General features: G+C 40.3%; 2 protein-coding genes and 1 long non-coding RNA gene across 5 annotated transcripts; 2 read left to right on the top strand and 1 right to left on the bottom strand.

Moving 5' to 3' along the window:
• Positions 1-114764: 114764 nt before the first annotated feature.
• LOC141750310 (uncharacterized) lies at positions 114765-150257 on the bottom strand. Its single transcript, XR_012589635.1, has 3 exons — positions 150023-150257; positions 117640-117969; positions 114765-115210 (listed from the first exon to the last, which is right to left on the bottom strand). It is a non-coding gene; the product is annotated as an uncharacterized LOC141750310 (long non-coding RNA).
• On the top strand, positions 149303-229436 carry RPS6KA3 (ribosomal protein S6 kinase A3). Of its 2 annotated transcripts, none has more exons than XM_074605181.1 (22): positions 149303-149618; positions 162752-162808; positions 185982-186098; positions 188365-188446; positions 192262-192342; positions 193355-193434; positions 195894-196000; positions 198269-198306; positions 198701-198843; positions 201720-201790; positions 205665-205753; positions 206033-206097; positions 206199-206301; positions 207088-207212; positions 209110-209235; positions 211002-211091; positions 215479-215637; positions 222548-222709; positions 222903-222979; positions 224053-224170; positions 226309-226449; positions 227603-229436. In XM_074605181.1, the coding sequence occupies exons 1-22, from the start codon at positions 149547-149549 to the stop codon at positions 227723-227725; spliced, it is 2226 nt and encodes a 741-aa protein (XP_074461282.1). In that variant the 5' UTR covers positions 149303-149546; the 3' UTR covers positions 227726-229436. The 2 variants fall into 2 exon arrangements, with proteins under 2 accessions (XP_074461282.1, XP_074461289.1); XM_074605188.1 differs by having other exon boundaries at positions 209113-209235; positions 227603-229435.
• Positions 229437-233215: 3779 nt separating this feature from the next.
• EIF1AX (eukaryotic translation initiation factor 1A X-linked) lies at positions 233216-242960 on the top strand. 2 transcript variants are annotated; one of them, XM_074605158.1, is made up of 7 exons: positions 233216-233502; positions 234548-234631; positions 236418-236521; positions 238161-238211; positions 239195-239276; positions 239384-239475; positions 241585-242960. In XM_074605158.1, exons 1-7 carry the CDS (start codon positions 233487-233489, stop codon positions 241588-241590), a joined length of 435 nt encoding a protein of 144 aa, XP_074461259.1. In that variant the 5' UTR covers positions 233216-233486; the 3' UTR covers positions 241591-242960. The 2 variants fall into 2 exon arrangements, with proteins under 2 accessions (XP_074461259.1, XP_074461268.1); XM_074605167.1 differs by lacking the exon at positions 234548-234631 and having other exon boundaries at positions 233265-233502.
• Positions 242961-263350: the final 20390 nt, after the last annotated feature.

Here is a 263350-nt window from a genome sequence, read left to right on the forward strand (position 1 = left end):
TCCCCAGAGTCTTCTCTTCTCCAGGCTGAACAACCCCAACTGTCTTGGACTGTCTTCATAGGAGAGGTGCACCAGCCCTCTGATCATCAGTTTAGTTAGTTAGTTTTTGGAAAATACAATTTATATACAATTTCAGTGAGGACTGCATCTGTTTCCCTTTTTTCCTTCTGTTAGAAAACTAAGGAGTGAATCATTCTTCCTAATTCTCATGTATGATAGGATCTTTCCTGGGATCTAGGCTTTCTGTATCACTTTAAGACTCCTGAAATTGTCAAAGGATAGAGCACTTGCGCAAGCCCTACAGAAGGACTCTCTGGGCCTCAGATCATCCTACCTAACTTTGGTACCCATGATGAGAGTTCGGTTGTCCAAACTCTTTTCATATTAAGTGAGAGAGACAGGCACCTCCAAAAGAGTAGTTCAGACGAGCTCATCAAATCTGCCTATTTCTCAACATTAATTACAAAAGAAACCAAAGGAGTCCATAGCTATGTTCTATATGACTAACCTAGTCTATATTACTAGACAAAAATCTGCTTCCCAGTTTTCAGGGGCCACTCATATGCTTTGGTTGTCTCATGGTGGGACTAGGGCTGACCACACATTGACCCAATTCTGTTCTTCATCTCATACTTTATTTTCCATGCAAAGGAAGCCCATGCAAAAAGTGGGTAGGAGTGAGGCACCATGCTACATTCTAAGAGGTCCCGAGCACAATCCTTGGGGAGCATTTGCATCATTAGAAGAAAAGCCTCTGGTGCCATCCACACAACAGACTCACTTTCACCCAGCTCCTTTCTTTTCATTTTCTTTCTGTCGTGGCGTGACACGTTCCTGTTACAAACAGTTTGCTCCTGTACTGGAAAAGAGAGATTGAGCTGGTTATATTCGGCTGCTTGAAGATACAAGCCCTGCAGGCTTCAGCAAGGGTGGAAGACAGCTTTGGAACTACATCCTGAAGCTTCATGTAAACCCTCAACACGAAGCATGAATGGCATCTCAAGTGGCCATGACAGCACCTCCTGGGGACAATATGAGTCCTCCCTCAGAGAGCTCAGTGAGGTGTGGTCACTATAACATGGAGGTCAGCACAATATTAAGTCACAGCCTATCCGTCTTGGGCATTTGCAGCCAAAACTCAATGGTATGCTGGCAGCATCAAGGCTGCTTAGGTTAATGTTAGCCCAGGTATGGCTTCACAAATTGTGCACACAGTGAAGACTACAGTGTACACGCTTCCTAAGCAGCACAACCTTTATTCTCTCTATTCAAAGAGGAAGCAAAACCAGCTAGTTCCTTGAAGCAGACAGCGCTTTAACTATGTTCCAGTCTGAAGCAAACAAACCAGAGTATTACTCAACTTGATCATTTTGAGATGCTCTTAACAAAAGAAGCTCCTTAAAAACTGTATACAAAGTAGGGGGGAAATGCCCTGGAAGATGATTAAAGATCATGTTATCTTCCCATAGGCAGAGCTTTAGGAACACTGAACCGATTTTTTTCAAGCATGGAATCCTTTCCAAGACACTCTGAGGACAGTTCCGGAAAACAATTTTCAAGACAACATATTTAAGTTTAAATGGAGCTCAATTAAACTAAATGGGACTTACACAGATAATGATCTGCACACACTATTCCACGGGCTCCAAAGCTAATTTCTAGGCTGTTCCCATAAGGAAAAAAAATAGCTATTGAGAAGCATGCTTGCAAATAACACAGAGGAGGGAAAAACTGGCATGTCGCAGAAATTTTTTATCTGAAATTCCAAAACGTTTCTCAGCTACCAGAACTTGGCCAGGGGAAGAAACAGAGGGTATATAGACCATGCAGTTACAATCAGGGGCAAAGTTAAGCAACAACCCTACATCCTGTCTGGCATTTTCAGTAAACATCAGGTTTTTGGGGTCTTTGCACCTTTTTATCCTCCATCTTAGTTTTAAATCTTTGTTCTCTAGCAATACTGGATTTTTAATGGCTTTGGAAAGTTGTATAATTTATAAATTCCATGGTGGCCAAAAGCACAAACATAAGTCTTTGTTTTTAAATACAGCCACATAAAACACTTCTTAAAGGATAAAGCCCAAACTATACATCAAGTCAGTCAATCAATATTCTGCAGCAGAGCCTACATAATTACTTTTTTCTGTGCTGTAATAGGGCCACATTGTGCTTTATGGCCATCATTAATTATTAAAATAGTTTCCTGCACTAGCGTGCATCTATACATAGCACCTGCTATCTGTATTCTCAAGTCAGAGTCTGTCCCACTGACTTGTGTCTGTCTCGTGGCTATCCATCTAGGCCCTCCAGCATTCCCCTGGGATTGCAGGCAAATGCTGTGCAATGTTTCCCTGGCTCACTGTTCAATCTGTCTCCAAAGTCTTTGAGTCTTTTGCAATTAAAAACAACCTGTCTACACTTTATTATAAAGAAATACCAGGGAGTTTCGTCCATGTTTATGAATTAATACAGCTTTGCCTCCCCCGGTTATATACAAGGATAGCTGCTGGCACAAAAGTTCTAAAAAAACTAAACAACAAGATACTTGTCACCAGTGGGACTCCACTCAAACCAGTCTGTAGTAGTGGGTGCTCCACAAACAGGTATTTGTAAGCACATTTTAGCTGGTTACTAGCAATATTGTTCAGTGGCCTGAGGCTTCTAGTTTCTCAAGTTCTTAACACCCAAGACATATAAAAATCAAAGTGGAAAACTCTCACAAGATGAGCAATCTTTCCTTTCCAGCACTTAGAAAATATCAATCCACTTTCCAAATGACAGTAGAAGTATTTTGCTGTGTGGTTTTTCTTAATTTTTGAAATATAAACTCACATCTTTTGCTCTTGATTCTTGTCATTGTTACATAAATTATCTTTCTGTTTAATTTTCTCCTTTTAAGTGTTTTTTCTTTTCAGCTGCAGCCTGGCCTCCTCTTATCTACAATGAGAGGAACAGCCTCCGTTTTCAAAATCTGGTTTTTTTTCTCATATCTATCTGGCTGCTTCTTATTCATATTCACTTGGTCATGACTCTTCAAAACAGTAAATGCAAGACACGACTTACAGCTTTTTTGGTATGGTTAATTAACAGCATCTAGATACTGACTTGCAGACAGAAGTTGTAGGCACGCATTTGAAGCATTTCAATTTGTACTTATGATTTTCTCAGTGCTTAATGTTACCTATCTTTAAGTATCAAACTCACATGACAGAGAATTTCTGAAGATTTTGCAATAATTAAAAATAAAGACACTTTTAGCAAGCATTATTTCCATTATTTCACATGATCATTGTCAGGGGCATCTGTCCATATTAGATCTTAATTCTCCTTCTCTGCAGCTGTGCACCTCATTCCAATTAAAGAAAAAAGACAGGCAGGATATCCTGGTAAGCCATGAATTAAGAACGGAATGACTTCTTTGGTAGATGACATTCCTTGAACATACTCATTTAGTATCTAAACCTGCATCATTTGTCCCTATCCCTTTCTGACTCAACAGTTTTTTATCCCAAAGGAAGAATTTCTGAAAAAGTAATAAGCTAGCGAAAGCATGGCTCATTTTAGAATTACAGTTTTATTAGCCACCATCGCTGTTCTGCAGTTATCACTTCCACAATTCCTCACTTGGGGAACAAGCACTTAAGAGTACCTAGCAACAGTACACAACAGGTTAGGACAGAGAGTGAAGAACAACAGCTGCAAGAGGAATTAAAGTAGGTGGTAAATAATTATTGATATTTGGTCACGATACAGGGGTTAGCACTTCCACTCCCATGCAAAGCTCCGCAAAGTCTTTCAGCACCCTAATAAGCCTGTCATTAGGTTTTACACCCTCTCACTGCCATATTGCTCAGGATATTTACACCTCTGACTGCCATATTGCTCAGGATGAACCCACTAATCTACTCACAGTTACCAGGTTTACTGGAGGTCTCCCATCAAAGCAGTTAGGTGACATTCTGCTTTGCAAAATCCTGGTTAGATGCCACTGGGAAGATCGTGAAGGAGACATCACTTTCCAACGTAACGCTGTTGAAAAAATTGCATTTATTCCTTCACTAGGCCCAGCTAAAAAGAAAAATCAGAGCTCCTTTTTCAGCCTAAAGCCCACATGGGTTTAAAGTTCAGTTGCCCTGTGACACAGCAGGACACAGCCTGATTCTTCACAGCATCGCCCCTCACGCACAGTGGTTCACAGATGTGCAAAAGTGAGTGCAGAACATCCGTGCATATTTGTCTGTGTGCTTTGAGCATGTTTTGTACTTAGTAATGGACATTCTGAACTTTGTGAGAGCTGAAGCCACCGCAAACGAGGAGCAAGATGACATAACAACATATTCTCTCTTCTTTTTTTTTTTTTAATGTTAGTTTTAATTTAATTAGACTTTGTGATTGCTAGGTTTCCACTTATGTTACAACAGCTTCAGCAATTCTAAACTCCCCAAAGCCCCAGTAATGGGCTGGCTGCCTGAAATAGTTATGGGAAAGACCTCCTAAATATTACCCCTTTTCTCTGGGTATGCTAAAGGCTTGGAGATATCTGCATGGAGAAAATTCCTATATATAGCCAGGTAAATTAAAGAGTGAATACTGAAAAAGATGAACCACTTGTGTAACAATTTAAATAAGAGTGTAATGTGGACCACAACGTGAAGTCAAGCACAGTATATCAACTGCTTTCATGCGCTGTTTTGTAAGACAACTTACCTTGATTTTCTTATTGCCTAATGGGCACTAAGAAAAATAAAATCTAGTTTACCATAAGTGTCAGAGATTTTTTTAACCTACTTACTATTCTAATTATCCTGTTGAAACTAATCAGTTTAGGCTTTCCAACAATATTATCAAGCTTCTAATAAAATTACATAAAGATACATAAAAAGCTCTGTGGAATATATTTTTTAAATAATTTATAGTCCCTGTGCAGGAAAAGTGATCACCTGAAAATTCAGCCTAGGTCTGAAATTTTCAGTGCTCAGGAGTGTCATATTTCAAAAGCTCAGTATGTCCACATTTCAAAAGCTCAGAACAATCAGAGTCTATGAAATTAAGGGCTATAATGTAAAACTGATCAGCTCAAATCCCATGATGCTGCAATCAAAGATAGGAAGTACTCATAGGGTCAAATCTTTATAAAAGCTGTAAAGCAGCCTTCAGGTTACCACCCCTAAATTACAGTGACAAAACTCCTCAAGTAAATGAGTTTAGGATATGGCAAAGATACTGTCTGGTTGGATTATCACATTTCAGTCACCGTTAATTTTCTTGGAATAATGAATTCAACACATCAGTTTACAGCTACAGAGTTTACAGCTACAGAGTTTACAGCTACAGTTTACAGCTATTTTATACAGAGATTTGAACTAGAAAAGTTTCTTCCTTCCTAAAACACACTACAGTTTGTAAAACACTCCCCATACTGAAAACAGGCCATATAAACTTCTCGAACACAGCCACTTATTTTTGTATATAAGCATATCATGACAGTGGTTTCTGTTTCCAACCAGCAGCTGCTACTGTCTCAGCATGTGAAAGGACAAGAAAATGGCTGGCTTTTTCATCTGCAAACTTGCTGGTTATATCATCCGAGAGCAATGAAACCGTTTCTCTGGGTCCCAGGTTCTGCTTCCTTGCTGAGTGCCGCAGTTTCTCTGTGCAGAGCATTACAACAGCATGTGTGAAACCAAAGGACACCAAAGTCGAATTCAGACTGAAGTACTGACCACAATTCAGAAAGGGAAATGAGATTCCGGGAAATGCTATTTGTACTCCATCATTACTGAGTGAATGGGGTAGTGATGGCAAAAAGTTAGAGCTTTTGACTTCTCTATTTACAGAAACTCTGCAGTATTGTAGGTGCCCAAAGATCATCTGTGCACAGATTGTGCAATCTGGTGACTATTGTGCATTGGGAAACATTACACTGCAAAATAATAATAACAACAACAATAATTTCTTCGTTTGCAAAAAGAAGGTTTCTGACAAAACCTGCAAACTTCCTCCAATCATTCCTGGACAATTAGAGGGTATGACACTGGTACAGAGTATCACAAAGCTCAAAACATTAATTTCAGGTATATTAATCCTACCTATAGGCCACATTCCCATCGTATCCCCAGGTCCCTCACAATCTCCAGTGTACTGATCATGACAGTGCCTCCAGGAAAAGGGGAAAAATGAGCAACCCTCGTGCACACATACAGGCAACTTCAACCCAACAAGGCAAGGTCACACTTTTCTTAAACCTATTATCAATTTTGAACCCCTTGAGCTTTCTGTTTAACCACTTGAGAGATCCAAAAATACTGCGGTTTTGACAGAGTGGTAAGCACCATTCCCTTGAAAGCTGGTACAGCCCTAATCAGCTCATGACTTCAGAAAAAATCTGGCATAAGTGAAATTGTCCAAAACAACACAAGCCAGTGGGAAAGCAAGTCTCCTGTAGCTCAGACAAGACATCTAGCTACCAGATTCTCATTGCCTTCCACCTTGCTCTATGATTTCTTTGGAGTGGCTACACTGCCTGGAACTGAAGAATACACCTCAATTTATAGGTAAGTGAAAGTGTGGAGCCTGGAGATGTTTACAATGTATGTAGCAGTCAATAATATTTGGACATAGTTTCCATAGTCCTCCTTCTCTCTCTTCCTCTCAATCATTTTTACTACCAATTTATGAGTATAAGCCAAGTTAAGGTCACACTGAAATTACAGCTTGTTGCCTAACATTTTCTCTGTGTATAATCCTTATAAATTCCAAATATGCCAACACACAATAGCATGACAGGAAATTTTTAATAAATAAAATTAGTCAGAGAAAGGGCATCACCTGTTTTCTTTATTATAAAGTCATCAGCTGTATGTGCTATGTCCCCTGTATAAGGGAATTTCTTCAGACATTTAAAGGCCATGTTTTACTTACTTTACAGTTACTACATTGCCCTCATGTATTTGGATTTTTTTCAGTAAGAGGTTAAGAAACAATCTTTCTTCAGTCATCATCATTCTTTTTTTTTTTTTTTTTAAGATGATGAAGCTAGCTATGTTTTTTTCTGCTCTTCTTATCAAATTAATAGTTACAAGGAGGTGGCGGGAAATGACAAAAGCTAGGTGGCTTATCTAAAGTGCAGCTCTTTGGAGATGAACTATCACCTGTGGCTCAAGGAAACTTGAAACTTATGGAAGAGGATATTTAGAAGTTGTTCAGTATTCCCCCTGATCACTGTGTCATCCATGAAATCACTTGAATGTAATCTCCAGAGACTAACAATGTTAAACATCATTCTGACCTAAAAGCAGTGCCGCATAACTACAGGGAAATGCGAATTTGTTATAATTCAAGTTAAAGTGGAAAAAGATGACAAATATAATTTTCCTGACTTTTCATGTCACTGATGAATGCTGATGCTTTGAATGAAGTCAATAACTTTCTTCATGTTTTTCAGAGTCTTCTTTTGGGTGAAAAATCACAATGGCAGTACTCTGTGAAGCTCTAATCGTTGCCATCTAAAATCTGCTTGCATGGTTCAAAGTATGTTTTGAAAGAGTTTGGCTAAAAACTACAGTTATTTTATAAATAAAGATATTTTGCTTTGGCTTAGCTAACAACGCTTTCACTATATGTTTCCTTCTACGGGTGTTAGTAGGGCAGCAACATAGCAATCTGTGCTAACAATCTCCACTCTCTGCAACCAACTTCAAATAGATTTCTCAAAGGTCACAGATTACTAGTGTGAAATTCTTATCTCCCTTCTCGCTGGCTTCCACAAACTGTGCTGTATGATCTCAGTTGTAAATTAATCAAGTTCCATCTTAAGACAGGGCAAGCCACTGCTACCCTTAGCATCAGTGGCACCTGTTCCTCTGCTTTTTAGAAGGACCTTTCAAAGCACATAAGGATTCATATGTGTACAGCTGTATGGTCCACCATACTGGAATAAGATACCCGTTGCATTACTTTGGGAGATGGTATCTGGATTGTGAAGGAAACAGACGAAAAGGTGTGGAGCTGGTTTGGGAGACAATGTTCAAAGATGTCTGGTTTCCTGTTGAGGTTTTTCTCTTTTTTTTTTTTTTTTTCAGTGCCAGAGTAGAAGGAATCTACCTCATTCTCCTTGTTCTGCACCACCCTGGATATTAGGTCCTATCCAAATTTAGTAGGAGACCTTCAAGGCAAGGGACTAATTGCATCAGCCCTACTCCTCGAAGAAGGCATCTTGGAGTAAAGATTATTGAACAGGTGTTTGATGTGTCGGCTGTCAGAGGTAGGGACTTAAATCTGGAGAGAAAGTACAACATTCTTCCCGCTTCCTCTGCAGTTTTCCCCATCTCCAGCTAGACAACTGCACTCATATTAACAATTTAATCGAATAAATGTAGTTCACTGTCTGTGAGTAACGTTCCCAGGAGATCAATCTGTTGATGAAAAAAAATTAAGGCATTTGAAAAGATGTTGTGCTTTTAGAGAAGAATAGGATTGCTTTCTAAGACATAGTAGGAGGTTTCTGGAAAAGACAGCTCATAAAATAAATTCTTGTGGTTGTCTATAAAAGGTATGTTTGCAACTCATAGACAAGGCCAGCTATTTTGCAAGTGGATTGTGGTGTCTGATGTCCATTATGAAAAAATATTTATTTTTAACACAAATTACCTCATCACAGACAAAATAAACATTTAAAAATAGGATAAAGCACATTGTTTTCAATAATGCCAAAGAGTGGAGCACACAGCACTCCTTACTTTAAAATTTGTGACTATGTAAGGTTTATTCAGGTCTTCTGAAAAAAGGCTGTGACCTGATCAGATAAAAAAATCTTCTTTGTAAAACTACAAGATATTTGAAAAACAGTCCTCTCATTTTTGCAACATAAAGAACCTCACTCACTTCCCTATCCGGTATTGTTAAAATGAAATATACACTTGACTAAATCACTTAAGATGTCATAAAAAGGTGAAACTAACTATGTCAAAGTGCTTCTATAAAAGTCAGACCATTTTTATTTAAATATATCTCCACTTATATTAAAAATACAACTGTGCTTCTCTAAATCATGACATTTAAACTCTGACACCGAAAACTAATCGGAGAAAACATTTGCTTTTCAAAGATGCACTTTGAAGCTGAAATACTCTTTGAAATTCATCAAATGTAAATGTAAAACAACGGTAAAAATTACTTATCATAGATTCCTAACATTTTAATCTGAAAATACACAGAGTTACATCACTTATGTAAATATTTTTCACACGTATAAATCTAAAAGTTAATACTGGAATTGAATTATGTTTGAAAAGGAAGATGAAATTAATTAACTTGATCATAATTTCACTCTGTAACATGGATAAGACAACTGATCCAGTACTAATTAATATAGAAAGCTGAAACAATATTAACTCTTGCCATTAGACTCCACCACTTCACCTATCCCACTAGAAGTCCACTGTCATCATCCCATCCAACATAACACTTCCTGCGTTTCTTAGTTCAGAAAAGAAAAACAATTTCACTTTGCAAACTTAATTTAAAAGGCTATAGACTATTGAGACACTAGTGGAGGGCAGTTCAGAACCCAGGATATTAAACAAACTGTAATTTCAGCAGAGGCATTTTTTTTGAGAATCTTTTTTGCCATTAAGTCAGTCACTCGCGCTTCTCTAGCCTTCTATTACATATGCAAGTGGGTTTTTAGGACTTCACCTGCCCATGGCAAACAAAATTTTACTACCTGAAGTTACTGTAGGACATTGCTCTGCAGACCCAAATGCTGAACTGCAGGGATCTGAGGAAGAACTAGGCATGTTTGTCATTCAAGCAACTGAATACATTCTCTGTAGTTCACAGACTACATATTTTGTTTACGTTCCCTGTACAGACTACCGAAAATCAGAGTAATTACCTAGCTAATGCTTAAAAGCAATGATTCTGGTAGAACATGAGAATATGAATATATCCCAGAGCTTGTGTTAGATGAGAGACTGATTAAACCCAGGGTCACCACTAAGCAAGACTTACATTGAGCTATGCTGCTACTAAGTACCACTGCCAGTTCAGCAATACAAAAAACACTGGGTGCCACAAATGGAAGAATACGGAACAGTGCAAGTGGACCTTTGAGTATGAGACTCTCTACATTTTAAAGATGAAAAACACATAGCAAGTCAGTCCTACGGTCATGGCACCTTCTTGTCTCTGTGCCATGAGAAAAATGTTGTACACCCAGTTTGCAAAGAATATGAAAAGCATGATGCAGCAGTTCTCACAGATCCTAACTTAAGTCTACAACTCTTCCTTTCCCCTTAATTGCTACATAGTGTGGAAGGACATCTGTAAGACCGTTTCTGATGCAAACAGGCTGCGGTTACATTAGCATTTCAATTCAGAGAAGTGCTGAGATATTAAAGCAAAAGTCGTCATTCCCACTTTTTGTGCACTGATGCAAATTTCAAAGGGGCTTGGCATCTGCAGGCTAAGGTACCTGTGGAGGAAATTAAACCCAATTATTTGCTCCCTGTGCATCTCATGAACAATGCCCCCTTAGTTAGGACACACAAATCTTCAACCTACTACTCTTTGGATCACCACCACAAAATCCTCAACTGCGACCACACGCTTTAACAGAAAGTTCTCAAAACACCAAGAGTTGTATTCTGAAATACAGATATGCCTGTCATGCCATATAAACAGGCACTGACATCTGTACCCTTCTACTAACTTTCAGCCACCATCCCTCAGGTCTTGCATACTTCTGTACTCATCTACCCTACCCTTCTGGTTTGATAGCCTTTGCATTTCTTACGCGCTGTACTTTTTTTCCTATTCCTAATTTGAAGCCCTCGTTTCTTTCAACCACCTCTTTTACTCCCCTCCCTTTTCCACTGCTGTCTTTCCCGATGGCAGAACCAACCTCTCCAGTGCCTGAGAACCACTGTAGCTCTGCATGGGATGCAGATGAAATGTCACTGCCCATCAGCCTAAACCACAAGAGGCCCAAAAGCTCCTATAGCAGCAGCTAAAACCTATGAAATAACAGGACGTTGCCGCCTCATGGTTGCCACCAGAGATGAGAGGTCTATTATCAGTGCCACGTTGGATTCCAAAAGAAGAGAGTCATCTTCCTAAAAACCTCTGACAACAGTTGGACCCTAGGGCAGCCCATGTCATGCTAGTACAGAGGTCTTGAAGAGATATCTGTCCACGACTGCTTGGAATTCCGGACACTGTACTGGAAGCCTTGCAGAAGACATAGTATTTGAGGAATTAGTAATCTTGAACAGGCCATTTCTGCTCTATTGGGTCTTGTTCTTAGGTCTTGAGAAGCCCTTATGTTAGTAACGCTTATTGTAACTTACAATATCTTTGGGAAAGGTAAACTGTATGTGGGTCAAGGGGTGGAATGTAGTGATCTTGACTGGGAGACCACTGTACACCAAGCAATCAGTGGTCCACATAACAGCTAACCTGAGTGGGCGCAAGCCTGTACTGTGCTGAGCTGTGCTGCACATCCAGCCTGGCCTTCAGGCTGTGCTGTTGTGACCTGTACCCCTCTACCTTAGACCATTCTTCAAACAGAACAGGCAGAGCACAGCCTGGAGCAGACTCACCACAAACACCTTTAGCCTTTAAACGGGGGACAGGCAGGGAGAAAGTTTGACTGCTGAAAGCTTTGAGAGCAGGAAAGGGAAGGCAAGCTCTGGGACTCAATTCAGAGCAGGGGCCATGGGCCATGAGGCTGAAAGGGGATGGTCACTCAGCAATGTTTAGACTTCTGGCTGAAATACAAGATGGACGGATAATTTCTCTTAAGAGTTGGAGTAGCAGATGAGGTGGGAAGCTTTTGACGGTCAGAGGAGAGTGGAAGGACAGGATGAGAGGCTACTGTTCTTTCCTGTAAAGCTTCATCAGCCAGCTCCACCTCCCTAAAATGTTATGGTCAATCACTACTCATCTTTTACTAGCTGTGTGCTGAACCCTTCCTGAGGGACTGAATCTATAAACACTAATTCTGAAGAAAGCATAATACACCAGATTAGCAGAAAGCATGTGGGATAGTTGCTTTTCCTATAATGACTAGACTTTTTGGTAATGTAATGGCAGTGTGAAAAACAAAGAGGAAATACAATTGTAATAGAAGAGAGTGAACTTTCTACCCACACATCAGATTTGGGAGGACTTAAACCAATGCTTCCTGCAGGTTCTGCCCTTCCTCTGGAGGGATCCACTTACTTCTCCACTGCTCTCGAGGAAGACAAGTGTGTAAATACCATGAATATTACAATGCTTCTGGCTCCCTTTGTTCTGTTCTTTTACCCGACATGAACCCCGAAGTTGTACCTCTGAGTTGTACTCAAGACTTACCCACTGTTCCTCTGCTGCTTTTGGGTCTGAGGACCCTCACTCCCATTCTCTGCCTCAAACTCCCCTGACAAATCTGGCAGTCATACAATGTGATATTTAAATTATTGTGCGGGGATTGCTGTGTTTTGCTTCTGAACTTTTAGGATTCAGCCTACGTCAGGCTTACAGTCTTTCTACAATATTTCTAAAAGCTAAGCCATGCACTTTCAAAAATATTAAATCTGAGGTTCTTATCTAATCATATGAATCTGGGAGGTGCGGAGCCCTAGAAAATATACCAAGATGTTCACAGCAAGAGCTGATAACACCAGACAGGTCCTACTGTAAAAGGCAACACAGATCCAGGAAAGGTGATGTGGATAAGTATTACTTGAAAAGCATTGCTTTCCCTAGCAGGAAACTCCTCATGCAGTGAACTTTTCTAGGGAAACTCCATCTGCATATACAAAGTGAACAGATGAAACTATTAAGTTCAGTGTCCCGATCTTCCACAATGTTCTCAGAGAGAACAGCCAAGTGCCGTGTGCAATCCACCCATCAGAGGCTGCTACCTGTTAACTTCAGATGAGTCATTAAGTGGCATCAGGTGACAGACAACCTACACTTTCTGAAGAGCCTAGAACTGAAGACTTAGCTCCCCTCAAATTTTAGTAGGATCAGCGCACATTCCAGCAGTGCACGCAGCCTCTTTGTAGAACCCCGCTGCAGAAATTGTCTCTTTAATATAGGTGTAAAATATATAGGTGTATGTGAGTCTTTTTCTGAAAATCTGAGATGCTGAAAAAGGTCTTTAAACATAAGTAAATCTATGAAAATTCACAGACATCTGTTTGCAAGCAGCATTTAGTCTTCTGCATTTTTACCAAAGAGGTAATATTATTCCTTCTCCAGCCTGACACCTAGAAAATTCCATGTTGCACGCAACACACCTGTTAAGGCTAAATTTGAACGGGTCACTTAGAAATGATACATTTCTAGGCAACTTCAACATACTTGCTGGAGTCTACTATATGAATGAACGGAACAAAACTGATATAACCATCAGCATATCAGTGAATCCAAACCACTAGGAGACTTAAGCAACTTTAGAAAGTGATTGGATTGGCTGTAGATAACAGAGAAGAAGGCAAAGAATGAACTCATCAAACTGAGGTTTCTGAGCCAAGAGCCAAGGTACTTTCTCCTCCACCTTGCAATTTTATCAGTAACCATAAAACATAATTTTAAATTGGTATTTCAGCATTCCAGAGCTCAGTCGTAAATTAGTTTTAATTACTTTGTTTCCAAGCTTTAAAGCTTTTCCTTCCATGAGCTGTTAGTGTCTTGCGCTAAATAAATAAAAAGGAAATATACTCTGAAAAATATCTTAAGAAATTTACAATTCATTAAAAAAAAAAAACCTATTCCTCTTCAAGATACAACTTCCAATAAATTAACACTTCTATAAATTCTGTGCAACTGATTTTCAAAGAAAGGGCAAAAACTGATGACCTATACTAATTTAAAAGACCATATTGAACGTTTCCTTATTAATATGAATGGATTTGATCAGGCTCATAAATACACACCAATCTGTAGCAATGCTTACTCTAAGATGAGTAGATCAGAGCTATGCCTGAAGAAATATCGAGAAGAAGTTGGTACACTGCATTAGCTGTAGTCTTTAATTTATTATTGTGCCCTTTTTTAATTACTTCCTTACCAAATATGAACTCTTTTCCATATCATTTGACAATCTGGATGGGAAATAATATGCCTGACTAGTCTTGCTTTATATTTATCACAGAAAAATCTAGTATCTCAATAATTCTCAGCTTGAGGAGCTATTGTAGTTTTTAAAGCTTTACATACATATAGTCACGTTCAAATATGGACCACCCAACCTTTAATTAAAAATGTGCCTGAAGGAGGGTGTATGGATGTACTTAGGTGCAGGCTGCACATTATTAAGGAATAAGCAAGGTGATGATGAAAAGGCCCATTAGGTTCTCTCCCACTTGGAGACAGGAGAAAACCAGAAAATGTTTCTTTCTATTCCTTTTCTGCTGACTTCTTTAGTTTACTATTCAGATAGGATTAACTAATGCAGTAGTTTTTGTTCTAGTTACAGCACACAGAAAAGCTCTGATTTTATGTAAAATTAGCTTTCTTAGTAATAGTAAATTTAAGTTAAAAGCAGCCTATATGGGAAGAATTAGTGACAGCCACTATGCAGCCAGTAGCTACTACTTTGAAGCTGTCTGGTGGGAATTTCTTATAAATATGCCAGACTTTAAACAATTCCTTATCCATTCAAAGTCTCATTTTAAGTTTCATTCCTTATTAAAAGCCAGATGGTGCACAATCTGAATGTAGATATACAAATAGGAGAAAAAAGCTTGGTGCAAATCTGAGAAAAGAACCTGATACGTGACATATGAAGCAGAGGGAGAAGTCAGCACTGATTTGAATTGCTTTGATAACCCTCAAAGCTTTCTGTACATGCAACACCAAAATAAATACTTCAGCTCATACCTCTCCCAGTCTCTGTCAACTCATTCTCCTCCACCAACACCATTCTCAGATGGTATTAGCTTCAAGAAAGACAAGTAGAATTGCCAGTCTACCATTGGAGGCTCCGTGGTGTCTCCTGAAACTTTGCCTCCTTTGAGAAATATAAAATAAGGCAAAGAGAGTCCTGAGAACAGGCCGTGGCTTTGCTTGCCTATCCCTGCAGACAAAACAGTCTGTATGCCCCTGGGGTCAAGAAAGAACATGACTCCCAGCGTTACCTGCTGATCCCTTCCATGCAAAGCAGCTCCTCACCCTTTTTGTGTGCTCCTATCACACAATCAGTTCTGACCATCCACAGGAAATTACCTTTTTGGCACCCACCCTCCAGATACTTTGACTTATTAGGCCATCGGCTACACCATCTTAACAGCATCTTTTCTCAATATTGAAAATTGTCTTTTGATCATCACCAAGGAATTCACCAACAGCTATGAAGGTGCTGTTAATGAATTCTTCCTGAGCAGAGACATCTATTATTTATTACCAAAACTGATGTGGACTCTACAGCAGGAACTCACCTCAGCAGTCAGTTTGTATTCACCTCTGATTCCTGGAAATGCAAAAGAAAATGCCTTTTGCTCTTCGTCTTAACTGTTGGGGTTTTTTGCATTGGGTACTTTTTTTCTATTTGTTTACTTGTTTTTTGGCTGGTTTTATTGTGTTCGTGATTGAAAAACTGTCATTGGTTTCATTACAGCATGAACACTAATAGATTTCTTTTTGCAGTACACTGCTTTTTACACACAAACTAAGCACAGCAGTTGTATAATGGCATGTTACACATACACAACAGTTAAAAGTATGTTGCTTTTGTTATATCTTGCTATCTGGCAGGAATTCTTATTGCTATTTTCCTATAGCCTATGGACTGTATCAATATGGATGGAATAAAAGCTAAGGTATATTGGGTTTATGTGGCAAGATTTTGGTAGCTGGGGGGTTGAAGGGGTGGCTTCTGTGAGAAGACACCAGAGGCTGCCCCCATTTCAAACAGAGCCAGTTTCAGCTGGCTCCAAGACCAACCTGCCACAGGCCAAAGATGAGCCCATCAGTGACACTGGTGGTGCCTCTACAATAACATATTTAAGAAAGGGTAAAAAGGCTGTGCAATAGCAGCTGGGAGAGAGGAGTAAGAATACGTGAGAGAAACAGCCCTGCAGACATCAAGGTCAGCAAAGAAGGAGGGGGAGAATGTTCTCCAAGTGCCAGAGCAGAGATTCCCCTGCAGCCCCTGGAAAAGACCATTGTGAAGCAGATTGTCGCCCCACAGCCCACGCAGGACCAAGGTGGAGCAGATAACCACCCTGCAGCCTGTGGAAGACTCCATGCCAGAGCAGGTGGGTGCGCCGTGAAGGAATTTGTGACCCATGGAGAGCCTGCACTGGGGCAGGCTCCTAGCAGGAACTGTGACCCTGCAGGCAAACCACGTTGGAACAGTCAGTTCCTGAAGGGCTGCACCCCATGGAAAGAACCCATGCTGCAGCAGTTCTTAAAGAACTGCAGACAGTGAGAAGGACCCACACTGGAGAAGTTCATGAAGGACTGTATCCCATGGATGAGACCACATGCAAAGACCATGGGGAAGAAGCAGTGACAGAGAGAAAGCGTTATGAACTGACCACAACCCACATTCCCCATCCCCTTGAGCCGCTCAGGCAGTAGGAGGTAGAGAAGTTGGGGGTAAAGTTGAGCCTAGGAAGAAGGGGGGGTGGGGAGCAGGTGTTTTTAGATTTGTTCTTATTTTTTATTATTCTACTCTTGTTATGAATTGGCAATAAATTAAATTACTTTCCCGAAGTTGACTCTATTTTGCCCATGATGGTAATTGTTGAGTGGTTTCCTTCTCCTTATCTAGACTCATGAGCTTTTTGTTGTATTTTCTGCCCCTGTCCTATTGAGGAGTGGGAGTAATAAAGCAGCTTGGTGGGCACCTGGCAGCCGGTCAAGGTCAACCCACCACATAAGATTAACCACAAGAATAAAAAATTCCATTTTCTAGAACATTCCTAGGTCCTGGATTGTTCAGGTAGATGTCTGCCACAGACATAAGATTGAATGCCAGATATACAGGATAGCAGCCAGAGCTGGTCAATGGCTCTGAAGGTGAACTTCTCAACCAGTTGCTCTCTTCTTCGGGTCGGATGAAGAGAACTGTAGGTATGATACGTGTATCCTACTGTTAAGCAGAATGAAGAAAAGGGAAATCTTTGTGTTCAGCTCTACCTGCAGCAGTTCAAGAAAATTTCAACCAATTGCCAAAAAAATAAAGGAAATGCAGCATGAAGCTTTTCTTTTTCAAAAAAATAAATATACTGGGCACAAAATTTCCAATAATCTCCCACTCCCATTCACATGCACTCCAAGTTAAGAGGGTTTTTTTTTTTCTCTGGATGACATGTTAAGGACAGGCTGCCAAGCCCATCTGTCCCTTCATTTGCAGTTAATTCTTGTTTGCATGAGCTTTCCACATGCTGTTCAATTTTCTGGTAGAGAACAGTTCGTTTTCTTTCTGCAATGGGTTTTCTTTCTGAGAATATGCTGCCCTCCCACCACCTGAGGAGCTGCAACCTTCACGGAAAATTATGGGTGATCAGTATTTCTGAAAAATAACCAAAATGAGTACTCAATACACTCAAGCACTCAACAACTTGAAAAGTCATGTGTAGCATGCCCATTCAACTGGGCATTTTGAAATAGAAGCATCCAAAGTCAGAGAGCAGTTTTGGCCTATGATCTTTCATGACATTATTACTGCAGTATTGTCAACTGCCTAATGAATTCCACCACCACATTTGCAAACATCTCCACTACATGTGACCTGAAAACCATGCATGAATCTCTAAATACCTATGTAACAGATATGCCCACTTAAATGGTTCTGGTGACACTACCAACCACAAGAGGTGGAGACCTCAGCCCTCCAAATACTGTCTTGAGTCATGGTGCTGCATAATTGCAGCTTTAATAACTTTGTTTTTAAAATCTTTTACTATAACAAAATAAAGATTTTTTTTAACTGCACAAAAATATTTTAAAAAGCAGATTAATTTTGCCTTTCCACTATCAGAAGAGCTGAGCCACAGCTTTTTAAGGAACGCAAAGGAGAAAAAAATCAAACATTACCATATTAGAAAGCCACTCTAACTCCCATGGAGGAAAATGAATCACTCTCTCTTTGAAATAGCAACAGCTGAAAAACGTCCTTTAGGATAACAAATAGAATTAATCTTTGTCATCAGATTTTGTAGTATTCCTCATTGTGTTCAGTGCAATGGAACATGCTGCTGTCTTCTTAGGACATATCATCTAATCATTATAGATTACTAGATTCTCACAATGGATTTCCTTTGATCACATCTCTTAATAATCTATTCTGTATGTAGGACAACTCACTGACAGAATTTCAAGAAATAATTTAGATTTATTATTTTCTGTCTTTTTCTCCTTTTATGATTTTTCTTTTCACTCTTTTTTCCCCCCTCATTTATCTATTGGTATTATACAATAAAAGACAAAGTAGAGTTTTATTATACAAAGATTGTGTTTGTCAAGCTTCAATCCAGAAGGAATACCTGTAAACAAACTATCTGCATATTCAAACTTTTAATTTCCAGCATGCTTACAGTAGGGTTTTTGGAGGGAGAGAACGATGTCTGAATAGCAAGAATATTTATTAAAATAAAAGGGAATTAGGTTTGGAAATTGCATGACATAGATCTCACTATAGTAGAATCTGCAGATACTTCACGTTCATGAACGTTGACTAATGCACTTGTAGATTAGAGTGTAATTTTCTTCTTTATCGGATACATTCCTACTTTACTAATTACTCAAGAATGTCAAATACTCTACATTACACACTTAATGGCATTCTTTGTATAGCACACTAGATATATGTCTTTACAACCTATGCATTTGGGATTTATAGAGTGCCCAGAGCACTTTGTCCATCTTCAATTTGATAGTTTCTTGGCAGAACCTTCCACACTTCTCTTTCTCTGTCTCTCTCTCATCCAGCATTTCACAGTTAATGAGGCTGTTTCCTTGCTGGTATACACAAAAGAAGAAATTGCATTGGCTGTTGCTTAAGGTTTACTTGATATTCTGAAAAATTAGGTTATCGGTCAGAATAAGATGAGACATTTGCCATTTGGGAAACAGATAGTTTCAAGTTTGCAACCTTCAACCTTTTACACTTAGCACCACAAAACCTGAAACAAATTTCAATTTCTTAACTAGAAACTATTTTCCTCTGTCTTCTTAAAAGATGCAAATGACTGCTGCTTTCCCATATCCTAACCACTGAACACACAGAGAGGACTAAGAGGCTTAAATTACATCAAATGAGATTTAGGTTAGACCTCTAGAAGAAAGCTTTTCTGATTCTACAAATAGTGAAACACTGGAAGACACCACTGAAAGAAAATGAAGTTGTTGCCATTAGGTGGTAACAAGTTAGCACCTTTAATGGAAGATGTTCAGGGAGTGGTTATGTTTCTTTATTAGACTAAGTGATATAACTGCAAAAAGATGGACATCTCTTGGGGCACATTAGCCCTTCTTTAGATATGACAACAGTAGAACAAACATCAAACTAAGTGCAGGCTGAGACTAAACTAATTGACTAGATAAACTGAGGGAGCAGACTGCATCAGCAAAAGAGTGAAGGTATGGCAAAGACAGTATAGGAGGGAAATTATACATAGTCATTAAAACAATATCTCAATTGAGCTTTCAATTTTATTAATCCATATTACAAATTTTAGTCTTCATTTTTTAAGATTATTTTCTGCAAGTCTTTATGAAGGATCAGGATGGAGCAGTCAGATATGGAGAGGCTGTTCGTTGAAACCATATTCATGCTTATAGCTACTCATTTCTGGTTTTTATCAATTGCCCGTGTGAACGTATTCTGCTGCAGAGAGGTTGTCCATTTTCACTCACACTTTCCAAGAATGCGGTGAGGGAAATACACCACAAGAAACACTCTTGTGAGAGACTCATGCAAGTGCCCTTACAGCAGAAATTTCACTGCAATGGAAATATGTTTGTCACTCTTACAAGGTCTGGTTTCATTTAGCGTTTGTTGATCTACAGAAGGTCATTCCTGGTAACGTGTTTGGCCAGGTTGGAAGGCTGGAAAGTGGGAGACAGAATCCAGGAAAATGTTTTTTAAGTCTCATTTTCTTCTACATAAATTGCCGACAGCTTCTAATAGAGATTTCAGCATCAGATACTGTGCAACACTTTCTCATATGTTTTGCGAGACTTTTCTTTTTTCACCCTAGTGACAGGAAGTGAGTTTATTCAAAAATATGATTTATTTGCCTGGAGGAATGGCTTTGATGTAAGCTCTCTTTGAGTTTCTGAGGCAGGTGATAAGATCGTTTTTTCATAGGCAGGTGTGATAAACATCCAGACTATCAGATACAATCAGGGTCTTTGGGGTGTTTTAGAGGGTTTCTGATTTTGTGAAGACAGGTGTTTGGGTCAAGAGTTTTTCTGCATATAGTAGATTCTGAGTTGCAATTTTCATGATAATCATGTAACTGAAAAAGTTGATGTTATGCACTGGTACTCCTGTGACAGTTTCGTATCAGTTGTTATTAATGAGACACTATGAAAACAATGAAAGTTCCCTATCCAGGTAAGCAAGGTGATGGAGGTGATCTATGTTAGGTACAGTTGTGGTTTAGCGATTCAAGTGTCTAGAAAGTCTTCCTAGCATTATTCCCAAAACATGCCAATTAGTTCAAGAACTATCTTGATGTCCCTAACTATGCCTAGAACCTAAAAGAAAATGGTGGCTGTTTAAACTGGACTTAACAGACAAGAGCCTGCACCAGATGATCTGCCAAGGCCCCCTCCCTGAATCATGCTTTATAGTTCAGTGCTTCATACATACAGTAAGAATGTAAAGGAAAATTCTCCACAGCGCTGAGAAATAACTTTGGATTCACAAGTGGGATAGATGGTCTAGCATTTCATGTGGCAAGCATTCAAAAAGAGAGATAGTACTCTACACTATGTGTTTACCCAAATACATCTTTCAAAGTGCAATAAGATGACCAGTAATATTAGGATACGGGGATAAATAAGAGGGTCAAAACCAGAACTTGATTGCATTGCCATTTACATTTTGTTTTGGAAGAGGTATGAATTAAGGACAATTAATAAATTCAGCTTGATATTCTTTCTAAATAAAAATGGGATAATTTATATATAACCTAATTAGAAGAAGAGCTGAGCATCTTTAGGTGCTTCAGACTTCAATTAAAGATTATTTAATTGAAATTTGATTATTTATGGTAGCACTTAGGATGATAAATAATCACAATTCAGTAGAAAACGTGCGCATGGGTCACACTGGCACCTCCTGTGGTAACATGATGTAACTATAATTGTACACAAGACTGATGTCAGAAGAGGAGACCTGTTCAAATATTGTTTGAAAAGATGCCATTCAACAAAATTTTTAAAAGCTTTGTATGGAACCTTCTGACACACATCTTAGGGTAAATCTGAAGACCTGCAACCCAGAAGATCCTATTCTCAGAAATGTTGCAAACTATTGTAAAGAGCGTGAAAGTCTGTATCACCTTTCATCTCTGTGACCGCCAGTGATGTCAACAGACACCTCAGTGCAGATTAAGGGCAATACACGGGGCTCTGGCAAATAGAGCTACCATTTCAACTTTACTGTTAGCAATACTACGATACTGTTTCTTTTTTTCTTCATGCTTGGGAGCAAAGAAGAGAAAAGACCTCTGACACGTGCCAGGGATCTTCGGCCAACCTCCCTCCTTGGCATGAACTCAAATGCACAAGCCTTTCAGGGTGCAGCTAACTGGTACCTGCTGATACATTCTGACAGACACTATCAATTCACTGCACATTTTCCAGGAAAGTGATGGAGGAGTAGCTCTAGGCAAATGGGAGTCATAAAAAGTCCTATGCTCAATGGAGCCAGGATGAGTTCCTCTCTCTTAAGTGATCCATTCTTCAATACTCCCCTCTCATAGTTCCCTATCCTAGCCTATACATGTATGTGTACATCCACCTCACCAGACCATCTTGGCAGGTCTTACTCTGCTCTTCATGTGACCCAAGAACCCCATCTCAGCATGTGCTGTAGAAAGTCAATCACGCTCTTTGTTTATAAGTCAAGTATTAAGTAAACATAACAATATCACTTCTGTCTAAAGGCTGAAGCAGAGGGAATGTCCCTCCAGAGACAGAAAAGACTTTCTAAGGAAAGCCTGGGGGAACCTGACGCTTTAGGAACAAAACTGGATGTAGCTATTAGATTTTAGAAGAAATCTGTAACTTTCTTGAACATTAAGAATAGACTTTCTCTTAAGACCAGCACAGAAAGAGAATACAACTCCTCTATCAATGACTGTGGAATAATATAGGTAGCAACAATTCAATTGCTGTATTCCATACCTTGTGGATTAAGCATGTCAAAATGAGCATAAATATATAGCTCTGGTTAGTGGTGTGTAGTGAGTTCTAGCCACCACATCTCGTTTCTTTCTCATTTCCTCATGGCACTCATTTCCTCCTCCTCTTTCCCTGACTGCGGAAGAGAAATGTCTGTATCCATACTCAGGACTGATTCGGAGGTCCTGCTCAACCACCTGCTTCACAAACAATAATATTGCAAAAAAACCTCCCCACAGTTTCTCAGGTACCTGGAAAATACACTGAATTACCAAGAGCTGGGCACAGTGTGGATAACACTGGTGTGCTCAAAGGATTACAACATATGGAGGAAGGATAACCTAAATCACCCAGGGTACTTTGTCAAAGCTTGGTCCAAAATGTCAGTTCATGAACTGTAGGAACAGACCATAGCCCCTGCTGTGAGAGACAAGAAATGTAGACAAGCCTGGGTAGCTACGTCTTGTACTTAGCTCTACAACAGCTCTACAGCAGCACTCCAGCTGTGGCAACACGAGGCACAACCCAGCTCACCTAGAAGCTATCATCTGGCACATATCCTGGTCTAAGCTATAGTTAGCTACCAGTGCCTGAGCCACTGTGTTCAAAACTAGCACAAGTGTGTTTATACTAGATTTCCACTCACAGCTCTGCCGGCAGTACATCTGTAGGATTAAAGCTTTGTCACACCAAAGGAGTGCGGGAATCCTATGACAGTTAAATGTTGAGCAACACCATGAAGAATATATAGTAAGTAATAATCCTACACCAGCTGGGGAGATGCTCTCAGGTACATTTTATAATGTGACATCACTTTTTACACTCCAGCGATTTTTATGGATGATTCAACAAAAAATAATTCTGTGATACTCTTTACACACCTGAATTACCATTACATGGTATTGTGTGAAATACGGAAATATACTTTAATACTTATAAGACTACTGAAATAGTGTAGTTTCCAGTACAAATATATTATTCTGTAATACAGCCCCGCACCTGCGTAGCAGAACATCAGAGTATTTTCACTGCTAATCTGACAGGTAATATATTTTAACTAAATGATCTACCTATACATATTACAAATTATTAATTGTCAATTAGATATACTGGTAATACAGATAATTATATGTTTCAAGTAACAGACCTGTACTTTGACACGCATTTAAAGACTAATTAGCACTCCTGGCAAGCTTCTAGAAAATGAATACTCCCCTTAATGGGGAGTATTTAGCCTCTCAGAAATACATATATTGTTCCTTACAGAGATTGCTGCAAATAGTTTCTTTTGCATCTTAAGAATAAACCAAAACAATCCAAGACTGTAAAGAGCAAAACTATTTGGTGGCCTTGTTGAAAATGAAATGTTTCATAGACATATGGAAGTGTCATCAGGAAAGGGTTTTGAAGCCAGTGCTGACCGAGAGAGAGGAACTAGTGGAATCTAGGAAACTTTCCTCCATTAAATGGTTCTGGCTGCAAACCAAAACGTAAAATCATAATTTTGTTTCCAAACAGCCCTTGGAAGGTTTTTGGTCATGCACTAATAACAACCTGCATTGGAATGAAAAAACAAGGCAAAACCTTGAAAATCACTAAGAATGAATTCTTGCCCTCTAGACAGCTCTACGGCAAAGATCAGCTTTTCTCTATGAGGCCAATGACAAAAGAGAGAATTTTTACACATGATTGAGCATATACAAGAATGATTTTTTTATCTGTTTTCATAAACTCTAGAGAAAGGCTTTTAGAGGTGTTCATGGAGAGATCAGTAGAAGGAACACTGTTCTCTGAAATCCTAAATGAAAGAGTCTTTTATGACTTTTGCTGGTGAAGAAAACCCTAACACTCAATGGTCTCTTAAGACCTAGAACAGAGAGGAGACAGGAACAGGGGGTCTATAATGCCTGGGAACTTGTGGATGTCTGTGGTGTCTAATTTTTTCTACCGTGTAAGGGGGTGGGAATGACTGGAATTTTAAAAAATGAGAAAACCATTACTGAGAAAACACTTCTTACCAATTGCAGCCTTCATCCCAACAGTGCAGTCTTCACCAACAGCTTCTTGTTTTGAGGTTTATGAATGAAGTTATCTATCTAAATCTTACTATAATAATTTATAGTTTCCATATTTAATTTGACATGATCTATCTACTTAAGGGACTATTAAATCAGTGTTGGAATGAAACACAAACCTTTCCAAGACAACAAAGCTTATTAGCAGATCTTCCTTCAACAACGAAACACATTGTAACTGTTTAATATTCTATGCTTTCAATTAAGACCATACAGAATTTTTATAGTGAGATGCAAGATACATAAAGACTCATAAAATACACCCAAGTCTTGTAAGAGAGGGTGGGTTTTTTCCCTCAGAGGACTTTTCTAGCTGGGATGTACAGAACTTAAACAAGGCTAGCTGTTATTGTCCTCCTTTCTACAATGGATGCCCTTCTGCACTGAAATGCCTTTCAGTAGGATAGTGCAAATTATGCAATTTGAATTAAATAAGATGTTTGTCACATAGGCATGCCTAGCATACAGTAAGGGCACCCCCAGCATGAGTTAGCCCAGAGAAACAATCTGATTTCTTATCGTTCACCCTTATCTTACTATGTCCTATGTTCCATGAAGGCAAGCCAATAATTTTGCCAATCAGAAGTTGCAAAGGAAATCACAGCACTGTGCAAGTTAAATTTTCTGTAAAAATACCTGTGTTTGCTAAGTGTTTGAGCAGTTTTTGCAATGCCTTTTAGAGGGCTGATAAGGGAGAAAACTGGAAAAAAAGATATGTTGGAATCCACTATGCTTCATACAAAACTCCTTTAGGAATTCAGCTGACTATTCAAGAACACACTGTGACAGAGGAATGAGCAGAAATTCCAACTTAATTTCACTCTTGGGCTTCTGCTGTCATTATCAGCAGCATCACTGTTACTGCAATGGTGCCTATGAGCAAGACGTTTGCTGTGCTGTGCACCACATCAATACAGGGCAATAAAGAGAGACCCACAAAGCTTCTAATTCTAACTTAAAAATGTCCTTTTATTGTCAGTTCCCAGGAGACATTTTCTCTTCTGTTTTCAGAATGGGATTGTGGAACGCTTCTCACTTACAGCATGCCATGCATACTTCAGATGAAGCCGCGGTCTCACAAGATTACAGGCAAGAGCTATCCAATGGCACTCAAAAATCAAGAGGTGCCAGAGCACCCAGGTGAATACCCTCTATCCTTTCCTTCATCACTCACTGAAAGCCAGCACTCTGGACTCTGATGAGGAGAAAGAATTACATGTCTTCAGGCCAAATAAGAGCAAGCTTCATGTCTAAAATACAGTCAACACAACCAGCTCTCTATGTCAAAAGCTACTATGCATTTGATACTATGTTAGATTCCCTTACATGATATTAAATGGGGATTTTGTGATCCCTTATCTAATATAGCAACACTTCCATTTAAGACCATTCCAAAACAAACTACGACTCCCCATTATATTTACCACCCTTCCCAACACAATTCAGTTCTCGATTACTCTTCCTTTAGTTTCTAATCCCCTAACTAGAAAACTCCCAGAAGGAAACCTGCAGAATGGGTAAGTGAATTTTACAAAATTATTCACTTTTCACACACTTTAATTAACAAACTTGTTAGTCCAGCAAATAATTTGTTACGAATTTGCACAGAAGTGCCTACGTCACTAACTGAAAAACAGGAAAACTCCACTCCTTTGCAAGTTCATCACTTCATATTACTTTTGTACTATATCATTATCTCCTGTATGTTAATTTGAGAACTCAGGTCTGCCATTTGTGACCACAGCACATACAATGCAAGACTTAACTTTTTTTTTTTTTTGCAAGGCATTGTAAATATATATGTTCCAGGAAGCTTAAAGTTGTTACACTGCAAAAAAATGTGATTTTATACAACTAAATAACAAGTGCTGTCCCATGAGTCTGCCTTTTCTCAGTGCACTGTTTGATGCATCATAAATATGGCATTTCCTAACTGTCTGCTGCTAGAGTTTGCAAACTTGATATTCCTTTAGCAGTGTGTGTGTTTTTGTGTATATTTGTTGGTTTATTATCTTTGTGGTGTTTGTAGTATACCATTTACACTGCAATATTCAATTATTTTCTCTAGCTACAAATCCTTTCTGAGAGAAGCAAGAAACAATGTGTTTTAAAACAGAAAATCCCTCTGCTGATCATCAAAGATGCGCCATAAACAGACATCTTTGAGACCTCTCAAATAAAATATTGGCTTTATAGTGGAAAGCACGAGCTGACCGAAATACAAGGGAGGCCATAAAATTTCCCTCTAATTCATATGAGTAAAACAGAGGCATTAACACTCACTCATAAGGGAGTTCTGAAAATCTTCCATAAATGATCCCCAGAATAGAAGTCCATATGTTTTCAACCATAGTCCCTCCCTTTCACCCTCTGCTAGGATACACAACTCTGCATGCTAGCTGAGAATATTGGTCAGACTCTGGGTTACAAAATTTAAGAATCACTGAAATTTCTCAAAAGACAGTAAAAGAATTGCTCGTAAGTCCCTTCCAAGTTTTGGTCCACTCTTAATCACAGGCTGTACATTAGTGACATAGCCAACACTAAGATACTAATTTTAACAAATATTACAAATGGAATGGTTAGGAAAATAAAAGTATGGTAATGCTAAATTTAAGGTTCCTCCAACCAGTAGCACAGGAGCAGTATGCTTCTAATCCAACCCTGTTAATTTCAGGAAAGGTTCAGTCAAATCACAAAAGAGCAAAACTTTGCAAAATCAGGCATGTTTTACAATTTTGAATGGAATCATGACATTGTGAAAATTTGCGTTTGTTGAGAGGTGCTGGCAGCAAGGTTTATTGGGAAATGGAAAAGCTAGGACCCCAGTGCCTAAGGGAAAAAAAAGGTTTATTACTTATAGAAAGGACAGGTTGAGGATACACAGAACAAGAATTGACAGGCATAATTTTAACTTCAGTAAAGGGTCTTGACTAACTCTGCCTGACTACTTCCATTCATTTACTCAAAACTTCCCCTGGCATTTGTCCCAGTCTCTAACCATCTCACATCATGAAATTCACATTTAAAATCTTCAATAATTTAGCTGTTCAATTAGTCAGCCAATCAATTATTCAGCTATTGATCTGCCCCACAAGGAAAATAAAACTTTAATGGATGGACAGTTTACCTTTCACAAACAGAAGAACCCGAGTTGCTGATTACAGCTTAGATTTGGTCTCTGCCCAGGCACGATTCTCTGGAAAAAAAAAAAGAGTCTAATTTTTCTTCCCTTTGCAGTTATCAGATTAGCCCTGTTAGAGCTCTAGAAAATGAGAAACATTTGAAAGTTTCTGACTCTTTGCCACCAGGAGTAATATTACAGGTGATGCTTATCTACCTCATTTGCTTCTTGCTCAGGAAATAATTAGGACTGAAATGATGCTTTGTGCTGGAGATAATTAAACACTCTCCTTTTTTTAAACTCAGTTGCATTATTTTGCTTCTTTCTTTCTTTTCCTGTGCTAGATTTCTTCATAAGGGAGCCTTCCAAAAGGCTTTTCTTTCCTCTTACAAGCTCCTCACTTCTGATCTACATCTTTCTTCTTAAACCTGCAACCCACCAGCTCCTCCTCCTGCCTTTCTCAGTGACCATTAGGCTGAAAGACCATCTCTTTCAATCTCCTCTCACAAGACCAATGCTGATCCCTGTAGATTTCTACAAGGACCGTGCTTGCTTTGCTCCTACAGTTAGACACTGGTGTTCAAAAGCACTGAGACCCTGTTCAACAGCGTGGCCAACCAAGTTCATCGCAGGGCACAGAACTTATTCCTGCAGGTACTCCAACGTCTGCGCTGCTTAAACGCTGCCACTGCCAGTTTCATATCCTCCTGACAGCAGAAAAAGGGAAAGCACAGCCATCCACTTACTGACACACCAGCATAGCCTTATACATTATTTTTAAACTCAAACCTTTTTTCTACTGTCATGGTCTCTAGGTTTTTATTCTATGCCATTTCAGGAAGGAAGGAAGGAAGAAGGAAGGAAGGAAGGAAGGAAGGGAGGGAGGGAGGGAAGGGAAACCAGAAGTAAAAACAAAAGAGAATACCTTATACATTTTCCAGAAATGAAGATGGCTATTTTCAAAACATTTTCTGATGAACCACAAGTATCCCAGAGTTAGTATTTTTATGAGAGTAAGACTAGTGAAGAAAAGTGGGAGGAAAGTCACAGATCAGCCTCAACAAGCTGTCCCACTCCACAGGTACGGTCACCCCAGTACAGGTGCTAAACTAACCCAAAAGGGGCAAGGTACCTGGATCTCCTCCTAGAGCTCTCACCAGAGTTACGTGGTTCTTACCATACTTACCAATGCCCATCAGTTGAGCCCGCACTTTGACCATTACTAGTTTTGTCACAGACTGGTGAAAGGTCTGAGAAAGCCCTGCTTTAGGGAAGGAGGAGTGGGGCAGAGCTCATGCAACACATGTGATGTAAAATACACAGACACACCTATCAGGGATTTTAGCTTCATCATAAGGAATTTTCCCAACTGCAGTTATAGGAAACATAGCAACCATTGCTTTGCATGATTGTAGCAAAGTACTACTTACACAACAATACAGACATGCTATTAAATGTATCCATCTTGAAAATGAGCTTTCAATGCAGTGAAACATTTCTAATCGATAATTTGCAGTTTGTGATCATTTTAAATTGCAACAGTGCCTAGCCCCTACTGCAAGAATCCAAACAATAACTATTAAAACAAAAGAAAAATGTACAACTCGTCTAATTTTCAGTTTAATGTCTACCAATTTATGTAAGCTTCTGCAGACAAATATGTTTTTCTAGTCAAGCACAATATACAAATAATAAATCAACTTCATAATGAAAAAAATTTATTTATTTCATCAAATTATTGGGAAATATTCACTGAAGAGGAAAAAAATCAGTAGCTTTACATTAATGCCAATAGAACTTGAATCACAAAACTGTCAAAGATAGCTTATTAGTTACTTTAAATAGGCATTCAATAATTGAAGTACCCTGAGGAATAATTACAGGTTATATTAAGACGACAGGAGTTTAAATTCATAAAGCTAAGAGTACATGCCATAAAGTGCCAAAGACACATTGAATGAGTCCCAGTTTCCTTTGCATCTATTCCTACCCCCACATTTCTCCTCCCTCTTATCTATGTACTAAGAACAATCAAGTACTTTAAATCTAAATCAATTTTTTTTAGATCTTTGGAAAAACGCAAACGCACACACCTGACCTGAGAAAGAAGCATCAGTGAAACCTCCCTGAGAAACACACTACGCTTGTACCAATGATCAACTGGGAAGTGCCTTCACCAGACTGAAACTGTCCAGAAACGCACCTGTGTGGCAAACAGGAAGCAGATGAATGGAAGAAGATGCTCCTTACACAGTCTCTCCTAACATATCAGTAATATCATGCTATTCATGCTACATTTCTGGAACATTAGTGTTTCCCACAGCCCATGAGCACCATCCCTGAGAAGTAAGCATCCCATCAGGAGACTATCTCACTTGAAGACAGGCAGTTTTTCTCTCCATTCCCACCAGCTTAGACAAGGCAAAGGCATCAAAAAACATAAAAGTCTGCAGAATAACGGAGAAGAGCCAGACAAAACACAGGGTGCTTGGACTGATTTTGGCTGTCTCTGCTTTCACTAGTCTCGGATTTTCCTTAACCCAGATGTCTCTCTTTTACCACAGATTGTAAAGTCACCAGTTCCACCACCTTCATCTCTCCCAAGCACTTCTCACCAATGAGACTGCTTACAGCATTGTCCAGGCAGAGTTTGCCTGGTTGTTCATAGAATCATATAATCATAAAATCATAGAATTTTTTTGGTTGGAAGAGACCTTTAAGGTCATCAAGTCCAACTGCTAACCTAGCACTTCCAAGTCACCATTAAACCATGTCCCTCAGCACTACATCTACCCATCTTTTAAATACCTCCAGGGATGGTGACTCAACCACTTCCCTGGGCAGCCTGTTCCAGTGCTTGATAACCCTTTCTGTGAAGAAATTTTTCCTAATATCTAATTTGAACCTCCCCTGGCACAATTTGAGGCTGTTTCCTCTTGTCCTATTGCCTGTTACTTGGGAGAAGAGATGGATTTCCACCTTACTACAACCTCATGCTACTTTTAGCATGTTACCATGCTTCTTCTCAGCCATGTCTTTGCAGAGAGGTACAGGCAAACACTCCATCAACTGGAAACTGAACAACCTCACATGAGATTTATCGCCATGCAAAAAATGTTTCTGAGGAATATATGAAAATCATAAGCAGAAAAAGAAAATGTAATATATTACCACGGCTATTTAGTGGCAAACCACTAACTCCACAGTTCATTGCTGTGAGAGACCAAAGATCTTTTCTCCCTGCAGCGAAACAGACCAAATTTTACGGCAGTTACAAATGAAGTATATGATGGCAAATGGGAGAATATAACGGAAAAATCCACGTGGAAACACAAAAATTGTTTTAATTTACATAAAAACTAGCTATCATTTTACATGGCTAAACATTATCACTAACATATACAAAATAAAATTATGCAGCAGAGGCTACTTTTCCAGTAATGAGTGTCCTAACAAGTAGCTTGAATTCCACAAGCAAGGAACTTCTTCAAGTCCACATAACCTTTATGTAATTTCAGATGACTCTGAAAATCAGATTACTTTTAGGGTCTCACATGCATGTTTTTAGGCAGAAATGCAAGCCACACAGACTGAACGTTTTGGCCTATGGATAAATTTGACAGTAAAATGCACCTATAAAGGATAGGGCAATAGCAGTGTTTTCCAGATCAATATGACTGTAGTTGCTTTGATTCATTTGGCTTGAAAGAGGGCAGCATGTCTTTTCAGAGTTATGTATTATTTTTTTTTTCTCTGGCATTCTTTATTGTATTGCCTCCGAAGATCAATGTCCAGCTTATGCTGGAAGTTGTGTTCTCAGTCTAATAATTTGTTGTATTAGTCAGTTTAACAATTAGTTTCCACTGAAGTGAAACATGCTATTTTCTCTTTGAGACAGGAAAGGCAAAGCATAGATACAGCACTATTTAAGTAACTACTGGAAAAATATATTTTATCTGATGTGAAATTTGCTTCTTTTTTTAGCTCTTTGCTTTTCTTAGCTTTTTCTTCTTTCCTTGTCCTTTTGAGGAAGACAAGGGTTTGCATTTAAAATTAAACACTCCAAGCAAAATCATCATCAGTTCTAAGTACTGTAGTACATTACTGTACTCAGAGTACACTGTAGTAACTACTACAGTGTAGTAGTTACTGTAGTAGCTCAGTAACAACCCAAAACACTAGACATTTTCATCTCTATAATTTCCAAGAGGGGCTGACACATACTTTATTCGGCCTTACACTTTAGAGCCATACTTAGCCTTGAAATGTATTGATCTGCAAATAAAGCAAGATTTTTTCCTCAGAAGTTCAATAGACGTTGACTATATTGTTATCATATTGTGATTATACTGCTAACAATCATAATTTCTCATGCTGTGACATACAACTGAGGTTTGCAAACGCTGTTACTAGTTGCAGGGTAGGAAATAAGTCAGCTGAAAACGAGTGTGATCGGATTATTTTTCCCACCACCGAAAAAATGAAATCTTTGTATACAGATTTCTGTATAAAGAGTTCTCGACAAATAGTGATTTGTTTATTTTCATATCACTGTTAAATAGGGGGATCCCTGAGCTGCTTTGATTAACATGCAGCAGAAAACAGGCTGCATGGAGAGTGCTTTGGGTCAGAAAAGCCCTCCTTAAGTCATGACTGCTTCTGAGAAGTTTAAAACAAGAAAGTTATTTCCTCAAGCCTCCGAGTGAACCAGGCATCAGAGAGAGTATTTCCTCCTGGGAAGCTGCTACTAAACCCAGGCGTTAGGAGTACATCTGTAACTACTGAAGTCAAAAAGCAACGTTCTACATGTTATCTTTGAAGTTTATCTCAAGGCCCAATGGGTATAAACATAAGCCAGTCTTACAACTTCTCCCCCCAAAATTCCACCATACCTTCCCCAGGCAACCAACACTTTTGCACACAGGGACTCTCAAAATATCTTATTCATGTCTAAGTATAAATGCAAACCGTAAGAAGTATACACTGACAAGCAAAGGAACAGATTAACCCTGCAGACCTTGAGGCGATAAAAAAGTCTGTTTTCTTTGGATGGAGACTTAAGCCACCACTTCCTCAGTGAGTTTAACATTTTCCTCCCACACTAGGTTTATTTTTTGTTATTTTAATTCCTTCCTGTGGCACAATCTGAAGTGCCTTCTACTATGTGCCTGGCAGCCGCTCTTTCACTGTCCAGCTGCTTTCTCTTGCCATTGATGCTGGGATGCCTTTTCTATCAATGGATAAAATTTACAAGCAAAATTACAGGCAGTCTTCCTGCTCAACAGGAACATATTGAATATGATTTCCAGAGGAGTATCTTCCACAAACAATGTATGCAGTTTCTCATTTCCTTTTGGCGAGAATGGTATATTCAATCTCTGCTAATTGCTTCCTGTAGACACACTTCTAAATAACAATTTGCACTAAAAAAAAATAAAACTAAGATGTTGATTATTTTGGCCAAATCATTCTCAGTTTAAACTCTCCATGGGGAAACAACCTGAGACACAACATAGTAATAGAACCTTAATGTTAACTCCTTCTATTTAATGCAGCAGGATTTTGCAGATGTTTAAATCATCTCTATATGACACCAGGCACAGGTAGAAGTGCTCAGAAAAATTTCCTGTTAGATCAACTTTGAAAATTACATCTAAGTTATCTTTCAAAAACAGTTCACTTCTTAACCTAAAAGTGAGTAAGTTAAATGCCCTGACAAGACTTAGAGCCACCCAATGTCAGCAATACTAATATGAGAGACTTTTCTCAAGTACGTATTTCAGCAATATCCAACTTTGTCTGAAGCTGCAAAATTCAGACTCAGAGTAAACGTGAGTAAATGTGCCAGACACTAAAGGACCACAGAAGAAGCTGATGAATCAGATAAATCATATTCATACTAAATGTGTCAATGTTACCTAAACAGGTGGCATCTTGTGGGTGGGGCACCTGATTAAAGTGAGAATATTTAAGATTATCACTGGCTCTGGCTGTAACCTGTTAGATGATACCTGGAGAGTATAGCCTTCTCACGCCTCCTATCCCTCCATCTATATTCCCCAGACTTTCTAGAGTGCTTCCAGTGTGAGGTTATGTTTAAAACACATTTTCATATGCATATCACACAAGCTACCTGTGAAAAACTAAAAAATTACCACCACAGACTGTATGTATAATTGATATAAAAGTTACTCAAGAGATGACCCCTCCTCTTATCTTCCCACTCCTGAGTCCCCATAGCCACCCTCTCTTCCCAATACAGCCTTTGTCTCTGTCTCTCATTACCGAAGGGATGCATTTCCAGGCATTTCTTCATAAGGATGCAAACTGAACACATTAATATATGTGTGATGAACCAAACACCTGCTGCAGCTGTATTTCTGTTTTTCATGAAGACATGAAGAATGGAACATGTCTAGCCAACAGGGATCTCTTCTAAGTGGAGTAACATATGAAATATGGTGCACGTGACTAATGCTCTCAACACAGGGGGGACAAAGAGGTTATCCCAGTGGTGGGTTCCTCCGCAGGGACTGTACACTGCAACACGCCTTCCAGGGCTGCTCCAGCTTAAAATGATGGTGACACTACATTGATCTTCAGCTGTTTTATAACAAAGATCTATACCTTCGCTACTTGCCACCCAATTCCCATAACACAAAGTAAAACAGGACTAAAATCAGTTCAGCTTCTTTTTTAATGACTGATCTGAATACCAAATGCCAAGACTCAGGCAATGTGTGAGCTTGGGTAGCTCTGCCTGTACAAATACACACAGAGTATTAAACTTCGGTTTAATACTACACTAAGATTATATTGGTTGGATAACTAGAAGCTGATGGCATGAGTCAGAAAAATTACTTTTCAGTGGGAGAGGTTCTCTTACAAAAAAAACCTTTGCAGAAACCTATGCGGTGACAAACAGCAGAAAACAAGATTAAAAAATCAGAGAAAGTGAAGACAAAGGCCAGATACGAAAAGAAGGCTTTTTTTTTACACCTGAAAGGCACATAAACTGAAATATTGTCAATTTAGCAAAAAACTTTGGGAGGTTAACTTCTTTAATTCAATTCTGCTTTAGGATAACGAGCGCCAGATAAATGCATGGCTGACTATGTTGACTGCATAGTGAATTTCACCTCTTGCTTTCTGAGTGCCATTCAGTTAGCTCTGGTTTCGATTCCTTAGTTTGCTGCTTCTGTGGTGGCAGGAAGTTTTTAGCTTTTTGTTTGTTTGTTTGAATTCAGTACTCCTTTATCACTTGACAACAGCTATATGTTCCATTCTTTTCCATTGGAAACACCAGAGAGGCTTAAGACCTCATTTTTGACAGGCTTCTTTTTGAAAACTATTAAAAAGGGGGGTGGGCTGTTACACACCAATTTACTTTATGAAAATAAACTGCGCTTGGCTTTTGTAGGAGGAAAAAAAATCACAATTCATTTAGTACTTGCAAATCCAATAAATCTGTGTACTTTGACTATTTTCTAGACTCAGTGTATTTTCACAACACTTTGACCTCCAAACTCTTGTACATGTTTGCTGCATCATGAGATACTGGGCTTACATAACAACATACATCAAGAGTTAAAAAAATGCCATAAATAATAGTAATCCAAAATTTCACAGAATTAAAAATGGCAAAAGCCCAAATCTCCTAATTAGTTAGAAGTACTTTTCTATATTGTTTAACAATGACTGAGGACAGTAAGGGGCTGATCTTACTCCCATCAGACACTGCAAGAATCTTGGCACTTATTTTAGTGAAATTACAAGCAAGTCTTTAATTATTTCTATATTGAGATGCAAGCCACTGGACATAATGAAATGCCATATTCGGTGACTTCAGCTCCATTTGACCTTCATATACTTTAAAAGCATCTGTGTCTTTTTTTTCCTTTATGGCCTCATTCAAATGCAGCAATCACTAAGTATCTGAAGGGACAGACCACACACTACACATTAATCAAGGTGCTGTAAACAGAAACAACCCTGATTCTAAAAGATCTATGGTTAATACCATCTAATGCGCTCCAAACGCTCAGCTTTTACAAATTCATTTAATAAGAGTGTCACTGCAATACTGAGAGTGGGCTACCTCTGAGTCATTCTAATCATATGAAAGTCAAGCACTTTGCTCTCACATATGGTTAGCAGCCTACAGTAATTGTTCCAGCCCTCAGTGATGAGCTTATTTTATACTTTATTTTGCATACGAACACATAAATCCATTAGACCAATTGCAGACCACCAAATTTTGGAATCTTATCAAACCACACAGCTGATGATCTGAGGCAAGATGTGATCAAGCCAACACAGCAAACATTCAAAACCAGACAATTAGGGAAACTGTCACCTGGAAGAGTGATATCACTTTGTCCTGCCTTTTTCTGCTTTTACATTCTGAGTCCTTTTAGTGTTCCACTATCTTCAAACGCCAACATAACAACACGAACTCTCATCTTGCACAGCCTTTCAGAGTTGGCACACATCAACAAGTTTTACAGATAGGGAAATATAGTACAGCAGTTTGCACCTCCGGTTTTGGGAAAGGACAGACTCAGATGATTATCTGCGTAAGTCTCTAGCTGACTGGCCTTCATAAAAAAACCCAGAATTATTTAATTCAAAAATAAATGTTTTCTTCTCGGAAAGAAGCACAGTGGTGTTTTCTGGTATTACATTGATACCAGCATCTCCTGACTGTCCCAAGTTACTCAAGATATTAGCAACTAAAATAAGTACCATTTTTGAAGTCTGTGAGATTAGATATATGATGGTTAAAAATTCTGAGGAAAAATGGCTGGGGCACTGTCTCAGAGAATATTCTCCAATAGAACAAACCACAAATGAAGAGGGAGCCACTACAGAGAACATCTTTGGATTTCAGAGTTAATAGAATCACAGACTGGCTGAGGCTGGAGGGCACCTCTGGAGATCGTCCAGTCCAACACCCTGCTCAAAGCAGGGTCAGCCACAGCAGGTTGTTCAGGGCCGCATCCAGTCAGGTTGCGAATACCTTCAAGAATGGAGACCCTACAACCTCTCTGGACAACCTGTGCCAGGGTTTGACCACCGTCACAGTAAAAATATTTTTTTTCTTATGTTTACGTGCAATTCCATATATTTCAATTTGTGCCTATTGCCTTTCATCCTGCTGCTGGGAAGAGTCTGGCTCAACCTTCTTTACTCACCCCTATCAGGTATTTAGACACATTGATTACATTTGCCCTGACCCTTCTGTTCACTAGGCTGAACAGTCCCAGCTCTCTCAGCCTCTCCTCGTATGACAGATGCTTCAATTCCCTAATCATCTTTCTGGCCTTTTGCTCCAACATATGCATGCCTCTGGTACTGAGGAGCTAATACAGCCGAGGACTAACACAGCCCTGTACCAACATGGCCCAGGATGCTATTGCTTTCTTTTGCTGCAAGGGCACACTGCTGTCTCATGTTCAACTTTTTGACTACCTGAACTATGACACAGTTGTCCTCCAGCTTTTATTGCCATATGGGGCTATTCCTTCCAAGATACAATAAATGAATGATTCCTTCCACATGATAAAGTAATAATAGCACAATGCATAACTGTAATAAACAGAGTGAGGAGTGGCTGACAGACAGCTCTCAACAATAACTATAAATGTCAGACGCTATGCTGAGAGAATCTTTTTGCCAAGACTGGAAGGGACTGACCATGAGTCCTCATGCGAACCCATGTCTTTATGAATAACCCAGAAGAAAAGGTCTAACATTTTCAGATGACAAAAAAGGCAGCAGAGTGCAAATGAATTGTGGCCACAGATCAGATTGATCTGAATGGATTTGATTGAATAGGTTCATTTAAATAACATCAATTTTAATGCAGCGAAATACATATCGAGTTAAAAAGAACATATGACAAAGCACATAATAGATGGAGGACTCTCAGTCTCAAATTTAGAAGGATGCTGGTGATCATGGTAGATAACTGACTGAACTGAAGCTCCAAATGCAATGCTGTGACAAATGTAGGTGTCCACACCGCAAGTGAAGAATTGGAAGTGACTTAGGAAAAACTGCAAGAAAAGATCCAAGCTCAGAAAATATGCAACTATGACTAAGCGACTTAATCTATCCAAGAGAATGTTTAATTAGTCCCCTTGATCAGAGTAGAGAAGGACCACCATCAAGAAGACACTTGTGACAGAAATCTCAGCATAATGAATATCAGAGATAAATCTGGACTAGAAACAAGGCATATTATTGCAACTGTAAGGGCAAATAACTTCTGAGGAGAGCTTACTAGAAATGCATGCTACTATCCACTCTTTGTAAATCAAGACAAGATATTTTTCTATACAATATGTCATGGCAAAAAAAATAAAAAATACAGGCTTGATGCAGGATTTGAGTGGGATTTTGCATCCTGGATCATAGAGGAGGACAAGGTACATGATCCCTTCTGCCCTTAAATTCTGTGAATCTAAATCACACTTGAGGTCTGTGGCAGAATGAACATTTTACCACAGTCCAAGAATTCATCCCCAGACCAATCTTTCTTCTGAGTCAAGAAGCTAGGTAATGTCTTTTTTTCACAGGAGTTGAACTGTTTTGACAGAGGTCATATTTTCATGTTTGTTTTCTTCTGTTTAAAATTTAGCAAACACTGAAACATCTGAGAACACGTTCAGCACAGTCATTAACCTCACATGCACCCTAATTCTGCCTGGCTCATGTAAGCAGTTCAGATCAGTCACACTCAGGTGTGATTCTGGCATTAGGATAATTGCCTTTAGACTCAGAACTTGATACTATACTTATCTCAGCTCTTGGTCTATTTTACTTTTTTCTAAAGTGACACCTAACTGTGAAACATAAACAGCCTATAGAGTTTTAATCAGTCAATGACATCTCTAGTTCTAGCTCTCTTTAGCCTTATTACTGAAAACAGATTCTAATGCAGTATGTTCCAGGGCAATACTCCAGCCAACTTCTTGCTTGTAATTGGTAATGCCAAGTATCTGTAACAATTCTGCTGGTACTGATACACATCACTTGTTGCCTTATATATTTTTTCAGCAGTCAAATTTGTGCAATTATTTTCCTTTTGCATTCATAAGTATCATGAGTACCACAATATGCCAGGCAGTCATTTCTCATATGCTCTATGGAAATTGTGAAATTTTGCAGTTCCAGAATGCACAGCCATTATTCTGCTATAAAAGTAACAGCTCCTTGGGATTCCTGGTTAATATTTTCTGTATGAGAGCAGAGTGGTTGCACTGCCATCAATTTGAAAGAACCTTCATTATGACAAGTAGCCGCCATCTCCTTGCTTTATTGTCCAGTGTCTTCTGACTGGTAGATTAGGACAGCTGAGATTGACTAGCAACCAACATCAGTAAAATGGCATGGCTTGTGGAACTGGCAAAGACTGACCATCCCGCAGAGCTGAACGCTGAAACTGTTTGTTTATTGAGAATTTTTTCCACTATGTGTGGGCAATTTTTGTTCAAACCAATTTTAAAATTTTACATAGAAAACTGCAAGTTATGATGTGCAACTGGATCTTTCTACTTTATCCTGCTGTTTTATTCCTGTCTCAATTCACTTGAATTGTATTACCTGTCTTACCCTAATACCCTAACATCATGTCTTAATATTTGTTGTTCTCCTTGCGTTCTGTGCCAAGCGTTGGAGCTGGAACCAAGTTTGGAAGCTGCATGTAGCACCATTAAGTTCTTTGAGCACAGACAAGTCAGGGAATTATTATCCAACAGCACTTTGCACCAAGAAAGTGATCTGGAGTCTTGTTTATTACCATGACAGATAGATTTGCAACCGCAAGGCTGAGTGCTGTCTCTTACTGTTTGTTTCAGTCGCTTAATAGGGAATAGAGTATTTTATAGCTGATCGTTCAACTAGAAACCAAGACAGCATAGTCTTCATGTAGCATATGACCCATCATTTAAGATCCTAATATATGCCCAGTTCTGTACCAATGGAGGACAAATCCTTGTCTCTGATATAACTGTAAGAAATTGTGAGCGGTTTGGGAACAAGGTAATTCCAGGCACTAGAATTAAATAGTTCTTAAACTGTATGAATCTGGGTAATTCTAGGCGAATAACTGGAGAGCAGTATGATGAATACATCATCTCATGTTAAGCTTCTATGTACTGCCAATGTAAAAATAATCATTCTAGACTTACTTCTCACACCAGGCCTATTTTAGGCAGCTCTGTGAAAAGTCAGCTACCACCAAAATCCCTCCCGATAAGCCCAGTTTCAATGCAACCAGGGCAAATTTTGAGCAACCAGGTTTGCTTCCTTAGCAGAAATTTTATATATCCATAGCATGAGTAAGTGCAAACCCCTATCAAAATGCACTCCCATCATCCACAATTATGTCCTTGAGTCAGAGAACTGCAAGTACAGTACATTCTGCTGTCTCTTTTGCTGCATCCATGCTGTTGATTCTCCCACCAGAAAAGTTTTCAAGAGCACCAAGCTGTTGTTATGACTCATAGTAAACACCAACGCAAAGTAAGCAGCCCAATGTTCTTCTTCCCTCATTTCACTCACACACATTCAGTTAGAAGGGAGAAGAAAAAAAAGAGAAAGGAGAAAATAACAAAGATTCAGTTCTTATAAGCTTGTAAGTCCATGGTGAGAAAAGAGAAGGCTGGAGAGGACTAGACATGAGACGAACAAAAATACCATAGCAATTCAACACATGGTGAGGAGGTGGAGTGGGATAACACTACAGAAATGAATGCTTATGACTCTCGCATCATCGCCCCCAAAATAATCAGCCAAGAGAGATAATTACCAGGTTTAGCTTAAGTATATATACACATATATGTAGAAAGGAACAGAATGAAAGGAGCTGATCAGAACCTCCATCTCAAATTTGAGATGGGTTCAACCTATTACTTAGTAGCCAAACATAAGCTCTAGATGAGCACAAACTCTAAATTTGAGTCGCAAGATTTCTGACAGCAGTGTCTGTCTTAACAACATCAATTGAGTGGGTTATGGCACAGTGATAAGATCAAAGCCCACAACTCTGAAATGGTTGATAAAAATCCTCAAATAGCACTTCTGAATGTAAAGGTTTAAGAAGTCCATCAAAACCCAAGCTTCACTTATGAGCCTTACATAGTGGTAAGAGAGAGCCACAACCCTGGAACCAAGGGTTTTAGTTGGAGAATGCTGATGGGTACTACCTGAAGTGAGAACAAATACCCAGGGCTCTCCACAAAGGACAATCCATACCTTCTACTGCAGTTGCGCCTTCATCGGTCTTAAACCATATGGATGACAAGATCTGTGCCAACAGCAGGTGCTCATCACCTTTGACAGTGAGACTACCTTTTGTCTGAATCTGTAGTTAGGAATGTAATTTGAGATTCTTGTACTTGACTTGAACTTTAAATCATTTGGTGAAACCGAACACTTCTGCAGTTTCAACATGCAAGCAAGTGAAAAATGAAATTAAAATAAATTTAAAAGCCTTGCTACATATAAAAACTATTCCGTTTGCTTTCTGATTTAATATTATAAGTTGTTTTGGGAAAAAAAAAGCAAACCCCAAAACAAGAGATGTAGCTAAAGGAAGGCTGGCAAATGTACTCTGTAAACAAAACAAAAATATAAATTCCTGCAAAAGGTTTATCTGTTTCAGAGTGATCATTGCTAATTTTAAATAAAGCAATGAGAGGATACAGCTATCTAAACATTATGTTTTGTTATATTTGATACAATTTCTAAACCACTATTAAATCTATTGTTCAGTTAAAGATCAACATTCAGGTAATGCTGAAATATTCATCATCACATTTGTCCTTAAGCAAATTCAACTTGGTGATTATTTTTAGCATGAAAGTTCCCTTAAGAAATGTGAAAGAAAATGTGGGTCACGCTTGTTTGTTGAATTAAATACAAAAGCCCATATCATGGTCTGCTTTCATAATAAGTTTTCATTTGGACATTTTTTTAAAAATGACTGTTATTCAAATTAAAACTTGTTCTTAAATCTCCAAGTTGACATGATGATTCACTCCATGAGTGGGTAACCACCCTTTACAAAGCCAACAAGATCCCCAAGTGTATATCTATTCCAGGATGGCTTTTAAACAGGTCAACCATCTCTTCTCTATAAGGAATGGGAAAATAACAAGCAATCTTGCCTATTCTGCCACAAAAATGCTGAGGTGCTCAATAAAGAATTCACCTGCAAGTCCAGTCAGGCAATTACTGATCAGCTGGTAAATTTCCCTTCTAGTTTTATATTGCTCAAATTCAACCTCAATATTCTCTTTCTAGAATAGAAATTTTAATTTGGGAGAATCCAGAAACCATATTTGACAATGCAAATTATTGCTCCAAAGGACAAGATATAAGATCGAATTCACTGCCCCAGAAATGCATTTGAAAATTGCTCAAAATATCAAGATTAAAGAATAAATTATATTTAATAGTGTTTACAATTACATATTTGAAACACATACTTTCTGTAAAGAATGTTTGTTACCATTTTCTTCTCTGGAACAAGCCATTAAAAAAAAGCCCCATTGCAAATGCTCCCGTCAGCAATAAGTTCCTTCTCAGTATAGCTGCAATCAATAACAAGGCTTTTCTGCACACTCAGCAACAGATTTAGGGACTCAAAACAGCAGTAGGTGGGCCACACGCAACTACTAAAAATGTCACTCTGTTAGTTAATGTTTGATAGCAAGCATTGAACTACACAGCAGGAATAACTTCAACCACAGAGGACAACACAAAAATGATGGACAACTTCCTCTAGCTTAAGGAAAGCATCAGAAGTTTCAAACGGAGAGGAAATGGGAATAGAGGAATCATAAAAATTACTCTTAAAACAGTCCTACTCAGAAAGACTAAGGTTAAAAAAGAATTTTGCCATGAGGGTTACGGGAACAATCTACCACAGAGTCTGGGATCATGGCCTGTAAGAATGCTGAGAGTTTCTGTGTAGAACGGAGAACATTTAATGCAGCCAAAGGAGCCATCACCGGTCAAGAATAACCTCATTTCATTTCAGACTGGGTGTAATTGTAAAATTTAGACAATTTTGACCCACGATTAATCAATTTTAATATTTCTCCACTTATTACCTTGTCTGTGCTATTACCTTGTCACCAAACTGCAAGTGAAAGTTCCAGATTCTACAAGGTGCTACAACAAGAGAAGGGGATCAGCAAAGAAATGAGTACCTGAAGCCCCAGCAAAGAGATTGCTCGGAGAAGTAGGGAGCTGATGCTCCAGCCTGTGAAGTAACAGAAAAGAAACTTTCCATGGATCAGAGAGGACTTTGCAGAATTTGCCGCAACCCAGGAAGCTACTGAGCTGTCTTAAACCAGAAGGAAACAAGAATCTGACTGCAATGACCCAGTGACAGAAGGAGATTTAATTATGGACCTGTATTCCATCTCTAGTCACCTTCAGCCTTCATTATTTAAGGAAAAAAACCGCTAACTATTCTAATTTATACTCTCATAAAACCTGAAGTCTCTTCAATTTAAAATCTTGTGGTCTTCTTTAACAGTTCACTGTAAGGAAAAGTTTTAAGCAAATCCACCTCAAAGTTCTGGAGAACTGGTCAACTTCTCCAACTACACCAAACATGGCATTACCAGAAGGCTAGGAGAATTTTAGTTCCTTCACTAGCACTGGCTGTTGTGCTGGACAACCACATGGGTGTATTACCTGCTATACCAAGACATTTAGATCAGGGTGAAGCTCGGTTAAACACCAGTCAGGAAATACAAGTGGGAGGACACAACTTATAGTAACTGTACAGGATTTCAATCAGGGCAAAATGTCCTAGGCAGATACGCTTTCCTGTCGTATCACTCCAGCTAAGAAAAAACAGCCCTGTTTCTGTCACTTTCACAGTCATCAATGCTATGAGTAGCTGTAGCAGCATCTTCTGGAAGGAAGGAAATTAGATAAAAGGGAGCCAACAAGAAGAAAAGTTTAGAATCATACAGTGGTTAACTTGATTTAGTCGTTTGCCTTACCAGGCTAAGAAAGAGACCTGGCACGTGGCCTGCACTGCAGAGACTGCAGTGGCATGCATCCAATTATATATATCTGGCATCTAAGTTTTTCTCCTCTCTTCTCCTCATCCTGCAGCTAGATTTGTGGTAGAGGATGATCCCTCTCTTTCTCATTTCATATACAAGCACAAGTGAGGGATGGGGTCTACCACACAGTTGAATGAGCTGGTACTGCTTTGAGAGTGCAGGAGGGCATGCCTTTTGAAAATATCTGACTGTTAGCCAAAGGTTAACATCTCTCTGCAGCTGATGTCATTGCAAGCCAGTGGTATTTCAGAGAAGAAAACATGAAGAGAAGAAAACACCTCCAAATACTCTTCTAACAAATAAATTATGACCCATAAGAAAGAAAAAAAAAAAAAAGAAAAAGTGGGGAATCTGCAGAGAAATCAGATGTAACTGGTGCCAACTATGAAGATGAACTCCTGTGCCTGTAAAACAGGTAGAAACCAAATCGGCTGAGGGTCTCCCACTACACTCAGTTTTTCCTAATGCCTTCTTCTGTTACTATTTCAGCAGCTTTTGATATACACACATATTAGCTGCTTAGCTAAAAGAAGGCATAGAAGGGAGTTATCCTCTAGCTGCTGACTCCCTAGATGGCTATGTCATTTGCTCTTCACGCAAGAAACAGTTTGACAAAGCCCCACATGCAATCAAGTCCCACACACTTGTCTCTACTCGGTGTCACAAATGTGCAGGCCTAGCATCAGCTCTGGCTGGCTTCTGGCAGTGCCTACACAAAGAAGCACACGAATGCTATTAAAAGACACATGTATTATTCAGTGGGACACTGCCCAAACGTCACCCACTAAATTGAGCAAAAGGAGTGCAGAAAATGCACAGGTCAGGCAAAAGCATTCTTATGGGTGTTCATATACAGAGAGAACCAAGCACTGCAGTTTATTATTTAAAGAACCTTGTACATAAGAGAAAGAGAGCAAGTGAGAAAGAGTCCATGTAATATACCATGCAGTTATGATACTTCTGTAATACAGTCCTATGAACTGTCTAATCTTTCACTTTCATCTTTTTCCTCACAAACAGTTATCTTTTGCTTTCTTTCTCTCAGCCTTAGAGTCACAGCCACCACTATGAGAAAGAGAAGAAAAAGGTCAAACAAATCAGCCATTTGAGATCTGACGGGAAGCCAAAGGGTCTGGATACTAATTTTCAGTAAATGGCTCTGCAAATACCAGCTGGGGGCTTTCAGTGTCCTCCTAAAGCACAGTACATAGAGGAACACAGAGTACATAGAGTACACTCTGCCAAGAGGAAAAAAGACACCCTTCTCTGCCCATAGGCTTCCACCCTGTAGTTGTCCAAGGGGGCCCTCTGAGCAGGCTCTCATCACGCTTTGCAGCATAGAACTGAGTAGAGTTCAGCATCTTTGCACAGACCATCCTCTACACTGGCAGCTTCCCCTGAGCCTCAGTTTTAGTATTTCAATTTGCTGTGGGTTTGAGCTGTTTCACAAGTTTTGAAGCTAAGACATCCTTCACAAGTCAAATGTTGGGGACTGCTACTCTGTAGGGCCCGACAAGGGAATTGGAAAGGCAAAAGGCATAGGAACTAGCCAGTTGGAGTCTGAAGTAGGAATCACAAACCTCATCTTGGCACTCCACTCAGCAAATAATTAACTCATACCGCTTTCCAAGAAAATCAGTGCTTGTGCACAGTCACTTCCAAAAATTTGTTGCATATGTAGCATATATTTTTAAACTACCAAAATATTTGCAAAGTTATCTGTTTCATCTTTTTACTGAAAGCCAGACTACTCAAAAATACATTTGGTTAAAAGTACTTTGCAAGACGATTTTCAAAGCATAGGCCTGTGCAGGCCTCCATAGTCCTTTGATCCATGCTTTCTTCAGTCTCAATCTGTTGAACTCAGCATCAGCATTCATAAACATTGTTCTCAATCTATGTATTTTCCTCACCTGTTTGCCTTCTTTGACACTGCTGAGTGTTGGCTATCGGCCATTTATTATAATCCTACTGTGCTCAGAACAAAACCGGTGAAATGGTTTCATTATTGCGTTCCCTAAAGCAGTTGCTTTTGCTTCTGGTCTTCTACACATTTAGTTATATTAACACTGTGTTATGAAAGGCACCAGATGGACAGTGCTGGAAAAACCACATCCTTGTTTTCAACAATACATGCCTTAGGTCATCACCTCTCTTCTTCCCTGTATCAGGAAACATTATTACATTTCTTAGAAAAAGTCTAAGGGGTGTAGCATGTGAATTGTTCCCCATGTTCTATAAACAGACAATTACATCAGACCACAAAATGGTTTCTAAAATAAAGGTGTTTCATACTGCAAGCTAATACCAGTGGGATGAAGAAGCCTGCTGTAAACATGTCAAAGTTTTTGTTTCTTCAGACTTGCACTCAGCAGCTCTCATTCCACAATGGTTTAGACAGCCATCTCTTGTGTTTATTATTTTTCATAAGTTGAATGTTTTGGGTTTTTCCATAGGAAAGGCATAAGTTTCAAGATGAAACTGTGAAAGCCTCTTGATAATTTTCTCTGGATCTTGAAATGAAGGACAAGAAGAGGGACTGAAGCAAGAGATTAGTAACATTCAGAAATAAAATGAGAGCGCCATCTCCACATTCGTGGAGAAAATTCCCTTTGCCCCGTCTTCTGTCCACCCTATTCCTTCTGGCATCGCTGTCTTTTTTCAGGCTGATGTGCTATACTTTAAATGCGTGAAATAGGTCTCATATTTGGCTGACATGATTCCACTGGGCTTTCCCAGTGCAAGAGAGTAAGGGCAGTAAAGTGACAGCAAAGGTTAAAAAAAAAACAAGTTAAAATCAGTTGCTGAAAGCTAAATTCCTCTCAGGATTTCTTGCAACTGAGAACAGGGGATGTCTTTTTTCTCATCTGCGAGCTAAAATACAGTATTTTCTGTTTAATAGTGCCCTCTAGCGAAAGAAAAAGAATAGTCAAACAGAGTAAGTGAACATTTTTCAACAGGTTAAAAATGAGGTGGAAGAATGTCTTAAAACGATTTGAGTTGATTTGTTAATGATCTTATTACCACAAAGGGACTTTAGTGTTAATGTATGCCTTTGCTACATTGCAGGTAAAAAGCAGCTTCATTGTGACAGCTGCTCCTGAAATCCTAGCTGAAAATTGCAATTTGAGTCTAGGGGGCGTAACATTGTAAGGCAGGTTCACCTGAATGGGATGAAAGGAGCATCCAGCAACTGCACGCACTTGTTGAAATCTAAGACTGCTATCTTGTCGCAGTTTCAGCTGGGATAGAGTTGATTTTCTTACCGGCAGCTGGTATAGTGCTGTGTTTTGTATTTAGGATGAAAACACTGATGTGTTTGGTTGTTGCTAAGCAGTCAAGGCCTTTTCAGCTCTTCACACTGCCCCCCCAGTGAGTAGGCTGGAGGGGCACAAGAAGCTGGGAGGGGACACAGCTGGGACAGCCGACCCCAACTGACCAAAGGGATATTCCATGCTCTATGGTGTCGTGCTCGGTATATAAAGCCTGGGAAAGAAGGAAGGGGAGGACGTTCGGAGCTGTGGCTTTTGTCTTCCCAAGTAACTGTTACACACAATGAAGCCCTGCTTTCCTGTGGATGGCTGAACACCTGCCTGCCGGTGGGAAGTACTGAATGAATATCTTCTTTTGCTTTGCTTGTGTGTGCAGCTTTTGCTTTACCTATTAAACTGTCTTTATCTCAACCCATGAGTTTTCTCACTTTTACTCTTTTGATTCTCTTCCCCATCCCAACTGGGGGAGTGAGTGAGCGGCTGCATGGTCCTAGTTGCTGGCTGAGGTTAAACTATGACACATCTCTACCATGGTAATAAAGCGCTTCTGATGCTGTCAGAGAAGGTAAGGACTGATACTTCATTGTACCTTAAATTCTTGCATCTTTCCTCAGGCAATCTTTAGGCCTACAGAAAGGTGGGCATCCTCTACACTCCACGGTCAATACTATAACTTACAATAAACACCGTCAGTTGAGAAGTCTAAAGTAATCTTATGAAATCTATGTTTATGCAATCATATTAATACTTTTATAATGTAGCCATAACAACTTTTTTGTTGTTGTTAATATTGTGGGTTTTACCTGTCATGAGATGAATAAGCTAAAACACCAAAAGGTAAAGCAGATAATCATGTGGAGTTTTTCATATACAGCTACAGAAAACGTAATTCATTAGTCTTGCTTTACTTAAGTCTATATTGGTAAGTGTGGCCATCATTTTTTGTCTCATGTTGTGTCTTTTTACATATATAATTCAAACATGTGGAATACTGCGTAGAAGTAAAACACAAGGCTTATTTTAAAGCTGCTATTTTCTAGACAGTTGTATACAAAACAGAGAAGACTGTAGAAATTAGAGCTAATTAAAATGTGACCCTTATTTAAATTCTCACCACCTTGATACTTAGGGCTGCTCTGAAAGACATGTTTCTTACTGCTAATTCACTTTCAGCTGTGGCATAGAAAAAAACCCTTTATTCTGAAGTTTATTCCTTAAAGTGAAAAGTCTCATCCTCCTTACCAAGCTGGCTAATGTTTTACAGATTTTTAATACTAAACCAGTAAAGGATAATTCCCAATTCTCCCTCTTCTAACCAACCCAATTACCCAGTTTCAGGTCTGCTGAAAAACTATGGGAAACCAGTAGAAATGTCACCAACGCTATAATAAAAACTCAGTGTTCTTTGACAAGGACAACCTGGCCGCATGCCACCCCGCAGAAGACAGACGGACAGAAAGACAGACATCAGCAGGGTGCCTGCTGCAAAGCCTCAAGGTGCTGACATCAACTCCTTGCCAGTTTCTTCAGTCAGGGACAGTGGCATCCCGACTGCAGTACCATCGATGGCAGAGCGCGCCTACGTTGGACCAGCTTCTACCTGAGGTCTCAAAATAACAGTGCAAATACATATCGAGTCCCATTTGGCACCCAGCTAGTGCCAGCTGGAAAAATCAACATCAGGCACTTGCAAGCCCAGTTGCAGCAAAACATACATTAAGCATCTCCAACTGAACTGAGTCCCTATGGAGGCAGACAGCTCTGACAGGGATCCCTCCACAGGCTCATCCCCATATTGAATCCACTGCATTTTTTTGTGAGTACCCAGCAGGCCAATGTGCAAGCACTGGTTTCCGCTTCCTTGCCATTGTCAATGCATATTCCCAACTGAAACCAGTTTTGACAAGCGGAAATACCCAAATATGACAAGAAGTCGGCTGGGCTGGCTCTTAACGCTGTCATCATTTCCACCCTCCATGCTTTCAACTTTTTCATTTCCTCAAGCTTGTGCAGAGGCTTTTTGTTTTCCCCTTCTGACTCACCTTTGCATGTTGTGAGAAAAGAAAACGGGTGGTTCACTTTTGGCTTATAGAAAAGAGAAAGGGTCAGTGCTCAGGAACCGTATGAAAAAACAGCCGACTTCTAACTGGGCACTGACCATCACCCCCCGCTACAGCCACGGTGTGGGTTTCTTGCAAAGTTCCCCGCTCCAAACCCAGAAGAGGAATTTTTTTGGTTTAGTCTGGTTTGCTATCAGCAATCTGAAACCTTTCCCGGCCGAAATTACAGCCGCGGCTGCACCCCGCACCACGACGCGGGCCCGGCCCCGAGCAAATGGCGGCGGCGGCAGCCACCCTTACGCCACCCGGCGCCAGGGCCCGGCGGCGCGAGCCGCGGCAGCGCCACCTGCCGACGGCCCCCGGCTGAAGGCGGCGCTGAGGCGGCGCTGAGGGCGGGCAGCCCCGGGAGGGGGCCAGGCGGGCTGCCCCGTGAGGAGAAGGAGCCCCGTAGGAAAGGCGCCTCCGCCGGGGGTAGCCTCAGGGGCGGGTGGCACGGGAAAACGCCCAGAAGGGGAGATCTGCGGTGGGATCAGCGGCGCGGAGCTGCTGAGGAGGGCCCGGGCTGTGTACCCTGGCGGCAGGCAGTGCCCAAGGCCGGGCAGCGGGCCGCGGTGGAGGTGACCGACCGTAGTGCAGACTGAGCGGGCACAGCCTGGCCCAGTCCCCTCGCCGTGGATCAGACCCTGCCCGGCTTGGGCCGTACCAAGCCGAGGCAGGTGCGTGTGTCCTGAAGCCAGACCTCGTCGCTGTCGGCAGCTCTGCGGGCCTCCTGAGCGGCCTGTAGGCCCAGAGCGGGCCCGGGCGCAGCCGGCGGAGACAGGCCGCCCGCCCTGCGGAGCGCCCTGCTTCGCTCGCGGGACCTTCCCAGACGCGCCCCCCCCGCCGCATCACCAGCAGGCAGCACCCGTGCCTTTCCTCTGCAGTGCAGCCGCCGCAGCAGGAGGCAGCCCTTATCTCCAGGGCCGGTTTCTGACACTTGCTGCCCCGTGCCTTTCCCTACTCATTTTTTTTTTCCCTCCTCAGACGGTATTCAGGACGCGCAGGAAGATGAGCAGGGAGCGGAGAGTGGCGGGGATAAAAGCAGCTGCAGGGACAGCTGGGATGGGAAGGGCACAAGAGATGGTGTGTGCAAGGGGAGCGTGGGAGCAAGAGGCAGAGATTGCCAACCCCACAGGGAAGATTGCGAGGGGAGAGAGGAAAGGGAAAACCGCGCAGTCAGTCTCCTTCTCTGCCCTGTTTCCTTCCATAGGTGAAATCCAAAACTTCATCAGCCTGAATCCTTATAAACACCCATAGTTCATCTCTACCATCCTAACCCCCAAATCTAATTTTTGGGGGAATCTCCTCCACCTAGAGATTGTTCTCCTTCCACCACAACACAACTGAATTTATAGGACCTCTATTCAGTCTCCCACAGTTCCCCCATAGAGTGTGCGCCAAAGATCAGGCTGCCTGGGGCAACTTTTCACTCCTGGACTGACTCCCTCACAGACAGCATTGCACAGAGACTTGGAACACAATCTTGGCAAAGTATTTTCTAAACCAAAATTACTTTCAATTTTTCAGTGGTATCTTTAAGGATTCACAGACTGATAGTCATGAGGTGGGACCTCGTGTACCTTTTGGCCTGATATCTCAAATTTCTGCAAGTCAAAGTTATAGTGACTTCTCTGCCTCTTACTTCATATATATCATCTTGCACATGTCTACGGGTAGCTTCCCCTGCACAAAGCAGTCATTTCGTGAAACTTGGCCTTTGGTCCAGGTCTGCTATGCACTTGTCATACTTGAGATGGACTGATCCTATGGGATGATTCTAAGTCTCTTGAGTCTCTGTACCTTCATGACTTCAACCTTGTTTTAAAGTGATACAGGGTCTCATAATGAACTGGCCTTGTCCACGTCATGTCGAGTTGCTTTTTTTCAGCAGCCCTGTTTGCAACAATAGACAGGAGACAATGGAAGAATAGTTTTAAAAAATGAAATTGAAGTTATAAAAGAAAATTAAGTTCACCATTTGGTACTGACATACCATGTTTTGTTATCCATGGATTTGCTAAATTCCTGAGCAGCCTGTTGATGCTATTTACGTCACAGTACCTGTTTATCCCATATCCCTCCTTGTCGCACACGTTTCATACAGCCAGGCTGAATTTTACCATAACTCATCCAACTTCTATGTATGCACTAACCATAGCCTCCCATGCAAATGGGGCTCATCTGAATAACAGAATAGATAGAGGATCTGGAAGAAGTCAAAGAGGAGTCCCATTCATCTCCACAAAGGAAATACAGCAACTGCCACACACAGGAGATTGTTAACAACGTGATGTCTCACTGCTCTGCTCAGTAGACATGCGCTTAGCAGCATGTACAGAATGAGGTGCCTTTCCCTGTTCCCCCCATCTGCATCTGCTTAATGCAAGTGAGCGCTAAACACTCATTCTTGCTTCGTTTTTGCTTTGCATTAATAACACTGGCTACATACGGTGCAAAGATGAGATTCAGAACGTCTAGGATTTGCTGCTATTTCCATTTGAAATGTAGTTACACAATAAAGGATTCAAGATTAATGTGCTTCAAATGCTAGAGATGTTAAGTGACAAGAAGCTGGGAACAAAGATTTTGAAACGGCAGCTCAATTATGCAGCTCAGAGAAAAACAAACAGAGACTGAAACTGAAACTGAAATGCTTGTAATTCATCCTATTTTGAACCAAAATTTGGATAACATTCACTTACTGGTGAACAGGCAGACTCAGCTGCAAACAGTGCTGCCTGAAGGCAGTTAGCAAAGGAGAAGTGTACAGACTCACTGTGCTTCAGAGCCTTTGAGACAGTAGCAATGGGGAAACAGGAAAGGAAGAACACTCTCCTTGAGAGGTTCTCTACGTAGCTGTGGCCAAATGAGCAAATCCAAAGGCTCCCAGGAAGCAGGGGTTAACTGAGACTTACTTTCTTTCTGTTTGTACAGGAAAGAGGCCAAAGTAACAGCCACAAACCATGAATACTCGTGATGAACAACCACGTCAGATTAGCTCTCTGTACAAACTTGAGAGGACCAGGCTGAGATCATCAGGTATTTTCTGAGTTTGTTTGCTTAACCTTCAAAGATAAGCCTGAACAGCATTGACTTTTTGAGCTTTGCCGAGGCTGCCCTCAAGACCAGACTTATAGTCCACACAGGCAGTAAGCAGCCGAGTGCAGGCCACCTATGTAGGCTGCCCATACTGTTGTCCCAATCTAAGGTACCTCAATACTTTGACAGGACAGGTTGGTACACTTTCCCGTCAGGAGCGATGCACGTGCCGATGGGATTGTGCCACCTCCCACCCCATGTCTTACCACCACCACCACCCCTTAAGCTGTGAGTGAAGGCTGCCCCAAGCTCCTAAACATGTTCTAAAATGTTCTTCGTAAAGAAGAAAACATAATATGACAGACTTGTTTGCTTTATAGTTGTAATTATTGACAGCAAGTATTCAAAAATCTTGGGGGCAGTTGAGATTTTTTTCTTGCTGTCTTGGTTTTAACTGTATGCTTTTCAGCCTATGTGTCTGGCTTGGAGGGAGAGTTGCTTACTGGGAAAAAGGAGGTTGAGATTTTTAAATCCACAGCAGAGGTTTCTCTTCAGTTACCAGGGGCTACAACCTGTTTTAAATTTTCAGTAATGGAATCTCTTATACATTGATGTGATCATAAAAGACACACTTCATTCATCTATAATTTTTATTATTTTGGGATAAGGCTATGGCCAACACCCGTTAAGCCTGAAGTATAGAATGTCCAAGAGATTTCCCCTCCAACCAGCAATTTCTTGCAACAACAGGAGTGGAAAAGAGATCTCCTGCCCTTACAGGGCAGAAATATGTGAAGCCACAGCTGTGCTCCTGTCTTTGAAGGCTAATGGTACACTATCCTGGGTTGCATTAGGAGGAGTGTTGCCAGTAGGTTGAGGGAGGTGATCCATCCCCTCTGCTCAGCACTGGTGAGGCCACACCTGGAGTGCTGGGTCCAGCTCTGGGCTCCCTAGTGCAAAGGAAGCACAGGCATACTGGAGAGAGTCCAGCAAAGCACCGCTGAGATGATTAAGAGACTGAAACATCCTCTCCTTCTGAGGAAAGCTCTAGGTGAACCTGCTTTGGCAGGTGGGTTGGACTAGATGATCTCCAGAGGTCCCTTGCAACCCTACCATTCTGTGATTCTGTGAAAGGCTGAGAGAGCTGGGACTCAGCCTGGAGAAGAGAAATCTCAGGGTGGACCTCATCAATATATATAAATACCTGAAGGGAGGATGCAAAGAGGACAGACCCAGGCTCTTTTCTAGCAGTGCCAGTGACAGGACCAGAGGCAGTGGGCACAAACTGAAACACAGCAGGTCCCCTCCGAACATCAGGAAACGCTTTTTCACTGTGAGGGTGATGGAGCCCTGGCACTGGTTGCCCAGAGAGGTTGTGGTGTCTCCATCCTTGGAGATATTCAAAAGCTGCCTGGGCATGGTTCTGGGCAACCAGCTCCAGGTAGCCCTGCTTGAGCAGTGGGGTTGGACCAGATGACCCTTCCAACATCAACCAGTCTGTGATTCTGTGAAAGACTGTCTTAATCTATACCTCATGAGCTAATCCAATGGCCTGTTTCTCCATTGCCTTTGTAATTCTCATAAGTTGCTGAAGGTTATCAAGAGCATGTATGCATGCACACACACAAAAAGAAAAACCACAACAACAACCAAATTTGAGTATTGTAACATTTTACATCTGCTCTTTCTGATGTAAATCACTAGCCCAAGGTATTCTAAATTTTGCGTATTTTATTCCATTTACAAACAAGTCAGCCACCTTCTTCCCAGGAAAAGTTTACCTCTCTAAATGTTAGATCGGAAGGTATTTTCCCCTTCTTTCAAGATAGCCTAGAATAGCAGCGGTATTTGAACACGCCAAATTACAGTGCCTCAGAGCATGGAGAAGTAGTACCTCAGTGGTTTGATTTAAGAAGCTGCCTACAAAGGGGAACATAGCAATGACTAGCTGAGGTATTTCTAATACATCTATTACCTTGACACAACAGCAAATATAGATGTTCATCATTTCACAGATGGAGAAACTGAAGCGCAGAAAAACCCATTAGTGATATGTGATCAATGAGTCAGAGTAAAGAAAAGGAAAGGAAGGGTATCAGGAAAATCTTGATGGCTGAAAAGAGTGAGAGAACAAAGAGCTGTGAAAAGTTTGGCTGAAAGGCTTATAGTGATCTTAATGTGTACTTACCCATTTAAATGCACAGAAATGGTACACTTATAACTGAAAAGTTTGGTACCTGCATTTTTAACTAACTAGAGACAAGTGATTCTGTTTTCCCTGAGTCACTCATAAAGTACTCTGTTTGGATACAGGGAACAAAAAGAAGGAATAGCTCAAAACCACACAGGATATAATTGTCTTGATATAGCATAGCATCTACAAAAACAGCTGTGCACGGTTCTCAGCTAAATTCACTGAGAATGGCCCTGGGTTTTGTTCCAGTCTTTTCTGTTCCTTCCTACATAGTTTAACTTGCTATAACGGCAATCACATTTTAACCCTTGGAGGGTTACATGTGCTCTAGCTGTAACACAGATCTAAGACTTCTGTATATACTGTTCTTGCGCGCTTCAGATAAAGTGTGCAAAATCAGTATCGGGTCAGAATTCCCCATCCTCAGGTATCTAGCAATATCTAGCTATCATTTTACACAGAATGAAATGAGCCATAGAAAGTCACAGTGACATATACCTGTCCTAGTTTGAGCGACACAGGACTAATTTATCTTCTAATGCCTGGGAAAACTGAACTTTTAGAAGACTAGTGTGTGAATTCGTGAAAATATCTACTTTATAGCCAGCTAGGCTATGTGGGTTTCAAGGTCTCAGTGTTTTTAAGCCTTGCCAGGTGCAGGGATGAGGAAGAGCGAGACCAAGGTACTTGACCCAGGCCGGCCAACAGGGTTATTTCATACCAAGAACGTCACATTCAATATAAATTAGAAAGTTTGCTGTGTAGTTTTCTCTCTCCTTTGATGGCAGCAGTCCAAAGGACTTCTTGCCCCAGTGCCGGACCCCTGAGCCCTTCCCCCAAAATCCGTAATGCTCACAGTGTCTGACATTTGCTGTCCACAGCTGGGAGCGCACAGCTTCCTACTGATAGAATGGGCTGAGTATAATCCTTGTGTATTTTTTATCAGTATCAATATTGGCTCTTTAGTATTATTAATGTTAATTATTTATTCTTATTCTATTAAATCTGTTTGTATTTCAACCCTCGTGTTTCCTTGTTTTTCTCGATTCCCCTTCCCGGGTGGGGAGGGGTGATCAGGTGATAGAATAATTGTCTAAACAACAATAAATTGCGGCTTCCTCAAACCATAACAATACCACACTCTGCAAGAAACAAATGAAAAGCATGAACCAGAAAGGCAAGAGTAGGGAGGAAACCAGACTGGAGTTTAGTTGGAGCCTCTTGGAGTCCTTTTTGAAATGAGGAAGGCATAGGACTTACGACACAGGAGCACAGGAATATAATGAAAATATTTTTGCACTGTGGAGTTAAAAAAAAAAAAGGTCAGGAGAGTAACATGATCAGTAAACTGCATGAAAAATAGTGTTCCCCTTCTGTGAAAATTTGTGAGATTTTGCACTTTCCCTGGCTAAATCACAATAGTCAAAACCTCCAAAGTATTCACAAATGAAGCATATGCAAAAAGCATGACTAGACAGAGAGGTCACACTGCACCTTTTTCAATCATTTTGAATGTCATGTTTTTAGAAGTGGCTTAATTTTCTAATGGAAATGTTAGTTGGCAAGAAGAAATGGATTTGTTTATTTTTCAGAAGGCTAAAGATGTCAAAATTCACATTAAAAAAAATGAGACTAAGCCTTTCCCACAAACAAGCTTCTTCTGAAAAAACAGATTTTTGAATGAGAAAAACAGGCACTGAAAATTCTGAAGCAGCCATCGTAGTCTAATAACTTCTTCCACACCTCAGACTCTATAGTAAGGAGCTGTTTTGAAACAGTAGAGATATCTTTTTTTTCCATGAGTGTTCTCTCTTTTCCCTTTTAACCACAACACATTTATTGTGTAGTAGTTGGCATAAAGGCATTCATGGACATTCACGCGCACGAAGGAGAGGAAAGAAGAGGTGGAATTTACTCTTTTTTTCCTTCCAAATCTGGCATCAATGAAACGATGTCTAATAAAAAGCCATTGTAACTCCAATAACTATAACTTGGATTGCTATAGACTAGTGATTATGGTGACAAGAAAAGCTGTAACCAAAGTGTAATGTCAAAAGATCTACTGGCACCATCTAGTATTTGAGAAACACAGACCCTCTAACTGCCAGCTATCACTATCCTTGCTATTTTCAATGTGTGAGCCGTGATTCCCTGGCATTACCCTACAGCTTGAATATATTCCATGTGTGGATAATAGTCATGTAAACCAGTTCCATCAGCATCACGATGCCTTTGTTCTGGCATACCCAGAGCAAATAGTATTTAGAAGAAAACACTGGACTACTCATTAAACATCTCGCAATGTATCTCGTGCTGTAATAATGCAATTCCTACAAGAAAAACATATTTATCTTCATTGAAATTGTGCATCAGTGAGGAGCAGAAAGTAGCTGAAGTGCAATTTACAATAAAAGAATTAAAGTGGTTAATCAGAGTATACATCAACCCTTTAGTGGAATTAATAAAAAACATAGAGAGCAATCAAATAACAGATTTGTAGGTTGATGCCTACAATTGTTAACTCCTTGTTAAATTTCAAATCTATACAAGAAAGATGGGGAACCGTAATCAAAATTGTATTAGCAATTCAAACTCCAGTTACAAACTATATCCCAGCTGTCTATAAGAGACAGGAAAGATTTCAATTTGCGTTGTCTGGTTTTATGCAGAGGATAAAATAGCATGAAGGGATCATCAGGAATGGTCAACAATTTAACGGATTGGTTATTCTGATCCTTATGAACAGCAGGCAATCTGAGAATGTAGTCGCAAGATGGCAATTCAAAGCCAGCAGGGTAGGGAATAAATTACTCAGAATTACAGAAATGGAATAAAACTTGTCATCTAGACCTTGCCTGTTTATGGTCTAAAGCTAAATTGGTGATTCGTTTAACTTGTAACTTCCTTTAGCATTTCTAACCCAAGCATTTTGGGACAAGGACTAATAAATTTTACTCTATAGGATCATATGACTGTTGTTCTAGCCCAGAGCCCTTCGATTGTAGTGCACGATGTAACGAGCATTTACTGAAGGCAGCCCACAGATCTACCTGTTCTGCACAACATGCACCAGTTGAAGGCAGTAGCAGAAGATCAAAAGTCAGCTGCAGCACAACACAAGAAGAAAAGAGGCAAGCACTTTCAGAGGAAATTCCCAGGTTGCCTTAGGATGTAAGTAACACCCTCCTGTTACCCAGGAAGGCATAAACCATAGCCAACAATCCCTGACCTTCTGACCTGAGGAAAACTTCCTCCTGCCTTCAGATCTAGTGATTAATTTAATCCTGACTCTGTAAATGCAGTACGTCAAACAGACACTTCCCAGTATCCTGCCTCGTAACCACATCAGAAAGAAGAGTTACGTTTCCAGGGAAAAGGAGGGGAACTGTCTCTGTGCCCTGTCAGCAGTGCCCTGACGTACCGGATTGGTGAGGTACAAGTGGAATGCAGACAAGCAGCAACACCGCATCCTCCCAGAACATCTGAAAAATGCACTTCACCTGCTGCATCCTATAATTACATTAAGCCTTTTTTGCAGCTACCTCATAACTGGTGACTCAGTGCTATTGTGTGCTCAGGCAAGACATTCAGGTGTCTTTTTGCCACCTCTTACAATTACAGTCTTCAGTTTACTGCAGAAGTTCCCATTGTAAGTGCCTTAGAGCACGGCTTTGAACATTGCGTTATCCCATTTCCACACGTCTTCATAACATTACGCTGTCTCTATTTTTATTGTTCCAGGGGAGAAGGGCATCTGTTTCCTTCTCACTGCTGATGGAGCCATCCTTTGACTGGCAAGAGCAATCAGCTTTAGTCTCTGCAACATTCACAAGTAGAGACCTGTCCCTCACCGCGGAGATGCTAGTGGATATTGCATCCCCTAGAACTTTCGCTCATTCAAACCAATAGCTCCCTGCACACAGCAAACAGCAGTAACTGGAGAGAAACCACAGGAAAGTGAAAAGAAATGAGAAACAGTATGTTTATAAGCAGCAGTGGGATTAGTTATTTTTTCTTAAAATTATTATTTTCTGTCTATTCCTCATTATAATAGTTCCCGAAGCTAAAAAGGCAGCGCATTTCAGCCATGCATGGAGGGGTTAAAATCAGACAACACGTAGCAATTTTCTTTCGCAGGATGGTGTATTGCCATCTTGTGGCTGTTTTACCTATACTGTGCTGAAAATGTGAATAAAATAAGTGCACTGTTCTTGTTTTCATCTGTTATAAGCGTAACCATTTAAGAAATGTGGGAAAAGTCCATCACGGGTGGATGTTGTTTATCTGAGCTTTTCTGAAACTTCACTCTGACTTAATACCATTCCATCAAACTATTTCTCCTTCATGCGTGCAGTCTGTTTTTCTGAACTGTAACCTGTATGTTGATTGCCTCACTGATGTCCCTCTTCCTTATGTTTTTCTTTTATGTTTAGTGAAATGCAACTCAGTGACATTTTTTCTTACAGCATCTTATTTTTACTTTTTAATATATTTCACGTTTGATTCTGAAAAGGAAAAAGTCCTCTAACCAGAATCTGTGAAATTGCTGAAGCAAATTTAGCAGGAACTGTGAAGTGAGCAAGGAATAAAATAATTAGCTAAAAAAGCACCAAGAAAATGTGAAAATAAAAGCAGAAGTGTCTTAGTTATACATTTATATTTCCTGCTCAATAGAACAATTTTTCCCTCAGGTACACCTCCAGAGTACACACACAGAGTAAATGCCTGCACAGAAAATTAGTTACAGTGATGTGTTCTTTGGGTTATCATTGATGCCACTTAGTGTCCTACAGCATCATCCATACAGAATTATATTTTTTTCAGATCACCTTAATTAAGGAAGGGATGTCTACTCAGCAATATACATGAGCTTAAGACGTGTTTTTCTGAACAGGAGTAGACTTGGGCTGGCACTTTAATGCTTTCCTGGACTAATGTCTATAAAGAGATCTGTGTTGATTATGAAACTGTTCTACTTTGGTGACAGTGCGAAGAATAAATCACGAAGTGACTCTTAGTGATTTCATCATTGCTTTGATCTTGTTCTCTTTCATAAAGATGTAAATCAGATATAACAAAATCAAGAGAAAAATCAGTGGAAGCAAATGAAGTTACATTGCTAGGAGATAAACATAAAGAGAAGAAAATCACTCTCGGTTACCACCTAACAATCTCCCTTGGAAAATCTTCTGGAATTTGAAGCCTTTCACACTCATTCTTATGTTACCTGGATTCGAATGTTCAATATTTAAGAAACCTTAAGTTGCTTCAGTCTGAAGAAGGTTGTTGCTGTTGCCCAGGGCAGATGTTGACAATGGGATATAGTCTGTTACATTGTGCTTGGATTATAAGGCAACAGAAAAAAGCCTTTTGGCTACTGGGCATTCCTTAGTCCATAAAAACGAATGGAGGACTTTACCTGTTCAAACATTGTTCCATTCACCCTTGCCAGTGAGAGAATGAGGACTAGGACTGAAAAAAAGCAGTCTTGTCTGACTATGCACACTGCCAAATGAAGGCTGTTTTCAGCTGGTTTGTGACACTCACCTGACCTGCTGCTTCTGAAGATGGCTGAAGCAGCTTCCCTGCAAGACGGTTGTGTACAATTGCATACCCTCAGTGTTTGTGTGGGGATTTCTGAAAAAAACCTTGGCTGCTCTCCCTTTCCTTTAGTCAGCTCCATGGTTGTGGTCAACCGTGTTACTCCTTCCCTAGCAGGGACAAGAAGGCCCAATGTTCACAGACTTCCAGATGAGAAAGATAAACAGTCCCTATTTTGCTTTTCTGTGAGATTGGAGTAGAGAAATAATCACAACTTTCATTTGCTGGGTAGTAGAGAAAAACCATTCCAGCTATGGTTTCTCATTCAGCTGTGTTACTTATAGCAGTTTAAACAATCCCAGGCCTCCTTCCTCAATCCCTCTCCTCCATCTCTGTTGTGCAAATGCAAGTGTTTGTGCCCTGAACTCTTAACAGACAACCAATCTGTCTGAAAAATAACCTGGCAAAATGAATTGGCTATTTTCAGTCATACTAGATGAGCAGTAGAAGAGATAAAAGAGGTAATGCTGGAGCAAGCAGCCATGGGAAAAGGGAGTAGGTAGCAAACAGAACCTGTTTTCTTTCATGCAGGAGTACCCGAAATGTAAGTTGAAATTCACCTGTAAAGTCCTTCTTCCATTTTCAGAAAGCGTTAAGCCTTCAGAAAGCTGTTTCTTGGGTAGTTCAGGCCAATTAGGATCATGTTTGTAGTGCAATTTGGGCAATACAGAGGCAGATTTACACAAATGGGAATTTCCAAAGTGCCTTGGTACTTGTCCCCAGCGGATTTGAACATCTGTTCTCAAGTGTAACTGTACTTGTGTAACAATTCCCAGGATACTAACTCTACTGCCTGAAGAGCGCGAAGCCAGGTCCCTCTATGTTGAAGGCACAAGTCCCACAGGATTGCTAGCTTTCCCTAGATAAGCAATTAATTCAGCAGGTAGCAGTAGCAGACACTTACGTGCCCACACAGGGGGCTGTGTTATACATAGCCAGCCACTAAATTCAGTCTCAGCACTTTAGATGACGAGAAGGGGAGGTGAAGCAGTTTGCCAAACTGAATGAAGTACCCTGTATTCCAACTGCTTCTGTGATTGCTGGTGTCAATAAACACACGGCAGAAGGTGGCCCTGAAATCCTAACTTCACTTAGTTTTTGATAGTCTGCAAAATAGAAAGGCCCCGATCTAGGCATGAAGAAGACACAGCAGTCTCAAAAATGAGCGGGTGAACTATGCTTCTTATTTTTTTCAACTATGCTGTGACATCCAAACCAATTGGCAAGCTGGATCAGCCATTGAAGTTGAACAGAGTGTGGCTGAGAGCCTGCAGTTACGTACAGTTTAGCTAAGAGTTGTGTTGGGAGGCATTGTGCATTTAAGGTTCTAGTACAAGCTGGTGACACTTGGCATTTCCTAGAAGCTGATAGCCACAGGTAGTGGCAGAGGAACTGGCTATGATACAGCGGTGGTGTCAGCGCTGCCATTCTTAATACAGGTTGACTGCAATTGCCCAGAGGTTTGTTCTTGTTCTAGTTTCTGCCTTTCTGCTTTATATTTAGAGCAAACACTCTTCCCTAGAAAACTGCAGGTGGGATGTCCCCTGGCTTTCTCCAGGAGCTGCAGGAAGCCCAAGTAAAAGTGTCTTGGGACATGTAGGAATTGTCGTCAATGACAGAAGGTAGTATTGAAAGGACAATGTGAATTTGAAGTACATTTCCTTTAAAGATGACTCATTGGATCGAGTGTGTCTTCATCTGGAATTACTGATTTTTGTCCAGCGAGTCAAACATTACATGTTATGTCTGGAAAATACAAATGCATTTTTTGATAAATTAAACCCTTGAGCGTTGTTGTTGTTGTTGGTTTTTTTACTTTAAGCCATATGAAAGAAAAAGAGGGTATTGATTGGATCTGGCAGGTGGTAAAGCAATTTATCCAAGCTGCAATCCCTTCAAGTCCAGCCAGTTTCAGCTTTCCTATTTTAAAAGCATTAACCATTTCCTTTGTGCCTGGCAGTCAGGGAGAGGCAACTATGGAATGCAATGAAATTACTTTGCTTCTTGGGAAGCAGGTGGAAGGAGACGAGGATTTTAGTAATGACTTCAAAGTCGTTACTAAGTCCTCTCTGATGCCTATATGAAGTTAAGCACCCTGGAAAATGCTGTACATATCCTCTGTAGAAGACAGTGTTGAAAGTGTCTCTAGAAAATTATCCACACTGAAATCACACCTGAACAGCATGCAAACTACATGGACTGGGAGATGAAATATGTAAGGAATATAGTAGAAAAAAAAGCATCTGAATATATGACAGCCTTAAGTCAAAATCATTCTTGAATGGTAAAGCTACTGGAAAACACGGAGAGGGATCATAGATTGCAATCTCTAGGTGTCGTGGGTTTGGCCAGATTGGCCAATCAGAACAACAGATGGCCCTCCCCTCCTCTCTCCAAAGAGAGGTGAGGAAGAGATAAGGAGATTTACAAGTTTAGAAAAATAACTAAACTACGTTAATGAAAATAATAATAAATAAGGAAATAGTAAATAATAATAGAATAATAAAATTTAAAAAGAAAAAGTATACAATATATACAAAACTGTATCCAGCTCTCAGGATGATGATCGCGTCACCAGCAGGCACAGGGAAGGTCCCAGACTGGAGTCAGTGACGGACAGGAGCTGGATTCTGGAACTAGAGTCAGGAGTGCTCGGATCAAAGGCAGACGAACAGACAGGGCCCTCCTCAGACTTTGGCCGTTGAAGAAAAGAAAGCGAGCCAGAGCAGCCTTGCCCCTTTGATCCCTCAGCTTTTATACTGAGCGTGATGCAGATGGGATGGAATCCCCTGTTGGTCCGTTTTGGGTCACCTGTCCCATCCGCTCCTCCCTGCAGGTGGGACCCCTCTACGCTTCTCTGCTTCCGACCCTCTAACGGGGCAAACAGCGAAGTTACCTGACCTTGGTTGTTACAGCAATAAGTCTAAGCAAGAGCCTCTGCGCATAGCGTTTCTTGGTATAATCAGGTCTTATCACTCTGAGAGTGAACAGTTTCTGAACAATACGCTGTTAATTTCAGAGTTTAGTCAGTTAGAAGAGGCCCAGCTAAAAAGTAAAATTACAAATCAGAAAATTGTTCTGTTTTACCTCAAACCAGGACACTAGGTTTTCATTAAAACCAAACTAGAGATCATGGAAAAGAGTCTTTTGGAATCAGTATTAACAGAGAGTATCTGTGTTAGCAGTGCTGTTAAAACCTTAAAGGTGAAAATAATTTAGAATTATGGACATTTGTAATGTTGTGCTTATGAATACCACTTTGTAGAAACACAGAAACTGATTTTAGGTGCATTAAACCAAGTATCTGAAATGCCCTTGCAGTGACAGCACTGAATTCAGTGGGGGGTTTATGAGCTCACTGAAACGTTAGTCCAGCCGTGACAAGAAGAAAATCCTAAAAGCAGCAGGAGATTTTATATACAAAGGTTGTTGATTCATGAAGAGCAGAAGACAGACATCAAAGTGTTTGGGGGTTTACTCTGGAGTTCTGGGCTTAGATCAGAACGTAGGTGAGACAACAAAAAACTCACTTTCTCAAGATCAAGTCTGGCAAAGCAACTGTAAAACTCTGTGTTACTTCTAACGAAGTTCTCTGGTATCCCCAAGGAAAAGTTCTTATTTTCTCAACATTTTCTTGACGTGTACTCTGTGCTAAGGCTATACTGATAAAATGGTTGCATAACAGATGCAGATTTGCTTATGGTACACTGGAAGGCAAGAACTGACAACATGCTAATCCCCACAGAGATTTTGCACCCAAATGTTGACGTGTGTCACTTCCATTCACTTTATATTCCGTGTTCTCCAGCCCACCAGTCCTGCCTGGATGATGGATGGGACTCGGTTGCTGCTCCGCTGGTGTGTGTGATGGTTCTAGCTGCAGTGTAGAAGTAAGACTCCATAAGCACCTCTCACTTTTCCTAGGTTAGGGTTGCAAAAGAAAAGGTGCAACCTTACCACTGAACCAGACAAAACTACCATGTTACGTGGCCTTGGCTGTCATTCATTGTGAGTAGAACTCTATTAATCTACCAAAAACGAAACTGCGAAATGAAAGGGTAACTTTAAAGTATTTGTCTGTTGCTTGAAATAACACTTACTGCTGCTGGAATTCCATGTTTATCACATCCCACAGGCTGCCAAGCCAAATCTGCCCTACTTTGAAATAAATTATAAATTCAAATTGTTTTAATCAAGTCCTGAAAACCTCACCAGGAATCTAAAAGTCGGGATGGCTGGCTGCATCATCAGGAAGAGAAGTTTTGGAAGGTCTGGAATAGGAATTGAGTGAACAGGGCCATAGGCACTAGGTAATGCAGAAGGACACCCATCCTTCCTCTGCCAAATGTCAATGGAGGGAGGGAGGGATGGGAAGGACAGCAAGTTGTTGTGGAAGGCTGGTAATCACTGGAGACTGCAGATAACGATTCTGAACAGACACATGGATTTTGATTAAGTATCAGGATTCCTTTTTCTCTTTTCTTTTTTCATCTTTTCAACAGAGGACGACCCTTTGGGTCCAATACCAAACCCTACTGAAGACTGCCATCAATTCCGGAGACTCAGTATGACACTTTTTAAATTACTTTATTCCCTTCAGAATAACACAGACAGTAAGAACTCTTTTTGACATCTTGGTAATGTCATGACTATTACTAGTCACACTCAAATGCAGCTGCCTGAAACCGTGTGTCCATTTTGGTTTAGCAAAACAAATTGATTTCCTGAATGCAGTAAGAGGAAGCTAAGGCTTAGTTCCAACTCTGCATGCTAATACCAGACAAAAAAAAGTCCATGGCTGGGTAGACAAAAATGTAAACAAAAGAAGAATTAAGATATTTTAATTAATCGCATCATTAAGCTATCCTAATTATATCATTAAGATGTAAACAACTCAGGACACAGTCAGATCTGTTGCATTTACACTGTCTGTCTCCACAATTAGGGACAAAAGTTACTGTTACGACTTAACTCTCCTTAAGCTACCGTGGATCCACATCCAGGTTATCCTATTAAAAACCTGCATTGCTGTCCCCAGATTTCTAGTGTTTCTTACGTTAGTTTTTAACAGACCAAACCTCTAGGAAAGGGCTAAGTCTGAGCCTGCTATATTTACTTCAGCCTTTAAATGTCCAGAGCTACACATAGTGACTGTGGGAGGGGAGAGAGAGGAAAGTCCATCTTGCACTTCTTGGGAAGCAGTGCTCCCTTTGCTTTGCATTACGCCACCAGCAGTCTGTTTTGCTCAGAGCTCTTGTGCAGCCCATTTCAACCAAGTCCAAGTTTTTTTTTATATGAAACTTAATCAGGGACACCTCACCCAGAACATACCTCAACTAAACCAAAGATCTCTTCCTTCACAATAATGCTAAACTAAAAAGAACAATAAATTACACCCATTGCCTCAAATCTAACAGGTTTTCCCAGGGCAGAAGTTTACGCTATTATATCTTGGTGGCCTCTAGGGGAGGCATATGCTATCCATTATGCCACGCTTCTATCCAAGGGTGTCAATGATGGTGCCCTACTTCTTCTTCCCTGGTGTAGACCTCCTCTCAGGTGTTTCTCTCTGGCTATTTCTCAGACTCTGTTCACTTCTATGAACACACGAACCGCCACACTGCATCAGGTTAAACGTCAGTTTAGCCCAGAACACGGACTCAACAGCACTCATTAGCCAGTATTTCAGGAACGTAAGTAAGAAACAGAAGTATACTGCAATATAACAAAAGTGTGCAGTGATAAAGTAAATGCTGTTTTCCTGCAGTTAGCTGTTCAGGAGCTGATTATTTAGGAATTTGTGCTGAAACACAATGTTTAATACACATAAATGGATAAATATGATTTCATCTAATATCCATTTTTTATCCATTTGGCCTTCTTTTGCAAGGAGTGCTATGATTTGATTTTGAATACTGTGAAAAAGTGCTTCCTTTTGTGGTTTGTTTTTTTTCAAACTCACAGTTGATGATTTCCTTGGATGTACCCTCGATCTCAAGAACAAAAAATTGTATGTGATCACCTTCTCTAAACCATTTATAGCTTTATATGCTTTTATCATATTACCTTCTCATCCATCTCTTTTCCAGACTGGAGAGCTGAGGTCTGTCTTGCTGCTGTGTATCTTTGATCACCTTGCAGCCCTTCTCTATCTCATTTCTAGCATTCTTATACTTACCTTGAGGCTACTGGGGAAGAACTGTACACTCATTCAAGCTGTGGGAGCACCATGAATTTATGCAGTGACATAAGAACATTTTCTGGCTTTACTCCATCCCTTTCTTAATAATTCCTAATGTTTCATATATTCTTTTGACTTCCCCCGACCACTGAGCTGATGTTTCCAAAAATCTATCCACAGTCACTCCAAAATGTATTTCCCAAATGGCAATAGCTAATTTAGAGCCCGTTAGTATGTATGAATAGCCTGAGTTATTTTTATTGCATTTGCCTTACTTTGCATTTAGGAGCATTAATTTTCATTTGTCATTTTATTATCCAGTTACTCAGTATTATGAGATTCTGCTACAGCTCTTTGCAGTCAGCTTCAGATTAGACTGTTCTGAATAATTTGTTATCAGATGCAATCATCTCAATGCAGTATTTATCCCCTTTTCCAGCTCTTTCTGGCTTCCTATTTTCCATTCTCGGTCCCTTGCATAGATTTCTCTAGAACATGGCCATCACCCCCTTCCCAGTCCTTTTCTAGGCTTCCTCCTCAGAACTTCATGAAAAAAAAGATACGCCCGAATCTCCCATTCAGTGAGCATCTCTACAACAGACTGGCTGTGTGGGATTCGTTTTACCTAACTTTAGATGGTGACATCTATTTCTGAGCCAAGTTCTCTCTATAATCAAACAGAGAGGAAATAGGCAATGCTACAGTGGAAGTTATCCAACTCTAATGTAAATGTCTAAAATGCATCAGATGATTCATGTCCTAAAAGTGTTTATTCCTCCTCATTGACTCAAAGGGAGTCTACAGTGAGTGGAGCAGATGCAGATTACTTACGTCAGAGGCAGAGACATCGTAAATTAGGTGAGAAGAATCCTGCTTTTCCCCCGCAGATCTCACTGGGCTGCAACCACATAAATTTCCTGGTGAACTACAAATCCAAGAACTCCATTCTTTAAAGACCTGAAACGTGGAGTGGGGAAGGACTGTGCTTAGCAGATGTCTAGAGGATAACATCTTTGGTATTTCCCACACAGGGAAAATGCAGCTTCCTTTGTGCTGTATTCCATACAGCAAGTGGCCCAAGTGTAGCCAGGGTCTGGTCCAGCTGCATGCAGGCTTCCTAGAACAGAGTGGGCATAACTGTGCCCAGGCAGTATTTCACATGCCCTGTCCCTCATTCCTGCATTACTGTAGCTCCAGAAAACTGTAATGCCACCACAGTTACTATCAGAAAATTTTGACAGTACTGGTCCTCCCCTTGAAAGATTTATTTGCACTTGAAATACCTTCCCATTTCCTTTCGTTTCTATAGCATCGTGTCTTCTGCAGGAAGAACAAGCTTATAATGGATATACGTACTTCAGCTTCTCTTTCCTATCTTACTCACCATCCTTTCCATCCCAAATCACCCTTCGCAGCAATCAGGAGTCGTGCCTGGCAGGGGATCATTCACTTAGAGCTTTTAGACTGTTCCCTCCACAAGTTAATGATAAAAGCTACATTTCTAGAAAAGCAATGTTCTCACAACAGTCCACTGAGGGAGCTAATATAATCTTGAGACACTTGGCAGTAAAGTTACCTCTGAGATCTGTTTTACAGCCAATAATATATAGTGAAACTGCTGCACTCAGGACGTACAAAAAAATCTTCTCAAAAATCTAATTCATTTTCCTTTATGTAATATTCACCGGGGCACAAATATCCAGGGAGCAGTGTGTTCCAAAGTTTCAAAATGTTACTGCAAATTAATGTGCACTGGTTAGTACCCTTAAGCAACTGAACTACTCTGAAAACATAGCTTACAAAAATACTTTTTCCTCTCTCAGAAATATTCAGAAAACACAGCCTATGTTTAAAAAAAAAAAAAAAAGATTTCTTTTATCTCCAATAAGTCTTCAAAGCAATCTTCTGACCCTACCTTGGATCAAATACCATCTGAGATAAGAGTAATGAAGCAATAAGATATATAAAGTATACTATATAGAGAGTATTACTGCTTACCTTAGAGAAATGTCAGTATATTGGAGATGGTAACAGCGCAAGCTTTTATTCTGGACCTTTCTAAGGTCCAGTCTAACCCTTTTCACTACAGCTTCACGTGGAAGACCCATGTCCTCTCCAAAGAGAAACCATCTGGACGTGGCGCTTGACTTGGAACTCCTGGCCAGGGACTGGTGAGTAAAGCCAGCCCAGAAATGGCAAAGGAGCGCAGCTGTTCTCCCAAAAGAGAGCTTGAACCAAGAGAAAACACATCAAAGGATTTTTTAGGAATACTCAGTGATGAAAAGCACAGAACATCATTAATCTAATTATCTAATTGTTGATTGTTAATCTAGCTCTTTACACATACATCCTGTACGTTTTCGCACCTAATAATGGGTGAGACTTCATCATGTCCCTTATATATTTTCAGGAGTTATCGGTGCTGGGAGATAAAAAGCACTAGAATTCAGTGTTAAAGCCCTGCCAAGTGCCTGATAACTAAAACCATAAGAAACTCTGATACAGAGATGGAAGGTAACCCAATGTAATGAGATGTATAAAGAAAAATCAGGTGACTGCAATAATAAACCGTTACAGCCTGAAGGTGAGATTCATCTGTGCCCAGTGGTGCAACGTGGATGCCGCAGCTGAGTGCTCACCTCCAGCCCTTTTTACAGTCAGTGGGGAAAAACCAGGTATTTATGGGGTATAATTCATCTCTTCTTAAATTAGACCCTTAAATTAGGACACAGCTATAGAAAATCCACCTCCAGAACACTGTCTTCTGAGCAGGTTCCCATCCCTGGATTCCTACTGCCCATTTTTATTAAGGAATTTTCTAGTTATTATTGAATGCAAATGATGTGTCTCAAGAGCCCTATTATTCATCTACTCATTCAGAAAATCTCATTGAGCTATATTCTTCTGTAACTGCTTAGGACCTGCACAAATGTTAATGGAGTACTCTTATGCTTGTCTGAAATTGATTCCTCCGTGATGTAGAGAAGTTATTCGTAGGGCTTCTTCTTCCCCCGCAATTATTTTTTATCTTGGGAGCTTAACTTACTTGTAGTTATAAACTTGAATTTTGGCATTGTGTTTCTTTTATATATCATGTATAGCATTGTCCTGATTTGAGGACCACGACAAGTATATAATACATATGATAAATAATTTTTGTCATTACATGGCGGTTTCAACAGTATTGGGTTTAGCCCTTTCGGTAGATCACGCATGCCATAAGCTATAGGGGCCAGCCAGTGTGCTACAGATGGCTTCATGCCAACAGCAAGGCACGGCAGTAGGTGGTGATGCTCAACTTTCAGAGTGCTGCAGCCCAGCTCCCTGCATCAGGGAAGCTGCTGTGGCAGCGTTGCTCTCCCTTCCCATCAGTCAGCACGTGTATCGAGCTGGGAAACAGAAGTGTGAGACGTCGCCCAGATTTACAGGTGGCAGTGGGACACAGGAGGAAACCCTGGGCTGGATGCAGCTGCAGTCTACGGGGAGAGGCTGTCCTGTTTTGGCTGCTGCTGTATGTCTCACAATCCTGAACGTGCCCTGAATCACGCTCGGATCAAGAGGTGCTAATTGGAGTGAGGCAGGTTTCTGCCTTCAGAATCTACTTTGTAAATCGTGCCCAGAGTGCTGAGTACTTCTCTTGAAAAACATCACTTCTGTGTCGATATGATATATAGAAGGGAAGTAGGTAACAGTTAATCCACATAAATTCATGACAAAAATCATATTCAAAATTTTTGTGGTGTGAACATGACCCAAGCCAATGCATATTTACAGAGGACACAAGCACGGAGCTTGCAGATCTGCCCTTGGTTCCTAATTCAGTGTCTTCCCCTTTCATGTATGTAAATACCAAAAAAAGAAAAAAAAAATTTACAACTTCTAACTTCTTTGTTTCAAGCGAGGTAACTGAAATCTAAATGAAAGTAAAGGCATATAAAACAAATTTTAGGAAACCTTAGTTAGAGCTTTCGGAGGTTTCATACTACTGCAAAAGGAAATATTTTTTTTCCTAATCACCCAGATGCTGCTTTTCACAGACTGTACTACATTTTACAGAAGTGGCTAAATGTTTTCTCCATTTTGCTCCCCAGGAAATGCATTCGTCTCATTTTTAGCACTTAATTCCTGAGCGCTCGGAATTCACTACATCAGATGAAATCTTGGAAAAGTTCCCTTTAACTACAGCAGGTCCAAGATTTCACCACAGGCTGTATTTTCAGAACTCCTGCTGGCTCCTAGCTCTGAGAGAGATCAAGGGAAACCTCAAGCACTCAGAGAGGCAGAAAATCTGTGTCTAGATATAGGATTCTCAGGTTGAGGAAAAGCAGAGGCATCTCACTTCAGACTCCGCTTTTGAAAATTTGCCTACATGTACAGGAATTTATCGCTTTCCATGTGTGTGTCCATGATCTACCCACTGGGCTACAGAGCCTAACCCGTGGGATTTTTATCATAACTGTAGCCAGGGTAAAAAAAAAAAAAAAGAAGTGGTTTTTTTGTCGATACAGCTCTTGTAATTTGAGTGCCTTGGATTGCTTAATGCAACTTCACCTCACGGAGACTAGACGTAGAGGAAGGGAGAGGATTTTGACAGAGATCGATAACGTAGTTTAGACAAGGCATTACGGGGAGCGTCTGTCTGCTTTGGTATCTCCCTCTAGTTTACCAGTGGGGATAATGGGCTTTGACTTCTTGCCAGCTTTGCCATCCTAGAGAAGAGGTCATTGCTAGTTCAACTCTGAGTGCCTCTTGCGATTCCACCATTAACCACGGCACCCTTGGGCAATTATTTCTGTCTGGCATTTCCATCATGAAAAGGATATTCAAGTCACCTTACAATGCACAAACTAGTTTTCTCACCTGCACAGCTTTTTCTGATCTCCCAGGACATAATTCTTGCTTTTTTCCCCTAGGCATGGGACAAACAAATAGGAAGCTTTCTACTTGGCAGGGAATTCGTACCAAAAACCCAAGGAGGGCAAAGATCTCAAGCTCAGAAAACAGAGCAGGAGTGGAATATTGTAACAAAGTAGTGCCTTTCAAGGAGAGATGACTGATGTAAAGTTTAAAAAGCAGCTAAAATTGCTTTATGAAGAGAAATGGTATTTATTTTCAGTATGATGAATATTTTTATTTGACTTACTCCAAATACATGTTTTTGTTTCCTTTTTACATGTCTTAACTGTTACGTATTAAGGAGCAGTCTTCTGAGACAGCTGCTTCCTGGCAAACAGAAAGCAGAATCCATTGAATAAGTACTAGATGAAACAAAATGCATTGTCTCTTGAAAACAGTTTTCAGTGATCTTGACAGCAAAATGTTGTTGATAAAATTAACAGCAGATGAAGGAGAAATTAAGTGGTAGCATAAAGAACTGAGAAAGAATTTTACAGGTGAGGTTTGCAGACAGCAAATTAGGCAGGAAAAAGGAACATGGGGAAGACTCCCTTACCTCACAGCATGTGCAGAGTGAAAATGCTCTTGGAGCGGTACTTTTAAGGCGATGGGCAGGAAGAGAATGAAGGCAAATCCCATGAGAACAGAAAAAGTAAATGAAGAAAAACAGAGTCAGGCTTGGACATCTAGGTCCAGATGCCCAAATGGAGTGGGAGAGAGCACGTTATCAGTGACATGCTGATATAGCCTTTTGTTCTCTCCCGTCTGCAGTACCCTTCACCCCCATGTCTCGTGACTTCCTCCACTCTCTCTCTGTAGTAATCTCTGGGTCTTCACGGGGGACAACTTTCTTGTCCTTCTGTGCCACCTCCTCTCTTTCTGACTGCCCCAGAAGCCCCGTGAGCTGGCAATGCCCACCCCAGCCAGGCCTGCGGCCACACCACGGACACCCACGCACCGACCTGCTGCTGCAGCTCCCCTGCCAGCCCATTTCTCCCACTTTTCTTTAAAGCCCTCAAGAAAATTGCCACCAAAAAAAAAAAGAAGAATCACACTTTTACAGTTTTGCTAAAAACCTTTTTCCTCTCTCTGTCTCCTGCTGTGCAAGGCCTTTGCTAAGTAACGAGGTGTTCTTCTGAGATGGCTTTATTCTTCCTCGGTACATGTGTAACTTTGTCAAAATTAGTGTGTGCTTCCTCCCAAAATCTCCTTGTTCTATTCTGGTTTGTTACCCGTCCTCCTTCATGGCATTGCAATTGAAGTGAGTTATTTGGGGCAGGGACGCTCTGTTTTCATTTCTATTATGGAAAGCTTACAAAGCTCTCCGTGACTATAAAATAATAATTATCTCAGCTTTTATTGTTGGTGCAATGTTAGTGGACTCCATAGAGGCTGGTCACTTTAACTCCTGGAAAGCCCACTTCTGAATGTTGTCATTCCACAAAACATTTCTTCAAAGGAGAGTTTTTGTGGCTGGATGCCAGAGAATTATGCAATGTCTTTAAAATGTGAGGCACAGAATGAATTAGTACTTTGTCTGTGAGCTGAAAATTCGGGCTATTTTCATGTACTGGGATAAAGGTGGTTCAAAGAAATTGTGAAGCTGCCACAAACATTCTGTTACCATTTGCCTGTTATGAGCTAATGCTGAAATAGCTGCGGCAATGCTGCTGCTACCCCATCACTGTGTAGGCAAAGGATCATTGCAGGAGACACAAAAGTGGGACACACGATGCTCTAACACTCCGAGCCTACTGCAGCCCACTTAAACCGAAGAAGTTGTGCAATTAGTTTAATTCAAAGTGATAATTGACCCAGCTCATGACTGTTCCTAGGATAAAAAGAGAAGGAAAGATGGTTTGGTGCTAGCTCTGTCTCAGCCACTTCAGGCTTTCTGGGTATCTTCTTTATATATATAATTAAGTACATTTGAAGGACAAATCTAGAGGGTAATGAGCTTTTACAACTCCCACTGAAATTAAAAGCAGCTGCACATGATCAGTTCCTGAGGTTTTGAAAGAAATATATTCGTCCCATAAAAAATAGATTAGATGACCATTAAAGTTCTGAAACATGACAATAAAAGCAAATATATTTATAATTAGGGCTGCCCCTCATTCATTAGGCACTGGCTGGCATCTCCTTCACTACTCAATCAGTGCATTGCTCTTATTTTGTACTTTCTTAATTTTTGCCTGTATGATCATGTTCAGAGTTCTTCTGGATGAAATGTACTATAAATAAGCAAGCTGCTATTAGTGCTGACCACAGCCCATTGCCTACTCCTGAAAGCTTCTGTTTTCCTGAGTGTCACACTGATTTGAAAGGAACTGCTTACATGAGTGAGGAGCACTTGTCCTCATCCTAGGAAGTTTCTCTAGAGTAAATAGAGGGATTTGAGCCAGAGATTTCATCCTGTCTATTTAGGAACTTGCAACTGCAAAACTATTTCATGTCAAAGGCACAGAGTTATGATGGTACCAGATGATGGGACAAAGCCCAGTGGTACATGCCTGATTGCTTTGGGAGACAAAGCTTTTATTTATATTGAGGGGTAGATTATAGAAAAATGTTGGCAGTTCACACTAGAATATACACTCCATTTCATGTGACGTGAATTCCAGTAAAATGTGTCATATTAAGGGAATTAAAAGATGATGATTAGATTGATAGGGGCACACAAATTAGATAAATAGATTATTTCAGTGGGTGCAAAGATTCATCATCTTGCCGACGTAGAAAAAGTACATAAAATCACGGTTGGCAATATGAGTATTTCTGCATAAATAGTGATAAATAATGCTGGAACATAGCAGTTGCACAAACTAATGTCTCGCTGCAGACCTTGAATAGATTGATAGGATAAACTTGTTTGAACAAGCATATGCTTTAGCACAGTCATAAACATTGAGCACAGAATCTGAGACACACTCATAGGACAGAGAATGAGATCTTGGAAAGCATGAACACTATAAATATTGTAGAGGTCCTGACATATAATGAGCTAAATACATATTTCCTTGTATCAGCAAATAGGAACTTCTATTACTATAGCTAAGAGAGTGAATATAATAATTGTTTAAAATCAAGAAAATTTCACTCTGGTATCTGCACATCAAAGAGTCATTGACAGATGGGATAGAGCTCAAACGAAAGATTTGAGATGCAGAAAATGTATTTTCTTGTCTCTCCCAGTGTAAGTTATATATTCCAGTTTCACTTGTGAATAGATTAAGAAGAGTCAGCAAGGAACTGGAGGCTGAAGGAAATCATCGCTCTATAGGATTCCCTGATTTCCCATCGCAGGCATTAAAGTACCGTGCTTCCTGTTGAAAACAGTGATGCAGGAGCATAGCAAAAAGGGCACATCATTCCAAAGTGCTTTCAGACTGCATGACTTTTTTGCCAGTAGTTACTTATTATTTTAGTCAGCTACCACAGAGCTGGCACTGAGCTGCACCTGAGTTCTCGCCTCCGTGAATAAGGAATAAGAAGGCATCAAAACTACCACATTGGGCAGCTCTCAGTAAAAATTATCATTGCACACAGTGGAGAAAAAAGAGGACGTGAAGGTGCTTTCACTACAGCATCCTTCCATCCTTCCCTCCCTGCATTGAAAATCTTCCATCAGAGACAAAAGAGTGGAAGATTCAAACAGTGGGGAGACTGTGGAATCATACATCAATGACAAAGGTGTTAGGGAAAGGAGGAGGGAGGAAGAACAGATAAGTGAAATCATGGATACAAAAGGAAAGGAATAAGAAGGAAGAAAATAAAAAGAGAGGCTTAATCAAAAGAATATCAGGGAAGGTACCTTGTATTGTGGAAGACTTGCACTATTATAGTGCTATTAGCATAGGAAGAAGAAAAAATTTGCTTAAGCAGTTGGAATTGTGTGACTTCGATGGAGTCCATCATGCTTTCCTGTCTTCCACCCTTGTCAGTTGTAATAAGGGTCAGGAAGCAATGAGGGGCTGAAGATCTTAGCAACAGAGCGGATGTTCTTGGCTCCCCATCTCGTTTCCTCTCCTCTCTTGGTCTCAGTTTATTCTTGTATTTCCTCTGCAAGTCTGGGACCTCGACTTGGTGTCTCGTATAGCATTACACAAGTCACCCATCTGGAAGCAGCCTGTTGTGCAGGCAAGGAAGAGATGCTGCTGCTTTGCAATTTAGATACATGGGAAAAAAAGAGCAACTCAGACACTGTGGCGGTGAAATATAGGCTGGTTTGATTATTTTTACACATGCTTCCCCCACCGTTTCCTTGAGGAGAGCTATGGAATATTTATTCTCTTATCTACTGTTACACCTTTACAGTTACTCTGTAAGAGTGGTTTTAGCTCTGTCTTTCATGGAGTTTGATCTTTTTGACTGATTTTTTTCCCACTTTCTCCTTTCACAGTAATGAGGTTCTATTTGCAATACATATCAACATGTTTACTGCATTACATAGCAGTACAAGTAAGACAGGGCTGGGAACACATTTTCTGCTTTTGTTTACTATGTCTTTTCTGTTTGTTTCTTCTGGCCCTCCGATTTGGCGCTACATAATCATTTCCTAAGTGAGATGTGCTAAATTAAGCCCTCTTACATCGCACTCATGAGCAGGACACCTCATATTCCTTGATCTTCTGGCTTCCCAGCTTTCCTTCTGTCACAAACGAAGCCCTGCGTGGACATGGACACAACCATTTATCCCCCCTAATGACTCCCAGCCCGGGATTGTTAAGGGAAGCAGGCAATTACACAACAAGAAATACAGTATCTCTTTTGTTGTCACCCTTTTTGCTTATTTCATATACAAAGCACTTGAGGAAAGACAAGATGTCTGTAGTGGCTGCAAAGGAGATTTTCTTCTGGAAGAAAGTGCTAGTGCTTTCCCACCTTCGGCAGTCAGCAGCCCCAAAGGAAAGTTAATAAGCAAAGGCAGAGGCGATGGTTGGGAGAGAGAAGCCAATGCTGGGGGAGGGATCTGAATTGATTCTCACTACCTACATGGAGAGGTTACCTACGCTCCTCATCCAAGTACTTCAGGTTCAGCTTCTCAAATTATGAGTTATATATTCTAGGAGATAGCATTAGTGTCTCAGATTGCCGAGGGCTGTGCCATTACTTTGATCTGAATGTCTACACACTGAGATTGGCATTTCTGGCTTTGAAATTAAATCACAGGCTCATCTTTGGCACAGAGCTTGGAGAAACTTTTCCAAATGATGGCTACGCAATGCAGCGGCCTGTCAGTGAGAACGTACAATCCCAGGAGAATTTCAAATCCCAACAAGCTGAGGATTCATCTGGCATTCCTTTGGCTTTTTAGTGTGTTTCAAAAGTTAACTACTGTTAAAAAAGGACGTGTCTCCTTGGCATACCACTTTTGTGGTCACAAGTCAAGGTAAGACATAGACACTATCTAGATTATAAAATACAAAAACATCACAGGCAAGTTCAGTTTGGGTAACAATAATGAATAACAGAAATATCTCTTGAGGGATCACTTATCAACTCAATGAAAAAACAAAATATTTGGAATTTAGAATACTTCTTTCACACTTTTCATTAGTATAAGTCCCATCAAGGCTGCTGAATTTATCCTGTGCTCTGCTGGTAACTGATCAGATGATCAGGGTAACTCATAATTCTTTTTAGTTGTATTGGTAGGCTATTAAAACCTGAAATTTAAGATTCTGACAGCTGATTTCAAGACAATTCCCCTGGAGACTTCCCGTCACTTCAGGAATTCAGTTCTCTGTTGGATGTAACTAAGGCAAAACGTGGTGACCCTTCAGAGTCTGTGCAAGCTCTGCCCCCTTTTCAAAAACCTGTTCGGTTGGACAAAATAATTCCAGTGTATTCTGGGAGAAACATCTCTTTTTTTTTTTTGCTTCTTTACTAAAGAAGCAAAACTTTGCAATATTCTACATTCAATCATGTGCAAGAGCTGAGACCGGATCATTGAAAATATTAATATGTTATGTCAGACACTTTGATCAATGACTTTTCTCCATTGGCTGGAGGAAAATTTTCATTTAAAACTTTCAAATGTGTTACCAGGGCTAATGTGATTTCGGAGCCAGGGATAATTTCTTTCCATCTCTAGTTCTCCAACATTCCAATACCAAAACCAGAGAGTAAACTGAGTGTGGGCAGTGGTGTTCTTACCTGAAAATAAGTGCTTACAAAGAGCTTTTCTGGAGTGGGTGATGGTTCCTTGCTTCACTTTTATATGGGCTCACTTAATTAGATAGCGGGTCTTCCCTCAGTATGTGCTTCCTACCTAAATTGTAGACTGCAGTTTGAGGAAGGTGTGTGCCTCTACTCACATCCATTCAATACAACCCGTTTTCTTTTTCAGTTCAGTAGTCTTCCTTCTTATGACCGTTTGGTTAATACTTCTCTTCCTCCACTGACAATACACATTTTACCATGAGAGTTCTGTGTTTGGCACCAAATATTGGTTGACAGATATAACTCTACTGCTGAATTATTCAATATTCTTCGGTATTGATTTCTTCTTTGTTTCTACTCCAGCAGACGCAAAGCCAATTATTTTTGTACCAAACTTACATCATGATCAAGATTAGGAAGCAATCATTAGTTTTCTGTATTGGCTGACAGTTGCTTTTCATGGACCTTAACAGTCTAATGGAGACAGAGAAGACCATATTCTTATTAGTCGGTGTAGGTACTAACAGTAAGGTCAATTCAGTTGCACTGAAAAGTGAGATGTGCTATTTTGCAGATTCAAAAATATTCATATATAAAATATTAATATTAAAATTCTGACTTCAGTTTTTACTTCAGATAGCAGATGCAGCACAATCGCACTGTGTTTTTTCCAAATAGATTCAGTATCTGATCTTTATTAATACTAAAGCTCCTTGCAAGCTTCTGTCTGAAATAAAGAAGCACAAGTGAAAAGGAAAATGTACAGTATGTCAAAGAAATGCTGGATGCTCCAGCATGCCAGCAACCAGCCTGTTTGTCATTTTGAATCTCACTTGTTGACCCAACTTCCTTCAGCCATCGCTCCTTTCAAGCCTTTCAAAATATGAAAGCAAAGAAAGCAGGTCTCCTGAGACTGAATGTCTGCCATGAAAGACAAAGCGTAGTAAAGGAAACAGTACATGCATTTATGATGTGATGGCTGCTGTCTTTGGTGAGATGGGCAGAGGTGAAGTGATACAGGAGGAAGAAGAATTGAAAAGGCATCAGAAGCAGTGTACCTGCAATACAAATGCCTCACTGGAATATATGAGCTGTACAATAAGGAATCCATAACCCAAAGGGCAGTTCAGATTTATAAGCATACACTTTGTAAAGCATACATCTCTCACATGTTCTCTCGAATGAGGAAATTATAACTGTAATCAGAGATGCGCTATGACAGGTCTCTGATTTCTTGCGTGTGTATATTATCTTGACAGTATACTACACTGAGCGATTTAAGAGCTTACAAGAGCATGCTTACGCATAAATGAATTCCTAGGCTAATGAACTCTCCTTTCACTTGATTAATGGTTCTGTTGGAAGTGGTAAGAATGGAAGAAAAAAAAGTAAAATTAGGAGAAGCAAGCCACTGTGTCTTTGAGACAGAGATGTCTAGTGACAAACATGCTCTGAGCTTGAGAAACCCACATAACAGGATGGTCAGAGAGCATCTTTCAAAACCTATTGCCAAATGTAGGCAATGATAGTGTGAGGTGGCTGTTTCCAGAAGATGAAATATACTTTTCAAGTGGTTCATTTAAGCAGGAAAGCTGTAATGTGCCTTATGCATTGTTAGTAGTTTCTAAAGCAATGCATATTTAACTGCATGCCCTCAGTGAATACTGAGCAAAGGGGGCTGGAAGCCACGTGAGCTTCTAATATAATGGCATTTTCAATCAAAATGTCATTCTGCTCTTTCAGAGCAGCTGTGTTTTTCTTTAATGATCGATAGTGTCTATCTGCAAAGACTTGAGCTATGTCCAGGAATTTTCCCTAGTAATCCCCAGCTTGCTTACAAGTATTTTTATGGGTATTTCCACAGAAATATTTTTTTCTGTTCCAATATACAATTTCTGCCTGTGTCAGCTTTTTTTATATCTTTATAAACTGACAAAGATTTAAGTTAAGTTTTGTCTTAAATTAAGATAAAAGTTTTCTGGTCATTTTCAGAGCTGTTATCTGCTGACTGAGATCATTTCTCACATGGTCCTTCTATAATTGCTATCCTCCCAAATACTGATGTCACAATTTAACAACATGTTTATAGCAAACAACATTATTTCTGCCCTTTGAAAGCAGTTAATTTGTCAGTGACCTTCTCCATATAAAGGTTTGTCTTCAAGCCGGAAAGAATAAGGACATTGGAGCTACAGTAAGAGGACACTGGGGCTTAAATTTATAGCCCATGCAGTCACTCAAACTCGGTCATCACCACTGAGCAAAAAGCAGTGATTAAGTCCCTCTGGGAACCAGCTACCAGACTCCTGTGCAAAGTCACTGGCACCACTTAAGTGTCTACTGCACTCTACTTAATCTTATCAAACATTAAAGAAAATATCAAAAGAGGGAGAAATAACCGATACCCTGCTTAATGTCGGGAGCCAGCCCACTTCCCACCGCCAGCACTTCAGCGGAGCTTCTGCCTGGAGACAGGTTTCACTCCATGCACAGCACAGAGCATTAGTTTACACTAATTATTTGAAGCTCCCTGTACCCCAGAGTCTCAAAGAAGATTGCAGCGGTATAAACCCTATACTAAATGTTATAAAAAGACCCCTCAGGAAGGCTGTTAGGCCCCTGCACCTGACTTCTGAAAGGGATGAGTAAGCAAAGAGCCCTGGTGGGTTGGAAAGTTTTACCCCGGGCAGCAGAGACGTAAGTGCCCCATGGGATGGCGGAGCACCGACAACTCCCAGCAGCTGCCTCGGGGCTGCGGGAGGGAGCGCGAGGGTCTGGGCAGTGCAGGGAGAGGCCGTGGGCTGGCCCCATGGAGGGTGGCCAAGGGCCACCGTCACCGTGGCTGTCATGGGTGGAGGAGCGGACGCTGACATCTGGGGAAGCCCGGGCTCGGGGTCCCTGGGGCTTGCCAGGAAAAAGGCGTGAGGGGATGCACAGACGTCAACAGCATCACCCTCCGATTTCTTTTGCTCTGTGCACTCAAATATCAACGTTAATACATAGCAAAATAACACAATTAGGAGAATCTCTTTAACCTAGCTGTCACAGTTGGGATTTTTTGTTGGTATGGGATTTTTTTCCAGGAAGATTGTTTCACAACAAGAAAATTGAAACTCCAGAGTGAGAAATGCAAGAAATGTTGTGGAAGCCAGATGAAGTATTTGAGTTCAGTTCAATTACCCAGATATCTATAACCTCTGCTCTTTTTACTGAATGGATTAGGAGGTCCACAGAGAGTGTACAAGTTTCAATGAGTCAGAAGATAATTGGAATATTCAAATGCTCAGTACATCTTCAGTTACCATCATAAGCATCTTGCATCTCATACTATTCTCCTAGAAAATGTAATATCCTGCATAAAAAAAACCCAAACAGCAGGTTTTAAAGTTTGATCTCCAGGTTGTTCAGATAATCCTGAAAATTACTCGGAAGTGCGGTAGAGTGCCCACTATACAGAAGTACTGATTGCATCTATCTTCACTGATGCCTCTTCTGAAGAAGCAGGCTGCTGTCATTTACTAGTGCGTGGCCAGCTTAAAAAACAGCAGTCTTAAAACAAAAATTTCTGTCTGTACAGATTGTGCAGCTGTTGTAAAAGAAAGTAGGTTTGCCAAATGGCAAATTGGAAGGGGCATGCCACTAGGAAAAAATGGAGAGAGAAAAACGTCTGCTCATCTTTTGCTTAGTATTAATTTTGAGCAAGACAAAATACGCTACCGCAGTGGATGGTAATTACTGTTAATAACAACAACAGTGGTTTACAAAAATAAACAAAAACAAACAAAAAAACCCTGAACCTACCCAAAAAGAAAAACAAACCAACCTTCCAGAAAATAAATATTTCACAATAAAACAAATGAGGATGGAAATAACCGAGCCAAAATCATATCTTGCTGTAATATTTGCATGGCAATGTCACTTTTTCAACATTACAGTGAAGGAATGAGGTTTCACCCTGGCCCAATCAAGTTCTTTTTGGGCTTTGTTCCCCTGCCTCCACCACTATAGCCAAGAGTGACACCCTATCATCCACCCACTTGGAGCTGGAAAACCAGAGCATCACACCCATTTACCAGATGTGTCACCTCCAACGTGTCCAAATGGACTTAACCCTCCTACGAGCAAGGCTTCTGGAGTCTGTGCTCACTATGATGCTGCAGTGACTACAGGGAAGCCTCTTCAGAACAGATGATGGATTTGTCCCTGGCAACACAGTGCAGAGCAAGCAGATTGAAATAATAAAACCAACTCCAGATTTTCCTCTAATTACAACTAACTGGGTATTTAAAATTACATTTTAAGATTTACATCCCTCTCCATCACAAGTTTGTGAGAGACAGACTGTGCCATTTTCAAGACAGGCTGAACATCAGATCTGTTATTCATGTCAGGATTTCTTTGTTCCCACCTGGATATCATCTGTGGTAAGAACCTGAGTTGCTGCATGTGATGAAGGTAATTTGTGTGTATCAACATTGTAGAATACACAGCATATCTTACCAATATTTTTCATTAAACAACAAGCAACTGAATTGGAGTTGTTGCCAGATTTCTGGATACCCAGTAAGAGCTCCAGGAAGAGTTAACTCTGGAGTTCCACAATAGTAACCAAGTCCATGACCCTCTACAAGGTATCTAAAAGATCACATTTCTCAATTAATATCTATCTATAAAAGTAATATTAGTAGAGTATTATTATCAGTAGAAATCTCCAGGTTTTTCATATTTAAAAGTGATAATGTCCCAGTAAAAGTAAAATTGTCACCCTAACGTTGTCATGCTTAAAGTAATATATAATGTCACGATTATTTTGTGTCTCTCTTCTCTTTCCTGGCCCCCTCTGATCACAGATGTCAATATAGAAAAGCATACTCCTTCCTCTATCACTTACTGTTTGTTTTGTGCATTTTGGAGATATCTCATGAGTTTTGCACAGTTTACTCAAACTTTACCCTGTAATTTTACGTTTTACATAGCACAAACTATGATAAGTCTATGAGCAGAATCTACCCAGTAGATTTCACACATACAGTAGGCTTTTCACCACAAAGGCCCAGTATTTCAAGCAGTTGCAACACCTACAGGTCAGCTGCTGACCTCGATTTAACAGTAGCATGTATTATCACTAAAATGTGTGCCTCAAGGTGCACCAGATCTACTGCCTAAGCAAACCAAATAGTTCCAGACCTATATGTCTTTTTTTGCTCTGATGTTTTCCACACACGATTTACAGAAAGATTTTCTGATGGCAAAGGCCAAAAACGCACATGTGACTTCTGAGTCCTAAATTATTCAGCATTCCTTGATGAGCTTTTGTTCACTAAGAACGGGGACTCCTGCGCTTTCAGCAAAATATATAAAGAATTAGTTATTTGGTTTCCTGTGATGATTAATTGTTTATCAGAACTCCTAAACTGCACGCTTCTTCCTCTTTTTCTAGCAAATTTTTAAAAAAACTGACTGAAGATGTAACCCTGGTGTGTCGAGGGGGTTTCATTCTGACATAAGAACAAAAGAGGAGTCATCCCCATTACTGTGGAAGAAGGCTCACCAGGTGATTGAGTAAAAGGAAAGAGGCAGGAAATGAAGGTGCTATCAAGTCAATACACATGTACCAAAGAATGAGTGGGCATTACTCACACAGGTATGAATAACACATTTTGATGTCTGTGCCATTTCGCATTAGCCCAGGATGTTTCACATGCACTCATGATTATGGAAATAGAAACAGATAGTGAGTCAGAGAAAACGTTGAGTCAGAATGAGTGTGTGAAGTGAGTAGAAAGGAATGATCACGGCCATTAACTTTGCCTGTGAAAGGTAGTAAGGCAAGACTAGTCAAAGAACCAAAGCGAAAGGGGCACCCAAAGGGCAACTGGGTAAAATTGACCAGATCCGTTGACAGCTAAAATGACAGGTATTTCTATTATCTGTAGCAGTTACATCTGCATGTTACAGAAGCTCAAAAGACAATTTATGTAAATCTTTTGGGCACTTGTGGTTGACATTATTTCCCTCTGCACTTGTGTTCATTATCTAAGACATGTTTGTCTCTTAACCAAACAAGGTAAAATATAAATGCTTAGCCATGACAATGTAGGAAGTCAACAGAAGTGCTCTCACAGACTGTGTATGTGAAGAAGAAATAGATATTTGACTTCTTGATATTTAATTTATTTCACAGAGCTTGAAAGAGCTAGAATGCTGCAGTTATAGATGCTATGTGCCAGAGAAACTTTCTATAGGAAAATGGGACCAAAGAAAATCGTATTTCCTTGTAAGATATTCATAGCTTTCTCCTTTGGCTACTTCACAGATAGCATGAGACTAGAGTATACAGAGTATTTTAGTGTTGCAGCTCTGATTTACTGAAGGTTGTGTTAAGGGACAGAGAAATGTTAACAAGATGTCAGTTTTATCAAATCATACTTCATTTAGTGCCTTGGGTTTGGGTCAGTGATTCCGTTAACTAAGAAGTTTGCTTCCCAACATGAATTTAACATCCTGAAACAGAACTCTAATTGGCCAAAATAATTTACAAGTCTTAAATTCAGAGAAGATGTATTGTGCACACATATTTCTGAGCTTCAGTATGGTAGGAAAAAGTCACCCTATAATGACCTTATAAAATTCACCCTCCTTTTTTTTGTGTTACGTATATGTAAGTTTAGAATACATTATAAAATTCAGAGCAGTTCAGATGAGTTGGTTAAAGACACTGTCGTGCTGGAAAGACACAATTTGCAAAGACAGGCAATCTCTTTATTAGGTCAATTTACATAATTGAGAAAGAAAACAAGCTTTCAGGCACACAATTACCTGTTCCGGTCCGAAATAGCAGATGCATTTTGCAAAGCTAAACACAAATAGAGAACAAGACTCTGAGTTTAACTTGACTATTGAACAGTGAGACCTGAGAGAAAAAGTTGCAGACAGCAAAGGAGCGATAGCAGGACACAATCATGGAGAGAGTTGTGATTATCTGCTGTGGGTCAGAAATTAAAACAGGTAACCCTAATCATCATGTATATTCCTTCTTTACAACAGAAGGCATTGGCTTTTTTTCTGACATTTCCATCATTAGCAAGAAGAAAATGCCATCAATCTAGAACTGAAAGCCTAGGGTCAACCTAGGAAAGATGATGAACTGAATTTCTTTATTACTTTTTGAACCTTACCCCTCAAAAGGGTATGTTTTTCAGCTTAGTAGTGGTCAGTTCCACGGCCCATCTCTGTGTTATTCCATAGCTACAACATTCCGTAGTTACGGAATAAGGTCTTGACCTTGCAGATGGATATATCTCTAAGCATAAGTGTAGACCTACTGATCATAGAATCATAGAATCCTAGAATGGTTTGGGTTGGAAGGGACCTTTAAAGATCATCTAGTTCCAACCCCTCTGCCATGGGCAGGGACACCTCCCACTAGACCATGTTATGCCAATATCACTGGATGAGTGATACGTTTAGCATTTGCATACAATATTGCAAATTTTGAAGACTGTACGAATTTAGAGCATTTTTTTTAATTTTAGCAAGCTTGGGAAAGTTTAAGAGTTAATTTTAAATAAAAGACCATTAGAAGATAAAAGGCCAGTTTTCTGCATGGTTGCGATCAAAAGTTATGTTTCCACAGCCATCCCTACCTCAATTGACGCTAATTGAAAAGCTTGTTGACAACACCAACAGAAAAGCCATGGACCGCATCGACAAGCTCACTGTCTGATCTTAAAATGCGTCCTTCGGTTGATTTACTGAAGGTGAGAATGGCTGTGTGTGGACAAATCCAAACACTCGCCAGTCAAGATACAGCAGTTTCAGCTTGGTAATCCTGTGATTTCTCCCACAGGAAATCCAGCAGCCACTCCAAGCCAGGGAGCCTGGCAGAGGTCTGCTCCACAAGTGTTTTGGGTCTAGCTGCTCTGCACTAGTGAACGTATACTGCTCCGCACAGTAATCAGTCCCAGCTGGCTCCCGGAAGAGGGCCTCAAACAGCTCCCCAGCCAAAAACAACAACAATAATCAAACTGTATCAAAATTTTTCCAAATGCCAGCCCGTGCCTCAGTTTATGGTGTTTGCTATAGCATATGAAGCTCCATATGTTGTTTTTTGTAACGTCAACTTTGAATTCATCACTTCTTCCTGCACCAAGTCTCTTTTCTTATGTGTTTTGGATTTAGTAGTATCAACCACATCTGAGATTTTCTCCGTCTGTTGCCTCACTTCTGAGCAGTGCTGTGCGACATGAGCCTTTGCCCAACACAATCCAGGGCTTTAACCATCTTATTTGATCCTTGTAAATGTACAATGACTATCACTGGTAAGTCTTACTCTGGACCAGTAAGGTACTTTATAACATTTTTGAATGGTTATTTATAACATTTATACCTGTCAGTAGTTTCCTGTCATATCTTTTGCTCTCAATGCTGACCAAATTTCCCATTAGAGACCTTTTTTATCATCTGTTATAAATGCAATTTGGAGTCCCCAATCCAATTGCAAGATTGGCTTATCAGCTGCAAATCAGTCACTCCTGGAATCGATAAAAACACCAAATGCACCAGGACCACCTGTCACCAGAAGAAATGCTACTTTTTTATCTTCTGATACCCCTTCTGGTCTGTTTCTCCAATCAGATTGCTTTCTTTTCTTTTCTTTTTTTCTGATCCCAAGTATTCTTCAGAGAGTCTAAGCAACCAGAATTTAACTTCACACATTTGTTTTTCTTTTTCTAATAGCACAGCTACCTGTGGTATGAGAACCATAGCAAACACCATATGACTTTTCTTGCTTGCTCTAAAAAAGGTATCTTCAGCCTCTTCATAAGGGTTTTGTGGGGTTTTTTTCTCTCTTGGTCTTACAAAATCTAGTCATGAAATTATCTTTTCAAACTTACGTGAGTTTTTGTCATATTCTAAAATCCAGGAGGGAAGACACCATTAAACAGGAAATAAAGCTTTTGTTTTTCATCATATAAAGCAAAAATCCGAAAGGTTTTTGTGATTATCAAGCAAAATGCAAAGTCTAAAACAAAATTTAACTAAAGAACCTCCCAACATTATTTAGAAGTGGGATGCTCCTTTGTCATCAGCATCCCTAGACTCTTTGTGAGACTATCAGCTAATTCAGCATGTGGTAGGTTGTAAATAAAGTATCACACAAATGCTTTTCTTCCTGTAGCAGAACCAAGTGATTAATGCAACTCCGCTGTGCTCTTCGCCCTTCACTTTAATGAGTCACGCAGGCTGGATAATGGTGGCCTCGCATCCTTTTCAGTTAGGGTTGATTTGAATACTTGTTAATTTTTCACGGCCACTATAATCAGGATGTTACGTATTAAAGGAGGCGTGCAAGATTACAGCTTTTGACACTCTCCCATCTTAAAAATAAATTTAGCAATTATGATAAGGTGAAATCATCTCCTGTTTTTCTGAGAAACAGGGAAAAGCTTTATTTTTTTAAAAAATAAAGAATAACTGGTCTCCAACTTAACTCCACTAGGAGTTTCGGGACTGAGTAACCAACAGAAGGATTCCTCATTCAAATGCAAATCTTCTCAGCCCATGAGCCAAAGCCTCTGGATCTCTCTCTGAGGCAAGAAGAAGGGGCATGCACTGGCAAGCAGGCAACCACTATTGTACCCGGAGTGCCAAGGCAGCTCCTCCAGTCTTTCCACACCTATAAGGGGGAGGTGATACATACAACAGCATGTGTCACCCTTACCCGGCACCCTGCCTGTAGTCATGCATTTGCCAGGGCAACCTGCCCTCAGACGTAAGTGATCAGACTCACACTGATGCTTGACTGGACTCAGTACTAAGGGTGAGAGGGCTGATAAAGACATTTGACACTTCACAGTCCTAGAAAAAAAAAAAAAGGAAACAGAAAACAAACACTAACCAACCGCACCAGTCCTTATGCACTTCTGCAAATCCTATCGGCTGCTAAACTGTGCGGTAGCCTGGGGCATAGCAGGGAGCAGATAGCATCTGTAGCCCTCATCCTAAACCTTTGTTGAAATTCAGACCCTGGGAGCATCAAGCATCGTTCATTGTTTTCTTTTGTAATCTGTGTACTTCATTAATATCCCACACCCTTCAAGCGCAGATCTAACCACTTATGACAAGCAGAATGTACTTTCTCCTGTATAGGCCTTCCTCACCCTTCCTGTGGGTAGGGAAAACGGGACCAAACAAAGTCTTTCTGTGACTTTGGTTTCCATGGTTGCCAAGGTTGGTACTCATCTCATCAAATGCAGATGTCTACATCTGCACAGCCCTGGGTGCTTCTAGAGCACAATCTCCTTCTCCCTGTGCAGTGTGAATTACACAGTGTCTATTGCTTCAAAAGGGCCATGATAAGATTTACTTGTCTGAACTGCAGATATCTAATGCTTGAATCTCACCCAAACTGTCCTCTCCTTACCTTACTCGGTTTTCCACATGGCCCTCTGTCCAAAAATTAGGCTGCTCAGTTGGCCAGATCAATGACAGTCAGTCATAGCATAGCCATCAACAGGCAAACTTAACCAGTTATCCAAATATACTTCAAGCAGAGCACTGGTAGAAATTTGAAACAGTTTTTTTGATACAAATATTTGCGATGATCAGATGCCATAGGTCTTGCTTGTAAGGAAACTCTTTTTATATAATGAGATGGGATTTTATTTCTTACAATATTTCTCCATTGAAAAAGAAATGTTTGCTTGCTGCTGAAATATTAGTTTATGCCACTGCAGAATATGTTTCTGAAATCTACTGCTATTAATTGTTCATTGAGAGAAATGTAGAATCAATGTTTGTAAAAAGGCTGCACAGACTTGTAAAAAGACAATTATATTGTTTGCTCTGTCTCATCTGTCCAATTTAGAAAGAGGCTTGGGCCATGGACTGACCATGGTTTTGACTGTATATTCAACTGCTTTGAACAGTTGTCAGCAGAGATATTTTTCAGTACACAGATGAGGAGATTTTATCAAACATTTGATCTAGCTGCAAAGATGGTCAACACAGATACACACTGAGTAGCTGGAACATCAGTGGGCTGGTCCAATTTAGTGCAGGGATTTTGAGAAGCAAGGAACCAACACCCTAAAGGTAAGCACAGAAAAACTGCAAAGAGTCTGTAGAGTCTGCAAAGAGTAGAAGAAGACTGCATGGGCTGCTTAATAGAAAGTCACTACCCTGCCTATTTATGGCTTCCTTTTATCCTGAATTCTGACTTTCAGCTAAAATGTGAAACTGCTAAAATTCACCAGGAGACAGATATGGGTGGTTTTGATGAATGCTATCAGAGATACATACACAAAAAAAATGAGAGGGTGTGTCTACATGCTGCAATAAAGCATAACAGACAGATTTAGCCCAAATTAACATAAGTAGAGCTAGCTCTGGTAGTTTAGGTTGCCCCTGTGTGTTAGCCTAAAGCTGTGCTTGAGCTGATCAGCTTTGTGGAGGGTAGAGGTCTTTCCATATAGACAAAGTATGTTTTGGCATAGGCTGGCATCTCCACGTGACACTGTGCTGCGTGCTTTGGATGTAGCTGTTGACTTCAGCGTGACCCAGGTTTCTCGACTCGACCCTCAGCCACGCAGTGGGGACCCGCCTGCTCCTCCATTTCCAGAAGCGGAGAGATGTGCACTGAGCAGAGCCCTCTCAGACCACTCTGGTGTCACGAGGATCCAGGTGCTGCAGCATGTTTTTGCTTTAACCTTTAGGTGTATAAATAGGATGCTGTATTTGGGGCCAGAATCTCCAGAAAGGACTGGCCCATCTGAAAAATACCAATTGCAAGGACAAGATGCAATTCACCTCTCCCCATACACGCACATAAATTAGCCAAAGTGCCTCTGAAGATGTTGTATAGAGCTTTGCATTTTCTAATAAATTTTTACGGCTTTTATACTTTGGAAACAGAAATCCCATTTCATAAAACAAATGTCTCACAAAGCACATTCTTTAGAAGTACTTCACACAACTACCAAAATCCTCTTCTCCACATTTGGATCATGGTTTTGCCTTCCTAACCAAGTGTAGCTGCTCAGGCCTGCTGGAAATAGTGGACAAATGGCTACATCTGACACTTTGAGAAGGAATTCAACCCTGCAATTAACCGCCACCCAAGCTAACGGAGAATAGACGATATCAATTTTCAGATCACATTTAGTAGACTCATCGTAGTCCACATTGTGCTTACATGACACCCTGTGTCTACTGCCATTCCAGAGGAGTGTTTCTCTGGTCTTCCTGTTCTCTAATTCTTGCAGTCTGCCTGCATGAGAAGAAGGGAGGAGATCAAGCACAGAACATATGTTTCTTTCTTTCGGTCTACATGGAAGTAAGTGTCCAGAGATTTCACACAGAGTTGGAGAAAATATCAAGTTCTTTTTCCTAGTCAACAGCATGGGAGGAGCAGCATGAGGTGGTTCTGATGTTCACGAGTGAACCGTGCCAGGAAGACAGAGGTAGAACAAGGGGTGCCCTGCCAAGCAAAGGACACCGCAGACAGGCAGACCGAACACACGTACAGCTTCCCACTTCCTAGAAAACAGAGACATGATCAAGGTAAATTAAGATAAGAAAGGACACAGATTCTCAGGACAGGGGAAGCTGGAAACTCATATCTTCAGTCACCAGGAGAAAGGCTTCATTCCCACATCCACTTGCAACAGAAAGGGAACAAGTGCTGCTGGTGGGAGGCTTGGTGCTGGACATCTCTCCGCATTAGGACTAATGCTATCAGAAGAATTTTTCAAGTGTTAGTGTCCAGTGACCCCCGCCTGTAGGAAGGAGAAGCACCCCTTTGCAAGCCAGACCTATTATCCCAGCAGATTTGGTGCTGGAGCACCTTTGCCTGGAGCCCAGACCCATGATACTGTGGAGAGATTGCCAAAGTCCAGGGAGATGCCTGACTGCTCCTCTTTGTTGCTCATCGACATGGATACCAGTGATACAGCCACAGAAAACCCTGAGCAGAATGAAGGTGACCATAAAGCCTCAGGAGGAAGGGTGAGGGGATTGGGGCCCCAAGTGGTGGTCGTGTTAATCCTTACAGTCACAGGGGGAGGCCTGGAAAGGAGCAGACACAGCTGGCAGACCGGTGTCTGACTGCACAGCTGGGATCACCAGCAAGGATTCAGCTTCCTTCACTATGTTGTCTTGTCTGACTAGGACCAAGGACTGCTGAGAAGGGATGGGACCTATTGGACCAAGAGTGAGAGAAGAACTTTGTGGCCATGTTTGTTGAACTGCTGAGACCTTTAAACTAGATTCACCAAGAAACAGGGGCTAAAGTCCAGAGATGAAAGAGAAGCTGCAAAGATACGCAAGGCAGAAGGCCCCCATAGGGACTTTTGCATTCCTGCTCAGAATGGAAGTTCATTCAGAGGCTTTCTTCTACTGTTTGTACAGAGCTCATGTGCAAAGCCTGGACAACATAAGGACCCACAAATCCAGGCGCAGTGGCAGGGCTACAACAGTACTAGGATGGTTGTGGCATGGTAAGATGCTGCACCCACAATTGGACCATGGTTCTGGATGAGTACAGGCTGTTCAGGAAAGACAGGCAGGGAAGAAGAGGGGAAGCAGTCACACTCTGTGCTAAGGAGCTCTTTAACTGTGTAGATCTCCAGTATGAAACTGGAAGTGAGCCTCCAGCTCAGTACCACAAAGGGGGAAATGCACAGGGAAGGAACATTTGGGATGCTGAAGTGGGATCTGTTGCCATTTCCTTTAGAAACCAGATGGCTGTCCTGGGCACTGCTCTCCTTCACAGAAATTCCACAGGGGATCATGCCTGGTGACCCCTGAATAGCCCCCAAAACCTGGAGTCTCAACTCTGCTGCTCACCTTCCACCCTTCTTCCGGACCCTCCGGACCCTGCAGCATCTCATGGTCGTTGCAGGGGGACTGCCCTGGGTGACCAGAACTGCCACCAGCTCTTCCCTGCTTGTGAGCAGCAACTCAGGCAAGAAAAGAGAAGGCCAAGGGACACTGTGATGGCAGCCTACTTGGATGTCAATTACAGAGATGATGACCAAATCCCTCTTAGTATTGTGAGACAGATAATATGACCAAGGGCAACAGGGACAATTTGCTGGTCAGAATGATCAAGCCAGGCATTGGGAAAAACTTAGTAGAAAGAGAGAACAGTACTGGTCAGTCTGTCTGAAGAGGTGGTCATATCTCTGGCCATCTGGACTGAGCTGGACAAAACTATAAAAGAGCACTAGCAACACTCCCTCTCTGAGTAGGAGACTGGGCTAGGTGGCTGCAAGGGCTTCTTTGCATCCAGCATTTCTGTGGCTCTGCAATTCCTCTCCCCTTATTTGTTTTCTTGTATGGGAAGCTAGGCTGCTAGGTCAAGATCAACAAGGCCAACTACACTGGCCTGCACCTGGATCAGGGCAATCCCCCATATCAATATGTCGTGGTTTAGCCTCAGACGGCAACAAAGAACCACGTGCCGCTCGCTCGCGCCTTCCTAATACAGGAAGAATCGTAAGAAAAGGCAAGACTCTTGGGTTGAGACAAAGGCAGTTTAACAGGACAGCAAAGGGAACAGGCAAACAACAACACGGACAGGGGAATATACAAACACGATTACGGAACCGCCGCTCCCCGTCGTTCGCCGGCCGGACCCGGGACGCCCCAGCCCGCTTTTAAGCAGCAACTTCCTGCCCCCTCCCCCGGCAGCTCGGGGTGGGCGTGGCTCACATGGCATGGAATACCAGGGAAAATTAACCCTATCCCCACCGGAACCAGGACACAATACAGGCTGGGGGATGAATGGATTGAGATCGCCCCTATGGAGAAGGACTTGCAGATACTGGTGGATGAAAAATCAAACATGAGTCGGCAATGTGGGCTGGCATCCCAGAAAGCCAATTGTATCCTGGACTGCATAAAAAGAAGTGTGGCCAGCAGGTCAAGGGAGGTGATTCTCCCCCTCTACTCTGTTCTTATGGGACATCGCCTGGGGTACTGCCCCCAGCTCCAGTACAAGAAGGACATGGACCTGTTGCAGCAGACCCGGAGGAGGGACACAAAAATGATCAGAGGGCTGGAGCACCTCTCCTATGAAGACAGGCTGAGAGAGTTGGGGTTGTTCAGCCTGGAGAAGAGAAGATTACGAGAAGACCTTGTAGCAGCCTTCCAGTACCTGAAGGAGGCCTATAAGAAAGCTCGGGAGGGACTTTTTACAAGGGCGTGTAGTGATAGGGTAATGGCTTCAAACCGGAAGAGGGTAGATTTAGATTGGATATCAGGAAGAAATTCTTTCATGTGAGGGTGGTGAGACACTGGAACAGGTTGCCCAGGGAAGTTGTGGATGCCCCATCCCTGGAAGTGTTCAAGGCCAGGCTGGATGGGGCTTTGAGCAGCCTGGTCTAGTGGGAGGTGTCCCTGCCCGTGTCAGGGGCGTTGGAACTAGATGATCTTTAAAGGTCACTTCCAACCCAAACCATTCTGTGATTCTATGACTCTATGATTTCACAAATGAGATCACAGGCTCTTAATAAGGGAGCTATGTTTTTCAATTGAATGTGTTTACAGCACAGGAATAAATAAAAGGTAAATAGACAAAGCAATTACCTTTTTGCTTTGATGAGAAAAAAAAAATCCATCTACCATGACAGAAATAAGAACCTTGAGCCTGTAAAATGGGATTTCTGTCATGGAAAAGATAATATTTTTTTCTTTCAAACTGAATTGAGCTCTAAAGCCAGCAGTTATCACAAAAGATTCCCTCCTTCAAAAAATTACTTTGTATGACTCCAAATTTTCATCTCAGTAAACACCATTTTGAACCTCTTTTTTGTAGAAAAACAAAGTGCATTTCGAAGTGATGATTTTTTTACTCTGAAAACCTTTTTTCTCAAAAAATAATTCCAAACAGCGATCCAATGAAATCTGTATCAATTTAAGAAATACATTTCACCAGCGCACTCTTCTTTCTAGAGACAGCTGTTCAACAAATGTTTTTGAACAGCTCTCATGGAATCTAGATGGAGAGTTATGAGGAAATATATCTCGTCTTTATGTTCCGATCAGGGCCGTTTAATTGTTTGAAAGCTTTAGCTACAATATGTATGTCATCTCCATCAGGAGACAGAAGTTGAGGTATCCTACCCTCCCTGTTTTATGTGGTCACTACAACAACATAGAAGTGGCCAAACTCGATTAGTGGAGACAGATCTTGTGCAATATGATGAAGCTTATGCACAGAGCTCTTCTTTCTTTCCCGAAAGTTCTCAGAAGCAACACCCTAATCTTTTAAAATATATAAATGTATGGCTATTAAATGGAGTGGTAACCACTTGCAAGAGTAAATCTACCCCTTTAATGGTCATCTTCCCCTTTTGTGTCAATATGGGGGAGTAAGAGTGGAATGCACATCTCGTCAAGGAGAGGAATCTTTTCAAATAAAGTTCACCAAGACTTTTACAGAGCTATTATTAGAAAATTTTTTAAAAGAATATTTATTTTCTACCTTCTGTTCATGATCTGTTGGTTCTGTACTGCACTCTGAGATCAAAATGCAATATAAGCAGAAAGTTTTACCACAGTCCTTTCCACCTCGGCAAAAGATGTCTGTCTCTTTCTTTTATTTCCCAGCCATTATGATTTCAGCAGAGTGCCTTTATGGGATAATCAAAAGAAAACATCCCGGAAATTTCTGACATAGCTTCACTTTTTTTTCCCCCTCCATCTCAAACAAGGGCCAGATGCACACTCTGAGATTGAGTCATAGTGATGGGCTTTTTAGTTATTTAATTACAGTTTTTAATTAATGTGAGAAAGCTTAACTGATCCTAAATAGTGGTAGCAGTTGACAAATTACAAGAGTACTCCATGCCCACAGAAAAGCTAATGCGGCAAGGAAAGCACAGGCAATCAACACTAGTTTGTAATCAGTTACATTTCAAAGAAATAGTTTTTCCAAGTGTCTTTGTGCATGTGGGATTATTATCATCTTTGAAGTTTAAATCATTTTTAAGATCTGGCTAGGGGCAAATTAGATAAGAAGGTGGCTGTGCAATTAAATTAATACTTTGGAAAGCTCATATGGTTATAAGATCCAAATACTTCTCCTGATAAAATGCTGCCAACACTTTAAAGCGGTGTACCGACTTCTTTTTTACCTATAAATTTTGTTGCTGACAGATTTGGTAGGTGCATGATTCAGTGCTTAGAGCAGGTAACATGATTCATCCAGGTTTCTGAACAGTTGTCCGAGATGAAGGCTCCAGTGAAGACTCTAGCACTGCGAATCAGCTTCCGCAGGACTTGGCCAAGCTCGCAGTACAGCTTGAGGAGCCTTGCTGAGCTGAGGCTTGGTGCCGTTTTCCAGCTCAGCCCACTGAAAAGGGGAACAAGAACATCTGCTTGAGGCAGTGCCAGACCCACCGAGTCCCACACATGATCACAGGACACATTTCTGTACTCCCCTTCACACCCACCGTCCAGAGCATCTGAGCAGCTGTGCCTGGTGCCTGGCTTCCCTGCGCAGGGGGGGCTGCACTGCAGCCGGGGACCGGCATCGCTCGGAGACAGATGCTCCAGCAACAGCCTCTCCCACGGCACATGGTTTCCCTGTGCCATCTTCATCACGGTGTCTGGCACGCTCATCACATGCCTTCAGCACCTGATTAAATGCCTGCCTCCACTCCAGAGCCCGGTGCATGACTTTGCTAACTGGAGAGCTCTGTGGTGACGGACTGTCAGATCCTGTCTCTGCGTCTCCTTTTAGATTATGTGGGTTTGGACTGTCAGTCACTCTTGCTGACAAAGAAATCAATTCTCTCCACAGAGCCAAGTGGTTTTGTAAAATGCATTCTGAATCATATCAACCAGATGCCTTTACAAAGCTGTATTTGTGACCAAGACTTGATAAAAGAAAGGAAGTTGCAAAATAAAGTATATCTTAATCTTTAAACCTCTTGAAAAGACAGCTAACTGTATGGAGCAATGGTAGGCAGCTGAAAATGGGGTATTATTTGAGCCTGTGTATATAACTCTTCATTTCAATGAAAAACTCCAACAAAAGTGGTCTCATATTTTAAGGAGGGAGGGGAGAAGTCTCATCTGAGTTTGCAAGAAGAAAGAGCCAAAGCTTCGTGCAGACTCCTTTCACACAACATTCAAGACCTGAGCCCCATTTGTTTTGAGCAGCAAGCATTCTAAGTGATTCACTGTGATTCACTCCAAGAGAAGTTAGATACCTGTGTTCTTTTGAAAACCCTATTACGGGATAGTTTGCCTCTTCAGATGCCTAAATATTTTTATATTTTTAGAAGTCTGCCCTGGTTTGCCTATCATGTAAACATGGTTAAGGTGAGGCATCATCACCATTTTCTAAACTTGTAAATGGACATGCACAGAAGTGGAATCGTTTACCCAAGGAAGCACACAGGAAGAGTCCCACTGGGTTAGAGCAAGGAGCCACTTAACCTAGGAGACTGTCCTGAGTGGTGTCAGCAAAGGAGACTTAGGACAAGGCTGTAAGTAACGTGGCGTGAGTTGTATTTCCCCTGTTTTGCCTTCACATCTCCTAGCAACTGTTAGAGTAGGGACATTTTGACACAGGGTTGCATCCAGCAGATCATGTTCGACAGCCATCAACAGAAGAGTTGGCTGCTGGCTGAGAATGGATGAGATCCAATTTTTAGCCTCTGTCTTGTAGGCTGGATCCTTGTAAAGGATACCTGAAGCCTGGTTTAAGAGTGAAATCTTCTGAAGATGAAAGAACAAAACAATTGTCCCCTGAGAAGTTGGAGGTAGAACCCGGCCCGGCTCCAGGGACACAAGGTTTTCACATGGAATGTCTCACAGAATTTAAATTTTCCATCTGGAACCCGGATCTACTGATGTGAACAGAAGTGTTACAAAACCCCACAGACCCAGCTGTGCAGTTAAGTTTGATATCTATGAGATAGAGCAACGTGAATCACTTATCACCATCGTTACATTCAATGCACTCCGTAAGAGGAATCACTGAGTGTTTTCAAGAGCACTTCAAGGTTTGCTTTGCTGCAGTGTCTGTTGCAGAGGACTGCATTCTCCCTTGAAATGTACTGCTTTAGAAGGAATCCCAACAAGGTAAAAATTTCTTAAGCTATTACGGCATTGTAATTTTAATAAATATTTTCCTCGTTGGCTACAAATTTCCCTAGTACTTTATGCAAACAAAGCAAGGAAGGACACTGCTGTGAGCAATGTCAACTAACAACTAACAACTGAAAGAACCAACAAGTTCACCTGCCAGGCATCACTCACGCATCAGGTTGGCTTCCAGTTACCTAAAACACCCACTAGTGATTAACAGTACTTTACTTGCCCGCTAAAAAGAAAAAGCACACTTCTGAGAAATTAGCTGTATTACATCTGGTAGGACGTTTGTGGCGGAGGGAGGGGTAGGTTTTGCAGCTTGTTCCAAGAAAACCAATACCTTCACTTAAAGAAAAAAGTCAGAAAAGCACAGGCTGAGAAACAGAGGACAAGTGGGAACGACACTGCAGCAGCACAGCTCCTTGGAAGCTGGACAAAGTTAGAGGAGCATCTCTGGTTTAGCAAGTCAATGCTGCAAAGTGCTAGGCATCTCCACTCCTGCTGGAGTTAACGGGCACCCAAAATCCTGGAGGAGGAGAAATATTTCTAAACTAAAAACTCTTTTACTCAGCTCTTTCTTTTTGCTGAAGCAAAAAATCACTGAGTTCAAAATCAGTGAAAAGCTGATCCAACAGCTTATGCAAGTGAGTTTCTTGCCAAAAGAAGGAGTGCTGGAACAAGTGAATAACTTAAGGAAAAATGGGAATACAGTGGTAACATCTAAAATGATTTATCAACTCATCTGAGCCCATTAAAAATATGGTATTTTTTACTAGACTAGAGAACTAAAACATATATTCATATTTCAAAATAAAAAGCAAAACCTAAATGTCATCTTGGCAATTATTAAGCAGTTACATTTATTTCAAAAGAAACAAAACAAAACTGAAGGTTACATTTATATAGCACAATGCAGTATCACGTAAAGATGGCCAGACTAGCCCTAAACAAGGATGTTGGAGAAGCGTATTGCCAAGTGATCAAAGAGACTGTCGATGCAAATATAACCTGCTGCTGCTTAGGAAGGGTAGGGGACGAAGGCAGGGTCATGCTGTGATGACCAGGTCCCTTCTAGAATCAGAATTAGCTTGTGGGGAACTGGTATGAACGTTTCTGGATGGCACTGCCCTGTGCTACATAATCCGAAAGGGGGCTATGTTTGCCTAGACATTTTATCTAAACTTCTTTCTGGTTTGTAGAGGTTTTTGAGCAGTCTTCTAGATGCTGTGCTTGGTTTTCCCACTTTGCCATTATAGTCCTCTGCAGACTTTATTCAATCTTGAAGGGGGAAGGGGGACAAGCTCATAAAATGCAGCTGATGCAATGCTATAAAACTTCGGATATTTCAAAAACAAGCGAGTAGAAAAGGTAGCGAAAGAATGTTGTTCTTGCGGCAATCTGCACTGCTCACAAACTGCGCATCTGCAGTCCCTGTGGGAGTACTGGCCAGGAAGACAACTCCATTTTGGCTACGCAGACCTTCACCTTGCCAGACGTCCTTTCATCTCCATCTTCAAGGTAAAATCCCAAGGGCTGCTGGCACAAACCTAAAAATAGAGACTCACTAAGTGAACTGGCTTCTTCATAAAAACGTAAACATGTCGGACAACACAACAGAAGGGGACTGATTTGACAGATCGCTTTGCAGCTCTCCTTGGCAACGAAGCCACCTGGCCAGGGTCTCCATCCCTTGCGGAGCCTGAGCCGGGCGTTGAGTGCCAGTCACACTGCGCTGAGATGTGCTGCAAGATGCTTGGGAGCAAAAGAGAAAAGAACGTTGAAACTGAGCTGCTTGAGACAAGGGACAGTATAAGAAGTAGAAACAGGTGGATAAGCTAAGGGAGAACAAAAAGATAAATTTGACGTGCATGTGCATACTTTTTTTTAATACTATTTTTATAATGTATCTGTGAAAGCCACCATTTTTCAATACAGTCTGTAACTGGTCTTTGCATAGAGCTTTGCCCTTTTTTGCTCTTTCTCCACTTAGGCGTCTGTTATCTTCCTACTGAGATCCAAACAAGCAAAACTGCTGTTTTCTATAATTTCATCTCTTTCTCCAGTATGCCTTCACTTGCCTCAGCCCCAGAAACTAAATTCCCAAAATCTTTGGGAGGAGAAGCAAAAATCATGGTAAAACTCAAGTCTAATTCTCCTGATGAGGCCAACATATTTCCCCTTCTGCTGGTCTTGAGGTCCTCTGAAAGCCACCATGCAGATGTAGAAAACCTCACCAACAACCTCCCAGTGCAGTAGCCCTACCTCCTTTTCCCAGGCGTAACCGCAGGCAAATAGCTAACATCTAGCCACAAATTTTTGCTAGCATCCAACTTCAAGATATTTGAAAAACAGAGTAAAATGATTTAGACAGATTTGATTTCTACAATAAAGAAAAAACAAATAATTTATCTAGACTTACAGGACTTACCTTATTCACTCTGACCAAAACCACCTTGTTCACCATCTCCAAAGCATAAGGATGTCTTTCCTTTTGGAAGTGGTGTAGAAATACTGCTTAGGCATATCTGCAGCTTCTTCCTTTTCTTGCCTTTCACAGTTAACCTCGTTCATAGCTGGCAATACTAGTTTCCCCTTTGGAGATAGCAGTTAGTGTAATTGCTGGAAAAAATAAAAACAGCACTGAAAAGAATGGCCTGAGGAGCCAACAACATTGAAAGTCACAGACATGACAGAAAGGCAGGCATGTCATGCTTTTAGGAGGAAAGTCAAAAAACAGGGTTTCTTCGTGAATTGTGGAATACATACCTACCAGCTGAGGGCACGTTGTGTTGTAGGGAGTAACCAATAATAACATGCGTGGTGTGTTTGTCCTCCAAGTCGTATTTCCCTTTGTGCACTTCCCTTCTGTTTGTAGCAGTGTGCAGACTGACACAGGCTACCTGAATGTTTTCTTCTTGCATCTTCCTATTTCCACAAGATCCTTTCAGCGGAGGCATTTCCACTCTCAGCAAAAGCAAACTGTTCCTGTTTGTATCAGGCAAACCAGATGGAGAAAACAAATCATTAATTTATGACTTGGAAGATACATTTTTATGACGGGACTTTGTAACACCCTACACTTCTTTAATTTAACTTTTTATGACATTGATAAGCAATAGGAAAATAAAATTAGAAACAGGAGATTCCTCACAGCAGCAGCATGCTGTCCTCAATCCTCAGGCTGCAATTACGGATCCTCTTCTGCCATTAGTGGCCCCAGGTAAAGCTGTTCCAGCTCCCCCATACTCTCATCACCCTGATGCTCGTGGGTATAAGCAATCAGGGTTGTCTGGTGGAGAAAGAGGGGCAGGGATGGGCATTTGGGAACAGCAACCCCTTTACTCAGCTGAGCAGCAGCAGAGCTACGTGGCTGGCCACAGCCTTGGCCGGGAGGAATCAGTCTAGACCAGAAATCTCACGTCTTCTTTGGTTGGTATCCAACAGCAGGTGAGCTTTCCTTCCCCATGCTCTCCTGCCAGCCTCGATGGGGGAGAGGCATTAGTTTTATTAGCCTGATGAAAATGTTTCATAGAATCATAGAATGGTTCAGGTTACAAGAGACCTTAAAGATCACCTAGTTCCAACCCCCCTGCCATGGGCAGGGACACCTCCCACCAGACCAGGCTGCTCAAAGCCCCATCCAGCCTGGCCTTGAACACTTCCAGGGATGGGGCAGCCACAGCTTCTCTGAGCAACCTGTTCCAGTCTCTCACCCACATAGTGAAGAATTTCTTCCCAATATCTGATGTAAATCTACCCTCTTTTAGTTTAAAACCATTACCCCTGCTGCTATCGCTACACTCCCTGATAAAGAGCCCCTCCCCATCTTTCCTGTAGGCCCCCTTTGGGTACTGGAAGGCCGCTTCCAGCATTTGGGAATGCTTGGGAAGGGAGCCAGGATTTTCACCCTCCTGTGCGCTGGCCGTGTTTAGTGCTTCGCGAGGATACAGCCACAGTGTCCTGCACACGAGTGTCGTGCCCTCTGGCTAGCAGGGGCCTGGGACCCAGCCCCTGGGGTGATGGCCAAGCGCCCCGTGCTGTGGGAAGGGTCCCACTAGCCTGTGCCAGCTCTGCAGGCGTAGGATCGCTCCCTTCCAAATAGCCTGGGATCTGCCTGTCTTACACTTGCAAGATTTCCCAATAGCCGGGGGAGGAGAGGCCTGATCAGAAATATTGCTTGTCATGCTTTAACAAGGCAGAGAGCCTCTCTGTATTCGCTGTTGAATAATTCCCGTAGCAAAAGAAAGCATGTGCACTCTCCCTCTGCTCCCACAACTCCTCTAATAGCTTCACAGAGCAAATGATTTGTGTATCTCCGAGTGCTTTGGATAGCCCCTTCTGGGTTTTTTATGGGCCTTTGTGCATCACAGTTATTAATCACCCGATTCATTGATAATGCTGACACAGACACAAGGTTATGAAAGTACGCACGCTTTGGAAATGGGATCTGATTATTTGTTTTGTTTGTAAAACTGCTCAGATTGTGGGAACAGTGACAGGCTCTAAGAGGGCAATGTAATTTTTTTAAGTCAGATGAAGCGGCTGCTGCTTTTTGTTAATTGCCAACTCCATTTTTCAGTACTAAACAGAAAACAAACTCTATTCTATTCCCCATAATGAGCCAATTCCAATTAGGGTAATTACCATGGGATAATTGTAGACTACCTATGGTTAATTAGGGCTCCACTGTGTGTTTACAACACTCCAGGGGTGTAAATATTTTATGATAACCACAGCTTCATACATCGTTGCCACTTAATTTAATATGTTACATCATTGTTATTGTGAGGGTGGGAGAGAAAAGAGGCAAAACCTTGAAACACAATGGCAAAAGCTGCAACGGGCTCTTTCCCCAGTAGTCAACCACCCCGCCTGATAACGTCATTATGCTGAAATATTCCCTTTTTTAGGTCATCTTATGTTCACTCAGCAGGAAGAACAAGTGCACCAGCATCAGTGCTGGGCTTTGAACTTCTCTGAGCTTGACGGCGAGAAGCAAAGGAAAGGGAGGCGGGAGATGGGGCTGAGCCCAATTCTCCTCACACGTCCCTATCTCTCTGGGGCACTGTGCTGGTGGGACAGTGGGCCCCCGCGTCCTCACTCCACTGAAAAACACTGGGCCAGTCCGGCGCAAACCACAACATCGTGAAACACAAATAATCCTATCGGGATGAAATAGAGATGATAAATATCTGCAAGTTTTACTTGGTACGAAATGTTGTTGGCTGGTGTCCTTGGAAATGCGAGTGTTTTCATTTAGTCATTATTTCATTGAAAATGTGACATCATGAGCGAGAAGAGAGTGAAAGCGAGCTTCTGGAAAAATGCACAGGAAATTCCATCTGCAATCAGAACTGAGATCAGGACTATAAGACCCACAGAACACCCTCAATTTGCTAATTGGCCCCTCAAAAAATTGTCCTATGTGCAGAAATTAGCATTTAATAGAACAAAGAAAGTTTCCCAAAGCATGTCCATGTGTGGAGTGTGAGCAAGTGAGTTAGTTTGACAGTTGTGTAGTGCAATTCTTGATCTGTTAAAGCCTTTCCCTAAACATACGGAAGCTCAGAATCCCCATCCCAGACAACGGGGAAGTGTTAAAAAAATCGGCTCCTTCCTCTTCACTATACAAGAAAATAGTCATGTCTAACATGGTTTTGGTGGGAGCATTCATTGTAGTTTCCAGCTTTATCAGTACTTTATGATAAAATAATCTCATTTATCTGTAAAGAAAAAGTTTAGTCAAAATCTTAGTATATAACCTTTCTCACAAAACAAGCCCTAACCGCAGCAGCTGAGTTAATAACTGTCATTGCCAGTCTCCTTCAAGATAACCTCCCAACCAAGAGACAACTGCTGATTTTTTATCCACTGAAATTATGCTGTTCTCTGAATAATACTACAACTAATTTGGAAACGTCCTGCTCAAATACCTCTGGTGTTCTCAGAAGGGAAAACTAGGTTTGCAGCACAACTGGTGAAAGCTTCTTTGTACGCCGTGCCAACACTAACAGGCATTTTTGCTCCTGATCGCCTTCCATTGACTTCCAGCCAGGACAATATATCAGACGTATTATTATTAAATCCCGAAGTATAACTCAGCAGTTAGATGAAATGATGAGAATGATAGACACCCAGGAGAATGATAATGTTTTATTCACGCTAAGCATCTAACCGCTGCACTGTGCAAACCAGGGAACTAAATGTGCTCCATCGGCCCCGTTTTCCGTGGAAGCAGGAAAAGGGTGGGAGCGCTGTAAGCAATTTGTATCTCCTCTGGAGACAGCCGCAGTGCACTTCTTGACCCACAAATATGGCAGTGATTCCAGGTCCCCCTGTTTAGAAATAGTCCCTGGGTCTATCCCAAACATGAATCACTGTTGGTGACAAAAGCACGAGCCTGTGTGCATTCCCTGGCTTGCTACCACTCTCTTACTCCTCGTGAAGGATTATTTCAGAATTATTTCACAATCCCTAAATATAGTCTAATCATGCTTACAATTTCGTTGGTGATTATGAAGAAATCTTCAAAAGCACGGAGCCTTTTAAAGTGATACTGTACCAGCTGCCTGCATCTGCAGACAGCCTGCAGCAGCACTGTTGCCAGCTTTGTGGTGCCCAGTTCATCTCAGAAACATCAAATGATGGCAATTTATATTAAAACCTTTTTTTTACCTTTTTTTACCTTTACTTTATTAGTTATTGATGTTAACCTTTGAGCTGATTTGAGGTTTTGCTCATTTTCAAAAAATTTCCCATGTCAAACATTTTAGAAGTTTTATAGATAGCTGCCAATAACTACAGCCCACCTTTGGCAGCTTCGTCAACTGAATTAGGACTGTCTTCAAGAGTATTTAAGAGACACTACAGACAGGGGGGTTGGAACTAGATGATCTTTAAGGTCCCTTCCAACCCTAACAATTCCGTGATTCTATGATTCTATGATTCTATGAAATTGTGGGACAGCATTAAAAAAACTTAAATCATGGACTGTATTGTAGTTTTAAATTGCTGTATTCATTCAGTACTCAAACCATGATAGAGTATCCACTGTGCAAGTTTTAGTATTCCTCTGGTTTGTATTTTAATTTAAAAAAAAAGCTTTAAAAAAATGCAGATGATGTTGCTGCCAGCTTTCTATTGCACTTAATCCAGAGATCTTGCAGGTAATTACAATCTCATTTGCTTCCAGGGCTTGAATGAAGGCCAGCTGTGACACTGGCATTCTTGGCTACTTGTGTACTGGGAAGAGGCAAGGGCAAAGAAATCGCAGTCATTTAAGAAGCTTGGCCAAAGGTGGGCAGGAGGGGAGTTAAGCAGGGTTAAATGTCTGTCCTTCATGGAAAGAACATACTGCAGGAGAGGCGTGCTGCAGGAAGGCCGAGGTCAGGCAGAGGGGATCATGGCTGAGGCATCTCGGAAACTGGCTAGTAATGAGACGGGGCCCCCAAGAGCAGATCCCTCCAATCGCCCCTCGCCTTCCCTCAGGCCTGACGCGTGATCGGGAACATGCCGGTCTTCCGTGAAGTCCGGCCGCTCAGGAAACAGCTGGCCCGTTTCTTTCTGTTTCCTTGTGGGTTCACACCTCGCGCAAAATGTAGATCTAAACTTCAGCTTCTGACGGTATTTTATTAGATTGGCATTTCTTGGCTGCAAACTGTGGCAACTGAGTGAAACATGCTTTCTTTTCAATGCCAAAGAAAATGAACAGCTGCATTAAACACTCACAGCTCCACCTTGAATAAGATTAGCTAAAGTTACCTGACAGTCATGTTTTTCATTTCCACTCCTCATTAAAACTTCAACATTAGTTGTGTGCCAAAAGTAAAGTCTTATTTAAATACGCAAGTGGTAAGTGATTTATTTCAAAGCTAAAACTAACAATTCTTACAAGACGGAAGCTCATAGAATAAAGATAAAATCCACCTGATCTAATCACATTTCCCTTTCTTGAACTCATCCTACTTTTTAATAGCTTAAATCACCTCTGAAGGAGAAAAATAATCAATCCACGTACGTCTTCGGAGCAAAGCAGAATTATTTTTAGATTGCGCTTTGTGGCTAAAGCTATAACATATTGTTCTACTCCGAAAAAGCATTCCATAAACATGGCATTGCACAGGTCTGCTTCAGCCAATTTATCAGCTGTTCACTTCTGAAAGAGCAGGAATAATGACAATGAATTAAACTCTTGAAGAATATACTTCCTTTAAAAATTCTTTTATGGCTATACCAAAGATGAAGGCCAGTAAACAGTTGAGAAATTAGCTGTAATCTCAGGAAGATAACTGTTGTACACAGCCAATCCTCTTGGAGGAGGAGGTAGATAATGGAACAACTGCCATATGGATACATTTTTGAAGGACTTCTTTAAAAAATACAGCAAAAAAAAATCTCAGGAAGTAAATCTTTATACGTAGTAAAGAAATGCTACACAAGAGGTTTGGAAAACAGTCAGCTGTCATTACTAAGAAGCTATCAGATCTTAAGCCTAGGCAAATTGCTCTATAAAAGTGGGTCACGGTTGAACAGACCACACTTATTTGGGATATATAAAGGAGGAAGGGAGACAAGGAGAGCAAAAATATGAGCCTGAGCCTGTTTTATTTCATCTTGGTGCTCAGAGCAATACTAGAATATAAATGCAGGGGGCAATATGGCTTTAAGGTAGCTTCCACTTCTATTTAAAGGAGACATTGAAAATAATAGAAAATGACAGACGCAGGGAAAACAGAAACTCAGCAAAATTCAAGCCCCATACTCTGTGCTCCCCTGGTCCATGTAAGCCAATCAGGTGGCTGTGCCAATCCATCGGCCCCATGCACTGACTATTCCCTTTTTCCCCAAAACCCTCCCTGGTCAGGCTGTGGTTCCCTTGGATGTGCCCAGGAGCAGCCAGTTCTTCACAATAAGTTGCCGTTTCATATCTGACTGTCTTTAGCACCATTTTCAGCTGCCTTTGACAGGCATGCTCTGGAGGCTTTAAACCACCTCCAATCTGTTCTCCTAAGGGAAGCCAAGTCCATAAAATATAAGCCTTTCACCTCCAGAAAAAGCTGTGGGAGAATGGTATTGAGCATAGCAGGGCAAGGCAATTATAGATAAAGCTGAAAATATGGCCTGTAGTGGACTTTATATACAAGCTGTGATGACCCGTTTTAGTGAAAATAGGAGATAGTTGGTGAATTACATAATCTCTATACCTCCTACTGCCTGCGTGGCTTAACTTGCCAAGTGCTCAGAGCTGTTGAGCTATTGTTTTCAGAAGAAAGGGTGTGGATGAGTTTTATACTCCTTCATGCCGAGTGAAACATTCCCTTCGCTCTCCCCTTCAAGTCATAATGTGCTCTGGCTATATCATCAGATGGAATGAATGCTTTTTGTCCTCCAAGGATCTTCCTATTTATGTGTCTTTCTAAACTTTGCAAATGCTCTATTGCATTTCAGAGCAGATGCCAGCATGGACCTCTACAAGCATCACTTCATTATTTCTCAATTACACAAACCATATTTACGAAATTGCTTGGTTAACTTCATTATAGCCATGATTTTCTTAAAAGCGTTTTTAATTATATCCCCTGCTGTCTTAGGTATCCAGCCTTTTAATAGGAAGCAAATTTATAAAATTAATTTCACAACAGGGTACAGCAGCAGTTGTATTTCTCAAAAGACCAAAAAGAACGGGATGTATTTGTCTACACAGTAACACAGCTTCAACAGAGAAATGTGAGACATCAACATGTCAAACTGTGACCACAGTAGGCATTGCAGTCATTCTTTTATTTTAAGAGAGAGTCAAACTTAAATAGCTTTTTAAAAAAAATCACTTTAATTCCTTGGTATTTTGATGACTTTTCTATACAGTCCAAAGGCAGAAGAAAGATTGGGCATGTGAACGCTAGAGTAACTCAAAGCGTATTCACATAGTCTAAACACCCAATGGAGAAGAAGGGTTTTCTAAGGCTCAAGAAGATGCAATTTCCATGAAATACGATCATATTAAGGACTTGCAGTAGAACCACAGTAAACTTTATAATGAACAACCTCACTTAGGCAGACCTTGTAAAAAGAGAAAACAAAATAAATGAAATGCCTCTTCTGTCATACAGATGACCGACGGTGCAACAGTAAATAATCAATCCATCCTAAAAACTAAAGGTGAAGTGATTTCAAATCTGTTACGCCTGTAGCAAAATAGGGGTTTTGTTGATTATTTGCCACTGATATACTTTTCTTGAGCTAAAAACCCCATTTTGCTAGTCATGGTGGAACATATCACTGTGAAGTAAAATCTGCAGAGAAAAGACCTAAGTAACAACCAGGCAGCTCATAAAGAGTACGCGCCATCCATCGCACAAAGCAAAACAGCAAGAGGAGTGATTTGTACTTAAGCCTTGATGAAGATGTACGCTACGAGAAAGAATGATTATAGTTTGGTATAACTATAAGTCATATGGATCTGTTTATGAAGCCACTAAACTCCAACCCTGAAAGTGGGGAATATTGTGTAGCTACAGATGCTAGACTGCGTCATGACAAATGTGTGAACTATTTTCACCCTATTATGCATGATGCAGTCAGGAGCCAAAGCACCATGCCCGGAGCTGTGGTCAAAGACGATGGCGTCACGTAAACCCATCTGATAAAAATGTGGCGCTCGGCACTCAGCCACACACATTGCACCTTCCAAGGAGAATCTTTCCAGACATTTAAGAGTCTTGGACCTAGGATATGACAACTGAACCTTTTCACCACATATATCGTGTATATTTCCCCTGGTATATCATGTCAGCTTCATGGTCTTGTGCCATTTTCCTTCCTTTGAAAAATTTTCTCCTGAAGTTCCTTTCATATGTCATCAAGATCGGCTCTCCACTACACAACAACCTGTATCTCAGTCAATCACTTGAATATTTGTATTGCTCGCTACTTGCAGTGCAACGCTGGAAACCGTCATCTATATGTGTAGTGATTTGGGAAATCTACCTATGTTCAGATGAAATTATACCATTGTTAGCTTTAAAACTGAAGTATTGTGCAAAAATTGCTGGGTGAATATATATTTATTTTTGCGGTCTGTAAATGTTAGTGCTTTTTTTTTAGGGGTGGAAACATCCTATGACGAGGGTTTAAGTGAAGCCAGCAAACCCAATTTTCTCCTTCCAGACAGAAAGGGAATGCGGTGCAGAACAGAGAAAAAAGCCAAGCATTGGAAAGGGAGGTTCACAAAGCCACATTAAACTCTTGTAGACGGTATGTATTCTGCAGCATTGAGGACTGTCTATTCTGAAGAACTTATTGGTGCATTGAGGACCCTCTTGTCAAATTTACAGCTTCTAATGTAATCAGACAATATTTTCTTTGTAACACTGATTAGTTCTTACTGTCTATGCGCAGGTATGTATCTGTCTATTTTTATAGACCATTCAGTACTATTATATGACCAACTAAATTCATATCATTTCCAATAGCTTGTCCATAAAAAACAAATAATAAAAGTAAGAGGGAAATCCTGTTTCCATTAAAGTTAATGAATACTTTGCTATTGTTTCCAGCACAGGCAAGATTTCCCCATACAAGCAAACACTTACATAAACTCAGTTTGATTACTTGGCAGAGGCACACAATAGTATCAGCATCTTTGCCCATAGTTTTAAGGGGAAGAGAAACCTTCTTACAGTCATTTTTAAATTTCAACTCTATATGATGCCATTATGAAAGTTTTAGGTATTTTCCCAGTAGCTGGGTATTTTAGAAAGGAAAGAAATCCGTGAAGAAGCCAACTAAGATATATTAGACAATCTTGTTTTATTGCATTTCGTCTTTGATAATCCAGTGATATATATATCTACTGTCATTACTATAAAAAGATTTCAACACTATCAATGTGCTACAAATCTCCTGTCAGAGTGATGTTTTTATTGCCAACACATCCAGCTGATTGTTCAGCTGACAGCTAACAGCTGACAAATTCGGGTTTCATCAAATGAGGGGATAGAAGGCAAATCATGGGATTAGCTTTAAATGATTCTTCTGGTGTTCCTATATATCTCAGTATTTGTCAAGTGTATATTTGTGCTGCTGAGGACGAGTCACAAATCAAGCTCATCTTCCACTGTTTTTTTCTCCATATTCCCGCAAGGACAAGTGCAGACCTCTGCTCCAACATGAAATATGTAAGAAAAACTCCCTGATCTCAGTAATGGGGGGGGGGGGCATAAGATTGACAGAAAGGAGTGAGCTCAACTACCTGAGCTCTAGTGTAATGCCCAGGGGGGTCAGTAATGAACTGGATAGTCTAGCTGAAGGCAATCTGGTGTGGACTTCGATTATGCTCTGTGTCACCTTTTCTGTAGCTCCTAACTCCTCCCCTGCCAAGCGTCAAGCTAAACTAGAAGACACAACTAGATTACACGCAACTTGATCTTAGCTACAGCCATACAGCTGAAATCGCTGTAGCAGCAGTGCAGCTTAGGATGTCCCGCTGAGCCCTGTCCTCAAAAACCAAAATAAAATTTAAGACTCTGACTCCCAGCACTAAAAGGCGTCAATAATAGAAGTGCCTGATGTGTGTTAGCAAATGGGATAAAATGTCTGAGAGTGCAAAACCTGAAAGTGGTAAAACAGGCAAGAAATACTCTCCATGTTACTCTCCAGGTAGGCAACAGCAGCTCTACAGGTTTCGTCAAACTATCCCGTAAAATGGCATTGAATTTTAGGTACCTTGTTGCACAGATTAGCAGAATTAATGTGATGAAAGACAGATATATAGACAGACTGACAGTCAAACAGAGGAAAAGTAAGCAATAAAAATAAACTTGTGGAGAGCATGGAGAGGAAAGGATCTATACCCCAGAGAGGGGATAGTACAAATGCTAAAGAGTACATAGAAATATGCTTCAAATGCTAGTTCTACAACATGGAAAAGAATATTCAGATTTAAAATAAGTCTAGCTTCTAACAGTCAATTCTGTTATTCTTATAAATCATTGTCCAAAAAGAGTGCTAAAAACATTTTTCAAAACTTATTAAACAAGACATAGTTTGGTGACCCTGAAAAAATGTTTGGAGTAGAGTTTAATTAACATGCAGGTAAAAATGATGACACAACAGGATCAGTCATTGCTAATTCATACAGTTCTGCTATACAACCCTGAAGTCATATATAACATCCCTTACATTTTATACAAGTCTGACATCATGTGATAAATACTACTGGAAACAAAATTAATGGATCAATTAGCCATCCATATCTCCTTATTATCTGTGTGCATTTCCAGCTTTTTATAACAACATGAAAACCATAAAAATGACAAGGCCCATTTTATTGATATTTATGGGTAGATGTTCCATCAAGAGAAAGAACTGCTCCCAATCATCTGGGATAATATGACTTACAATTAGCAAAACCTCCAGTTTATGCATTCCAATATTCATACAAATACTGTGCATGTAGCATGCATCACCAACAGTAGGGACTATTTTTATAACTGCAAGAGCTTTATAAATAAAGTATATATGTTTTATATATCTTATCTATATAAGAGTGTGGATATTTATGTATATGTACACTTGTACAAATTTTATTTTATTTCTTCCCAAGACAGGAACCATTTACAGTGTCCAAGACAGAACTCAGCCATGTCGGACTATTTCTGTGCTTCCTGCGAAATTTATTTCTTAATGGTTAAATAAATAAATTTTCCTCTAATCTGACCAAGTCATTATTTAAACAACATTTCACTGTGTACAGTTGACTTGTTCTCTTTTCTTTATTGTTGTGAATTTGATTTATTAGGGATTGGAGGGTGGGGGGAATGTGGCAGAGGGAGGGTTAGGGAACGGTGATTGTGTGTTGATCCCAACCGAGCTGCCCTAATTTTGGGTTCCTCACTCACACTACGTTGTTGATGCCTGAAAATCAGCAAGCAAAAGGTCAGGTGTTTCATCTGAGTACTACAATTTGAGTGACTTTCATAAAAAATAATAGAATATACAAGCAAGGAAAATAAGCTGCTAAAATGCAGAGGGAAAGGGGTTGAGTATGCAAGTATCCTTCAGACAGACCTCAGTACAACCCTCAGTAGTTACTGCCTCAGTCTACAGCAAGAAAAGTAGTTTCTTGGCTGGGAAGAATAGTCCTTTTACCATTTTTCTTGCATTTACAGAATCAAAAAACAGCCCAAGCATTCATCCAAGCAGCTTTTATATAAATACATCATCAAAAAGAAAGCCAGGGAGAATCTCCATCCCTTACTGGGTGCAGGGGGGAAAGTTGCAACCAAGGACGAGGAGAAGGCTGAGATACTTAATGCCTTCTTTGCCTCCATCTTCAATAGTCAGACCAGCTATCCCCAGGGTGCTCAGCCTCCTGAGCTGGAAGATAAGGATGGAGAGCAGAACAATCCAGGAGGAAGTAGTCAATGATCTGCTTCTGCACCCAGACGTATGTAAGTCTATGGGGCCGGATGGGATTCACCCAAGAGTACTCAGGGAGCTGGCAGGAGAGCTCACCAAGCCTCTCTCCATCATTTATCAACAATCCTGGTCAACAGGGCAGGTGCCAGATGGCTGGAGGGTGGCTAATGTGACGCCCATCTACAAGAAGGGTCAGAAGGAGGATCTGGGGAGCTACAGGCCTGTCAGCCTGACCTCGGTACCAGGAAAGATCATGGAGAGGATCATCTTGAGTGAGCTCTCACGGCAAGTGCAGGGCAGCCAAGGGATCAGGGCCAGCCAACATGGGTTTAGGAAGGGGAAGTCCTGCTTAACCAACCTGATCTCTTTCTATGACCATGAGACCCACCTTCTGGATGCAGGGAAGGCTGTGGACGTTGTCTATCTGGACTTTGGTAAGGCCTTTGACACCGTCCCCCACAGCATTCTCCTGGAGAAGCTGGCGAATCATGGCATAGACAAGTGTACTCTTCTCTGGGTTAAAAACTGGCTGGATGGCCGTGCCCAGAGAGTTGTGATTAATGGGGTGAAATCCTCTTGGCGGCCGGTCACCAGTGGTGTCCCTCAGGGCTCAGTTTTGGGGCCAGTTTTGTTTAATATCTTTATCGATGATCTGGATGAGGGGATTGAGTGCACCCTCAGTAAGTTTGCAGATGACACCAAACTAGGTGGGAGAGTTGATCAGCTTGAGGGTAGGAAGGCTCTACAGAGGGACCTGGACAGGCTGGATCAAATGGCCAAGGCCAACTGTATGAGGTTTAATAAGGCCAAGTGCCAGGTCCTGCATTTCGGTCACAACAACCCCACGCAGCGCTACAGGCTTGGGGAAGAGTGGCTGGAAAGCTGCCCGGCAGAAAAGGACCTGGGGGTGCTGGTGGACGGCCAGCTGAACATGATCCAGCAGTGTGCCCAGGCGGCCAAGAAGGCCAACAGCATTCTGGCTTGTATCAGGAACAGCGTGGCCAGCAGGAGCAGGGAAGTGATCGTGCCTCCGTACTTGGCACTGGTGAGGCCTCACCTCGAGTCCTGTGTTCAGTTCTGGGCCCCTCTGTACAAGAGGGACAGTGAAGTGCTGGAGCGTGTCCAGAGGAGAGCTACCAGGCTGGTGAGGGGTCTGGAGACCAGGTCATATGAGGAGAGGCTGAGGGAGCTGGGCACGTTTAGCTTGGAGAAGAGGAGGCTGAGGGGAGACCTCATTGCCCTCTACAACTACCTGAAAGGAGGTTGGAGAGAGGTGGGTGTTGGCCTCTTCTCCCAGGTGAATAATGACAGGCCAGAGGAAATGGTCTGAAGCTGCGGCAGGGGAGGTTTAGATTAGACATTAGGGAGAATTACTTTCCTGAAAGAGTGGTCAGGCACTGGAACAGCCTGCCCAGGGAGGTGGTTGAGTCACCATCCCTAGAGGTGTTTAAGAAACGTCTAGATGTGGCACTTCAGGGCATGGTCTAGTGGCAGAGATTGTAGGTTGTTTGGTTGGACTCGATGATCTTAAGGGTCCTTTCCGACCATGAAGATTCTGTGAATTCTGTGAATTCTGTGAATTCTGTGAATCTCCCAGTTCAATCAAGAATCTACTTATGATCAGTATAACTTCTCAATTAGACTCTTCTACATACATTCTTACCACGCACAAGGCATTGGGGAGAACAGTTGAAGAGCCAAGAGGAAAACTGACTGAAGAAGTCCCCAAATTAATATTAATAAAATGTAAAACTATAGCAGCATCTGCCTCCTTAAGCTGCCTCTCATTTTCTGTTAGAGGAGTACCTCAGCAGTCCCAAGGGCTTAAATAGGTGGAGTTGCCTTCCCCGGCGGCTCATTATTTTGCAGTCATTGCAACAGCTGATGTTTTTGAAACTGGCAGGTTGCGTTAAAAAACAGATGGATATTTTATGCCTCCAGTTTGCCTTCATTGCAGTGCAATTCACTGGGTAATTTTCCAAACTGGAAATTATCATTGATTATGGCCAGGGAGGAATTGGGAAGGTCTTGGAAGTGACAAAAAGCAACAAGCAGTTTAAAAAGATAATAGACAGAAATGGCCATGAAATATCAGTTGCACGATTGCCATCCCTCAGAGGAACCCTGATAAGGAAAACTGCTTAGAAAGCACTTTGAAATCTTCCAGTGGTAGCACAAACTGTTATTACTATTATAATTTCTCTCCCTCCTGCAAGTTGGATGGCTTAGTCACTGGAAGTTAAAATGACTCATCAAATGGGCATGTGTTTGTGCCTGAGCACAGACACTGAGAAACCTCGGAAGATCCCTGGCTTTAAAAAGGACACTGAGGAAGGAATCGGTGTGTTGGTGCTGCTGTGCTCTTAGCACCCCTCCCAGACCTCTGGAGCAAAGCACAGAGGCTTAAAAACTGCTCCATCAAAGCTTGGTAGTTTTGTTTCAACCATTGTGTGCCCCTAAGGGCTGAAGCAAAGTACCCAGAGGAGAGGAAACCCAGAGCAGGGCCTCTCCAAGGGCAGGTCCTCCAGCACTTGGGCCAGGCTGAGCCGCTCAGACCCAAACAGTCTCATTTGTTGTGGATGCCCCACCCCTGGAAGCATTCAAGGCCAGGCTGGATGGGTCTTTGAGCAACTTGGCCTAGTGGGAGGTATCCCTGCCCATGGCAGGGGGGTTGGAACTAGATGATCTTTAACGTCCCTTCCAACCCAAACCATTCTATGATTCTATGATTCTGTGATTTTGGACGCGAGCTTTGGAGTCAGGCTAGAGAGCCGTCAGAGGATGGTTCAGCCAGCTCGTGACAAATAGACATTAAAAATAAGCTCAAATAATCCTTCCCGTGGCTCTGCCAACCCTCACATTGTCATTTTGCGTATATAACAGGCCCCTTGCACTGGTGTGCATGCCTGGCCATCCCTGTGCCAGCTTGGGCGCAATCCTCATTCAAAGGCAGCATTGCTCCTGCCGGGAAATGCAGGCTAGGGTGTGCTAGCTAAAGGCCAGGTACAGGGGGTGGCCTGAAGGAATTAAATGTCTAGATGTTTTGGGAGACGATGAGGGACCTTGTGCTGAGAGGCAATTCTGGTCCAACATCTGCACCCAGGCAGGCAAGCAAATGAGACTTTCTTTGGCATTCGCAAGTGGTAACCCTTGGCAGCTGTTAGACAGAGCTGGCCAATACCCTGTGTGAATGCATGAATAAAATATGCCCTGGTATTGCTAGCGACCATGTCAGCAAGTTATTGTTCTTTAAATGCTGCAGTAACATTCGTGCATGAGGAACACAACACTGAATGGAGGTTTCACCCTTGGCCAAGCTTATCCTTGCTCTGGCTTCCCTGATAAAAGAGGACGTACAGCAGGCATTAATTGCGCATGGTATGTCCAAGTGCTTTGGACATGAACACAATTGCTTTTTTTGACGGGAGGAGGAATGTGACTTACGTAAGAACAAGAAAACGAACATACCCTCTTGCAAACTAATAAGTACATTGTGTGCCGAGACAAAGGCTGCAGGAAGAGGAGGGGGCAGGCATAGCTGGGATCTTCAAACAGTGTCCTTGGCCATGCTTCTACTATGTCCTTGACCATGCTTTTACACGCCTGTATAAGCTAAACACATCTGAAGAAATGTGCAGCTGCAAGAATGAGTGAAGCACAACAACGGCCGGAGGAGCAGAGAGCAGCCCTGACAGGGGTGTCCTGAGGGCACCCTGTGGGGTAACTTGGAGGAGCCTGTGTCCTGGGTCACTCCATGGACCATCTATCTGGGTGTGTGGACCACGTGGGAGTTGGAGCTCACCATCAGCAGTGTATTGGGTGTACTCCCGGCCGAGCTCCGCTCCCGTCCCCACAAGCAGATAGAGATTGGGAGGGAAAGGAAATGTTAAAACCCCTCTGCGGGGGAGGAAGGGAGGATGCAAGGTCCCACAGGTGCAAATGGGCTTTTCTGCAGGATTCTCACATCTTCTCATAGACTCCTAAAAGTGACCATCATCTGCAGCTTTTTCGCATGAGAGCATTAATCTCAACAACGGAATAAGCAGAGGACACCTTACTTTGCATTTTTCAAAGTAGGAATGACATGCCAAGAATATGCGCATGAATAATTATTTGAGAAAAAAATACAGGAAGCTTTGCCAAATGCTACACATCAGGAAGCACTTTAATCCACATGACCAAAAAGCATTGCATTCATCAGTGCTTTCATGATAACAGGCTTTCCTCTGCTTGAACAGCTAAAATACATTGTTACATCCACAAAAGGATCGGTGACAGTTGTTTTGCACCGTATTTCCCACACTTTGTCTGACAGATCATTTCTCGCAAAGGTGCTTGAGCTGATCCAGGCATTTACACATACATATGAGATGATAGTAATTCAGCATTGCAAAGTGAATTCTGCCTCCCATGGTTACCCATGTCGTTTGAAAATTAAATGGGTTTCAGGATGAGGAATGTAACTCACACTGCATTATGGTTCTTCATACACAAAGCTGATGTAAATCTTCATCACCTTTCCTTTAAGTACCAAAAGGCCATAACTGCCACCCAGAAGCAGTGCCTGCCTTTTTCTTCACTTGACCAGCAAATTGCTGAAAGAAAATAAAATTCACCAGAAATTAAAATATCAAAGCTAAAAAATGTTGAAAGGAGAGAAGGATATGAAAAAAATCCTTGCAAATGCCTCTCAAAAGCAAATGCCTTACCCACACTTAGTGTCTTGCGTGGGGTAGTTTGTTTTGAATGAAGTTTGCAATGTAATTTACTTCTAGGTCACATCTGTACCAATCAAAAGGGCTAACCAAAAGTCTTTCTGATTTAAAAAGCTGTGTGTTTGGGACATCAATGTTCTCATGAAGAAGTCTGTTCCCAAAGCAGTCTGCCCTGAGGGAGGACTCATGAAAAGGACTACCTAACAGAAACATCTCCCCAGGTTGGGTCACTCTCAGGCTTTGCAAGAGAAGAAGTGGGGAGCAACACAGCGGCTGTGACAGCTGTCCTGTTTCTGCCAAGGCAAGGAAACGGCTGCAGCAGGGTGGGCTCACACGTGCTGTCACTGGCCACGCAGTGCCTCTGCTCCCCAGATGGGATGCGCACAGTGCCATTTCCGTTTTGATTACCAGGGAGTCCTCAGGGCAGATCCATATGTCACTGTGAGGATCCCAGTGACTTTAAAGTACATTGCTGGCAAATGCCATGACCGCCATTGCCAACCTGGTGACACCTACAGAAATGGCCTGGGAGACCTTCCCTGGTGAAGAGGAGCCTTGGAAGAGACCTGTGGTGGGTCTGATGAGACCTGAGAGAAGCAGATGTCAATTTGTTACTCTTCTGAAACTTCCTTACCAGGGGAATTAAGGGAAAACAGCTTTAAAATTTTCATCACAGACCATCGGAAGATCGCACAGGCATTTCTACACTGGTATGGGAAGGGTAAACATAAGCAACAGTGGCTTTCTTCCTCTTTCAGCCTTTGCCATCATAATGAAGCTACAAAAAATACCTGTCCTATTGAACAGCTTCTTATGTAGGGTGATTTAGTGTTATTGCATAAGGCACCTGGAGATAGTAATTAGAGCCCAAATGCTGCTATACAACTTACATGCCCTCTTGAAGGCCATAATTAACCAAATTAAACCAAGTGTTGATTTGGGGGAGAGAGGGAAGGCTTCCCATGATGCTGCCATGACTTTGCAGTGAGTGCGGTGGTCCCCGGCACCATCCCCAGCTGCCATTTTTTGGTTTTACCATCAGGCGTGATGGGGAGAGGTGAGGAAGGACTTCCAGCAGTGAACAACGGGAAGCTCAGCTCCTGTCACTGGCCAAATTTCCCAACTCTGAATGCAGGCCTGCCTGTGCAGGGGCACCCGGTTGGGGCTAGAAAGGTTTATGGAAGGAGAGAGGCAGAGCAGGAGGGCAGCAGGAGTTAGGACAATAAGAAGCGAAGTGTCCCGTCCCCCCAGGGTGTTGGCAGGGGGACAGCTCTGCCGGGGGCATGGGACCGAGATGCGCTTCCCCCTGGCTCGCCTGCGCCCAGGAGGCTTCGCTGGGGGCTAGCGAAAATGCCACTTTTCTGCTGCGTTTGTTCTGCTGAGGAGGAAGAGAGTGTGTGTGGTCTCCTGGCTTAGGGAACGCTCCGCATTTTATTGCTCCTTAGCTTTAGCGTAACTGAATTGCAGCAGCTAGTCTGCCGTCCGGGCCAAGCAGGCCTCAACTTGCACGAAAGGAAATTAACACTGAGGGTTTCGAGCTAAGCCCATTTCTACACTAGGGTAGAACTGAAGCGTTTTGACACATTCGGCTAATTTGTGCAGTAATCTAAACAGTGGGAAAGAACTCCCTCCTGTTAACCCACGAGCAGCTAATATCCACTCCAACTACAATTTCTTCCTCCATAGAAGGGACCAAATTCTCTCTCCTTAAAATTTTGGCACTGGCACCAAGAGGCTAGGAATCCCTGAGGATTTCAGCACGCATTCATTCATACTGATGAAACATCATCTTTCCTTAGTGGGGACAGGCCCTCAGCTAGGCTGAAGCATTCATGAACGGTAAGTCTGGAGGGAACGCAAAGAGCTTTGCTTTGATAAACCACTGCAGCTGGACTGCCTGAGCTGTGCTGAGTGTTAATCAATCAGCTTTATTTAATGTATTTCTTTATTTATAGGAAGGGCTCATAAAGTTCACCTATGGCAAAAACTATAGCAGTGAGCTATCTTCACTAAGCAAAGCTGTTAAGCATTCGGATGGGTTTAAAGGTATGAAAATATAACATTGCTGATGGAATATAACCCAAAGGGCAGGATGCATTTTCATCTTTAAGGTATTGATTGTGGCTGTTACTGTTCTTAGAAAAAGTCAGATTCCAGTAAAAAGCCAAACTGCATTACAGTTTTACAACTAAATCACCAAAATGATCCTAAAAACAATTATCTTCTTATATACCAATAAAACACCAATAGTTAAAAGTAACAATAGGCTAATTATTTTGCAACAACACCGCATACAAATCTCAACCTACCCGTTTCAGGGAACCACATTTGAAGAGTGAAGGAAAGGTCATGCCATTATACACAATCTGTTCCTGTGGAAATTTATACTAGCTGGAAAAGAAACTACAGTCATACATCACTACATGGGATGGGGAAAGACTCTCTCTTCAGCTGCCCCATGAGGGATGAATAAGCTTGTGCTTTCTGTAAACCTTTGAGGTCCATCTTAAGTACAGTACTAGCATGAGTGTAAGTTTTCTGTGAAGAGTGTCTACGTCTGTCCTGTGGCTCCTGAGGTTTTCAGCTGCAAGTCAGAAGCTCACGCTGCCAGGGCTCTTCTGGGAAAGGAGATGTTTAACCTGCAGAGGGAGAGTGAAGAATTAGAGCCCGGATCCTGTGGCCAGCCCACTGAGACAGTGAGCTCCTGCACACAGAGGAGCCTGTCTCCTGACAAGTAGCTTAATGGCACTGTTACAGATACAGAGCTGGAGCTTCCTGAGGGATCCAGCAGCTTTGTCCAACAGTTACAACCTGCAAACCAATCAGTGAGGTCTTTCAGCCAGACAAGAGTCACACAAACTCTTAGCAGTGGGGTTTGTAGTAAGATCCCCACAGCATTCAGGCTATGATTGGCTACTAAAAAGAAATATGGAATGCTTAGAGGAAAGTAATTATTTTTACTAACCAACAGAGATGTCACCATGGTGGGGTAGGGTCTGCCTGACACTGCAAAGTGTCTTTCTAATACCCACTCCTTGCTGCTTCAAAATTCTTTCCCAGATGATCAGTGCTAGCGTTTTGACATCTGTCTCCACTAAACACATCTCTGGGTGCCAGTGAGTGCTGGTTGATTTGGCTTTATTGCCTCCAGAAAGACCGTACAAACCAAACCTACCAGCTTTACTCTGGACCCATATCTTTGCAGGTGACAATAGAAGGGGCTATTCTGGAAGGTTGATGTCTTCATTGCAAAACTGAAGACAAGGTACCCTGAGGCAGAGCGGAGCAATGAAGCCTGGCTGTAGCCTGGCTCATTCTGCCTGCCAACAGATTGCTTCAAGGCTATTTTTGTGTCCTTCATCTCCAATCCCTAAATCATAGAATGAATCATAGAATCATAGAAGGTTCGTGTTGTGAAGGGACCTTAAAGATCATCTAATCCCAACCCCCCTGCCATGGGCAGGGACACCTCCCACTAGACCAGGCTGCTCAAAGCCCCATCCAGCCTGGCCTTGAACACTTCCAGGGATGGGGCATCCACAACTTCCCTGGGCAACCTGTTCCAGTGCCTCACCACCCTTACAGTAAAGAATTTCTTCCTGATATCCAATCTAAATCTCCCCTCTTTCAGTTTGAAGCTGTTACCCCTCGTCCTATCATTACACTCCCTGATAAAGAGTCCCTCCCCATCTTTCCTGTAGACCCCCTTTAGGTACTGGAAAAGTGCAGCATCAACTACTCCAGCAGCACCCCAAGAGCTAAATGCCGACCTCTCCTAGCTTTATCAGTACAGCTCTTTCAGTTTTGCTTCCTCAGTGTCAATGAGGTATTCAGGCTTTACCTGGAAACGGTTGCCTTTAACACTCAAGGTTGCTTTTGGTATTGGTCTTCTTTGACCTGCTGGCTCCTTCTACCACTTCCCTAATTCAGAAGGGAAATTACTCATGTGTATCATGATCACCTCCTAGAGACCTGTCCAGGTACAGGTGAAGTATTCATGGCTTATCTTGGGTTGAGGGGTTATCTCATCTCAACTATACAAAGCACTTCCTTCATGTTACAACATTCCTAAGTCTGATTCTGTATGCTACTAAATACATTTTAGTTGCACATACGCTTACTAACCATATGTCACTAAAAAATCTTTACCATTACTTTGTCTTTTCATAGAGATTACAAATAATACATAAATATTATAGATGACGGACATTTTAAAAGGGCTTTTAGTCCAAGGAGCTTCCACTTCAGCCCAACGAGGCACAGGACACTACGGTGCCACGCTGACTGCTTCAGAGATGAGGAGATGATACCTGTGAGATCCACAAGCCTGACGTCTACAAACACTGATCTTCTGCTTTGATAACTGCTCTGTAGTTGCTGAGACCGATGTTGCCCGAATGAATTCAAAACAGAAAGGAATTACTTCTTCTCCCACATTTAAAAGTTACAAGAAAACTCGGCTCATAACAGATTTTCAGCAGAATCAAATGCTAATCATAAAAAGAGGTCTGAGTACACAAGCCTAATTATTATACAGTGCCGTTTCTCCAAGATTATGAAGTGCAAAAAGCAATCATGCTGTTTGGCTCCAATTCTAAGCTAAACTACTCCAGCAAATTCTGCTTCATGATCCTGAATCTGCTGACATATTTATACTGTTTACTGTGTGATTTCCTATGTCCTTTTTAAGCAAGTTGAGAAAACTGACACACACACAGCTGGAACTAAAAAGACTTTTATATTTTACATTTAAAATGCAAGGATACTGAGAGGATAAAGAAGAGTTTAAGTTTGTGAGACATTTTAGCATCAGATTACTTTCAAAACTTTTTCTGTGCAACCTTGGCTTCCAGAAGTGAAACTGTTGGGGGCTGCTGGGAAGGCACAAGGGATGGGAAGAGCATCCTGCAGCCAGAGGAAGGAAGAGGGCTGTGCTGCTTGACTGTACTGCTGCATCCCACGCGGCTCGAGCACTCTGCACCCCATATTAACCCGAATGCCAGTGTTGGGTCCCTTCGGTCACGCTTGACCAGAAGGTACAGCTTGTGTCAAGTCACTTCTTTTGGCATTTTAGACCACCTCCATGATGGCTGGAGAACAAGACCAATTCAGAGCAGGTGCAGCCAGAGGGCACGTGCCAGGGCGTCACACCAACCAGCACCCCACTGCCAGCCCCACTTCAGGCTTTGCCTGTCCACAGACTGTAAGCAGAATTTATGCAGATTTATACCTGTTATGCCTTTAATACTAACAGTGATGGCAATATGCATAAGCCTTGGATGTGAGAGGTGCAGGGAGCATCAATCACGGTAGGTCATACGCTAAGACATCAGCTCCAAGGCACCTTGCTTTATGGTTGTCACTTCTTCACTGGTCCTCTAATATATCTATTAATATTAATTCTGTTTAACATAGAACCATAGAATCACAGAATGGTTCGGGTTGGAAGGGACCTTAAAGATCATCTAGTCCCAACCCCCCTGCCATGGGCAGGGACACCTCCCACTAGACCAGGCTGCTCAAAGCCCCATCCAGCCTGGCCTTGAACACTTCCAGGGATGGGGCATCCACAACTTCCCTGGGCAACCTGTTCCAGGGCCTCACCACCCTCACAGTAAACAATTTCTTTCTAATATCTAATCTAAATCTACCCTCTTTCAGTTTAAAACCATTACCCCTCATCCTATCATTACACTCCCTGATAAAGAGTCCCTCCCCATCTCTCCTGTAGGCCCCTTTTAGGTACTGGAAGGCCGCTATAAGGTCTCCCTGGAGCCTTCTCTTCTCCAGGCTGAACAACCCCAACTCTCTCAGCCTGTCTTCATAGGAGAGGTGCTCCAGCCCTCTGATCATCTTTGGGGCCCTCCTCTGAACCCGCTCCAACCTGTCCATGTCCTTGTGCTGAGGGCTCCAGAGCTGGACACAGTACTCCAGGTGGGGTCTCACCAGAGTGGAGTAGAGGGGCAGAATCACCTCCCTCGACCTGCTGATTATATTTCTTTTGATGCATCTATATACAGGTGGTTCATAAAATCTATTGGTGACCATATATTTTATGAACTCAATCCAAAGCTAAGCTCTTGCTTTACTTGTCATTTATTTTTATCATTCTCATATACTTTCTCTATGTATGTGACTATAGCATGTCCCTGGGGGTTAATACTTTCAAAAAGCTGTGGTATATATCCTAGGAGCTCCGACAAGGGGAGCTGCATTGATTTGATGCATATTCAGGAGGTGAACGTGTAAGAGAAAGTATTTGGCTCCTGAAAACCCCAGCTTTTTGAGTATTGCAAGATGTGGTCTTCCCCTCTGCCAGGCCCAGCTGGCAGGCAGAGCAGTCGGGGCACTTGCGTGACATAGTCATGCGCCAGAGCTGTTAGGCAGAACTGCAATACTTTCAACAGCATAGCCACAAAAAAAGATACCTCCCCACCTCCCCAGGAAAAAGGACCAAACATAATTTATTTGTCTGCAACTCCATCCACTAGCAAGTATGGAGTGCTATCACATAAAACTGATTCCAGTTTTAAAACTTAACAAATAAATAACTTTTCACGGTATAAAATTTTCAGCACTCCAGAAAGACCCTGGGTTGTGCCGTCTTCATTTTGATCATCTTCAGAAGCTGTCTGAGTCACTGAGATGGCAATCTGAAGGGAAACTACGTTTTTCTGAGCCACTGCATCTAATGTGAGTGTGTCAATGTGACTTTTTGAGGGCTCTCAGAAGGAAAAAGGACAAGGATAGTGTTCCAGATATAAAAAAAATCAGGGAGCCTCTCCAAAGGTCTTCACGCACAAGAAAAAAGGAAAGGACTTTTAAAACCCAGATCGAGAAAATACTGCTGTTATGGTAAAAAAGCAAAATAAAGAGAGATAAAATCTGGAAGCCACAACAAGAAAGATAAAAAACTGCTTGCATGCATTAAAAAAAAAAAAAAAGGCAGCACTTGAGATCAACGCTATAATCAAAACTGTTTGAAGATCGTGAGTTTTGCTGCCTACTGACACTGGCCCTTTTATGAATCATCAATTGCAAAAGTTGAGAATTATTCTAAAAATGAGCTGCAAACCTATTTTTTTTCCTCTACTTTCCTGCTGGGACATTTCGTTGTTTTTCAACACGATACTGCAACACGTAAGCTGAAAGCATCCCTTACACAGTGACTGGTTTTGATATGTATTAGTTACTATAAAACTATTCTCCTGTCAGCTCAAGAATTGTGTGTGCAGGTTACAAAGTGAAATTCATTCATGAAATGCCCTGTCACTCACTGATTTGGAGTTTCTCAAAGAAACCCATGCAAACAAAAAGAATGTAGATCTCTGCCAAGTTACTGTTTATTTCCATAGCAACTATATGCCCCAAAAAAAAAAAAAGGTAAGTATTGTCAATGTGAAACACTTCTCTTCTTAAAAAGAGTCATCATAAAAGGACAGTGGAAGCAGCAATATTGTTAACGCAGACAAAGTCTCCTAATGAAAAGCCTCTTACTTCATAGTATCCCTGTACTGATCAGAAGAACAGTCATTCAGAACTGTACTAAAGCCATCTAGTGAAGTATCTGATGGTGAACAACAGCAAACACATAGGCAAGGTTACAAAAGGAGGACAAGCATATGAAGATACTCTCCCAGAATACTCCCCAGCCTCTGGCAATGTGCTAGACAATCATTTCCCAAGCCAGAGGTCCATGTTTCATCTCAGCATTAAATAGGCTTTGGTGTTTTGTTGTGTTTTTTGGGGTTTTTTTCGTTTTTCCTTTTTAAAATTCTCGCTAATTTATCTAACCACTTTTTGATTCAATGTAAATTTTATTACGTAGAATATCCCCAGGCCTGAGTTCTACAGCTGAGCTGCTTTCTGGGGATTTCCTTGGATGCTCCCACTTATTTTAGAAAAGCAAAATGATCCTTCCTTATTGATCTCCATCCCATATATGATTTTATAGCTCTCTTTCATACCTCCTCTGAGTCAATTTTTTTCATAGCTAGTGTCCTTGTATGTTTGATTTTTTTGTATTGAGCCTATTTCGTACGTATGATTGTCCTAGTCACTCTACTCCTAGTCACTCTATAGTGATATGGGGGCTAAAAATGTCCACAGCATTCAAGATATTGTAGCCTAATATCATTTTATGGGTTGTTCTCCCTTCCTTCCCTAGTAATTTGCTTCATATTGACTGCCATTCAGCATTGTGCTGATGTTCCTACAGAACTTGCTATTATAACTTCAGAATCTTTGTACTAGTTGATAATAGCTTTTTCAGAGTCTGCAACTGCATATATTAAGTTAGGATTTCTCTTATGAACTCTTTTTATATTTTCATACATTCTCTTTCCCCGCCCCACCCCATTACTCAGTATCACAAGACGTTATAGCAACTCTTCACACTTTGCTAGCTTTTGCTTTTTCCCCCAGGAAGAGTTCAGAACAGTCGCTGAACTTTGCCATTTCATTTTCCACCCCTTTTCCATTCATTTGTGAATGCGATGAAGAGCAGGGCTCCTCAGATAAGTCGCTGTGGGACCACAGTAGTAAGCTCCCTCTGGTGAGAAAATTAACTACTTATTCTTTTAATTGGTTGCACATCCACATCAGCACTGTCCATCGAATCCCAGTCTTAATTTCTTTAAGACCCTTTGGTGAATGATCTTGTCAAATGCCTTTCAGGAATCCAAGGAGAGCATATCAGGTATATCTCCTGTACCAACATGCTTGTTCATTCTGTCAGAGAACTCTGATAGATTTATGAGGAATTAATTCCTTTTACAAAACCATGAAGAATGTTGCCCAACGTATAGTATTTGCCTACATATCCAATAATTCTGCTATTTTATTAATGTCCAACACCAGCCTGTAATCTTCTAAAATGCCTGCAACTCCTTTCAATAACAGGCATCATCACTTGCTTCATTGCCATTCCTTTGGCATCTAGGTTATTGGTTGTAGCTGAGAGATAAGTGGCTGTACACTACAACTAGTAGTTCAGCTATTTCACATTTGCATCTCTTTAGAGCTCTCAGGTGAAAAATCTGGTCCTGCTGGTAACTCTCTGCTAATTCTCCATGCAGTGACCACTTAGGGCAACCTGTCTTTTCATGGGTTTGCCAATGCCAAGGCTCAATCCTTCAAAACTGCTTGAGGTTCGGGACATTCTGGAGTCATTCTTTATTCCTATGAAAGTAACTGAAATGAGAGTTGCGAAAAGGCCATGAGAGAAAAAAAACATAACAACCTGTCTCTGGAAGACCATGTCAGAACGCTCCTTTCAAAGGCTGGACATTTAAAACCTCCTTATTTAACTTCCCGTGGCGTTCCTTGAAAAGCTCTGTGTATCAGCAGAAGAGAAAAGCAACAGCCTGTGTTTACAACAGCCTCTTTTCCCGTTCGTCTGTGTTCCTTTTTCTGTCTACACTCTCCTGGTTCAAAAGGAATGAACAAACAAAAGATCATGGTGCATAAGCATGCTTTTTTAAAGTAGGATGAGCCTTCATGAAATAAAAGTTTCTGTAACAAAGGCTTTTAGACACTGGGGCTTTTTATACGTTGCTCACATATAATTTAGTAATGAGTAGTTACCAATGTAGTTAGGCAGTTGTGGACCCAATTATCCAATTACTGCAACTGACTGCACAAACAGAGTGATTGTACAGCGGACGTGTTCATGTACTTTGCATTTGTGCTTTTGTAAGCCTGGCGTTACCCTTTCAGTGCTGTGGCCAGAGTGGGGATGGTTCACCCTGTTTATTATCACATTTGTCCTTCAGGAAGTTTAAGTGCATATTTTGGGGAGACAGTGTTCTGGGTTTTCACAAAAGGCAGCTAATGGTAGAATTATCATGAGATATCTGGCAAGCAGGAACATTAATTCTCTCAAATTCAGATGACATTGAAGTTAAATTTGCTGGCTTCTCTGAGCTTCCTATTCTCAAAGTTCTCTTGTGATGAGATAATTCTATTCCTTATAGATGCTGAAAAGTCAGAGCAGCCTCATCATCCAGAAATTTGCACGCAACTGAAATAAATCCACAGTGAAAACTGAATTTTCTCCTTTGCCTGAGTGGAAAATTAGAGTTCAGTGCATGCCACAAAACACAAACCCAGATCTCACTCACAACAAATTTCAGCGTTCTTCGTGTTATTCCTCTTGACACTTGGGTTTGGCTTGAGAAGAGAGAGGTGCATCTGTCAAGTCTGTGCCTGTGCAACAGCAGTATAAAGAAATAGGCAAATTTTACTTCAAGGCTCAAGTTCATGTGCAAAGCTAAATAGAAAGAGTAGATTGCATGGGCCGTTGCTAATATATCAGATCAAAATTTCATGCCGAGCAGGAGTAGGGTACGTATTCTTCCACAAACTGAAGCAATGTGTTTCCCTTCACACTTACAATTCTGACTGTGAATTGCTGTGTAGGAAGTATAATGGCTTGGGACAATTACTGAATAAAATGGCACCGCAGGAAAGGAGTTATTCTTTGTGGGATGTAGCAAAGGTAAAATCGCAGATTGTTCTAAATTGCTTCTATAGAATGCACCTTATAAGCATAAAACATTTTGCCTTGTATTTTTGCCTTGATCCAGCAATATTCTTGCAGTGTTAATCTTTTTCCTGTTAATCTCCTGGAATCCCCCAGCGCGTAGCTCTCTTCCATTTGTCCCTTATCCTAAAAAGCAGTTGATCAAACTCCAGGACCGTGTTTATCTTGCTGGAGGCAATTAGTTAAGACCAGCTGTCAAAGCCACAGCCGGTTCCTAGCACACGTGTGTGTAGCTTGTCAGCGTGTACAAGCAACAGCAAATGCCTTCCAGAAGATAATGATACTGATCTTAAACTGGAATTGGGTTTTGTTTGGTAGAATAACACATGGAGAACCGGATTACACCATAACCAAATACTACGATATTTCAGTAAATGATTCAACTTCAGGCCTATTTTTGGTTTTGTAGACTGTTAGCACAGCAGCTGCTTTTAATATAAGCTCCAGTTTATCTACACCCTCCCAGTACTTAGAGGTTTGAATACTCCTTTTGAATTTAGTCCCATCTCTATTTTTAAAAGCTCATTTATCAGATAAGTGCAGCTGAAAGACCAAGAAACCTCTAGGCTTTGAATGGATGGATTAGATTAAAGCATTGGGCATAAGAAATGAAGATTTTATTCAATTATACAACTTCCCCTGCACATCAGTGTTGTCAACACTTTGTCATATTTAGAATCTGTTTAGCTGCAATATTATTAGAAACACTAGTTAAGTGTTACTTATGAAAGAAAAACAAAATAATGTTACCAATTTGTGAGCCAGAAATGTCTACCTCCTACTGAATGAGAACTGTCAAATAATAAAGAGCTCTTTGAAATCTATAAAAAGATTCCTGTAGCTAAGTATGTTCTACATCAAACCTCTGTAACTCCCAACAAATTTGAAATGTAAAATCGATAAAGAACAAATGAAGATTAAGCTCACAGCACTTTCTAAGTACAGGTCAGAGATGGGAATATTTCATTCCAGGAGTGGTTTATCAAGATTGAGGAACTCCGTATTTGGGTCGAGATACATTCCTAAGGATGAGCTTCATTCCCTTGCCCTCCCAAACACGCTGCTTTCCCCTGAGAGGCTACAACGGCCCCAAGAAGGGAACCGCAAAGGCCAGAGGCTTTTCTGTGCAAGTGTCTTTAGGAAGAGAAAGTGTTATCAGGCCTGACAAGGCTGAAGTATCTTATTGGGAAACTGAGACAACCATCTGCTGGAAAGGAAGTTCAAACCCAATGTGGTGATCTTTTCCGAAACTGGGAAGTAGAAAAAGAACAGCAACAAACTGCTAAAGCGTGAGCCACTGGTAACTGCACTGCCTTGCAATTATCAAAGAATATTTAATTTATTTTTTTTATTTTATAAAAATTATTTAGAAAAAAAAGCTTATTAAAAGCAGACAAGTTAATGTCTTGGAAAGAAGCAAGACAAGGAAGGCTTTCCCTTTTCTGAACCTAGGTGCCTCAAGCTGGATTCGGATGTGTAGATGTGCTCTCTGCCTGTGCATAATTTTGACTGTTAACTGTGATGTTCAAGCCAATGTACAACTCTTGAGCAGCAGCAGAGTTTTGGTTTTTTTACTCGCTTTTGAATTGCTGAGTTCTAGACTATGGACTTGATAGCCTCTTTAATAAAGGGCGTCCCTTTCTTTAGGGACAGGAAATGGAGCTGGAAGCTCACAAGAGGGGTAGTTTTGAAATTCACAATCTCCACACTAATTCTTCAAAACTATTGGAGGAAGAGAGGCAAGGTTGTAGCAATCGCTCTCCTTTTTGGATAGCGCTCTGTGAAGTGCAAGCCAGAGGAGAATATGGGCAAAAGAAGAAATGGGAGATGGGAAAGGAAAACGTTGAGCAGATTTTGAAAATTATCCAAGTAATCTCTTAAATGAAAGTAATCCTTGACTATGAATACAGAGGCTGCAGGTAGATGGGCCTTTTGGGTAGAGAATTCTTCTTCCTAATGAGAAAGAGAAACCCTGTGCAAGCAATCTAAAAGGAGAATAATGGTATTAGTCCCTCCTCATGCTCTGAGATTAACTCCTTTCAAAACACTGATTACAGCTCTAAGTACAGCCCAAAACTGGGATTTAGAAATCAGATGAGAAAGTGGGATTTTAGCAGTTCAGTTTCAGATCCTAGTCATTCTCTTTCTACATAACCAAGAGCAGCTTTTATAAGCTTATGAAGTTCCACTGTATACAGCTATTCATGCTATTTAGTGAGTTTTCCCTATACATCGTATTATGCTTCAGCCAGTTTCACAGCTTATTGCCTAGGATTGAAAGTTGTGCAGGGTATGTCAGTGCAACAAACAGCCCTGACTACTGCAGACCTCTGTGAAATGTCTCTCTGTTTGGCTTTTAAATCTCATCAGGCATCTGCATAGAGAAGTCAGACTGAAAACATCATTTTGAGTCTGGGTATCTCTTGCCTTCTCTACTGTGTTTGGCCTCCCAGTTGACACAGAACCCATGGAAGGAGACAAGGACAGTTCTTGCATTGAGGACAGGGTGCACAGTAACAATGAAGCCTGACCGGCCACTCTCATTCATGTCAGTCTTGGACACCCTTGGCTATTGTCCACGGCACACGAGATTTCAGCTCTGAATACCTGAGGTCAGTGATAACTAAGTGATAAATTAGGTTGTGAGAGGATGCTGAGCCCCTGACAAAGACATCTGGAAAGAATAACACAGAAGACCCATTTTGGGAAAAAGACAGGAGGAAAAAAGAAGCAGGAGCAAAGAAAGTTGTCAGGCAGTAGACACCCTTCAGTCAGAGCATGCCTAGTCTGATTATTTTTTCTAAATTATAGCCTGTGAATTTAAGCACAATAACCTTGAAGTAGGAAACTTCCATGGATCCTTATTTAACAAGCCTGCATGTTCTCTAGCTCCTCAAGGATGTAAGTTGCAGAGTTGGTTCCTGCCTGGTTTTCACCTCCAAACATCTGGAGGTTGCATATCGCAATGGCATGGAGACATTTGCGGCCTCCTAGGAAGATGAGTTTGTCTCAGAAAAGCTTCTCCCTTTCTCTCTTTGCCTTTTCTCCCTTGTGCCTGAATATGCATGGTGAATCACGGCATCCCTAGGTGCGACTCGGGGAAGGGACATGTTTGTCCAGCAGAATTCACATAATTTTAAGTATACATTTAAGCTCCTGCCTGAATAAAAGCTTTAACCACTGCTTAGCTCATACCCTGCCAAATGAAGTCCTAAGGACTGATAACACCAGTGCTTAATGATTATGAAACTGTGTGGTCAGACTAACAAAGCAAGTGCCCATCTGTGCTGAATCTGAAGGAAGCAGGTTGAAAGTTTGTTAACATGGATGATGTTGCTAGAAAAGATCCTAATATAATTTTAGGTTTAAAAAATTAGGAGACTAAAGCTCTGTAATAACTCCATTTCGTTATAGGCATTCAGAATGTCCAGCTGGTAACCCAGGTGAAAGGGAACTGATCCCCGTATATACATTGACACTGTATCACCTGTATGTTCATTAAAAGCACATACACTTAAAGAACATATAAATTGCCTAAGCACAGCAAGATAGAAAATAGTAATCCTGAGGTTATGCATTCAATCTTAAATGAGTCCCTTTCACTGTTTCTTAACTGGTAATATAACATTTCTATTTCTCTATTTCTTCCAGTGTATCAAGACATTTATTTTATATCCTCACCTAGCCCCAAAGCCAGTCATTTTTCCTTTAATTTTTCCTCAAAGTAGTTATTACTGTGTCAATAGATGTCCAAATATTAATATCAAACAGAAATTTAAAAAAGGGAACAAGCATCATTACTTCTTTTATAATGTCTCCTTTTTCCTCTTTTTAAATTATAAGTTCACTATTCACCTCCTAAATTACAATTGTTTCTTTGAAATATATATAGCTGAATTACGGTCCAGTTCAGTTCCTGCTCAAACCAATTCGCAGAATTCCCAACAACACAAATGAAAGGGAAAAGAGACTCAGTTGTATCACTCAGTCCCAGCCTAAACTTCCTTTTTTCTCTTCCTTCTTAGATTCACTGTATGTTTAGCTTGGTTTCTGAATGAGATGGGGCTTATCTGACCACACTGTCCGTCTGCCCACCTTCACTTTTGAACCTGCTGGCTAAATCTACCTTAACTTGAGAGAGCTACTGATCTCCAAGAGATTATATTTCTACGAATCCTGGGAAGATAGTGGAGAAGAGACAGACAAATCAGCTGCCCCTCTAGGAGAAAGGAGACAGTGTGAGATGGGTAGTCACTCCCCCTGTTTTGCCTGTCTGCGCTCCTTCTTGCTAAGGTGGGGAAGCTTCTTGGGAAGCACGAGTAGCACGGTTGGTAGCTAGGTATTAAAGAACATAGACAAAGATGAGCCAGGATGAGTGCGATAGGAGTCTTAGGCAGATCAGATGCCAGACTGTGGAAATTGAGATTCACAAATGACAACTCACAAACTGAATGGTCTGTAGTTTTTTGTGGGGGCTGTTTTTTTGGGGTCTTTTTTGCAGGGGAGTCATTTTGGTCATGACTCGCAGTCCTTGTGCATAGCTAAATTCTGAAGAGAAATCTAACTGAGTCAAATGAGCATTTAGCTAAGCTAAAATAGAGTAGAAACTTTGGGACTTGGCCCACTGGTGGTAAGAGCTCACTTCCTCACAGCATTTCCTTCCCAGATGTCAAATGAGCATTTCACCAGAGTACCAGCTTATCTCACCCAGGACAGCTGTGAAAGCTTGTATCAAGTCCAGCTTCTGAAAGTACCATTTCACCTGCTGTTGGATTTTTCCTTCTTCCCTCAGTCACAAATTCAGCAAAACTTTCATTTCTGTTTCAGAAATAGGATGCACCAAATCCCAGGTCTTAAAAATGAAGGCTGCTCTATGTAATGTCTTATAAACATAAAAGTAGGACAAGAAATATGAAAAGCAAATCCCATGGCCCGCACTCTGTTGTGGGACTTTCATTATAATAGCCAGTGCAGCTAATGTAGCTCAGCTACAGCTAAAATTGTTCACATGCATGCTCCATTTTCTTCTTCACAGTTCCCTTGCTATTTAAAAAAGCTTAATTTAAAAATGTTTTCCCCATATACCGATCCCGCAATCATGTTGGCCAACTCCTCCAGCAACTTCAGGTAAATCCTACCCGTCCCCATGGCTTTGAGTACATCCAGTTCCTTTCAAGTCTTTAACTTGTTTGTCCCCTTGCCACTGAGGGAGGGCTACCTCTCTCCAACCCAAATCATGCCAGTACCAGAGCAGCCTTTGATTGTGAAGACTGAGGCAAAAAAATCATTGAATACTTAAGCCTTTTTTGCTCCACTGTAACTTGGGTTTCTTCTCCACCCATCGATGGGCCCGTGCTTTCCCTGAATTTATTTTGAAATGAGCATTCCCACAGAGTCTGTCTGGTTCCTGTCAGTGCACCTTGGCAGCCTCAGCTCCAGCTGGGCTTTGGCTTTCCTGATTTTGACATTAAGTACCTAACACTGCTTCATACTGCCTGTCCTTATTTCTACCTCTTCTCCACTCCCCTCTTGTGTGCTAGCTCAATGAGAAGCTCCCCATCCAGCCATGCAGACCTTCTTCTGAAATTCCCAATTTTCCCACATGACAAGATGGTTCATTGCTGAGCTCTCAGTAAGTTGCCTTTGGAAACCTGCCAGCTCTCCTGGGCACCCTTCCCTTTTATGTCAGCTCCCCAGGGAATCATGCCAGGCAATCCCTCAACAAGCCTCTGCTTGCTCCCCAGAAGCCTAGGGTCCTCTGCTCACCTTCCACCCTTCCTCTGGACGTCAACCTCCATCATCTTGTGGCTGCTGCAGCCAGGGCTGCCCTGTGTGATCAGAGCTGCCACCAGCTCTTCCCTGCTTGTGACTTGTTCAGTCAGTCCTTGAGCCTGTTCAGTTCGTCTGGTATTTATTTCCACAAGGACTCATCACCTGTGCAGACCAGGAGCATCCTGGGTTTCTTTCCAGATCCTGTGTTGCCCTCCCAGCAGGCATCTGGGTGGGTGAATGTCCCCCCCGAGGATGACAGCCTGCAAGCAGGAGCCTGCTGCTAGTTGGGAGCTTGTGCTAACTCCCGAGGAGCAAGAGCCTTTCTGCCGTGCGTAAGCATTACCTCTCCTTACCACCGGGCATTGCCAGTTATAGCTGCTACTAAACTTCATAAGACTTTCCATGATAGTTTGCCATTGAGGAGGCTAGATGATCTATTTTTAGATCAGTGAGAGCCTTTCTATCAATTACAGTGAGACCTAGTACAATGAAAATGATACTTCTTAAAAATTCTGGACCTTTGAACTCCTTTCTGAAAATAACAGGAACACCACCATAAATTACTCCTTATCAATTGCTAATGTAATTGGAAGGTGGTTTACATGCAATACAGCTTTCCAGTCTGTTTTTGGTTTTAATTCTTTTCTGGCATGACACCCATATGTTTTACCCTACTCCAGTCAAAGATTTCATTTTTTAATTTTGATAGAGTATCTGGGTCTTGGGAGGGAATGCTGGTGGTTAAAAAAAAAATAGTATTGTTCAGAGATATTTTTTTTTAGACTTTAAGAAAATGACCATGTCTGTACTATGACACTTCCATTAAGCTTGGCTACACTTTGTTCAATCTGTGATTACGAAACCGCTGTTTAGTAAATGCTAAGATCCATTTGAATGCATTGTGGGGGCAGGGAAGAGTTTTCAGCATAGTGGTAATGGAGTCTTATGTCCCTGACAACAATAGCATGCCTGAGAAATCTCACTCTGGGATAAAAATGGTATAATTATGGAGAAAAAAGATATATTGGCTTGGCACTGGCAGCGGTTTGTCAGGCTGGGTGGCTAAACCAGTACAGTCTGCATCAGTGAGATGTGGCTTAACACTATGTTGGGCTACATTAATGTTTTTGCAGCATCTGGAATCTTCGGTGCCGAAATTCAGACCCAAAAATGTGGAACTTCATGAAAAAGTAGTTACGTTTGAGACTCTTCTCTTCTGAAAGACTTCAAGACTCCTTTTTCCCCAGGGAAAAAAAAAGCCATCCCTGTACTAAGCCTGCAGAGTGTGGTACGCAACATGTTCTAAGTAGTTTTAGTCTGGGGGCAAAAAATTAAGGTGGAGAGTGTTGGTTTTAATGTTAACATCTATATTCTTGCCTTTCTATACAATTCTTTTTGATCCTTGAGGATCACACTCTACGGATTTTCGCTACCAGAAACACTAATTTTAGCATCAGAGATCCTAAAATGAGATACCTCTTCCTGGGCATGAATAATACGCTGAAGTGAAGATGGTATAGAAGTGCCATTAGTTCTCAGAATTAACTATCATAGAAATTTAGAAATGAGAAACTTTGGCCCATCTAATGCAGTATATCCTATTCCAGTCATGGGGATCAGCCACCAGCAAGGTTTTCTTTCAGGGCTCAGAAGTTGTGTGGTGCTTTGCTGTCTTGGTTGCAGTAGAGCGAAAGTCTGTAGTCCTTGAGTATTTGGAGTTTTAAGGACCATGTAGAAATGAAAAGACTTTTCCCCTAATGTCTTACTCCTTCGCTTTCAAGGCTCTAGGTGAATGGTGTTTGCCATGCCACCTCTGCAATGTAATCTCTGTTTACAAGGCATTATTTTTTATACCCTACCTTACCCTAGCTGTCTTTATCTAATCAGGTGTGAATGTTGCCTAAATACCTGCATACTGCCAGAAGGAACTTGATTCTGGTTTCTACTGGGTCATATTATCTTCTAAATAATTACCCAAGTCACTAGTATTTCAATTTTAGTTTAACTTTAGTTTCATCTGTTATCAGCACTGGCGATGTCTGCCCACGTAGAAAGGTTACAGACTGACTCGGGAGCCATGGGCTGGATGGAATTTCCCAGTGTATCAAATTCTACCTGTTATCTGCCTGTATCTGCTAGTACAGGCAAACAACCTGCATCTTCCGTTTTATAAACCAGCCAAATTCTGTTTCGAAACTACGTAAATTCTGTCCTCTCTTATTTCCATTGTTTTAAAACAACCAAAACTTTGTTGCTCTGATGCTTATAAACCATCCTAGCCTTCAATACACATTTATTCATGGCCAATTTACTCTCATTCATTCCTGTGCCAGTATTGTTCTTTAGTTAGCATAAGTGACTCCCTGCCTTCCGGGTGTTTTACCTGTTTTGCATTCACAGAGAGTAACCATGACCTCTTTCAGCCTTTGCTTTTCTAAGCTGAGCAAGCTGTCTTCTCTAAAACACTTTTCATTACCGTCATCACTTCTCTGCACCTGTCCCTGTCTGAATTCCCTCTCCCTCAGTCACTGATGCTCAGACGTGCGTACAATACTCCAGATAAGGTTTTGGCAGAGTCACACACACCTGCATGAATATGTCCCATTTTTCCTAAAATTGCCTCAATTGACACATCTAAGCACTGTGCTTCAAGGAAGCTTCTCATTAGTGGCTCATAGACAGATTCTGATCAGTTAATATACCCCAAAGCACTTTATCCCCTCCATCACTCCCACCTGGCACTCCCACAACACTTTACCCAGGATATTTCTTCAGGGAATGGTTTCATTCATACAATTGTAGCCACCTAAAGGATGGCCAGGCTCATCAACTTTAAAGTAGCTCTCTAAGGCAATTTAGGCAGATAAATTCCACTCTGTGATTCATCCCATCTATCCCCAATAAATCTCTAGTACTAACCTGATGTCTAAAACCAAAGGTCATGCAGATTCTGGGGCAAATGCGGGCCATATTGCCATGTAGTTATTCAGCCCTTGTCTAGGACTTTGGGGCCATTTTTCTGTCCCGTGCTAGCCCTATCAGTCCCATTTCTGTCCACTGTATCCCCAGTTCTCTCTGAGCTTACAACCATCCCTGGCCAACCCAAACAAGTGAAAACCAAAGCTCCCACACTGTCAACCAGGCTCACTCACTCCATGTAAACACTGACCCCCTTGGCCTTGAATTACCCAACACTGAAGAGATACATGAAACGTTTTCACAGAAACCATTTAGACTAAGTTACTCCAGATGTTACGTTGTGATAGAAAAGGATGAACTGGAAGACAGCAACAGGGATGGGAAGGGATATTAGGACAAAGATAAGAATTGGACTACTGTTCACCTTCCTGGTCCTAGAACAAATGGTCAGACAGACCTAGACCTGAGACAGCTTTAAAGTTTGGTGAACTGCTCTAGGGAAACCCTGAGAGCACAGACTATGGGACAGCTCGGGCCATGGCTGCAGGTGGGGTAAGGGGAGCTGCTGAGGAAAACACTTATGAAAGACATCAAAGAAGCAATAAATACTCACCACCGTGGCTTTTCTCACTCAGAAGGTTTAAAGAGGAAAAGGTTTATAAGCATTTCTTTATGATTTGAGCACAGGCCTTTTCTTCCAGGGTCATTTCTCAGACAGTTCCTGAGTGTAGGCACGGGAAGGACAAGCAGACCTAGAGGAATGGTGGGGAAACAGCCTTTGACTACACCTCTCTGCTTTTTCTCTTTGTTTGAAATGGGCAAAGCCAGGACAGACGTGGGACAAGCCCACACTGTCTATGGAAAAGCTGGTGTCACTACCTAAAAGAAAATCATGGTTAGAAGTTAATTGACTGTTTTCCTGTACGAAAATCCCAGGCTTAGGATCCCAGCAGTCATGCCTGATTTGACAAGGCAGGTGAACAAGATAGGTCTAAGTCTGTCCATCCATTCCGGGACCAGGAAGGCAGATACTATGACTTTCTCTGAACCTGCTTATCTGAGCGACTTCCTGGTTGTTGTAGTTTGCCCAGCTGGCCCTCCTCCAAGTTTTGCTCACAGGCCCACTCCCAGCCTTCGCCCTGACCACAACCCTCCTGCAGGTATTTTGTCACTTTAAAGCACTGGGAGTTACTTTATTAGTTTGTTTAGTTTGGGGGTTGGTGGGGTTTTTTTTATATTTCAGCCCAAGGCGTGAAGGTTCACCATCACACTGCTGACTGCCCACCGTCAGCCAGCGTAGAGAGGCTTCCCATGCAATACTCTGAAAGAGGCATCATATTTAGGTGCAGCCACCTCTCTGCTTCTTCCTGTGAGGGCCAGCTCTCACCTGATTTGGTTGGACCCCTTTTGCACCCCTTAGCTTTGAGGCTGCAGTGAAGTCTGTCCAGACACCCAAGGCTGTCTCTAAGACGGGGTGGGCTGGAGGGCAGATGGGTATCTCCTGCCATGCCATCCGACGCCTGGTTGAGAGCAGAAAGGAGGGGCACTCTTGCTTTCTGGGCAAGAAGTGTTCAAAATCAGAGGCAGAGCTGTGTGGCACTGAATCGAAGGGTTCCCACCAGGTCCTTAAAATGATTGGATAATTGTTTTGTAAAACAGTGATCTCATGCAAGAGAAGAGACTTCTGCCAGCTATGTTCTCTCTTCCTCGTATTTGCATTCCCCTAGTAACAGGTAATTTAGGATGGTGAGAAAAGTCTGCGTGTGCATGAGCAGCAGCCCGACACACGGGCCTTGCCAGTGGCTCCCCAGGGATTTGGGAAGCTTGGTAGGGGCTTACCCACGAGAAACTCAACCATTTGTTGTCCCACTTGAAAAAGTACTGTCTGGGTGCAGAAAGCTTCCTCCAGATACAATGCTAAGCTTGATTTCAAATGCGTAACATTTTTCCTCACATTTTCAAGTTCATCTTCAGGCAGTGACCCAATATACCATCACACATAAGCTACATCCATCTTTCTATTGTTTGCAGGTGTTAAAGACCATTAAAAGTTAACAGCGCATATCTCAGTATAACAAAATTATCAATGATAATTGCCACATCTTACTTTACAATTTTCAGACAGTGAAGTTTAGCTGCATTAGCATCAAAATGTGCTACAGACATGCTAGAAGAACCAACACTTTTCAGGCTTAATAAACCCTGCTCTCCATGCCAGAGAAAGTTTTTTGAAAGCACATTGTATCAAGGCCTCTGAAAAAAGGGCAGTAGATATGTTTTACCAAACAATACAAACCCATAAAGCTGGGATAGCTCTGCATTTTTTATTCTGTCATAGTCCATGCATCCACCTGGCACTTATTACATCATAAGTGCTATAATAAGCATGTCGATGCACGCATTATTTAATTTTGGCAAGTCCTTGATTGCAGCCTTTTGTACGGAGGCAGTTCCTGGTGCTTAAGAATTGCAGCTAGGAATTGTGATAGACAGTAACTCTAACTGATTTTGAATTGGGAACAATAGCTGTAATGAAGATTTGCATTTTTAAAGGCATGTAATTAACACCAGTGTTAGCTTCTTCCTCCAGCTAAGAAGTCAAGCTGAACTACATTTTACTGAACTTGGGTTGGGTTTTGTATTTCTTTTGCTTTGCTGACAAGTATAAAGCATGCAGATCAGCTGCTGCCCAGGTACTATTTTGAATATTGCTCACACAAATGGTTAACACGAGAGAGACGCAGGAGGACAAATCAGTAGATATGCCAGGAACCAATGGATAAAACAAATACTTAGCTTATTTCAGAGTGTGATAGGAGACATTACCATTAGAAAACTTGGGCTTTACTCTGTTTTGTAAGGCAAAATTCCACAGTGCATAAAGCTAGAAGAATTTTCCTTCCATAATTTCTTCATTTTTGGTATATTTTGTATGCACATTTAGCTAATGCACACTGTATCAAACATAGAAATGGCTTAGGTGTCCCTTCTGCTCCTCCAGCCTTTAGGTGTAGAAATTCAGTGAGTTTGAACACACCCCTATGGAAGTATGACACTCAATCCAGTTATTACAATTTTTTAAACATCACCAAATACAAAATAGAACAATATTATGGTAGACAAAGTACTAATGCTTATGGTTTTGAAGAACTTAAAAACCATCTATCCATCAAGAAGGCTGAGTTCCTAATTCTTGTAATGCTGTTTACTTATTACTTCTATCATTTTTCCTTTTCCATGTAGTGTTTCTTTAGCTGAAATCTCCTTCAGCTTGTTTACCAAGCTCAGTAACTGCCAGTAGGAACAGTGAAGAATCATTTACTTGAGCTTTCTCTGGACTGGATCCTGAGGTTTCTATTTAATAAAGTTTATTTGGTTCTTCGTCAGACAAAACTTCCATGAGCTTTCTATGGTCTTTACCTCTCAAAAGCCACAAGTATCAGTCATTTTATAGGATGCAGAGCGGTTTGTGGGAAGAGTTCACCAAACTGCATGCAGAGTTAAAAAGCAAGGCTAAGCATGAACATTTTAGATGCCACTGTGGGATGGAAGATGAAGTCCCTCCCAGTCTTGTTTATGACATAGAGCCCTTAAAGCATGGAAATTTTGGTTCTCTTATCTGACCTAGTCCTGCAAACTTTCCTCATGCTGCATTCATCCTCTCCTGAATCTAGGAGGATTCCTGAACCAGGATTAAATTAGACTACCATACTCTGCAGCATTAGGATGACAGACTTCTCCGCAGCAACCCAAAAATGCTACAGAGCCAGGATCTGATTCTGAGTACAGAGACAATGTCTTTTAAATGCAAGGTGTTATACCAGAAAGCTGTTTTGACAGCTCCTAAGTTGAAGGATGCTGTGCAACAATCCTCTATGTCTGCATGAACTTTGCCATTTTAAAATAAAACTTAAAAAGTTAGATCGAGTTTTGTTCCTGTAAGTATTTATTTGATATATGCCTATGGTTTTGATGGGAAAAAATTGTATTCATTGTTTTAATGTACTAGTACATTACCTTCCCATGTACCTTGTATTTAAATTAAATGTTGCCATTAGTTTTCAGTTTGTTTATAAGATACATTCTACAACTGAAATTAATTCCTGGGGGAGAAGTTAGAAAAGAGTATTATTAATGTTGCTGTGACATCAATTTCTAGAATTCCTTCGGTTTTCCTACAGAAATACACATTTCTATCATTAAAATGCACGTACATGATTAAAAGTGTGACAAATAAAACAATGATTCATTGAGTCCATGAGAATTTAGAAATATGTCAGCATGTTTTTCTCCTGTGTCCTAACAAAAGGGTAAAAAAACAGCAAGGAGTAACTCCCAACGTAAACTCTAGAAGGAGGAACTAAAAACAAACAAGCTAAAGGCAGAAGATGAGATTAGATCTGATATTAAATAACTTCTAAGGATTACAGAAAAATAAATTGAAACTAAGGCAACGCTACTTAAACATCCTGAGGAAAACCACACGACTGAAACAATCTGTATCTTTTTTCTTATTATTATTTCTTGTGTCTGTTCTTCCTTGCTCTAAATATTTAGAGCCATTCGTTGCATTCAAATATGCCTTATCTTTTGATTATGGACACAACTTCACTTTGCTTAGGAGAGTCAGCGGCAGTCAAAGGTTTAAATCCCCAGAAGAAGCAAAGTGGTTAAAAAAGCTAGAGCCCGTCTCATCTTCTGCCAGCAAAGGATCTGGCCCCTGGGTACTTAAATACAGAAGGAGAGCCAAAACAAGTAGGCTGTCAGGAAAAGTCTCCATTTGCTGCTACTTTGCCAGTCCAAACTAAACTGCAAACTTTTTTTTTTTTAGTTTTTTTCAAAATGTATGTAAAATATGTCATGTACGCATCAAAAATATTCTTTGTGGGCAAGAGAAATTCTGCCCAACCTCACAGGTACACAGAAAACAAAGGTTAATGAAATGGAACAAAATGGATCTATTTGCACACTGATTTTCCACAAGATTTCTTCACTTTGGCTTGCAGAGACATTAGGGGGCGGACCAAGAAAGAAAAATAAAAGCATCTGTGCAATGGATCTGCAGCCAAACCATCTTCTGCTGACACCACCGGTACTGCGTCAGCTGCTGAGGCTGGATGAGCTTACGATGACAACGCAACCATCTCAGACAACCAACAACTAGACCACCACTGGGGCCTAATATGAAAGAAGAAAGATATTCAGTGGGGCAATATATTCCTGCTTTAGACAACATCTTCTCTATGACAATAAAGTGCAGATTTATTTCAGACTCTTCATTTCCTTTTTCCTTCATGAACAGGAGTACCTGTACCAGCTCTAAAGCAGGTGGCTATTTAAAGCCCCAAACTCACGGCGAAATAGATGAAATAAACATAACTACTTTACTTCAGACCTAACAAGTGAGTCAGCAGTCAGATTCTATTTCCCCTGCTGAAGTCAGAAAACAAATTAAGCTGACAGCGTGCCTCTAATGGTGATGACATCACTGCGAGTGGAGTTATTTTCAGTCTCCATAGCACTGGGAAAGGAGAAGCATGAAAGAGAGAAAGGGAAGCTTAACTTGTTCTCGTGCCTACTCCTAATATGTTTGCTTTTGTACCCACTCACTCAAATTAGGTATTTTTTGCAATTGTCATTCCGTGCTGAAAAGTACATATGCATTTTTCAAAGGCTTGTAACTGAATAAAACTTTTCTTCCTTTCTTTAGCAAGCACCAATACCTAAGGTTTACAGTAATTTTAGCCTTGTGTTAAGTGGGAACAAGTCCTCCAAATACTTTAGAATTGCATCTAAATAAAACAGGGAAGAGTTTAAACCAATTGCCAAAATGTTCAAACGTGACCTTATATGGAGTCTGTCAGTCTTTAGATGCCCGACCTGTGAGCCCCAGAGGACAGGAATATGGCTCTACATCTGCAAAAATATCTCTCTCCCAAGTGCACTCTACTTTTAAAGTGGAGGTGGAAAAGCTTCTGCTTTTTGACAGTACAAAAACTGTGCTTTGAAGAGTTTTCTAACTTGGAAAAAATACACTTTCTGGGACAGTGGCTGAGAGACACTATTAAGGTGGATACAAGAAGACTCGAGGGGATTTGGGGAAGAGCAGGGCTTTCTATGTGAGAAGCCTGAAGCACAAAGTAACATAAAAAATGCATGAGGCTGCAACGCAGCAGGAAAGGAGATGCAGAATGATACGGAACCATGAACGAGGTAAAGGATAAAATGAGAGAAGTGAAATAAGCCAGGACAGAGTTCTGCTGAGCCACGAAGCCGAACCTGAGTATGAAGTGGAAAGAAGTGAAGGCGCAGAAATGTCAAGGGAGATGGGAGCAGTCTGGTTTTGTCGGTGAGTGATGAGACGCGAGGTGATGAGAACGTTGCAGCAACGGGACTGCAACTCCTGGCAGCGGCAACAGAGAGGAAATGCTGAATTGCAAATATGCAGCTCCTGAAGGTACACGATTTAATGAGAAGCTGATGACTTGACGAGGAGGATTAGAGAAGTTTCTTGTACGGCAAATGGGAAGCTATTAAGAGAAAGGGCTTAGGTGTGAAAAGGGGAAGCAAGGTTTTTGGACGCACCGCATGCAATGCGGAGGTAGGTAAAAATAAAGATGACTGGACAGGAAAGAGGAGAGGCGGTAAGTGAGGAAATAGACGTACGCGAGGTGGGTGAGCACTTCAGATCTGCTCTATGTATTGCAGGGAGAGCAGGCAACGTGCTTCTTCGGCCAAGTGCCAGCTTGGAGCTGTGTGAGAAGGATGAAGAATGCCCTGAAAGAAACACAAGAACGAAGTTAAGAGAACCACGTCTGCCTTCAGAAGATAAAATGGAGAAGAAGAAATGTACAGAGGATTAAGAAGATTGAGAAAAGGCAGTCAGAGCTGGCTGGAAGGAAATTAGTGACAGATTTCCTGCTTGTCTCCAAGGAAAAATAAACGCAGTGTGGAATGTAACCCTTTAAACAAAAGCATTGATGTGTCACTAATGTAAAAGGGGTTTCTGTGGACTAAAGTGGGCAAATTTTGTCATATAAATGAGTGGTGCTTTAAGGAGCTCATACAGGATCTCTTTGTCCTGAGAAACTATTAAACCAAAAAAAAATTGTAGCAATGAAATTAATAATTAAAGAATCCTTGCAACGGACCAATTCAGCACTCTCCGGAGATGGCCATCTTATTGCAATTTACACTCTCTCTTAACCAACGTCATTAGTAGTGGTTCTAGAAAGCACAAAGGAATGAGACACTGAAATACTGCAGGAACACTGTCAACACTGATCAAAGCCCTCATCGTAGCTTTTGTTCAAGTAGGGCAAGCAGCTCGTTTGTGTGCAGCAGAGGAGCATTCATTCTGGTGAACCAGGCAAAATAACGTCATTCCTTCCTGAAAATTGTGATTTTTAAAATAGCTTCTTTGAAGTCAGACAAAGTTTCAGTTTTGCATTGGTAGAGGCGGAATATAATCCTGACAACTCGTTTAATCCTTTCTACTGTCTGTGGTGATGTAATACCAAAGACTCTATTAACTTGTAGGCCCACTCATGAGCTGAAAGTTTGCTTCTGACTGCAAACATTTAGCTGAAGCCATTGGAAATTTTATCTGGTTGTAATGGATTTAATGAGACACTGAATGGCTGTTTGTTTCATTAATCTTGTATCAAGTGACTCTAAAAAAAGAAAATATTGGCAGATTTCTACAATTGCTCTCGATGGCTTACCACTGTTAACGCATCAGCCTTCCTGTTTTCCTGTGATTCACTGAACATTGACACAGAAATTCTTATATAGGATTAACTGGCTATTCATTTCCAAGACACAACTTCTCCTTGTATGCTCTTTAGAACTGTTTTGCTTTTTCCTCTTCCCTGTTTAAGAAGCCATCTCCTATTCTCAGCCTCCTTTACACTTACTGGAGAATGACTGACAAGCCAAAGATCTTCCACAACCTCCCCTCCTCCACCTACAGGATCTTGCCTGACCTAGCTGTAGGTCAAGTCCGTATCACTTCTTAGCTTAAGCACACCATAGCCCAGCACCTTTTACAGCTCAGACAGCACAGACTTTACAACTTCTGACTTGCCTGTGGCATACGTACCTTTTTGCAACACCATGTCTTAACACAGCCTTCAGCTGCTCTGCAATACTGGATAAATGTTGCTGCCTCCTCATCTTGCTACTCCCTTTGGCAAGGTTGTGACTCTGGAGCAAGGCCTTGATGGTGTTTTTTCTCCACCAAATAGGAAAAAGTGGGTCGATACAGCAGGAACAGAGCATGGTACCCATGAGGGGGACAGGGTTATTTCAGCTAACACGTTTACTTTACTCCTTCCAGATAATGAGCTGTCTTCCATCATGTTCATGCCACCCTTCAGTAAGCACTGACTTTGGGTGATGGAAATGACACTGTGGAACTGTGTCATCGCATGGTCCTGGGATGATTGCTGGGGATGGGATCTACAATATCCATATTCAGAGTAGGCAACTTTTAACCAGTAAATCACCCATGGACACCAGGAAGGGTACCAGCATTATTTGGAGTTTACCAACCCTCAGCTCATACTGAGTGGTGAAGAAACACTTCAGGGCAAGTCAACCATCAGTTCCTTTTTCAGACAAGTCATATATCAACAATACATGGCAGTGTGAATCCACCGCATACCTGAATTACAAGGGGGGCAGGCCTCACGGGGGGAATTCCCCAGCCGCACTGAACAGCAGACATCATACAGGGAGGCGGGGAAAATACTACATACATACAGCCTGTCATACAACGTGCACAATTATGATCCCTTGTGATTTACATTTTATGATGCAACAAGCTTTATTGATCACTGGAGAACATTTATGGGCATGGCCACAAATCTGCCCCCTCCCCCTGCCCCAATGGCACTGCTTGATTCTCTGCAGGGGAAAAGGCAAGGAACAAACGTGAGATGCTGGTGGCAGAGCATGTGAACTGTCTCGAGAGAACACGTGGATCTTTCAAACCAGTAAAGGCAGCAAACTGTATTTTTAGGTCTGATCGCTTCGCCAGCAGGTATTTCAGAAAAGATCAGCAGACCGCTGGGAACGAGGATCAGGTGTTGTCAAGCAGGAAAAAGGACAGCTGTTAGCTCAGTCAGGAGAACCCTGTTGAGTGTAATTAAGGGTAAGGAAAGAGAAAGTAAAGCCTTCTAGATTTAAAAGGCATTCTTGGCTAAGAGACACTTGATATCTATAAAAGGAAGGGAAGAATAAGATTGTTAGAGTAGGTGATTCAGTGGACAGCTTTCAAGGACACCAAGGGATGAAGGAGGAGATTAAAACTATTTAATTGGGAGAGCATAAAAATCAGGAAATTGAGGTAATAAGGCTAGAGCCTAAAAAAAAATACATAAACTGGGCTTTGCTTATCAATAGACTCTAAATCTGACCTAATTTGATATCAATAATAGAGAAGCATGTGATCCTTAAACTCCCAGGTGTGGGGGAGGAGGCAGGTAAAGTATATGTAATGCTGTGGCCTCCTCTAGGTGTTCTATAGCAGTGACTTCTGAAGCTGACAAGTTTGTTATTGCTATACTATCTATCTTGTATAATACAATATAATACTCTACCTCTATCACCATTATATCTTTTTTTTTTTTTATTCTTGTGAACTGCTAGCTTGTATCATATTTAACCCAGGAGAACCCCAACCCTTGGAGATGGATCCTTGTTCATACTCTAGTTTCCGTTTTGTCTCAAAATACCCCAATCTGAAATTCTGATCTGCTTCTCAATGTGCCACCGTAACAGGGTGACAACTTGTATTCAGTATTTGATAGCAGGTTTTCATGTAAGATTTCAAAGCTCAGCAAAAGGTTTCTCATACTCCGCGGTGAACAGGATAAGCTTTGTCATTCAGAAGATAAATCTGAGCTATCTGTATGTACCAAAACACTAAAATGAGAACATATGTTGGAGACAGGTATGCTGTAATGAGACCATATTTTATTGAATTCCAGATTTCCACTCAGGATGTAGAAACCACAGGCACAATATTTCCTGCTCTTGTAAGTGACCGCAGATAAAACTCATAAATACCATCGAGCCTGATCCATTATGCTTTACTCTTTCACAGCAATTTTATGTAAACATACATACATCCAGAAAAGCTAGTTTTAAGCGGTGAGTCAGACACCATATCTCTAATATACGTAGGATTTAGAAGTATTCTTATTGTCATTATCGTGTCTTCTACTACACTTGCAGGATCAGAACTTCAAAGAAGAGCCTGCCAGAGGAAATTGTAGGAAATGTTTGCATTCCTGTACGATACCATCATCCAGGGGCCTGTAATGGTGAAAGCACCCTTCAGCAGATGTTTGAAAGGTCAGGCTAAGTCTTAATACACAATAGATATTCATTTCGGTTCTTCCCTTTTTAATTATTGATTATAACTCTCTCTAACCCTGGCTTGTACAGCCAATCCTTCTGGTGTCTCAGCTATGACAACTCACACCACCTGGAAACTTCTTGCAGCACTTTGTCTTTTTCCCCCTGATCTTTGTCAGCTTTCCAAACACCAATGAAACCATCCTTTCAATACCCCAATGAAACCATCCTTTCAATACCCCAATGAGGTTAAGGAGATGTTCTTTATATTTGCAACTAAAGCATGGAGCAATGAGTTCTAATTAGCACTAAGGCTTCCTTAGTCTATTTTGGCAGGATGTATTTACACTTCTCCAATCAAGGCCTCTTCACGCTTTTGAAAACATCATTAAGAAAGACTAAGTCTCCTTAGTTGAATCTCGTCTATATTAAGTGACTTACTAAATTACACAATTGTCCTTTGTAATCTGCTAGGAATTGAATCCAGGTGTCTGGAGAGTAAGAGACTCTCTTCATCTACTAGCTATACAAATAAGTTGTATTGACTTTTTTCTAACTCCTTGGAGGTTTTTCCCATGTAAATTTAGACAGTAACTTGTGTATATTTTCTTGTGCATTAAATTCAAATTACACACCTCAGTACTACGGTTGTAATACCTGAAACTGAATTTCACGCTTTTGGAATGCATTTATTTTTTCATATTCTATTCATTTTAACCCAGAAGATACTGCATTGTAATTCACACCCAATATACCTTCTAGATGAGTGTCGGATTGTGGGTTTTGTTGCCATAAATAGTTTGCTTTGTTTTTTTCCCACTTTTATTTGTATTTAAAAAATGCAAGTTCAAGCTCCCAAATATTATTCTGACAGTAACATTCGCAAAACAATCCTGTTTCATATTTACTTATTTTTGGGGTACGACTACGGTGATTTACTAACTCTGACACAAATTCTGCCTTAATTGCAAAGAGTAAGTAGGTACTACGTCAAAGCTAGGCAAAGCATCAGATACCACCAACCATAAGCAAGCTTCCCCAGTTTCTGCTACTCGCACATCAAGACGCCTTCTGCGGGGAAAGACAGGTAAGCCCTATTAACCCGATGCCTCCCTTTCAATAGGGCGACATTTTAGTGAGATTTCTTAGAAGCGAGATTAAAAAACGGCACAGCTTGTGAAGCCCACCTAATTCATATAATGACAGGTTAACAGGATTTTATACAGCACTGTCATTTCAGTGCCATATGCTACCCTTTTCCTAATGAATGTGATAAAATTTTCTGGTGCGACGCATGTTAAAACATCTGTGTGGATGCAATACGATTGCAACCACTTCTGCAAAGGTGAAATCAACCCCCACAACCGAGTCTGGTAACGGACAGTTATTAGTGGTGACTACAGTCAAGTAATGATGGCTGTGCCTAGAGGGAAAGAGGGTAAGAGGAAAGGTCTGCTGCTACAGGTGAAAGCATGATCTTGCTTTGGCCAGAGACGAAAGGAATGAAAAACAGGAGCTGCCGTCTTGAGGCAAAATATGTTCAGCCTCTTACCTCTCACGGGGAGGACAATCCAACTCTGAGCTTCGCAGGATCTGAAAATCAGAATCCCCCGCATCTCCCAGAGATTAACTGGTATGTTTCTCTTCCCCATGGAGACAATTTCCAGATGATTTTCTTGCCCTGAAGTCTGTTCTTGCATAGTAGCTCCTATTAAAATCCTGATGCAGCTTTCTCCTTTATAAAATTTAAATGTGTGGTGTGATAATACTCAACCCCCTGAACAATGAAACGGCATACTTCTGGCTACCCTCCCTACTTCAGTGCCTGAGAAAAGGTCAGATTTCTATTGTTTGCAGCCCTCTTGTATGCTAGTGCATAAGATCTTTGTCCTTGTTTTTTCTGGATTTGTAGGACGCATACAGGGAAGGACAAAAGATGACCAACATACAAAATTTAGAGATGCTAACTAAAATGTGACACTCTTCTTATAAAAAGTTTTCAATTCAAAGAAGTCATTCAGAATAGGTACTTATGGCAGGAAAGGACTAGACAACTATGAGAGGAAAAGAGGAGATCATGGAATTTTTTATTTAGAGGAAGTCAGTCTTATATAAAGAGGGATTGCTTGAACTATGTTAAATGCAAGCTTGGGCTTAGGGTTTTTTCCTTTTGTGGCCGCCACCTTTCAGCTGCTCAGGTTCTTCTCCCTAATGGCACATCTTGGATGTATGTACCTGACTGTGTAGTTGATGTAGGTACAAATGCATGAGCTCTGATAACGTAAAGCGAATTATCCCTGTGAGAGAATAGAAACTGATGTTTCCAGAGGGATGTAAGGAAACTGTTGTTTTCATCATGGATTTTTACATGAACTCAATGATTTTTTACAAAGTCCTGATTTGTGTGTCAAACACATAATGTAGGACCCCTGTGAATATGAGTTTTCTATTCAACATTCCAGCAGCCAGTTTGAGACCGAAGTGACCTGGTGCTGATCAGACTACAAAAAAAATTATTCCCTGCTATCAACATTATACTATTAAGCACAAAAGCTGCCAAGCACTACTGAATTATCTGTTTTCTATTACCTTGTTCTAAATTTCATAACAATAACTGGACGATTTTGCAAATTGCCCCCGTTTTGAAGGAAGCAGTCCTGACCTCTCTTCAACCTTTAACTCAAACTTTGATAGGGTTGGTCGGTGGGGGTTTTTTTTTGAGGACGACAGAAGGTAAAAAGGGTAGGATTAGTTTTGAGGTAGACCTATTCCCCAGTCTAACTCACCACGTGGCAGCACCAGCAATTGCACCACTTCAAAAGAGAGGCTGATGCAAGGGCTAAATTGAACAGCAGAGAGCAAGGGGAGGGCACAGCTGCTTCTCCTGGCAGTGGTGATGGCTTCAAGGGATCATTCAACTATGACCTTTTACTCCAGATATGGAAGTCTCTGAAGTACCAGCTGAAGTCTGATTCATTATGAGCAACTGCCTATCCACTCCTTTGTACCTCTTTGTAGATAGATATTTATGCTTACATGAGTATAAAGTGGGATCAAAAACGCTACCAAGCAGAAACAGAAGTAGCCTGTGCTCATCACAGTAGTGTGTGCATGCACACACACATTTTTAATTACTAGCACTCTTGCCATTCCTCCCACCCCCAAAAAAACCTCCAAATGTTTAAAGAATGTTAACTTTTACCAAGGATGGAACCAAGTATGTGACCTGTAAAAACCTAGAAATGCTTCTGGACAGTGGGGGCTGTTGAAAACAACGTGTCCTTCTCAAACACAGTTCTGAAACATTTGGCTTTGGCAGCGAGATGTCTGACACCAGTACCCATCTTCAGTTGCTGATCTAATGTTTCAAGGATTCTTCTACATCAGCCAAGCCATCCGACGTTGCTAACGGACGGGTGTTTATTACAGTGCTTAACGTTTTAAGAGAACTATGTAAGACCACATACGTTTGTGGATCTCAGTTTAAGTCAGCTGTTTGTGTACTAGCTAACAGCTGAGGATAAAAAGTAAAATAAGGGCTGTTTTCAGAACCTGTGGGGTTTTTTTGACAGCTTTATGTTCGCGTCTCTTGGCCTGCAGAAGTATGACTTTCCCGCTTCAAGGCAACTCTTACTCATGCAAGCCCAACCACTACTTAAATGGCATTGCTATAAAAACAAATTCCTGCATCTTAATTCCTTTCCCTCTTTGCCTAATGATATCCCGCACGACACTCCGTCTTCCACCCCATCCTCACTTGCCGCCCAACTTCTCCACCCGCTCTTCTGTTGATGTGAACAAACTTCTTCATCTCTCCCATTCCCCCCCCCGCGTCTGCCACCACCTCATCTGCCTGAGCAGCGGCAGCCCTGGGCCCTGTTCGACCTTCACAACGTGTTTCTAACAGCCCCCCTCTCCCCTGGGTCTGGGCCTGACCGAACCCGGCCGCCCCTCTCCCCTGGGTCTGGCCTGACCGAACCCCGCCACGGCAGCGCCGAGGGGGAAACCCCCCTCACGCAGCCGCTTCAGCCCAGCCGGCCTGCCCGCTGGGCAAAAACCGACAGAGGCCGCACGGTACGGACGGGCCTCACGCCCCGGGAGCCCCCACACCGGCCCAGCCGCCCGCCGGCCAGGGGCGACAGCGTGGCCGCACCCGCCACTGACCCGCTCCTGCCCGGACCTCCCGCAGCGCCGCGCTCCCGCCTCTCCTCCGCGGCGCGGCTCGCTTGGGCCCGGCGGGCCGCCCCCCCCCGCCACCTGCGGGCGGCGAGGGCCGGGGCGGCGGGCCCGCCCGGCGGTGGGGCGCGCAGGCGCCGTTGGCCGGGCAGGTAGGGGCCGGGCGCCATGTTGTGAGCGGAAGCCGGGCCCGAGCGGCGGGCCGGGGGGAGGGTGGAAGCGCGGCTCCGCCTGGCAGCGGGGAGGGGGCGGGACGAGCGGGCGGACGGACGGCGGCAGCAGCAGCGGGCAGTAGTCGCCGCAGGAGCTACCGCTGTTGCTGCTAGAGCCAGCCGGGGTGTCCCGCGCCCTCCGGGAGGGCTCGTTGCCTGCCTCGCCGCCCCCGCCTCGCCGCCGGGGTGCGGGAAAGCGGAGCGCGGAGGCTGCGGGAGCCGGGCGGGGAAGATGCCCCTGGCGCAGCTGGCGGACCCTTGGCAGAAGATGGCTGTGGAGAGCACGGCCGAGAGCAGCACCGAGGTACGGGGCGGGCGGCCGTGGTGGTGTTGTGGGGAAAGTTGTGAGGAGGGAACGGCACTCGCACTGCCGCCGCCGGTCAGGGGACGGACAGAGTTTCCCCTCGCGGGCGCTCGGGGGGGACAGCGCCGAGGCTGCGGGGCTGGAGGGGCAGCGGCCCGGGTTGGGGGGGGACGGGGCGCGGAGTCCCCGGGCCGGCCGGTGGGGCGGGCAGCCGGCGCGGGGAGGGGGGGGGGTGAGTGCTGGCGCTGCCGCCTGGCCGGCCCCTGCGCGCCGCTTCCTCTGCGGGGCACTGACTCACGGCCGGGACCGGCCGGGTCTTCCCCGCGCCGGGGCTCGGGGCGTGTTTCACGGGACTGGGCTGGCTCCCTCCCCTTCCGCCCCCCTTTTCCCCGGGTGGGAGTAACCTGCTTCTGCGGCGGCGGCCGACTCGGGCGCTTTTGTTCCAGCGCGGTGTCTGGTTACTGTCACGGCGAGTTTCCCTTCCCGGGGCGGCCCCGCCGCCTCCGCAAGCGCGGCCTGGGGAGGGGAGGGGGCGAACAGGGGCCTGCCCTCACCTTGCCCGGTGCCCTCGCCTTGCCGCTGCTCCCCCTGCGGCGGCAGAGGGACCGTCCCCGCCCGGGTGCCGCTGCCCCCTTATCTAGGCAGGATGGGGTTGTCTCCGCAGTTTCGCAAGCGTTTGGGAAACCGCAGGGACGTTTCGCATGGGTGAAGCTTTGTGCTTGGCGGCGCTGATGGGAACATCCCCGAGATGCCGCGCAGTCTGGTTTTCCCGCTGTCGGTAGCGGGGAGTTCGCCTTGTGCTCGCCGTCCTGGGAGGCGGGACGGGTATCGGCTTTCCTACGCTGAGATAATGAGAGCGGCTGGAAATTAGATTCACCGAGGCCATAGGTGGCTTCGGTTATTTTCATTTTTTTTCCTAGGGTGGTACTACTCTGTTGGTTTGGATCTGTGTAAACACTACACCTACACAGCCAGTCGTGCTTGCTCCGCGATTGCCTAGTAGCCCACCATGCATGTGCTACTTTGCGACCAGGCTCCCATCTGAAAAGGAAGAGCTGCCTCTGACAGTGCAGCTTCTACCTGAATCTGCTCCAGCTGATATGCAGCCAGGCTGCTTCAAGTGATGCTGATCTTGAACGGTATGGACTCGGGCCAGCTCACAACAATTAGTGGCAAGGTTAGGACTTAGTCCTGAGTGAGCGGACCAAAGAGAGAGAGAGACCAATGCAAAGTTTCCGCAGTATCAGAAGTATTTGTCCTCTTATGTTTGTTTTGTCTTCTTTCTGCTTGAAGTGACTGCATCTCTGGGAGTAAGAAGAATCTGCAGTTCTGATCTGACAGGCAGACCTGTCTTTTAAATTCTTGCCAGTTACTGTAGTTACTTTTAAATTCTTGCCAGTTATTCACTGACTTCTGAAGTGATCTTAGATGATTTATGTTCTGGGGTTTTTTTAATGATGAGTAACTACAATAGTAGTGTGATGCTTGGGGGCAGGGGAGAAGGTGGTAGGGGAGATGTTTCTGCAAGACCACTTAGACTAAGGTTTAGAGAAAAGATCTTAACTGTTACTTTAGTCTTCCATGCTCACTGCATGTAGTCTACATAACTTCAATAATGGTTTATATGCTGGAAAGGTAGCAAAATAGATTATGTTATTTGAAATGTATGTAGGTGTATGATTTTGTTACTTGTTTTAGTGTATTTCGGACATGACTTATTTTTAAACTGCTGCCATGAACTCCTTGAAACAAGTGTATTTCAGCTCTTCCTAAGAAAAATTATTAAACACATTGACATGAGTCAACAGCAGTTTATCACCAAAAATTTTTCTAGGACCACTAACAAAACATGCAACGGCAATGAATTGACAGGTTTGCTCTCTAAGGCCCTAGTCTAGAATAAACACTCTGTTCTTGAAAAGACCAGACTGCACCTGTAAAAGCTTCTCAGATGACCCTCAAAAGGAAAAAGGTAGACTTAGAAAGGTTGCTTACCTGAAATGAGTCTTTAAGAAAGGTTTCAGTAAAAATTGATAAGTTTCAGTCAAATACATAAACAAATTACCTAAATACATAACTTATGTTTTCAGTTTGCATAAGTTGTGTTTATCTGTAGCATAGCAATATCTTAATTACAGACCCTATCCTGCAAAAGTGTCCTTGGGCAAAAATATTTTTTACGTCCACCTTGTGATTTCAGTCATAGTTTGATAGTAATGATGTCTTTAGCTGTAATACTGAGTGAGGTAAAGAGTTCCCGCTAACCTCTCAGATTTGCTGACACAGTTTGTGTAACACTGTGTTATCTGCATGGAATTACAAATTATTGAGCTTTAAAACTTGGCTCAGACACTTTCCTTGTCTTAACAACTCTGTGAGTTGTATTAATTTTTTTTTTATTTGTTTCCCAGTGCAGTCCTGTATTGGTTTTCTACTGGTACCACCGAGGAGGTGATTTGCTGTGGTGTGTGAGCAAATCCTAGTAGGAGGAATAGAATGTCTTTAACTAGCATTACTTTGGAAGACAGTATAGTTAACCATCAACAGCTGCTGTAACAGGACAGCAGATCTGTAGAAAGAACGTGGTCCTTTTTAAGAAATAATGCAAGCAAATTTCTTCAGATAAAATATGGATTTATAGTTTTCAGAGATCAGTTGCAGGACTTCCGTTTCTGCAGGTACAAATAGGTCAGTGATCTATGTTGCATCTCTGACAGCTTTTTCAATGTGTGAAGTTGTTAGACAAATTATATTAAAAATAGCATATATAGTGTAATGTGTGGTTTTGTTTTATTTTTAAAGTTTTATCTTTTAAATCACAACACCTTTAAAGCCTGTGGAATGATGCTGTCTGTTATTGACTCAGGATCTGCTCAAGATTTATAACAAGTATAGGTTTGTTTTTCATGGTGAGAATGTGCTTGTTATTTCAAGTCATCTGCTTTCAAGCAAATTAAGTATTGATGATTTGATGTTTTTTTTGAATGCCTGAATAACTAGCCTGATGCTTTGATCTGTATATCCAGCTTGGCCTATTAGTGTTGACTGGAGGAGAATGAATACAGTTATGGCAGCCAAATTTTGGACACCAGTACACTGAAGGAGCTGGCCATCATAAGGAGATGCCATTTGCTAGACTTTCTGGGAAGCATTTGTGCATTCTATCTTTAGGAATTTTAATTTAGGTGCTCTAAATTGGCTGTGGAGAAAGTTCAGTTTTTTCCACTGCTCTTCACCGGGGATTTATGATCACTTATTTAGGTATCTGAATAGATAGTATGAATCTTCTTTCGCAGAATTCCTTGTTTTATCTTCTGTATCCAGAATTATTTGAACCTTACATGAGACAAGGGGTGCTAGCATTTAACGGTCATGCCGATGCTTTAAAGAATCTGGTGTAATGTAATTTTTGCTTTGTAATTCCATTCTGATGTCAGTGTGACATTCTCTGTGTCAATGTATACTTCTGGTGTGGAATCTGAAATTCGTCAGATGTCTTGCCATCTGAAGCCGTTAGCTGTGGTTGCAATTGTCTCTTTACATTCTGTACTAGTCTGTGTAATCAGTGTTGTACTTATGCTCCACAGGAACAAAGGCTATAGTTACAGTCATTTCTTGTATAGCCAACACAGGTAAACAATTCAAAGCTGAAGTGGAATCACCTAAAAGGACTGGTCTGTGTAGATTTTAAAGACTACCCATCATCTCTCTGATATAGGCAGAATTCTCTGCAGCACTCTGCTATCACTTGTAGTACATACCTGTGGTCAATACAGTGCATTCTGAAGTCTGGGTGTTTTTGCAGATTTGTGGCGTGGCATTTTGTTACCCTTCAAAGTGGCAATTGGCAATTTAATCCTCATCTAAATAAGTAGTATACCCTGTATTCCACAAACTACTGTGATAGAGACAGATAGCAGGTGTTATATATATGTAAATACTGTCTTGAGAAACACATCATCTGTGTGAAAGATGTTTAAGTATGTGGGGTTTTTTTCTTCACCTTTTCAGATCCTTAATGGTACAATTTTACCTGTACTGTTGTTTAATTAATGCATTCCTACTATGTGATATAGTACTGATGTCCTGCTGTCGTCTGGGTGTGGGGCAGGAGGGGGCAGGCACTTTACTCTGCTGAATTCAGTACCTTCCTGCAGTATTGTGTGCACTTCACAGCTCTTGGTTTCCTCGTAGGTGTTGAGTTTGACCATTTGAATTGTTCCATTATGGTTTTTTTATGATCTTGGCAGTTCTTAGCTTGTAATTGTTTTGTTTGTTACAGTGTACGTAATGTTTCTCACCAGGGCTGGGACATCTAACACAAAGTAGATGTAAGCAGACTGACAACATGTCTGTTGTCTTTGAATTCATTGTGATCTGTCACACTAACAGTACTGGTTCGTCATTTGAAATGCTCGACTTAGATTCACACTGATTACATAAACTAAGGTGGGCGTTCAATTATTTCTGCACATCAAAAATGTTAGCTTTATAAGTTGATTGATCTTGGGAGTTGTCAGATTTATAAGCTTTAAGGACTCATTCAAGATATCAGTTTTGGGGTTGTGTTTTTTGTGGCCTTTGGGCTTGGTTTTTTTTTTTTTGCCTTTTTCCTTTTTTTTTTTTTTTAAATCATAGGGTATTCCAGTAATGGAAATCTTAAGCAGTTTTTCAGACAAGATTAAAACATTGCAATTGCTTTTTCAACCTTGGTGACTTCCAAGAGGGGAATAATTTAATCAGTAAAACTGTAGAAGTTAGAATCTCTTCGTGGAGTTTTACTGTGAGTATTGTGCAATGCGCTTGCATGCATGGTACTGTGCTACCTATTCTCTCCTTATTCTCTGAAATAAGATTAGATGCCTCACCCATTGGATATCGGGGCGGGGGGGTGGGGGGGAAATGCTGTGTAACAGATGGGAGAATGAGGCTCCATCTAGCATAATTCATGGGGTCTGTTCTAGAGCTAGGAGATGAACTCTGGTTTCCAGGGACCTACTACAGTGGCTCAACCACAATGTTACTGCTGGCTCATTCTTATCAGTAACAGTTACCATATGTTGCCTTTGATGCAAGGAACCCCCTGTGGTACGCTTAAAGCTCCACTTAACTCTTTTTGGAGGAAATGTGCTGCTTTTTTTATTATTATTATTATTTATTGAGTGAAGCAGTTCAGTTGTGTAAAAAGTAGTATGTGTCTTCTAAATACATTATTATTGTCTAGGTCTGTTTTCTGACACAATTTCTAAGGTTAAATTAAACTAATTAACTTTTCATTTAACATTTAATTTAAATCATTAATTTATTGGAACACTTCATGTTCAAGTTTAAGAGATGTGAAGTAATGGTTTGTTGAGATTTTAAATGTCTAGCAAAACATAGCTTTGAAAAGTAAAATCTTCTTTGTCCTGTAGGCTTAAAATGTGGTGGTTTCAGGATGTAAACAGATCGTGATGAATATTATTTCTATTATTCCTTACATTACATGATCACCAGAATTACTTACTGTTAAACTTGGACTTGCATGTTAGAATATTTTTTTTTCATTTAATGGGGAGTCTTTCTCCTCCTGTCTTCCAGCAGTTGGCATTTGTTGTATAGTCACCTTGTCAATCCTGAATTTTAGGAAATAGTGAAGTTGTTCCATAGCTTAGTTTCTCTTTTAGTAGAATTTATTAAAACAGCTAAATGACAAAATGAGCATAAACAAGTAATGTTTTAGTTGACTTCAATATTAAATTTAAACCTTTGTAATTTATCATGGGAAGAGATTCTAAGAAACTGGTGTCTGCGTTGTAAGGAGTTGCAGCACGCAGCCTTGCTGTGCTGGTTGGCTGCCCCCTGACTCATGGGGTAAGGAGCTGGCATGTGCTGCCATGTCTGTATCCCAGGTCCCTTTGGAAGGAGCCCAGGCAGGCGTGGGGCACTTCAGTGGGCCTGGGATTGCAGGAGGTGGTGAAGCTGAAGCATACCTGCCTTCTTGTGCAAATACAGTCCTGGTGATAAGATTTGTATACTATCAGGTGCTAGAGTCACCCTTAGGATAAAGTGTGTGAGCAGAGGAGGAATTTCTTTTATTTTCATATGTGCAGCAATGGTTGGATATATTGAAGTAAGTGATTTCTACAAGTGGATTTCTTCCTCTTTGGGGCAGATGAACAGAGAATAGAGTGTGGGTTTTGTTCTGGTTTGATGTGTTAAGTGTAATAATTTACCACCCATACAGGTAGGGAACTAGATGAAGATTTCACTTCCCTGTCCTTTTTTTTTTTTTCCTGAACAAATGAACATACATGATTTGGAGCTTGTTTTAGCTACATAAAGTGGTTGGCTTGGACAAAGATTTTATAATACTGTATGTCTGGCATCTTGGATAATGCCATGGCACTTGTCTGACTTCAAGCTGAGTTAATTCAGAGAATTAAACTCACTGGGAGCTGCAAACTTTTTTTTTTTTTTTAGTTTCCTTTTCTGACATGACTTGGCACAGGGCTGGACGCATGCCAATGCCAAGGAAGGCATTGCAGTGGAGGAAAGGGGTCTGCTTTTCTGTATTGTTAAACTATACTCTTGAGTCATATTAGATAAGAAGGCGGTAGTGTAAAATAGATAGGGTTTACGAAATCACATAGTTAAAGTTGCCCAAGTATCCTGACTTAAGGAAGTTTGGCTTTATATCTAAATGATCTGCATGTTAATGGCTTGTATCTGAGGCTGATTGTCTACAGAGAGGCAAGTCTCAATGTCCTGCTGTTTCTTTTAATACTCAGCAAAGGAAGAAGTCAGTCACCTTAGTCAATAAAGTTTAGAATAAATTATGTGGAATTAATAGAACATGAAGTAAGAATTTTTTTATAAAAGAAATAATTGCAGTAATTTTTTTTCATAAAAATAAAGACTCATATCTTTAGGTTTTTGTTTGATTTAAAAAAAAACTAAGGAGTTTTTAAAACTTGTGTGTACTGTTTTTAACATAGTATATGCAAAATGTATTGAATATATGCTATGAGAGAACAGCTAAAGAGGTCTAAGATGATAGCTCACTTCTGCTACTTACATATAATAAGTTTTAATCAGGTCAGGATTTAGGTAAGTGCTTTGGATCTGTGTGACTTCACAGCTCAGGAGTTTGGGCACAAGTCATTAATTCATATCCTATTAAAGCCTTATATTTTAGTTAAGCACTGGAATAGATTGTGAAAACTCCATTACTGAAGGTTTAAGAAGGGGTTAGACATCAATGTCTTGTGAGCAATGTTGTAGGAATAGCTGATCATGCCTTGGTGCACTGAGATAGATTGAATGACCTCTCAAGGTCCTATCAGTCTATTTTCAACTATTTTTCTGCGGACCCACAAATTTTTTCTCAGGGTAGCTCATTGCTGCTTAGAATAGCAAGTTTGAGTGTGTACAGTTTGAAAGGCTCTTGCTGAACGTAGTTCCACACAGTGCCTTGTGTTGCTAACAGCAAATTTGTTATGAATGTTTCAGTGGTAAACTGTTCTGTGCTGCTTTGAAACAAGCCAGAAGCGTTGTTACAGCTTTACTCAATTGAAGCATCACATGGTTCTTAAACTTTATCTGTCAGTTGAGAGTCCCTTGAGTGTAAGTGCTCAGATCTATATATGGCCAGTGTTTTAATGACTAAATAATAGAAAATACTGAAAGGTCTTGTGCATTTTGAAATACTTATTTTTGGTATTCTAAACTTTCTTTCAGAAGGCTTAAAGGGGGAAACCAAGTTTTTTAATAATGCTGTAACTGTGTCTAAAAGTTGTTGGGTAAGTCTGGAAGTTTTGGTAGCCAAAACCTAGGAATTACCTGGGAGAAACTTCAGACTTATCCAGGTAATTTATTTAAATTATAATTCCAAAGCATAGTTAAATCATTGCCTATGTTACTCATTGGCATGTTAAAACTTCTGGATAATGATTTTTAAATGGTGTGATTCAGACGTTTTATCTTGTCTGCTTATTTGTGTACCCAAAACATTGTCTTCCACTGATACACAGTTTATAATTCTTGATTTGTCCAATTGTTAAGTCTAAGAATATAACACTTTTTTTTAATTATGTCTTAATTGGGGGGGCTATAGTTCTGCTAAAAGGCACCAATCACATGAAAAAGTCAATAGTTATATAATATACTGAACTCTGTTAATAGTGTAAAGACTGTTTACTAACTTTTATGCTCAAGCCTAGTATTAATAATTAGGAAATCTTGAGGTTAATGGAGGAAGAATTATGCCAAAAGCTATAACTGGTATCAGTTTCATAAGGGGTTTTAAAATAACTGACGAACATAGTCGGGGGAAAAAAAAAGTTAAAATATTTGGCAGAGAGGCTACTTAAACATCCCAAAATAGTCTAGCAATAGTCTAAATACAAAACAGAGATGTTTTGGGGCTGGCAGAAGATATTTAGTGGTGTCTAATATCGAAGAAGCTTTGGGGACAAAATTATGTCCTTCAGAAAAAAATTCTATTAAACTGTAGGAAGGGACTAAAGTTCAGCAAGGTAAGTCTAAATTAGCAGAACTTTGTTTGCAAACAGAATGTGAGAATGGAGAGACTAAATCTAAAAACTTAAGCGTATACAATCTGTAATAGTATTGATGAAACAAGACCAGGTTTGAGCAACCTGGTCTAGTGGGAGGTGTCCCTGCTCATGGCAGCGGGGTTGGAACTAGATGATCTTTAAGGCCCCTTCCAACTCTAACCATTCTATGATACTAATGGTGAAAAATAAGAAAAAAATGAGTACTACAGGAAACATTATGATTTGTCCACTTAATATTTCAATTAATATGGTTTGGATACCTGTAAAAAAAGCTGTGTGATGGGTACGATGAGTACCTGACATTATTATAGAATAAGATATTCTGTACCAAATTGGTAAGTTCAAATTGCTATTATGGATGCTAGATGGTGTATTTTACATATAAGATTACCCATGTGGGTCCAGTGCTAATCAGAAGGATAGATGGGAATAGCATTAGGTTTATTGTGCAGATGCCCAAGGTAGTACAATTTTGCCAGACTTCTCAGATGATTGGATCTCTTTCAGTAAATGTTGGAACAAAAATAAAATAAATAAATAAAGTGACATTAAGACTGTAGATCGATATGTAGTTGTAGTGTGTAGAGTGCAGGATATTCCCTGCTTCACAAAAAGTAGTTAAATGATTGTGGGTGGGATGTGGGCTACATTTCTTGATGTACTTCTTTCTTACAAAGGATTTAGTATGATTATATTTTCTCAATACCAATACCCTGACATACACCATTACCTACTACCTCACGGTCCCTTTCAGTGCAGTTATTTATGAGTGTGCATTACTGGTCAAGAAGTGAAATAATCTGAATTTAAAAAAAAAAAAAGCTGCCTTTCAACTGTCTTTTTGCCAGGAAAATCAAGTACTTGATTATATCCTTAGAGTTCAGAGGGTTTAAACCTGTAATTTTTGATTGCTAGAAATATTGATGGTTGATTTCCTGTTTTGCAGTTGATTGACTTTTGTGCAAGAGGTTCTGTCAGTTTATATTCATGTATCAGCTGCCTGATGCAGATTCCCTGATGTTTCTCTTCTTTGTGCTTAGTTAGGGAAGCTATAGGATCTCTTTTGTCTTCCTGTCCGTTTGTCTTCAGGAAAACTGCTGAAACCCAGCTGTGTTTAAGTACTCGTTTCTGCCAATTTAGTGAAATGTGGCAATAGGTTTAAAAGCTTTTGGGAGTGAAAGTTATAGCTAACTTAACATCACTGCTTCCACTAGAAAACAATAGGAAATGGAATTTGAGTGAATTGGAAAAGTGTTTTGTAGGTTACCTTTATAAGGAACACGCACCCTCCTTTCTTGGCGTAAATTGATTGCTAGTGTGTGTGTTTAGGTGTAAGCAGAACCTTTCGTGGACCTTTTCTGTTATTTTTCTTACAGTTCTCTTGTGCTGTCATCTGAAATATGTTCTACTTTTGGAGCCAGAGTACTGGAAATAACCAGATCTTTGATCTATTCTGCTTGCTTAGTGTCCCACTATAGGAGGAACGCAGCTGAAGAACAATAAAAGCCTCTGTCTTTTGAATTAGATCAATCTGTACATGCGAAAGATATATTCAGCCTTCTCTTATTCTGTATTAATCAGACTATTATATCTAGTCCCAATCTGTTATGTCATTGAGACATGTCCTTAATTCTAGTTAAATACTAGAGTGGGTCTACACCCGGCAAAATGGAACCTATTTCATTCGTTCACCTCTTAAGCATGCTGCTGACCTCTGCGCTCCACAGTGGTTTAAATATTGCCACTTCCGATAGGAACCTTTTGGCTTTACATTTTAACTCATAAGGAAGGCAGTACGCTTTGTAGAGCTTCTGAACACACAGCTGCTTTCTATTTAATAGTATCACATACCAGCAAACCATAAATCATATGTACATATTCTTCTTTACCTTACATGGCTCAGGCTGTTCTGAGAAAAACTGGTTCTACCATCCAGTGATTCCTTTAGCATAATCATTGCTTGGGTAGACCTATTTAAAAAGATCCTGTTAATCCAGTGATCTGGCTCAGACACGACCGCATAGTGCACATGCTGATTTGGTGAGTTTGTTCCTAGTTCCAATAAGTGTGTTTGGAATGCAGTGCTTGAATTCAACTAAAAAGTAACTGAAAGCAATTCGGGATTAAACAGGAAAACCAGATTGTACAAAACAGTTCATTTGTGTTGCAAAAGTTTGCTGTGTTTTTTTTCTCGTAGACTGATAAAATGTTAAGAAGTCATTGAGGTTAAAGATTAGATCCTTTTTAAAACAGAGGTTGATCTCGCCTTTTGTCTTCAAAGAGAGGCTTCTGGTGGTGTGTTCCACCTTCAACTACGTTTCAGTTGCCTTCAAATAGTAAGCGTGAAATCTTAAAGTTTACTGTGTAGGAAAATCGTACTTAATCTGCAGTTAAGGTACATTATTATTCAGTGGAATGATTGTTGTAGCAGGAATCATTTCTGAAAATCTGCATGTGGAGTCAGTTTAGAGCACATGGCTTTGATACGCAAATTGCCCTATTTTAGGCCCCAGAGTTTAGCCATCATTAGTTGTTAGGACATTATAGACTCCTCCTTTCCAGCTAAAGTCGGTTGTCTTGTTTGTTCTACTGCTTTTGGTCTTATTTTTTCCTATCGATGAGATCCTTTGGAAGCTATCTTGTAGCATGAACAGAATATAGACATGTGTAGCTAAAACACAAATGTTAATTTAATTTAAATATATGGCATAGATTTGAGAAAACGGAAGTTATGTGACTTGTAGCCTTGATGGTAATGATATATGTATACACAATATGCTTCCTTGTAAACAGGCTTTATTAAAACCACTCATTTCTGTTACTTAGCTAAGCTGGTATTTTTATGGTCTTCTATTGATAATTTCAGCTTTTTATGTATCATAAGGATAGTACAATATTCACTGCTTGTACACTGTAAGTAAAACATGGTACAGTGAGGGGAATTCAGGCTTTTTGGAGCATCATCTTATCAAATTACACTTAGTTGTACAACTAGAAGGCATAATACTGACTCCCCTTAACTGAGACTGCTTATAAGGATTATATGCACCTCTGTAGGAACCTATAACATGTGAAGCTGATCTCTTACTAGTCCTCCCTTGTGGAAAGATGACTTCTAGAGTGGACTGGAGTCGTACTAGAAGTCTCTAGTATATATTTCTGAAGCCACTTAAGATGAGAAAATGGCACTGTTGCCATGTGCCAGAACTCTGCACCGAAGACATAATCAGAAGCTGAATTTTCTTTCCCTCCCTGTCCCCTTAAAAAAAAGGCCTGTGTCATATTTGGGCAATCCATAATTTTCATACTGGAGCCTTTATCCAGTAGCAAAAAAATGCTCAGGAGAAAACTTGTTAGAGACCCAGTAATCATCTGAGATTTAACATTCAATGTGTTTGCACTACTTGAAAATTAGAGTTCATAAGTTGTTAGGATTTAATCTGTCACTTCATATAAAAAAAATGTTAGGAAGGTTCCACACAAGAAGTCTGCTGAAAAACTGAACTGTGGGAAGGAAGGCATAGAATGAAGCTAAAATTTTGGACTCTCTAAGCAGCTTTTATTACCTTTCCAACATCTAGAAAATATATATCCATACATGCATTTAACTTTATTTGAAGTAAATTAAGTTCATAAAAAATAGATTAATTAGGCCTTACATTCTCTAGGGAAACAATGCACAAATTAACTTAAATTTTGCCTCCAGTGGTAATGGAAAATGTAACCATTTTTAATTTATTTCTAAAATCATATTGAATTGCTGTTAAACTTTAGGACCAAACTAAGACTTAATGCCCTGGGTGATAACCTGCACAATAACTTAGGAAATACATATTTTTTTTCTTACAACTTGCTAATATTCGTGCTTGTTGTGTAAGCAAGGTCATTCTAAGTCTTTCTGGGAAAAACGTCTCTTAGAGATTCTCCAATTATAGTATCGCTGACAAGAAAAAGAAAGCATTTGTTGACCAACGAGGTATTTAAGCTTTTAACTTGTATAGCTAAATTTCAAATTCAAAAGCCTATTCCTGTGTGGCTTTTTAGAATGGTCCTTAGACAAGTACAGAAAGCTGTAAATGTTGGATAATAAAATGAGCATCGCGTTTGTAGATTTTTATAAGGCTATACTGTAGTTATAAATGTTCTTGAGGTAGTCGTGGTAGAGTAAGAACTGATTGTTGCTACATAAGATATTGGCCTTAGAAAGAACTTGTTTATCTGTTCGTTATCGTGGCTTTTTGCTGTTCAGTCTTCATCAGGTTTAACTCTTCTGCAGAAGTTGTAGCAGTGCAGATAATGCCTAGCTGTGTAGCAGTAAGGCTTCTGATGCCAGATGGTTTCATGTATTCCTTACTGTGACTTTATCCAGTCTGATAATACATAAGGACCAAAGCAAGAGTGGCATTGCATGCCGGCGATATGCAATATTCTGTGTTTACTTTCAGTGATTATTTTTCAATAGAATATGGAGAATAGAGCTGTAAAATAGCATTCCATAAAAGCACGTCTGCAGTATATTTATTTCTGTACTTGGATTAATCATTTCTAGTAACTTGCTGTGTATATTTTTTACAGAATGGACAGCAAATTGTGGATGAACCTATGGGAGAAGATGATATCAACCCACAAACTGTGAGTAAAAGATGGTTGTAATAAAGATAGTACAATATTGTAGTACGCTGATATCGCTTAATTTACAGGCAGTTTGCCACTAGTGTTTTGTTGTTTAGGTTTACTTTACATGAAGTGCAATCTAAGATCCTGATGTTTTTGAGAGGTGCTTGCTCACTGACTCTCCTATCTGGTTTGGTGTCCTACTGTTTCTTCTGATGAACTTCTATGCTTTCCCTAGTATTTTCGTATACTATAGGCTCTCCCTAGTATTTTTAATAAGCGGTATGCTTTCCTGTGGAAAGCACAAAGCTGAACATGGTAGAAATTATAAATGGGTCGGGGAGAAGGTTCGATAGTAAGATGTGTCAAGTTAGAGCATTCCTGAATAGGAAGGAAGGTTGAGCTCCTTTTTTTCTTATCTTAGCAAACCTTAAAAACATGTGGTTCTTTTTTACTGTCTACTTTTCCTAATGTCAGCAAGCAAGGCACTTCCATTGGCTTCTTTTAGTCTCACTGTTGCGTAGGTGAAAATATTTTACATCTATGTGTTCCAGAGTATGCTTTATTAATAGTTAAGGTTTCAGTTGTGGTCATATCACAGCAAAGGATCCTCTCATGGTTAAATTCAACACAGATGCCGTTGCAGACACATGTGCACTTACTGTGTGAAATACGATTCTTTCAGAGTGGCAGTGTACACCGTAGCTTTTTCCCTTCTAGTTTGATATGCAAGGTGTAACAGCAGCTATAACCTCTGTTTTTCCATACTATTTGTAAGATTTCTTGGCAGTATCTATCTGTGCCCTTTTGTTGTTAGCATTAGTCATTGCATATTTTCCTTATTGACCTGTGTAAAACTACATTATTTGCATAATAAGTCTTCATTAGCCTGGAAGATTCTTTCTATTTCCTTTCTCCATAGAATAAGAAACCAAGATACAGAGTTCCTGGCCTTCTGGTTGAAAAGTTACAAGTGTCCCATTGGAGTGCATTCAAAAATAGCAAAGCTAGTCCCTTGAGGCCCAGGGGTTTCCTAAGTCTTTTCTCTGTTGATGTGGTTTCCAGCTTTCCTCTTGTGTTGCTAATTTGGCTAAATTGGAGTGGAAAAGAACTTCTGTTCATTGGTTCAGAGCTGACAAAGCTAAGGGCTCCAGAAATGCTTGCGTGGAGATACTCAAAGATGATAGCTGTAGGTATCAGTTTCGATGGTGACTTAAGACCCCTTCCCTGCCTCAGATAAGATGCTAAATACTGAAAGATGCTTAGTGAAATTTTCATAGTGATAGAATAGGCAAAGGCTGAACTATTAATGTAGATCTTGAGTGTTTGCTGTAAATCAGATCTGGCCAGCAAGCATTAGAGAGGTCTGAACTAATGCATTGTGAAGCACACATAGGTGTAGAGTGGTCACTCTGAGCTTGAACTAGCAAGTGAACACAAAAAAACAGGTATCTAGCCCCTTTTTTTTTTTTTTCCTTCTGTAAATTCTAAAAGCCCATCCCTCATATTCCTTTCTGCTTTCAGTAGTCTTTCAGGGGAAGATCAAGGGTGAAACTGTAGTTTCCATTGCTCTTGTAACTGAGAGGCATTAATCAAATGAATTCTTAACCCAGGCTTCTTGAAAGTAGAGGTTACTGCTAAAGGGAAGATCACAGTCGGGAAGATTCATTGATAATTTAAGTTCCTTATCTTCACGTCAGACTTGCAGTTTACAAAATTTCATAATGTGAAGATACCAGTGAGTTCTGGTTTCTTATGCAATTCCTGTGACTTTTTCCTCAGACATGAAGGCAACTTAAGTGTTTAGCTGTAGTTTTGCGTTAGAGGGTACTAGCTGACTGTTAAGCCTGGTAATATATCGCCTTACCAATGAAACACAATTTTTGGAACTCCACATTTGGTTGCATATGCTGGTATTGCATATTGTGCAGACTTCAGTTTGTGATGAGATGCTCAAAGCTGTTTCCATCTATGCAGCATGGATATAATTGCAACACCAAAGGAGCTTCTCTCCCTTCTGCAGTTGTGGACAGAGTCAGTTTAGGTAATGAGTGGAATTGCCTTTTCCATGCTCATCTTCAAACGTACCAATAATAGATGTAGCTCTTAAACTGATATGAAAATTAGGAGATTAACAGCCTGCACTACATATCTGCTTTTGATTCCTCCTCATACCATGCAAGGCTCTGCTGTCTTTAACACACAATGAAGAAACAAGGAAAGCGCTTACAGATTACTCTAAAGTGGTGCAGTGTTAGAGTAAGAAAGGAACAATATTTGTGTGGTTAGAAGGCAACACCAGAAGGACATAATTTGTTCTAATAATCTGCATAACATAACTACAGTGCTTAGTTGAACTCTTTGTTTGAACTAAAATATTTGGGTTTGGGAGTGTTTAGTTTTGGTTTGTTAATTTATTCTGACCAGTGCCATCGCTTGATGATATTTTCCTTGTTTTGAGTCTGTAATTTCACCTTTTTCCTATGAGCTCTTTTGTTTTGTGTTTATCTGCTAAAATTATATTCTTTATCTACTGTATTGGGTTTACATTACAACGTTTTGGTAGGAGGGGAGATAGCCTCTGTGAGAAGAGATCAGGGGCTGCCCTACCATGTAGGACAGAGACAGTTCTCGCTGGCTCCAAAATTGACCAACTGCTGGCCAAATCAGAACCCATCAATGAGCTGGGGTAGGGAGAGAGTGGCTGGGTGGGCATCTGGCAGCCAGCCAAGGTTAACTCCCCAAAACTATTGAATTTCTCTCTCAAGATTTGGTAACTGCAGGATTACTTAGAAGTGGTTTCCTGTACTTTCTTCAGACATTTCCAAACTGCTGCTTTTTTGGGGAGCAATCTATTTTAACACAATATGATAGAATCATTAGGTTGGAAAAGACCTTTAAGGTCAAATACAACTGTAAACATAGCATTGCCAATTCCGCCACTAAACCATGTCCCTCAGCACCACATCTATCTGTCTTTTAAATACCTTCGGGGATAGTGACTCAACCACTTCTCTAGGCAGCTGGTTCCAGTGCTTGACAACCCTTTCGGTGAGGAAATTTTTGTTAATATCTAATCTAAACCTCCCCTGGCACAACTTGAAGCCATTTCCTCTCGTCCTATCACTTGTTACTCGGGAAGAGACCAATCCCCACCTTGCTACAACCTCCTTTCAGATAGTTGTAGAGAACAAATAAAGTGTCCCATCAGCCTCCTTTTCTCCAGGCTAAACAACCCCAGTTCCCTCAGCTGCTCCTCATTGTGCTCTAGCCTCTTCACCAGCTTTGTTGCCCTTTGGAGATGCTCCATCACCTCAACGTCTTTCTTGTAGCGAGGGGCCCAAAACTGAACACAGTATTTGAGGTGGGGCCTCACCAGTGCCAAGAACAGGGGGACAATCGCTTCCCTAGTCCTGCTTACCACACTACTCCTGTGACAAGCCAGGATGCTATTGACCTTCTTGGCCGCCTGGGCACACTGCTGGCTCATGTTCAGATGGCTATTGACCAACACCCCCGGGTCCTTTTCTGCCAGGCAGCTTTTCAGACGCTCTTCCCCAAGCCTGTAGCGATGCATGGGGTTGTTGTGACCCAAGTGCAGGACCCGACTCTTGGCCTTGTTGAACCTCATGTCATTGGCCTTGGCCTATCAAGCCAGCTTGTCCAGATCCCTCTGTAGAGCCTGCCTACCCTCAAGCAGATCAACACTCCCAGCCAGCTTGGTGTCATCTGCAAACTTACTGAGGGTGAACACAATCCCCTCATCCAGATCATTGATAAAGCTGTTAAAGAGAACCAGCCCCAATGTTGAGTTCTGGGGAACACCACTTGTGACCGGACACCAACTGGATTTAACTCCCTTCACCACAACTCTTTGGGCCCAGCCATTCAGCTTGTATTTTTCTCAACGAAGAGTACGCCCATCCAAGCCATGAGCAGCCAGTTTCTCCAGAAGAATGCTGTGGGAAATGGTGTCAAAGGCTTTACTAATGTCCAGGTAAACAACATGCACAGCCTTTCCCTCATCCACTAAGCACGTCATCTTGTCATAGAAGGAGATCAGGTTTGTCAAGCATGACCTGCCTTTAATAAACCCATGCTGACTGAGCCTGATAATGACCATCAAAAAACATTTCTCTAATATTCTTTCTGTCGTGCTTGAGCTACTTGGTTAAGATTGGTTTAGCTTTTTGATGCCTCAGATCAGTATTTTAGGAATTTATTTTGCATTTATTTCTAGGTTCTGGTGAGTAAAACGTTGCCAATAGTGATGTAAAATAATCTAGGGGTTTTTACACAAAAAATTGCTACGTCTGCTCAGTCAGTTATAGCTGGAAGTTAGCCTTTGCTGTCTGTCAGCTAATAAAATACGACTTCAGCTGGGATGTGATCTTCTTTCAGTGGTTCATGTCTCTTTTGGTGCAAGATAAACACTAATTTTAGATTACTGCTGAAACTCATTTAAATTCTGTTTAACTTTGCATTGAAATGGACTTGGAGCACTTACATGGTCACTGACAATTTATGAAATTTCTCAGCTGTAACTGAGGACAGTAGAGTGAACAGGCCTAGCATGTACCAGTAGGTCAGGTAAGAAGACAAAATATTTTGGTAGGTGTGTAGGGTATGCAAGTTGAAGATAGAGAGTGAGTTGCAATAGTTCTGTGTAGAAACATGAAGGTGAAAACTTGAAATACTGCATCCTTTTGCTGTGTTAAGTGTTTGGATAGTATGCTGATAATGTAAATCAGATAAGAAATTTAAAATAAACATTAAAGCCTAACACAGTTTTATCTACGTAGGAAGTCTCTCTAGTATTCTGTGTATCAAAAGATAAATTTCATTTTGTTACATCCCTGTTCTTTTGGTCAAAAGTAAACTTAATTTGCAGGAGAGTCTGAGTTGCATAGCTTTGATTCAAACTTGGTAGTTTGTTTTAGGAAAAGCACGAGATTTTTAGCTGTTTCTGAGGAGTGCAAGATGCGATATGGTTCAAAGTCTTGCTCCTCTTAAAAGAGGAATGATTCAGTATTCCAGCTCTATTACAATGAATATACTGGTTATATCTGGCTTTATAGCTTGCTGTCAACATTTTTTTATCTGATGTATCTCATAAAAGATCCAAGTCCACCAGGAAATAAATGTAAGAGCAAGTAGTTAACTGGCTGAAGCTTGACTTAATGTGGAAATTTAAGTGAACGTTACTGAAAGAGGGGAAGCTATTTAAAGCCTTTTATTTGCTACCTTTCTCACTCTTGTACTGTCTACCATTGCTTTTTGTATCTCTGTGTCTGTAGAGACTGAGTAAATTAACTGAGCAAATTAATTGTTTTGAGCTCTTACAATCATGATGCATGCTTTTCTACGAGCTAAAGCTAACCAGAAACTACAGCTGGTCCAGCAAGTACCTCCCCATTTTGTATGTGTGTGAAGAGCATATCGCATGTGCTGTTGTCTTTGTTCCGTTCTGTTATCTGGATTCAATTTATCTGTTAAAACACTTACTACGACTGATGTACTACTGTTGGATTCTACTAGCTTAAGCATAATTACTAACCATACACAAATATTAAGTTCCAAGCATTTTCAGTAATACTTTGTAAGTTGCAGAAAAACTCAAGTAAATTTCTTTTCAGTCCTTGCAGGTTATCAAATATTACTTTTTTTTCAGTACAGGCTATTCAGACTCAAACAACTGGGGTGAAAAAGTAAACCCTCTCCCCAGGGGAGGTCGTTGGGTAATATTATTACACTTGCATCCACTGTGTAATGACGTGAAGGAAACAATCTGGGTTACAAATACTAAACTTGGACTTTAAGGTGGTCCATAATTCCTTCTAATGTATTTTACTAACTATATTTAAATATATGTACATGTGTATTTAATTCTATTTTACAATCAAATGAGTTGATTCTTGAATAAATAAGTTTCCCAAGCAAACCATTTATGTCTGTAAAATTTGAATCTAGTTATTCCCTTCTCCATGCTCAGATTTTCCTTTGTAAAAGGGAGAATACCTTTTTTTTTCTTTTAATGTAATGAAATTGGAAGTTCATTATCTTCCAACACACCGTGCTGTGCTACAACTCGGATGAATTTTGGTAGAATCTTACAGTGAAGTGCATGCATCTTGCCTGTGTAAGAATGGACTTAGAGGTCCGTGTGTAAGAAGTTACAGCATCCTTGTAGACAGTGCAAAGCCTTTGGTCTGAGGTGTTAACTGTTAGATATCAAACCCATATAAAGAAGGCAAACCCTGGAATATTTGTTTCCCCCGAGATGTCATCAGGTGTTGAAGAAAGGTTACAGCAAAACTCTTCCATTACTATCTTCTAATGGATTTTCTGAGTGGCTTATTTTGCACTTAGTATCTTAGGTGCAGCATACTTTCTGGATCTTGGTCAGAAAACTGAATAATTTGAGAGTGTAAGCAACATTAGAAGTCAAGCTGCTTGCTTTTTACATGAAGAGAAAACAGATGGTAGCCCTGAAAAGCCTGTAAACTAGCAGATGGAAACTGCCACACCCCCTGATTAATAGAATATTGCAGCTTTGGCTATACAAACATATTTATTATGAAGAGAAGTATATTATTCGGCTTCCGAAAACTCCAAAAAGTAGCTCTCTGTTCCTCGACTGTTGACCTTCATCAAATGAGGGCTTTTCATGTGTACTCCGTCTTTGTTTTTTCCAGATAATTGAAGGCAATCCGTACTACAGAGCCTTGCTTGTCTAGCAGCATAAAGACTTAATTTGCATTATTACACTTCTCAGACTGAGGGTATAGGAAGATTGTCAGTCTACCTAAAGGACTCCATTTAGATGAAATGGTTCAACTTTTTCTGGTTATGTGTAAAAGCGAGCATTCCACTGTGGCATGTACATTTTATTCAGTAAAACCTACAAATTCCCACATGTTCTGTACTGCTTTGAGAGGTCCTTCAACATCTTTCAGTTCTCCTCCTCGCTGTGGAGGCTGTGAGCCCCATTCTCTTGAATGTCTGGAAAGCAAGGCTGATCACAGTTTCATCATTTTTATAAATTCAGAGCATCCAATTTAAAAGAAAAGGAGGGGAAGATGAGAGATGAACTCACTTTATATTTCTGTACTGGAGGACAAAATGTATCGTGCAAGTGGAGTTCTGCAATTGACAGAACTGTCACTGACGAGTGTAACAAATTCCTTTTGTTTTGGAGACAGTTGTGTTTCCTGATAAACATGTATAATACAAATCCTTCTCAAAGACTTCAAGGTAAGGGGAGCAATTTGCTGGAGCGATTTGTCCTTGTTATCAGAGACTTCCCTGTTGGGGACTGCTGCCCTCTAACCTGTCTCCTTCTCATACGAAGGAATATTTTAAAGGGCAAGCTCTCTTCTCAGAGATTCTCAAAATGAATTATGTAGCATATATCTTAATATTTCTGGTTGGCTGATGGTGCTCTTGGGGAACCATGCAGCCTTTATTCTCCCACAACAGAAGAAATTTCTTCCACCTGCTGCAGAACCATGCCAGTTATAGGAGAACTATTGTTGTGAATTAACCCCGCTGACCCCTGAGTGCTCTGCTTTGTACTCCACTGGGAGGTCACATAAAAGGTTTAAGAGAACAGTAGTCAGTAATTGTACCAATGCTGCAGTTGAAATGCCTTATTCCTGTCACCCTTAGCAGATACAGCTTATCTGCAGCAGAATAACACTCATACCCTAACAAGAAAAATAGAAGAACGTGGTTATTTACCCACAGTAAATAACCTTTCAGCTTTAAGAACATTATTGTTAGTGTAGGTCTTACCACTTACTCTCCATTTCTGCTTTTAGCTACCATAGAGTTCAGTTTCGTGATTCCTGATCACACTGCTTTTAGTGCATTCATACGCGTTCTTGACAAGGTAAGGCAGAGACCGTGGATGGTCTCCCATTTGTTTATTTAAAAATTTGTAAGTCTTCAACGCGTAAACAACTGTATTGCAGTTAAATTGTAATTCTCAAGATATCTCAGTTTTGAGGAGGAAGTAGCTGGATGTTTAAAACAATTGAAGAGAGGAAAGCTTCAAGTAATTTTTGTACCATTTATGAAATACTTGAAATCCTTGTGTTGCAGTAACCTCCTCCTGTTCAAGAACCTTTGCTTATCCCGGAACAAATATTGAATCATTTTTTATGCCGTGTTACTGCTGTTGTAGTAGAGGCTGTTTCTTCCAAAAAGGCTGTAATACACTAGACCGTGAAGAGTACATTGTAACTGAGGACTCAAGGTGTAGTAGTAGTTCCTGAATGCCTGTATCATCTATAATAATAATAATAATTGTACATATTCAGTACATAGAATTTGAAAGATTCATCCCTGTGGGTGTGGCATAAATAAAGACCTAGAGGAGTACAAGAGAACACATAAAAGGCACGTTTTGGCTTGTGGGGTCCTGATAAAGCCAGGAATGAGGGGTCTTAATTTCATCTTTGCATTTGGGCAAGAGGGTCTTTGCTCACGCTGGGGAGACATATAATCCAGGTTTTAAAGGCAAAGTTAGAAACTGATACTCTAGGCAGCCAGGATGTGGTATAGAGATAGAAGCAACATGTTCTGTCACTTAAAATAAATAAATAGCTGGCTTTGTCTTCTGAAGAGGAATTAAAACCTAAAAAAATTGCAGTAATCTAGTTATTTTTTAGAACCCAGTCAAGGGAGATAGTTTGGAGGATTTGTTTGTTTTAAAGTCCTGTGCAGGAAGAAGTACAGTATTTTGCTGTATGTTTCCTTTGGTACAGAGTCACTAAATGGAATCACCTGGATCTGTTTATAGCTGAGTACTTGTATATGCCTTTGACTAAATGTTGGTACTTGCCTTTATTTATTGCTTGCAGTCTTGCTCCATATTCTAATGGAGCATGCACTGTGTAATACAGTGTTTTTAATAACTATCAGAAAAGCTAGGTGTACTGTCAATATTCAGAATAATAACTTCTGTACTGACTCTAGAGAGAGATCAAATTAAAAACTTCATCTCTAGCTGTTCAAAGTAATTAGATTGAATTCTAATTATTAGAAACATTTGAAGATTTTTTTTTTTAAATAGTGAAAGAAAGTTTAGGTATTTTTATTACTTTAAGAAATTTTTCACTCTCTACAGAGCAATATAATATTGGTGCATAAGTCAGATGTTCGAGCTGGGTGATCCAATTCAAATAATTTTTGCAGTCTGTCTTGGCCTAACCTCTATAACATCTGTGTAGCATTTTCTACGTGCAGGATTTCAAAGGGCTATGCACAAGGTCCGTTTGGTCCTCTAGCAACTCTAGTAAATAAAAATTGTCATTAAGCATAAGCACGCATCATTTTCTGCATTGAAATCTAAAAAGTAGCGATATACGATATCTTAAAATATTTTGTAAAATAAATTAAAATTCATAAAAATACAATTATCACATGTAGAACTTAAAATAGTTGCTATTCTGCTTAGCTAGTGAAATGTTGCATACTAGCATGATTTCTGAAATAGCTGTTGATTTTTTTTTTGTTCTTTTCTGGGAACTAGGAATAAATAACATCTGCAACAGCATGTTGCTATCAGGCAATCTGTTTAAGTTCCCTGTGCTGATCTCTATAGCATCAGCGACATGAGTACCACTGCTGCCCAGTTTTTCTTTACCACAGGGCGGGGAGGAGGAATAAATAAAAAAAAAAAATCAATGCCTTTTTTTTCTCCTTTTCCTTTTCCCCCTCCGTCTCTCTCCCCACCCCCCAGCTGTGTCTGACTTGCCTGACAGGAAATTTTCTAATTGCCGGAACAGCTGGTCACAGCGAAAACGCCAGGGTTGGTCTTCCCTGCTAGACTTATGATCGCTCAGTCAGAAAATCTAAACATCATGGTTTCTTAGTCATGTTTAAGTTTCTCGCTCTACGTGTTCGTTCTGTTCGGGTGAGCTTAGTTTCTTCTTTAAAAGAATAAGGGAGAAAAGGGGAAATTTTACTTTAATTAAACTTCTAATTTCAAAGCAATTTTAGTCTTTCACTGCTTTGTGATAAGTGCTGTTTGTATACAAAGCCTTTTGTATTTTCTTTTTAAAAGAAAAAAGTTTGTGGTGTGCTCATACTTTGTGGAAGTTTCTAAGGTACCTGTTGATAATTTAGCCTTATTGGAAAAATTTTACCTGTATGTAAATACTGCAAAACTTACCTTTTTTTTTTTCCTCCAGAAATGTATGAGTGTAGCTGTATGTTAAGTTTTTTCACTGAGAGTCTAGTTTTATTAAAAATGTTTGTATTTTTAAAATTAATACGTAGTTTTTATTTTAATAGCTACATTTTCATGTAGTACTTTAAACTGAAAAATATGGTTATGTGTGGAGTAACAGTTAAAATAACTCAGGCTTATTAATATCTTAAATTTACTTCTGAAAATGGTATTAAGAATAGTAACACTTTTGCTTGCAGTACAGTTAATGTTATGGTTATTTCAAATTTTAAATGCTAAATTAGTCATTTCAGACATATATTTTGTATAATTTATCTTGTTGAGCATATATTTAAACATAAAAGTTGTTTTTTTAAGTTGAGAAAAATCTCTAGGGGAGAACTGTATTATCCTGAGCACTGTTTCGGAACTATTTCATGATACATATAAACATGTAATGTGACAGAGCCTTTTATAGTTGAAACTCAAATCATTTTCATGTTTCTCCTCCTGTAAATCTGGAAATACTTTTTTTTTTGGGGGGGGGGGGAGAACAAAACAAAACAACGAAAAAACCAAAACACCCTTCTTGAAACACCGTTCTTGTACACTGTCTTAACATCTTAAGTGAAGCAGGTCTACTAATTTGTAAATAAAAGGCATAGTAATTTAGCACCTACTAGCCTATGTACTGGTTTAAACTTTGCAATGTGTGTTAGAAAATGAAAAGGAAATTACTTGCCATAACTGAAGCACTAAAACAAGACATGCAATAGAACATAGGCTGCGTTATATACATATTTTTTTAACATAAACCTTGTGAAATAAACATTCCTTAACTCAGTTCTGAATTGTAGTTCTTTTCCACAGGCAACATGAAAGGCATTTCTTAGAATTCTCTGATCAAATAAAAAGGAATTATTTGATCTACTTATGGCAGCTTGATTATATTGTCTTTAACATTCTATTGATTTTAAAATGCTAGATAATGGAAACCAAACTAAAGGTTTTCAGCCCATATAAATTTTAGAGTATGTTTAGGATATTATCTCAATAAAACCGGAATCATAGCTTTCATAGGTTAGTGCTGAATATGCTCATGGATTTTTTTTTTAAGTCATTGATTTATTATTTTTTTTTAGCTTTGAATTATTTTTTTTAATTGCAATGCTCTAAAATGTTAGTGCTTGCAAAGTAGGAACAAAACTTATATCAAAGTTACTGGGAAATGAAAGTTACACCCAGTGAGTATTTTTTTCCAGTGCTGCCATGCACAGTCTAGTTCATGAGATAATTTCGTGGTGTTTGATCAAAAGAATTGCATTACAAAACTGCTTTTGGCGACTAACATTGAGTTTTTAAAATGTTTACAGAATTCCTCGGCTTTACCTGTTAAACTTGTGCTCACAGTTCCTTTGGGAAGGAAGGAGTAAGAGTCCTACTTCTATCCTGGCGTTTGTATTTTCATTCTGAGGGGGGAAAGCATCTTCAGAATTACCCTGCCAGTTTGGCCAGTTATGTTTATCCAAAGGGGTTCATCTGTCCATTGCCTTGTTGCTCTGTGACAGGACTCATTCTTCAAACTCCTATCTTGCTTCACCTATAACACCAAAAGAGTGGGAGGAGTTTGGACTCGGTAACCAGGTTTGCAGTCTTCATTATATGAGTTGACTACTTGGAACAAATCATAGAATCATAGGGTTGGAAGGGACCTCTGGAGATCATCTAGTCCAACCCCCCTGCCAGAGCAGGGTCACCTACAGCAGGTTGCACAGGAACGCGTCCAGGCAGGTTTTGAATGTCTCCAGAGAGGGAGACTCCACCACCTCTCTGGGTAGCCTGTGCCAGTGCTCTGCCACCCTCAAAGGAAAGAAGTTCCTCCTCATGTTTAGGTGGAACTTCCTATGCTCAAGTTTGTGCCCATTACCTCTTGTCTTGTCGCTGGGCACCACTGAAAAGAGATTGGCCCCATCCTCCTGACACCCACCCTTTAAGTATTTATAAGTGTTGATAAGATCCCCCCTCAGTCGTCTTTTTTCCACACTGAAGAGACCCAAATCCCTCAGCCTTTCTTCATAAGAGAAGTGTTCCAGTCCCCTCATCATCTTGGTAGCTCTCTGCTGCACCTTCTCCAGCAGTTCCCTGTCCTTCTTGAACTGGGGAGCCCAGAACTGGACACAGTACTCCAGATGCGGCCTCACCAAGGCAGAGTAGAGGGGGAGGATGACCTCCCTCGAATCTGCTGGCCACAGTCTTCTTGATGCACCCCAGGATGCCATTGGCCTCCTTGGCCACGAGGGCACATTGGTGGCTCATGGCCATCCTGTTGTCCACTAGGACTCCCAGGTCTCTTTCCACTGAGCTGCTCTCCAGCAGGTCAGCCCCCAACCTGTACCAGTGCATGGGGTTATTCCTCCCCAGGTGCAGCACCCTATACTTGCCCTTGTTGAATTTCATAAGGTTCCTTTCTGCCCAACTCTCCAACCTGTCCAGGTCTCTCTGTGTGGCGGCACAGCCTTCTGGTGCGTCAGCCACCCCCCCAGCTTTGTGTCATCAGCAAACTTGCTGAGGGTGCACTCTATCCCCTCATCCAGGTCATTGATGAATATATTGAAGAGGACTGGACCCAGTACTGACCCCTGGGGAACACCACTTGTCACTGATCTCCAACTAGACTCTGTGCCCCTAATCACGACCCTCCGAGCTCTGTCTTTCAGCCAGTTATTTATCCACCCCACTGTCCATTCATCTAACCCACTCTTCCTAAGCTTCCCTATGAGGATGCTGTGGGAGACTGTGTCGAACGCCTTGCTCAAGTCAAGGTAGACCACATCCACCACCCTCCCCTCATCTATCCATCCAGTCATGCCATCATAGAAGGCTATCAGATTAGTCAGACATGATTTCCCCTTGGTGAATCCATGTTGAGTACTTCTGATAGCTTTCTTTTCCTCCACATGCCTTGAGATGACGCCCAGAACGAGCTGTTCCATCATCTTTCCAGGGATGGAGGTGAGGCTGACCGGCCTGTAGTTCCCCGGCTCCTCCTTCTTGCCCTTTTTGAAGACTGGAGTGACATTGGCTTTCCTATGTGGACACAGATATCCTTCTACATCTCAAAACTGTTGTAGTAGAAAGCCAGGAATGGAAGAGAGTAGAAGGTGTAGAGAGTAAGGAGTAAATGTATAAATACAGTGATTCTTTATTATTAATCTCTATGCACTGTTTTTCTCTTAGAGACTTAACAATTAAGGAATAGTAAAAAAACGACCCTGAAACTAAATATTTGCAAAGAGAGTTTGCGTTTAGGAAATCTTATATTCTGTCAGGTGAAACAATAGATGCCATCTGCAACAGGTAATTTGATGTCAGTTGAAAGTGTACATTTTTCTATCTTTTACAAAGACACAGACATAAATTGTGAAAACCTGTATTTCTGACTTCAAATGTCCATGTGATTAGAACAAACTTCTGCTCTACTCATGCTTTTCTTTGGTACTAGTGTAAAAACAGACAACATACACAGAATATCCTGAAGTCAGCTTAACTTAATTTTATGCATGGCAATGCTTTGATTTGTGTTGTATTAGATTAATTGCTACTTCAGAAGCAGCATTTTTAATCAGCTTTTTAGAACAGTTGTTTCTGTACAAGCATTTAAGTAATCATTAGTTCTATTAAGTGACTCAAATGGAATATTAGTCACAAATATAAGGAATGGGGTTTTTATTCCATGGTTTAGCTCACTAACATTGCTTACTGAAGTAATGGGAGATCGTGAAATGCATGTTGGACATTAAACTTTTTGTTTTTTAAAGGCAGTTTTGAATTTAAAGGTAGGAATATAATGAGTATAGAATGTGTTTGAAATTTTTTAAAAATACCTAGACTGGTGCACTCCTCTACACTTTTAACTTAGTAAAGATTTCCATGAGCCCTAATACAAAAGGTAAAAGTAAATGGTTTTCAGTTTGTTGGTGCTCTCTTACTTCAAAATGCACAGCTTATAGGGATTTTATTTCTTCAGGTAATACTGAAAATTCTTCCTACATTCATAACAAGTTGGGAAAGGAAAAATGCATCTAGGAGACTTCCTGGCTCAAGGGAGGGGAGGAAAAGGAAATTATGTATATGAGCTGGGGAACTGTGCCAACATTGAGTCATCCTTTTAAAATCACTTGATATCCAATAAGCTTACTGTCCTTACAGCACACAACTGCTTTATGTAACTTCAGCACCGAGGTTTAATATCATAGTCAATATTTCAGAAATGGTTTCTATTTGATTACAAGAATCAACACTATTCTGCCTGTGACAGACAGAAAAAATATTTTGCCAAATGCAGCAATGTCCAGCTGAGCTCTGAGAAATACAATGAAGGCTAACAAACAATGAAGGCTAAAAGGAAACTTGCAGTCGCAGTTGGAGTAGTGTTAAGTAACTTGCTAGGGAACCCATATTTCTGTTTTCAGCTTTATCTTCACTTGTACTGAATGTACGTGTGCCTCAAGAACGTGCATTTGTCTAGAGGAAGCAAAACATTCCTGAAAAAGAGATGGAGAGGGGTGAAAACAAAGCTGCTACTTCTGTAACGAAACTGGAAAAAATCTATGTAGCTGCATACCTAATACTAAGAAATGAAAACTGATAAATGCAGTATTTTTGGTGCTGTTCAACTTTCAAGTGGAAAAGATTGCAATTAGCTTTTTATTCATTGGATTTGCTTTTTTGAAAATTGCATTGTCCATAATATAAACTGATACAGCAGTGGGTTTGTCAGATATATTAAAATTTATTAAGTGCAGCTGAACAGTAGTACAGGGAAGTACACTGTGAACAGTCCTTTACACTGATAGAAATTTCTGTTACCTGTCTTGTAGAAAAAGGATTGCACTGTAATACTGTTGAAATATTCTAAAATTTATTTTAGGGCTGTTGTTTTATCTTGAAAGATGGCTAATGTTTGAGGGCAGTGATCACCAATACTGGCATTGCAGATTTGACTTAGTTGTGATTAAAACTAGCAGAGACATTTATTTTTATTTTTTTTCATAGAATGGTTTGGGTTAGAAGGGATGTTAAAGGTCATCTAGTTCCCACCCCTCTGCCATGGGCAGGGACACCTCCCACTTTCCTCTCATTATGGTTCCTGACTGTGTAGAAGTTGAAATTCCAGAATTGTGAACTTTCCTAATGGTGATTCTGGCTGTTTCTCATGTTTAAATTATCACTATAGAAAATAAATAAAACCTATTTTAATCCACTTTAAAATGTTACTTTAAATGGAAAATATTCATGTAACAGTTCCTGGAAGAGTTTCTGGTGGGATCCTACCAACATTTCTTAATGTATTAATACTGTCTGTTTAGAAGCAGTGTTAAAAATACCAATACCGCTGAGTCGTGTATTAGGAGCAAAGAATCTTGCACAATTTGAGGGAGTGACTTTCCTGTGGCAGGCAGTGACTCTGAAAGGACTACCAGCAATACCACTGAACGCTCAGCTGAACACAGCCTCATGGTCGGTGCCTTAGCAACTGCAGACTCTGCAGGTCGAGGCAGGAAGATTGCGGCTCGGAGTAGTGTGGGGCTATTGCTCTATCTGCCGCATAAAATCAGTCTGTTGTGACTGTGTATAGCAGGGATACAAGGGCTTCCAAAATAACATTAAAAACCAAGTATTAAAAATAAAAGATTACTCAGAGAAGACGTTACAAGACCATGAGCTTTACAGCGAAAAATCTGAACAAACCCTTACTTACCTTAAGGGACAAATTAAAGTCATAACTAAGTCTGTAAGTAACTATATGTAGAAGATGCTTCTGATTGTGCCTTCTTAACTGTGTTGTTAATAGCTGTACAGCTAGAATAGAATTAACACATAAAGGTGAAACCTGGGTAATGTTGGAATCGGGAATATCAGTATCCAAGTTAATTTCTCCAGTAGTTAACTTAACCTGGTTTAGATATTAGAACAGATTTTAACTATTCATTGAGATTAAAATTTGTTAATCTGTTTATCTAATGTTTACCTTAAGTCAAAGTCTTAACTCCAGTTTTACAGTTTTTGGTTAGTATGTCAACAACGTTTCCTGTCCAGGAAGAACTTTTTTTGAATATAGGACCCATCTCAGAATTTTTTGCTTATGCCAGATTTCCTTCCCACTGGATTTTGATGAACTCGAGTGTGTATATAGTAATGTCTGTCATAGTCATCTGTGCTTTTTATTAGAAAAATACAGTTTATTTAAAAGCCATATTGAGAGGCATGTTGCTTCTCAATTCCAAAAGCAAACATACTATGATATTTTTTTTGTCCAGAAATTGTGTTGTAAAATTCAGAGGTTTTGTTTTATTTAAAATGAATTTGAGGGTTACCGTTTTATCCTTGTTCCTTTTTTATGTCAGTTATTTCATAACTTCCATCTCTGTTAGATGCAGAGGGGTTGGTATGCGGTACTTGGTACTTCTCTTACCATGAAAGCTTTTATTCGGTTATTACAGGTTTGGAGTTGTATTTCTTGATATATTTCATATAGCCAGCAAGTGTGCAGAGGGAAAGTTCTTTGATCAGTGCTTAGTCATCTGCCAGCTGGAATTCACTGCACTTCTGAGGAGATTTTCACCTACATCTAGGTAGGATTCGTTTTGTGGGAAAGTGAACACGAAACCTTGTTTTGCAGTCACTTCTGTCCGTTTTATTAACGGAATACGGATGTTGTGTGTTATCTTTAATATCCCCTTCCTGATGCAAAGGACTCAAGATAGGATGCAGTTATTTATCACATATCTCACACAGTAAGAACTTCTGGGTTTTTCTAAATCCATATATGAGCTTTTTTATGAAGAAAAACTTTTCAGATATCTGTTCCTGAATTTTAGAAGGTTCCTGGTGAAATTCTGGTATAGTGAAGGAGCCATTTATTTTGGTTAGCCTTTAACTGCTGTTAATCCCTTTGTTTTTTTCTTTGTCAAAAATTAAGAATACCCATTTTCCAAGATAACAGGCATCAGAGTCATCAGAAATGTAATGCCAATCCTTTTGAAGTGTTTTAGTATGTTAAAAAAGATGAAATGTTCTTTCAAAAAGCCTTAATGTATAGGTACTCAGAGCACATACTGCACATATTTATCTTTGCTCTTGTTATTATAAAAAAATAAACTGCCAGTTGACCACAAATATATTTTTAAAAAACCCACACTGTTACAATCAAAACAAACCTCAACCTCCCCACCTCACCCCGCCCCCAACCCAACCCCCAATCTTGTTGTGCGTGCATATCTTTGTTAGAGATCTTACCTTTGGATATTTTGGGTTTGGTTAACTTTCTGTATTTCATCTGATTTCAGTTTAATTTCACTGAAGCTGACAGCAGAGATAATGCAGTCAGTCTTTCTGTTGAGGATGGGTCTTTCGCTTTGAGTCACAATCTGTTTGACCTGAATGCTTTGGATGTCTAAAGCTGTGAATGTTTCCCTGTATTTTTTTCTTACCCTTCCAATTTTGTGTCTCTTCATGACTTTACACCCTTTAAATGTCACCTATGTGTAGGAACAATTTTAATTTACTATTCCATTATTATTATTGCTGTAAAACTTTACGGTTTTTAGATAGCTGTTGTTTTTTCCCTTTAGTGTAATATATACATACCGTAACTATAACTTATACTTTCAGTATATTGAAGAGTGTATACTCAGATCTTTGTCACTCATTGTGAAGCTGATGAACTAATTGCTCTTTTAATAACTGCTATCTAAAATATGCTATAACAAAGAGTTAAGTGTTTAATATATTTCTACTCATATTCACATAATTTTGAGTACCCAGAAAAGGAGGAATCTGTCTTCCAGGGATACCTTTCCTAAGTAAGCATTCCATATGTGACATACCAGTTTGTTCTTTGATGTTCCGTTTAAGTTAATTCACATGTAATTCTTACGCATCTCTGAGAGTAAGGTGACTTTCTTGCTGAATTTCCCATTTCTGTCCCAGTGTTTTGGAATTTCTTTGTCAAGCACTTGTCATTGTGCGTGTTCACACTGTGGTTATGCATTTATTCAAGAACCTGAAACTGAGCATTTTAGGTGCGGCAGAACCCCTATGGTGTTTGGATGTGCTAATGTTCCTTATTCCGGATAGCCTTCCTCTTCCTGATACGAGAACGAGCATACATCTGATCCTGTGCCATCTATTTAGATGATCCAGAGCTTTTACCCTATGGATTGTTTTGCCTGTGTCAGAGCATACGTGTAATATTTTGTTTGAATTATTTTAATCTTTAGTTTGTTGTTTTTCTGTCCTTTTTATATAAAACTTGTGGAATAAGAATATTTCTGGGTTTTGAGGTACTAGTTAAATTCTAGTGAGTGCTTATTGTATTATATTTTTATGACCCAAGCTAAATCTGATAAATTTACATATCTCACATGTCACTTGCAATACTTAGTTGTTCTAAGTGCATATCTGGCCACCCTCTCTTAAAGTGTCTACAGGTGGTTTAAGCTCAGACTCCAGAGTTCTCTCACAGACCCCTTTTTCTTGTTTTTCCTTTCATACCACTGTCTCATTATCTTCAGGAAATGGAAGTTAGTGGTAAAAGGGTTATTTACTCTTTTTGCTGTCATATGATCAGAAAATAAAATAAATCTGTAAAAAAAAAAGATGGGAATTATTAGGAGTATAAAATAAGTGGAAGTTACAAGCCTGTGAGAACAATAGGGATGGTATTGTGAATGATACTGGCAGTTCTCCTAGCGGTTCAGAGCCCAGTTTACTAGCCCTAGACAACCTTTTCGGTTGTCCCTAGAACTTACTGCTCAGAAAAAGGTCTGCAGATAAACTCATCTGTGTAAAGCATGCAGCGTGTTATGCCGTCCAGCTCTGCATGGGCCACTTCTTTACACACAGAACTGTTTTCAGATCTCCTACTGAAAATTCAGAAATCTGAAGGATAAATTACAGAAGATTCTATGTATAGGTAAACTCACATTTTTCTCTTGCCTTTCTGGGCTTTTTCATTACTACTGAGAAATACCTACCTAGTAAGGCTCTTCTGCTTCTACTTCCTTTAGGGTTTGAAGTCCAGTTTCCTTTTAATACATTATCCAGTAGTTGTTCCTGTAATAAGATCTCAGAAACAAATACAAGTATTTTATGCTGCGGCAGAGTTAATTTAGTCTTGAATTAAAAGATGAACATAAAAGAAATTCACCTAAATTCATTTACTAGAACAAAAGTGAGTATTTAGTGTTCATTAAGTATCTAAAATATGGAATTTTTCCAGCAACATGATTAGGCTGTTATTTTTATAGTCTAATAATGGTTAAATAGTTTTTCACTGCTTGCCTAGAAGGTGTGTAGTGTCTTTTTTCCTCTTCTTGCCTGACAACCATGTTTCCTATTCTAATTTGCAGCTGATTCCTATGAAGAAAAATGAGTCACCCTTGATGCTGCTGAATCCTTTTTTTTTTTTTTTTAAGCTTTTCTCTTTTAGATTTGATTTGCCTGTGGAATATAGTCCATTCAGTGTTCTTTCCTATGTATATATACATTCCTCTGCATAGGCATATATCGTGAGGTACATTGCTAAGAGCTTACGTATAGTGAGATACTTACTGACCAGAGTAGTTCTGACTTATACCAATACAGGAAGTTATTCTCAAATAGTGGTGTTTTAAATTCATACACAAACTTGTTTGTCACTTACTTCCCTTCTAGGGCAGTGTTGATTTAACACTATTATACTGTTAAGGAAATGTTAAGGAAACTCAGAGTAATGTTACCTTCTGTTTGTTTCCTTGTGTTCTATATTTAGTTTCACAACAACAGAAGCCAGTAGCAACTGCTTTAAGTTGACTAACACAGTATTATATTTTTTTTAATGTGCCTTTCTGTGAGAGTTTTAATTTCTAGTGTGAAGAAGGCCTTAAGAGATCTCTGTGGCTAGAAAAAAAATTTATGTCTTGGGACTTTTGTTTAAACATTGTTGCGGTATAAGGCTTGAGGAAAAAAAGACCTTTCCAAGCTTATAAATAGCAGGAATAAAATATAGGCAGTAGGGTGTAGTTATAGCTAGAAAGAAGATCCCACCGTTGCAATGGCCAGACCACTGGTGAGTAAGTGTCTGCAGTGGTGTGAAAGTTGCAAGGGAATGAAAGAAAGGAGGGGAAGACCAGAATCTTTCAGCACTCTGTACATCATCTAATTTAATTTGAATTAATCATATGGGACAATTTTTTTTTCCAAATATCAGGGAATGATCAGAAGTGGAGCTTAACACAAATTGAGTAACAGACTGAATGGCTGACTTCTCTTCCAGCTTACTGTAAGATGGCATCTATCAACTAATGTAATTAGTGCAGTTAGCTGAGAAAGAGATCTCTCTTTACGGTGTGAAAGGCTTTTATTTTAATTCAGGTAGATAGTGGGTACAGTGAGGGTTGATTGCTTCAGCACATAATTTGCATTTCTATAAAAGGCTTAGCTTTTGCGTTTTTAACTGCATTTGCGCAAAATACTGTTTAGGTTAAAATAACAGGTTCAGCAATTATGTCAGAAAAGAAAACTGCAAATTTGTGGGTGACTATTCATCATAAATCTTGCTTGCTAACATGTTATGGACAAGCTACTAAAGTAGGATATGATCTGAGTTCCATTTAATTTAAAACAGAGTTGTATTAGGTCTGCCTTATAAGGACTGAAGAGTATCTGAACCCTGAGAAACTGTGAAGGCTGGGAATATTCTCTTAGTATCAGGAATGTGAGGTGGTGGTTTGTTGGTTGGTTTGGGTTTTTTTACGGAGTGCCCAAAGTAGCCACGGGGAAGTTGGTTGCGTAATAATTGCATTGCATTAAAAAATAATTTTTGTTTGTGTATAGAGAACAAGTTAATGTCTCTTCTTCATTTCTTGTTTTTGTTACATTTTGTGATGCTTTTAAAGCAATGAGTTCCCCTGATCACTTTGAATCTGGGTAGATAACAGAAAGATTTGAGGAAGTTCTGTTTCACACATTTTTATTTTTATTTTTTTTATTTTCCCAAGATTGCCAAGGAGCTAATAGATAAAACAGTTAAGCAGAAATGGATCAAAGTATCCGAAGTAATATGTGCTTGGCAAACTGTTCTACTGTGCTGTTCCTCCCCTGGGATTCTCTTAAGATTGCAGCGGGTGGTTTAAGTAGTATGTAATCCAACTGATCATATACTAGTTTAAAAGAAGAAAATACAAACGTCCACCAGCAAACAATTCCTTTGACAAGTAGAAGGAATCAATATTTCTTTCAAACTCTGTAAAGATTCAGCCTTGAGTCAACAATGATAGCATTTTCTCTTGAAAGAAAAAAGGAGTTTAGGTTTTTCAGTAGTACACAGCATGCATACACACAGGCAAAATTTTGGCTCTTACAATGAAAACTGGCACCTGTCCTTATTGGTCATCTTAATTTTAGAACACCCAAGACAAATCCAAGTTCTTTACATTAAAATATGTTCTTTTTTTACTTTATGATCTTAAAGTTGCCAGAATATTCTGTGCATTACTCCAAAGTGTACATTGGAATTTTTTTATATATGTACACTCTGTCTCACACATATGTGCTCACAGACAGCACAGTAGTGAGAGAAACATTAGGATTTTAGTCCACATCTTTCTTCAAATCTGAATTATGCTCACTACCTGAAACCTGGAACTGAGCTGAACATTGAGAAATTTAGAAATCATGACCATGTAACATGTTCTCAGTCCTTTCATCTCTTTGGATCCTTCTTTTTGAGCATGAAGCCTGTTTTCACTTGCATATATGACATTGTTGTGTGTTTAAAATATTTATCTTCATAGCATTATAATAATCTTGAAATTAATTTTTTTGCAATATTACCATCATGATCGAATGTGAACTGTTTGGAGAGCTTTGGTTTGGGTTTGTGGTTTGTTTTTTTTTGGCGGGGTGTGTGCATGTGTGTAGTTTTTTTAAACTTGGGTCATTTAACTCTGGTCATTTAAAGCCAAGTTATGTGCTCCAGCAACCTTTGGTTGGGGGAATCATGGGGTTCCAGTCTGGAAGCATGGGGTTCCTTCACCTGTTGTCCAGTGTATCTGGGGCATCCAAACTCATCTACATTCATATTTTCAACCCCTGTAAAATTGTCTGCATGTATTCAGCAGTCCACTTTTTGTGACATGCAGTTTGTTTCCAACTTTGGTTGGAATTTTTTGAACAGTTGCTGATAAGTTCTGAAATTCTTTCCTTGTGTGGCAAGGACTGTTGTTTTTCAGGGGGTTTTCAAATTTTGTGCAGAAAATACTGAATTGAGTGCAGAGCTAGACAAAAAGACTAGAAGATTCAGTGTTCTTTAGAGCTTTCTGGTGACTAGTTTCTCCCAGAAGGGTGGAATGCTGGAGGCTGGCAGCTTTTATAGATTAAACTGTCCTTGAGAAGAGAGGCAATGAGAGTCTCTTCCTCACCAGAATTTTCTCAGTGGCAGGTGGTGAGTCTGTTGCTGCTGATGTGGGGGTGGAGGGTGTGCTGCTTTGTGGGGAAATGTCTTGAGTCTTACACTGTCTTATAAAGGTGAGCATTAACATCACTGCAGCATAGTGGTCCTCATTCGAGTTTTGAAAAGGAAGGCTTTTCTAAGAGATACATGGTCCACTTGATGCACTCTAGGTGTGCTTTAAGAGGACTACATTTTTAAGAAGATTGGTTTCCATTAATGGGTTGTGAATCTGGAGTGGAGATTATGAACCAAATAATATGGGCCTAAGCACAAAAGCTTGGGAATCTCTGACTTGTTATTGTCAGCTGTTGTTGTCTGGATTCTGATGCATCCCTAAAAGTTTAATCCACATAGTTACCAAACTAATACTGCTCAGTGGTGGGGTTTTTTTATCTACATTTGGGAGCATGTACTTCATTGGATTCTGTGGCATTGGTATTTTTCAACATATTGTGAATTTATAAACATTTTAAGAAGATGCACCATTAACACAAACTTATTCCACTGTTTTCCTCTGTCAGGAAGAAGGAAACATCAAAGAAATTGCAATAACTCACCATGTAAAGGAAGGACATGAGAAAGCAGACCCTTCACAGTTTGAACTTCTGAAAGTACTAGGACAAGGATCCTTTGGAAAGGTTGGTAACTGAACTCTTGTGGAGCCAATTTTTCAGGATTATAGCATTGAATGATATTAGGAGTGAAATATTTAGAACACAAATCCAAGAACTAATCTTGGATTAAGGCAACATTGCAAGAGAAAACCACTTTGTAAATTAGTGCTAACTAGCCACTCTAATTGTGGCAGATCTTTTTAAAGCAGTATTATTTTGGTTTATAGTTTGTATTATATGTAGATCTCAAAGATCAAAAATTGGCTTGATGTGAAATAATTGGGTACTCACTGTTTAAAACGGAGTGTCATTTTTCTGTAACTATTCTTCTTCTATGTTTCAGGGGGCAAGGGTTGAAGGGGTTTTTTGATAAGTACCTAGTTGCTACCTTGCTAATGGTAGGTTATCACTGGTACAGAAGCTATGCCAGAAGTTATTTTTGTAGCAGATGGTAGTTGTAAAGAACAAATTTTAGGTAATAATGGCTACTGAAGTAAGCATGATATACCTAGTCATGTTCATGCTAGGCATTATCTGTCATAATTTGGTTAAGGCACCGCATACCGTCATACTTATTTGAAGCTCTGTTAAAAAACTCAATGTTTCTGGTATTTAGTGAGTACTGTCCACACTGAGCTCTCACTATCTGTATGTGATTCATATTTTCAGTTGTCCAAATCCAACTTGGAAGCAAACCATTAATTTCAGGTGGCAAGACAGATCACTGAAACAACAGAATATGCAGTGTAAGACAACAGAGCCTTTACATCCATTTTCAGCCTTAATTGGAGTTCTGAATGTGATGTTAAGCTCTAGCATATAATGCCAAATACATCTTGGATATGGTGGAAAATGAGAATAATCAGTCCAATTCTCTCTTGGTGGTAGGAAGTTACTGTTAGTCACACTATTGGAGTAGCAGTTCCAGTTAAGCTTGGAAATGTAGATGTTTACAAACTAAGATTTTGTACTCAAAATTCAGAGAAACCTGATTCCAAAGGTGGTTTCCTACGTTGTTTGATCTCATCCAGAATAATAACCAAGTTTTTATTTGGAAATCTTCAAATCAGGAGAAGTAAATCATTCGGGGGCAGGGAAATGTAAGCTAATAAACGATCATTTCAACAGTCTCTTTTATTTTATTGATATTACTAAATTCAGTGCTATAACCGCTGGGAGGGAACAAGTTTTGAAAATGCAAAAATAATTTACTGTCTAGCTGACACAGAGTATTGCAAAAATGCCAATCTTGCCCTCAGTCTTTATGCAAAAAGGATTAATAGCACAAAACCCATAATCCCTTTTTTCTAATTATTTGGGAAGGTGCCACTCCTTCCCATTCAGTTTAAAAACAGTAATTTGCATGCTTTGCAAGGTCTCTTAATGATGTTCTCATAATCTGTGGGTACTGCAACGGGATGTTAACACAAGTGGGAACTGGATACAAAAACAGACATAAAATTAATTTCACATAACATGCTTAGTGTTCTCATGTACCACAACATGTCTCTATGCTTTTTCATAAATAACCAGAAAACCTGTGGCATGTCTATTTTTTTATTATCTTCATTTCAATATCTAAAATTTGGCTCTACTGGAATTCATTTTGTTTTAAGGGTATTAAACAAAATTCCACGTAAGTAATTACAGAAAAGACAGAAATGAAACACACTTTAATTGTGGCTGGTTGTACTTTATTGGTACGTGCAAAACTCAACCAAAGCATGTCATGAAACAACATGTTTTTGTGACACCAGTAATTTTATAGGTTACTTTTAAAAAATTATTTTGTTATACATTGATTCATATTTCAGTTTTCTGGATCAGTTTTCTGAATCAACTTTCTACACACATTTATTTTAATATCTGACAATTATTTTATTAGCACTTCTGCTATGCTGCCTTATGAATTTTAATAAGACAAAACTATTTAGAGATTAATATTAAAAAGATGAATTTTGTGTTTCGGATTTGTCTCAACTTCTGACAGAATCCAAATTCATCCTTTCTTTTATTCACTGAAATCAATTAAGTTACACCAAAATAATTTTTGGCAGACTGTTTGTCTTGAATGAACCTTTCAGATTATGAAATGAAGGAATAGCAGGAAAAACTTCAAGGAGTTTTTTTCTTTGGCTTTGCAGAATCTAAAACTATTGAAGAAGCTAATAACAGTACTAGGAGGAATAATAATGAGAAATAATACTGGCTACTTAAATTTCATAGCAAAGTATATTGATCTGACTTGCCTTTATTTTCTTTAAAGAATTCTTCTTAATTTTCAATGCAGGTCTTTCTTGTCAAAAAAATCTCAGGATCAGATGCTAGACAGCTTTATGCAATGAAGGTATTGAAAAAGGCCACCTTGAAAGGTAAGCGTTGTCTAGAGAGAAAAGGAGAAAAAAAAGAGAAATCAGGGACATTATACCAAAACTTAATCTTTACTCGCATGCAGTTCTACAGATTATATTTTAGAATTTTCTTCTATCAAATAACAAATAGCAGAATATGCTGCCTTGTACTGTAAATCCAGAAGAATTAAGTAAACAACAGTACTATATTGATAGCTATAGGGGAAGGTAGGTTCCTTTCCATGCCAAGTTCATTAGGTGATGGTGGTTTAATAGCGTAGTTGTGTTACATCTGCCACCTGACTTGCCTCTGAGCTGTTATTTGAAACTTAATATCCTTCCTTTTTTCATTTGCTATGTATCACCAAGGATACAGTTAATGCCTTTTGCTCAGTTTATATTTAGGTCATGGTATTTTAAAGTGCATTATATCAGCTGTTTTATTCTAAAAGTTCTAAGCACAGGAGTTTAAGTCTTTCTTTAAAACAGAACTATACAGTACCTTTTCCCAAAACTTCTGGCATTTGTTCTGGATATAGGATATATTTGATAAAATCTTAAGTTAATCATCTAGGTTACTTGTGCAAAAAAATGAGTTTTAAAATGTTTTGTTTCTTGGGTGGTTTGGGTCTTGAATGGTATCAGTAATAAAATAAGTTCAAACCTGAACAATGTCAATTCTGTAGACTGTAGAATTCCATAAGAAAAAAGAAGTAATTTCTTTTTTACTGTAGACTAAAATAATCTAATCCCTTAACCAGAATGTATATTTGTTGCTTTATGCTATTGTTTAATACTTCTGTCTATTTGTAGTTCTTCTAACTCATGGCTGCACTGAAATTGCAATGATAATTTTGGTTCCAGCAACTTGTAGTACTTCACCAATGTTCTTGATTATTATATTGATTTGCAATTCTAACATACGGTTCCATCTGAAAATATTCATAGAATGATGGAGGGAACAAAAACTCACATTGAATCGTTAACTTCTGCTAAAATGTTGAACCTGAATTTTTTCTGCTTAAGATCTAGGGCTGAATATGTGTCTCTCAAATCTCATTATGTATCACTTTCACTTAAAACTATTACAGAGTGTGTAAGTGCTTTTGAACAGTTTCCTATATTGTGATTCTGCTGTGTTTTGTGGCACGTGTTATTCTCATTATTTACTTTCTATTTTTCTGAAATTTATTTCCACTCATTTAAGGTACTTTGATATCCTCAACAGCCTTTCATTCTCCAGTGTGTTAATAGCTCGGAACTGGAGTCAAAGGTCATTCAGCAGTTGCTTTTTTAAGGCATTTGGGGGCTTCTCTCAATCACCTTTCGATTGTGGTTTAACCTTGTAAAAATTACAGTCCAAGCTGTGGATCTAGTTTTGCCTACAGATGTCAGAGACTGATAAATACTGAAATTGGAAGCTTAACTTTTGGTTGGAAAGGGAGACTCATGGACACTAAGAATTCAAGGATGCAAAAGGCTTGAGCGGAAAGGTGACACTAGCAGGGGGATGCCACACTTTTCAACGCTTTGTATCTGAATTTTCAGATGCTTTTTGGCGTCTTTGGGTTGCAATTCATGTTTTAGGTAGAGTAGAGTAGAGTGGTTAGCAAATGAAGGTTACTGTTGAAATCTTAATATGAAATTAACTGAAATTAATTCTGTTTTCCATAATTGCAATGTTTTTGAGATCCAGTATTGTAATTTTAAATAATACGCTGTATTACTTGATTTGCCTAAGGTTCTTTTGCTCTTTCAAATCTGTTTCATAAAGTTATTTTTGTGTTCTAAGCTTAAAGATAAAAATGCCCTTTCTGACCACTTCTTAATCAAAAGTGGTGTGCATGATTCACAAATCAAATTTAGAGGGAATATTTTCATAGGAATGCAGCTATATTAGCCAGAAAACGTTGATGTAACTACACAGTCCAACCTTTTAATGTTTAGAGCAAATCCAAGAGTATACATATACAACTTTGTTTAGTGCAGAGAGTAGTTTATTAATACACTCTGATAGAAGGTGTCATCTTTCAGTGCCCATTTATGATGGGGAGAGAAACAGGGCCAAATCGTTGCTAGAGAGTCTGCCATCAAATGCAGTGAGAAAAATCAGTACTTCCAGCAGTACACATATGAAAACTATAGTCTACACAAGCTAGCTTTATTTTTTTAATGGCTAATGCTAATGTCTGAAATGAGCTCAGTTCTTTATACTTTTTTTGGTTGTGATTTTGTAAATACGGACTTTCTCTAGCTTTTCAAAAATAGGGCTTGTTATCCATGTAACTGTTGCATAGCTATAGGCACTTAAGTCTTTTGGATTTTTTTTCTCAACCAATCTGCCTAAAAAAAGAATATTCTGAATTTCAATTTTGTAACTCAAATGAAGCCTTGGAACAGTGAGATCACATAACTATCTTGTGACATTTTTATGCCTGTAGATGTAAAGGTCAAAATTCAACTGTGATGTTTGCTGTGTTTGGTAAGCGTTTATTTCACGTGCTTCCATTTTTAGGAATCTGTTCTGCAGGGAGATGGAAACTTGATAACTTTATTCATTCGTGAAAATGTATCTATATAACTTTATTACACAATTACCTGTATTATTGTAAGTGCCTGTTTCTGGGAAAAGATAGCTAAACTTCTAAAAGACCCTTTTGCTTCTTGACTTGTTTTTTTCCTGCCTTGTTATGTTTTTATCTGAGAACTCTGATTCATTAACTGTACAAGGAATGCCAGCAACTTAAACTTTGGACTGGACTTCATTGCTCTGGGGCGCTTCCTTCAAGAAGCTGTAAGATTTGGGAAAGGGCCAGTAACAAGATGTAGAATAAGAGAAAAGAGGAGAAATGCAACATCCTAAAATGGTTTAGTAAACTTTGCTAGCTCTCAACTGTAAGAGCTCTGAATTTTCTCTGTGTCCTGGTGGATTTGTAGCTTCGGATGGGAACCAGGCACTGAGTGGAGTGGCAGGGGAGTTGCCTTGGACAGCTGAAGCAGGTGCTGTGCTCAGCTGCCCATCCTGCCTGTCTTCATGGATTGCCAGCCCCATATGCAGGGCATCTGCACGTGGTCCTCAGCTTAATCTACATAGGAGCAGATACATGTCCCATTCTGAGCCACCACGGTGGGACAGCACAGGCAGCTTGAGCAGTAACTGCTTCTGATGTACTCCTCCATGCACACCTCTACTCTCAGTAAGGCTTTTTTAAAATCAGAAAGATTGTCTGAAGTACACACTACATTGAATAGATATTCTTTTTATTGTAAGTTCATAATAAAGAAAGGAAATGTAAAAAAAAAAAAAAATTCCCTTCCAAATTGTGAAGGTAGTTAATATCTTAATAGCACAAGTTATTTGAATGACTTAAACTAATAAAGCATCTTTATGATAGTCTAATTGTATTTATGAGTTTGTTTTGCTATAACTTTAATTCTGCTTAGTTTTTAACAGTAGAGAAAATGGCTATGTTTTCTATACATAGCTGCGGCAGTTTTGCTCTGCTGTTTAAAAGGTTAACTAAGTATAGGGCGAACTGAAGGCTGGTTGTTTTCTTTTGTGCTTTTGTTAAATTTGTTTACCCAGTGTCAGATTTTGCCAGTAGCAGAAAATGAAGCAAATTAAAATGCATAAAGAGATTTGTCAGAAAACTCGGCGCTGTAAAATAATTTCTCTCTCAAGTCTCTTCTGTGTAAAGTATAGTGACCGGCATACAATTGTAATACTACGGGGTACAGTGTGAAGTACATCAGGAAATGTTGGAGAAATACTGATTCACGATGTAAATTCTTTCTTTTATTTTTTTTTTTTAAATCTTGCTTATATTCTGTTGTAGTTCGAGATCGGGTTCGAACAAAAATGGAACGTGATATCCTAGTAGAAGTTAACCACCCTTTCATTGTCAAGTTACATTACGGTGAGTTGCAGAAAAAATTATGTTTATATATTATAAAAACAGGTGCTTGTCAAGTTAGTGCCTAACATTTGGTTTGTCGTTCAGAGAATCATAGAAAATTAGTGAGCTGTCTAAATCCTGATCATGCTGTGTAGTAATTCTCATGCAAAGTAAGCACATGGCTAACTTCATGCCCAGTGTTGTATCTTTGTAGGACTGAGGGTCTTGTAGCCCTTTGCTTTATTAAAAAGCAGTTATCTATTTAAGTCTAGCATTCTTTTCAAAAACCTCTTATCTTTTGTACATGTCATTCACTTTTTTAATTATTTCTTATCCTTGCTTTATTTACTCTATATAAAACATATGCAATGGCATTGCTTCCGATTGCATCAAAATTGGTAGAAATATGCCTTTAAATTTTAATAGTATGGACAGCCATAAAAATATTCATGTGGAGTTTGGAAGGAAATCAGTACTCTTAACATGTCATGCAGAAAGTAAACTGAAAAAATATAGAGAATAATTTCTGTTGTTAATTTTTTTCAGTTTGTGCTTTTCTTTTAGGATCCAGTTTTTCCTATAGTTCAAACGTCAGATCTCTATCACTCTCTGATGTGGCTTAAATAATGTAGCTTCCACTGTTTTACTTGTCACTCTTTTGCAAACTGGATGAGATCTCCTGGTTAAGCTGAGTTTCCAGAGGTTTTAGTATAAGTGCATTAGTTGCTAATTTGCCCTTTTAAATTTAGGCTTTTAACTTCCAGAATCTGGAATGAAATGCTGACTAACCTAAGTATAGTTTATTTTTTTTAGAAATTCCATTGGTGACTTGCTTTGCTTTCACATAGCATGAGAGTTACTTGGTCCATGATAGAGGAACAGTTACTTAATTCATTTAAGTAATTTTTTCCACAGAGGAGAAAGAAGAATAATTCATTTGATAATGAAAATACAGATGAATTATTAGGAGTGTTATTCTTCTGATTGTGGGTAAAATTAGATGATGTTTAATTTTTTTAATTGATCTTTTCAGCTTTTCAAACAGAAGGGAAGCTATATCTTATTTTGGATTTTCTCAGGGGAGGAGACTTGTTTACACGTTTATCCAAAGAGGTAAACTTTTAATTTGAAAGTTGTCTATTGATAAAATTTGTCTGTAAATTGCCTTATTAGGAGAGTTTACTTTTTAAATTAATTTTTCATTGCATAAAATTTTGAATGTCTTTTTTTAACCAGCTAAGTTTTTTGTTTGCTTAAGTATTTTTGCACAAAGTAGTCACTTTGTGACATGAAAATGCTGTTGGTAATGGTAATTTACATTGTTCTAAAAAAGGCTTAGACAAGCAGGCTTTCTGTGCTGCTTTTTACACCTTGCAAAATTTTCTTCTCTTATTGCGGAGGTTTAAAGATGAATCTCAGAGCATGGATTTGTATAAAGTAGTTGTATTCAAATTAACTGATCTGTGTCTGGTTTTAAGCATCAGATTTTTTTTATGAATTACATATGAACACAAAATTATTTATAAATATAAAAAAAGCAAGAATTGTATTTCACTTGTTTTTGTAATTTTCCAAACTTGAACACTTTGCCTTTGTCAAGCTGGTGAAATCTCTATGTAGATACGTGAAACAATGACTTTGAAAAGTTTGATTACCTCAAATTAATTTGATTATAACTCCTAAAATAAATGCTAGCATTTCATATTTCATACATCAGAATTATTTTTTTTATTTTTTGGCATCACTCATGTGCAAAAATTTCCAACAAATATATGGTAGGATAGAGATCTAAATACATCTAATGTGTTTCTGGTAGCTAGAACTTGTAATTGTAGCTGCTTTCCATTCTCCCTTGTTACAGAGTATCCGGAGCAGTGGGTCACCACTGCAAAGTTGTAGGGTTATCAAGAGGAGAGCAGAATGCGGTGCATTTTGTGTGCTGACCACATAAATGATTATATTTAGTTCATTGAAGCCATGTGTTTCAATTTGCTTCTTTTAGTTCATTTTGCTGCAGATAAGTAAAAAGTTCTTAGCACTCTAAAATTGAGATACTTTTTTCTTAAAATCCATACTACTATCGCGATTCCCAAGAAAGAATGTGTATTGCTTTCTTGCTGATGACTTTTTCATCTTGAGCCACTCAGATTTTAAAAGACTTAATATGGCTAGATAAGAAATATGCATTATAGGTACCTGGATCAGCTAATTGTTCATACCTGATGGAGTGAAATGGGCGTGCTGGATGCAATTAATGTCATCCTCCTATCAAGTCGTGCTTTTAAAATAGATCAGATAAACTGCAGCCTAAAAGTTCCTGCTTTTTCCTCATCGGCTACAAAGGGAAAAGTTATTTATTCAGAGCTAGATGCCTACACTGCAGATGTTTAAGGTTAGGAGAGATGAATTCCATGCAATGTTTTTAAAGAACATAGTGTGGGTGTATTACCATCCTCATGGGATCTTTCATTATTTGAGCTTTTAAATGTTTCTTATAGAAACTTCCCTTCTTGAATGTGCCTGTACTGAATATTGGCGCTTTTGTAGAAGTAACATCAGTAACAACCTCTTGTACAAGCTTTGCTATCACTTTCTCCCTTTAAACTACTAAGGGGAAAATACATGGTATTTGCCGTTCGCCACTCTTAACTCTTGCTTAAAATAATGTTCACCTGTGCTCCCCATCCCCGTTCCCACCCCCCAGGCCCATATGCTGTATCTAAAGATATTAGTATTAAATTCTCAAAAAAGAGAGACTCAGAGTAGTAACTGAGGTAGAATCAAATCACGCAGGAATTTTTTATTATTATTTCTATCTTTTTCTAAATTCTCAGAAAATCTTAATTGTAATGTGTTCTGTCAGTGGATTACAACAGTTGTTGATGTAATTAGGACAATATGTTCATTTAATTGAATCTAAACAGGGATTAGTTTATCTTCCTAACAGAAAATATGGGATTGCTATCCCACATTTTCTGACCTATGCTCTTACATACGTTATTTTCTTAGTTTACTCTTTGACCTACCTTTTCTGCAGTTACATCTCAGGCTGCATCTTGGGTGTTTTACCATCACTACTGTAACTTCTTTCCCATAGTGCTTAGAGACAATCTCTTCAAAAATGAGATGTATATGCTTTTCTTGACTCTCTGACTTTGTAGACAAAATTCGGGCATTTAGATTTCTTTAGTCCATTTGTTGTCTGGAAATGAAGTGGTCACATCCAATAAAGAGGTAGTCATGTTCTCTAAACGCTTCCCAAAATTTTTCAGTCCCACTGCAATGTGTCTGTTCTCTTGAACAATCAGAAGCAAATAACCTCTATTTTGCAGAAAGAATAATAAGAGCTTGGCTTCAGAAGTTCTTTTTCAAGTATGTATGGTGAAATGGTATTGATTATAAAATCCTAGTTTTCGTCTAACCAAGAAATTGGAATTTCTAGGTTTTTGTATAGAAATTAATTCAAGTATTATGAAGAACCATTCTGCAAAACCACTGTTACCATTGTTTGGTTGGTACTGCTGTAAACGTTACAGATTTTACATGTAAAATACATTGTTTTGCTTTTCCAGGTGATGTTCACAGAAGATGATGTTAAATTTTACCTGGCTGAATTAGCACTTGCTTTAGATCATCTACATAGTCTTGGAATAATATACCGGGACCTAAAACCAGAAAAGTAAGACTCCTCTGTGGCAAATGCAGTGTATTAATTTGATTTCTATAGCACTACTACCTACGCGCTCCTCTTTCCAGCTGTTATAATTCAGTAATTTACTATATAAACTGAACAGGGAGGGAGGTGGGGATTATTTGAATTAAATAGGTTAGATTTCATTTCCACTCAAACATGAGCATCTAGTTTCAGAATGATATGGCCAGTGCTATAATCCATGTTACTTTAAGTAAAGAGTATACTGAAATATTCCTACCTTTCATTTCCAGGTAGTTTAGGGTGTACAATGGAGAAGAGTTCTTACTGATCTTTTGCTTTTGTTCTTATTCTAGAATTTCTGTGCTAGAGATAAACTTAGAACAAAGGCATGATATGAAGTTACAGTTGAATGGTATATCTTTGCTTTTGAAACCCTAACACCAAACATCTTTTCCAACACTGATTTTTAAAATCCACTGCAGTAAGAGCAGAATGGAGTTTAAAGTTTAAAATAAAATATGAAAATAGTAAGTAACAGGCTTTATTTAACATATTGATGATCACATAATTACACTGAAAACTTAAAATAAGCTTGAAGTTGCAATTCTGGTATGGTGTTGTGTATCAATATGTTAGTCATCCATGCTTCATTCAAATGACCGAATTCTGTCTCCTGTTTATGTCTTTCCTCCAGTAATTTTTTTAGTTTTAGATGATGTAAAGAAGAAAATGTCAGTGCAATCATCTGGAACATTTGAACCTTTCAGATATAAATGTATGCTGTAGTGTTACTCTCTACCCGGAGAGGAATCTAAGTGATGATATAATGCGTGCTTAATGACATAGTTGCCTCATTGCAAGGAAATCTGTAAGGTCCTGATGGTCTTGGTGATCCTACTTCTCTGTTATGGCTGTATGGAGAACCTGAACAGTCTGTGGGAGATAACTGTCTCATCTACAGTGGTAGTGGAAAAGAGGAAAAATGAGTAATAAGTATCACAGAACCTGGCTGTTATGTGAAACTTCCATTAGGATAGCTTGTTCTTTTGTGTATCTCCTGGAAAAAAGACACAAGTTTATAAATGTTTAGCCCTGACTAACAAGAAGGGAAAGCTTCGTACTCGAATCAGAAATGTGGAGACTTTTGGCACGGGGTTGCAGTTACAAGTGAAGAGGGAATGAATTGTGTTTAAACTTTGAGAGTGTTAAGTAATTCAGAAGTGAGGAAAAATAAGCTTACCAAGTGGAAAAAGATCTTTAAAAAGCAAAGTGAGAGAACTTTAGTTATTTTGCTAACATTTACTTCTAAGAGGAAAAGAACAAAATAGTAATTGTCAGAAGACTAAATAGCTACTGCCTCAGACATAGTATTTTTATAATAAAAAAAAAAATTATGTGTGTCTATACCTACTGAAAAGCTTTGGTTTAAAACCTTGAGTGTATGTGATTAAAAAACCTGCCAAAGTTTGAAATTACTTGCAAGTTATGGATGAGATAGTAGTAACTCTTACAGGCAGTTGTCTGTACTGTGGGGCTGTTTCATGTCATGGAAACTCCAAGGAGGAAAAGGGCAGGGGAACTGGAGAAGTAGCGTGTGCCTGGGTCACGTCTCATCCCCAGGGTGAAACGCAGCTCCCCACAGGAGAAGCTGGAGGAACTAAGTCTGCTTTGCAATTTTATTCAGTGGTGGTTAAGGATAGTTGGCTTCTCGGAGAAGCGTGGCCTTTTTTCTGATTGCAACAAACAGGCGGAAGCACAAGGCCTGCTTCGAAGTACTGGGCCCGTGGGTCCTGTCCTTTGGTACAACATGAGAATGTTACTTGATGTTATTTGAAGTGGTTAACACCCTTTGAAACAGTAATTACAAATGAATACCCATTTTGTATACATAGGCAAACATACATTGTATTAACACATCTTGCTAAGTTTAAGAGAAATAGAACTATATCTCTTATTTTTAACAATTGTGATGACATGCTGCAGATGGCCAACACTGAAAGTTCAAGATAAACATTACTACATATGGTGCTGAATTTAACCAGATAGTTAAATAAAGCTCTCATATGCTGATTATGTTTCATAATCTTTAAAAAGGTAGAATTCAAGGAAAAGAAAATGTGTAGTTTCAAAGTATCTTCTCCTAATGATTCTAATGATCTGCATGCATGTTCAATTCTGCTGGTCTTTGTGTATGCTGTTCTGATTATTCCTAAATGTTGTCAGTACATTGTCTGAAACAACAGTTAAAATATATTTTATTTAGTTTATTTTATTCTTTTTACTGTTTTTTAGCATCCTGCTTGATGAGGAAGGACATATCAAATTGACAGGTGAATAAAGGGAAATTGCAACACCTGAATCTTTTCTGTTCATAATAAAATCTTTGCATTTTCTTTTTTTTTTTTTTTTTTGGTAAACAGTATGGTAAAATAAGTAATTTTAACTGGTAGGTAATTTTGCTGTGGAGCAAACAGTGTGTAATTATTTTGAAATAAATGAAATATATAAAAAAGATATCTGCTTTACAATATATCTGATGTTACAGACCTGTGGTAGTGCAGGGAGGGGAGAAGAATTCTGTAATTTCCATATGTGTATTTTGGTGTATATACATGAATTATAAAAGCACCACATTTCACATTGTGGTGAAAGTATTAACCATGAATAATTTTTTATTTTTTTATTTAAATAATAAAACTTAGAACTATTCTTTTGTTCTTCCAGATTTTGGCTTAAGTAAGGAGTCAATTGATCATGAAAAAAAAGCCTACTCTTTCTGTGGAACAGTGGAATATATGGCACCAGAAGTTGTTAATAGACGAGGCCATACACAGAGTGCGGACTGGTGGTCTTTTGGTGTTTTAATGGTAGGTTTCTCGTAAATGTAAATAATAGCAAAACTGTGCTTTGCAGGTTTTGGTGAAACAAATCAAACATTAAACTGTAAGGTGAGCTTTAAATGAATTCTAACTACTAAAAAAAGTCTAAATTATATGAAATTAATAACAATACCACAGAGTTCGGATCAAGAACGTGGGCTAGGTTTTATATCAAGACTAACAATATGCGATATTTTTGTTATCGTTGAATTAAGAAATTATGCATCTATTGTAGTTTGAATGTTACGGAGACTAACAGGAATACTAAAGCATACAGGAAAAATACTGTCTATTCTAAGGTGGGGAAAAAATTTAGATCCAAATCTCAAATTTGAATTTATTCTCAACTGGAAAAAAAAAATGAGGGATAACTTTCTAATTAGTCTCGAGTGTAATTACAGCTTAGTGGAATAATGACAGCTGTTGCTCTCACACATCAAAATCTAAATGACACTGAGCTGATATGGGATATAGTTGCTCAGTTGCTTATGGTGTTTCTGCAAGGAGTTCTATGAAATTATAGGGTCGGGGGAAATAATGTGTGTATCAAATATGGCTTTGGAAAAGAAAAATAGATCATGTTTGGTATTTTAGGAACGCTGAATAGCTTTTACTATTTATAATCTTTGTGTGCGTTTTTGACATAAAAATTAAATAATTGTACTTTTTAAAGGGAATGTTTTTGTTTCTTACTGTTTCTGCTACATATGACTGTAACAGTACAACTAATGTGTGTGCTTTGTAGTACGAGAGAGACTTGTGTCTGAAAATAAGTCATCCTATCACCTTTTAATCATCTAGAATGCTGTTGTGATCTGAAAACTGACTATGTAAAAGTAGCACCTGATAACTAAACTCTCTCCAGACAGATGAGGATGCACACCCTCACAACTGCACATTGTATCAGTAAGAACACAGTCAATTAAAAGTTAATTACAGTGTAGTTGGTTTGTGGTCGGTAACGCAAATGTAGTTAAACTTCAGCTTTATTTATAAAGCTGGAAAACATAATTTTGTGCTTATAAAGCACATATGTTAAAATTAAATTGTTGGATGTGACTGGTATAGCTTTCACAGTCTAAGTGCATTTTAAACACTCTGGCTTCTACTTTGGATGCAAAAATATGACCTTAAAAAGCAAATTATCTAAATTAGTATATGGAATACAGTGCAGTTTTCTCTAAGACGTATTTTTGTTCCTTGCATTTCTAGTTTGCATGGTAATTTTCTTAGACAATCTGTATGTATCCACTCTCATTCTTAATTAGAAATCTGTGTTGATTGAGAATTCAATTGGTTGTTGGTGTGGTATGAGCACACAGTATCTAGATGGAACAGAAATTATAGCATAGAAACGGAGACTAGAAAGAAATCTCAACAAATCATTTGGCCTCTTTTCTCCTGCTGCTAGACACTAGGTATGTTTAAAACGTCATTGAGAAGTATATTATAATTTGTCCTTTAAAATGGTGATTGTTTGAAGGGATGCCAGGCATCTAAAAACAGTCATTTAAAGTTTCCGGAAGCATTATGTATTTGTTGAGGTACTCTTCTGCTCAAATAAAAATGATAACTGGGAAGGCCAACGTTAACTTATTCTTAAAGTACTATTGGCCTATTGATGTTGCAATTATAGTAGTTATGGAGGAGACAAAGAACACATATGCCGAGTTACTAATACAAGTGTGTATACTTGTGACAAATAGGAGCTTGCTAAAGAAACTTTTTTTATTTCAAGCAAGTGTAAGGGAAGTGTGCAGCACTACAAATTTACCTTTAAAATTTTTTTTTGCAAGTGCAATTTGTGAAGATCATTCTAAACAAACAAAAAAATGAAGATAGCTTCATGCTCTGATTGTAAATCTAAGAATACTACTGTCACACGTTATTCACTCAAGTTATCTGTGAACATTTTTAATGCTTAGAAGTCTGAACATTTGGGTCATACCAGAAAAGAGGAATGGAGGGATATCCTGTGTTCAGGATGACTTAAGTTTGCATAAGCTGTTCAGAGGGTTCCTTTATAGTGATTTTAATTTTGATGGCTTTAAGTGTATGCCATGAAATTTCATTAAACTAAACTATTTTGCAGTTCTTAAACCAAAAATCAGAATTTCTGCCTCACAGTGTTGGCTGCCGTGACTGCTGCCAGGCTGCTTTCAGTACCTCACTTAGATCTGATATCCCTGCAGTATACTGCAGCCCGATGGAAGTGCCTTTATCTATTTTTACTCAGTCACTTTCAGAACAAATCAGTATTTTAACAGTGTCTGTTGCCTACTACCAGGCACTGTAGAATGTGCATGCACGTACTGTGTAGCTCTTATGTGTTCCTTCAGGCTTTATTTCCACTGTATGCATACGGTAACCACTTTTCATCATGCATGTCTTTGTCAATCAACTAACCTTTTTCCCCTTTCCAATGAAGGCTATGTACATGCCAATTTTAAAAAACTTGACCTTTTTAAATATCTCTGCATGAGGAGAAATCGTCACTAACTTTTGCAAGCAGAATCTTTTTCCCTACCCCTCCACCCTCTTGAAAACTAAAATACAGTTGTATAGATCAAGTCTTCCAAGAATAAACTCTTTAGGCGCAAACGGAACACAGAACATTATAGTCTAAAATGCTCAGATAAAAGCATGTAAAACGAGGTATCGATATAGGAAAATATTTTGCAGCTTTAAAAATGGCAAAGGCTGCTCGACGTTCATAGTAATTTAAATTGTACAGTGAGAAGTTGTTTTGCACAGACTTGGTTGTTAACATGCATGAATTTTGGAAGGTTAAGATGCTAAGTAGTTTTGTCAAAAATTAGATTTTGTCCAGGTAATGTAATTGATGAAAGTTTTACTCTATACAGTTTGAAATGCTCACTGGTACTCTACCTTTCCAAGGGAAAGACAGAAAAGAAACCATGACTATGATTCTCAAGTGAGTACACTCTTATTTATATATCTCATCAGGTATTCTACAGGGATGCCCTCCGGGCTGCAATATCTAATTTCTACTCTTCCCTCATTTCCAAAGGTACTTGTAAATCCTCACTCCCTATTCCATACTACTAATTCCCTTTGCTGCCTATCTAATTCGCCTTTCTATTCCTCCCCCATACCAGGTACAAAGAATTTCATAGCAGCTCTTTAATCTGTAATAATAACTTCTCCAGCCATATGATCTTTCCCATCTTATTTCCATAATATTTTTTAAACTTTCTTATCCTTTTTTGGTAACGTGTGCATTTTTCCTTGATGTTTTTTGTTTCAGTTTTTTTTTTAGAAAGTATTTTCTCTCCTTGTCCTTCTCTATCTTATCAGCTCCTTTCCTCACTTCTTTAATATTACTGGTGCTGCCAACAACTTGCTTTCCTGATACTTCTACTCGCTAAAGTGCACCCTCCCTATGTACTCTCCTATAATTTGCCCAAGCTCCAATTTTCCCCTTTGCTATTTCCAGTATAGGTTTTGCATTAGCTATATTGTGGAAATTGCTTTCCTTCATGCAGTTAATATACTTGGTTTTGCTAGTGAAGGCCTGTTTTTTGTTTTTTTTCCTTGTTGATGCCCTACATATTCTCTGAACTAATACAACCTGTGACATAATCGTCCTGCTTGTAGGACTGTAACCTAACGCTGTGCAAACAATTCTGTTTCCTCATGTCACAGTTTCACTTCTCTGTTTCCAGCCATTTTTTACTAATACCATTTTTTTTCCATGGAAGCTCATGAGACTATTTTAGTTTTCTCGATCGTTTTCTGCTTCATTGTTTATCGTTATTCTTAGTCCTGTTACCACTTGTCTACCTATATACCAAAGCCAGTATTTCTTTTGCACCAACAGCCTATTTTGAAAAGTAATTATATGAAATTCTTTCATATTTTTTCAAAGTAATTAGACTGTGAAAACCGCTAGAAAACAAACTCTTTTTTTTTCCTTGCTTTTGCTTTCACAACGCATACGTGCTATGTTATTCTTTGCCCTTGTTTTTCTTCCTCATTTTATATTTGCAAATGTATTTAGTGGTGCTAATTTCTTCTGCTGCCTTGACACCATGCCAATTCAAATCTTCATGTTATGATTATTAAATGTCTTTAACTAAAAGGTTCTATCTATTCACAGCAAGCGTAAACTCCTTCTGACCACCTCCTGTTTACAAGAAGCTAGTCTGAGAATAGTTCTGCGGCACTCTCACTTACTTCAGAAGCCATGCATTTTTTCCATCCATGTCTCTTGAGTCACATCTTTCTCTTCTTTTCTCTGCCTGCATGTGACTCCACTCTGTTCCTCAACAGTCTTCCCGCTGTTGCTACAAAAATATTCTGTATTCAGCTGCCATGTAGAGTATCCTCCTTGCATCTCCACAGTTAATTGACGTTCATAACTACTTTCAGATTTCATCTGAGCATGTATCTCTAGTTTCCTTTCCAATTTCTTTCTTTTCTCACCTTCTAGTCTTTGTAATTGTTATTAGTTGCAGAGCTGCACAAAAAATGTGGTATGAAGTAAAGAAATTTTACCTCTGTTTCAATGTTCTGTACACTTATGATTATTACATACACGTAAATTTATTTTGCTGTTGGTAACAAACAGCTGAAAAACAGAAGATATTTTAAAGTCTTTTCTGATAAGTTCACATTTTTTGTCTGGCCCATAAGAATGGCAGTATGTTTTCTTTTTATTTTCTGTGTACTAGTAAATGTACTATATTTCTCCTTGATTTTTTCATAAAACTGTTTAAGATGGACAGGTGTGCATACAAATTTATATTTTCATAGTGTTCATTCAAGATATATTGCTTTTCTTACCTTCTGTTCCTGAAAATCCACGGCAAATGTGTCCTCCTTGCAGCATATGTTTTCCTGGGCTCTTTATGTCTCACGTTACCAAGACAAGTTTTTGTTTATTCTTATGTGTTTTACATAAAACTGAGAAACTCTGCAATTTGAAGAAATCGTAGTTTGCAGCAATATAGTTAACTTTTTAAAGCATCTTTTCTCCTTTACTGAAGAGGTATGCCTTTGTCTTTGTCCATCAGGCATGTCAGAAAAAAAATGCTGTCACTCATGTGGTTGTTTAACCTAGGACCTCTGAGGACCTGGTGATTGCCTTTTCTTCTGCTGTGTCACATGGCCAGTAAAGGGTTTTGTGAAAGGTGCTCCTTCATGATGGAGAGGGAGCAACGACAGTCTTAATTCTTGTGGTTTGCGTGAGGGCCTCCAGTTCACTCCACTGTGGACTGCAGTACATACCAGTCCTCCAGAATTTCTTCTACGTGTTCTGTTTCTGTTCATTGAGTTACTCCTCCATAAGATTAATGGCAGTTATGTTTTTGGCTTGGTTTTAGATTTTTCTAAGCAGTTGAGCTCTCATGCTGAACCTCCAGGGCTGCATCCTACTGTTGGAGCTGTTTTGGATTATAATAGGACAAAGATTTCCACCCACTCCAGCACAGTCCTAGCATGTTTACTTGTCTGTTCTCTGTCCTTCAATAACATTGTAAATGATACCATTGTGCTTCTGCAGACAATGTGTTCCTTGCTTCCTTCTTACAGTGTGGCTCTTATGTTTTGCTGTGAGCAGAAGTGACATCAAGTGAACATGCAATGAAATCACTGCATATAAAGTGCATGAGTAAGAATTCAGCTGCTAGTGGTGCATGGCAATCGGGGAAACATTGGGTTCCCCACTGCCCGTTCTTCTACTCAGTTCATGGTCTTGATCTGCCTGTAGCATGTTATTGAAGAGCCCAAAGAAGGCAAAGTTATTTCAGATTCCATTGCCACCCTACCCCTCTCCCCCTCCGGTTTCTTTAATGCAGAAAGGAATGGAAAATCGAGTAAATTCGAGTTTTAAAGTAATGAATAGTGAATCAATGGCAATGTGTATGCACTTGCTGAAGTGACAAGGGGTTGGGCATCTACAAATATCTGGAATACAAGGCAAAACACATCTTCTGCTTGAGACAGAGAAAGCTTGTGTTGGATTGTTATGGAAAAATGCAAGCTACAGGTTGAATGAAGAGTGGAAAGGAGGGAATTATGTCCATCCTCTCCATGGTCATAACAAAAAAGTGAGACATAGTAACAGTGACAGGATGGAGGTTCAACATTAAATGGGGAGGAGAAAAATATGGTGAGAATTACAAAACAAAAATAATGACAGAACTATAAAAACTTAAATCTAAAAATTCAAGACCAACGTGTTGTAAAGTAGTAATTGAAATGGATTGAGGAGGAGCAAAAAGAAAGAAGGAAGGGAGTGATCTTTTCTGCTTTTTTTTTTTACCCACTAATCTTGCAAGATCTGTCCTACCTTAATACAATTTCTATCTTCTAGCTTAGGTTTCCTGTTGTTTTGATTGGGTGTTTTTGGTGTATGTCATACTGTGGGTAGTTTTCTTACCCCTTCTAAAATGTCTTTGACCATCAAAGTGGATTTGCTTGTTTGATGTCATTTGGTAATAACTGAAAAGTAGATCAAAACATATTACAAAAATATTGCAAGTTTATAAATTGTTATCCTAAAACTATTCTTTTCTACATTTTTTACCACCTCTTCCTCTATTTAAGTTCCTGAGTCATTACTGAAAAATATTATACTACTCAAAACAGAAAAAAAACCCCAAACAGAAATTACAGGTTTACATGACTGACAGCACTTTTACTCTGCTTCTGATGTCTGAAGGCAAGTTCTCAGTGATGCTATTTTGTTTGATATGGATTTGTTGAATGACAAAGGACAGGGGGAATGCAGAGTTAATGCTTAACCTAAATGTATTTGTATGCTATTAATTGTTTTTGCTCTATAGGGCTAAACTTGGAATGCCCCAGTTCTTGAGTCCTGAAGCACAGAGTCTTCTGCGAATGCTCTTCAAAAGAAACCCAGCAAACAGATTAGGTAAAGTGTTTAGCAGAGTACTTTGAATTTGATCATAGTATTAATAACATCAGTGATCATTAAACTGACCAAAAAAGTTTACAGTTTCTTGTGTAAAATAGGCTTTGAAGTAGGAACATAGTTTGCCTGTTTGCTGTTCTAATGATCAACAAAATATTATCATTTCTGCTATTCATACATCTAAAACTAATGCAGAAGAAATAAGAAATATAATTTTGCTAGTCATTCTTTTTGATCAAGAAGGAAATAATTTGCAGATATTTTTCTTCATTATAAAAGGAGCAGGTCCAGATGGAGTTGAAGAAATTAAGAGGCATGCATTCTTTTCCAAAATAGATTGGAATGTGAGTATCTAATTCAAAATTAATTCAGTTATTTTCTTAGTTAAATGTTTGGTAGTGTGATATAACTTTTTAATTCACTCTGGCTTATGCCTTCTTCTCAGAAATTGTACAGGAGAGAAATCCATCCCCCTTTTAAACCTGCAACTGGCAGACCTGAAGATACATTTTATTTTGACCCTGAATTTACAGCAAAAACTCCAAAAGGTAAACAGAGAAGAACTAAACAATTTACATATTCAAAAATTAGACTCGTATTTCCTGTTCAGCTTATGTAAAGTGTCTTGTTCTTCCAGGTGTTGCTAGGCTAAATGAATGCTCACAGACAAGTATTCCATAGTTCATAAAAGTTTTTGTGGTCATCGGTGTAAATATATCACAAGGGACAACCGAGTTGTCCTATGTAAAAAATAAAGTAATCCTCAGCAACAAAACATATACAGAAGTTCAATTTTACTTATCTAAGTAATCTCATTTTTCTAATTCAAAAAGATTATCTGTGTGTCTCTTTAAAGGCTATATTTTATGGCTTCATTTAATTCATGATGGTGACTCTACGTACTATGTAAGCATAGAAGCTTAGTCATTTCAGTCTTTGCATGGCAAAGTTGCTGTTTCAGTGCAAGCTGTCTCTGCATAGTTCTACACTGATCCATTCAAAATATAATAGAAAATTTGAGTGCTTCTCCTCCATAAATATAGCATAGATATGTTGCTATATGTAGATATTTTCTGCAAAGTACTGGTTTTTGTATAATAAAATATTGTCTGACAGTAATATGATCTTCATAATCATTGATTATCAGTTGTGTTTCTAGATATGTGCAAAACAATTTAGTATTTATTTGTATTTTGGTCCTCACAGAAACTGGAATTTGCAGAAAATGTTTGTGTACTTTATAGAATAAAGCTGTAGCTTACTTTCCAGAGTAGACATAATCTCATTTCTACATTTTTAAAACTCTGCTTGTAAGTAGGTGATGTGTTTTTCAGATTCACCTGGTATCCCACCTAGTGCTAATGCACACCAGCTTTTTCGGGGATTTAGTTTTGTAGCTATTGCATCAGATGATGAAAGCCAAGCGATGCAGACAGTTGGAGTGCATTCAATTGTCCAGGTGAGTACATCTGCTTTAAAAAAAAAAAAAAAAAAAAACTCAATAAAGCAGTATTGCTGTCTCTTGGTGAAGGAGTAGTTTCCTTCCTCACAGAAAGAAGTACTGTAACAAAGTCATTATCAGCTTTGTATAAGAAAAGTTAAGACAGATTATTTTATCCAAACAAAACCTCTGAAGGTGCAGGACCTGTTTATTATTACCTGTAATAAGGTAGAGGGGAATAAGACATCTTGATCTTTTTCTCCTATGCATGAAAATACTGGTTTATTTTTTTATATATATATATATGAGGCACTGGGGTACAATTGTGAATTGTATCTGGATGTTTTGGACTGCTGTGCGTTATGGAACCCCTGAGCCAGGACACATTCTGTCTCTCATGACCCACTTTAAGTTGCTGTGCTAATCTGTAAAATTTTGTGACTAATTTCAGTGTATCATGCAAGTCAATGTTACAGTATACTCACAAACTTTGGCTTTTTAGCAGTATTAGATGACTTCCAATACAGTCTCCCGTATTAATAATCGTGAGATTGTCACTTTTGATAGCCTAATGCAGTTGCTATTCTTATATATTCTGTTACTGCTAGGACTGCTTATTTTTGGACAACAAAGCATTGTTTAGGTGCAATTTTTGTGTGAGACAAGAAAGGTGAACCTTATGCTAGAACTGGGGGGGAGGCATGCCTTGCCTCCTTATGAGGCTGAGATCCTTCTGAAAGCACACTCCAGCACTGGAGAGTTTGCATCCAGCGGGGGAAAAAAGCAGATGCATGTACAGGAAAGAAAACTGGAAAACCTGCGCAAAAATTGTGTTTCTGCCTCCCCTTTCTGCTTTTAATAATTCTAATTACTGCATAAGACTGAGTCATGAAAACCAGCTGGTGATCTAAACTGTGTTGAAAACTTCTTATTGGTATATAGGTAGGAATAAAAAGGTATGATGTATGATTTTGCAAATGCCTGAAGAAACTTTTAAAAACCAGTTTATTCAGAACATGAATAGCTCTTATATTTCTTTAATCCTCTTACATCTAGAATAGTTATAACATGCTTGTTTGTACATATTATTTGTTTCATGTGTAATAAACCATTAAATTTCAAGGGGTTTTAGATCCTTTTTTTATTCTAAAGAAGCTGTCTGATTTGCTGTATAGGTCAGAATGACTTCTGGTCCTGAAGTCTTGCTAAAAGTTTCTACAAGCTTTTCTGTGCTCCTTCTTTCCCATGTAATTTTGAGGATGAATTTCTTTCTCTTTGTATATGGCTTCCTTCTCTTGTAAAAGTCTGTTTCTCTGTTGCCTTTGCTCTGTGCCCCTCAACCGCTTCCTTACTCCTGTTTCCTCTTTTCTGTGCTGCAGGATACCCAGATGGTTTCCTGCAATGCACAAACTCCTTATACTAGAACACCATTTCCTTCCTTTACGAGAGTGAACACTTGTCCTTCTTTCAGCTTTTTATTTCTGTGAAAGGATTTTTGACTGCCATTCCATGCAATTTCCAGTTAACCTGATTCTCTTCAGTATGTCTGAATTTTTCAGCTGGCATTCATCTATTCAGATAATAGAAACAGTGATGCTTTTTTACCATTATTTTATCTTGTAGTCTTCTGATCTTCTTTGTTTTGGAGATTCTATCTTTAAATTAATAAATCAGTAACCAGAACCATGATGTTGTCAGTTTCTAAAATACGGTGTGCATTATTTACAATGTGTCTAATATATAATTTATCTCATATTCATATCAAACAGAAGGTAGTGGCTATTTAGACAGCTTTCACCTAGTACAGCCATCAGTTAAAATTTGAAGCAAATCACTAGGAATTCAAAAACGCATTCTTAATATAAAAGTCAGTTATATTTAGAATATTCATTAATTGATAATGTTATTTTGGTAGCAGTTGCACAGGAACAGCATTCAGTTTACTGATGGATATGAAGTAAAGGAAGATATCGGAGTTGGGTCTTACTCTATCTGCAAGAGATGTATTCATAAAGCTTCGAACATGGAATATGCTGTAAAGGTAATCACTTTGTATAAAACACACCAACTGTTTTCAGGTTTCAGCATCCTAGACGTTGGGCATAATTAATATTTGCCATAAACACCATAGCAAATCAAGACAATTTTTTAGTATAAAAAGATTTTAGATGCAAATGTGAATTATACTAATCAAACAAGTAGAATATTTAATGTCAGATATGCTGGTTTGGGTGGTGGGTCTTTGAAGCACCTATGTAATTACAGTAAAACTGATGAGTGTTGCATGACTGCTTCTAGAAGGAAATGTGCAATGAAAAGCTTACATGACTTTCCATCATTTTTTTAAAAGTGTGATTGATTACTCTTATTTAAATATAGTTTTATATGGAGGTTTTGCTTCAAAAGTAGGTTCATAAATTGTCAGATAGCTAGGAGTTCATAACAGTGCTAAAGTCTGGTGTACCTTCCAGAATAAACTTCAACTCTTTGTCTTTGCTTGCTAGTTTTTAATGAGGTTTCTAATGTTGTTTTTATGTTATTCTGTTGGGCTTTCTAGCACTTCTTTGAAGGCATTAAATTCTTGGTTGACATCAGTAGAATTCCCAGAGGTGGAATGATAAATTTATCTTTTTGTCTTTCTGTATAACACCATGGAGCTGAATGGTTACTATGAAAGCAGGCGCATAGATTAGCAGACTTAAAAAGCAAAAAAAAAAAAGCTATTAAAAATATTTAAATATTGTACTGTGAGGCGATTCTCTGTTTTAGTTGTTCATCAGTCTACTATTCAAATATGTAAAATCCAAAGATAAATTCTATTTTGCTGTATCCCTGTATGCAGATTGTCTGCTAGAAACCCTGCAATTTCAATTTGGTCGTTACATACTTGTCATTATTCTGGTTCTGGCCAGGAACAGATTTGACTTCTGTGCTTGCAGTTTTAAATAATTTCTTGAAACTGGAAGAAAGTACTGGCATAGCTCTTAATTCTCTAAGCCATAAAATTTACTCTGAGGATTGCCTCACTTTGCTGCTGCCTCTGTTGTGGCTTTTTTTCCTCAAGGAATCATGAGAAAAAGAATAAGGTGATCGGTGTCCAATGTGTTAGGATGGTGCTGGTAGCAGTAGGGGCTTAGAATGTCAAGAGGAAGAAGGGGTAAGAGAGAGATGGAGAAGACATTAGAGGAAATTCTACAGTTCATAAGGAGAGGAAAAAAAGGAGAAGAATAAGAATATCTTTTAAGTAGGGCAAAATAATGTTTTGTTTTTCTGCACAGGGAGAACTTCAGAGCCTGATAGCAAGCCTCCAGACATTCAAATGAACTTTCATAATAGAATGCTTGTCTGAATTAACTCTGAGAAATGTTTCCTTTCTCTTATTTTTGATTCCCTTACTCGCCTGCTTTGTCTCTTGCTGCACTAAATATTTGTTTGAGATCAGCTTTGTGAAAATCCGTGCATTAGCATTGTCAAACCAGTATCTCATGTCAAATTAGGAACTTCCTATTTTATTAAATGGTGGGTGACTGAAGTCTTATCTACTAAAATAGCCTTGCATTATTTATCGTAGCCTGCAGCCTGACTTCTCCAAAATTGTTTTCAACTGAGAGCCTTTTCCATGTTTTTCCTGTTTTTTGCTTGGCCTTGCTGTTCTGATTTAACAAATTTTGTTTTGGTTATAATCCATGTCCTTTACCAACAACAATAAATATTGCTTGTCTGTTTATGCTAGTAAGCGCAACAAAGTGTTACGCTATATAATATTCACAAAAAGAATTATGCCTATGTATCTATTTGCTCTTACAGATCATTGACAAGAGTAAAAGAGATCCAACAGAGGAGATTGAAATCCTACTGCGCTATGGACAGCATCCAAATATTATTACCCTAAAAGATGTAAGTAGTGTGTCAGAGACATCCTTTAGTGTATTATAATTGCATATCACTTTCTAATTTGAGAGATGATGAAGTGCATGTTTTAGATTTATGTTACTGTTTTTCAGTATTTAAAAAAGCTGAAAATAACTTTAGTATTTAAAAATAAAACAATATCCTAATGCCATTTATTCAACAATATCAATTTTTTTACTGAGGTGTGTCATTGTCCTCCTTTAAAGATGCTCATATTTTGGTACAACGTAATCCTAAGCAGTCAAATAATTCATCCTTTATAAATCCTAGCACAGGAACAATTCATTTAACATTGGCTGTATTTATAAAGGAACAAGTAAGGTTTTTTGGTTGCTTGGTTAACTTTGAATCTACTTTACATTAGTCAAAAGCAATTTTTAACTGCATTATTACGTAACTGAGAACTCACTGTTTGAGATAGTGATACTCAAATATCCAAATACTCAAAGTAATTTTCATGAACAGTAATGAGTGTTAGTAAGTAATGGACAAAATATTTTCATATGCCTGGTCATCGCTTTTCTTTACCTAGTAAAGGTCTTTGTACCTTACCTGGTCTTCATAGGGAAGATTATCTAGCTTTTTTTTTCTTGTATTGTTTGCTCTGACCGTGGAAACACTTTGACCACAAAAATCAAAGAGTAACATAAGTTGGGAGGTAGAGGATTTTCATAGTGAACAGTAGATTCTGATGATCTAACAGAAAAAGAAAATTGGCTTTCTTTCCTTGATTATGCATTAAAGAGGATTAAAAATTAAAAAGGCATATGCTTAATGACTTTCTTAGTCTGCAGGAAAGTATTCTGGTCCACAAAACCAAACCTCAAGCAAAACGGCTAACCATTTTCAGGAAGCTGAGCTCAGCTGAAGGGAGATTCTCAGACATTTTGAAGTCATTAAAATGGTAGCTCGTAAATGCTGTGGAGATGAGTACTAGCGAACCCTGCCTAAAGGTCTTCTCCTACAATAATTTGTCTTCACTTTATCAATATCATGTAGTTTGGCCATTTCTTGGGAGAACAAAAGTCAGATATACAAGGGAGCCCACCATGGAGCTTACCTTATTGCAAGGTAGATCCCATAATTACAATCCCACTTTCTGTTTGTTCTGCTTCATGTGGTTGGACAATAAAGCCACCTGAAAGTACCTGGGCTAACTCAGAACCTGCATCAGCATTCAGCTTGCTTTTAGTGCTGCATGCTAGGTTTATGAGTTGCTTGAATTCATAATAGAGGTTGTGTTATTTAAGCAGGAAGACAAACATAAGGAATGTGAGTACTTACCTGAACTTAAGCACTATGAATATTTTTCACTGAGAGCAGAGAAATGCAGGCAGCCTTGAAAAGTTGTCATGTGTGCTGAATTGCTCGACTTTGTAATTAATTGTTCTTCATCAGTCATCTTCCAGTAGCAGCCATCTTTCATTCACACCAACATTAATATTCATGTAACAAAAGGAGCCAACAACAAAAAAAGCCTTAAGTCCACAGAGGAAGAGCAGACAAGAGGCTGTAATTCTGTTATTTCTACTTCAGATCCATTCCTCAAGCCCAGTTTATGGAACTATGTCCAGTGTAAGGAAAGAGATACAAGTTTCTAATACATGTGAATCCTGTATAATATCCACTACTGTAAAAAGTTAAGTTTTCACTGTCCTAATATAGATGCATGGGTCAGATTGCTTGCATATCCCACAATATAGGGGTGTTCTATTACAGCTTTCAGAGGAAAGAATAAGGAGTACTTGGCCTTCAGGCCTCAAACTCACCAAGAGCACCGTGTATTATTATACACATAAAACTCAATCTGGATTTGACACAATTTTTCATTCAGTTCCACACCAAAATGTAAACGTTTCTATTTTGAAATGCCCAACTAAAATATTTCAGCATTAAGTGAATATCTTTGGAAATTATTCTTCTGCAAGAAGTAATTTCTTTCTTTTCTTGTATTTCAAGAGTAAATGCAGTAATATTTGAATTTAGCTTAGGATGGAAATTTTCGTTCTTGCTCAGCCTTTTTATGTACTTTAATTCTGAAGGTGTTTGGATTGAAACAATGGAATATTCAAAACACCAAATTCTTTCTGCAGTGCACAGTCCTCTGGGGTTTTTCCTTCTGATTGTTATCAGTGGTCTTTTTCAGTTACATAGTATATAAACAAAAGAGCGAGCTATATTGTGCTAAATCAGATGTCCTTCTTATCCAATATCCTGCTTCTGACAGTGGCCGTTAGTGGATGCCTAGGAAACCATGTAAGAATGGAGGAAGCACACAGCTTCCAACAAACCATTACCTAGAAACTTCCTGTGCCAGACCGTTATATGTATTTTACCCTTTTTTACCTGTGCCAGACCATTATATGTATTTTACCCTTTTTTACCTATTAGCTGCTGTTCTGTAACAGAACTTTTGTCCTGGTTTGAGTTATTTAAAGCATTGGCTGAAGAAACTTTTCAGAAGCATTTTAGAAACCTAAATACAGTATATCCAGTGTCCCAGTCAAAGTGCTTATTCATGAGTTTAAAGAAACTCCTAATATGTATGTGAAATCTTATTTCACTTTGCAAAAAAGGTGTTCTCTTTCTCCATTACAGTATATTTTGTTCATTCGCCTACATCTGTTTATCAATATAGTTTCTTCCAGTTTGCTTGGTAGAGGAGACATCCTGACTGATGTTGGGCATCTGCAGGAGTTCATGTTAGAAACTACTATCATATTTATGATCTCAGCGTAATACTGTGCACCTAATGGGGAAGAAAACTTCAACGGTATTAATTCAGTGCAAACAACTAAATTGATACTACCATTAGATAAATCAGGGCGAGCGGAATGGTTTGTTTGGGGTGGGTTTGGTTTTGGTTTTGTTTTGGTTTTTTTTTTTTTTTGGCAGGTAGACAGGACCAACAAAAGGTAGCAGATAAAATAGTAATCAAATTCAAGCAAATTTTGCTTGAATGCCCCCTGCAGTACTGACATGTGTGTGCTTTGCCATGTCAAATGAAATAAGCTTATTTCTTCACGTTATACCAGGATTAGAGGGAGCATGCCTATTAAAAAAAAAAAAATCTAAACTGCCAGTTTAGTATCTAGAATTAGAAAATTCTGCATTTTAATACAGTGTAATATTTAAAGTCTTAATAGAAACACATTCAGATGATCAGTCATTTATATTTCTTGGGGGAAAATTGCTGTTAAATGAGAACATGGAAACCCGTCATGTCGTCTTCTCCTTAAGATAATATGCTTGTAAAGCCTGCAGAATTACTTCTTTAACATTATTCCTCTTTTTTAATTTGGTGAAAAAAAAATCCTTTTAGTATAGTTTAAAGCACAAAAATTTCTAAGCTTAGAACTTCAGTAGCCTGTATTTCCCAGGTAGCTTAAGACAAGGAAATTGGGATTAAAACTCTTTATTTAATTTAGTTTATTCCTAAAGTTATTTTACTACAGCTTGGATAATTGTTTCTACTTAAATAGAAACTAGTTTTTATCTTGCATATATTACTGCAGAGAACGATTCCAACATCACCATAAAAAATAGGTTGGAATAATAACAGGGAACACAGTCTGTAAAAGGTTTCACTAAAGCAGGAACCACTTTCTGGATTAAGTTTAAACCCCAAGAAAGTGCAACTGAAATGAAATGCTTAAGTATACCTTAAAACATGTTTTGGTATAGTTCAGTCTGTAGTGCCCCCTGGTGATAATATAAGTAATTCTCAACTGTTGTTTCCCTAGAAGTTAAAATGCATGCAAAAATTAAGCCATTTTCCATAACTAGAAGTAAGGGCTAAAATATACATATTTTATTAATTTTAGACTTTGGTTCACACTTTATGCGCAGAGTAATGTATAAGTTGTAGGCTTTTATCATAGCAGTTTTGTATGCATTAACTTCAGTGTTCACAGAAGCTATTTGAAGTGAACTTAGATTATTTTTTTGTTTGTTTGACTGTTCAGTCAGAATGATCTCTGCTCATATTTGTAATTTGGTGCAATAATTGCTTCTACAATTAGCTTTGGCTTTGCCTTAATTAGACTAGTTTCCACTTATTATTACTTCTTAATTTCTCCCATGTCTAGTTTAATTAGTTTCAGTAAAGCTATGTGGGAAAAACTACATGTTATTAATCTTTTTTTCTCTTTAAATATTTACATGCCATTATATTGCTGTACTGCCTTTTTGTAGAAGGTTTTGTGTTCATTTCTGAAGATGAACAATGTCTGGATAGTGTGTGGGGTGAGAAATAGGGGAAAAATAATTGAAGAAAACAGCTTGTGGATGCACCTGCAGTATGTGTGCATTTCACAGGAAGATGGCAGAGAATAAATGTTTTGAAGTTTACATCTTCATGTACTTTTTGCAGGTGTATGATGATGGGAAATATGTATACGTGGTAACAGAACTTATGAAAGGAGGAGAACTGCTGGATAAAATTCTTAGGCAAAAATTTTTCTCAGAACGAGAAGCTAGTGCAGTTCTGTTCACAATAACAAAAACGGTTGAATATCTCCATGCACAAGGGGTAAGTTTTCAGCTCACACAAAATGCTTATAGATTTTAATATTCTTTTCTTTCAGATTTATAAACTCCTATTTTGATATGTTCTTCTGTGCAGTAATTAAGTAATTTTTGGTAAATAATTACATGGCTGCAGGAATTTGTGTTGAAATCAAAACATTCCCCATCAGCTGTGTAGATGTCTAGATAAAGGAGATGATGCAACTGTTTGTCTAGTCCTGCATGCAGTCTGTCAGCAGTTCTGTGGGATAAGCAGATAATGACTAATAGATAGGATATGAGAGGAAGCAAGCCAGGAAGAAGTGCTAGGACTAGTGCTGTTGCTTAGCCATGGGACCTCATGTAATTCCAACCCCACCCTGTGATAGACCCTGAAAATTTATCTTCCATCTATCACACTTGTAATTTCTTCCACTGCTTGGTTTTGAAGAAGTTGGTTTATGACTTTATGAGCTCCTGCACCATAGGGTCAGGAAGTTGTAATGGACTGTTAGGAGAAAGAAAATTAATGCTTCAGGAAATTAATTTGGAGACAGAGGAAGTAGTTCAAAGATAGAGAAGGCAAGTGTGACAATTGCATGGCAAGGACAAGTTGTGTTGCATTTTTAAGTCGACAAGGAAAGGGCGACAGAGAAAAAGCAGAAAGTAAGGGTGTAAGGAAAAAGTCAATCTGCTAACATCTAAAGTTATTATCCAAGAAAAGCTGCTTTGGAATGAATAGTACTCAAACTATTTTAAGAAACAGGTAATAATTCAGCATGCACGGTCATTTCTGTGAACTATTCTTTCAGAAAACTTAGGATCAAAGTTGTCTGGTGTATCTTATTTGTGGTTCATCGCTTTCTTCAGTCACTTGAGCATCTGTACACGGGACTAGAATCCTTGGCCAGCAGCATCCATGGGAATTATGAATAAACCTCAATACCTTCTGTATAGAAATATAAATAATAGAATAACACATATCATAACTTGGTTCCTTCTTACCACACGTGGCCAAAAAAGGCCCAGTGTCCTTGCGTCAAGTAAGGGATTTAGGGGCTTTTATTTCTTTTCTGTAGATCTTTGTAAATATTGGCATTTTAACTTGCATTAGATAGACCACATGCTCCTTGGAACTTCTACTTTTTGAAATTGTTGGGTCATCTTATATTAAGTCAATTCTGCCTGAAAGGTGGCCATATGTGTAAATAGCAAGCACTTCAGTAGTCTAATTTTTCATCTGGAAAAGTCCTCACTGTCTTCAGTGGATTTTCCTTTTGTAGCTTCTTTGGTCACCAGAGGAGCTCATTTGAATATGGTATTAGGTAATATTTCGTTTGACAGATTCCCAATCTGTGTGCAGTCTCCATGACTCTTCCCAGAAGGATTTTCCTCATGGACATTCATAAGATACTTTTGAACTGAAAAATTAGCTAACCAAGGAATTGAAATCCTCCTCTTCAGAGTAAGCAATACTTCCAACTCTCACCCAAACCATTCTAAAAGTATTAGGGCCAGCATACAACAATTAAGGGTTGGCACAATAGACATCATAAAAAGAATAAACAAGAAGTATCATGTCATCTCAGAGCAGAATACTTTTGCATGCTGATAGATAATTGAGAATGCTAATCAAAAACATGATGCTAAGAAATAAAGAATTGGAATGTCCTGCTTTTGCTCTTTTCTATTGCTCTAAAATAAAATGTTATTTCACAGAATCACTGGGTTTTCAGAGTTGGAAGGGACCTCTAGAGATCATCTAGTCCAACTCCCCTGCTGAAGCAGGATTGCCTAGAGCACATCACTCAGGACTGCATCCAGGCGGGTCTTGAAAGTCTCCAGAGAAGGGGACTCCACAACCTCCCTGGGCAGCCTGTTCCAGTGCTCTGTCACTCTCACCGTAAAGAAGTTTTTTCTCATATTTGATTGGAACTTCCTATGTTCCAACTTGTGCCCATTACCCCTCGTCGTGTTACTGGCAACCACTGATAAGAGTCTGGCTTCATCCTCCTTAAACCCACCCTTTAGGTACTTGTAAACATTAACAAGGTCTCCCCTCAGCCTTCTCTTCTCCAGGCTAAAGAGTCCCAGCTCTCTAAGCCTTTCCTCAGAAGGGAGATGCTCCAATCCCTTAGTCATCTTTGTTCCCTGTCTCTCTTGAACTGGGGAGCCCGTAACCGGACACAGTATTCCAGTTGTGGCCTCACCAGTGCAGAGTAGAGGGGGAGAATGACCTCCCTTGACCTGCTGGCCACACTCTTCCCTACGCAGCCCAGAGTTCTGTTGGCCTTCTTGGCGACAAGGGCACATTGCTTGCTCATGGATAGTTTACTGTCTACCAAGACCCCGAGATCCTTTTCTTCAGAGCTGCTTTCCAGCAGGTTCACCCCTAACCTATACTGGTGCCTGACATTCTTCTTCCCCAGCTGCAGGACCCTACACTTGTCCTTGTTGAACCTCATTAGGTTCTTCTCTGCCCAGCTCTCCAGCCTGTCTAGGTCACGCTGGATGGCAGCATGGCCCTCTGGGGTGTGTCAGCCACCCCACCCAGTTTGGTATCATCAGCAAACTTGCTGAGGATACACTCTCTCCCCTCGTCCAGGTCATTGACAAATACGTTAAACAATACTGGTCCAAGTATTGACCTCTGGGGGACACCACTGGTTACAGGTCTCCAACTCGACCCTGCTCCGTTAATCACAACCCTCTGAATCCTATCACACAGCCAGCTCTCAATGCACCTCACTGTCCCCTCGTCTAGTCCACACTTCTTCAGTTTCCTAAGGAGGATGTTATGAGAGACAGCGTCAAAAGCCTTGCTGAAGTCAAGGTAGATGACATCTACTGCTCTGCCCTCATCCAGCCAACCAGTTATAACATCATAGAAGGCTGTGAGATTGGTCAAGCATGATTTACCCTTGGTAAATCCATGTTGACCACTTCCAATAACTTTCTGCTCCTGAATGCGCTTGGATATGACATCCAGAACGAGTTGCTCCATTACCTTCCCAGGGACAGAGGTGAGACTAACTGATCTGTAGTTCCCTGGGTCCTCCTCCTTGCCCTTTTTGAAGACTGGAGTGATATTTGCCTTCCTCCAGTCCCCAGGCACCTCTCCTGTTCTCCATGACCTTTCAAAGATGATGGAGAGTGGCCAAGCAGTAACATCTGCCAGCTCTCTCAGCACTTGCAGGTGCATCTCTTCAGGGCCCATGGACTTATGGATGTCCAGATTGGCCAAGTGGTCTCTAACCTGATCTTCCTCTACAGGGGAAATATCTTCCTCTCTCCAGACCTTCCCCCTTGCCTCCAGGGCCTGGGATTCATGAGGGACAGCTTTAGCAGCAAAAAATGAACCAAAGAAGGCAGTCAGTAGCCCTGTCTTCTCTGTGTCTTCCACCACTAGGGCACCCATCTCATTCCTTAGTGGGCCTACGTTTTTCCTAGTCTTCCTTTTTCTATTGATATACTGAAAGAACCTCTTCTTGTTATCTTTAACTGTGGTGGCCAAGATGAGTTCTGCTTGAGCTTTGGCCCTTCTAATTTTCACCCTGCATAGCTTCACTACACCTTGGTATTTTTCATAAGTAGCCAACCCCCTTTTCCAAAGATCATAAACTTTCCTTTTTTTCCTGAGGTTCAGACAAAGCTCTCTATTAGCCCGGCTGGTCTACTTCCCTGTCTGCTCGTATTTTGGGACTTGGGGATGGCCTTCTCCTGAGCTTTTAAGAGTTCTTCCTTGAAGTAAGACCAGCGTTCCTGGGCACCTTTGACCTTCAGGACTGTCCCCCAAGGGACACTCTCAAGCATGCTCCTAAACAGGCCAAAGTTTGCCCTTTGGAAATCTAAGGTGGCAGTTCTGCTGGCTCTCCACCTCGCCTTCACCAAGAATTGAAAATTTCATGATCACTCTGCCCAAGACAACCTCCAGTCTTTACATCCCCTACAAGACCTTCCCTGTTAACAAGTAGCAGGTCCAGTAGGGCACTTCCCCTAGTTGGCTCCCTCACGAGCTGTGTTAGGAAGTTGTCTTCCACGCACTCCAGGAACCTCTGGGACTGTTCCCTCTCTGCTGTGTTATATTTCCAGCAGACATCCGTGAAGTTGAAGTCCTCCACAAGAACAAGCAATCACGAGACCTCTGCCAGCTGCTTATAGAATATTTCATTGGCCTCTACATCCTGGTTGGGGGGTCTGTAACAAACTCCCACCACGCTGTCTGGCTTATTGGCCTTCCCCTTGATTCTTATCCATAAACAGTCAACAATGTCATCACGCACACTGTTAAGTTCTTGGCATTCAAAACTGCCCCTGACATAGAGGGCCAGCCCACCACCTCTCCTTCCTTGCCTATCCCTTCTGAAGAGTTGGTAGCCATCAATCACTGCATTCCAGTTGTGCGTGTCTTCCCACCACATTTCAGTGATGGCAACTATATCATAGTTTCCCTGCTATACAATGGCCTCCAACTCTTCCCGTTTGTTGCCCATGCTGCGTGCATTCGTGTAGATGCACTTCAGCTGGGCTAATTGCCTTGCCACTTTACTGGGGGGACAAGCCCTTATTCCCACCTGTCCGTGCTCAGACATTTCTGCAGTTGCCAATCTATCACACTACTGCTCATGTCTTTGCTAGCACATGGGTCATCATCTCCCACCTCCACTGTGACAACAGGCTGCAAGACCTTGCTAGTGCTTTTACCCACCAGTACTGGGATGCTGCTCCCAGGCACCACTTCAATCACTCTGGTTACATCCCCGTCCCTCCCCCTTCAAACCTAATTTAAAGCCCTATCAATGAGTCCTGCTAACTCCTGTCCCAGAATCCTTCTTCTCTTTTGGGTTAGGCTTTCCCCACTTGTTGCCAGCATGCCTGGTGTCCTGTATATCAATCCATGATCAAGGTAACCAAAGTTCTGCTGGTTGCACCAGTCTCTGAGCCAGGAGTTAATCCGCTGACTCTTGTTCTTTATCCCCACATCAATCCCTGCAACTGGGGGGACAGAGGAGAACACTACTTGTGCTCCTGATCCCTTAACCAGCTGTCCCAGGGCTCCAAAGTCTTGGTGCAAAATACCAATATAATCTAAACAATCTGACATCTTTTTAAAATTCACATTTGGTAAAACAGCTTAAAACAAGAAGGTATTGTATTTATTCTTTGACATAAACATGTTGATTGCTTAGGAATTAGCATTTGGATTTGAACTAGACTGTTATACCTACTCTTCCTCCCACTCGAGAATTGCTTCCCCTTGTTCCAAAAAAAAAAAGTACTACTCAAGCAGACTGGTTCTAGAAACAGTCTGCCAAATCCCTGGCTCTGTGCTGCCTTCTGTTGCCCACCTCTTCCTTTCTACCCCTTTTAGGATCTATTAAAAAAAAAAAAAACAAAAACAAACAAACCACCAACTAGAATAAAACTCTGGGGTTTTTTTTCTTCTGCCTTGTGGAACAGTAAAGGATGTTTCATTACTTAGAGAAAAAGGATTCTAATCTATCTAAACGCCAAAAAATGAGGGCTGTCAGGAGCTGGTTCTCTCCTACACTGACATCTCAAGCCAGGATGTTCCCCTTAATGTCTACTGTTCCAACTCAAATTCCCTAATACCATTTTGTATATTTCAGCTTACAAGGTCCTTATTTCTATAATTTTAAGTACTCATTTTATTTAACCTCAGAATTGCAAAGTATTTGCGTACTGAAAAAGCCTCTACTAAATAGATTAGTGTGTTAAATGGCTTTACAATCTGCAGGCCTTCTGCAGTCTTTCACTTCTTGGTCTTACATTATTTTCCTGAAACACTGCTAGCTTTCTGAAAGAGTGCATAGAGCTTCTGATTCTGCACATCACTCACTTGCAGGAGTTTTGGGGTATCTTCTCGTTCTAATGTGATTACCTTCTTGAAGTGTTTCCTCACAATCTTTTCCAAGAGGAAATGAGTCTTCCATTCAAATTTAATTCTGTAAAGCTGTGTTTAATATTAATCAAATACATAGGACAATCGGGGAGATAAAGGCTTCCATAGCAGGGCTATTTAAATATTTAAAAGAGGACATTTAGATCCACTATACTGTCTTACAGCAGTGTATACCCTTTTCTTTACAGAGAACAAAGTCTCTAGAGACTTTAGGCTAATTTGTCTTGTGAAGAAAACACAACAGATCATCTGATTTTGAAGACTGTCGTTGTGCATTCCAGGTTTTATTAAGGCTTGTTTATAACATACCTTCAAATAAGATTAGATTCATTCTGCCAGAGCTTTGGCACCTTCTACAGTTTTTGTCAAGCATTTTACATCTCAAGCCCTTACAGAACAGCCGCTTGGAAACCAGTACAGGCTTTTTTTGACATGCCAGTCCATTAGGAAAATACCTCTTCGATATTTTGAGATTATTTTTTTTTGGCAGAACTGTATTAAAATTCCTTCTTAATCAGACCTTAAATGTTTGCACTGGGATTAATTCAGATTATCTGAATGAAGAGAATGTAATATAGAACACCAGTTACCAGCAGTAACTAATGTGTGGTTATGTAGCCCAGTGGCGTATCAACAGCTACAGACATCTGTGACTCTAAATCAGAACCTTTGGCTAGTAATATATTTTGAAGAGCCTTGTAGGTATGCATGTTAAAATAGAAAATACATATATTCACCCATTAGAACAAGACATCTGGAACTGTCTGTACAAATAAATTTGGGGGGATTGGGATGTCTGGAAGGGGGTTTATAGTTAAAGTTTCCAAGTTAGAATTGTAGTGCTCTATATAGCACTGAGCATCAGAATGCTACAGCTGAAGTTAGAAGCTGGAAATGTGGAAACTGATTGCTGATGGGAGATTTTAAATTAAATAGCGGAATTGATAATTATAATATAAAGCCTTTCCTATGTTTAGCTTATTGTATTTAGTGGTTTGTTTTATGTTTTTAGGTTGTTCATAGAGACCTGAAGCCTAGCAATATTCTCTATGTTGATGAGTCTGGTAATCCAGAATCAATTCGAATTTGTGATTTTGGCTTCGCAAAACAGCTACGGGCAGAAAATGGTCTTCTGATGACTCCATGTTACACAGCAAATTTTGTTGCGCCAGAGGTAAATACCAGGACAGTTTATATGCCTTGGTTTATATTGATGGGATTTTTTTGCTGGCGAGATACTTGTTTCCTTCTTGTCTAACAAGTTAAATCACTTCGTAAACACTAAAAACTTGAATTCTCGCTATTTTTATGGCATAATCAAAGCATTTCTAAGAATTTTTTTCAGAAAAAATACTTGTCTCCCTCAGGTTTTAAAGAGGCAAGGTTATGATGCTGCATGTGACATATGGAGCCTTGGTGTTCTACTTTATACCATGCTTACTGGGTAAGAGTAATTTTAGTTTGCTTTGCTGTAGAATAGCAAACCAATATAAACAAAGAGAGTAATAAATGTAGGCCCACTGTTGAAGATGTTTCTATTGAGGCATTGATTAATCTCAACTTTGGCTTCAGTGAGGATAGAATATGCTTTGTCTTTAGTAGAATCCAAGTTTGCAGACACTGACGTGAAAAATTCTTGACTTCTTATGTCTCATCTATTTTAGATGTTTAATTTCTGCTTTGTGGTGATTTAGGAGTAAGAGTTGACTGTTTCATGTGAAAATTAGCTGATTAAGGCAGCATATGTGTTGACAGAAATACATGTTGCAAGTAGAATTGCAATGCATTGAAGCATGATTGTGTGCAAAATTCAACTGCTTTATAGTCTGAAGTGATGCAGTTAGGATATAAGAAATGCTATAGAAATGCATTTATACATGCAACAGAAATGAATTGTATAAAATCTGATGAATAATAAATCCTACTGTAGTTCCACAAGTTCAAAAGATGGTTGCTGTTGCAGCTGCCAAATAGATTACCTTTTTATGCTGGATTATTCAGATTGCCACTTTGGTTAAGAGTTAACGCCATCAGAGACATTATGGCATTTTAAAATAAATAAGTGACAAACATATTTGTTTTTAAATATAACTCCCTTTTGGTTGTGGATATTCTAGTAGCAAGAATGTTTATAGTGAAGCAAGGAAAATTGCTACACCTTCCTTCCTCTAGTATCAAAACAACATTTATTCTTTTTCAGACTCATTATAAAGTCTTCATATTTAATTTTGTAATTTCACTAAAATATGAAGGCTTAAGGAATACTTTCTGTAACTCAGGAACCACCAGGACTTAGACTGCTGTAGGAAAAATCTGGTTTTCAGACCCGTTACAGAGGGAATACATCCAGTAAGAACAGATCTGTAGTCAGTGCCATGCATTTTCACGTGTTAAGAATAATTTCTTTTTACAGCTACATATTATGTTGAACTCGCTGAACATTGTGATCAGATTCATAATAACTGTTGAGGTCCAGGTTATGGAAGTTATTAACATTGAACTTGTTTGGTTAAATAGCTACACTCCTTTTGCAAATGGTCCTGATGATACCCCAGAGGAGATTTTGGCCCGAATAGGTAGTGGAAAGTTCTCTCTCAGCGGTGGTTATTGGAATACCGTTTCAGATACAGCTAAGGCAAGTACATTTACTTTGTCCTTTGGGGGATGAGAAATGGATTGCAACGTAACACATTGCTTATAATGTCTATGTTATATCATATATGGTTGGGTAAGTTCCACCCATTATTATTACTATTTTAAAATACTGATCTGATCCTTTATATACCTAGAAGTTTCTTTCCTGTTTATGATCCTTTCGTGTTTCAACAGCCGCTTGCATATAGGAAGAAAAATGGGCATGCCTTATACTGTAGCCATTAACAAGTGTCCGAAGAAATACAGTGTATTTTATCAGTATTCACACACATGCAGTCATCCATGATGAGAGATGCTGTAATAAAACTTCATGTGGAAGCATGACATTCAAAAATCATAAAGATAGTCTAAATCAGGCTAATGAAAATATTGTGATAGTTACCATATGCGCCACTGATTCGGGCTAGAAAAATAAGTAGTTTTTTGCATTTTTCTGCTTGGATGAGTTCTTCAGAGTTACCCAAGACAGTTTACTTCATAGTTTTTCATTAGGATTTGAGCAGTTTATTCTTTTAAGTACCTTAAGAACTTTTAGTCCTTAAGGATGTCATATCTACTCAAAAAAAAAAACAAAACAAAACCCACTGAAGTATTATACTTTCTTTTTACTGTGTTTGGACAAAGTAAAAACTTTAGACAACTTAAGTTTTTTAGAAGTACATTTTTTACAGCAAATAGACTCTAAACTGAAATGTGCAATATCCTTTATGCCCCTTCTGTGTAACTACAGCAAGGTGCTAAATTTTTCAAAAAAAAAATCTTTTACATGGATTGTGCTCTTTCTTGCTATTGTTGATGTGTTTTCTAATGTACTGTTCTCATAACTCAACCATTTTCCCACAAATCATGTAATTCATTTGATAGACAAATCAACCTGTTAGAATAACATGTTTACACTAATCTGGTAGCATCAGCTATTTCTTCCTTCAGTGCTATTCTGTTCAGTTGTGCTTGGGAGTCTAGAATGAACCAAAACCTGTCAGCTATGAAAAAAATCGTAGCTTCCTTTTTATTATCTTTATGTTCAAATTCTTAATTTGAATTACAAAACAAAGAATGTTTCATATGAAAATGTCCGGTGTTGCTAATGTAACTTAAATTATCTTAAATCCAGTTGTAGTCAACTAAATGTGTTTCTCCACAGGTAATTGCTTAATGTAGAAGTATTATTTATGGTTTACCCTTAGTGACTGACATCTAAAGTCATCTATAAAATACGATGCTGCTGTATAAATTTGGTTCCAGCATCTTGAGTGTTGTATGCATTTCTCACTACCATGATTTGAAAAAGATAAAATAGAAGTTGAAAAGGTTGTAGAAAAGGACGTACTAAAGCAAAGCTGAAAATCTTTCCAGATGTTGAGCCACTTCCATCTAAAGAGAGTACATAGAATATGGTGTTTCATCTCAGCAGAGTTGACTGACATGACAGACAAAAGAGATCATTTCACTGATGATACAAAGAAGGAGAGACTCGTTCCTTTTTTCAGTTAATATATTCTGCAGAAGTTAAAAACTAAACAGAAATTAAACGCCTGTTCATGTGGTTCACAACTTAATTGTGAAACAACTGTGAAAGGTGTTTGAGAAGGGGGGAAAAACAAAAATATAAGCAATAAAATGAGTTCAGAGAGAATGAGGTAAAAATCACTTAGGGTACTTTTATGGACAGCAGAGGTACTAAAATTCAACCTTCAAGTTGTACAGTTGTCGAAAGATTGTTAGACACTGGGGAAACACGCAGGGAAATATCATCTATATTTTCTCAATTGTTCTTTTTTCAATACTCATTTCCTTACATATCTGCTATTTGTCACTGTTAGAAAAAAACCCCAATACTGGTATAGTGGGGCCTGTACTCTGGCCCAATGTGCATACTCTTATGTTTGTGTCTTTTGCCTAACTAAGTTGGATACTTTCCTCTTGTGTTACCAAACATCCGTTAAGTCATATAATTAAAAGACATAGTATTATCATTCCTGGGCAGTTTTTCAGCTGTGTCAAACTGATGTTACGACCGTATTTTTATACCTCTAAAATCTTCAGGTTTAAACTGTAATCTGTTTTAAAACTGAAGTTTTACGCTTTGTAAATTGATTCTTTGTATATTATTGACAGGACCTTGTTTCAAAAATGCTTCATGTTGACCCACATCAAAGATTGACTGCAGCCCAAGTTCTTAGTCACCCCTGGATAGTTCACTGTGACCAGTTGCCTCAATACCAGCTGAACAGGCAGGATGCTCCCCATTTAGTGAAGGTAAATAGATGATTGTTAAGCTTGCTCTTTAGACAAAATTAGTGTAAACTAAAGAATTTTTAAAAAAAAAAAGTTACTGTGGCATATGTTTCCTCAAAATACTATTTAAAAGTTGTTACAGCTGGGAGTCGCAGTAAGCTATGAAGTCATGGAGAATAAATCTAATACATTTGAAAAGGACTTTTACTTTCTTAGGTTTGAAATTTATTGGACTGACTTACACTGGGAGGCTTAACTTCCTTAAGAAACTGGCACAGAAGAAATTGTTCTTCTGATAGTGAAAATGTTGTCAGGTGACTATAGGGGAGCTGAAAAATAGTTTAGCTAATTCTACAGTTTTACAGGATGTTAATCGTCAGTGTCTGAAAGAAAACAGTATACTTCATGATGACAGTATAAGCTAAAAAGAAGCCCAAAAGGCAATGTTAATTAATATAGTATCGTACATTCTGTCTGAAACACAATCTGGTTTTGACCCTGATAAACTTCTTCACTTTGAACAAGCAGAGAGAAATAAAAATAATTGAATTCTGTTTCTCTGTATTCCACCCTGGCTTCAATCCTACATCCAAGAATCTCTGCCGTGCAACATAAAAGGGATCTGAGGAATATAATTAACAATCTCTCTGAGTCAGCTACTAGAAATGTCTAGCATCCAAAAACACAAGTGGAAAGAGGGGGCAGTTCTGATGCCACAGCTCACAACTTTCTAACATATTTTTTTTCCTTACATAAATCTTCATGTGATGAATAATGTGGGCGACTTTTAACTATTTTGTTGAAAACTGAAATGGTTATATAAGTGATAAGCAGAGACAGCCCACTGATAGCGGTTTCAGTCCCCAACTATCTCACAAAGCATGGAGAGAGAACTTAATTCAGCAATTTGCGTTTGGTTTTTTAAGCAAGGTAAAATTGCTTCAGATTGATCTGAAAACTATTTATTACCTTAAAAAACCACTTAATCCAAACACTGCTTGTATTTTGAGTAATGCAGTGGTATGTTTCTGTTTTGTAGATGAAAGTAGACTGAAAGTTAAAACCCATTCAGAATCGCTGTCACTTAGCTCTGTGCGATCTCTAGTGTGTGCGTCAGTCACAGTGTGCTCTTCTTGGGTTTGTTTTTTTGCTTTTTTTCTCCTCTGCCCCACAGGGTGCAATGGCAGCAACTTACTCTGCTTTGAATCGTAATCAGTCACCGGTTCTGGAGCCAGTCGGCCGTTCTACTCTTGCTCAGAGGAGAGGTATAAAAAAAATTACCTCAACAGCCCTGTGAAGTGACCTCAACCAGATACTTGGTACCACGGCATAAGATGATAGCACAAATCATGGCGACAGGTAGCACATATCTGACAGATACCTGCAAGCACACTCTGTCCCAGCTGGTACCTATAATGCTGCTGCTCCTGCTGCTGCTACTGCTTTCATCTATTCTCGCTTTAAACTGTTGATGGCAAGTTACTGATCTTACTGGAGCTTCAAATGGAGTGACAAGTGGAAACACAATGAAAACGATCATGATCACGATTGAATAAACCAGAAGAATTATGAATGCCACCTCTGTCAAAAATACACTGAATAAAGCACTCTGCACCACATAGCATTATTTTTATAAGGAATATTTTTCGTCCCCTAAGATATTCTTTGTTACAGGTAGAGATGGACAGTTTATGTTAAGCACTTAGCTTAAACAATCTGTTTATATTAGCACTATATACTTTGTGCCATCCAACATTTTGTATGTTTTTGTAAACAGTTCACAAGCAGTACATTTCCGTGCTGTTTTCTTTAATGTATACATGCCTTGTTTTACTTAGATATTATTAATCATTTTGACAATTAAGGCTGATTAAACAGTTCACCTGGATTAATCAGTATTGTTGGACAGCTCTAAAAGAAGCCTGACTGTTAAACAGCTATTGAATGTAATACTATGAATATGTATTTCTCCTTGCCTATGTCTTTTCTACATTTCCATGGTTTTGACGCTGCATGTCATGTTATGAAAATCAGGATACTGTTTATAGCATTCAAAATTTAAGCAGTGGATCTCTCACCATACTATATATACAATAGGTAATATAACCCAGAGAAGAGAGAACTTTCTCAGTGTCTCACTCTGTCTTTTGTTCGCCTTCCCCCCGCTCCCTTTTATCCTCTCCCATCTAATCTTTGGACTCAGGAATCATTGCTAAATACTTTCTGATAGAGGACATTTCTATATTGTTTATTCTTATAATCCATTGTTAATATTTTATCTCTGTTCTGTGACTTTGTTTAAGCTGCAAAGGATTTGTTCGGTGAATGTTGGCATTACAGGAAAAAAGGCACCGTTGAAGATAAAGCAAAACATATTGTCCGCTAATAAGCAGAAGCCTGCAAAAAGTAGGTTTAAACTGCATTTAATGCAGTTGCAAAACTGATGGATCTAATGTTCTGTCAGTTCTTTTCCGGTAATTTTAATTGACAGCCAAAGCAAAACAAGAGGAGAGTCATCCAGATCTGTCTGGGGTTAGAAAAGGGTCATTATAATTTACCATGAAAATAGTATTATCCCAGTCAGGTAAAAGAAAGCTGTCCAGAGTGAGTGTTCTCATTTTCCCCCAGATGAAAGCAAGTTTGTAATGAGGGTGAAAGACTCATTTTTAAATACTAATATATACTTTTACGACTTCTGGCCTGTCAGTGTCTTAAGTAATTAAAGGCACATCTTGATGGCTAGTCTTGGAAGATCAAATTGCCCACATGAGAAGGTGCCCTGGAATGTGTCTGAATTCAGTGAGTGTCCCACTCCACCAAAATGGTATGCTACATCAACTCATTCCGGGTATGAAAATGGCTATTGGGAATTCAAGCTTCAATAAATATGGATCTGGGTGAACAGCTCTGTATGAACAATACAATTTAAAAACTAAAAGGTGCAATTTTGTGTTTCACGTAAGAAGGTATTTTCTTGATTTTAATGATATTAAATTTCTTTTATGGTGATTAATTTGCTACTTTCCCTGAAACATCAGAGGTTTGTTGAAAGGGGGAATCATCTTTATGACACCACAGATTTGCTCTAAATGAATTTGAGAGTGTTCCTTCTGCCACAAGTGTTTCCAAGTTCCTTGGGGAAGCTTCCTTTGTTAGACTTGCAAAGGATCCCACTTTTATTGCCCTTAAAAATCTGTCGAATATTTAATCCATCATATAGTTGTTAAGGAATTGGTTTTATGAACAAGGATTCTGAAATTACCATAGATCTCAGAAATTTGAATGCACAGCTCTTGCAAACAATTAGCATTTTACCCTTACTTGGTGCTCTAGCATTGAAGTTCCCTTTAGCTGTGCAGATGCGTCTACCCTTCCTTCAAGAAACATCTTCAACTAGAGGCAGAAAAAGGCCATTTTAATTTTTCTTTGACAGTGTCTGCAGTTCCAGAGAAATTTAGCAAAACCTTATCTTTCAGAAAATGTATTTTCAGTTCTGTGAGCGATCGCAAGTCAGGCCCATCAAAATCTAGAAACCTTCTGGAGTGGCTTTTAAATGTCTTAATCTGAAGATTGTCCCATCTAGTCAACAGACAAGATTTAAAACTGATACTATTGAAATAAAGGGATGCCAGTACTTGCTAGCGTGTCAATAATGGCATTTCAGTTCAGGGAGGAATTTCTCGTGTGTTGTCCGTGTGTATATAGAGGTACCTGGCAAAGAACAGACCAAAAGGAGGAAGTGTTAAGCTGCTTCACTGTTGGCAATATCTATATTAAAATAATGTAAAAGTACTTTCACTAATTTTATTTTAGCCATATTTTGTGGCCCTCAAGCTCACTGGTCATGAACCAGATAGCGAAGCAAAGTTAACTCCTGCATTTGATGTATCTACATTCTCAAGTAAGCTGTTAATTTAGTCTAGACTTCACAGATGTTGCTACCATGTCATGTATATAGCAGCATAGGATGAATGTTTTAAATGCTAATCAGAAAGGGCAGTGGTAACCTGAATGTGTTGAAGTCCAGATCCACTCTATTTTTAAGTTACTTCATAAACCAAGGTATGAGGGGCCCGTCTATACAGGAGGTATCTTTTACAGGTGAGGCTTACATGGTTTTATGTACCTTACCTCCTATTTTGGAGCCGTGTTCACAACTTCCACATTTATTTTTATGTTTTTGTAGCTGCAGTTGTTAGAAGCCACAAAGAAATCCACGTAATGCTTCTTTGAACCCCAGCCCCTTTCTATTAGAATGTGAGTATATACAACACACTGTAAATTCATTGCTGGACTGCTTCTTGGTCTACAAAGGATAGCAAGTCACTCTAGGACACGCAGTCATAGAGGACAAAAAAGGAGGACTGCAGATACAGGTGAATTTTGTATATGTAGGCCGTGGGTTTGGTTTTTTTTAGTGTGAAATTACCACTTACTGTGCTTGAGAGAACAGAGGGAAGAGAGTAGTTGCAATATTCATTAAATGCCATCTATATGCAGTAAGGGCAAAGTTCTTTATTCATAATCACCATAACATTGAATGGGACTTATAAGGAGTTTTTCAAGAGAATATTTAAAACTTTTTTCTAAAGAGACAAGGGCATATGAAAATAGATTTACGTGTCTGGGATTTTTTTGTGTGTGTGTTTTGCTTTTTGTAAATGTGGTGTACCAACTAAAGCTGTGCTTTTCTATTATTGGAAGGAAAGGATGCAAAATATGCTGGTCCTTAGTAAGCAGCAATGGTTAATAGATGCATTTTCACTTATGAAAATGATGTAAATGATTAGCTTTATCTTGATACTCTTGACCTAATCAAAGGGAAGGTGTACTTATGAGGGATGTAATTATTTTGCAACCTAGTTGGGGGGGAGGGGGAGTCTACTTAAAACGTTTTTAAAAAATGACAAAATCACAGATAAAATATTTTTCTACAATTCTATACAATCATACTTTGTACTAGTTTTCTCAGCATGGCATGTAAGTGAGTCTAAGGTACTGTTCCAGGAAATCAGTGGTATTGTACCTTGTTCTAGACCATTACGATAGCATCTGTTAGATGCTTGGCACTGCTGTCATAGAACTGAAATGCTAGTAAAGAAAAAATAAATAAAATTGTACTGAATACTTTAAATGATTGTTTTATTCAGAGTCTGATCTAGGAAATGTTTCAATCATGCTATTAATGTGTAATTAGAACTGTTCCAGATGTAACTAGGAACGGTTCTGGGAAGATATCATTGCTTGTACTCCTGTCTAATGGCAGGTTTTGTAGTCTTCAAAAGAAATTGAAATTTCTACTATGAATAAACTTTCAAACATCTTAAAGTGCTTTTTTGGTTAATCATTTGTTCTGCTCGGTTATAAAAGTTGTTGTTCGTTCATCACTAACACTGAACTGCATTTGCAGCATACCAAGTGTGCATTTCCAACTGGAAAGAGTTTTTAACAAGCAAGTGTTTGTCAGTTAAAATGTTGCTATATTCCAGCATATTTAGTCAGATCGCCATTAGTAGGTAAATAGGGAGCTGAAGGAAAAACACTTGCATTCAGTAGATGCTATAGACCTCACTATATGGCAGCGAGACCAAAGTGCAAGAATATTGTATTTTAATACCCTGTAAAGACTCCAGTTGACCGTAAAGCACAACTTAAAGGGAGGCTGCTAAATACTACTTGTGATGCCTGCGTCGCTCTGGACGTTGAAAATAGAGGCATATTTGATAAGTAATGAACCTTTAAGCATTTGAAAAATTAGACTATATGCATAAGTACTCCATAAAAAACATGCCCATGTCTTTCAGCAGCTCATGCAACTTGGAAGCTTGCAAGGGTAATTCTTTTTAGCCTTGCAACCTGGAAAAGATGGAAGAGTTTTAAAAGTTTGCATAGTTTACATAAAATTACAGTAGTTGTGATAGGGAATAGATGAGGACTGTAACCAGTGTTGCTAAGTGTAGCAGAAGGCGGCTGTACGAGGCCATGAGGAGGGGCCTGGCGCGGGGCAGAAGAAATCACGGCAGAAATCACGGCAGAAATCCAGGGCAGCGTTTATCTCCCAAGAGAAATTCTCGCCTTTCCTGGGATCCCGCCTGCGGCCGGCGCCGCTCCGTCCCCGCGGCCGGCTGCGTCTCGCCTGCCTCAACACAGATTTAAATCCATTTTCGGATAAACTGGATCATCTGTAGGCCTGGAAAAGCTCTGGAAAGCGAGAAAATGGAGGTCGACATCACACGGGATCCCGGTGATACCACCTTGCCTTACTTTCTACCCTCCCGGGGGTAACCCTTTAACAGGTGCGTTTCTGACAACGTGTTTCCTCCCCGAGAGGTGTGACCTTTCCCCCCGGCTCGCTGGCCGTGCGCTGCCCGCTCCTCCGGCCAGAGCCGCCAGAACCTCCTCTTTCTCCTTAAAATCCACCCCGAAAAGTCCCCGCCACTCCCCAGAGCTGCCGTTCCCGGCGGGGACCGGGGGGACAGAGCGACGGCTGCAAGCGGGGAGCGGGCCTGGGGGCGGCGACGGCGGGGGGGTTGCCGGGGGGGGTGGGGGGGGTGCGGCAGGCCACCTCCCGCCGCCGCCACCGTCCTTTGGGGGTCACCCCAAAACTCCGCGGCGACGTTCCAGTGCGACCGGAGCGACCGGCGGCTCCGCTTCCCCGGGCCAGCCCGCCCGCCGCAGCCTCTGATTGGTCGCCGCTGCCCGCCCGGCGCGGAGCCCTGGCCAATGGGGCGGCGCCCGCCGCTGGGGACGCCCATTGAAGGAGACAGGCTGCGCCGCGCCGGCAGCGGGCGGGCGGCTGGGGAAGGTTTGCCAGGCGCGTGCGCAGAGGCGGCCCTGCCGGGCGGCGGCAGAGGCCGCCCGCGCGCTAGGGGGCGCTGCGGCTCGGAGCGGCGCCAGCGGCCGGAACGCACGAGTCAGCCGCAGCCCCGGCCCCGCCGCGCCAGGAGCCGCCGCAGATCCCGCCCGGAGCCGCCGCTCGCTCCCGCCTCACGGCAGCCGCCTGAAGCCCCAACCGCCGCCCCTGCCCGCAGTTCTTCCGCGGCCGAGCGCCCGGCGCCATGCCCAAGAATAAAGGTGAGGCCCCTTCCCCTCCCCTGGGCCTTCTGCGGCCGCCCGACCCTTAGCCGTAGCGGTGCGGCCCGGCCCGGCCCGGGCGCGGCCGCGCTGGGGAGGCCCGGGGATGCCCCCCCCGCCCCCCGCGCCTGCCGCCTCCTCTCACGTGGGAGCCGCCGCGGCCTGGTGCCCGCGGGCGGGGCGGGGAGGGGGCGGAGGAGCTCTCCCGCCCACCCCGCCGAGCCGAGCCGGGCCTGGCCGGGGGCCCGCGGGGCCCCTTCTCCCCTCCTCGGGCGCGGGTCCCGGCTTGGCCCGGCTCGTACGCGGCCCAGCGGCGTGTTGGAGGCCTCTGGGGCTTGGCCGGCCGGGAAGGGGGACGCCCCGGCGGGGTTTGGCTGTCAGGGGCGGCCCGGTGTGCGTCCCCCGCCGTGCGCCCGCTGGGGACCGCGGCTTTTCCCCTTTTCCCCCAACCCGCCGCTGAAAGGAGAAGAAGAAGGAGAGAGAGGAAGGGAAGAGTAGCTTTTTGACAAGCTCTTTTTTATTCTTAACGGTATGATCTGATCTTCTGCGTTTTCATGGAAGAGCGCTTAATCCTGCTGCCACGTGTGTGCCTTTTAAAAAGGGCATCTTCACTTAGAGCGTAAGCTTTCCCCTGAGTATTTCAGGGGTTTCAGCATTAGAGTAACCCCTCGAGTTACTCTTCTGCTCCTCGGTGGGTACCTGCATCGGGTTATCCCACCATTAGTTATGAGGTGTTTGCTAACAGCGGTCACAAAAACTGAAAATGGCGATCTTGCACAAACCCCTGTTGAAGGCTGCTGTCACTCTAGAGCAACCAGATCTTAAATAGTGGAGGCTCTGATCTTCTAATTGCTATGTTACTACTCAATTGAGAATTTAGAGCTAGCAATATTAAAAACAAGCAAAAAAATCTAGATCTGGTTAGGATACTCAAAACAGCCATATAGAGAACAAGCACAGAAATCCCCATAAGTCTGATTATTTCATTCACTGTATTCACAGATGGTAATACATGCTTTTTTCCCCCCTCCCCCTTTTAATTTAGGCAAAGGAGGTAAAAATAGGCGACGAGGTAAGAATGAGAATGAATCAGAAAAAAGAGAACTGGTGTTCAAGGAAGATGGGCAAGGTGAGTTTTTTACTATAGTATGGCAGTGCTGTTTTCAGTCAGACATTGTAAGTAATGTACACTGGAAGTTGATACACAAAGAAAACATCTGTATGTCTGAGAAATATAAAGGTATTGTGGAATAAAGAGAGGTATTCTTACTAGGGTTGTATTTGAATTCTAAATGACACATTGAGTGTAGGAGGAAGACATTAGGGAAAGGGAAATTCTAAGTAGCTTCACCACTTAAGAATGAAGCTTGCCTCTCCTTGACCTTATTATGCTGCTGCGTATAATACAGTATGTATGTAAACATTCCCTAGAAGTCCCTTTAGCAGTTCTGTGTGAGGGTCTGTAAGTACCTGGCTTAGCTGATGTAGTTCAGTGTTGCCAGTAGTTGCTGATTGTCTCTTGGATGCACGGTCACGCTCTCTGTTTTATACCAACTGTAGCATTTCTTGGACCCTTTAATGAGCGCTCCAGCATCACTGACCTGGCAGAACAGTATCTCTGACTGTTCTTCCGCTGTCCCCTGATAGTTTGGTTGAATTGGTTCCTGGGTTGAGATGTCTAACAGTTATTAAAACAGGAGCAATAGGTGAGGTCCTTACTTGGGTGTTGTCAAGTAAAGTAAGCCACAGGAGTGTTCAGCTGGAGGGTGGTGACTCCTCTCCCCTGCCTTTTGGTGACAGTGAGCTCGCCTTCCTTTTGGCTTTCCCTGTGTTGTGTGTCACACTCTTGTGGTTGCTCGCGTATATGTGAGTACTTGCCTAGTGACCAGTTGATCAGCTGGTTTGTTAGAAATACAGGAAAAGTAAATCACTGTAAAAGAAGTGACCGCTGAACTCATTTTTTAAGCTCTTTCTGATATTCTGTGACAGTTGTAAGCAAAAAAAATAATTGATTTCGATGCACCTATAAAACCTAAAATCCTTTCCAACTCCCAAGCAAAATATACTTAATGAAACAATATCAGTTATTAATAGTCTCATGTTGGACTATCTAGCTTGTGCTAAGGAAAGATTTTTAGAATATTGAAATACAGTTCTGGCTAATCGATAAATTTTTTTTCCTGGGTACTATGGGTGGTCAGGTAATGCTAGAATTCTTTCAAGCTTTATAATAATATAATTCTTACAGGCTTTATTCTTTTTAGTTAAATGGTAATGCGTTATGTTGCAAACTTTAATAGCATGTGTGAGGTACTTCAGTAGTGATTTCTGTAACTCAGTAAGGGATGGAGATTAAATACAAGGTGAGAGATTGAGGGTAGGTGTTGGAGAGAAGCTTTGCAGTTTTCAGCTGAAGCCTGGTGCTTGCCTTGCAGGCAGTTTCTGAGACCACCAGAACACATCCTTTCCAGAACAGCTTTTTTTCCCACAGAGCCTCTGCAGAAGGGATTCAGAGTATCAATGGGGTGTACAGGATGCGCCGCTTTCTCCTCTTCCCTCAGTGGTAGCACAAGATTTTTTTCCATTAGGACAGGAGCTGTGAGGCTGTGATAAACTTTCAAACTCTGAGTGTGACTTGACAGCCCTAAAAATTATCTGTAATAAGCGTTTCAAAGGGAACAAAAACATGGGTACAACCAAGAATGAGCAGTGTTTGAAAATGTTAACACCAACAATGATAACAAAAACTGTGATACGTTCAGCAGCCTGTGTGGCTGGCTGATCGCAGCTACTCTCTGCTGGTCATGTTTGATAAAATGTTTCAGCAGATTTTGGTTACAGTGGCAAAAGTTATTGGTTGTTTCATGAAGCTGTATTTGTTTAGAAGTTTTGCTATGTGTTACTGTCTCTTTCAGAATATGCCCAGGTGATCAAGATGTTAGGCAATGGAAGACTGGAGGCATTATGTTTTGATGGTGTGAAGAGGTTATGTCATATTAGAGGGAAACTAAGAAAAAAGGTAATTCTGAAGCATTGCAATAGAAAACAGTGGCGTTATGCATGATATGTACTTGTAAAAATTTACATATGTAGCTCATTGCAAAAGTTAATTTTTCTATTGTTCTTAATATCTTAAGCTTCTTTTTTGATAGTAAACTAGTTTGTACTTCTCTTTGTATTGCCGGCATAAAAATAGGTAGTCTTTGACTTTTGAGTGAAGCACGTAGTTGAAGGTCTGCCTTTGGATATGTATGTTTCGGGGGAGATTTTTAGCTGCTCATGAAATAAGATTTTTTTTGTATTCTAGAAGCTTGTATGTATATGAAATACTACGAAGGTCTCTAATTGTAGTTGGGGAACCTGATGACTATTTGGAAAATCAGCATGTTATATCTGAGACTAGCTCAGTGCTTAGCTTAGCAGAACTTCTGTTAACGTGAAGGCTGACAACCAGCATAGGAAAATAAAGGTGTAAAAGGGTTGTCCAAAGCCACCTCTTTTGTATGCTATTTCACAAAACCGGTAAGAATCAAGGTTTGATACCCCACTTCATTTGGTCTGTGAAGGAACTTGATGATCATAGTCAACTTCTCAGGGGGTGACTTGTTTGGGAAAGTTTCTTCATAGCTTCCCACAGGCACCTCAGGTGCCATCATTTCACTGTCCACTTCATGAGTTCCCAAAACGTTTTCATGCAAAGATGATCTGCAAAAGTTTGTACCTTCAGGGAAGCCAGCTGTACATGTTTGCAGTCTTAACTTTGCCGTCTTCGGATGGTGTCCCCTCTTGCCCTTGTCAGCTTTCCTTTGCTGGTGTGTGCTACAGAGGAGGTCCTCTCAGATAGACAGTCTGTTCTCAATAAAAACAGACGTTCGCTGTGTTCATTCTGGATTGCTCCACCTGTCTTTTTTTGAAGACCAGTGAATGCATGTGTCTTGGTATCAGTATGAGCCCCACTTAGCTGCCTGCAATACACTGCAATAAACGGCTGAAGGTGGTGGAGAATGTGCATAGATAAACGCTAGGTGCTGCAGAATTCATTTCTTGCATCACTTAGCTATTCCTTGTGTCTAAAAGAAAGGAAATCTTCTCAACTGATATATATTCCATCTCCAAAAAAATCAAGCTGACGTGGGATAGAACTATCTTGTGCATTTACATTAGCATGTCCTGTTTTGCAGGCTTCTGGCTTTGGTTTGAGTGATTAGCATAGTCACTTACTAGAAACAACTCCATTCATTTTCCTATGCTTTTCACTGTGCTTGTCCATCACCCTCTTCGCCAGGTTGTTTTGGTTTTTTTTCATTTTTGCCCTTGTGGAGCTCAGCTCACAGGGTGGTGGCTTGATGCATTATTTCTGTTTTCTCAGAAGTTATAACTTAATAATGACCTTGTTGTATAGACGCTCTTCAAAGAAGTTTGATTTGCCTTAGTAATAACTCTGTGACATGTGAAACAATGTATCTATGAGTATTTATGACCTTGGTTTTGCTGTTAAAATATGAAATTGGGTATTTCTGGTTTACTAGTTAGAAAGTGAAAGTGGTGACTCTAGTGAAGTGTTTCACATCTCTCAGAAAACCCAAATGTGCTGTTTGGCTCTTGTTATACAACAAAAGTTGAATTCCTGAAATATAACCTATGTTTTCCTCTTTCAGGTTTGGATAAACACATCTGATATTATATTGGTTGGCTTAAGAGACTACCAGGTAAAAATTCAGTGTAATTTGCCAATGAAGAATATCTTACAAAAAGCTTTATTTAATGTTAAATTGCAGCAGGTATCATGAGGAAATTCCTGTCTAACTTTCTTTGAATTTGTAGTTGGTTGTGCTAAATCATGACTTTTAGTTGCCATCTATTACAGAAAGATTGTCATGAGTAGACGACAAACTCTGGTTCAACTTGTTCTTCTAAATTGCACCCTGAGACTTTGTGAGTGAAGGTGCTTACTGGCATCACACCTGACCTTTTTTTTCCAGGCGTAGCTGTCTGATGCTTGGATCCTGTGATATAAGGGAGATTGAGCCAAGCAACAAATACCTTATTGTGATAATCTGAATTTTTGGTAATCAGAATTTTGGAGCCTTGATGTTTAGGCTCTTACCCTAAGAGGCCAATTGATCAGTGATTAGTTTCTACTTAAATTTCAAAAAATGGAGTAGCATAATTTTACCTAATGTAAAGGTTAATGGAAAACAGGTGTCGAATTTTCATTAGGTAAATGCTTTTTCTTGAACGTTTGCATTGTCATCTGTTGTTTGAAGATAGATTCTGCTTCTGAAACATACGTTAGAGTTGTAAAACATTTAAGATACTATCATTTACTGTATGTATTAAACTACTTAAAACTAGAAAGTTTTGACACTTTCTGACTTACCATAAAACACCTCACTATCTGTGTTCTCTGAAGAAAGATTAATTTCAAAGGCATGAAATTAAACTTCTCGAATGACTTATAATAGGAGAAAATTAAGTTATCGCCCATAAGAAATTAAGATATTCTGCAAATGAGCATTTTATACTTCAGACTTAAAGGAACTGGAGGGGAAGGAGGAAAAAGATACTCTTCTATAAATAATATAGATGTTATTCTTCTATAAATAATTCAGGTGTTACTAGTCTGCTGAGGTTAATAGGGAGGTTTTTTTCTTCATAGGTGACTAATCAATTCTAATAAATCCTTATTTAGGATAACAAGGCTGATGTTATTCTAAAGTACAATGCAGATGAAGCTAGAAGTCTGAAAGCGTATGGGGAGCTTCCTGAACATGGTAAGAATCTTTTCACTTAAAATTGCATGTTCATATTGGACAAGAATATTCAGTCTGTCTTGACTTGGTTTGAGTGCGCTCCTTAACTTCTCTAAATTCCTTCTTAGCTAAAATCAACGAAACAGACACATTTGGTCCTGGAGATGATGATGAAATCCAGTTTGATGATATTGGAGATGATGATGAAGATATTGATGACGTAAGTAGTAAATATATATTTTGTATCGTATGCTTGAAACTGTCGTCTTTGTCAATAAGCTGTTTTTCATGGTTTTAGAGCAAGGAAAATAATACATTGATGTTCAGAATAGCTCACCTTCTCAGGGACTGCTTCAGAAAGTGGTGTGGATGTACGCATGCCAGCTTTCTGTTCTCACTGTCCTACAATTGTTGACCTCTAAGCTAGTAGCATGCTTAGTGACATACTATTAAAACACACATGGAGAGCAGTCTTCTGCTTAAAGAAGATGCTTAAAAGAAAATCAAAGTTGTTTGACCCCAAAGAGCTAGAGTTGCGTAGCAGCGTTCATTCAAATGATTTTGTGTGTGTACATATATGTGTGTGTGTGCACATGTGCGTGAGGGGTTGCAGTTATGCAAGTCGATGACTACATCCATGGATGTAGCTGAGTATGTTCATATTGAAGGAACTGAGTGTAGCTCTCAGGACTGCTCTCTGAAGTGTAAGCTCCTTACAAGCGGCTCATGATGGAAAGCAGACGGTATAGGAAGGTTTAGCAGACTAGTAGGATTTCCCTGTGTCCCCTGCACAGTAGGCAAGAAAGACCTCTCGGGGAGCAGGCACGAAGGCTGGTGGGTCAGCTCCTGTGCCGTGTAGGGCAGCTGTGGCCAGCTCAGTCGAGGCAGGGTGAGCCATGAACTGCTGATGGACTGGACACCAGCTGCTGGAACGGGTCACAGGGCATGTAGGTGTTTTGGGGAACTGCATGAATATGTGTGGGTTTCACGTATTCACGTTGCCGTAGTTTTAACAACCTCAGTATCTAATAATAACTACAGAAATAATGAAGGGATTTGTGGTTTTAAAAAAACAAAGACTTGAAGTCTCCGTTTTTGTTTACATAAAAATCATAAAAAGCTGCATCTTAGTAGTTACTGAAGTTAACCGTAATCCTGAATTTACAGATTGCCGCAGTAAGTTGTGTTACTGCTTATCACTAAGCCGTAATAACTGACCATGCACACTCATAAATTGTAGTAGTAAAATTGTTACAATTCAAATTATTTAGAATCTGCCGTGAAATGTTTTGGAAGTTGGTGTGCTTTATTTTGCAGTTGAGACATGAATGTGTGCAGGGTCAACTCGCTGAGAGGATAAGTAGTAACTTACTGAGCCAGTGAGTTGAGTTAACTTAATTGGATAGACTGTTCTAAGTATATTATTATGTTTTAATTCTTCATCTTTTTAGTCTTCTCTCTCTGAGTTGGCAATATGACTAACTCCCTTTAAATGCTTACATTATTTTGACCTTTTTGAGGTTCTCAATATATGATGCCTTAGATCAAATATTTAAAAAATATCAAAGTTCTGATGCATTTTTCTTCAGACTTTTGAAAATTGCACTTTGGACCTGTCAGTGGTTGAGTTTACTGAAGATTTAGCTTACTGAAACTAGAAACACTTTCTAGTACTGCATGCTTTTAATAATGAAGCTATTGTAAAATGTCAAAGTGATAAGTAGCTGTAGGAATATTGGAATAATAAAATTTGCCAACTAATGGATCTTTGTGTGGGATAATGGATTTAAGTGAGCAGCTATGCAATACAATATTGATATCATGCTTTAAGAAAGGAAAAGGCATAAAGAGATAAAATATGAATAACCTCTCTGAGGATCATCCTAGTCTGTCTAGAATGAAGTGTGGCTTCCAAGGTCATAGTTAACGTGAAAGACTTGGCGGAGCCTTTCCTTTATTGTTTACGTCAGAAGAATGGCTCAAAAATGGTTCATTTGGCCACCAAGTTGATCTGGATAGTTGTTACTTCAGGAAGTTACCCCTAAACTAGGTTTTGTTTTCATTTGTGAGAATCGTGGGCGGGTTTATCCCTGAACTATTTATGCGTAATTATATTGGCAGAACTGCTCACCTGCGTAACTACAGTATCACAACAATGGTGGTGGGCATGGAAGAGGAGAGTCATTGGTCGCGTGTTAAGAAAACGGGATATGAGCTGAGGCAAAAAAAGTACTGTACCGAGTTCAGGAAGTCTCTAGCGTAAAGACGGAGTTGCTTGTTGAAAAATGGATGTGAATTAAATACACGATGTGGTGTTTTTGCTTTTCAGATCTAATTTGGAACAGAGGTTTACATTCCGACTTTTCTCCTCCGAGGATTGTTCTACATTGATATTTCGATTATTTTTTGGGTGAAGTCCCTTTCTTTTAAGAAGACTGAAAATTCTCAGTAAAGAGTGTAGTTTGTTACATCAAAAGGATTTATTTTCAATGTTTGTTTTAAAGTATTTATATTTCTTTAGAAACGGATAATGCTGGATTATCACAAAGGTTCAATGAAATGCCACAAATATTTTGTCTCCTCACCAATTAGAGCTTTTACCTCTGGATGTAAGTGAGATACAGTGACACGGGCTGTAAAAGACTGCATTTTTCCCTCTTCTGCTTTCATCACTACAATTCCAGTTAAACTTGTATTTTGGAATAAAAATTGTTTACCCTGTAATTATCATGGATTTTGATTAAATACAAATACCCAGTTCGGATTAGTATCAAATCATACTATGCAGTGTCTGTCCTTAGACCCCTTGCCTTGATGTTAACTTTAAAAAGATTTTGATAATATAAAAGGAAGGCAGAAATCTGCATTTAAATTCATAATGCATGATGAATCTGCTTTTCATGTCTAGTAGCATGCTGCTATTTTTATACTGATTTTGATAATTAAAAACACTCATTATTGCAGAGATGTAAATTTGCCAGAGCGGAGGGGTAGGGGAGAAGTAAGGATAAAAAGTAAGCAGCATCTCAAATTTGCAGTTGTTAAAAACTGTCTTGTATGCATAGGTAGTCTGTCTTGTAAGTACAGTAGTCCAAGCTGTAGTTGCAGAAGATGAACACTGGGTGGCACCCAACTTAACAGGGATACATTAATACGGAACATTAACAGTTGGGTTTGTACTGAGAAATCCGTAAAATAGTTTTTTCCCCCAAAGCGAATGCTTAACATTCTTGATAAGTTAAACATGTAGAATATTTTTTACACTATAGAAAAGGTTATGTTAAGAGTAGAGTTTTATTTTAATCTTAAATTCCGTGCATTGTAAGGTACACCGTTAAAGCTTATGTGAACGTTGAATAACAATATAAGTGAGAAAATAAACTTGGGTCAAACGTAGGAAAAGAATCTTTTCATCCAGAATAAATGACTGAAACAAACTAATGGAAAGATTCTTCCTCCACCTTCAGACTGGAGGAGTCAGTTAAGAAGCTGAATAAAGACTAACATCATCATGCAAATATTATTTTGTGATAGCCTTAGTTTCTTTGTCTTCAATTATGTATTTAACAGCTCTGAAAGCAGGTTAATGGAGAACTTCCTTTTGTGCCATAAAAATCTGATTCTTGACACTTGTATTCGTTATACAGTCTTTTTGGTATGATGTAAAGTGACTACCCCAATAGATAAAAACAAAATGGCTTTAAACATGGAGTGGCCTCATTGCTTTACATGATTTTTAAGGAGGAGTTCCGTGCTACATTTGAACTGCCAGTGCATTTGCGAAAAGGTCTTCTCTTTTTACTTTTTTTCTTTAATTATAGTGTCTGTTTTCCTTACATGGATCTGGTATCTCATTCTAGGAGTAACGTTTTCTAAATATTAAGTAAGTTCGCCAAACGCTTCATGGGTTTTAAATATTTGTTGCAGAAACTTGCAAAGTATTGGGAAAAGTTACTACCAATACAATATTCCTACTCCACTGACCTTAAAGTATATGAATTTACTGTCTGTATGCCTGTAAGGTTCAATTGTGGAGCAACATAAATGCTGTGAGGTTTCAGGATGAGGTTTATAAACCATTCCCTAGTTCATTGGTTTCCTCAGCGTATTAAGCTGTGAGCAGCTCTGAAAATGGTTAAAAGCTCTCAAACCTGATCTTGAGGCGCAAGTGCGGAAGGTAGGTGTCTGTTCTTTCAGTTGTGCTAGCAGAAAGGTTAATGATTAAATTACAGTGAATATTTACTCAAGATATGGATTTTGTGGAAATTATGCTCGCCAAAACCGATCTTATACATGGAGGAAAAATGCAGAGTGCATGGTCAGTGGCGGGGAGAAATAAAAACGAATACACTGTTGAAAGGAGCTTATTTCACTGTTCTCACTGGAGTTCTCCAGTGTTAACAGAGAGACTTCAACTGTGGGGCAGAGGTGAAACTCTGTTCCTGACAGAATTGGTTATGGTTTGCCCTGAGGTTCCTTCCAGTCTTCATTGCTCCCAGGCTCGTGTCTGGCTCAGCCTAAACTCTGCAGACTTTTTAAGGAAATTTCCTATTTATTATTTTCTTATCAATGCTCTGGCTCATCTGGTTTCTACTTACACGCTTATCTTGAATACACTTCCTCATCTTGTTCCTCTGTCCGCTGCTAAAGCTCCTTTCACAGACCAGTGGAGGCAGCTTTATGTTGTCCCTTCTTGCTTCTCTTTTCTTTGAGGTCGGGGGGGAAGCAGCTTGCACAAGGAGCTCTTTTCAGTGCCTCCATGCAAAGAACGGTGGTAGAAGAGCAGCTGCCAGGTGGAGGATTGCAAGATTGCTGACTGTAAAGCCATGAAAGTCGCTCCATCTGTAAGACTATTTTCTAGATAAATTTTTTAACAATTCTTGTTTCACTTTGGGAGCTGCTGCTGGCTTTTTAGCTATAGTGTAAAATTGAAAGGAGGGATTCAAACATTAATTCCCTGCAGCTAAAGTGTGAACTTTGTGTTCGCTGTTTCCCACTTTGAGATCTTCCTTGTGATTAAAACGTTGAAACGTGATTTTTGTTTATCATTCCAAATCTTCTTTGTCCCTTCACCTTATAATAGGGGCAGCTGTGCGTTTGTTTGAACAGTCCTAATGCTTTTCCACCCTAATCCTCAGCAGATGCAGTCCAGAGAGACATGCTAATTGAAAAAAAGTACATGGTTTTAAAACCAAAAACCTCTCCTTATGGAAGAGGAGGAGGAGCCAGCAACACATAGTTGTTGAGTTCCGCACCATTTACTTGTTACTACTGATAGGTTTTATCATGTGATTGTGCACTGTATGTGCTAGTGTGCATCTATGTGCTGCTATGAGCTAGTGCCATACATATATATGATACATACTGTACATATATATGGTACTTTATATATATATATGCACAATTAAATCAGTGTACAGTATACAAGCTGGTAGTGGTTAGGCTGGTGCAATGATTGCTCTGGGTGATCTGACATCCGAGTGATGTCCATGAATCAAAATGAGCCAATGACCGAGGGTGACACTCCGCTCGGTGTGGTACCGGCTGTACTCCTGACCAGCTTCTTCAGGATGAACCGACAAGACTCTCGTGGCACGTCTAGGTTGTGAACTAATGCTGGGATTGCTGCTCCCGGGGCCCCCTGGTGATAACGTCTGGAGAAGAGGAGGCTGAGCAGAGACCTTATCGCTCTCTACAACTACCTGACAGGAAGTTGTAGCAAGGGGGGGTCGGTTTCTTCTCCCAAGTAACAGGCAATAGGACAAGAGGAAACAGCCTCAAGTTGCGCCAGGGGAGGTTTAGGGTGGATATTAAGAAAAATTTCTTCACAGAAAGGGTTATCAAGCATTGGAACAGGCTGCCTGGGGAAGTGGAGGAATCGCCATCCCTGGAGGTATTTAAAAGACGGGTAGACGTGGCAGTTAGGGACATGGTTTAGTGGTGGCTTTGTCAGTGTTAGGCTGATGGTTGGACTTGATGATCTGAAAGGTCCCTTCCAACCCAGGTAATTCTATGATTCAGGTGAGTTGGGGTGTTGACTGTTCCTGCTGTTGGGCACGCTCCAGTCAAAGCCATAGTTACTTGCTGTTATTGAACACGAATATCATGGGACTTGACTACCTGTATCGTATGGTTCCCTAGAGGACTCAAGCCTAGCTTTTCATCTGTGGATGACACTGCTGTCCTGTAGGTAGTTTGACCCTTTCATAGAAGTGAGGACTTGGAAGTTAAAATAAGCGTTGCCTTTTGGAGGATGTGCGGGAAGAGGGAAGTATTATGTGAAATAATCTTGGAGTAGTCTGAGTGCAGCTTTATTTGTCCCTTTAAACTTGAGGCCCGTTGCTGGCTGTTGTGAAGGTAGCTGTTGGCAATGGTTTCTCATTTTGATACAAACCAGTGAATCTTCAGAATGTATTTCTCAGGCTGCGTATGCCCTTCCCTTTGGAGAAGGAGGGAGAAGAGGTGAGCAGGAAGGATGCCTTTCCTTTATTATTCTTATCACCGCAAGCATGAGTCACAGTTCCAATTAATTAATTCAGGTCGCTTGTGCTATATTTTGCCCATCAAATTTAATGCCAGAGATCAACTTTGTGATTATAAAATACAATCTCAACCAAATAGAGAGGCAAGCTGAAAATAGTGAGTACCTTCACATAGTAATTCCATCTAGGAAGTAGGTACCGGCAGCAGGGTACCACGAGAAGCATCCAAAGACTTGTGCTTGTTTGCTCCTGGGCCACACTTGGGATCCAGATGTTTTAATTACACCGATTATGGTGTAATTTCCTTTGGATCCTTAGTGGGACAAAAATACTTTAAAAAAAAATGTATAGATGAGACTGTGTTGTCTGTCCTATGAGTTAGCTTTCCTTAATGTTTTTTCCAATGTGTTTGTAGACGGAGAGGACTCTTGCACAGCAGTTTTACTTACATCCAGGCGGTCAGCTCAAGAAAGGAGCGCTTAATCAGAAGCTGAAAGAGACTTGATAACAGTTAAGGGGCCTTAACTTACTGCATCACTTGCCAAACAGAAAATTCTCTTTTGCAGTGCTCTTACTGTATTTTGCAGGCGCCTCGTTCTTCCCTCTTGTAAAGCGGGTAGCTCCTGTAGGCTGTGATGGTGTTGGAGTCTCTTCTGCAGTCACTGGCATCTGGATTCCTTAATCAGCCCTACTCTTCTTTATGGTTAAGTTAATTAATTTTGTTCCCAACTGAGGAAGGTCGTCAGCAAAATGCCCTTGCCTGTTTGGCCTCTGGAGGGAGCAGACAAGCAAAAAAAGAAAACCGACCTTGGCAGATTAGAGCAAGCAGATTGCCTCGACTTCTCGGTAGGAGCTTCTATCGCTGGGTTTCAGGGACTCTGAGATGCCCGGTGTCTGCAATAATTATTGCCAGCAATGGAAACACTTAAGAATTTGTTGGGGGTTTTTTTAAGTTTTTTGAAGTAGGTCACCTTCTTCTTAAAAAACAAGCTGATTCAAGCACGTAAGTACGGGCTGAGGTGCAAGCCTGTCACTGGGAGCAACACACGATGGGTACTGCTGTTTCTACCCCTAATAAATATAGGGAAGAGCAGCAGATACACTGGAGGATCCCCATGGGACACCCAGACCTGCGTGGTTTATATACGTTCCACCGTCAGTGGTACCTGCTGTCAGGAAGGGTTCGGCTTTGTGACAATCCTGGAGACGGTGACAGGACTCTCTGCAGCTCCTGTGTTAGTCTCTGTGCTTAGAGAGGAAAGCCAGGTGCTGCGGAGCCCCTGAGGAAACAGCTTCTGACTTACAAGGCTTTAAAACTAATTGTAGCAGACAGTGGTGGGGGTGGGGAAAGACGCATTAATGAGGTTTCGGAGAAGATTTTTGCTCCCTGATCTGGTGGAAAGATCTCCCCTGCCCCTGGCTGAAAACTGGAGATGTGTACAGAAACTGCAGCGGTTAAAGCTGTAGTCCTGGAGACTCGCTGAGAAGCCCAAGACCCTGAAAAGGCGTGGAAGACCTTGCCTTCTTCTAAACCTATGGGCAGTGACTGTCCCAACCTGCCTTGTCAAATTGCTCTGGAACAGGTCTGGGATGTTAATTATCGACTGATGCAGCAGGTGGCTGACCAGAGGGAGTCTTGCAACAGCTCAGTCATAGGGACCCTTGTGTCTTGAGCAAATAAAAATACACAGCTAGATCCTAAGTTTTGCTGAAAATGGCAGAAGTAGCCAGTGCTACGTTAAGCGTGTAAGGTGTGACGGAATATATAGAGATGGATCTTCAGATTGCTGATATAACCTCACAGTTCTCTGCTGCTAATTGACTGCAGTGTAGGAACCTGAATAGAAATGAAATGGAAGAAGCCACAGATCAGTTTTTAGTGTGTGTAGGGGTAGGTTTCCCCTAGATTTGGGAGACAGCTTCTTAAACTCTGGAGAGGTAGTGGTTAGACTTCTGCAGCTCTTAGCCTGACCAGAAGGACTTGCAGTATCTTATTTTTTGTGAACCTGTGGCTTATGAAATTTTTAATGGAATGTTTGGTTCTTCACACCTAAACGGCACTAGCCACTTTGGAAAAGAAAAAGTGTGGGTGCATCCATTGATTTTAATGTTCATGAAGATGTTGGATGGTTCTGCCGGCCCTGTTAGCTGAAAACATCTTAAAATACGCCCTAAGACCCATTGGCATGGTTGTCCAGTCCTACTGTATTCCCCTTGAGTGACCAGGGCAGAAGTAATGGGCACCCTGTATCCCACTGTGGTTGTCAGTGACATCCCCTTAATAGCAGCTTATACCACTTGCAACCTGGTAATGTGTCTTTGCACCACTACTGTTAACCACAGTATTGGCGAGTCAGCAGAAAACTCTTCCCAAAATAGGACACCAGTTTCACAAAAGTGTTGGAAATGTACAACAGCGTAGGGATTGTTTCACTAAAAATGTGAATGTGACACCTGTAAGTGGAACAAATGCTGTCACCGGTGTATTGTTACGCTACCATCAACTAATGAAGCAATTGTTGAAAAGTAAGTGGAAAAAGCTGAAATTAGCTAGTGCTCCTCTGTATTTAATTACACTGTAAACCTCAACAGCCTCCTTCTCTGCCCAGTTTGAACTGATGCTATCGTATTGCTGGGTGTACGTTTTGTCTACAAAGGCAGGAAGAGTGATCTCATGCTTCATGAAATGTTTTCAATTGAACTGCTGCAAAGTTACTGTTTAGGACTACAAAAGTCAAGGTTAACTGTTAATAGAGGATAATACAGAAAATAATATTGTAACTAAGAAAGAGAAAATAATACAGCCAGTAGCTGAATATATATGTGTTGTTACAGGCAGCTTAGGTTAACCTAGCAATAGTTATATGGGCAGATGTTAGAGAATGAAAAAACATTGAAGATGTGTCTGATGTGTGTCAGAGGGACCTTCACAGGCTTGAGAGGTGGGCCCATGACAACTCATGAAGTTCAACCAGGCCAAGTGCAAGGTCCTGGACCTAGGTCGGGGCAATCCCAAGCACAAATACAGGCCGGGCAGAGAATGGATTGGGAGCAGCCCTGAGAAGGACTTGGGGATGTTGGTTGATGAGAAGCTCAACATGAGCTGGCAATGTGCACTCGCAGCCCAGAAAGCCAACCGCATCCTGGGCCACATAAAAAGAAGTGTGGCCAACGGGTCAAGGGAGGTGATTCTCACTCTCTTCTCTGTTCTGGTGAGACCCCACCTGGAGTACTGCGTCCAGCTCTGGAGTCCTCAGCACAAGATGGATATGGACCTGTTGGAGAGGGTCCAGAGGAGGGGCACAAAAATGCTCAGAGGGCTGGAGCACCTCTCCTGTGAGGACAGGCTGAGACAGTTGTGGTTGTTCAGCCTAGAGAAGAAATGGCTTCAGGGAGACCTTATAGCAGCCTTCCAGTACCTAAAGGGGGTCTACAAGAAAGCTGGAGAGGGACTTTTTACAAGGGCGTGTAGTGACAGGACGAGGGGGTAATGGCTTCAAACTGGAACAGGGGAGATTTAGATCAGGGATCAGGAAGAAATTGTTCACTGTAAGGGTGGTGAGGCACCGGAACAGGTTGCCCAGGGAAGTTGTAGATGCCCCATCCCTGGAAGTGTTCAAGGCCAGGCTGGATGGGGCTTTGAGAAGCCTGGCCTAGTGGGAGGTGTCCCTGCCCATGGCAGGGGGTTGGAACTAAATGATCTTTAAGGTCCCTTCCAACCCAAACCATTCTATAAGTCTGTGATTCTATGATTTAGGGCATGGGGAAGCATTTAGAAGAAACAGCTTGAGTGCCAAGTAGACAATAACTTTTCACTGAGAAGATAGCATGATTGTTTCTGATTGCTCCTATAGGTTGACATCTTCTAAATCAATTAAAATAATAAAAGGGGGAAGGGAGAAGGGTATGGCACTTAATAGTTTCCTTTAATACCCAAGCCCTCCTTAAAACAGGTAATTTCCTTAACATAATTATCATTTGCACATGTGACTGTAGAAAATGCTAGTTTATATTTTATATTCTTCATTCATATTGCACCGTAAGGGTAAGTAAGTATCTCTTCATCTTCCTATGAAAACCTGATTCTTATGAGACAAAGTCCTTGAACTCATGATTGCTCAGTTAATGTTGGGTGATCGTGTGTATTTCTTTAGCTTCATTTTTTTTGCCATCCACACATTACACTGGTTCTCTCATACTGCTCGTTGGTGAGATTTCTCAAGGGACTTCTGCATCTCTTTCCTCTATCATGAGAAATATTGTTATTATGGGACCACAGTGCTTTTCCTAATAGCTTAATATGCTTTAATAACTATCCTTTCCATGTCATTCCTGTAAAAAATAGTATTCTTTTTATTTTACTTCAACATACCAAGTGGATGAACTTGGTAGCAGCAGCAGCTACTCTTTTTCCTAAGGACACGGTTCAGTAGATGACAGTGTTCCTTCCAATGGCTAACTAAGCATATATTGCTGCAGAGACCAGCTTCAGGGCAGGTAAGACTGCGCTGGGGAAGGGATCTGCAGCGAAAAGGGCCAACAAAAAGCTCTTTTGGGGGCTTTTGGAAGCTGGCAAAAGCCCTCGGCCTGTGCTGAGGGCTGTCAGCTGGTGGGCGGCTGCTGAGGGAGCCTGGGGCGGAGACAGCACCTCCCCCGGCTGATCAAGCCACCAGGTTATAAGAAGCCTCCGGGAGGGCAGGAACTCGTCCCTGGCCACAGAGCAACCAGTGCTCACCCCAACTGACCGTCGAGTCACAAGGGGTCACTTGTGTGTAGAGATCCAGCCGTGGTTGCTACCCGGTCAAAGGCTGCTGTTAAAAAATCTGTGGGCACCCAGACAGAGGCCCCACACGAACATATGGGCGTCCAGGCCTCGGGCTGCAGAGAGTGCCGGAGCCTGGCACTCGCGACGGAGGGCAGCAGAGACAACACCTGTGTCAGATGTGAACAGGTAAATGATCTGCTCGTTCTGGTGGCTGAGCTGAAGGCAGAAGTGGAGAGGCTGAGGAGTATCAGGGAATGTGAGAGGGAGAGTGACTGGTGGACCCACTCCCTGAGAGAAAGGGAACAGGGTGAGGCCCCACACAAATCAGGGGACCCCCTCCCGTCTCGTCACCAGGCAGTAGGAGGGGATGGCAGAGAAGAGGGGGAATGGAAACAGGTCCCTGCTCGGGGAAGCAGGCGAATCCCCTCCCGGCCCCTCACACCTTCCCAGTTGCCCTTGCAGAACAGGTATGGAGTCCTGCAGGAGGAACTGGCTGTTGGAGAGGAGGATGATACACCCAGGTCAGGAACATCAGAAAGACCAAGTCGCCATGGACCCAGCATCACCACTGGCTCCAAAAGGAAAAGCAGACGGGTCACTGTTGTGGGTGACTCTCTACTGAGGGGGGCGGGGGGGCCAATGTGCCATCCTGACCCACTTCACAGGGAAGTCTGCTGCCTCCCTGGGGCACGGGTCAGGGATGTGTTGGACAAACTTCCAGCCCTAGTAAACTCCTCTGACTATTACCCCCTCTTAGTATTTCAGGTGGGTAGCGATGAAGTGGGTAGAAGGAGCCCAAAATCGATTAAAAGAGATTTTAGAGCCTTGGGGCGGCAGCTTAAGGGATCAGGAACACAAGTTGTGTTCTCCTCTATCCCTTCAGTGGCAATCCTGAATGAGGAAATTAACAGGGAGAGGCAACAGGTCAACTGGTGGCTCTGGGACTGGTGGTATCAGCAGGGCTTTGGGTTTTTTGATCACAGGCTGCTATATGAGTCACCTGACCTGCTGGTGGCAGGTGGGACGCACCTGTCCCAGAAGGGGAAAAGAATTTTGGGGCAGGAGTTAGCAAGGCTCATTTACAGGGCTTTAAACTAGATATGAAGGGGGAAGGGGAGATAACTGGGCCCATCAGGAGTAAACCCAAGCCAGGCGTGCCAGGGCTTGAAGGATGGTTGACTAGCGAGGACTCTCGCTGTGCCATTTCATTTGAGAGAAGGGACAGACGTTTAGAAATCATGGAAGCACCCGAGAGGGATCTGGTGGGAAATGGGGCCCACACTCACAAAAAGGTGTTGGAATCGTTAGCACATCTGAAGTGCATCTATACCAATGCACGCAGTATGCGCAACAAACAGGGGGAGCTCGAAGCCATGATGCACCGGGAAAACTATGACATAGTGGCTATCACAGAAACGTGGTGGGATGCCTCACACGACTGGAGTGCCACAACTGATGGCTACAAGCTCTTCAGGAGGGACAGGCAGGAAAGAAGAGGTGGAGGAGTGGCCCTGGGTGTTAGAGAATGCTATGAGAGCTCAGAAATCAAGTATACTGATGATGGGGTGGAGGGTGTTTGGATTAGGTTAAGGGCCAATAAAGCTGATATCGCTGTGGGAGTCTGCTATAGACCTCCCAACCAAAGCAGTGAGGCGGATGAAGCTTTCTATAAGCAGCTGGGGGAAATCTCGCAGTCACTTGCTGTTGTTCTTGTGGGGGACTTTAACCTCCCGGGTATCTGCTGGGAATACAACACAGCAGAGAGGGAACAATCCAGGAGGTTCCTGGAATGTGTGGAAGATAACTTCCTCACACAGCTGGTAAGTGAGCCGACGAGGGAAGGTGCCCTCCTGGACCTGCTTCTTGTGAACAGGGAAGAACTTGTGGGGGAAGTAAAGGTTGGTGGCCATCTAGGGCACAGTGATCATGAGACGATCGAATTTCTGATTCTTGGGGAAACAAGGAGAGGGGTCAGTAAAACTGCCACCTTAGACTTCCGGAGGGCAAACTTTGACCTGTTCAGAAGACTGCTGGACAAAATCCCTTGGGAGGCTGCCCTGAAGGATATAGGAGCCCAGGAAGGCTGGACATACTTCAAGAGAGAAGTCTTAAAGGCACAGGAGGAGGCTGTCCCCGTGTGCCGAAAAACAAGTAGGCGGGGAAGGAGACCGGCCTGGCTAAATAGGGACCTTTGGCTGGACCTCAAGAACAAAAGGAGAGTCTGTGGCCTCTGGAAGAGGGGGCAGGTCTCTCATGAAGACTATAAGGATATAGCGAAGCTATGCAGGGAGAAAATTAGGAGAGCCAAAGCGCAGCTAGAGCTCAACCTAGCTACAGCTGTTAAGGATAACAAAAAATGTAGCAGGGGAGTTGGACTAGATGATCTCTAGAGGTCCCTTCCAATTCTGAAAAATTCCGTGATTCCGTGATTAAAACATTGAAGTTTCCAAAATAGTAAAAATTCCAACACTAATCATTGGCAAGATAATGTTTTTGGATAAAAGATCTTTACGTACTTCCCTGGTCAATGCTCATTTTGAACCTCTGCCATAGCGTACCAATAAAACAGTTTGTGCAGCACATTCTGAACACTCCCAGGGAAGTTAAGTTACTTAAAACAACTATTTGGGGGGGTGGGTGGGTTGTTTTTTTCACTAACCTATTTTTAAGCTGTGTCACTTTCCCTGTTCAGTTTGCGTTAGTGCCAGCCAAGCTGAAGAGGAAATGCATTGAAGGAGAAATGCACTGGGAGGCGAGAAGAGCAGTGGAGGTGTGAAGGGTGCTGTAAGCCTCTGAAGGTTTTGAGGAAATCATGGCCTTAATCAGTTGTTAGACTCACAAAATGGCATCAGCTGGAAGGGACCTCTGGGGGTTGCTAGTCCAACCTTCTGTGCAAAGCAGGTCCAGTTAAAGCAGGTTGCTCACAGCTTTGCCCTGTTGCTTTTTGAATATTTCCAAGGATGGAGGTTCCACAGCCTCTCTCGGAAACCTCTTCCAGAGTTTGACCACCCACACGGTTAAAAAGAAATAACTTCTTTGCATCTCATTGGAATCTTCTGTGTCCTGAGTTGTGTCCATTGCCTCTTGTTCTTCCACAGTGTGCAACCAAGAAGAGTCTGGCTCTCTCTTCTCTTCCCCTCCACACCGATTACATAGTTGCAGGCAGGAGTAAGATCTCCACTCGTCATTATTTTCTACAGGCTGAGCAAACCCAGATCTCTCAGCCTTTCCCCAGTATCACATGCTGCAGTCCCTTCAGTGGTCTTGTTAGTCATCCGCTGGACTCGCTCGTTTTTCTCATACTGGGGAGCCCCAAAATGGACACAGTACTTTGGATTCAGTCTCGACAGAACAGTGTTCTTCACTGCAGTCTGAAACAAGCATCTGGTGGATGATTTTTTTGTCCACTACTGATCCATTGAAGCATTTGATCTGAATCACAAGATGTGAACTTGACTCCAAGAATCTGAGAACTCCTGACTTGTTTCCCTCTTACAGAAGGTAACTGAGTGACTCTGTCTCAGCGGAGGATTTGTGCGAAGTGAAAAAATACAATTGGGAGGTATTGCATAAAAAATTTAGAGGTTCCCTTTTTTTTAATATCTTTTTTTTTAGACTAGCTTTTATCTTCAATGCAATCAGATGTGCCTGTATCTCTAGCACCACAGACTATGGTACTGATTACTGTCATAAGCACAGATCCAGAGATCTGAAAACCTTTGGGGGGAAAAAAATAACTCTCATGTTTTATGGACTCCCTGTGAATTATTTTTGATTTTTTTTTTCAACTGTGCAGGGTTTTTTTGAAGCTAGTTTTGTTAATAGCTATTGAACTTATTTGGGAGAATAAGTGGGATTTGACTGTCTCTGCGGATTTCTGAACCACATGAAGAATCTTCCACAAGACAACAGATTTTGTACACGCTTATGTCTCAAGTTTAGATTGGGACTTTTGTTAAATTCAAATTAAGGCTAAGGCTAGCCTTCTAAGATTTCGTCAACAGTCAGTTGCCAAAGTTTCATCTATTAAAGGTTTTTTGGGTTTTGTTGGTTGGTTGATTTTTTTTTTTTTCTGTCAGAACTATATGGTTGCCAGAAGGGATTGGCTGCATGGGATGGTCATAGAAAGCTTTTTATCTATTATTTCCGTGGTTTCAGTTTGTTAACTTAGAGCTAAGATTCAAAGGTATGATTTATATCTACTGAACCCCAGCTGAGAAAAGTAAATGCTAGTATAAAAGGTAGGACATACTTCTCATACCACAAAGACCTTCAGAGGCATACTTGTTTGAACTGTGAGGTCCTGCAATTATTTTTAAGTTCATGTTTAAATTAAGTATTTTTCTTAAGTCTATAATCAGTCTGAGCGTTCATTCTGTAGGATCATCTCTTAATCTTTTTATTTAATTAGCTTGCAGCCTTTCTTCTAGGGAGGTGCCTTCTGAGGAAATAAACAAGTGCAACTGCTGGAATAATGTCATTGTTTTTATTGCTGAGAGCCTGTCTATTCAAGCCCCATTTTAAACTGCCTTCCTATATCTATCTGGATTTGATGGATGGACTGCTCAGTGGGTGAGGAACTGGCTGGATGGTCACATCCAGAGGGTAGTGGTCCAGATGAAGATCGGTGACAAGTGGTGTCCGTCGGGGGTCTGTATATCTTCATCAATGACATCAACAGTGGGATCAAGTGCACCCTTAGCAAGTTTGTAGGTGACACCAAGCTGAGTTGTGTGGTTAACAGGCCTGAGGGATGGGATGCCATCCAGAGGACCTGGACAAGCTTGAGAAGTGGGCCCATGTGAACCTTATGACGTTCTACAAGGCCAAGTGTCCTGGACATGGGTTGGGACAACCCCTAGTATCGATACAGGCTGGAGAATGAAGGGATTAAGAGCAGCCCTGAGGATAAGGATTTGGGGCTACTGGTAGATGAAAAGCTGGGCATGAGCCAGCAATGTGCACTCACAGCCCAGAAGGCCAACTGTATCCTGGGCTGCATCAAAAGAAGCATGGCCAGCAGGTTGAGGGAGGGGATTCTACTCCGCTCTGGTGGGACCCCACCTAGAGTACTGCCTCCAGCTCTGGAGTCCTTAGCACAAGAAGGACATGGACCTGTTGAAGCAGGTCCAGAGGAGGGCCACAAATATGATGAGAGGGCTGGAGCACCTCTCCTGTGAGGACAGGCTGAGAGAGTTGGGGTTGTTCAGCCTGGAGAAGAGAAGACTCCGGGGAGATTGTATTGTGGCCTTTCAGTACTTAGAGGGGGCTTATAAGAAAGATGGGGACAAACGTTTTAGCAGGGCCTGTTGCAATAGGGTAAGTGGTAATGGTTTTAAGCCAAAAGAGCGTAGATTTAGACGAGAGATAAGGAAGAAATCTTTTACGATGAGGGTGGTGAAACACTGGCACAGGTTGCACCAAGAGGCAGTAGATGCCTCATCCCTGGAAACAGGTCGGGTTGGATGGGGCTCTGGGCAGCCTGATCTAGTTGAAGATGCCCCTGCTCAATGCAGGAGGGTTTGGACTAGATGACCTTCAAAGGTCCCTTCCAACCCAAACTATTCTATGATCCTATGATCTATTCAGAGGCCCTATTTATTTGTCACAGACTTGGTATCAGCAACCCCTAAAGTCACAATTTTCTATCTGCAATATTTAAGACAAAAGAGTCTTCAGATTAGTCTTCTAAGTCTCAGAAGCTGAAGACCTCTTCCTCGGCCGAATAGCAACTGTCACAGACACACAAGTGGAAACAACAGTCACTGGTGGTTCAAACAGCACCAGCTTTTACTGTACTACTGGATCAGGTATTGGATCTGCTTAAGACAAGTGCAAAAGGCAGGTAAGGAGACTTTTGTTGCTTGGACATCCACAAAAGAAAAAGGAGGTCAAATACAGTGTTTCAGTACATCCTCAGGTACTTCACTTATTCTCCCCAGTTGCAGGACTTGGATTTCCCTTTCTTGAACTTCCTAAGGATTCTGCTGACCCATTTCTCCAGTCTGTTGGGGTCCCTTTGAATGGCAGCACACACATCTGATGTATCACCTACTCCTCCCAGTTTTGTGTCATCAGCAAGCTTGCTGAGAGTGCGCTCTGTCCCATCATCCAGGTCATTAATGAAGATGCTGAGGAGTAGTAACTCCTGGGACACACTATGAGTGACTGGCCTCCAGCCTGACCTCATGCCACTGATCACAACCCTTTGAGCCTGACAGTTCAGTTAGTTTTCAATCTACCCCACTGTCCATTTACCTAGTCTATATTTCATCAGTTTGTCTATGAGGATATTATGGGAGACAACATAAATAACATCCACTGCTCTCCCTTCCTCCACCAAGCCACTCATATCGTTTCATCATAGGGGAGGGATGATCTTTGCTTTGTAAATCAATTCTGACTACTCCCCAACACCTTCTTCTCCTTAATATGTTTGGAAATCATTTGCAACACCACCTTCCCAGGGACTGAGGTGAGGCCACCTGCCCTGTAGATTCTTGGAGCCTCCTTTTTGAAGAGAGCAGTGACATTTGCGTTTTTCCAGTCCCTAGGAACCTCACAATGATATCAGCCAGCTCCTTGATGTTATAATTTACATAATTCAAATCTAGAGGAAGCAGCATGTTCCATGAATTGCAGGATTTGCAGGGAGGAGGAAAACTGACCCTTAATTGTACATGACAGTGATCTTTAACCTGTGAAATTAAGGTAAGTTAATGTTTTATTAACATCAGATGTTTAGTCAAATTTTGAAATGTACAACTATCTAAATACATCCCTGTGAAACTTCTGTAAAGTTATGTTATTTTACCTTTTTAGCGTACATATTTCAGATTTCTTTGTTGAAGGTTTATACATCATAAATCAAAACATCTGATTTTTCAGCACTTGTAGGTGCATTAGATGTATCCCATCAGGTATCTTCTGGTTCTAGTTTTTCCAAGTATGGCTGCTCCACTCCACTCCTTTAGATACATCATGTCCTATCATTTGTCCACTGAAACCTAGAATACTGGACCCAAGGTCAAATCCATGATACAACAAAGAATTCAGATGTGTAGACTATACGGATATATAATACCCTCTGAGGGTGCCCACACCTCTAAACAGGAGACAAGCAGCTTACTGTGCCCCTGAATATGGCAAAGCAAGTTCTATTGGTGGTGACACTTCAAAATCATATTGACTATAAATTGACCTATAAATGTCATTTGCCTAAGATTGTAGAAATCACGTGGGCTCTCATATGCACGGCAACTTGCCTCTTACAAATATCACAAAAGTCCACTTTTTAGATCCAAATTATGCAGGTCCAACTGATTCGGCCCCTTTTGAAAGCGTTGTCCCCGTACCATCCAGCATTGACACAACAGCTGTTCTAGCTGTGGCCAACACAGAGGGACAAAGAGGTAGGAGCAGACTTTGTTCATAGGTCTAGGTACTTCAATTTCCTCTGCTTCAGAGGATACTCTATAACTAAGTGGTACTGAGAACAGAATCGTAATTTTAAAATTATCTTTGTATTGACATTTAAGCGTCAAATGGACTATTACAATTTGATCTGCTCCATCATGTCAAGCTATATAGAAAAACCTGCCAAATTTATTTTTTGTTCAGAAGCAATTGTCTTTCACGTACAGCTTATTCCTAACTGACAAAGGCAATGGCAGTCCACAGACTTGGAGGAAATTTATGATCTTAAATATTTCTGGATGGAGGAAAACAATTTAATGCAATTGAGAAAGAGACACTTTTTTTCTGCATTATGCAATGTGGGAAACTACTGGGCTGAAATGTTATGGAATCAATATAGTTCACAACAGAATATGTCAAAGCGTTTCCCACAGACTAAAGAAGTTGGATAATGCTTTGATAACAGAAGGCCAGAGAAAGGCTAATTACTAATTTAGATCCTCTTTGTTTCAGAGATGGCAGATGGAGCAACTGAGTCTAGATTCACATTTTAACGTGGGAGAGGAATAAGTCAAGTAAGTGGAAAGGCGAATGGGCGCCAGGGCAAAGGATGTGGAGCAGAAGTGTTACTTGAATGCTTTTCCTTAGCTGAAGTCTCTTGCTATACTTCTAACTCCATAAAGTGGGTTGATGAGAGGTGTTGTCACAGTGATGCAACTCACCAAGGTGTTTCCCATCTGTTGAATCTTCTCTCTTCAAACAGGCTAGGTGACAATCTTCTAGCACCACTCATGAAACCAAATGACTTAATAAATAGATTATTTTAATAATAGGGCTTTATTAATAAGATGTTGTGAAGACCTGAGACCTGCTGTAACCATCATAAAATATTGGTTGGAAGGCACCTCTGAAGGTTGTCTTTTAGTTGGACCAGCTTAGCACCAGATAATGTCACTCTTGGCTTTGCCTGAGTCTTGAAAAGCCCCAGTGACAGAGATTCCTCCGCCTCCTTGGACAACCTGTTCAGTGTCCAGCTACCCTCTTGTTGATTTTATTTTCTGATGCCCAGTCTGAACCTCCCAAGCTGTAAACTGTGGCAGTTGTTCTTTGTTAGACCAGCTGGTGGGAGCAAGAGTAGTTTGGCTCTGTCACTTTTCTAATAATACTTCAAACAGTTGTAGGCTGATGTTACTTATTACCGTCCTTTTGCCACACTAAATAAGTCCAGCTCCTTCAGCCTCTCCTCAAAAGCCTTCTTAGTAACTGTCCACTGAACTCTTCCCAATTTCACTATGTCCCTCTTGATCAGAGGTACCCAAAACTAAACACTATTTCAGGTATGGCCTCACCAGTACCAAGTAGAGATTATCAGCAAATTTCCCTTTATGTGCTGGCCACAATTCTAATGTTAACCCAGTATGTAGCTTCTTTCAGAAGAGCATGTCGCAGGTTCACATTCAACCCAGCGTGCACCCACAAGACTATGACCTGGCCGGCTGCTTCCCCATACATGGGGTTATTCCAGCTGTCCCAGGTGCAGAACTTCATACTTCTTAAAAGGATCATGAGGTCTCTGTCCATTCCTTAAGTTTTTCAGAGTCCTTCTGGGTTGAACAAGGAGCCGCTTCCCCTAACTTTGTGTTATCTGCAGATCTGCTCAGAATATGCTCTGTGCTGCAGCCGGGCTGTTAATGAAGGCATTGGATATGGGTGCCAGTATTCACCCCAGTGTGCTTTGCTGATTACCAGCCAAATATTGAGTTATTGACTGCTACCCTTACAGACAGTTTTCAATTCATCTAAACAGTCTATTTCTCCAGTCCGTGCTTCTGCTGTTTCCAGAGGGGAAGGCTGGGGAAGGTGGTGTCAAAAGCAATAATTCAAATCAAGGTACATTAACACCCACCACTCTGCCCTCGTCCACAGAGCCAGTCATTCTATCATGGCAGGCAACGAGGCAGGTCAAACATGGTTTGCCTTCCTGGGCTGACTACTGTTGATTATGTGCTCCATGATCTTTATATTGACTGAAGTGAAGCTGACTGGCATATAGCTTCCCAAGTCCTCCTTCTTGTCTTTTTTAAAGATGAAGATTGATAGTGGCCTCACACTCAGGTCCACCAGGTCTTCCAGTAGCTTGGGGGTGAATCCCATCCAGCCCAATGGATCTGAATACAGCCAGCTTCTCCAACCTGTTGCTCCTCCATTGCTGGCTGCCCAGTTCCTTCCACGACTGTGCCCATACAGGCAGGGGTCTGGGAGATGGCTTTGGCTGTGAAGACAGAGGCAATAAAAAGGCACTGAGTTCATCAGCTTTTTCATTGATACCTGTTGTCACTGGAGGCCTCATCAGCAGAAGTTCATTTTCCTTGAACTCGCTTTTCCAGTTAGCATTCTCACAGAATCTGCCTTGTTCCAATCAGTGCCCCTCGGCAGTCTCAGCTCCAGCTGGGCTTTGGCATTCCTGATTTTGACACTGAGTACCTAACACTGCTTTTTTTCTTTTTTTGGTGTCTGTCAAGTGGTAGTGGTTTACTTAAGATGTTAGAATAATTTTATTTAGTTTGGCTAATCTAAACCACATAGGATATGGTCTTTCTGACTCTTGCACACTTTTTTTCCATCAGGTCAAGACTCATGAATGAATATGGAAAAATTGCTCCAACTGCAGAAGCAATTGTCTGCTAGGAGGAAGACATGGAAAAGATGTCTGAAACTACAACCCAGTTAAATGTGGTTAATACAAATATCAGTAAAAATGGAATGGAATTCTTCTGGTCTTTAAAGACTTAGAGGAGAGATGCAACTAGACAGTGAAGACCAGTAGATCACCCTATAGGGAGGCTTAGGGTTGGTCTGCCACTGGGAAACATTCTTGGAAGAGGATCGTACACCGAATAGTTTGAGTTCTGGACTGGGATCAAGGTTAATTTGATTGCTAAGAGCTTAAATTTAAAAGCAGGGAACAAAGCTGGGAAAGGCTCGTTAAATCTGCATGATGATAATGTAGTGAGAAAGAAATACCAGAGGGTCAGAGGAATGAAAGTGCCAACACTGATAAGAGCACTTGCTGGCTAATACAGAGTGGGAAAGTACTGGCTAAAAATTAGCCTCTTGTGGTGACAAGTATGAAGCTATTACATTGGCACAACAAAACAGAGGATCCAGAACAACTGAGTCAGAATGTGTAGTACAGAGACCTGCGGAGGATTAGCGGTTGTGGCTGGAACATCAGGTTGGAAGTATATGCATCATTTAGGAAAGACAGAAGAGAAAAATAAAGATGGTCAAATAGCGTTATGCATTAATTACTTCAGAGAAAGAAAAGGGACGGTATGTATAAGACGGATCATGTTTGAGTTAAAATCATTTAGAGAAAGGTAGAAAAAATACTGTACTGAAGTATTAGAGAGCCTGCAGTATTCAAGAGAGCCTGGGGACTGGATTTAGACAGGGATGTAGATTGCTGTCCTGTCATTTGGAAAAGAAAAGAAGTAGCCTTAGTAACTCTGTAAGTATGGAAAAGTTTAAGTCCTCAGATTGGAAGACCTACCTATTTATAGATGTGCTAAGAGATCACTACGCTGCAGTAACAAGATGTGCAAGAGTGCTACAAAAACTTTCTCTCGTGTGGCTAGGAAGAAATACACAGAATCCTTAAACAGTTTTTAACTAAAAGTAAGTAATTTCCATTATTTTTAACTGATTTGGAATGAAAAGAAATTCTGAAATGGCAGAATTCTCATTGAATAGAAACACTGGTTTTAGCCATCCCAATTTCTTCTAACTATTTGGGTTAGTTGCATCACGTTGTTTCTTCAAATTAAGCTTGAAGGCAGAATAAATAACTTCTCTCATAATTATCACAACTTAATTTAAAACCAAACTTTGAACATTCTGATATGCAGTAGAAAAAAAAAAGGAAATTACAACATACATACTAAATGTAATTAGACCGGATTTTCAAGGGGCGGGTGGAAGACTAATTTGTCAAAGAGTTAGAATTCAGCAAATACACTAAATGACTGCAAAAGCAATATTATGCATTTTGTACCTTTCGTCCTTTACATTATTTCCACAGAACCTGACATGCCTGTTTTTATTAACCCACTAGCAATTACCAGATCTTTTTATTTTATATTTTGGTCTCTCTTACATTGGGTGCAGAGATTTGTAAACATTTACAAACTGCATTCAGTATGTTTGCTTAGCTATAATCCCTATGAAATTCAAATCTAGAGGAAGCGGCATGTTCCGTGAATTGCTGGATTGGTAGGGAGGCAGAAAATTGATCCTTAATTGTACGTGGGAGTGATCTTTAACCTGTGAAATTAAGGTAAGTTAATGTTTGATTAACATCTGATGTTTACTCGAGTTTTGAAATGTATGACAACTATCTAAGTACATCTCTGTGAGACTTCTGTATAGTTGTTATTTTATCTTTTTAGCATATATACTTAAGGTTTCTTTGTTGAATGTTTATACATTATAAACTGAAATAACTGATTTTTCTGTTCAGAGGCAGATTGTGTAATTTGTTGTAGTCGTCAGTGGACACAGCCTGAAGATCCATTTCATTCTTGATGAACAAGTTTTGTCAATAGACCCTCCCCTTTTGTGTCAAAATGTTCAGTATAATATTTTATATCCATTGATTTGAGGCTCAGCTCAACCATTTTTCAAACACTGCTTGCTTCGAAATTATTGATCTCATTTTAATAATCAGGAGACCTTTAGACTGTCAGCATCTACAGGCATAGCCTGATTTATCTTGCTTTGAAGCAACCACAGAATCACTGTGACCAGCGCCGCATTCTCTGTGTTTGAGTGCGCCAAGTCACACGCGCGAATAAATGCCGCGGTCGGTGGAAGTTAAGGAAGAACGAAAATTGATTATGGAAGTAAATAAAATCCTCATCTTTTACAATGTTCTTTCTCTCTCTTTAAATAAAAGCAATCAGAATTCAACTTCTATTTTCCAGCGCCGGGAAGGTATTAAGTATATTCTCAAGTCGCATCCAGGTCTGTTGTAGATTCCTAATAGGTAGTTATGAAAGCAGACCTAAACCACGCTGATTTCTCTCCTCCAATTATTATGTTTCTTGCAGACTTATCATATGGATAGTGCTCAGAAAGGCTGCGGCACTGGACTTACCAGTCATATCTGAAGGGGTGAGCACGGAGCATGCAAATGGTCTCACAGCGAGTGGGAGACAGAATCCCCTGCGCGCATGCAGTACTACTCATAAATTTATGTAGTCTCAAGACCTCCTGGCTTCTTGGACATACCTGTTCTATATGTTCCAGGGGTTTTGTATCACCGTGGTAGTCACGACTTCCCTTCAAGGTGACTTAATTTCTTATACACAGGCTGCTACTTTGAGCAAAAAAGTAAAAAAAGTAATTCTTTACTGACTGTCTGCCATTTCATG

Source organism: Larus michahellis, chromosome 1 (genome assembly GCF_964199755.1).
Source record: "Larus michahellis chromosome 1, bLarMic1.1, whole genome shotgun sequence".
Taxonomy (NCBI): Eukaryota; Metazoa; Chordata; class Aves; order Charadriiformes; family Laridae; genus Larus; species Larus michahellis.

Coding starts and splice junctions, on each gene's coding strand:
- RPS6KA3 (XM_074605181.1), top strand. CDS start 149,547: ATGCCCCTGGCGCAGCTGGCGGACCCTTGGCAGAAGATGGCTGTGGAG. Junction 149,619..162,751: donor CGGCCGAGAGCAGCACCGAG/GTACGGGGCGGG, acceptor TATTTTTTACAG/AATGGACAGCAAATTGTGGA. Junction 188,447..192,261: donor GAAAAAGGCCACCTTGAAAG/GTAAGCGTTGTC, acceptor ATTCTGTTGTAG/TTCGAGATCGGGTTCGAACA.
- EIF1AX (XM_074605158.1), top strand. Junction 234,632..236,417: donor GTTCAAGGAAGATGGGCAAG/GTGAGTTTTTTA, acceptor TGTCTCTTTCAG/AATATGCCCAGGTGATCAAG. Junction 239,277..239,383: donor TGGGGAGCTTCCTGAACATG/GTAAGAATCTTT, acceptor ATTCCTTCTTAG/CTAAAATCAACGAAACAGAC.